Source organism: Anticarsia gemmatalis, chromosome Z (assembly GCF_050436995.1).
Source record: "Anticarsia gemmatalis isolate Benzon Research Colony breed Stoneville strain chromosome Z, ilAntGemm2 primary, whole genome shotgun sequence".
Taxonomy (NCBI): Eukaryota; Metazoa; Arthropoda; class Insecta; order Lepidoptera; family Erebidae; genus Anticarsia; species Anticarsia gemmatalis.
In genome coordinates, this window is record NC_134776.1 from 12,785,041 (window position 1) to 13,026,520 (window position 241,480).

Consider the following 241,480-nt stretch of genomic DNA (forward strand, 5'->3'; position numbering starts at 1 on the left):
CAATGTAAGTACATAAAGGAATGAATATGTTTAAATTTTATACTATGTGGTAGGGATTCATTTATAAAGCCTATGTTACTGAGAGAGGTACGTATTAGCGGAACTATCAATATCTTTCATTTGGTCCGAGTGACGGAGGGCCAAATTTATTACATTTTGCGACAATATCACACTCAGTGGTAAGAAAATTTCATCTTTTTCTATCTTATCTTTTTACATATTCTAAGCAAATTCATTCAAATGTCAGACGAGCTTAGGTTGTTAGTAAGCTACTTAGTTAAATTCAGTCATTCAGAGATGCGGTCAATCGTACTACTGAATTTAATCCCAGCTAAGACAAAATAAGTTTGTTTTCTTTATTGTTTCGTATTTTTTTCTGTACAATAGTACTAGTCCTTTATTTGCGCAGCCACCTATAATATTTGATGTGATTACCTACGTAAAGCACTCGAAGTGGAAAATGTATTAGGTATGTCTTATTTTCTATATTACAAACATATTTTTTAGCTAACTAAGGTGATGACATGTCAAAAGAACTCTAATATACTCTCCACAGTTCTAGTTTTTTATTTACGGCACGTTTATTAGTAAAAGCTTTGCTCTTGTAAGATCGTATGGGACAATATAAAATTGAAAACTATGTTTGCAATAAATGTTTTAGACAGTTGCACTTGTGAAAAAGATATATGGAGTTGAAAGAAGGCAAGAGGCGCAATGCAACGTTCATTTGTATGCTAATAAGCCGCTTAAAGTTGGGCACTGAGCCACGTTTCACTTTCAGCCAGAACACTTACTGGCGTTTAATACTTAATGAGATCAAATTGGTTTGCTCTTGTCAAAATTGACACGTCTGTGGGTTCAGTGCTAAATGAACGCACTGACTGGCTAATGGGGTTTGATACACCTAGATTTTAGTAGGCGGGTAGATGGAATTTATATCTATATTACATGCGAATAATTGATAAAGGTTAGTGTAAAGGTATCTGGAGGATTTACCTATGTCTTAATGTACGAAGACCAATAGAGACTACATCTTGTATTGGGGATCAAAACAAATTGCCTAATTACCCGCGCCTCATAAACCTTTGTGTTGAAGTATACTTGATTGAAATGCGCTAATTATATGAAAATGGGTTTTACCTAAGCTTAAACTGAATAAGTCAGTTTCGTAGCTTTTATGTAGATGTGCATGATATAAAGCGTGAAAAATATTCTATTTTGTAGTTTAATGTTAATCATCGCACTCTATACACAGTAAACTAAAAAAAAATACTCTTTTTAATGTAGAATGCTTGTTTCACTTATGCCAGCGTTAGAGTAATATCTTTTTCATTTTATTTTCAGCATGTTTGGCACAGTACTGCTGTTTTAATTTTATTGTGAAGAGTTTCATGTTGTTTTTCAAAAAATAATTACATTAACATGTAAAAATATTACAGGCATACTAAATGTAATTACGAGAAAGAAAATAAAATTAATCTGCGCAAGTTTATAGAATAATATTATTTTAAAATTAAAAGTAATAGAATATACAGTCATGTTTTGAATGTTTATTAATGTCTAATTTTTGGATGTTATAAAAACTATGAATGACTTTCTTTTGCCCGTGGCTGCGCTCGCGTAGAATTCGGTCTGCCACATCAAGTTTAGTGACACGTCGTCTTAGATAACAATCTGTATTGATTTTGATAAATCGTAAAACAGTATTCAATTTATGGGTTACAATTATACGTTACATCACCCTATATATCTCCAATAGATTAGGCAGTCCTCAGAGGGCAGATTTTTTTCCGACTAAAGGTCTCAGCACACATATGGGATCGGAAAGGGATCGTAACCGTAACGCCTTTCGCCTCGCTGTCAACCAGGCGTCAACCTACCGTATGCACGTAACGAAAGCGTATCAGCAGCGCCTGTACGTCAACTCGGCTACGGCTAGGCGACACCGCGCTTACGCCTCGCCGCCCCCTGGCTGACCTGGTTGGCACCAGATCAGTTTGAATCCAAACGTTCCCTGAATGAAATACTCCTTGCGAATGGCGGCGTCTTTAGCAGGCAAGTCGCGGGAGGGGAAAGGGGAAAGGGTGGACGAAGAGATGTGAGCTCGGGTACGGAGAGACGTAAGCGCGGGGACGGAGAAACGTAAGCGCGGGGACGATGAGCCGTAAGCGCGGAAATTCAAGTTCGGAGCCTGTTCCGAGGCGAGGCGATTACGTTATTATTCCGTTTAGTGTGCGTTGCAGTAGGGAGTTTAATACAAACCATTCTGAACGGCTCGAGGCGATACGGTGACGATCCCTTTCCGATCCCATATGTGTGCTGAGACCCTTAATCGTTATACTTATTATGATCAAAATGACATAAGATCAAAATCCTTAAGCTACATTACTGTAAAGTTTCATTCATTTCATCCAGTAGTTTTTTTGTGAAATAGTAACAGTATAAAAGTTGGGGGTTGTTATTCTGTCGTATTATGTAGATACTCTGTACTTGTATATACTAAATTTGGCATGCATTAAACTAGTTATATGCAAAGGATCTGTGTAGCAGAGATCTTGAAACTTTATATTACTACGAAGACGATTGAATTACAACTATTTTGGCTCAGATTACTTATCTAAAAAAAGATAGCTATAGGAATGAATATATTTGAAGAATACAAAATAAACGCCAAGGATTATTGGTTTGCGTGGCGGATAAATTACTTCAATTATCTTTCTGCCATATTTACAATGTGACAGTCAAATAGCGCCCCACAATGACCAATCATACGTCCATCTAATGCGGGACGTTCCACGCTTCGCTTTCCGGTGTTCAACAATACGCAATGTATTCAAATAGCAGTAATACTTTTCACCCATAAAATAAATATGTTTACTGCGTGTTCCACACTGACGTCATTACACACGGGAGTTATTTCCTCACGAGCGATTAATCTTCAGAGTTTTAGCTGTGACAACTTCTTGCAATATCCGTCTTGGAACTCGTCACGATTTACGAGTACATGCTTCAGTAAGTAGATGATTCCTCAGCCGCAGCTAGCCCGTCTATTTCGACTTAATGAAGGATAAAAGCCTTAAATTTCGGAGATTCCAACATTAATCAACTTAAAGTTTTGGATGGGGTCCACCGGTCTGCGGCTAATGGGTCACTCAATTTGTTCCTCGAGGATTCTTAGAACTGTCTTAGACCACATGGTCTACTTTTGTTACACTTTGTAATTTAATCTTGTTGACTGAGCGAAATTCAAAACTTGATAATGATCACGGATCTCCTCTTGAATTATGTCAAATTATGTTAAGTAATATTATATAATTACTTAGTTATCACTTCTTTCCGAGAATTATTTGATGTTGAATTTATAATATTAAACTCATTTTATTCAAAGGCAACAAAGCAATCTTATTTTGCAACTGTGAAAGCAAAAGTAATGTCATTACTTTAAAAACCATTCTTTCATTAGCTGAATGCGAGCTGAAAGCACTGTAGTATTTTTAGTTTGTTCGCATCTACAAAGCGCGGTATTTCTTTGAATCATCAATTTTCAATTCCATATCCTGAGCTTTTCAGTTCAAAGAGTAGTGAAGTTTGCTGACCCGACATTTATGCATGTGTACTTCGGCGTCAGGTCTATCTAACTGACGGTAAACGCAATCCTCGCTAGCTGAGTGAGTTAGTTAGTTGAGTTACAAACGTCAGGCGCTCTGGGATTAGTAAACACACTAAACATCCGTATATGCTCAGTTAGATGCAGATTAAGTACACATTATTATTACCAGTAAACATTTGAAGATAAGCTCTTTTGGATGGCTGAACAAGCCCTCAGACATCATTACGTTCCGTTTTATATACTTCCTAACGTGGTTGACTATTCAGTACCTTCGAAAAATACAAAATCTAACGTTTACTTATATTGAGAATTAGTTTGTAAACTTCTCATAACAAAAACAAATATTATCTGAACATTTCAATTAATGGAACGAACATTTAGAGGAAATTGGCAGCGAGTCTGTGGCAGACCGACACAAGATTAGCGCTAGATTATTATCACCAATATTCTCAAGTGGTACTGAAATGCACATGAGTTTATGTCATGAAAAACTTTTATTAAAAGCGTTAATTTTCTTCTAGCATCTAGCAGAAAAATCGTACAGTGAACACGTAAGAGGACCCTTACTGAATTTTATGAGTCGGATTTATTTCCTTATAATTTAAAAGCCATAATAATATACAGAGATTTTTAGGTAATCAATGTAAAAAACTGTAAAACTATTTTAATCTCGCGCCTTGAATGTCTGGACTAGAACATTACTGAAGTAATGGAAAACGGGCCTTAGCACGAAATACAAACAAAGTTGAAGTTGGAAGAAGAAAAAGAAAACTCATTTAGAAAATTTTCCAAATAAAACAAATGATAGACCATGCGTCATAATCCCCAAGAGTTTAAATTCCGCATTCAAAGATTACATCAAAAAGTTGTCGGATAAAAAGTGGGGGCCGAGGGACGAGTCCGACCCACCGTTCTTCGTAATAAACTTTATAAACGATCGAACAAATCTAAAATTCTCGCAGAATTTGTCCCTTGAAGAATTATATTCGAAGCATGGGTTTGGGATTACATAGATATTTTTAGTCCTTTAGCTCTATTTTGAAGAGATTTATCCACTCAGCCAAGGAGTTCTTGGTATAATTACAATACTATGCATCCCTTGTTTAAATGTTGGTTTTGCTAACAATAAGCCGTGATGGCATCAATCTTCATAGCCTATTCATTTCAATAAAATTAAACTAATAAAATTCAAAGATATTGACATGAATCGTTACTTTTTGAAAGGTAATAAATCAAGTTCATTGACAAAAGACATTCTTTAATTGACTGCTGAAAAGCTTTCAAACTGAATTTGAGATTAGATCTAGGGAGAGTAAATAGGAATAGCCGCGTAAATTCCATTACTCTATTTGTGTAGTTTTTGTGATGTTGCTTTTACGGAGAAAGCATTAGCTAAACCCTCTGCACGACATTATACAAGCCAGACAGAACGAAACCACTTTTTAAAGTGTTGTAGAAGTACTTTATTTAGTTAGCAACGTGTTTGCAGAACTGCAGGTTTCTTCTATTTAGACGACAAATTTGTTTTGAGAAATCCAGCAAAATAAAGTCAAAGCATGTTATTTATACTACTGTTAAAATACCTTCTACTTTAATACGCGTATTAATTATATACTCATGTTCCCTGTAACCCCTATGCCATAACAACGTCTATCCTTCAGTCAAATTAGATTTTTTTTTCTGGACTTGTTTCCTTGAATTTTAAATCGACTAAATAGCAATTTAATATAATAATAAGTGCTTGTTAAAAATACGATCAGTACTTATTATTGTTATTGTGTTCTAATCTCTTTTAACAGAAAAACTACCAACGACTAATAATAATTGTGCTTGAAAGATTAATAAACGGGAGAAAGTAAAGCAAGTGTAGCATGTTTTACAAATAGCTTCAGAATATTTTATGAATTTGGCTCGTATTTATGACCACGTTCATTGCCTAGTCAAATCATAAACACGAATGGGACGCCATTAAAAGGAGGCCTTGAGAAGGTAGCAGGGACCGCATAACATTAAGTTGGCGCCAATCGTTCGCAGAAGCTTGACCATGACCGAAGGATTCGCACTTTGGCGTGAGGCCAAAACATCATCTCTTGTTTGAGGGTCACGAATCCTGCACCAGGAAAACACATTACGGCGCAGAGAGATAACTGAACAAACATTTACGATTTTTTTTTTGTTTTAGTATTTACTACTTACTAAGAAAATGAGGGATTGGTATTGTCGTTCATAACTTTTATGTAAACAATAGTTTTTGGTAGTATTTAGGCGGATCGGAAGGTATTAAAACTCAATAAAATTTTAGTAACCTAGAGATAGTTTCAAAAAATCTTATTTGAATTTAAAATTCTTTAAACCATTACCATTCCAAAGCTACAATTAGTGAAGATTTATTCAAACTGTTTCTGAATTGTTTACAACTTTACATAAATAATGTAACTCCGTAAATCGGCCACATACTTCTCTGAACCTACACAGATTAAACACCTAAGGATACTGTGAATTTTTAATACATTTTCAGAGCAGCGGGAATTACATGTGGAATAGGTAATGCGTTAAAGTAATTAATGTAAACAACAAAGGTTGTACTCGTAGTTTTGTGTCGGTTTAAGGTAAACCTGCAATAATCCCAGGCCTACTTTACAAGTCTGTGTTGATATTTAAACTTATATTTTATTTTCAGCGTGCTAGCTTTGTCTACAGCGTCTGCCGCTTTGCGTAGGTTTTGCTTTACATAGGTGCCCGTGCCCACTGGGTAGCCTGCAAGCAACTGGCGACCATGTTCAAGGTTGTACTCAGAGGAAGCTGGTCTGGAACTTAAAATTGAACTTGGAAGGCTACAACCAGGAGTAAGAACCTGTGACTTTGTCAACGTTACTTGACGTATAGTTATTGTGAGTGCTAATAATATGGCAATGGATACAACTCATATAAGGGTGGCCCACATAGGAAGCGCTACGCTGAATGGCCTTTTTAAATTGGGCGATAGACGAATTGAGACAGATTTCACACGTTAATGGATATACACAATAAAGTGCTGCCGTTGTGTTATGATTAGATTCTAATTATGAGACTCTGTGACTAACATGCAGCGCGTGTAAATAAGTAACATATTAACAACGACGACAACGCTGCAAATAATTAATATCCTAATGCATTTCCACTTCCATATTCACGAATTCAGCTATTCATGCAAAGCCTAGCCAACGAACGAAAATACTTATTAAATCAGTATCTATGACATGGCCCAATTTTAAACAATATAAGCAGAGTGCTTTCTGCTGTTCATAAATTTTATTCACTACTTTGATACGTATACCAAAATAGTTAGTTTGATCTCATAAAACCATCCGTTAAAAAGCAATTGTTATCTTTTATCTTTTATAAATGCCTTCCCTCTGGCCATGCGTGATGGTATGATTGGACAGGTCGCTACACTCGAGGTATGTTTGGCCTCAAGTCTTTACCCTTGTAATTCGTATTTTCCCGAGGCCGCTAGGTTTACATCTTAGGTTTAAGAAAAACAACATGACGGGAATCTGTTTATTAATAAACTGCTGGGCAACGGTCTCTCCCAAAACGAGGTTTGTCCATGAGTCTAGGCTGGCTTAGTGCGGGATAAGGAGTGTTCAATTTTTTAAGTACACGTTTTAAAGAATTCTGATTTATTTCTCAGTTGTCGAAATTTTGTTTTAGTTTTGACAGAGATAAGATATCACGGTCACAAAATTAAAAATAAAATAAAATGGATAATAAACTCTTGCTATGTCAAATCTGTATAATTATGCCATTTGATGTAAACTCAGCAGATACTCTGCTTTACCTTTGTTAAGTTCTACCATTGAATGATGTTCAAATAGTTACAAATTGAATTGAACACCGTAATTGGTAATAGAAGCTTATTATGAATAGGCCACGAAGGAAACTATTGATTACAAAATGTAAACAATCACTGTTTCCTAACAATACACATCTTGAAGAAAATCAATAAATGAATTAATTACAAGATATCAGTATCCGCGACTCAAAGTTTTAATGATCTCCCGTCACTAATTATACGTTAGAAATATTGTAAAACGGGCAAAAAGATCCTATTCCGCCATTGTAGTATAGTGGTTTATCCAATACTTAATAGTAAAAAGTATCGGCTATCGAGAAAACTTGTACGGAATATTGAACAACGCCACTAGCGTGTTTTAGAAGAACTAATCTTATCGTATGTTGAGTTGTGTTCGAGATCGCACTTTTATTTCTTCCTCTTAATAAATAATGTTTTAATCTTCTAACGATAAAGGTCTAGTATAAACTTTTGTGCTGAGTGTGCTGTAAGGTACCAAAATTTGTATAAAAGGTGAAAGATTTAGTTTGTAAACTTACTAGTCATAGTTAGCACCCTTATCAAAAGTTGTAATAGATAATGCATGACTACTGCCTTTTTTTGCAGCAATATCTTAGGATTTCAATACCAATAGGTTCGATATATTCTTAGCCAAGCACAATACAGTCATATTAATATTTGATTACAACATTCACATCATATTCTGGTTCATAACAAACAAAGGCAAGTGCCATGTGCAGACGTTTATTTTATTTCACAATAAAAATAATCGTGATATGGAATTTCTGTTCTGAAAGCTGATATCAGCATCGTGTTGAGTTCTTTGAATATTTTTTCATTATACATTTTGAAAGCAATATTTATTGTATTCAGTTATTCATAGACTTGAAAATAGCGTTATTAGTTCATTTGTGTTATATTTCGAACTAAACATTTTTTAGTACTTTTGTCAATATCTTCGGTCAAATACTAATAAAATTATGAGTCTGTATCATTTGTTTGTCTGTGGTAATATTAATGACGGCTCAGCAGAATTTTATGCGAAGTTATTTGGTAGAGAGAAGACTTTGCGAAGCTACTGATAGGAAAAGTTAGCCTAGAAACATTTGGGTTTCAGAGATGATTCCTTATAAAAATCACGAATTATTGTTTTGATTCGAACACTTACCATATACAATATGCACGCTGATAATGCACCAAAGACTCGTCTTATAGTATTTATTTCTATTATGTTATAAAGAAGAATCGAGGAAGTTGCTGCATAAACTTGCGAAGAATATTTTCTAAACTACGGCTGCTGTTTTAATTTGCAAGAAAGCCAGGTATGTCCCAACAAAGGATGAAGTGAGGACTTCCGATTGTGTTCACGGCACCGCATTACGACTTTTGAATTTTCTACTCACTTTTGTTTTTATACCTTTTTATGTCTGAAAAGAAAGGACAAGATGTCGTTTCCATTTAACTTTGTAAGCCGTCATTTTCTCCGGCGGCTTGCGCATATTACAAAAACATCTTTCCTTAAGTGCTAAGGTTTTTTATATGTACATTGTACAATCTTGATGAGTAACAAAAGAAAGATTGACGTAGGTAAATGTTTTATCACGATTCTATTTATGTTTCACAAATAAGATTGAGGAAAGCTCCGTATCTCTTGTACAACAACTTGAGTAATGTGATCTTCAATTCCCAGGTACTTGGGCAGACACGCCCCTAAATATTCATGCTTCAAACTTTCCAAGTATAAGATGAACTTTTTCAAAGCGTATATTTTTTGTTCGTAAGCAAGAAGGGTCGAGGGAATAAGAGCGAAAGCGTGTACACTTCAGTCGATTTCACTTCAGCTGAAATTAAAGCTCGGTTGGGATCAGCGGTTTTTGAGATTGCGGTCGCTCTTTGTTGCTGGCATATAATATGAAATAGGTACGAAAAGGGGACCCAAGAAAAGTCCACTGTCATTCTTTGCGACGAATGGCATGCCGTCTTCACAATACAACGGCTGGAGGCTGAGTACGTGATTTGTTCCAGTCTTTTGGTTCAGCGTAACGCAATACGCAACTCGCGTGATTTCGTGTCAATTGCCAGCTTTTTTATATTAAACGATATTGATATGTGTTTTGACTGCTATTTTTAGTAATCATGGGTAACCTAGGTAATCATTGGTATGTAGATAAGAATATATTTTACTTAATTTACAATGATTATACATTTTTTTAATCAACGCCCGTAGCTTATAGATGTACGTATTCATGTTTTTACACAATTATAATCATGTATTGAACACAATTATTATGACTCAGATTACACTTTGGGCATGGCGCAATTAGCAAGAATTAGATGGCGATTTAATGTCAGAACAATATTGTTTGACGTTGCCGGCCACTGATTTGACTAAATAGATGTATAGACTGGTGTAATTTAACCATGTAGGGTGTTATCAAATGTGATTTTCAAAAAAAATACAATTGTTTTGGTTGTAAACGCGTACTTGCAAACCTTTATACAGAGCCGGGCAACAAAGACATGCTGTGATTTAGCGGGAAGGCACAACGCCATCTATCGGGCGTCAGTAAAACCAATATATGCTACAAAGATATTATCTATGCCATCAAAAACATCCTGTAAAAAACTTTAAGTCTTGCAACTTAGTCTCTCTGCCGTAAAAAGTTGTGAGATCTATTTAATGCCAAGTCGATTAATCTATTTAGTCTCTACTTAAAGAACCTTCTGTATTCCGTTATTATATAAATTATTATCATGCCAACATTAAATATATTTTTCGTTTAAAACAAATAGATCGAACTGGGCGATCGAAATCGCAGATGCTATTGAATCGAGTTTAAGACCATTAATAAATTAGAATTGTAGACCAATTGTTTTCTAAATTAGAATTAGTCCAGAATTTAAGTGAATTCTTTCGATTGTATGTTTAGTTTCTGTAAGAAATATCTTAAAAACATTATGAGAATGAGAGGAGGTACGTGTTTATGCCGTTTATCAGGCGTGTAATAATATTTACTGTTTGTTAAGAGCGCCTTTATTAATCTGGAAACACGATAATAAAGTACATAGATAATTTTGAAATAAAACAAGTGCATTCATTTGATTGATTCATTCATATTTATACAATTTGTCCACAACTCTACTTATGTTCATGTATCACAGAACCCGAGTTATTATTGTTTGATAAAGTATTAATTATTTCCAGTATCATAACAAAAGCAGCAATCGTGAGATCTCTTATTTCAATCTTGACAGTACATAGCACTTCAACGTCCAACGTTCCAGTGCAAACATAAACACACATAGACTTATCCACAACAAATAGAAAACTGCTTGCGGACCAAATTGCAATATAGCAAGTAATTCAATTCGGTTAGGACGTCTATACGAATAATAACAGGTTCGATACTAGAACTGCTACGAAGTTTTCCGAACACAATTTGATAGTATTTGTCGTTTCAGTACCCTCCCGATTTTTGTAATACGTCGATTACGCGCGCGCAAAACTTCTTCAGCAGAACAATGAACTATTCGAACTTATGAAAATATTATTTCTTTTTGACCTTTTGGCACTTTTTAAGTTAAAGAATACTATAGTTTTGCAGTTATATAAAATTATAAACCTACCAAATGTACGTTTTTATATCAATTACATTTGTACGTTTTTATATTAATTCGTATAAATACGTATATTTGGTTTGCGTTTTAATGAAGGCGTAGCTTTTACATAGTTCAATTCAATATAAGCAAATGAACTCGTCCTGCGTAAACAAGTGCAGTAATGATTGACAGTCTCATCAACAGTAGTGCGCCAGTCAATTTCACCAGGATCATTCCATCGAGCACCGTTGACGAAAAAAATAATTCTTGATGGCGATCGAATTAAGTTCAACGTTAACTCATCCACTTGCGAACTGCAGTTAATTGATGATTGAAAAAGTTGATGGATACTCGTCATCTGTAAGCACGTGCTTGACGAAACAAACGTGTTACGGACGCTTCTAAAATGTGTGCTATTGCAATTTATTGTCTTTGCAGATTCTAAGTATGTGTTTCAACAGATATATGCAAGGTGCGCGGGTGGTCGCAGGTGATCTGTCAGTGGTAAGTTAGCATGCGACCACGGCGAGAACCACCTGCGCCGAAAGGTCAGAAATTCTAAGATAAGGCGTGTTCGCGTGATTGCCGTATTCTAATACCTATATAATTATACAGGCTGTTAGGAATACTGTTGCCCTAACAATATAGGTAACTGGTGTCGATCGTTGCCGATATATTGGTACCATTCAACTCAAATTAGGGCTCGCCGTGTCGGAGATATGGCTCTTTAAGGATACATATAGCTCTGCAACTAGACATTTAATTTTATATAACATGTTTGATACATACAGAATAGATACTAGAAATGTAATTTCCTTGAATCTAGCAAATGTAAACTTGCTCAATGTACATATGTTAACAAAGTCCACTTGCTAGATTGCCAATAGCTTCCATTGCGTGTTGACAGTGCGACCAGGATTAAGTGTGGCTAACATTGCTAACGGAAATGAAAATAACTTACTTGCCTTACAGTTCATTTCAGTCGGGAACACTCCAGTTCATGTTTACTTTTTAACCACTATCCTATTTAAAAATTGATAGACATCTTTTATATAGAGCTCGCACAGCGCGTAACCTAAAACTCTTTTGTTCGCGTAACGTGTTCCTGTTTGGATTCCAATTATGGTTAGACAACTTAGTTATCTCGTTAAATTATTGATTCTGTTAAATATTCAAAATAATGAGATGACGTTTAATTCAATTTAATATACAACACACAATAGTTTATTGACAAACTGAGGTATATTTTTAAGCGACTTCAAAAGAGGGAGTTATCCCTTTTTTTAAATAATAATCGTACTTTCTTGTTAAACTTAGTTAACAATGGTACCTACATCGCACGCGTGTAAGACATGTGCCTTTTTAGAAATTGTACGCGTATTCATATATCTCGAAAAACATCGTCCCCATAAAAGTGAAGTAGCTTCATAAATGCACAGTACTTGCAACAGATGTACTTACTTGCCTGCTCTGGCATCACACCAAAACTGCTATTTCGAGGTTCGGTAAATCACTAGATTTATTGAAAAATGGATGTGGAAGCTTTACAGTAATAAAATCACTTATTTGTAATACTAATTGAGTTAATAAAAGCCAAAAACCGTTTCTCTTAACTGATTACGGATGATCGTTTTATTAAAAGTACAGTGCGTGTACATTAGTGCCTAACAGTACTAACGATTATTTCGACAGTTTCTATGTAGGTAATGTAATATGGCTAAAGATGTAAAATGGCTTTACCTAAATTCAACGTTAAATTAATATGTCAAAGGTACGAGAAGAAAATAAAATGATTATTACAGCATTAAAATTAGATATCCCGATTCGAGAAACTCAAAGGTAAGTCTGTCATTTAACGATACCGAACAAAATAATGATGCTATCATTTCCAAAATAGAATTAGCTTTATCCGAGACCGAAGTATTCATAAAGATTTATTTCACAGCAAATGATTCTGAAAATAATTTCACAAATAGCGATTTATTTCGCTTTTCCCGCTGCTTTCCGTTCCCCAAGGGAGATGTTATGAGTCGTATCGAATAAATACAATTATTATTTCTCTATACGTAAAGGTACAACAAATTTTATGAAGACTCGGAGCAATCACTGTTAGAACCGAACACTAGGATCATTATATTTTACGTACGTAGGTAGATATCTAGGTTTTTTGGCAAAAAGTTCAGTAAACAAAAGCTCCAGAAACACAACATTTAAATAAATATTACTTTTGACTAAAATGATTAACTGCAAAATCTGAATATTTATTTAAATGTTATAATATTTTTTTAATAATTATAAAGTAATATGATAAATATTACTTTTGACTAAAATTATTAACTACAAAATCTGAAAATTGAAAAGCCGATTAATTTCAGATCTAGTTTTTCGATTGTAGGTCACCGGTAGTGGGAGACTGATTATTGTCTAAGCGGTATCGTTCTAGCTTCAAAACGGAATGTCAATGCAACACAGTATTCCCGCTGTGAATAAAAAACGCCACAAATGTGACTCTTTTAATCATGAAATGTTTTTTTACAGACTCTGGTTTCGGAAACTGGCTTGCGTAATTTATGCAGGCTCTGGATTTTTTAACCACATCTGAACGGTGAACCAAAGCTTTAACTGTTTTTATTCGGTTGTCCGAAGCAAATCGAATTCAAGCCCCGGTAGGCTAACTTTTGTGAAATAATTTATTTAGCTATTAAATAACTTACAGAAGGTGGGTTTTAAGGTGACAGGTCTTAAACCTAATGCGATATTGCTCTTCATTAATATTAATAACAATAAAAAATTATGTAGAAATGCATATTTTAGAAATTTTTTCTCTAAAATATGCTATTCTACATAATTTTTACTACTTTTTAATACTTATTCCGTACCTACAATAACAAACGGTATGTTAAATCATATATGTCAAATTACAAAATTTCTTATCTGTTACTTGATATTTACTTAAATAATATTATGTATAAATCGTAAATTTTCTTATTTATGAGACGCGTTTTTGCAAGTAAGTTGGGTAGTTCTGGATGTCAAACATATTACAAAAGTCAACTAACCGCAGAATATGAATAATCATTAATTAAGGGTAAAAAGTTTCTGGACTTGGCCGTAAAATACGTTGCACTTAAGCTTCAAGCACGATCAAATATTTTTATGGGTACATATAATAAACATATTTTCATTTTAAAATTAATTTAATTATCTTATAATGTTTTTATTTGAATATTTTACTTTAAATTAATCAAATCAAAATTAAATTATTATTTTAATTGAATGTAAAATATATTTTATAAATTAAACATAAGTAAGTATAAAATTATCATACCTGTGGGGTATTAAGGGCTTAATTTTAACATTTTCAATTTAATAAGCGATGTCAAAAAGCACAATTAAGGACCAAAATAATGAGCAACCATTCTAATAATACTAACTAACGGTATATGGCTTATTTCCATGTTTGTTTGTATAATGTGAGAAGAGGACAGATGTATTATGTTATTTGATTTGTCATTTGTCACCTGTTGATTTGGTCTATTGGTTGAGCAACTGTGAGTAACGCATGCATACCAGCGCGTGAGTCACCGGAACTTTAGTGAATGCATTCGTGAATATTGTAGCGCTTTTGACCCCAGTAATGGTCAAACCACTTAGCTATACATTTTTTCGACGTTCGTAACCATTGAAATGCAATAAAAGCTTTAATAGCATTTTCAAATGGTAACATTATTATGAATTTCCGCTAGATTTAAATACCAGCAGATATAGGTACTTAATAAAATAATATTACAAGCAAATCCAACAAGATTTATAACGGCTGAAACTTTGAAAGTTTTCAAAGAGCTTTAAAACGAGTACCGTAAGTTTAGCACCTGTTCCCGTTACGAAGCTGGAATACCTATACCTACCTATACAGAAAATTCTTATGCCTTCGGGAGCCGTGAGATAACAAATGATGAAACAATGACGCCATCATGTTAGGTGGGCCATGGAGGCATTAAACCCCCCGCGCGCGGGGTAGGTGCGCAACGTTGCCGCTCCGCTCCCGCCTTCAACCCGCGCGACTTGCAGCGCTCGCTCGCTCGACGGCCGTGTCATACCGCGTGGTACCCTCCACCGAGCGTCCGTGTGCGAGCAACACTCGCGCTCCGCGTCGCCTTCTCAAACAAACTTATAAACTCACTTTCCGCCGCCGGAAACCTGTTTCGTCTACAAAAACCTCCCATTGCAACACGACCACTACATAATATTCACTTCCGATAACGTTGATGAGTCCCTCATACTTTTAGTGAACTTTAAAGCGTACGTTCGGAACTTTGAAAAACTTTTAAAGTTTGTTTTTAAGCTGGCGATTGGCTGCGGTGTGCATGTGTAAGCTGTTAAAGTCATGGCTGGACATAGTTCTCACTAAACCGGTAAGTAAAACGAACTTTACTGGAAACATGTATTTGAATTTGAGCGTGTGGTACGATATCTACGATGCGTTAGCATAAAGCATGTTTGGTTTAGTGAATTGAATGTTTGGAGTGTCGAGTAAATGCTAATCAGTGTCCGGTGTACGTAGAGGGTCTACTTTAATGTGGGCGTCATGTTGAGCTGCATTCCTGATGTTTCGGCCTCTTCAAAGACACACTCACGAACTGTTCGACAAAGGTGTTGTTTATTAACGCATAAGTTCCACGAAGTGTTTGATAAATCAGCGAGGAGTTATTGTCCGCACTGTCATTTTCCCAGTATCTCGTTGCGTTTGAAACGTTCTGTAACAGGAGCCACACACTGTAATTAGAGGTAATCTCCGACTGTGACATTGGTCGCTTTGTTGTTCATTATTGGTTCAAATTTCTAAATGTTGTTCGTCCGGCTCCATTCGATTAGTCACCAATTACTAGTTGATTGAAGCTCCGATGTTCCACAATTCAATACAAAGGAATAAATTATGGTACCTGTATTGAAATTCTTAAAGATTTTCAAAATAGGTCTAATTATGTAGTAAACTAAAATGTTTGATTACATATGACTGTAAAAGAGTTATTGTTTTGATCATGGCGATTGTGTGCCAAACTTGTTTAGGAGGCTTATAGTTTACAATAATGGCTAAATAAAGATTCTTGTTAAATTAGGATTAGGTACAAATAACAAGAACCTCTGTTTATTAAAACCAGGACTCGATGCTATTGGATTTTTTCATGCCGTAGAAAGAACAAAAGTTCGGTAGCCCCTTTAATTAAATATTAAACAAATCAATAATTCAAAATATTCTTGCCGTTTTATGAAACGTTCATTAATTATTTAAAGAAAGGCAGTGACTGAATAAATTTTCCAATTAGCAGCACCTGGGCGTTTCGTTCTTATAATTTCATTTGGCCAGGAACTGGTGTACAAAGCAGTATAGCATAATATACTTAATTAACTTCGATTCTAAAATGGAATAAATTTCTTATTGGAATAATCAGTACATTAATGCAAGTAGGTACTCTCAAAAACAGAATTCACAAAGGAACAAAGAATAAGAAAGAAAGAACGACATCGACGAAAGACTTGTGGGAAACGAGAAAATGAGACAAAATAAGCCCACTCCAAGAAGTAGCTTAGTGATAACTACGAAAATAGTCACGCTCGTTATCGGTCAAACGGGATCTAAGAAAAAACAAAGTTCACTGGCATACAGTCACAGTTGATCGATGACAGTATTAGATTCCATTATGACTAATGCAGACACTCAAATCTTGTATTTCTCCGAATGTATCAATTCCAATTCATTTTCTTTTTGATACATTTGACTTGAGAAAACCTGGGCCTAATGTAAAAAACCGCACATGCGACCAGCCCTGAGCAATCTCTACATGTTGAAACATGACTTTATTTGAATCACACATGATTCTTCGAAATGGATACGGACTTCATTGGTCTCCTTAATAATAACCGAAATATATTTACATTTAATAGGCTCCTAACCAATTTTAAGATAGCGCATGAGACAATAACATTTTTTTTAAATAGGTAAATATCTAAATATTGATTAAGACCGAGAAGCAGTTGTCCCGATCTTCCAAAAAATCGTCATTATTACACACAATCGGTACAATAGATGAATAAATACTTCTTTAGACCTGTTGAATTGAGTAAAATAGGGGAGCGTTGGAAGTACTCACAATGAAATGGCTTATTCAATGAAGCGTTAACATTTTAGGATTCTTAAAAGTCGGAGAAATTTATCGAAGATATATTTGGCGCTGCCGACTCTTGCGATAAAAGAAAGTTTTCTAAATGCCTCGGAACCTAAAAAGTAACTGAGGATGTTTGACCAGCGCTTTAAATGTCTATTTTTACAACGAAAGTTATTCAATAACGGACTGGCTCAAACGCTATTATATGATGCAAATATTTTTCGCTGTTAGCAAAATCAGCGCAGTTCACCCACCACTATTCAGATTAACCGATGACCTGTGTAACGTTATTAGCACATAGTAGGGTGACACCTTTTGTTATAACTCCTTAAACCGAGGCTGTTCTATTCATAGTGGGGATTGGAACTTGAGTTCAACAATCCTATATGAAACAGGAACTTAATTAGGGACATGACATGCCGCTCAGGGATTTATTAACATCGGGTCAGAATTCGAATAGGGCAGACATATTAATACTCTCTCTACAATAACCGTTCAACTTAGTTTGTTTACGACCGTGGAATGTTGTGATGTTTTTGATATTTGGTCGAATTTGGAAACTAGGATAATTTTATTAATAACATTGACATAGACAAAATGCATGAGCTACATAAATTTTAAGGAGATATCCTTAAATATCCTTAGATATATTTAGAAGATAAAGCTTCGTGAAACAAAGCATAGAGTTAACGATTGTTGGAAATTATCTGGTAGTTACTTAAGAATGCCGCAGTCTATCTCGATTTGCTTCCAGCAGAAAGAACATCAGCGACTTGTAACTCTGACAGGAAACAAGTCTATTATCATTTATCTACTTCTGTTCAGACTAGTGTGACTAAAATTTATGCCGAAGCTTTTTTCTTACAAGTAAATCTTTAAAAATTCTCGACAGCTTTTTCTGACCCAATTTTTTTCGACGATAGAGAACTGTATAATGAGAGAATTTGGCATTGATTGATAAATATTCGCAAATGATTATTACAAATAGTACGTAGTTATAATCAAGAGGCCCTCCGTGCATTCGCTCACTTGTTGCATTATATTCAATAATAACTGGAAAATCCTTGAATCTTAGTGCCTATTACAGTCATACATACTTAAAGGTTGACGTCATAATTTAGCATGAGAAATAGACGCATAGACAACTTACGACGATCAAGACGGTCTGCACTTATAACTTGCTACATCATGATCGAAATTATATACAAAAATCAATATACATAAATAACTAACTAATAACTCGATGTACATTTCATTTCAATTTATAGTTTTGGGCTAAAGCTAAGCCGCTCTTAGGCAGAGAGGAGCTTAGCTTAGTAGAGAGTTCGGGTTTAATATTAATTAGTAATCACTTCTAAAATTCAAATATAAAAAATTATAATTGTATTTTATGATCTAAAAACCACCCGCAGAATCACTCGGTCGTATTAAATCGGCGGTCCGGAATCTTTGCTTTGTTGCTCATCCCCTATGCAGCGTGGAGATAATGTATAACCTTCTGTTTTAATGGACGTTTCCACTAACTGTCAGTCGAAATATTAAAATAGTACCTCTGAATTTTGCGAACAATGGAAATGAAGCTAAAAATAACTGCACTTGTTATTCTGAAAGATTATCCAATCAAAGTCTATTTCACGTCGTAGCAGGAAGCGAAACATATTTAGAGGTGGTTTAAAGCTTTCATGAGTCTATTTTCATAAAAAATGACTTAACCGAGATTTTATCTGATAGGTCACGATTCTTTTGCAAATATTTAAAAATCGAAGAAGAGAGACTGTATTTTTTTCAATTAGTGTACAATAATATACTAAATAAGACTGTAATAAAGATGAACACTAAAAATCGATGCTTTTTAAACACTCATTAACAAAAAAGTAATTATAACTGTAAAGAACATCACGCGTCAAACTATAACCTTACTAGTAGAGAAAGTATACATGGAATATTATCGTATATAAAGTTACTTTGATGATCCGTAATTTTGTGATGGCTGTCATCCCTCGTCATGCGGTGCCAAGTTCATTTTGATACAGTGTAGTTACTTACGCCTTACGATAACCAATTAACTTAACTTTATATGACGTAGTAAAACTAACTATGATGTTATAAAAGCCATAGGCAAATTATAAAACTTATACTCCGAGATTAATGTGCACGAACCTGTAGAAGATGTATTAGTAGTATTTTTATATATAAATGATTTAATACGTTATATTTTCATATCCCAGACATTTTCCACAATGGAAAGTTTCCCGTGACCTACCTTTGTTTGGGTAACATTCAAATTTTCCTAAAAAAGCTCTCTTCTAGATGAACAATCTTTTAATTAACTTTTTATCATTAGTACAAATTGAATCGTACTGTATTTGCTACATAAATATGAAATGCATTTAATTGGCTTCGGGAAATGAAAAGGCTTAAAATTGGAACTAGTTCATATAATGCGACAGTACCAATAATTAAAAGCAGAAAGAAGTAACTATGAGAGAACCTCTTTGCCAGAGTTGTTCATTAGTGTTCTTGAAAGTGTGCCAATCTGTGCTTGGCCAGCGTAGTGGACGACTCTTATACACTTAAAGACCCATGCCCGGTAATGAGGCAATAATGGAAAGATGTAATAAAGACAGTAACAAAGTTTAAACAAAGTAGTTCTTTGAACATATTTCAAGATTCTTTGAGCGAGTCTCGTTGGCAGTTTTAAAGAAATTGCACACGTAATAGACTACCAATTAGGTTTCTAAACGTAATATTCATAACGCGGAATACGATGTTTGCGTTTTGCTAGTAGGTACTTCAATTAGTGGTGTTGATGTTGGTTCAACTTAAATTAGCTTTGTAGCGGTATATATTCAAGAATGAAATCATTTGAATTGTTTATTTGTTACTGGAATTCTAGAATCTGTCTTAGACAATGTATTTTCACGAGTAACTATTGTTACCGAGATTTCAAAACAAATAAGGAACCAATTTGAAAGCTCCTCATAAATGTTCGTCTTTAAATCATAAAATAATTTACAACAACAATTTATCGGTCAAAATTGTTTTAAAGTATTCGAATCTTTGTTACAAGTTTAACAAATTAAGTATCATTGAATTTCTTGACTTATTATATCGTCTATTAACAATTAGCACACAGAGTCACAAAGTTACACAACTTAACATTTATGTTCTATCAAAATAAATGGTAACCGCAATGGTACGAATAATATCACTATTGTCTTAAGTAGATAATAAAACAGACGCTAGAAACCGTTTTCTAACAACGCCTTATATACTTGTACATAGTGTAAGATAACGGCCTACAGATAGGTACGCAATTGTATCGGCTCGACAAGATACCCAGTATAAATTGCAACGGGTTGATTAGACTAAGATTGTTCGGAACAAAGCCATGGGCGATAGCAGATCTAAAAGATAAAACTTTTAAAGTTAAATATATTGATACTTTGGCACACTTTTGCAAACAAAATTGCATTCTAAAGCGGACTTTCTCGGCTCAGTTGATAAATGACCCAATGTCATGTGCATGTAAAATTTACACTTTTACCTGTCGATCTAACATCTGAAGACGGAAGACTACAGCGTTAGGGATGTTACATTTAACGTTCGCGTCGCGGTCTCGGCTTATTCGTGAAGTACGCAAATAAATTTCACAAAAAATCTGTTCAGAAATATTGGCATTTCAAAATAATATCACGTAGAGTTCCCGAAAATGGACCACAAACGCGTGCCCTCTTAAATGTGAAATCTGATACCATTCAGTTTGGTTCGAATGGCCTGTAAGAAATTTACATGGATAAAATCTTCCGATTCTTGAGGTCCCGGAATCAATTCACGGAACCGATTCCACGGTTAACATTGATCTTAAATTCCAATTTCATAGCGTTTTTTATACTTCACTATAGTTATATTGCTACCGCCTTCCTATAGCCACTGTTATATGATTTATAGATTAAGAAAGTCTACAGCAAACTTGCAGAAGTTTAATTGATTTCTAAGAAAACGAACCCTCTCAAGAATTAATTTTACTCCATCTTTATCGAACTTTTTTGTAACGGTATTTTTAAATTACAGTTTTGACATCCCTGAGCTTGCGTCTACCTGCAGTTCCGTCGTATGCATTTTTACGTGTGGGTAGTGAATACACAATAAGCGGATGAATACCGTTACCGTGACCAAAAGGCAAATGAACTTTGGTCACGTCACATAAAAAAAATGCTGACCTTAACCAAATTAGCCTTATCGAAATTCATAAAATATACTGCATTAAGTAACTCGGAGCGTACACGATAGGCACGGGGGTTCTGAATAATATCCTTCTGTCAAGTTTGTCTGATGCAATGTAATAATCGTTCAGGGGTTTGCAATTCTTGCGTCCTTGCGCGATCATTATGCAAATTTTCTTGCAATCTGTCTTGGCTCCCGGGCATCGGGATCGTGTTTGCCGTTATCGGTAAATTCGTTTACGAAGATATTATTACATCATGTACTGTCTACTCATTATTGTACATCTTTAATTAAAATCACTTGATTAATTATTTTCATAAAAACAAGACATGTATAACACAATTAAATAAACGTACGACGTAAGATATATTTACTTACCTAGTACTATTATCTGTTATCAAAATAGATCTAACAACATCTCCATGTTCGTCTCAACGCTCTATTTCGTAAGATCAAATAAAATTTACTTATTACAAATTGCTTTTAAAAGTTCTTTGATTCTTCGCAGAAACAAATCAGTCGTTTCATTAAAAAAAACCTTATTGTTTTCTTTTGAAGCGTTCTAACAATATTGTGAGCAAATGAGCGATTCTTCAATATTTGTTTTTGCCTGAAAAAATATCTGAGCAATGGAATAAATGTGAAATTACGCCTGTAGAATGTGCCGTTCACTTACTTTTTTATTTGTATAAGGAATTAAACAAGCAATCGAGATTTTATCGGATGCTTTTTGTGCGCGACATTTTAGATGAAATTGGCAGTGCCGACACAGAGTTTGTGTGCACTTGGATTGAAGCTAAATACTTTATCAAGCGTCCGGCTGTTTTCCAACAACGTTGTCTGTGAAGTTTGTCGATTGTTCGTTAACTAAACAATTACGGTGAACGAGTGGTGTGCGGTGCGTGTCTCTCGTATACGCTGTGCTCAAAGTTTCTTGTTTGTAACACTTCATAAATGGCTAACCTAATCGAAAACATCTTTATTGATGTCAACAATAGTCATCAATATTTTACGTTTACACTCTATGATTTAAGATTATAATTTTGGCATCGGTTATGTAAAATACAGAAGGACTATTTAAATGATCGAGATACGTAACCGTAAATCGGTTACAGTTGATTACGTTACTAATATAATGAGATACTTAAAAACATAATGGCTGCATAAAACAATTTTAAACTGTACCATATACATAATACGAAACAATCATAAAAATAGCTATATATTTTATAGCACGCATGTTTACATTTCTATTACCTACCTACCTATAAGTAAATTATTATCAACTTCAAGTCGGCTAAATATAAGTTCAAATCAGTTTTTATGCGAACCGTTCGTGTATAATAATATCGGTTATTGTGCTAGCTTTATTTTGTTTTTTGAACTCAAAAGTAGGTACCAATACGAGGCTGTGTGCACGAGTGTTAGTATTTTTTTTTCGAAACCGGTTAGGTTGTGACAAAAAAACGAATATATCTGATTCTATCGAAGCTCGACGCTTTACCTGAGCTTTTTTTTACAAACGGCTAGACGGCGACCTGCGTTATTGCACTTTTTGATGTTATACTATTTGTTTAAAAGTTTAATAAGTATTTTGTTAAAGTAAATATTTTATTATTGTTTGTTTTCAAGAGATAATTCAATTTGATGACAAAATAATCTTTATTACATATAAATTTTACGATTCGTAAAAAAAATACATTGCCGTGATTGTCCGTGATCAAAGCAGTTAATAACATAAAAATCGTGTAAGACTATAGTTCACTGATGAATTTCATTTCAAAGTAAGAACATAAATAACGAAAAAAAGAATAAATGAGTAAGTTAAAATTGATATATTAATTTTATGTGCGACGCATGAATTCGAGCTTACAGCAAAACTACAATTTCGAAATTATGAATGGAGACATTTATAATTCCATACAGAAAATTTTCGTAGACATCCAGCAATATGCCAGCGGATCAATTTAGACCTTGTATATCATCTTGTTGAATTTGCATGGTTAATGAATGGCCGGGCTTAAACGACATTGAACTTGTTACCTTTGATAAATGACACAAACGCGACGGGCACAACGTTAATAGCAGCTGCAACACAGCTACCAATTTGACCAATAACAACCGCACGGCCTTCTAATTCCGAATGATAAAACAAGCTTTTCGAACGGAAAATTCACCTGGAATATGGGCATCGAACAAAAGAGCCTTTGTCTGCCCAATAGTTAGGTATTGGTCATCAAAAACTTCAATCGGACTCTATCGCTGTCGAGGTTGGTCTTAAACTGAGATGTAATCCTTCTTTATCTCGTCAACATTCATACTTGCGTGTCCTTTAATATTACTTTGGCCTAAAAGCCCACAATTGCTAAAGTTTCTCTTCTAATTTTAATTTTAAGAAATTGAATGTCGTATAAAATAAATTAGGCTCAATAAACAGGGAGGAAAGGAAAAGAGATCAGTTTGCCAATCCTGTGATTGTAAACCGAATTGTTTGCGTTTGTAATCGGGGAAGGTAAATCTGGGGGAGATTGGGTATCTCCGCCTTTAAAGAACCATTTTGAAACTGATTCGATATTGAACGTGAAGAATTTTAATTTTGTTTACTGTTTTTACAAGTACAAAAGGCAGGCTCAACAAAAATATTTTGTGAAATCTGGGTCATGAAATTGGATTCAGAAGAAGAGGTATTGTTTCATTCTATTTCAGTAAATTCTATTGATTGGTTTTTTATTATTAGAATTATAATGCTTTTTTGGAAACTCTCCGTAACTTCGAACAATTTTTTAAATAATTGGTCCTTCCAGATGAATTTTAGGGTGTTTCCATATTTTTTACTTAATTTTTAGAGCAATTGAATAAGCTACTAAATAATGAATGCGGTAATGTGTTTGGCTTGCGATAAAATACATTATTCCCAAAGGGAATAAAACAGTTTATTACAAAATAGGTTTAATATGAGCGCGGTACTATAACGGGCGTTATAATAAATTGTCCGTATAAACGCGGTCAGCGGCTTAGGGTTATTACACAATAATATCCCAATAAGACATCGTAAGGGATCGGAATGCATTCAATTAAGTTTCCGTTCGGGACCTCGGGGCTGACTACCCAAAAATAAAATATTTGATTACATAGATAAAATCCGAATTGTTTCGATGATCATGTATAGAAGTCGGTATATATAATTTACTTAAAATTCGTAACTAAATGAACAGAACATTTGTATTGTTATGATGTTAGAGAGTGCGGTGGGTCCAATTATTTAGAGAAAAAAAATGGATTCTGTAAAAGTTCAAGACAATAGGTTCCTATTCTGTTCTTTCTTTCTTGTGGAAAAATGTCTATTATTAATATTCATATTAGACCCACTCATGGTTTTAAATGATATTGATATATTAATGTTTATGATTTAATGTTCGAAAAACTACGTTTATGAATATTTCGAATTTGTCAGAATTCCTGTTTTTAAAATAGGTATATACAATCCACTGCTTTTCCCAGATTTCGAAATCGATAAAACTTTTTAGGTGATTGAAAAACAAACATTCAGCCGTGCATAGGCATACGGAACGTTTGGAGAGATTCAAGGGCGACCTATCACCGTGCTTGCACATAGAGCTTCGTATGCATATTCTATTCCGATAGATAAGTATTTTTGGACATTCGATTGGTCGTTCGAAGGTTAAAGGTGGAGGTTGAAGAGCGACGAAAGAGATTCTTAATAACTTTTGAATGCTTGTAATACGAAATGAACCATATAAACTCATCAATCGTATTTCATGGGATGAATGCATCCGTGTTCAGTACTACGAGAATTTTTTACCTTTTTGGTAAAAACTCGATAGCACTCTACCAACTATCGTGCTAAAAACTCGTGGCAGTTTGCAATAGCAATAAATAACTTTTTCAACAGAATGCATATTGTTTCATTTGCGTGCGATAGTTAAAAAATAGCTACAGAAGTTTAAAGTTTAGTTCGCTATGATCGTGGGATGTTTGATGCAGGCTTTAGTAAGCAAATGGCCTCTGCAACTTTGACGAGTGCGACTCCCAATAGCTTTGACCTGAATTGGGTTCGGAGGTTGATCTTCATCTTAAATGTATGCCGAATGAACATATTCGCTTGGTGCCGATGTGGCGTATTACTCACTTATGGATATTTTTTGAAGAAGATTAGGACGTTATCTAGATTTTCTCTTGTTATCTTCGTTTAAAATTTGATTATAACAATAAATACTTATCTATAAGTTCCTTAAAAAACATTTGAATGAATACGAAATAAACTCTTATGCGAAATTATATTAAACACCATCAAACATTAAGTAACATATGAAAAGTGAAATGTATATTTGTAGACCTACATTGTTCATAAAAAATGTATGTCAATTATGTAATTCACGCTGTGATTAACATTACAACGGCGCGTTACCTCGTTCGTGTGCTCGTAGGTCAAAGAGCTTTTAGTGTATCAAGTTCACGGCAAACAAAGTGTACAACGTACTTGGTTATTTTGACGCTGGTTATTTTCCCGGACAAAAGTGTTACAAGTTAATTTAATAGGAAAAATTAACGAGAGCTTACAAAGTATAGAGTTTGGTGTTCATTACGTACGTGCTACATAAAAATCTCACTAGCTCTTTTTAGCGTAAGCAAAGGCATAAATCGCTACATTTGACATGTACCTGAATCACATTAAAATGGAAGTCCTTCTTCATCAATGTATTCTTATACCGCTCCTAAGGCGGTCATTCATAAAAAAACACCAAATCAAATTCTGCGAACATGAAAAAGCAAGCTTAATGATATAAAACATGTGGCGTACATTCTTGTGGGTATAAGATTGTGGCAGCTGCTTATAATTGTCCTGCGCAGGTAGGACCCGCAGGAGGCGGCCGGCGGAAACTGATTACTTAACAGTGTCTGACGGTTTAGTGCCGTCCTTATAAACTTAATAATATCCTTTTATCTGAAAATAGCCTCTTGGCTAGCGATATAACGCTCTATACGTTATGTGCGGTTTGTGGTTCGGCTTCGTATGGGACGAATGTTTCGGCGCAAAGATCCTATTATTCCTCAAATGAAATGTGTTCGAAAGTAACTTTTAATAGTACTACCAGAGGCATTAACGTTACTAAATATAAATTTGGGATGATGCTTTAAAATAAGTTCGGAATTGTTTGTATTGAGGACACTGCAACGTTTTTTTCATTAAAATTTATTTAAATTTTAGTAAAATAAAGTTATTCTTATTTCATTCCTTTGTATTCACAAGGATTTTAATTTACAAGAACACCTAATTGAATAACTTAGCTCACGAGAGTTCAACGTATCATTATTTATTTTAGTAAAGGAATGCTCCTGTACATAGCACGTGCTCACGGAGTGAAATAAATACCGTTGTATCTAAGTACATAAGTGGATAATCCACAGCCCACAGCCCTCTTTTCTCGTATAAGATTACAGGACACCATTGCCAAGCTATTTGGTCTTAGCTACAAACAGAAAAGGGCCGCATTAATTTAATTTATTTCGGGGTAGCCGCAATGTCAGGCTTTTTTCTCGCCCCCAGATTACCACTAACCCGATTACTTAGTACTCCTGACTCATGAAAACGTATATAATTACGGTCAAGTCATCTTTCATTAACATACTAATATCTTTATTCAGCTTACTTGTAAAGGAATCGCCAATTAGGAAAATACGACTGTTACTTTCATGACTTGACTTTGAATCAAACTTAAAATGAAATGTATTCAGTGTCCTATTTACCCTTAAGAAAAATAATACATCGCTATGTGTTAGCTTGACTGTTTTATTTATTAAGGAAATTGGATTGTTAAACCTGTCATGAAAGTTAGCAAGGCTTTGATTGAAATATATAGAAACCAAAATACGTTTCAAAGATAACTAGATTTCAATTGATACCGCAGAATGACTGCTCTATTCTCGTCAAAATGGTCCTTCAAAATCACATTAACCCCAATTTTCTTACCTCCATTTCCTACATCTGTAGCAAATATCAACCCTCTATGTCAAACCCGTCTCGAACTAATATACCTGTCACTGGGGAGGAGACAACCGGGAATATTGTAGAGCCATCTTTAAGTGTTCTGTTTTGTTACGGAACGCTTTAACGCTGAGGTGGGTTCTTATAACAGCCTTTATTTCATTAAGTGAGGGTCATGAAATTCAGTAGTAGGTATAATAATAATGATTCCACTTTATATTCTGTTTTAAATGGTATTATTCTCGATAGAAACGAAAATTTATATCTCGTTGCAAACTGCTACATTGTTCTGATTCACAGTTTAAAAGCTGAATTATTTAAATTCAATTGGACACCGCGTTGTCGCCAACATTCTCTGCTGCGTGTAATATTATAATCACAACGAATTAAATTTCTCGAATTGTGATTGCGAAACTTTTGGTACGAATTATAAAGGCTGTATTATTTTATTTCAATTTGGATTATTTGTATTAAATGACTTTAGAAACTTTTGTTTCCTACTTACTTACTGGCGCGCGTAGTTTTAAAACGTAAGAGCACCTATGAACTGCTTTTTACATTCACTTCATTGAAAGCTCCCGAGATTGGAATACACGGCTGCATTATATCGGGTGTAAGAGCGTGCTTAGTCATCAGAAGCGAGTCCACGTACTTATTAGGTCTGTGCGAGGCCTCTTCTCAGGATTCCGGACCGCCCTCAGCCGTCTGACCGGTTCCCTGAGAGTGCACGTGTACGCATGCAACACTGGTATTAAGTCATGAGCGTCGAGAGGCGCTGCGATGTTGGCTGCCAACTAGTCACTCGATCGTGAGCGTTGCTAATTGAGGGCGATGGCCCAATGTAATTACTGTAGGAACTGGCATCGCAGCCACGGCTAAACGGTCATGGCTTGTATCACGACAACGACCTTGGTCAAAAAGCTCCTGCCACTGTTCAGGACACCCTTCAATCGTGAACGTAACGGGACTATTTAACGACAGCTTGGAAAGTCAGATGAGAGCGATAAGGATTTAATGTAACTTGTAAGTGTGGCTGTGTGCGTTTGTAATTTTATTACTAAGATATATTGTTTCTTATGATTGTGTCTTATTTAAGGAAGCTTTATTTATTTATTAATTTCTCACAGCTTACAACTACCATTACAGGTAGTACAAGATGGTTCATAGAGTAACTTTATGCCGTGTTTTTAGAAATATAGACGACGACTGTTTTGAAATCTTTAGACACTCAATAAACACAGTTGATTATTCGTCAATGTTGTTGTCGGAGAGATTCGTGTTAGACCCAGAAGCAAGTCGAATAATAATTGTTGTTAGATACGTTGTATCAGTTACAGAGTAGGAGCAGGTTCAATAATACTTTCATTGAATCGTGACTCGTCGAGAGCCGGAGAGGCTCGCCTGGCTCAATCATTGTTGACCGCAATTGATAATTCACTGGATTTTCATAGTATTGCTTTCCTTTTCCTTTGATTTTTCTCTCTGGGCTAGAAATTAAAGGGCGTTTTTTATCCTTTATTAGTACATGTATTTGAAATGTTATTAAAACTATTAGAATTAATAAACATGATGGATAAGACTAATATAAAACTACACATAATTTAAGAGTAGTAAATTAGCGAGTATGCTTATCGATCCAAGATGCATTTCCATAGCTAAGAATAGCATAATTTTGGTAAACATTTATAGCAGAATAGTAAGTCATAAAATATTTTACAAGTAGCCATCGATTTAAAAAAATTACACCAATTTTCAAAGAACCTATTACCTATACAAAACTTAGTCAACTACAAAATACGTATATTTTTTATCAAGCACTCCAATCATTTTGCACTTGAGTTCCTGCGCAACTAAATAAAAACAAGAACGAGACTTAAGCGACAGAGCTTTTCATATTTTACACAAAGTGCAATAGCGCTAATTAATAAACTTGCAGTATTTTTTTTTGATATTTCCTGTTACCTTTATACTTAGATGAAATCATATTTTAAAAGCCATCAAAAAAAGTTCCTATGTACGTATACTTTAATTTACTTCAATTTAACCTATATTATAAGTGAAGCCCTGAAAAACAAGGCGTTGCTGCGGCAGTACAGATAATGAAGAATTAAGCTCGATTCATGTTTGCATCATTTATAAATCTTATTTAGAACATGACATGTGGCATACAATTAATACCACCGCCTTGATACAGGGGCTTTAAAAGCAGTATTTAAATATAGGAATTACGTAAAAACTGAATTATAGCAACACTTACAACAGCTTAAAATCACCTTGAACCAGTTTCATTAGTGTAAAAAAATTATCTCAGAGATGACTTCTCAGTAACTGAGAATTATACACGCGTTCTCGTATTTCTCTTAAGAGTTGACGCGTAATCTTGCTTTCAAGCCTACGTATCACAGATCGTTTATCGAGCAGTATAAATTCGTACCACGCCGCAATATCGACTAATATCGAGCTTATACACTACGTGATACTATTTCAGACTAATGAAAATCATAAATCCGATTTTCGATTTTCACTGAACATAATTTAAACCCTCGATTTAAAACTGTCATCAATCGTTGTGCCTTCTCTTAGGAGTATAGTCAACCATTTATTTTATTTTAATGTTAAAGCGGTGTTGAACATTGCATTCCTGATTCATACGATTAAACAATACGGTTTTAATGGAACATTCAAAAGCTTTAAATGCTCTGTTTGTATTATTGCCACGTAGTTACCAGGAAACTGAAGGAATGCGAAACCTTACACCTTGCGCAGGTGTAAAGCAGTAATTTATAAAGGAAATAATGGGTTTAAGCGGGATTGCATTGCAATAAAAACTATTGTTATGTGAAAATTAACTACCTACCCAGCTATAGGGAAACGATTGGAAGTCGTTTCCATCAAAAGAGTAAATAAAAATCAAACTCGATTAATTTTATATAATACTTTGAGAAAGAAGGCTCGTTGCAGGCATCACTATGACAAAACCTTAAATATTTTCTTTTGTAGCAGTTCTGTGACATCTCCCATTTAGAGTTGATTTACAAAGGATTATTTGTTCAGTGTCTACCAAGTATTTGCGCGAAGAAGGTTTTGAGAGTAGCAAACATAGCCTTAATGTATCGGCATACTAGGCGGATAGCTTTTGCGACGTGTAAAATTGACATAATAAAATTTCACATGGTACACTGAGATACAACTCACAGTAGCATAAATGTATAATAGAATACGGGAACTAACTATAACTCAAGTAGTAGCATTACCCAAAACTTAACCGAGTCACAATCATTGTCAAATATTGAAAGCTTTTCTTTAAATTCCTTTTTTATACTTGTGTACGCAGTTTTTAGGTTCAGTATGTTTGTTAAATATTCCAAAGGGAGATCCCATAATTTTGATGTATAATATTCATCAGTGCATCAAAACGAAGTTATTTTTTCCTTTCGTTATTTAACAAATAATTGCTAATATTTAAAAACTGTTAAATCACAGTGTTCGGTTTATTAACCGCTTCTTTATTTACGCGCACAAAAGCTCCTAAAAGTGTTTTTTCGTAATCCTAAGGGATTACCTACTTGGATTAGAACCTTTTTCCAGTAATTATCTGTGTTCGTTTCGCTCTTATTCGCTTTTTCAGAAAGAAAGATGTACTTTTAAGAAACTAATCGTAGGCTTTTACTACACGAGTGACAAAACAGATATACTCTATTTTCATAGCAGTTTTCGTCTCTAGACTGTACTAAAATTAAATAGGTTTTTCAACTTAACGTTTTAACCAAATATTTTTTATAAAAATCTCTTACAAAAATCTGTGTAAAATTACAAAATGTGCACAATAAAGTCCACATTAAAGCTAAATTGTCAGCAGCGGCTACATAATAAACATTTTCGTGAGCAAAAAGTGTCTGTAAACTTTTTCTGCGGTCAGTAAATGCTCTTACTTAAAATAGGCCGGGGTTGGTCTTTAATACATTTTTGTAAAAAAAAGTAATAATATGAAGTTTTACGTCAGAATTTTAACACCACAAAACCTTGCTACAGTTAAACCAAATAGAAAAAAAATTGCTAAAGATGTTATGTATTTAGATTCTATAGGGATTTTGAGAAATCGCTAAATTATTTTACGACATACAAAATAACATTACGGCAGGCGAGAGTTCAAAACCATATAACGACAAAAGAAAATATCTGGATGAAACCTTGCACTATGGTCTCATTTTACATTTGAACATGCGTGGTCGACTGAGACGTGACCCCTCTAAAACTGACAAGAGCTCGTGGGACAGCAGGTACAGGTTAAAAACTATTTTCTGTTCGCAACACCAAGAACTCCATGGCTACGTTTTACTACGTATTATTGGGCATATTTTAATATTGCATAGCACGTACTCTGGAAATATCAAACGACTTGCCATCATAACTTACAAATAATAAATTTGACCCAGTCAGTTTAAAATACTAACATTTCAAATAAAGCCTACGCGGCAATGTCGTAAACTTTAAATTCTAAATCTTTACGGGACCGTTAAAACTTTACATTCATTCGTAAAGTAGACTTAAAAAAACATGTTTCGCATTAAAACTTCTAAACTGTTTCGAGCTTTTTATCCTAGGGTCAATTAGTAATTTGTTGTCCCTAATGCCTCATTTATTTGAAACAAGAAAATACTATTTACTTTAAGGGACAACAGTGCTTGAAATCTCGTGAAGTACATATACCTATCAGCAGCTTGTTCGCAGTAGACGGCGCGGTTAAATTACCCCGAATTATACTGGGCTCACAAAACTAACTTCATTAAAATTATGTATCAAACACGCATACAAATGAGACAAGAACAATACTTAATGAATAGGCTGTATTCTCGTATTATAAATAATTTAAGGCGTACAAAATAATAGAAACGGTAGCCATTAAAGTTCGCCGGTTCAATGGCAGACTATTGTATTATCGGGGTATAAAGGCGGGGGTCCACGTGCCGTATCGCGGTCGTCGCCGCCGGCGCTAAGCACGCCCCCTCTTACATAATGCTAACAAACGGTGCGTTAACACTTAACATTGAGGAAGTCTACATACGCGCTTTATCACGACTCCGATACTAAGGTCAACGTCAAGCCAATGTGCTCGGGTGAAAGTTGCATACAAACCAAACCAATCGTGTGTACCCAAACAGAGAGCAACTTTACCTATAGCTAGATTTTACTTTGTTTTTTATTTGTTTCAACATTGTATATGCAGTTAGAATTTATTAAAAACGGTCGTTAGAATGGTTTTCACTGTTAGCAAACAATACACTTTTTAAATAGATCGACCGAAATACTTTACAAGAAACCTCGCGTATTCTTGCTCCAAAAATAATTCACATAATACGTGCTCTGAGACAGCGATGACTTATTTATTGCCTTTTCTCTTTCGCTATGACAAGCCTAATTGACAAGGGAAGCAGGCCCCTCTCCCAAGATGTGTTAACATTTAATATCGCACCTTTGTGAATTCTGTCTTCAAAGTCGCTGTAAAGCCGCTAGTTTACAGAGAATTCATTGCCGCATCATATTTAATCTACGAACTTGCTAGATTATTTAAAAAAAGTTGATTTATTCAAAACATTTTGGCGGTAATATTTCGCCGGGTGAGTTGAAATGTCGTCCGTCAAGGCAGCTGATGACAGATTGTCTTGCCAAATGGAGTACTTAGACAAAACATCGACTAAAATCTAAAGACTCGGCGAATGAATCACCCCCTTAAGAATTCTCAGTGGATGACAACACAGCCGAATATTTACAACCAGTTTCATACTTGTGTCAAATAAGGAAAAGTTCTGGAATGCCTTATAAATTTATGGATACTGACATCAGGCTGTTCTACATCGTATCTTATTTGCTTCCGTTGCTTATTTGCTTTACTTTCAGAATGCTTCTAGGCATGTTATGAAGTAAAAAAATAGAAACGAACTAAATCACTTATTTTAAGGCTTTATTATCTTTGTTATTAAAATTATTTCGAAAAGGTATCAATTTAAATAGTAATATAGGGGGCGACTAGACGTTAAAATGATCTGCACGAAAATGTTGATAGCCAGCACGTCCGTTGGTCTGTCGATTCATTTCCTCTACAAAAGCGGCTCTTCCGTAGACCGAGAACCGACTGCCGCTTGCCGCTAATCAGCCCGACTTCCCTTCATCAGTTATGAAGTCCCTTACCATCTTAGCATGATTTATTATTTCGTTTTCAAGTAAATTCTTGGTCAATGGAGGATTTTGGTTCATAAATCTCACAAAATTTAAATTAACTTATGCACGAGGTACCAGCTGCCCCTAGCTTAAGTAGATTTGTCTTTCTGTCTTTAAAGCGATTACATTCCCTTAATATAACTTATGAAAAGTTAATGTAATGAAAATAAGCGTACAAGACGTAATTAATGTGAAAGCTTGGCATAACTTCGGATAACATTTTGTTCGTTTCTGGTGATTTATTTAAGATAAAAAGATAGGGATAATAAAACAGATATGAAAATATTTTTGGGTAGGATGTGTAGGGACTCGCCCTTTTCTGTAATTCCCGGCCTTAATTTATCGGAAAAAGGTAGAATGTTATTTGTAGAATATGTATGTAATATTTTGTGAGATAAGCCTAATAGATAACATTACTTTGTCTAATATCATAAAATCTATTGCCATTTCACTACCCAACACGTTGACGGTATGACAGTCATTTAAGTTTTTTTGTACAAAGGCTTTAACACATTTTACTTTACTTGAAATTTTTGATCGATATAGCGCTCCAGACTCACGGTAAATACTGGAAGTATAAGAGGTTACGGCTACGTACTGCTTTTGCGCTGGAATTGAACGAACATTGATGTTGGTAGGCTTGAGTACATTTGCTCTCTCGAATTGGAGTTATATATTTTGAGCCTAGCTTGCCTGTAACTTTAAAGTCTTCGAAGTATCGTAGCTTTTTAAATAAGGCTTAAGTATATGATTTCCGTGATTCTTGTTCTCTGGTTCTGATGCCTAAACCTTGTGTAATATGCTCCAAGTGGCTAAAGACCTAGCACATCGCCTGGTCGAGACTTCCCGAGACCTGGCAATACTGGCAGTAAAGCAAGCAAGGTGATACTGGCAATTAATTAGCACAAAGAATAAGCATTGCCGTAGCACGAGGCAATACTGAGCATTCTGGGAACTTTAGCAATAGCGTACTCTCATTTTCTTTTTGTTTTGCATATATTTGTAATAATATTATGTAAAGAATAAAAAAATATCTCTAAATTAATTTACGAAAAGGACTAAGGGTCGAATTTTTCAAAGGATATACCTACATCCTTTATTATATTTGATACTTATATTTGAATAAACGTAGGTACATGGCACAGGAAAGAGAAATTTGGATTCGGGTGGAAGGAAACCAGACTCTTGCTTAGCAGTAAAAACTTAAAAAGGGATAATTTGTGTACAGCAAAAAAGTTCAAATAAGCTTATAGTTTGTAAGTCCATGAAAAGGGTATGCAAAAAATGTTATTCATGCAACACATCCTTTCAACGATTTGAATGAAAAAACGGTCAACAATCATCGTTATTTATACCAGACCTGTCTGGTCTAAACTTATCTGTCGGCCCTTGGACTCTATAAATACAAATATAATGTTATTCTCTACCAGCTCTTGAGACAATAGCCGTCATTATTATTGTATTAGGTCAATGCACATTAATTTACTTGCGATGTGTGTGCATTTTTTCTAGACGTTAATTACTGGCAATGAGGAAAATTTCTGAAGGATTTCATCACTCGGTGCTACAAACAGATTACGAAATCTTTGATCTATTATAGAGTTGCCACAATATATGTGTACAAGATTAAAGTAAACATGGATGAAGGCATTAATCAATAAAGTGATTGTCATTCTCATAACAGTGCGATGTCATTTTGTTGAATGGTGCAGCCGCACCGCACTTTCATGTTTGACCTTCACAACTAAGGTGAATGAACTTAACGCAGACACCTGCCTTGCCTCCTTTTTTAATAAGAAAAAGAAGAAATTTTTTACCATAGCTCATTGGCTGTTATTACAGATAGCTAATTTTACGGAAGGATGGTATGGCAATTTATTTAACAAATGTATTTTTTTAACTATCTGAAAAAGTCCCATTTATTTCTGTATCAAATTTTTAAAAGCCGTTTAATATTTTTTCACAAAAAATATTAGGCTCTTCTGAGTTATTACTTTATTTTTGGTATTATAAATGAATCTGCGAGTTTTTCATCTAAGACAGTACCAGCGTTTATTCTTGTGAGATACGATACGCCGTTTTTGTGTGAAGAGTGAATTATTTTGCAGTTGCCTGCTTAATTTCAATAATTTAAGGTAGACGGAAGATAGTGCATACGGAACTAAGAGCTGAAATAATGGCTCATAACGCGGTGAAAGCTATTTACTACTTTGTATGATTTTGTAGGCGATTCTTCGATGAATGCGCGCGCGCCGCCCAACGGTCGGTGCACGTGCACTAACCGCCTTGAGGTTGCGCAACGTGCGCGCTCCGAAACTGACGTATGACGTAGCTCACTGCATACAACAAAGCCTACATTGTTACTAATTAGAAGTCAAACAAAAGCTTACACGTTATTGTATGGAGCACACTTAATGAGACTTTCTCGAGCATGGTTTACACATTGCTCGAAATAATTTAAGGATAACTAATCAAATTTCTTGTGTTCTCGAGTTAAAAATTTAGTATAACTGAATAATATATATTCCATGAATTAAAATATGAAAAAAAAAATTGTCTTTAATTACAATTAGTATACTCTAAAAGGTTCTTGTGTATCGTCTCACAATCATCAGTTAAGCGAATAGCAAGTCTCTTACTGCAAAGATTCGTCAGTACCCTTAACAAATGTTTTGCTTGGAAAGTTGCTAAAAGTCACCTGGTTAACAAAAGTTGTTAAAGCAGGCAAATCCTATTTCGCGGAGCAGTTGTCGTGTTTTATTTATATTGTTACTTAGGGGATTACAGCGCTTGACGGGTAATAGAGTTATAAGAAATTTCGTACACTTCTGCTTACTTTTTCATGAGTAAGTGATATTTCGTACAAAGTGTATTTAAATGGTAAAGTATTGTTTTTCGATTCTATAAATCGCAACGGATTATGATATTTCAAGTCGTTAAAGTTGCTGTGTTGCTAGTTGAATCTAAAACAGTAGAGTTGAAGGTCAACCGCTGTAGCCAGGCTCGGAAGTCGATTTATATGTGCATACAAAACACCTATCGTCCTATAAGCTGACACATTGCTATCTTATTACATAACATTATATTCATAAGGCTTTTAAGGCCCATTGAGTTGCGTGCCCGATTAACATACAATGTAAATTATTAACTAGCCTAAATTGAATTTTCAAAAATAAATATTCCTTCCTCGTATATTTGTAAATTCAATCTTCTCAAGTAAGGAGATATTTTAATTAAAAGTTCAGATTTCTGACCCCAATCTCTTAGAAACACAAAAGGAAAAAAATATCAAAGAATTTGTTTATAAAGAAGGTTTATTAATTAGGCTCATGAAAAATCATTGGAAAAGATTGAATTAGATCTAGTAGTACAAATTAAACAAATATACATTTGGCTGCGAAGTACAAAGCTCTCATTTAATTTTATTAGGGTGTTACAGTCGCGTTATATGACAGCGCGGATTTATTTTAAGGCCCCATCTAACATTTTAGCACTTGTATAAAGGTTAACTTCGGCATTAAACCAAGTAAAATATAAAAATAGACGTTAACTTACTAATTAATGGTTTAAGAAAGTTTACAAGAGGTTTGAATATTATAAAAATGAGACAAGAATCTGCGATAGTTCCAAAAAAACTTTTGTTTAGAGTTTGTCTTTGGAGACAGTGACAGAGACACAGAAAAATAGAACATATCTCTTTATTGTTTTTTTTTATTTTAATAACCTTCCATTAACATGTTAAACCAATTATAAACGTAATTTCTGCCACATTTTCGACAGATTTTATGTAGATTTGGCACATTTCTTTAAATTAACAATACTGTGTTAAGGATTTGAGGTAAAGTAGGCAAGCGCAATGAGATTAAAATATTTTTATTATTGAAGATGTTTTATTATAAAGTAATATTTATTTTTCACTGAAAAAAACATCTTCTTACGTCCGAGTCGCTAAATGACCAAATAGAATAATTACAGTAATAAGAGTCATTTAATATAGTTTGACAAAAAGCGTAACTAAATTGTAAAAATAATAGCAGAAGGTTTAGGCCTTTTTTCAAAGTTAGCACTCTTTATAGGCAACAGCAGGGCACACTACCGAGGTAAAGGTAATTATACTTTCTGACGTGCGTACGCCTTTTGAATGGTAAAAACAGGCGTAGGTTAAAAATGCTCCTATTTATAAGTGCGGCATGAATGGTACAATCGCTTTTATTAGCCAACCATTGACGATAATTCGAACGCGGCATTTTCGCCAATGCCGACGAGAAGTACTTACGTGATCGGCGTTTTTGTCGTAATGTGCACGATCGACATTTCGAGTCCTGTTCGAAGACTCAAATATGTCATAAATTCTTGAGCGTAATCTCAAAGTGGCCACTTATCGCGGGTCACTTATCTTAACTAGCTGTAGTGTTTTATCATATCTTACCTATTGTGAATCAGTTCCATTAATTAGGTATGTTAACAGTTAGTTTGTTTCAATTGTGCGTATGGAACCAAACGTACTCAAGTTTGTAAGTTGATTATGAGGATATTTAATTAGGTCGGCCTTTATAACATATCAGGTATGTAACAGTTGTAAGAATTTCAGAATTGGGCGAAGTTGACAGAACTAGAAGCGATTAATTTGAGTCCCAAAATATAGTGTCCAATTTGTAACGTGTGGCGACGATCGCGTATTATTCAACTCAGTGAGTTGGGCCTCACTTGTTATCTAGAGTTAGTGCACTAGATTGTCTTATGTGGTTTCAGTCTCGTTAAAAGTTTGTCCAATTCCACCATAATGAGACGTCTCAGCTCTCTAGCCGCAGTTTTGACTGAAGTTCTCAATGAGTTACGAGACATGATGAGACACTCACAATTGTTGTTATACATTGTTGATGACAGCGCTTGGCTTAACTTTTCAACTTTTGTAATACAAACAAGGTACAAGTGTTGCCTTTTATATACCTCTATAACAGTGTTTTTGTTATAAAAAGCAAATTCGATTGAAGAATATAATTACGAATTATAACCTCATATATTAAGCACATTAGCTTTCTTAGAATTAAGTTATATTTGTGGGTGACAAACCATTTTATCAAAGGTACCAGCGTGTAGTAACCACCGAAATTAGGGTTCGGCACACATGTGTGGGCAGGGCATGTGATTGGCCCTTCTTTCAAAGGCGGAAAGGTTGTAAAAATTATTAGGAAAGGGCCCGATCGGTCGTGTATGCAGACTTTTATCGCACGTAAATCACACATTCTGTTATATAAAAGCACTGAGTTTTTAAGGTTTTCGGTAGGTACTTCCGTAAGTTCCACATTTTGGCAAAGAGCTGTTTTACTACCTTGTAAATGTTGAGTGGGGTTCAACCCATTTGCTGTCTTGCATTTTTTCGTAAGCTCCGTAGTTTTGTAGTCTACTCTAGCATTTTATTAAGAGATTTTCGGCCCTCATAATGCCGTAATACATTGATCTATTTCCATTATAAATCAAAATTTGTGACACGATGTCTGTACAACAATAAATTTCGTGTGTTACTAATTACTTCGGCCTGAATACTGAACGCAAATCAAAAGCGTATCTCAATCAAAAGGTTTATTTGTGTTTTATGGCTGTAGAATCCGTTATAAATAATAATTTGATTATTCTAAATTATGTGTATAAAACCTTCTTTAATCAATTAAAGAAAATATTTTATCACAGGAAGTGTTAATCGAGGAACGTCGAGAATATTAATATTTGATGGGAGAGTGAACCTACAAGCGTGTTGGTAGTAGACACTAATACTGCCGTCCTAATGAAAAACAACGTAATCGACATTTTTGCAAAAATCGAGTTATTGGTAAATTCGGATTTAGCAAAACAAGATCTACCGGGATCACTCACCCTTTTTTTGATATCTTATTTAGTTTTAAAGTTACGGTTAACCATAAACAACTTAACTACTATAATCCGATTATAATCCTAGTCAAAAGCATCGTAATTAACTTTACTGTAAGAAGACTGTCAAAACACTAGTAATAAGCATCTTATAGAAACTTGCTTCATTTACGATAAGTTCACCCAGCGTTAAGGAAATTAAAATACTAATCATAAATAACGCATCTGGTACTTACGACGTTTATGATAAGTAAAGTGAAAATATTATTTTTTAATGTAAGGAAGTTATAAGTATCACAAAATCACATACGATGTTTTTGTGTAGGCACATTTTTGATTATATTTACAGTTTAGTTATCACAAGTGTTTTAACTGTCATTTGTGATGTTTATGATTAGCAGTTAATATGAGTATAATAAGATTCTACTTAAAAAAGGACCTTAAATGGTGCATCTGCGTTTATTATGATAAGGAAACAGCGTGTGTTGAGGTAAGTACGGGGCTAGGGGTTATTAATAACTGAAAGAATCACTAAGAAAAATGTATCAAATAAATTCATACTTTACTGCTGGTACCTATATAGAGTTTACTTTTGTTTAGTTCTAATGTCTGTTCGAAAAGCGGTCTCGAGTGAGAGTTACTTTTAAGGCCCTTTGTCCCTCTCTAACAGTTGCCACTGTAACTTATGGTGGTAATTTTAAGATTATTACTGAATTAAAATTCGGTAATTGTTGTTTCATTAAACAGAATTTTGGTATAAAAACTCCGCCCCTAATGGCGGCTATATTTGACATCTGAGTTATAAATAGTTCCTAGTTTTTTGTATTAATCACTATTATTTTGTGATAAATATGGTTGAAAAATGAATTGTGACTGGTTGCTGTATTGAATCGTATTCAGGTTGTGGAATATTTCTTTCACAATTAAGAGAATTTTGATTTGCATTGTAGTGTCACTCTCATTTAATTTTTTTGTGAACATCATACATATTTTGTTCTTATTTCGAAGAATTAAACAACTTTACCAAATAAATGCTTTTGTTTAATAGATACAGTAAAAAATGATCCTAGGGACCGTTAAAGTTTACATGTACCTACCTATGCCCTTACATCTTTTGATTCAGTTATTTTTTTTGTTCATTTCATTGCTCAGGTAGATAATAAATAAGGGTATTGAGTTTTATGATGGGTGGAGTAGGTGATACGTAGCAAAGATATAGCACATGACTGTGACCAGGTTTGCCTGCTTGATGAGTAAAAATTACAAAATATATTATTTACACTACTGATCGGAAGGAACGATTGACTAGGAATCTGAAGATGTAAAATTTATTTTTCAGTTATTAAAAACGTTATTGCTATAATTACACAGAAATATTTATCAAATAGATATTTGATTCTAACAATGACAACATACGGAAAGCAAATGGCTTTAAACGTTATGGGAAATCGAGCCACGTTACGACAAAGATTGCATAGGGTCATTTTGTTTAGCAATGTATAATTTTCTTTTAAATAAAAACAATATTTATAGTTGTATGAGTTTCATTTAGATTTACTACTGGAACTTTTTTTACCACCCAATGCACGGGTCTTTTCTTAAGGTCCTACAGTTGTCTACTACGCTGGCCAAATTCGGTGGAACACTCACTATCGAGAATCCCACCGAATTTGCACCGAATTATTAATAATAATAGTTATAATATAATTATAACACGATTACATACATTTTTTGTTACTCATTTTCAATTGTATAGATTCCATACTATCCTTAAAAGTGATCCAAAAAGTAAATACGGTCGATGGTTTGTAAGGTAATGATAAAATTTTGTCACTGTGTATATTTAGTAGTAAGGTCACCTTCTAGGAAGGGACAGAGGCCCTTAAAAGTGAGTCGCGCTCGGCTAGCGAATTCGGTCTTAGTGATCATTCCAGTTAGTATTATTACTTACATGGTCGGCTGTCAGAGACAGAAGTGGACGATAGGCTAAGGGTAACTAATTTTTGATAATTTCCCACGCCTATTATGCTCAATTTGTACCTATTTTTGACATTATAAGACTTTTTAGTTTATATTGAAAGTATTATTATTTACATCAGATTGACCGCATTAGCTACCTTTCACTACTGTTTGCTTGGCATAATCAACGCATGTGCTACAAATAGGTTGAAAATTTGAAATAACATCTATGTTTTTGCATACCTTTACTAGCCATAAACATCACAAGTGCATTTCCTAGACATAAACCTCGCAAATGCTACACATACGTTGTTTGTGCTTGGTAACTTAATATAAATCCAATCCAGGTTTACTAGTCTTAAGTATTTTTTTGATTATTTAAATATATAAATATTAAAATATATAGACGTAACACAGCACATTCACTAGTTCATATTCAGAGCTACCAGATAAAACAAAAATATTAGAAATATTCCTGTTAGTTACGAAGAGGTAACAAAAATAAAATAAAAAACTTTACGCGCGTTTTTCTCGAAAGTTACTTTTATGCAAGTACGTTGTTTTTCACTAGAACGGCAGAATAATAGGATGTAGATAAGTAATCGTGTAGTTTATAAAGTCTAGCAAAGAACACAATGAGAGAAAATGAGTAGATAGTTTTTATTGTTGCAATCTTCGTACCGTACTAATTAAACTGACGGTTCTTTGCTAGAATGTTGAGTTCTTATGATCGATGATTTATCAGCTAGTATTCTAGCTTAGTATTATAAGTCTGAGCTTGCAAAATACTAGGTAAATATAAACAATTATACATAGATGATTACTACTATATAGTTAAATTACCTCTTATTACTAAAATGGTTCTGCCAGTGTCGTACAGGAACATTATGTAGGTCAACCGAATTATGGAATAATTTAAACACTATATTACCGTTATATAATAATCAAAAAAGAGGTTTTTTTCTGGATTAAAGAAGGAAACAAAATACTAATGATAGTTGATACGCAAAAATAACAATAAGGTACACGTATCTTCACAGGTGTGGTTCAATTACGTTAAAACGTGTGAAACACCGCCCGTTCTCCATGGTTCCTCACTTTCAAGTAAATTAATACTGAAAGCTGAAAATCACTTTCTTACATTTGTATGTATAACGTTACCTCTGAAAGTCCATTATATATTTTGACATCACCACAAAGAGTGTCAGACAAGTGCCGAGAGTTTCATACTCTGATAATTATTATTATTGTACATATTTTTTATGTCGATCAATAATAATGAATATTTTTTTTTATTTTTGGCGTTATGCTATTTTTTCAAAATCATGTTTCGGACCTATTAAATTTACTTTTTCCTGTTACACTTTGCGTACATCTAATATGTACAGTATTTGAGTTTCCCCAATCAAATTAACTTTGACTGCCGCCTGTACCATTAGCGAAACCGTTTATTTTACTTTTTAGCTGCATTCCTGTTTAACTGTACAACTCCTCCAACAGAAATGAGAAAAGTTTCAGAACGTACACGTTAGATTTAATATGATTCACGAAAGTTGTTACTTAGGCTCATAAAAAGAATTTAGATGACCTGCATAGTATGGCAGCGACAGTTTTCTTTCAGATTTTTTAGCTACTTCTATTTTGCTTTAATGGATTTAGCTTATAAACAGTGATATTATAAGCAACTAGCGGCCCGTACTGGCTTCGCGCGGCTAGACATTTTATTTAATAACATAATGTAGTTCTAGTAGGGATCTTGCAATTAAAATAGACTATATAAATCGAAGATGCATACAACATTTTTTAAAATCGGTCCACTTATTTTTGAGCCAACTCGTTACAGACATACTTACATTCAATAATTTCCTCTTTATGACATTAGTATATACCTTTCTATAAATATCGAATGTCAAGCGCGTTGACTACCAATAAATATTGGACCAAGATCCCAGAGCTGCCAGACCTACGTCATTTTAGCAAAGCTGAAATTTTGAGGATTGTTAGTATAAAGGGTCTGTTAAGAGGTATGCACATCCACTACCTTGAAAGTGGGGCCGTTTCTGAGGTAGCGCGGAGTGAAGGTGCGTAAAAAACGACCCAACCTACGTTATAGTAGCAAAGTTGGTTTTCAGGTATGTTATTAATGATATTATGTAGAATTAAAATTGACTATTGCCAGACCGTTTCCCGGGGCCATTACTTCTGCCAGACGCCTTAAATGTTGTTAAAAAATGAGGTCAACTACGTCATAGTAGCAAGCCTAAATTTTATATATGTTATTAAAGGTACAATTTTAAGACCCCCTGTATGCGGACAGACCATTCCGCAGGGCCCTTTGTCCCCTAGACGCCATTAAACTTTCCCTATGAGTGCGAGAGTAAGAGCATTATTCATACGCATAAATGAAAAACAATTGAATTAAAAAAATAAAAATTGAAAAATTATTGAATACTAGCTGACCCGCGCATCTTTGCTTGCGTCACTTAAGAGAGATAGGTCAAAATGTTACATAAACGGGTTATGTAACATTTTTCACTGGTACTCTGCTCCTATTGGTCGTAGCGTGATGATATATAGCTTATAGCTTTTCTCAATAAATAGGCTATCCAACAGTAAAATATTTTTTGATTCGCACCAGTAGTTCCTGAGATTAGCGCGTTCACACAAACAAACAAACTTCTCAGCTTTATAAAATTAGTATAGATTAAAAGTACTTGGAGTGTTTAGGAAGATAAGTAACATTATTTTGGGAATTATTTTAAAAATAGATATGGTTTACACTATTCACAAAAATTATGAAAAAAAAATTGTAGTCATTCATCATCATCATCATTATCTGTGCTCTTACTTCCCTCATCAAATTGAATATTTAAATCATCTCCACCATCGTCTTCATTGTTACTTGAATTCTCTGTAAAAAAAATGTAGGTAATGATGTTGAAAACAGTTACAAGTAGGTATATTGAAATAATTTATAGTTAAAATAAAATACCTAATTCGTTTTCAAGTGATTCGCTTACGAAACTTGGCAATTGGTCACCATCAAACCACTTAAAATGATAATGGTTATCCTTTAGAACCCACCCTTTATTTGCTGGGCTTAAAATGCTAGGACGCTTTATATGAGCATTACTCCAGACACCCGCAATATAATTTGCTCGTCGAAATTGTTGAAGCAATTCAGATTTACAAGGAGGTAAATTACTTGCGTCGAATTTTTCAACATTTTGCCGGTGGAATTTCTCATTCACATCGCCGACTGTATACGTGTTAATGAAAAGTTGTAGCCGTGCAGCATCTACATCAATTAATCCGAGAACAATATATAACTCGCAGATAAATTTTTGAATTACATCAAATATATTTTGTTCCTTCGCTTTATCAATAGATAATTCAACTTCTCCGAATTGAACAAAAACTTCTTGATATTCTGGCGATTTCTTTAAAATTTTAAATGGTCTGAGCTGAAGGTGGAGATGATTTAAATATTCAATTTGATGAGGGAAGTAAGAGCACAGATAATGATGATGATGATGAATGACTACAATTTTTTTTTCATAATTTTTGTGAATAGTGTAAACCATATCTATTTTTAAAATAATTCCCAAAATAATGTTACTTATCTTCCTAAACACTCCAAGTACTTTTAATCTATACTAATTTTATAAAGCTGAGAAGTTTGTTTGTTTGTGTGAACGCGCTAATCTCAGGAACTACTGGTGCGAATCAAAAAATATTTTACTGTTGGATAGCCTATTTATTGAGAAAAGCTATAAGCTATATATCATCACGCTACGACCAATAGGAGCAGAGTACCAGTGAAAAATGTTACATAACCCGTTTATGTAACATTTTGACCTATCTCTCTTAAGTGACGCAAGCAAAGATGCGCGGGTCAGCTAGTATTCAATAATTTTTCAATTTTTATTTTTTTAATTCAATTGTTTTTCATTTATGCGTATGAATAATGCTCTTACTCTCGCACTCATAGGGAAAGTTTAATGGCGTCTAGGGGACAAAGGGCCCTGCGGAATGGTCTGTCCGCATACAGGGGGTCTTAAAATTGTACCTTTAATAACATATATAAAATTTAGGCTTGCTACTATGACGTAGTTGACCTCATTTTTTAACAACATTTAAGGCGTCTGGCAGAAGTAATGGCCCCGGGAAACGGTCTGGCAATAGTCAATTTTAATTCTACATAATATCATTAATAACATACCTGAAAACCAACTTTGCTACTATAACGTAGGTTGGGTCGTTTTTTACGCACCTTCACTCCGCGCTACCTCAGAAACGGCCCCACTTTCAAGGTAGTGGATGTGCATACCTCTTAACAGACCCTTTATACTAACAATCCTCAAAATTTCAGCTTTGCTAAAATGACGTAGGTCTGGCAGCTCTGGGATCTTACTCTATATAGGTTATATCTGTGTGTGAAAGCGATACCACCTCATAATTACCTAATTACACATTCTGTGTTCTGCGGTCTAGTTCCAAATGACCTCAACTGGGCAGATTGTTACTTGAATTTAACGCAATTTCAAAATGTACATTTTGTGTAATATTGAGCGAAAATGAATTAAAATTCAGTGCGGTCTGTCTCTAACGGTTGTGTTTAAAGCTGAAACATATTTTGTGCAGAGTATCTGTGCCAACTTTTCAGGAGTCTGTGTTCAAACGTTGAATGTGAATTTAATCCAGCTTGCTATTGGTCTACGTGACTTTAGGACACTGCAGCAAGCTACATCCGAAGCAATCAGGCAACTTTTTTTACTCTTGATGTTTTGTAGCTCAGTTACCAACATTCGCTTCTATTTTGTCACCTTCGTGCCAAACGTATTGAATAGTGGATGGTTAGAAAAAAAATACTTTAGCATTAGTAACTAAGCTAATACTATACCGAGACTCTGCTTGTGTATCTTTCTGTGGGATTAAGTTTTGATAAAATATATTAGCGGCACTTCGGATGGAAATCTCCCACAAAATCAACAATGCAGCTGTAATAGAAAAACAACAACTGTTATGTAAAAGTGAGACTGCATAGCTAAAGTTTTCGCAATAAGCCGACGTTAAAGAAGTGCAATTAAAGTTTCATTTGTGCGGGAAGGCTCAGCATACTAAGAGACAAATTGCTTGCACCCCACTCAAACTTTACCTCATTGCGGTAAATTGGTTCTCTGTGGAAAAATATTTCCATAATGAAATCTAATTGAAATAAAATCTAAGAACAGTTCTTATTGTTATTGTAAACTCCAAAACAACACTTTCTGCAATATTATTATAATTTTAACCGTTTGATTGAGTTATATTGTCTTTCAGTTTTCAGTTTTTATTATGTTTTTGACCATGGCTCTTATGAATTACTTATAACTGGTCTTGCCTTACATTTGCAATTTTTATAAATCTGTCCTAACAATTTTCACTTACTTTCTGACAATGATGTTGACTGTAAGTTATATACCTACATTTTCTCAATGTTGTAGAGTCTTAAAACAGTGTGGAAAAGAAAATAGCGGTTAGAGCGAAAGTTATTGAAACTTCGTGCTTGTAATAATTTATTATCGTGAAGAATTTGTGCTTTTAGTCGACTAGGGAAACTAGTAAATGAGTTATTCCTGTAGGCAACGTTATCGGCATCATAGGCATATACTAATTTTAGACGTCCCTACAAGGAATAATACTAGCGTCGTGCAGTAAGAAATACTGGTACAGAGAGAAGTTCCTGTCTGATGATATGCTGCTTTCGATATCAAATCATCGTGTCATTACGTTAGGCAAAGACCGGGCAAATATGGCTTTAAAAATACAATTCCTGAAACATCGGAAAATCTCAGAACCGAACATGGAACTAGCTGTTATAGGACTACGTGGAATTTGTAGCGAAATATTTTAAGGTCAACGATGTGCTTGATGGATATAGGTAGTCCATTGAAAGCAGTATATAAGTTTGTATAGAATGTTAATAGAGCTAATTCAGCGCTATTCAAGGTCTGTTTTGATTGAATATCGCTGGAAGTCTAGCGCTCATAATGCCTGACTCATCGTTCCATTGATCTCTTATCGAGAAAAATGCCTATCCTTTATCCCAAAAGATAAAGAAAGAAAAATATATTTTTCTAGTATAATAAAGTTAAGATACTAGAGCTGCTAAGACGTCTAAGGATTTGCTTTCGTCTCGCTTATACGAAACCAAATAATTCCAGTGGGATTAATGGTTAAGAAATTGTCGAAAATAACGTCTTTGTCTGACATCGATAAAATATTAAATATTTTGTTAACTTACTCTTTGAACGATTAGACGAATAACATTTAAAACGTTAATTTTTGAGTTTAGGAAATTTATCATTGTGACATGAATGCATATAGATACGCATGGAAAGTTGATAAATATTATATAATACATATTTAACGTTGAACATTATCTAGTATAAATATCTCCAGTAAAGAGCCTCTCTTTTATTTCCTCTAAATGATTTATGTTCGTTTTCCTTTAAATATCTCATCGTTCTACTGTCTCTATGGCGACAACAATCTTCCTGATATACCGAGATTCAAGTTTATCAATCGAATATTGGATTATCCGCCGAAACAGAAGAATATTTCGTTTAAAAACTAATAAAGTTCCTTGCAATATCACAATTGAGTCACGATTACAATAAATGTTACTTGAATTTATTTCTATACCGTTCGACTTTTACATTTCATATTTTTTATGATACTGTTCAATTTGTAGCTTTCAATAAATAAAACATGTCTTTTTTCTTATTTCAAAGTAAAAATGACTTCAGTAAATGCTACATTGGGTCGAGAATCATTACTGTTAAGTTCTATAAGAGTATTCTGATGATCAAACCCTCTGCTCTGGTTAGTTTATTCGTATTTTATTTACTTTATACGTAATTCTAATTTACACGTAACCATGTTGTATCATAACTATAAAAACATCCTATTATTATATCAATATCCATTCTCAGTTCTGTAGAGCTACTCAAATTTCAAACATTTAAGTGATTCAATAAACACAAGTGAACTGTCGGCGTAACAACTTGAATAACACGTAGTACCTCAATTTACGTGAAGCAAACCAAAGCAAAACTAATTAATATTCCCCGACCATGATTAAGAAGCAAGCAGTAACTTCTCAATCGCTCCAGTTAGTTAAATGTTCGACAGCCGAGTCGTGAGGGCGCGACAACTTTGCGACACCAACCGGCAACGGCTTGATAATGAACCCGATCTTGAAAGTATACTGAACTCTGTCAATGATAGTTTTTCGGTATGTGTAAGTTTACGTCACATTAATTACACCTAACTATGATATTTTATGATACCGTTATGATTGCGTTAATGCATCAACCCTTGCTTGAAGTTTATACGTTTCACGGCAATTAGTATACAGGTTATCAATGATCTAGTGTTTTAATCCATAGGTACTTCTGTTCGAAATTGTTTGCATAAACCACATTTGTATAAATATTTTGTGATACAACTTTGGACCTTGTTTGGATGTGTGTACTTCGCAAATATTGTCAGATAAACAAATGATATAAATATTAGTATTACATAATGATTGATACGAACAATTATAATTGACCCATGAATACATATGAAATTTCAATAACATAGTGATGATTTATTATGACGTTTATTCATAGCCGCTAAACACAATTAATGCGGTTTTCTCATTTTCCGCATTGACATTCATTGTGATTTATAAACCTGGTTTTGTTAGGACCATTGACCTGAGGTCAATTAATATATCGTCAATCAACTATTAGGTATATTATTCTTATTTCGTATAAATATGTATTCATAAACCTAAACCAGTTCTAGAGAAAATCATTAATTATACTAAAAACTCTCAATTTAGGGGTTGGAATATAAAATTTTCTCAAACAGATATTATATTGCCTAGTTCTTCACTAATGTACAAATTAATGAGGCATATTATAAATAAAACTATATTATAATGTGTTACTTTGCGACATATTTATAATTAATCAATAAGGTGTATGTCTAATTAGTTCATTGAATTAGTTACTCTAAAAAAATTAACAGTCATGTCAGTCAACAAAGAGTTTTTGATCGACTTGGACACATTGTTATATTTAAGTGGCTTTGCTAACACTTCAAGCTAAAAGACTCTTGTTATCACTCCTGTACGATGTTATTGGCATATATCGATGAGATGTACACACAGATACCACGCGTGGTCATCCGACTCATTCGGCAGTTGACAGCGGGCGTGAGTGACGTCAGCGTCGAGAGCCAGAACCCAAGAAGTGTCCCGTCGTCAGTTAATATTGATTGGCTGGCTGCAGTCCCGTCCACATCGTTGACCCTAATAGAGCCCATTAGACGAACTTATTGTGAAAAATACAAAGGGGATAGATTAGTATGTGTGTTATGTCAACACGTTTGCGGACTTGAATTTGTTAGCGTTCTCATAATAGCACAATACCCCTTGTTTTGGTGGATTTCACGTACGGTTTCTACTGAAATGACAATGAAAGTGGAGAAAACACCTATTAGCTGAAAAACTACTCTTCCTTGAAGCTATTTTCACTAAAATAATATGTTATTTCATCTAGAAACATGTTTATAATGAAGTCCCCTTTTGTTTCAGGTGACGAAACTTTATTAAGGATATCTCGGAACCCGGTTTTGAGTATGATGGCGGTTCTGTAGAGCGCCTCAATGTTTAGGAGAGGGTACAAGACTCGTTACTTACGTGTGGTGCTAAAGGCGAGGACCTGGAAACGGGTGCCGATGAAGTTGCTAAAGTGGGGTAGGAAGATGCCATCAACCAAACAATACAACCTGGTACCGAACGATGAATACGACACCAGGATCCCCTTGCATCCTGATGAGGCGTTCGAGTACGGAATCACCTTCCAGGCTAAGGTAAGAAACATTGTGGATTTTAAATAGCAATTTAGAACGGTGAACGTGAGCAAAATAGAACCCGAGATTGACGTCGGTGTAACAAATTGGTTTGCGGTCAAGGATATCGATGAGTATAAAGGTGAAATGGTAATGGAATGTTATTCCATTAGTCGCGAAATTACACTTAGTCCTGAAGGAAACAGTCGGTACAAACCAGCCAAATTTCTATTATACGATTTCCGTTAATCGTGTTTAAAATATTCGAATCGCATTTATTTCGCTCGGAATTAATCAATTACATTTGATGTCTGTATTTAGAACTTAATTTATTTTTATAAATTGTCCGTGACTTTGATTACATTGAACAGATTTTTATAAAACGCCACTGTAAAAATGGAATAACATTTTCCTAATAAGACAACGGTCTGCCGTAACTCGCAATCTGGTGCGAGTGCATTGCAGAAAACAAACCTCTAGCCCAGATAACAAGCTAGTTGAATTAGATGTTATGGCTCCCGATAAGGATGCCACTTTTATTTTATATAAATAAAAGGGAACAATTCAATACGAATGGAAGATCTTTCACTCGTAAAGATAAGTAACTTACGACCTTTTTGCAATAAAACCGGTACCAATTTTTATTTATTGAGAGGAGGTATACTACGTATATAAATTGGCGCGGTGTGTATGTAAATCTGAATCTTAAATTAAGGTTATGCAAAATTCGGAATATAATATATACAGTAGCAGTACGAAGGTGCACAGTAAATCAAATTAGAGACGTCTGTTGAAGTAAACTATTTGAACATAATAATTTTTTACCTGAGCAAAAAGTACTTACATTCATGTTTAAAAAATAATTTTCATAATTACCTTCATTATATTTGATCTGGAAAATAAGTGAATATAAACAGAACGTAAACCAAAGCTACAGTAGCTAATGAAGAAATCGCATTACCTTTCTATTTTGCACATGACATTAACATTAACATTAAAGCTTTAATTGCTACTAATGGATGCTATCCACATTTAAAAGCGTCGTTTCATTATAAATTATCCGTTATTTAAAGCAGTATGGTAGGTATCATCGGTCGCGTTCCATTGAATATATATTTCACCATCAAAGCCTGAAAACTTTCGATAAAAAGCGTTGTGTGAATGAAAAAGCTTTTTGATACTGTAAAAGGCTATCTCTTAAAAAGTCGCGTTTTATGATACATTTAATAAAAAAACCTTACTAGCCGAACGATATCACAGAAACCACTTTTAAACATTTTGGTTTGAATTGGCCTTCATACTATTCACATAAAATATACAGCGCCTAATGCTGCGTGAAACTGATATTTTCAGCGATATAAGTTTTGGAATGAAATACGAATAAAGATTACGAACTATTCAATCAGTATTCACATTGAAAATGTAAGTGGAGCCCAATTTTGAGTGGCGAGAACCTCGTGGCAAGTAACCTGAAAGTCACCCTATTCGGAGCAAAGCAATTTCAAATTCAATTAATGTTTCCACTCCGACGAATCGAGATTTTTGTTTCACTTTTAACAATTGTGTAAAGAAGACAATAAATTTTGATTTGGTTGAATGACGCCTTTGTATCACCATTACTTAATTTTGATTAATTACAAAGAACCCGCGTAAGTTATAAATCTTTAAGCTGTTTCTCTTGAATTCTGCATTAAATAATTTCTAACGCTACTTTTTAAACAATTAATTTGTTGGGAGATTTTGCGTAAACTAACATGCCCAAAACTGTCAAACTTAGTGATTAAAATAAAAAACAGAAAATAAGAGAAATGGCTGCGCATAAAATGGCTCGAGGCCAGAGATAATAATATGACTGGATATTGCTATATTATCTCAACGAAAATTATTTTAAAATAAACTTAAGCATATTTTTCTAGAAAGTATTGTTTCTGAATATTGTTTTATTCATTATTCGTTTTCTTTTTATTATATAAAGAAATGATCAGAAAATAAAAAGCGTATCGAATAAGGTTTGAAGAAAGTAGTAAATAAAGTTAAATAAGTGTAACATGGCACATTTATGCTCAGCCACGTTCTTTGGGTGGCTATATTAAGTGTACGTAGGGAGGTAACGTATCCGCACCCGGCCTGTCCGCCGGAGCGGCTTCCTAAGCCAGGATTACCCTGGCTTTGTCGAGTTGTTCCCTTGCCTCTCTATGTCTTCTTTACACTACAAAAAGGTTATCTCAATAGAATCTCGCTGTGGTCACAGCAATACCCGTACTAACAATTTAATAGAACGGTCCGTTACCAACGCTCCTGCACATTCTCCAGTCTACCTGTAACCGTGAAGCGTTGATAATATAATTATATAGCATATAAAAATTGGGTCTGTGTAAAGAGGTTCGCACTCGGCAGAGGCTCTCCATTCAAGTGAGGGTACACAATAAGGTGGACACAAAGAGCCTATTCATTGAATTGCGCTTACAACAACGCGTCGCTCGAGGATCTGTTAAAGTTAGGGTTCCCGGACTGTTCAGGGTCAAGGTATAACAATTTCATACAAGACTACCGCATAAGAGCTTCCACAGAGAACAATGAGGTAGGTAGTTTTTCAAGCATCTACCTTTTTGCTTATAAAAATATTCAGTCACTGTGATCATTTATCTTTTTTAAGTACGTTCAAATATTTCAGGAGCCTAGTGTAACGATGACGTAGTTGCCCTTTCTCCCAACAAGTATTACGTTATTTAAAAATGTACACGAAGTTTTTATTACGCCGTAATATCAATACAAAACCAATTTATGACTAGGATGCCTCTCCCCTTGGCTCAAAACTTTTTTTGTATTGTTTATGTAATGTTATTTGTAATTTACGTGTATTTTTTCATTTCACTTGTGTATCATGTGCCATAAGTGCCCTTTTATGTCAAACAAGCCTAGTTTAAATTATGAAATTGAAGTTTCGAGACAGGTAGTATAGCTTTGGATTAAATTTGTTTATGTTCAAACTCGACGGTCACTAAGTAATTCACGCACTGACACTATTGGAAGATTGGAACATGTATAGAGCCATTTCGGATCTAAACTTTGTAATTGAAATTCAGATCGCCATTGACGATTTAGTATTCTATTTATTGTTTGTTGTATTAATAACTTTGCGAATTTGAATCTTCTTTGTGAATAAAACAGTCACAAATCGCATTTTTCAAAGTAAATTAGTTCGAGTTTACAAATTCAAGTAACCTACGTAGGGCTTAAACCTCTCATAAATTTTTATCTTCGCGGCATTCTGGAATCCTCTAGATTATTCCCACGAGAAAAATAAACATTTTTACCTTTTTATCTTCAGATTATCCGAAAGAAGAGTTTTGTGAATATATTATAATGTATATACTGATTACGTTTGGCGAAGCAGTGAATAATTCGAAGGATCGATAGGTTTACGAAACTCGAGTGCTTGGTGACAGATTGGGCAATTTGTCCATTGTGATTGACAGCACCGATCACCGTCTGTGTGTCGCTGCGACGATGTAAATATAAAACATTATCGGAAAACGATTTCGTACCAATATCCTCCACTAGTTAGACATATGTAAAACTGTTTCATTTACATTTGGTTCAGCAAAGCTTTGTAGCTACTGACATGAATTAAATTCCTTTGCACCGCCGTGACGTTGAACTAGCTCTAGGTATTTTTGTGTCCACTTTTATTTAGGTACTTAAAATACTTGGTGGTGTTTATTCAAGTGGATGATATTCTGGGAATGTTTTTAAAGTCAAAGAAACTCCGATTTTGCGTGATTACTAACTATGACTGCAGTCAAAAGCGAGTCGAAATCTCGGATTGGATATTAATTAATATGTTTTTTATCGGTATGAATCCGAATCTCTTGACTGTTATCCTGTCACGGCCGGCAAAAAATACAGTTATCTATCTACAGTTGCACTATAGCATACTTTTAAAAGCTATGTATAATAATAAATGAAAGAGAACTAGTATTTTAGGCAATATAGCTCTCGGTCAACTGGGCATTAATAATTCATTTTGGTAAAAGCTTTAAATCAACGTTCAGCATAACTGGCAGCGTAGCGTTTCATTCCCGTCAAGTACCTACACACTTTAGCTTAGACTATTGAAATGTAATACGGAATTGAATGTAGTACGTAAAATGTAATACGGACAGATTCCTTTGATTTCACCCACGAAAACATTTTTAAAACATAACACAATAAGACAGAAACAAATAAACTAATAATCGATTCAGTTATGACGGTGTTAAGGTAGACCCTGCGATCAAATTTAACTTTCATAGACAGTGAAACCACTATTTGTTCGCAATAATAGCAGTAACCTTACCGAAACGGTTATGACGTTTCAATGGACCTCGAAACAAGTACCTGACCTTGGGAAGAATATGATGAAGACAAATGGTCCCGACATATCGGCTCAGGCATCAGGGTCGCTATTGTTGGCTTTTATAATAGAACTTTGAACGCTATTAAAATTATTATCAGTTAGTTTTCAGTGCCTCGATTCTCTACTACTATCGACTACCGACAACCGAACTGTCATCGCGAAATTTTGTATGAAAATCTGATCAGCCCCTCTGACGGGTGTCGTAGGAAACATTTTGGCAGTACATTCTAAATGTCAAAATTTCGATAGCTAGCCGGTTGTCGGTAGTCGATACTGGTAGAGAATCGAGGCACAGGACCCGTAGTAATAGTCAGTACACTCGTATTCAAAATTGATCGATGAAGATGCCTAACACCTTATAGCCACGACAAAAGTAATGTAGACGTCGAAAAAAAGAACCCTAGCAATAAAATTGTCTGAATCAATTTGACACTGGACAGGCAGATAGAACGTAATCTTTCGCACAATTGGAAACCCACCTTCTTTGAAAGCCTTCTTTAACAAGTAATCTAGATTATGGTATCATGTTTTAGCTGTTCATAGCAGCCATCAACCTAATGTCAAATTTACACCTTATAAGAAGATTTTCATAAGTAACTACTTAGCAAATTATAATTCAGTGTATGTATGTAAATTGAAGATCAATAGCAAGTTTGATATTTTGTATTACTGCAGCAGCCACAAAACGCGGCCTCATCACACACGGTTCAATTTGGTTTCGCTGCACTAACAAAGCAACAAGAGAGTCATTAGTGCATTTCACAAACGTGTTAAAATCATAATTGAGGTTGATGCGTGTAAACTAGGAATAGGAGTGTTTTCCGTGGTGCTACCTTTAAATACATCTTAACATAATTTTTCAATAAATTTCTTAAATGACCGTAATGAGAAAGTGATGAAATTTAGAGGCTTTGGTATTATTATTTACATAATACCATGAAAGTATCTAAAAGATGAATACGATTGTACTCTTTCTTTTGCTTAAATGAACTTGTAGTTGCTGATTACTCAGACAAAAAGCGAATTGTCTTTGTCACTGAAAGACAGCTTTGCCGTACCACTGCCTGTCTGTTTCACCATGCAAAAATGTCCTGATATTCTTTATCTTCATCTTCGACTTAAATATATTTTTAAAGTTGAGGATTAGTTCTCGTGACAAACTTCTCGCCGATAAAGTGTTCTCAAGTCCTCTTGAGCTCGAAGATTTCAAAGCAACAGCAACTTTAATGTACTGTAGATAAATATTTTCTAAAACATATACGATATTTTCAATATTTATTTTAAATTGACTAGTTTTCGGATTTATTTGTTTTAGGTTTAGTATATTTATATTTAACTTGAATTTGGTCAGCCCATGTCATTGGTATTAGCTGAAAACACGCAAATAACCTCGCTCAAAGGGTTCTGTTAAAATGATCATAGTTGTTGGAATTGTAGATTCACCTAGTAGTGTTAAATAGAAATCAAACAAATATACAGTAATATTATGTATCTACGTAAAAACTAGGGCGTTAATATGAAAAAGTGATGAAAAACTGCATCCATTAAGAGTAGAAATTTTAAACCCTTTTCACCCTATCTTCGTTATTTTTGACGCATAATTATAAACTTTAAAAGAAATTTTATTCAACTTACTGGAACCCGCTTTTGAGCCAGGCGAATGTAAAAATTGTGCCCAAGGGTTCGTTTCTCGTATCGGGTAAAAGTTTAATACATTTAATAGGGTTACTTGGATACGGCTGGGAGTTCCGATAAATTTTGTTATAAAGGCTCATGTTCCACATCATTAACACCATAAATTATTATTATTTTCGGCCCGTAGATAAAAATTAATACCATATTGGTATTATAAATCTATCAAGTGACGGTTATTGTTACAATTTACGTTATATACTTAACCAAACTGTTCAATGGTACTTGAATTCAATGAATTGTGGTGATGGGATTGTGTGCATAACTTTAATTGCAATAATGTATAAGTGGAATTTTTATAATACATGTAATAGAAATATATTGCAAATAGTAAACAATTATAATTTGACTAGTTGAAACGGTCCACTTATGTACCATATCCCTGCTTTTTCATAAATCGCATGCAGTAGGTATTAATTAGGGGTAGTAGTACCTCAGAGCTCGAAAGTGATAACTAGACTGCCTCCTACTACTAAATGAAAAGCTTTTAGGCGAGGCCTCTCCGTTGATTACTAGGCCACCTGCATCCCGAAGACGCATAGAGCAAATTATATCCCATCACATGACATATATCATGCCAACACAATTTTGTAGTCAGAGCTTAAGTTAGACGTATAATTGAGTTGGTATTACGATGACGTGTACCAGTTCAAGCAAAAGTTAGTTTAAGATATAAATGAGATCGCAATTTATGTTGTAGGTTTAAAACGCAATTGAGATAAATATATAACATGTAAATAAGATAAATCACTGAACATGTTTACAATAATCGTCACGTAAAATAACCTCACTTATTTTTTGAGTGAACTATAGCCCAAGTTTTTCACTTCCCCAAAGCGGAGTATTCTCAGAAATCCCCTTCGCGGTAGTTTTTCACTTAGCTCGTGCCTTCTTTTGCCAAACTTTTATATTAGATGACGAGAAAAGTTTCAACCACCGTTGTTACCCAGCACTATTTCTTGATTCGATTTTGATTATCGATGTTTTTCTTCTAAACGTAAACCGATAAAATAAATTGGAGGTTCAGTTCGGTTTCGAGTTTACATCTATTGTTTTATACAACTGAGGAACCGTTTTGAATAAATCCTATATGATGCGTGAAAGCGTAGTTTGTTTCACATCCAATAACTTAAACTGGTCGGCCGGGACGGAAGTGCGATACTGCAGTAAGCCGGGGAGTTGGTTGAACATATGTTCATATCAGCAACAGATCGTTAGAGTGTAGCGTCTCTACCATGTAGAGAATATTGGAATGCGAAGACGGCCGACTAGCTCGCAACAATACCGGACTGTGTTATCGAGTTAGTGTCGAGTGCGAGTCAAGGCAGAGGAGTGACGTCGCGTAGTGGACGTATAGTCGATACAATCCGGTGGTCGTCCAGCCGTTAACCATTCACCCTCGCCACGGAAACGGTCTGTGTATACATACCCTTATCTACGTATAACACACCCTATATTCGCTGCTGGGAGTTTTATGAGCGTAAACTTGCGTTGAGTATCGGGGTTATCTCTTGGGTGTATATGACTAGTAGTAGTACATGGCCACTCGACGCATTCATTCCTGAAGCACTAAAGCACTCTCCATGCTGCTATAAAACCTTTCAATGGTATGTCCATTTTCCTTTGTCTATTTTTTGTTCAAAGGTAAAATATTGGATCAAAATACTAAAACGAAAAATGTTTTTCTTTTCTATATACATCTACATGTTCATTTTTGCCAAAACGATATTCACATTAATGGTATTATCTGAAAAATAAAGCTGGGCCCGAAGTAAATAATTTTCAGCAAAAAAGCATAATATACTGAGACAGTTTACGTAATATGGCTTCTAGCGATATCCAAAAAATAACCGCATAATCCCAGATGTTTCTTATATTCTCACAAAATTCAGTGTCAACTATTTCCATTTTTCCACGTAACATTGTTATCTGGCAACTTTCTCCCGAGGGAGGAGGGTTCGCAAACAATTCACCAATCGTTAGCGTCACATGTATTTACATACATTTTATACATATTTGAACTGACAGTTCAATCTATTTCGTGATGTTGAACGAGTCTAAAACGGGGATAACCGCCTCGTATGTCTGCTGAAACCTACCCTTGTTCTCTTGTTCGACCTATTTCTATAAATTATGCTTATTACAGAATGTACAAGTCAAGATAGACATTCGTGTTCTAATCACAATACAAAGATGTTTGTTTGAGGTCGTACACCGTCTTATTAAAAATAATATTTAGACTATAAATAGACGAGTAAATAGGCTGCGAGACTGTTATACTTATTCCAGTCCATTACTTTTGTTTGAAAATAAAATAAGGTACATTTGCTTTTCTGTATTTATATTTTCTAGCAATATACAGTAGTCACTGAGAGAGTTATAAGTTTCAACAGTTACAATATTCTTAAATTACACACGTACTAGTTAAGATATTCTTATAGCAGTCAACATTCACTCGAAATGTTAGCCAGATGCTTTCAATTTCTTTTTCTGCAGATCAAAGCAAAACATTTACTTGGAGACATTGAGAAAACTAGTTTTTATCTTGGCAAAGGAACTAGTAAAAAGTTTTCAGTGAGTGTAGACTGTAGATGTTACATATAAAGTAGGTGTGTTCTGTAGAGCACTTCATTACGCATACATTGTATATTAATGTTAAGAGTTTCGGGGTATATGTTTCTTGGCACCCGACTACTGGCCAGCTTTTTGAAAAACCACCCGCAACGATCCTGTACATAATTTCCATTCGAAACTTATTCAGTTGTAGCCATTTTGTTCAACATAATTATAGTAACCCTATAGTATTCTTTAAAGAGAACGAGTTGAATACGGAAATCGAATAAAATAAATAATGTTCAAAGCCTAGATAGCGACTGTACCATCAGACCGGAACAACGCTCGAGAGAGTTATTGTTTTGTGGAACCTTACACTAGTTTAGAACAGATTATATTGCTCATGGAACGTCTCTAAAAACTTTTATCTCAATATAGTTACAATAATAATATATACATCGTGGATAGGTATCTTCAACTCCATGTTTTTACCAACGACACAGATCTATAAAAAAAAATTCTCAGCAGGTATCTCTTTAATAATTTGAAGCCAGTTTTTATTCGTAATAATCTAGACTGTAATCTATTTATGAAACATCCCGGCTTAACAGCCTAAATGCCTTTCAAGTTGCACTTAACCTTCGTAGCGCCCACCCGACCTATTTAAAAATATTACGTTACTCATTTAATTTTTCATATTGCTGACATCTCTGCTGTCGCTACGTTAATTGCATAAATTTATATTTAGCATTAATTTATGAAATCGTTTAGGGAAAATAAATTGACGGGTAAATCTCGGAGCTTTTAATTTATTTACCTACTCTCCTACTTTTAGAAGCGCGTACCTTTTTCAGTGATTTGAAATGAACGGAGAGGTCAGGTAACACGTCAAGTAGTCAGTGCTGTGATTGGTGGCCGTTCACCATCATGCCAAATTGTGCGTGTGACGTGATTTGGAACGCCGCAATCCTTGTTGGTCCAGATAACTAATGGCTCTTAATCCGGATGGCTGTCCGCTGCGATGGTAGAATCGAATCACCAGACCAACATCTAGTGCCTTATGCATTTTCAACCATAAAAATTATATTGACTACAAAATATAGCAGGATTTTTCGAAACAAAACGTTACATACTACGCACTGTATGAAAATATTTCTCATTCTATACTCGTCGCTAGCATTGTTGTTGCTGGATTTCTTCGTGAGCGTTCATGTTTCCGTTACATGACGTGATATGTCCAATGGAACTCACTTCTATATAGAACACGTCCTCAATGCTCAAAGTACCTACTGTTTATTGGCTCAAGGTAGCTCCAAGATATGTATGACATGACATCAAACAGATGTAGCCTCTAATACAATTGTACCTAGAGAGAGGTCTATGAATGTTCGTAAGCTCAAATTCGATTAAGGGCCATACTCTGCATTTTGGCCCAAATTCTATTTCAGCGCTGATCTACCAATGAAACGCAAACATTGGACAAGTCGGGGCGTGCAATTTCGTGGATAGGCCCAGTACGATATTCCAAGCAATACATAGGAGAATGTTTGCATCTGCGGAGAATGCGGTACCATAATATAAGTCGGATCAGTATCGGCATGTTGTCTAGGAATATGCAGAACATGGTGCATGTAATACCTTGCCCCGAACACGACCTAAATGCTCCTGAAGTGTGTAATCTAATATTGGCTGAACATCCTCCTTGCATTTCTTTTTGATGCTGAGCAGTAACGGCTGAAGGGTAAAATGAATTATACGGTAGTGTTTAATAGGGTTACCAAGGGTCCGCGTGTCTCCTAGTTTGCGCGTCCTTTGTACGTGATTCATTTTTGATAAACCCTTGCAATGTTCGCATAATTATACCTACTTACTTATCCTTATTTCAAAATGCTAAACACATATGATTACACCCGACATTTGTTTTCGGAAGAGTCAGGGATCTACATAGTTTATGTTATCATACTTAATTGAAAATGGTTTTCAAAAATACTGAGATTTTCCCTAAGCTACAATAATTTGTAAAAGTTTATTTTTCATTTGTAGTCTCAATCACAATAAAGAAGGATGAAAAATATTTCGGTTCGGAACGCTGCAGGCGAAACAAGTAAATTGGAAAAGAATGAACTGTTATAAATATGACGACATTATTGTTTTCATTTAATTTTCCAATATTGTGAAGGTTTCTAAAACATACATTGACCTTCACATCAGTTAGGTTGTGTTGAGCCGACAGGTTTCAGAGGATTAGGGAACCCTGTTGCTCGCGTATAAATCTGTTTGCATGGTCTGTGTGACCTCGCACTTATGTAAAAGTGAAAAGTTTCAATATAAAAAGTTATGCCTAATATTTGATGTTCAGCGATACCTTGACGTGGCCGTGTCTTTGATTTTCTTAATGACGGAATTTTTGACGGTCATAGTGGTACATATCTCAATCAACAAAAATACTTTTGTAGTAATTCAATTGTCTTTGTGTTGGATATGTAGTAGGGTAAACAGAGTGGTGCTTGAATCAATACATTCCGGAGGTTGGCCACTAGACTCCAGCTGAGGACCGTTGTGGCTGTACTGCCTCGACCGCAACGCCCACCCAAACCTTTGCCGTCACCAACAAAAGAACCGTATTTAGGGCTCAAGTTACTTTACTAATTGCGCATAAATTATTTTAAGGAAGAAGAGCTTTTGTGAGAATTGAAAGCAAGTTAAATGCATTAAACACACATACTCCTTTGACAATATTTTTATGTTTTTAATGTACTGTAAGTAAAGTAAATCGAAATTGAATCGAAACACAAATGTTATGTGATTCATTAAATTAAAAAATAGTTAATAGAGGTAACACACCAATACAGAAAATCCGGTTGTTCCAGTACGAGGTTTTTAAACCCAAAGTTTCCTACACTTACTTCGCACAAGTTTCTAACTTTGATCCTATCTAATCAAAGTATTAAGCTTTCATTATAAAACAGAAGTAAATATTAAATATGAAAAGTCTTACAAACGAATTAAAACGGTTTAAACTGATGGCGTAATATTGTAATTTCCCTCCGCGTTTTAACAATACTTAGTTTATATTCTTAATGCCGCGAAGGGTATTAAAAATTCTTTGTAAAATTTAATGTTGATTTTGGTTGGCTTGCCCCATTATGTTTTTATAAGACAAAGAGTACGCTGTCAAAAGTGTTCACGGTTTAATTTTAAATCAAGTTTTCGATTCCCCGTAATGTTCTATAAAACAGGAAGTAAAGAATCTAATTTTATAACGAAGAATAAGTACGTGATTTGCTTACAGGATTGTCGGTTTTATAGCGATGACGATTATGCGAACATATATTATGGCTATGAATAAATCGTCAAGTATTATCATGATACCAATTATTTTGCAACTCGAAGCAAACATAGATTATAAAACTTAGATCGCTCAAACTGAGAATGTTGCAGTCCCAATTGTCGTGCTAATTATTATCGCTTAAAATGGGAATCTGAGATCACCTCACATTTACGTGATTCATACACAACGAAGTTTGTTATCATTCAGATACCATGCCATGTTCGTTTCAAATAAAATTGACCCGGTTGGATTCTTAAGAACACCTGTTTCCGCTACCTTATTTGCAACAAATGAAATCGCCTTATTAGCTATATATAATTACGTAAATCGAACACCTGCAATGTGTGTCACTTTCCTGTAATTCTAACCTACATCATTGTATATCGGATTTGTTCGCGATGACTAAATATCTACCTTTGTATGGACATTGAATCGTGGGAATTGTTTATTGTGATGTTCAACTGCCATGTCAAGTTTATTGGTATTGCTTTTGCGTTCAAGATATTTCACAGAAACCTTGTTGTCAGCGAAGTGTTAATGGAATCATCTGCAGTGTCGAGTGTCTTGTTAATTTTAGCGGTGTCAATGCGAAACATCCTTTCGATACAAGATTACGTGTGGGCGGCACGAGGCTTGAATACAGAGCGTTGAAGCGGGCAAATAGTGAGAGTTCAGAACTCGGTGGCTCGGTGCCTCAGTACTTCGGTAGGAAGGACATTGGAATGCTTCGCTATCGTCGTATTTAAATGCCGAGCTGTTCGTCCTTACGTGCCGCATTACAAATACTCCTTGGTACAATCAATAGATGTCTATTTCCGATTTGTAGGAACGCGCTTTGTTGTCGTAGTTGATTTTACGTTACGAATTCAATGACATTCTGTTATCTTGAATATTTGGCGTTTATTTATACCTTAACTTCGTTTTGTTTATTTTGCGAAGTGGCGTGACTGACATAGATCTGGAATTTACAGCATATAAACAGGATCGTAATCTAGTAACTTTTATATATTGGTTTATATTACCGTATATTCTTCTCTTACAGCGTCTAGTGCCATACAACTAAATTCACAGTATCAAACCGTGCCTAAATTCGATGACATATTCAGATGCGACTATTCTGAATTTGAAGGCCTCCGGAAACTTAAATAGCAGAAGGTTCGTCGTCTAGACAGTATATTAATACTGCCCCTCATATTCATTTGCCTTGTCCCATTTTTGACCAAATCTGTAAGTCGTCTCTTGCAACAACAAATGATACGAACTTTGCAGGATATATGAGGAAAACTACAGAGTTTTGCAGTGTGTTCAAGAGAGGGAGCTTGTCAATATTTATCCTGCTGTATTGAAGTGTATGAAACGTGTTCGCAGGTGAACCTTTGGTATTAGTATTAGATAACTTGATGCACTCGGCGGTGTAACTACCCAACTAGCTCAACGAAGTTTGATTTACTTAGATAGGTACATTCAGTGTAAAGTTTCACGTTAGGTGTTCAAAGCCTTTGATCTTATTTGTCTAAATAGATAATAATAAACGATACTGCATAGCTATGTTTTAGAAAATATGGATTTAGACGAGCGAACGAAGCTGTCATTATCATTAGCAGTGATCGCCGCGCGCTAATGTTATTTATAGTGTAAAGTGTATCAAAAATTATATCTATAGCCCAAGTAGGTGTTACTATAATAAGTATGTACAAAACTAAATTTAAACAGAAAGTCCCCATCCCACAAGAAATAACCTATCTCTGCGACCGAAAGCTGTATGATCCTTTTCACTGAGATTTATTTTAGGGCCTTACTTTAAATTCGTGTAAATTTTAGTGACGTTTTACCTCGGCACAAAGGGTAGTCGTTGACCAGTAACAATTTGCTCGGATTACCATAAATTAATATATTATCTGCGCTATTAGATTACCTTTAAACGTTTAAGTAAAATTTATTACATCCCAGATTTATATTATTATTGTATAGGATCAGTTTGTTTGTTCATATATTATCAACTTTATTGAACTGTAATTATATATTTGTACGTTTATAACGATCGTAAATTCGTTTGATTTATAATTAATTCTACTAATACACCTACTTTCCATGAAAATAAGTTTTAACGTACAGATTGAATTTCGTTAGATGCGATTGATAAAGTGTCGCTAAAATGGCACCTCGTTTAAAAATACACCGTGATTTAATTTTTCACCTTGAGGCGCGACGCGGCATGTTCCTAAATTTCCCCGATTCAAATTAAAAAGCTCTGAAGATGTTATCCTGGTGCCTGATACGGCACGTCTTCCTTGAATTATCGAATACCTTTCTCTTTTTTAAGAGCCACTTTGCTCTCTTCGCGTTCGCCGAAGCTTCAAAACTCTCTAGTTTATCATTACCGTCGTTTTACCTTTTCTAAATATATCTAAAAGGTATAAAACATTCGCCGAGCTTTTTTTAAATAAAATATTCATGCTCTAAAAGAATGAAATAAGATAAATTAGAATGTAGGGTGGTTTGAAACTATTAACGCCGTCGCTGATTAAGCACGCGGGGCTTTATAAGATTCGTCGTAGCGTAAAAATGGCTATGCACTGAAAACCGCTGAAAAGACAATAACGCGATCGCGGCGCATTAACGCTCGTTAGCACGTTTCATTTTGCTTCTATGCATTTTTCACTATAATTAAAAGTTTATCAATGTTGCGACAGTAAGGCTTTGTAACTTAAATCCACCCTTGTTGATAAATTATTTTTGGTTAATGAGCCCTGTTCATTTCAGTCGGTCAGTGGTGAAACACAAACATGTAGAGAATATTGGTTAAATAACGAACACGGGAATATATTAAAACTTTTATTCATTTTAATTAATGTTCGTAATCAACTGAAAATGTCGTCAACTTTCATGAGAGATAACAATGAATTCGGTTTTCAACTCAACGGCTTTTATTTATGAATCTTGCTTTAAATAATATTTGTTGGATTTGAACTTTTGTTTTTCTTTATAATGGTTGATTGTTGTAATTGAAATAAATGAGATGGTTTCATAAATTATTTTATAATTGATATTAAATATTTAAGGTTAATAACGCCGATAAGGATTGTTAGACAATACTAAACTCCAGTGGTATGGCCTCATCTAATTCTGATATTTGGATTTAATTAAACTGCAATGAGAACTAAGGTTAGGAATAATAGAGTTATACGAGTGAGGAGTAGCATGTTAAGTTCAGAGTATAGTTTCGTATGCCGCGTATAAGTTCTCAAGTCATAACCCTAAATAATGATTACGTTTTATGGCAAGTGTTGCATTTGTAGAACGTACACTATTGCAAACTGCATAAGTATAGAGACACGGCTTTCAAGGATGCAGCAGCAGAGGATGTTGGTAAAGGTTGCGATGGGAGGTTAGAAGAAAATAACAAAGCATATTTGAGGACGATGGTTGATTCAAAATGAGAGACGTTACATTTTATCGTTTGAGTACTACGATTAGTCTCAGCTATAGTACACACCCACCCTTAGACGGTGCCTAAATTGTCGGCGCGCACTTTGTTCTATTGTGCTTATCTCTCGGCTTGTCATCGCGTAATTTGAAATATTATGAACATCCAGATCACAGCCTTTGTTCTCATTCAAATATTCCTTTGTCTTAAGAAACTATTCACGTTAAGTGCATAATTTCAAATAGAAGAGTGCGCATGAAAAGTTAATTTCTCTTAAGACTTATTTAAGTAAATAATCTTAATGTCTATCATAATTATGTTTCATTGCAAACTATTAAATATGAATTGTTTTGAAAATTGCTTTGATGATGTTCTTAAGAAGCCAAGTGTATTTAGAATTCATTTGGTTACATAGAATAATAATATATGTAAGTTTCATTGGGGTACATGGTGGAAGACACAAGATGGAATAATTATTTTACTGGGTACCTAAGACTTAACAAAGTATGCGTGTTCGATATGACTCATAAGACAGCCAGTAGTAACTACATAGAAATAATAATTGTAAGATATTTTTTTAAATAAACCAAACCGCTAACTCACAGGTTGTGATGTTCCAAATTAAACAATATTGGTGACTGAGATTCGACCAAAGAACCGGCGCGACCTTACCAAGACAATGAAACATTAATTGCAATTAGTTGATCGTGTTATTTACTTGTTATTTATGTAGAAGCTTTCAAACTAAACAGAATATTGAAATTCTAGGGCAAACCAATTTACTATTACTCTCGTAACTATAAATTGTCATTTCGTTCGCTTTTAACTGTACATTCCTTAGAAATGCTTCAGTTTCAATTACTCTCCATGTAAAATAAGGTTCGTGCTTTAATTTAAATGACATAAATAAAATATTCACTTGGAACGAAACGTCGCTAGGAGGGGAATGAATTCAGACTACACGCATGAAGTTAATTAATTACAATCATCATCATTGGCCTAAATACATCTATTGCAGATGATTAAGGTGGTTAATTAATTACAATACATTATTTATAATTTAAAATCTCGGCTAGGGATCTTTTAAACTTGAGAAGGGTTAGTCTAATAGGCTACTAAACACCTAGAACAACATGTTTTTCAGGTGAATAGTGTTGCGTCAATTAATTTCTTCTGATACTAAACTTATCAGTAAGCGGCAATAAGTATCAATAAACAAAGCTCTGCTGAACACACACCACCACAATATACACTTTTCAATCAAATTGTCACAACACGAGTGCAGCCGATGGGTTCATCGATGCCCCCACATTACTTAGATATTCAAGGAGCGACCGGCAGATTGTGTGGTGATTATACAAGTACAAACCTATTGCCTAACAATACACAATAACAAATAAGATTCATCCTTAGTAACGAGTATCTTGTATATTGTTATGTGAAGTTGGGAAACATCTCGGGGCGGTTTCTTTGTAAAAGAAAAGTATTGGAAACTCTTTATTAACATGATTATGACGTACGTTTACATAATATTATGTTTGTATTGAAAATTCGTAATTAAGTTCCTTATTTCGAGAATATTATTGAATAATAATAAAAAGGAAGATAACTAAAGGTAGGAAAAGGACATAGGGATACATTGTAAAAGTTGAAAACAATAAGAGTAACGAATGAGATGTTTGGAAAGGTCACATATTGAATCGGCGTTAGGTAATTAGGAAAATAATGCGAGAGTAGCTTCTAGACTCTTCTTTTGTTAAAAAAGTGTTGTGCTTTGTTACAACCGTAAAATTTATTAAGTAAATATTTCATTACTTCAAACGACCGTCTTGTTACATAAGTTACCATATGAGTTATAGTAACATAATTAATCCGCAGATGGATAGTTCTCTCCCAAGTATACCGAGGTATGTGTTGTTATATTAGTGCGGACAAACATTCTTGTCTCAATCGTACATAATGTAGGAGACTGTAGGCCGCGCAGTAAGGCACGTTTTGCTTGAGTTATGTAGTAATTACTATGCTCGGCAGGCCGACTGATGATCGCGGTATGTTAGCGTTGCTCAGACTACACTCGTACGCTCTTTAGCTTTTTGTTCCAACACTTTCCTAGGATTTTATGTTACAAAAGTCTCATGAATATTTGGGGTATCATACAATTCATATTTTGTTAACCAAATAATTTTAAGCATAACTTGAAACAAATAAATCATATGAAATTAAATTAAATTCGCAAAAAGACTTATCACATTAAAGAATAGTATTCGGTAATATATCAAAGGCATTCCACTCTGTCACGTATTAAATATAAACCAATGCAAAATCCGACTGAACAGTTCAATTAATAATTTTCAGAAATCTGCCTCTGTCAAAGGAATGTCAATAAAACGCCCGTTTTTACATGTTATTTGTCTCCGGCTGCTTTCATGACGATTGTTTTACACTGACCTTGGCATATTTGCTTGAACTCATTTCACACGAGTCCTTATACAAAAGCTTGGACCAAGGATATAAAGGAATGTCGAATAAAACAGAGCGTTTTGGAATAAAATGCAGTACCGTAATATAAGTGTTTGTGTTATATTAGCTTAATAGCCTCTGGAGATCCCCACAGCGCTCATTGAGAGATGAAGTAGCGAAGCAACAGTACGTTCCCTTGTTACGGACTAATTATAATGCGTGTAAATGTACGAGAACATATTTAATAGAGCTCACCGAGTAGCGCCTACTCCAACGTAATATCTCATTTCACTGATATTTCCTGCTCTCCGAAACAACTGCATACGCGTCGTTATGAACCGAGCATGAAACTGTATAATTCTATTAAAATCATACCTCGGACCCTCTCGGCTACAGTTAAATTAAATTAATTTGCTCCACTTAATTTTATTTTGCGGAATATGTTACAAGTATATTTTTCTACAGAAACAACGCACATATCGCTTCTCTGTTGACTGTTGAACATTTCAGTAACATACTTATTTAGAGACAAAAAATACTGGTATATTGACTAGCTTTTACTAGGAACTATTTCTTTCTGCCCACAATTTTTTCAAGTTCCCGAGACTTGAATACAATCTACACTAAAGTAATTTCAGATGAGCCTGTCAGTCTTATCCTATTATTCTCAGATGGCTAGGATATTCATAAAAAGTTATGACGTAAACCCAAAGCTAGGGAACCGAGGAACTTTAAAAACAGATTAAGGATTATTGTCTCTTTCACTTAGGAAGTGTTTAGATATTATATCTTTAGATTTAAATAATTAAAATTATTCGAAATTCAGAGAGACTACTTACAAAAGTTTAAGGTGAAGACAAATGCTGAGACGCGGTATTGTAATGATGTACTAGATCTTTGTCGTATTCTGGTTAGTTAGCTCATCCATCTCCAACCACACCAGTAATAGGACTAATGTATCATCAAAGTAATGTATATTACTTACTTGCACCCACTAGGGTGATGTTACTTACCGTGCGTTAATATTCATAAGGGAACTTAGTTCCCAAACGGACAAAAGCTTGAATACTTGATTGAGGATCGCAAATATACATCATAATGTATAATTAATAACTTTCACTGTTATGTTTCGTACTAAACTTGTGTGATTCTGGGAAATATTCCTGATGCGGAAAATGAATGTTGTTTTTCACAACAATAATACGTAGCTCGTGGATGTTTCCGTTAAAATATTGTAAAATGGTTTTGTTGGTGGTTTTGTTTTCCTTTCGGTGTATTATAATTATTCTAGGCCAAACAATATGTGAAAAGTATTATGAGTTTCAAAGAAATAGAGAAAAATATATTTAATATTATTGTTTGAATTTATCATGGTAGGCAGACTAGGCAGATATTACAATATTGTAACCTAGATAACTAATGTCTTCTTTTAGTCGCTGTTGACTGTCCGTCTAGCGGCTAGCGGTTTACGTTTGTTTGTAATTTCGCTAATGGCCATGAAAGTCACTCGATGGTTGGAAGATCTAATTGGATCATCAACTCTACGAATCACGCAAAAAAACTGTTCAAAACAAAGAACCCTACAAGGCATTTGTTGATGCATTAGGAATCTAAGTTAAAATAAAATTGCGGAAAAATTGGACGAAATAAAGCGTTTATTCTAAAGGTTAATAAATTTGTAACAAATACGGTACGTTCATTATTATGAACCCTTTAATACCCAAAAGTTCGGATTAGATGATTGTAAATATTAGCGTTAGAACTCAAATGAATACTTAGTGTATTACTAATGAATGTAAATATTAAATTTACTTCGGCCGACACTAGAAAGGGTTTGTTGCGTGTTCTGTTATAGCTATGATGATAACTTTATAGTTGGGTTCCACTACGCGGAATTTTAGCTATTTCATTAGGTCCCTCAAAGTAGGGTTTGGAAATCTTGGAATAATTATTATTTCAGCAAATAAATAATGTATTTATAATACAGTACACTGTACAGCCTTTTTACTTTTAGAGCAGTTATACATGTGCCGTAGCTAATCAAACTAATTTAGAAATTCGAGTCTGTCATTCGGGTGAGACTAGCGTCAGAATTATTTGTCAGCATAAAAACATAACGAGGTAAAACTTATCCTTTATTGGCACAAAAGAAAACTGAATACACTCCTTTGCCTTTAGGGAAAACGAGTACGTTATAGAAATGATATTCTGCTCTAATATTATCAACTTTATAAGAAATAGTTAGGACAAAAATAGCCTGACATGATATCATGTGTGTGGGCGTGGAGGAATCATGTGCATATTAATACAAGGCTTATAATACACGAACATGTATTGTAGATCTGTTGTAAGAGATAACGTCCGAGCCAGTAATGTTCTGTCGGCGTAAACACTCTTGGGAAATTATTCTCACTGATAGCTAAAATTATCCTTATAAGGATACGCACTTAAATTGGCACTTCTTCTTTCTATTTAGCACAAACCTCTAAATCAGACGCGGTACTATGGTCAAACAATTTTGTAGAGCGCCTTATGTGCAAGGTTCACGGTTCTAAATTCAGAGTTTTGTATACGTTATACAAACTTCTGGACTTAGTACTTCGACCCGCAACCCTGTGCAGCTGACGGTTTCCTGTGTGATACAACTACTTTATTTTGTAAATTTACACATTGATTAATTTATAATTTAGATAAATTGTGTTTACCAAGGCTCTCTATTAAGTCGTAGGAATCATTTATTGCCGTATTGTTGCCTCTAGTACATATTTTATTTTAAATTTTACGAGCACACTGCAGGATTATAATGTTCTTGGAGGTTCAGACACCAATAAAGTATGTTCTCCATATTGCAAAGGCTTATGGTATAAGTCTTCCGTAGACTACTAAGTCTCGCGTTAAAGTTAGAGCTACGACACAGTCTCACAATAGACTACCACCTTAATATTTATATTGAGTATGCAAGTATGTAGATTTGTAGATATTGGTTTTTCTTAAGTTCTTACGTTTTTTGCACTGAAAATTTCATTTTTTTCGGTAGACCATTTAAAAAAATATAATTTTCAAAGGCAAACATTAGTGTTTGTCTTTGAGATAGTTTTTCTAAACTAAAGGGCTACAAGATCAACATTACAAATCTGTTTTAGTTGCGTACAGAAATGTTTAGATAGTAAATAACTTCTGAAAACTTTGTATGTAAATGTAACAGAACTTGTAGATATGTTTACGGTTTGCGTTATCTTAGAAATTTGATAGTATAAAAGGGTCGTAACGTCGGGCGTTCGCTGATGTAGCTAAGCCGAACCCTTCCTTCATCATTCTGTCACTCCAATTCAAAATCCAATCCGCCTGCGGACCTATCTGATGCCAAGACTCATTTATTACTTTCGAATAAACCGAGCGAACGGCATTTTTAAGCCGTGAATCCGTGACGCTCTTAAGATGTCATCTTGTATCACTCTCCTTAACCAAAACGTAGTAGAAAAGATCGACAAACTTACATGTTCCATTGCTCTTTCAGAAGTTGACAAGTTGCTTACCAAATTAAAGTGTCAACTAAGTAGTTTTAATGAATGTCACAAGTTAGATCGTGTGAAAGGTGTCACGTCACGAAATGATATTACGCACAATTACGGAGACAATTCATGCGGTGAAAGAGCTTTGAAGAGGCAGCAGTCAGTTAAAACATACTCAGCATACTTCGATGAAGTACTTTATAAGCCTCCGTCTGACAAATTAATTCGATTCAGTTGTTTTTAAAGTTGAAACGCCCGCGGCCTCTCGAACTGACGACAATTTCATTAGAAACTTCTTGACAGTATACAAAGGTGGTTTTAGAACGAGAATTATCGCGACCGACACTCCGGATTCAGAAACTAATAAAATGAAAAAGAACTGTGGGCGAGATATTTCCGTGAAGTCAATAAGTTCGTGGAAAAATATTCATTTTAAACTTTCATTGAACCACTATCCAGGTTTAAATCCGTAAAAGAAAGGGAGTGAAAATGAGAGCTCTCTTTGTTGAAACTGAGACTTAATTTAAGCCTCTATTATATGTTTGAGTTGGCTTCTACATTTAATAGCAGTTTTTATATTTATGCTACTACAGCTAATAAATGTTTATAAAAACTTTGTGAAAATAAAACTTAAAACTAAGAAATCCTAATTTTTTAGTTTTTATTTTTATTCTTAATTATTAATATCGTAGTCTTTTTCAATTATATTACAATAGTGTCAACTTTGGAAAAGAACATTGCTGACAGGTCTTTTTTAACTATTACTTTGTGATCGTGATGATTAGTTGGATTGTCTGTAGTAAGTGATAAACTGAAACTATTTAATTTGATATCTTTATAAAGGTCCAATTATTATAACATACATATTTGGTATGACTGTTAATATTTTGTTTGTTTTCAAACTCTGCTAACAGAAATGTCACTGTTGTTCCGATATCGACTAATACCGAAGCAACAAATTTAACCAATGTCAACATTCAGGAAATGTATTCTAGCGTTAATATTATTTATTAGGCAGCGTGTTTTGTGTTCGCTTTGTAGTTATGTCAGTTGACATTTAGTGAGGTTGGGCCGAGTTGAGCGGTACGATGACAGAGCGCCGGCTCCCGGCCTGCTCTGACAGCCATTAGGTTCGCAGTCAACACTTTGATTTTAACAAGGGGTGCGCGAACCCTTGTAATCCGTTTACGCGTCGCAAGAGGCCCTTGTGGCTCAAGTGGCGACGTTTTGTCAAACGTCTTACCTACTTAGCTTTCTACTCACCTAAACATTTGTGTTCTAAAACATTACCGCAGGGCCGAAAAAGAAATGCTATTCCAAACCCTTAGAAGGGTCAACTGAATGTTGACCCGCGCCGATTGGAATGATTCACGAGGTTACCACATTTCTATTTTCTCTAACCAAAACGGCACCCGGATACGTGGCTAGGTTTATTGCAAACACGGTCAAAAAGAGCCGCTCACGCTCGAATAAATTCCAGGCTGGTGAGTCAGAGAGCGCTTTGAGTATGCCCGCGGGCAAATGAGCCTGCCTTGTGGAAGCTCCCCCGGTGGCTGACTAGCGCACCGATTAGCGCCCGTTGTTTCTCTTCCACGTCTACCAACAAATAATTACACCCATCTTTGTATCGCACCCATTCATTTCCTCAATGTTAAACAAATATTCGCCTGACTTAATACCTATTCTCTTTTCCTCAGGTAATCCGAGTTTACAAGTTGCTTCAAGCTACGGTAATGTAAATCACGGTGGCGCGAACCTTGTGTTCATTTATTTTAATCTTGTAAGCATTTTCCTTGGGATACCATCAGTTTTGCGATCCAATCAGCATTTAAATTTTGCTGAGCTTAAAATTCATGTCGACGGCTCAATATAGCCATAATAATTTTAATACGACACGAGAGACGGAAAAGTTGCTTTGTTGCGTATAAAATGTCTTATTTTGGCAAAGGCGTTACAGAAAAGATGACGTATTTTCTTTATAATGGAAAAAATATTCCTTAAAAGGTCACTTTTGGGTTTTCGTTCGTCAAATTCATTGATGCGAAAGACGATGTGATTTTTGAAACAGATGTTGTGTTTATCATTTCAAATCCCGGGAGAGTTTTAGAGGATGAATGGTTAATGTCCTAACCAGTATTTATTCAACTTGGAGTTCGGCAAGAACGGTTGCGTGCTAGTTCCCTCAGGAAATTGGTACGTAAGTCCAAATGTAAACTATTCATACAGATATTTTCGATCTCTCGTAATGATTTATATTTGTGAAAAGTGTTTCTTACGCCCATAAATATAAATTATAATTAGCTCCAAATAACCCACCTTAATTAGGTAATATCTTATGAACACCAATCTCCCTAATAATTATGTCTGAAATTATAATTTTACATAAATGTGAGCCTACGATAATTGTAATTTATGTAATGTATACCCTCCGTCTTAAGGAGGGGAATTCACAAAGACAGCGGAACTCGGTGGAAATCCTTTCCGTAGCGAGTATGACTTGAGCGATGTTGGCAAAATATTTTGTGAATACGACATACATGTACATTGTACCTACATCGTGATTTTATATGCCAGATAATGATTTATATTTCTTTTTTTGTCTACAGTACGATATTTTTTTTAATTTTAGCCGTTAATATTCACATCTAATTCCTTTAAAGTCAAATCCTTGTCATTTGATTGAAATATCTTAAAATACTACTACTTACAAGATTTTACACGTATAACTAAGTTAAATAAGCAGTATAGCCGCTCGGACGCGTGAAGCCCTACATTGGTGGGCAAAGACCTCTCATCGGTCACAACAAGTGCGTGTATACCAAAGTTTAAACGGATGTCATTACACAAGTTGGTAAAAGTATGACAAGTCCAGAAAATTGAGGCATAAAGCCACATTCGTTGATCTGTACGGTACTTGACAAAAACATGCAATTTTCACCATAATTTGGTAAAGATTCGTCAAATTCCGGTTGTACCTTTGTCAAATATACATGTAAAAATACCGTCGTAAATTCCCTGGCAATAATGATAGATAAGACACATGAACTTGACACAAAAAACTACGTTTACTGTCTTAATCCAGTTATTCTAGCAGCTGCCTATTACGTTGCGAAACAAGTAGGACGGGGTTTTCTAGCCTTGAAGATCTATGCACAGGCATGTTCGGAGCATTTTTTGCGGCATTTATACAACCCTGTATTTTAACATCCTAGTTATTCAGTACTTAGAACTAAAGTAAGTCGCTTGCGGGTAGGCAAACCCATATGATTTGAAGCCGTCGTGTGCATGACCATGGTGACTAGTCTGATAAATACCCCTTAACATTGAGAGGGTACCCGGCGAGGGCGGCTATTGTACAAATCCAACAACCCGTTTCAGCTAACATCATTAACCATACGACCAAACAATATTTTAAAGGATTAATCTGTTGAACCGTACGTAAAGCTATTAAATACGGATAAACGGTCGCTTCAACCCGTGTGTGGTTTGTCAGCACGTTCAGTCTGACGGAAAAGGTAATAATTGTAGATTATGGCCCATATTCAATTAGTAAGAGTGCACGTAAGCCTAGTACGTTGTTACGTAAGCCTATGGAAGTGTTTTGCTTTATGGAACTTACGTCGTCGTATCCATAACTTTGAGAGCTTTTTTGTGTCCAACAAAATACGTAGTGAAATATACAGAAGATTTATAAAAGTAACTTTTGAGTGATTCCTGGTATGGTAAATTGATTGATCGATTTGGTTAATCTCGAGTAGAATTTAATACAACGAATGATATGATTTTTGACTGATTTACGTCAGACAATAAGGCTTGTTAACTTTATATACAAATTAAACTAAGCCAGTAATGTTTCCTAGCTGAATGAAACTGTCGGTTATGTTTTTTCAAATTATAGTTTAGTTTGCAGTATAAGTAACTATTTTTTATAGGCAGACTAATTATGTAATAAAAAATAAAACCCGAGAAAATGCTCGTAACGTGTTGCGAATCACAAAATAATAAATGCATACGTGGGTTTTCGTCCGAATAGGATAGTTCTGGCCTCAATATATATTGATATGTCTCTCTCTCTCATCGTATGGTTAGTGGTCAACCTAGAGTCAAAGTTGTTCAAACCGCCCGAAAGGCCTTTGACGTGTCTTAACGACTGTTATCTTAATTGACAACAACCGGGACCGACTTTTTACGTGCCCTCCGAAGCACGGAGACGCCCAGTTCAAATACCACTATGCGGTCACCCATCTATAGAATGACCGTGCCAACGCTTAATCCACAGATCATTTACCGAACGGTGAGCGCAACTGGCTATGGAAAATAAAAAAAAACCACTAGAGTTTGACATGGATAATAAATATTATTTTAAAAATCAGTAACTTCATTTTAAAGTGCTAAATATAGACTTAATATATTGCACCAAGCGACCCCGTGTGGGTGGGCTGGGCTATTCATGTTATGAAATCCAGAAACTTAACAAACATTGCGGTATTTTAAGCTGGCAATAATATAAGTTAAAAAGCTCACTGACATACGAAATAAAATTCAGTTTGACAAGTCGATAAATGAAATCGATGTATGCATGGGTCGTGAAAAATCGGTTTCGGTTTGTACCGTTAATTATTTATTAGCGTGAATTGTTTACTCTGTGCATTGTCGATTTTATAAGGGGCTTTATAAACATTTGATATCAATCACGCTGATTGGTCCCAGTTTCAATATTTATTGACCAAAAGTTGTTGCATTAACGAGCATACACTACAACTACTGTCAAAATAAAGCGTAGGAAAAATGGAGTATGTACATAGCTTTGTCAAATAAGTTGTGCTTCAATAATCTACTCTAACACTATTACGAAAGTTCTCTCTTAAAACGAGTGACTTTTCAGAACTGTCTAGTTTTTTTCTTCCAAATTGAAACTTTGTCGTGAACTTACTTTAATCGCAGTTGTTTAAAACTACAAGTCGTATTTCACAATTAAGAATTGGCTTTTATTCGTTGGCGCAGTTAACAAGTTGTCGAGATAAAGACATACCTACCTCAAGAAATTGCACATAATGACATAATCTTACTATCATTACAAGTGTACGTCATTCTTAGAAGGAAATTGCGTTGTTAACTTAAAAAGTCTTGGAAATGGCAGAAATGACTTTATTAATATTTTATTAACCAATCCATTTGATGTGTGTGGCCTTAACAAGTTCTAACGTCTACGAATACATGCTGCAATGAAATACAATGAATTTACCGCGGTTTATATCGATTTTTTGCCACACGTTTTGATAGGATTTAACCTTTTTATGGATAAAAATACTTTCAAATCAACGAGGCTTCGCATCGAATATTGGTAGTGTTTTTATTGTTAATCTCTTGTATTAAGAGAGTATTAATATTGTTCATACATGCATGTTTTGTTTTCCAATTGCATTCCAGTTAAGCTCTTACTTCGCTGCTTATGATGGCGGAGAGAGACTCCAGACCATTGGGTTATACATGAAACTAAATTCTTCTTGTAAGAAACCTAGAATTATTTCTAACAAAAACTCTTTAAAATCGGTACCACTGCCGTTTGACTTTTTAATAAGATACAAATTTAAAAAATTATAAACGTTTTATCTTTACTTATTTTCAGCTAAAAAGGCTCATTAAAATTCATTACCTAGATATCAACGTTTTCGTAAGCAAACACTGACGGAAACCGATCAGTGTAATCTCTGAATAATTTAAAGATTTATTTAAGAAGTCTATCGTGAGACGTCTGTTCGAAGTCGTCACGGTGAATGTAAATCAAGCTTCCAATACTACAGGACATTATGTTTTTCAAGTAGCAAGTATATGTATATTACTTGTTTTGCATGACAATTGGGTTTATTGTGCTAGTGATAACATTGTGAGAGAGATGAGTCATTCCTTGAATTGTATCGCTTTATCTTGTTTTGAACAGGGTGCCTTCTGGATAGTCTAAGAGCTATTGTGGCATTAAAGACGATGGAATTAAGGACCTCCTTTGTTAGGCTATCTGTATTATCCGGTTGGTTCCTGTTTTAAAAATATTTTAGAATGATTATGTCTAGACATCACAAAAAGCCATTCAAAAAGAATTTTCCTATACTTCCAGTAGCATTAATGAAAAGAAGAAGAAAAAATTTACAGTTTACATATTTTATATAAATTAATGCTCTACCTACTGATTATATTATTATGTAATTAAGTTTGCGTCGGCTTTATGCAAGTATAAATTTACACGTAATGGTTGCTGGCGTATAGAATATATAGCATCCACAATAATGTTTATACCCATCTATAATAACCAATAGCAGGATGTGCCTAATAGGAGTGTAACACGGATATGTAAAGGCTACCATTTTCATGCTAACTATCCTACAATACGCCATGCAACCACGCTCGTTATACAAAACCAACTCTGTATACAATTGCAACGGTGCTCTAACAATGATGGATAGTTCTGTCCACGTTTGCATATCCTTTTGTTCCGCATCATACATTCTTTTTGTTTTAGCGGCTGTCATCTATCAGTGTTAAAAAAAACAATCTGAAATGTTATCTGCGTCTCCATTTCTATAAACTAGTTCAAATATAATATTTGAAATGCAATATACTGAAATTCAAATTTTTCTAACACGTCGCTACCACATTTCCAAGCGAATACTACATTCTGTAGTTTAATTTCCGTCGACTCATGGCATACGTGCTTTGAATTAATATACGAATACTTGAAGCTACATTCGCATCGCGCATAAATCATGAAAGTAACACTAACGAATAAATATTTTGAAATTAAAACGAGCATGGAACTTTTTCCATTCATAAAATACCATCGACGGAAAGAAAAACAGAGAGTGTTTGCACAACTGATGGAAACAAATCACGATGGAGTTTGTAGCCAGCGGGCTTGTAACCAATCTCTACAGTATTATCTTCAAAGAGATTTGAAAAACAACAATTTTCAATGTAAAGCCGACGCAATCAAAAGCTTGAAACAAATGTTTCTGCTCCCACAAGCTAACCTATTTAAAATTAATTACGATGGTCGGAGACGACAACGACCAACAGTAAGTTAAGAAAGTTTTTGCCATAGCTTCTTTTTAATGCTAAAAAATAATTCAATTGAAGTGAAATAATGTTCTATTCTATAAGACACCGCACTAAGAATTGATTAAAATTTCAAGGCTTCGTCCACTCAATAGAGAGCTTTAAAAGCAGTAATATGAAGTATACACATCAGCTATTATGTTCCCGAGTAGAAAAGGCGCAGCCACATAAGTTTCAAAGTACTCTTAAATCTTCTTTCATAGCACAATGTCTATTTCGCGATTTTCTGGTGAAATTTAAAAGTGAGAAATTCTGAAAGCTATTAGGGCTTTACTAGATAAAGTGGATTATGCTCGATCATCAAAAATTATCTTCAGGGTAACGTGCAACGTGAAAATAGGACGACATAAAAACAGCGTGCGAAGCGAGGTTTTTAAAGACTGCAGTGACCGGAAATAAGCTGCCAATGAATGAATAATGAATAGCAACCAGAGCTTTGCTCGGCGTATATGAATTAGCAAGTGGCCGTCGGTCAAGGTGCCACTTTCCTCATATACTGCACGTGAAAAACACGAGTAATTTTGAATCTAGATTAGCTTGCTACTATGAATAACTTTTTTACCAAAACCTTGTTTTTCATGCTTGAGCAAAGAAGATTTCAAATAAATCAACTAACATAAATATAGGTTTGACTATTCAATTATTATCAACTAGCTGACTTGCGTGGCCCTTCTCGCGCGTACGTATAATCTTGGATTATATTCTTCGTTATATTTAATTTCTCTGCACAAAATTATTAATAGTGTACAAAATTAAAAATATACATCTAATATTAAAAAAAGAAACATTTTATATAGCGTCAACTAACACATTTGGCCATTCATTTAAATTCTTATACCTAGATTGTGTGGACAACAAAGTAAAATTTAGAATTTAAACAACCTTAAACTGGTTTTGCCCATAAAACCGTTTTAAAGCAATCGTGAGCGTCTATTTGAAATTTTGTCACCAAACTCGTTTACAACCAGATAAACCACCACATGAGTTTTAACCGTGTCAAGGACAGTCTTCCTATGAGAAATAACCCTACAGGGAAATAAAACCGAGGTGGGAAAATGCGAAAGTAGTTACTTTGGACTAAATAAATATTTATTAAGAATATTTCAACGGACTGTTCCTTGTGAATTTTCTAAACACACACTTTCCACACCGTCCCGTGTGTTAAGCACCGCTTCACCGCCTGTTTGATCCACAAGCCCTATTTAATTAAGGAAGTGAACAGTTTTGTTGAAATTGTTAATTGTTTAGAACTTTGCTTCTAGTTTAGTTACAAAGTCACACATTGTGCAACATACATAGATGTATAAGCAAGCCTTTGCTCCTCACAATATACATTATTATACTCTAGCAACAATTGACGTACGCAATCTGAGTGTTCCAAATTTAATTTATTACGTCATTAGAACGACGCATAATTAATACTGTGTCATCATAAACTTGGAATCTAGTGAATTGGTCCCACCTGTGTAGACTAAATAATTTCGCATAGTCAGCTCCTGCAAAATCCTTGTAATTAACGACTTGCCTAGAACTGCTTACTACAGGCGTGTTCCAATAATTATGTGTGGCGCTCTTACAAATTTCGATTCCCTCATCTGTAACATTTTCTTTGGTCGGCTGGTGATAAATATACTAGAGCTGACGTCTACGTTCTGACGAATAGCAAAAACGTTTAATTATCTGAAAACTCGAAGTTGGCAATTGAATCAAAAAGACATGAGCGACATCTGTCTTTTGTTTTGTGACGTGTCACCTGAGACTTTGTAATTTATAAGCAATTATGTAACGTTCAAGTTGTGGATTAATTACTGTCGCAGCTTTGTGTAAATTGTTGTAATTAATCTTACTCGTAAGAATGTCATTGGACTTGTAAAATTCTGGAAGATTCAGTACCTATTAATATTCAGTCGTGGTCTTGTTTTCTACAGGGAATTTTCCGTTAAAACACGTTTGATTGTGGCTTTTGTAGACTATAAAGTCAACCTATGTTCCTTTATGACGTATCTTCCACGTTTTGTCGATGATGATGATGTGTCTGAAACAATTACTTAAATATTGTTGTGTTGTAAAGTTGCTGTTTATTACTAACATGTATCAAGCACGAAATCAGTTACAGCCTTCTAAACTCTGGAACAACTTAGAAACAAACAGTGCAACTAGGAAAGTTCAAGTCCTAATTTGGGCAAGATAGTATTATAATTAATCGTCTTACGCTGAAGCGCTTAGCTGAGGGTAACGTGTTGTACGACGCTGAAATCATAATAATAGTACCTACGGCCTGGACTAAGCCTATCGGGTATGAGAGAGATCCATTATACCTGCGATATGCTCACTTGTAGGTATGTATATTCAAGAGCTCTAACACATTCTATAAAGCTTTTATTGATGCGATCTAAGCCGTTTGGCGCAGGTTCTATACAGCAGAAACCTTGACCAAGACTCAATAGTATGGGTAGATTTTGATTAAAATATATAAGAAACTAAAAACATTCGATAGAATATTTATACAACGTTTTCAAGTGGATTTAATTACTTAAATCTGCACCTGTAAATAAAAGTATTTGTTCTGTAGTGTTAATTATATCACGATTGTACACAGTTAGTAACTCGGTGATATAAGTAAGTTAGTAGTCGGGAGTGTAAGTTGCATTGCACAAGACCATTAGCTTTGCCTGCGTGCTAATGAAATAAGCTAATAACACAGGTAGCGTGGACACGATTCGATGTGCTCTGCCTAGTAATTACGATAGTGTTTATTCTCTTTGTGACAACTGGCAATGCCTGGAGTTTTAAGTCAGTTCAGTAAAGTCAAGTAAATTTAATATGTGCATTTACAATTCTTTTGTCTCTTCAATTTTTGTCTCTCCAATTTGTCAGTTATTGTTTATCCCTCCAACGGGATTCATCACACGCTATTGTGCTTGAATTTATATTTGATTGAAAAGCTGGCTGAAGACTGCAATTTATGACCATTGCTATTCATCAGTTTCACTATTCATCATCAAGTCTTACTATTCAGAAACATCCGAACAATTAGTGTAGATTTTATAAATAGTAAATTCCCAATTCGATTGTCCGTAATTTTTCTATCTCGGTAATGTTGTATAATTCTCACACCTTTGCGTCTCTGAGAGCCAGCCTATATCGTATATCTCCTAATAACGTTTTGCCTTAAGCGGTCCTTTACAAAATGTTTGTCGATATTGAATTCACTTGTCCATTGTGTTCCTTTCTAGATGATTGATGATACGCTTTCCTTGGAGTTGTTACAATAGATACGAACTGCCCAACAACGTTTTATCAAAAAATCGTTTTATCGAAATCTTCTTTTAATGTTCTTTCAGGATGTCTTTATTTTTTATAACGCTTTGATTGCGCAATCAAAGTTTACCTAAGTCTGTATTTTCGCGAGAAAATAACTAAAAGTCATTTGAAGGTTATATACTGCGCCTACGCTGTGTACTGAAAATAGACTATTCATTTAAATTTGGCTTGTAACAAAACTTTGTACAAGAAGTAAAAAGAATGAAGTTTTGGCCAATAACATTCTTGACGCCGCGCGCGCGCGCTGTAAACAAATATTGTAATACTGTTTCAACGGTTGTATTTTTAGTTAGGAGTACAAAACCTTTTCTATTTTGAGTGAACTTTTGTCCACTATTGAATACGTACAGATGCCCTCGTCAGAACGTTTCCTCCGATCCCGTACTCATCTATAAAGAATGGAAAGTGCTCGCAGCTTACAGGTGTCACTTTGGGGAATGGCATATGCCTCCCGAGAGGAAATCAAGCTCGCGACATTTCGCTGCTCTGACACAAAAACATGGCACTTTTGCGATACTAGTTTTATTTACTTACAAGTTCTTTGTTGTGGTGAAGGCTAAAGTATTTTACTATTTAATTAGCACTTAACGACTTCTACAAATGAAACGTAATGTAAAAGCTTGCGCTGGAGGCAGATTTAAATTAAATTTCGTTCATATTTTTATAACAAATTCGTATTTTTTCTTTTCTTTTCATAAATAAGATCTGTTCAAAGCTTAAAGTACGTGTCTATGATTTGCAGTAGTGTCACGCACTCCTGTGTGCCAGTATTTCTGTCATCAGCTCCCCGACCTATGTGTTTTATAAATTGCATCGTGAACCGCATACTCAAACCGCACATTACGTAGCTTTTACTACAATATGTAGTGCAATACATGGGATTAACTACGTACGCTGGAGTAATTAAAGCGACCTTAACAGTGTGTTAATACGATGCCAATAGTAGATTGGCAGATGGCAGCGTAAACGTGGATCAAACTCAATCAGCCACTTGATTGTTTTGCGTCGGAGTAAACAAGGGCACGCCGCTGCAAGATACAGCCCAAATCCTACAATAATTAAGTGGGAACCGGATAGTTCCAGGGATTTTGTCAGACGTGATTGATTTTTGTTGGTGTAACACTCTCTCCGGATGTGATTAAAACGAAATAGGCTTAGTGGTACTATCATCCTGAGTGGGCAACGATGTCGATGTTTGCATAGCATACATTCATGTACTTACATGATGCTGCCAAAGTTGTTTGACATAAAATATGGCCTAATTGTAATTATAAACTTAATTTTACAACCGTTGAAGAGAAAAATGCGTCCACAATCTAACGTTACGCCAAGTCATCGTAGTCTTGTAATGATTAGTTATGAAATTTTTGTCAAAAGTCTAAAGCACTGCACTTAAATATGAGTCATATTTTTTTACAATTTCAACTAATATTGCCCAGGTCCCTGCGTCTGATAAATTGCAACAAAGATGTCCAATCACGCAGAAAATGAAAATTGTAGTGAAATATTGCAGTGGAAAGAGTTCTAGTGCAGTCGTACCTATGTATAAAGATAAAGAACTTTTATGATACGTTAGATACAAGTTAATAACAAAATTATGTGTATCATATGCAATTTATAATAATATGTCAAACGGAAGGTTACATTTTTCTTAAATCCTATCATAGCGTTAACTTACCCTATTCATAACATTTCTAAAGAAAATGTCAAACTTCTAAGTCCAGTGGTTTCGCCATTATGTTCATATATTGTCCAACAATCCATCAATTTCATAGGTAAGTATTTTTATTGTTGTTTTATAGGTATTTTTTTCTTTACTATTATTACATCTTTAGAGTGCAAAGATAGTTGAAATTTTAGCGCTTAATTATAAAACCGAGCCTATCCAGTTTAGGTGCGTTAATGAAAAGCTCTAAACATTTGTTACCACCGTTTGGCCGTCCGCTTTGTATAGTAAATTTAGTACTGCATTCAATTAGAGGCATATTGTGTACAAACTGTGTTATAGAGTTCACGCGTTACCTTATATAAAAGCTAGCGTTAGTGTCACGTAAAACAGTTTATGCACGTGACTCTGTACGTACATAAAAATATACGAATTAAGTAGTTAGACTATACGCAGACTATAGACTATAGTTAGACTATACGCAGACGCATACCTACGAATAAAAGGTATTATACAAAGTAAACAGTGTAATGCAAAGCGAAATGTGCAACTTCGACTAAAAGTTGTTCTCGTTAGTCAACTACTATGCAGACCAATTGTTGAAGTAATAGTTAGTGGTCCAGTCAGCTCGCTGAATTGAGAACTACGCCAATGATGAGTCAGCAAGTTGCGGCCAATTCTGCAGTCGTGCAAACCTAACGGCTCCGTATTAACATAAACGACTATCTACGATTGCAATTTTCTATAACCTAGAACCCGTCTGTATTGCTAGTGATTATCTAGAGAAATAAAAATATTCTTAACTAATCATAGATGATCGCATAGTTATACCAGACATTAATATTTGCTTTTAAATTTTAATATTTAGTATGATACTAAAATAATATGGTATCCTCTTAGTATTACGTAATAACTGGCGTGTATTAAGGACTTAGCTATAGGGCACTATCACATAGAAAACGTACGATGCTTTATAGAATATTGAAATAAAACATCATCAGTATTAAATATCAAAATTTATGATACATAAAGAAAAACAAAATGAAGTTTTAATTTTGTTATTATGTCAATCTGCCTAATAACCTACATAATAATGTATTTTTTGTTGAACGCCACTTCGTTTAAATATAGGCCGAGACATGGTTTATGAGTCAATTCACTTTTAATTAAAAGTTTAATTAAAAATACTTGAAACACATTAATATTTCACTCGAAGTGGAATTTTAATAAATATCTGTCTTTGAACTTAAGGTGCAAAGTACTTAATATTAACTAGCTCGCGTACACCTCTCGCTTCTTAAATATTATCTTCGTTATGGAATATTCCACCAAAGAATACACAAATGTTGGCCATCCTTCTGAAAAAGTGGTTTTACCAAAAAACCATTGTATTTTTATATAAAATATTTATGAAGATATAAATCACCAGTAACCTGTAATGGCCGTGTTTCAAGTTGGGACGTCGCGCGTCGCGCTCTGTAACTCTGTACTCTGTCGCGTGTCCTTCTCCCCCAGCTTCCGCGTAAATTCGCTGACACGCAGTAGCAAGCAGGTACTTAAACTGCCGACACAGCGACAGAGAATCTAAATTGCTCGGAAAAATGTTTAATCACCCGTAAGAACAGCCGACATAAATTATAAAGATAGACGAAGTACATAATTGGATTTCTAAAGTATTTTCCCTTTGAATGACAACGTTGGGCGTAGGTGTGTTTCATTTGCCATTCTGAGGGTTGAACAAACATAGTTTTGCCTTTTGTGTGGCCTTGACTTGTGCTATTGTAGTGTCAACATAAGCTCGTATACATATACTCTGTATGTTCAAGCCCGGTGACTTGACTTTCGTTTTTCACGCAGGTATTCATTGCAATCTGAGAGATGAAACCTTAATGTACTCTGAATTATGCATGGGTCCTTTGAGCATCTTCCAAGACATTCCCTGTATAAAAGGAAAACATATTTACGATAGAGAATAATAGACTCTCGGTTGTCGCCTGAATAGAATACATCTCCATTCTTGAGCACGGGCTCGAATAAGAAACTTGGTACATTTTCCATTCTGATACTCTTACTACAACTCATAAAATTCGCGATTCCCGGTCTTCAAAGTCGTTTACGCGATTTAACTCAGTGAAACTTTACAGTCTGATTATTTTCTGTAGACAATTACTCGGCTTACAGCCGTTAAACTTTCGTGAAATGAACATCGGCAGTGCGGCTCGGCTCACTGAGGGTTACAATTTTACGGATTCCCTACAGATCTTGTAAACCTTTTGTTAAAGTACAAAATATCTGGGAGCAATTACGTCTTTGTCCTTTTTTCACGTTGTGGCCAGTATCGCTTACGAGAAACCAGAATGAAACATGATAAACACGTTTGGAATGTCTGATTGCATTTTACTGGCGACAAAAATAACAACCGTACAATCAAAATATATTTGCGGTATCGTGGGGACACCTGTATTTATTAGAGGTCAGGCATGTCGGGAAGAGAAATAACTGACAACGTGAGCGTTCATTGGGGCCTGTGGGATGTACAATTTCACTGTCGATTACCCTGACATGACGCCCGTCCGTCGTCGCCGGCTGATTAGACGACAAGCAGATAAAACAACAGGGAGTTCGTTGGAACAAGCCCTCGCCTCTGTCCATTTTATTAAAATTATAACAATATAAAAAAATGTTTTCATAAAATCTCAATAAATCAAATCAGTTTGCAAATGCAAATCAGAATATTATTCGTCACATTAACTAAGCGACAAGCTGCTAGACCTTAAAGTTAGGAAAACCTTAGGTTAAACATCTGAGCTACAAGTGCTATTCTATTAAAAAATATATTTCATGAATTCAGTCGTTTGCCCTTGATATTTTGTTTAAAGCTCGGTTTCAAACTATTAAAAAGTTCAAAATAACAGTGGAATATTTAAAACCAGTTTAAAATACTTCCTGACAAACGATAGCGAGCTTATTTTTTGCTTATAAATAAAGGAGAATTTTGAAACAATGCATTCACATAAATAAAAGCAACAGTTTAGTCTAGTTCTGTGTCGGTAGGCTACGGTCGTGACTTGATTCGTCCTTGAAGGAGACCGGTCCCCATCGCACAATCGTAAAATATGGAATAATAACTACAGAGCCTAGAATGCCTCTTTTAAAATCCGAACTTGAGAGCTATTTTTGATCATTGAAATTATGCGACGAATATTATTATAATATACACATTCAGATTCATGTGAACAATAAACTTCCGCAAAAACCGTTGTCTTTGTTTCTCGTCTTAACGGAAAAAATGCATAAAGTTTACATGTTGGAAGTTTGTGTCGGGGATTTCGGAACCAGCTTTTTGACAATGTTGCACTTTATGACTACACGATACACATATTGTGTTACAAAGTAAGAATGTTACAAGCGATGTGTAACGTCCGTGGTTGATGGTTAAGTTTGATGGCCATTGATCCAGTAATTGGTTACGTCGTTTTGTGTGCTAGAATATACTGGGTGAGTTCAATTACGTGCACGATCTACGTCTATACCTACGCGTCCAGGAGCTGGAGTGTGACGTGTGGTAGACCTCCACTCGATTGGATTCCGTATCGCTACTTGAATCTTGATCAATACAGGCCCAAGTTATCGCGTGTTTTGACGGCAAAAAACCGTAGCAGTCTACGTCGGTCCTAATCAAACAGTCTGCATCTACCTCCCACGCGGTTGCTATTTCGGCCACTTTTTGATAGCCATTTGACATTTCCAAAAGTGGGTAAAGAAATATAAAGCTTTTTTGACGTATTTATTCAATTTGCTCGTGGGTACCTATAATTTAAACGGAACGGAAAAGTTTTAAATTTATTAAAGGTCTTCGCCAATATCGTTTGTGTATAGCTGGACATAGATAAAATTATACAAAAAATTGGACAATAGACATGGTTCCAATAAAACCAATATATCACAATCGAATAAACAATTTATGTAAAATGTTGCTATAAATTGTTTAAATTATGCACTTCATTTAAATCTATCGATCAAAGCAACCGTTTTTCTAAAGAAACTGTTACAGGAGAGTATCCCTCATTTACATGCAAGTAAAAGAAATACCTTAGTAGGTCACATGAAGATAAAGTTTTGAAAGCACAAGAACGACAAAGTTTTAACCTTACAGTAGACGTATGTTCTCTTTTTTAAACCTTTTAAACTGTATATTTTGTTGTTGGTCATTTATCACCGTCCTATTTAATATAAGAATTTTTACGCTCTAGTAATTAGATGTCAACCGGGCCTGGATTTCGTTTAAGTATTTTTAATTTTTCTATTCATTACCGACAATATTGTCGTAATATATAAAATGGAGCATGAATACTGAAGAAGAATATTATCTTATGTGTTTTTTTATAAGATTGCGGGCCAGCTAATAGTACCTATATAGTTTGTGTTACGTACAATCTATTCGATACCTAGCAAGTGCACATTACTTGATAAGCTAAGCTATCCGAGTCTTATTCATAGTGGCGAAAAGGATCATTAATTGATGTAAAACAGTAATATGATGCAGCAATTACAAAACAATTAAGCATTTCTTTTGGAAATTAGTAAAATTTCACAAACTCCTCTTGTAAAACTATTCAATACATAACTTAGATAAATATCGTTATATGCTTGGGTTAAGACGCTACCGAATTAACGCAGGTTAATGAAGTGTCGGCCGATTACTTCAAAACACCTCTTCAGATTTAACAGGGTTAACCTGTTAGGCTTAAACGGTATTATAGATTGCCCGCAAAATGGTACCATATGCTAGCTGCTCAACAAATAGGTAAACCACTAAACGCTACTTCTACACTACACTTCTACACTAACGCTAATTCTTTTGTAGGCTCTTGTAATGATGATGAGTGAGTAGAGTTTCGAAAGTCGTCTAATTTATTACACCTGTCAATGGAAAATAGAGAAAATTTCTGATAAAAGATGTAAAACATATAAATTCCGCGCTTTGACAATATAAGAAATAGATTGGTAAAGATTTGCGGTTACAAGGAAATCAATCTTAAGACAAATGATACAAGGGGTGGATAGAAAATTAAGTGATTGCGTTTACCCCTTATAAACAGATGTGAGGGCAGAAGGACGATGGTGGCTGTGTGAATAATGTTCTTTGTCTAGACGACAGAGATAAAGCACACAGCCGAGACACAGATCATATAATATGCATGAAACTTCATTTTTAAGAAAATTTCGATGCTTTCATTCATAAACATAAGGTTCAAAATGTGACTGTACCTTTATAATCTACATAATATATTTGTGCCAGCGGAGGAGCATTCTTGAAAAATTCTGCTACGAGTGATGTTCAAAGTTTCAAGTTTTTTTAATCTGCCTCTGAACCAAATACCTACCTAGAACGCATACACCTATACTTATAATTATAATGAAATAGTAAGACTACCAATCAGATATAGCTTGCTTGGTTTCGGATTCTCGAAGATACTATAGACCCTTCATTTTCATATTATTATTAAAAATAAAATATAGGAGAAGGAATTAGCTATTCTAGTCATCATACATTGCACATTTTCATTTCTGAACTTGAGCAAGTTTCCTTCGTGTTTCATTTATGCATGCATGACAGGGTAAGCACACAGCGATCTAAAGAAGCGGGCCAAAACTAGACTTTACTGTCTGCTCTACTTCAGAACTTTGTGAACAACAATCATTCTGGGAATAACAAATTCTCGTTGCGTAAACTATGTTAGCTAATTTCAACAATGTGTGGTTGTCTTTGTGTTGCGTCTAAGATTAATTTATGGGTCTGTGGTCGTTTCTAGGTATAGTATCTTAGTACATATTCTGTTCTCTTTAAAGAGGAGATGAATAACGTAGATAAATACTACATATACCATTAATACTATACACTTGTTACTAAATATACAGTTAATTCTATTTGGTTTTTTGAAACCAAATAGAATTTAACATTTCAACAATGGACGAGTCTTATAAAACGCTTCTTATCCTTTAATCCAAAAACGGATTTTGCTGTTTAAACACAAAATATTTCCTTATTTTAAATTTGCCCAGCACTTAATTTAGCTTAATTGAATCAAACCTAATCCGAAAAGTTGGACGAAGCTTTTGAAGTTAAAACAAAATTTAAGAAGTCAAACCACGAATGTTAATAACTTGATCGTCTTCAATCACTTTCGTGTCTTTGATTAAAACTACAATAATTAGAATAGCAATTACTATTCCAAATGTAGTCTCAAAACGTGATTGCGGGTAAAACTTGTATGGCTCGAGTGTAAATGTTAAGTCATACAGAGTTATTATATTTTAATCTAAAACCTAATCCAGTGTATCGAATAATATAAGCCAACAGGATTTTAAAAGATGCGGACAAGCACCGATGCACCTGCAACAGTGCGTGGTGGCGCGGTTATGTATTTCACAATATAAACTTGTAACGTAAATATCGAGGATCCATTACCGACTCAATTTACTTAATATTAATTTAATAGGTAAAATTCTTCACTGATATACTTCGTCTAAAGATTCAACAGTTTTGCAAACTTCAGAGGGAACGAGGAAAGTTGTTAAACAAACATAGGTACATAAATATTGAATTTACATAAAACGAAAAAACTTTTCCGAAGTGAAAAAGTGGATGTACAAAGAATTCCAAATCGGGAAGTTCGATTCGATATTCTTCATGAGACCGTGCGTTGTATTTATTAGTATAATGTTTTATCTTTTTAAGACGGTGTGTTCTGGAATCAAGAATCTTGTACTGCAACTTGCTAATTGCTAGTGCATTATTTCTAAGTTTAACTCCTAAACACTATACTATAAGACGTTAAGTCAAATAAATAATCTTAACTTGCAATCTTAATTGTGTTAATAGAACAACTAACAATTTTAATGAAACAATATTGAAAAAAGCGGCAATAACTTTGTAGAATGTTTCCCAAAATAGTCTACAACATTCGTGGAGTATGACAGCCGACTGTTAGAAAATCTACAATATTTTTCATTTCAACTGAACAATAGCTATGTCCCGTTGAAACGAATATTATTCAGGCGGACGTTTGATCGATATCGTTGAATAGATTTGTTATGGAATAGATACCTAACAACTGTGTTGAATTCAGATCTACGTATTGATTGTTAACAGGTATAATTGAAATATGATCCTTTAGACCTAAGGGTTAGTTTGCAATGGTAAGAAATATATAGTTCGCAGACACATATATGTTACGTAGGTGCAACTGCACTATATCTTCATCTTCGAGGTAACTTGTACAGGATCGTTCTGAATATTTCAAGAAACACATTTTTGCGAGCATTCCGTTTTGTGAATAACCTCTCCTCTAACAGCGACATTACTCACAACTAGACTCGACGCTTACTCTTTATACACATTTGGATCCTGCAAATTGAGACGAATGGGGGTGCAGCACAGCACAAGCCTAACACAGCTTTGCGACTAAACATTTCTCTGAATAGAGTAATTTGTTCACACGCACGTAGAAGGTTCTAAAAGAGGTTACTTACTGGATCTGGCTTCCAAAAAGACTCAAGTATGGTACATAAATAAATTGAATTTGGTCCGTGGTCGGACAGTTGTTTGCCCAGTGAGACGTGAATCTGTATGCTCATAACTCAAGGGTGTTTCTGACGAAGCACCAACTCAATTACTCGCGGTAACTTAGTTAATCGGCCGACAAACCGCTTTACGATTTGCTCTACACACACAAGCTTTTAATCGAAGATTAAAGTGTTTAATGTGCTTTGGGATGTGTTGTCGACAGTTACACAATTAGATTTTCTGAACATTTAATCTTCGATTAGCCGCTAACTTGTAATTCAAAGGGTGACGTACAAACTGCGGGACATACTTGTAAACTTTGCTTTATCAATTTGTAAGACAGATAGGTCGCATAAAGGATGTTGTCAATAAGGATGTTGCTTTCATGATAAAGTTAGTTCTCGTGGAAATTGCGTCAGTTATGAAGATTATAGAAGATTGCTCGTGCGGTTGACTGGCATTAGTCGCTTTTGTGTAATTACTGGGGAGAGTCACCCTCCTTTTAGTTGTGCGCCACGTTTAATATAAAATTTACTTTGTAGTCACACGTGTAAGAGTTTAACAGACAATGTGGCGCGAAAAGTATTTGCTCAAAGAGGATCCTTTGCCAGACTTTCTCAAAGGTCACATGCAGATTTTTCTTTAACGTTCGCTAGCTTTAGTCGCGTGTTTATTGAGTTTAACATTTTTCTTTCGTCGCGTTACACGCTCACGTTACACACTCACTCTGTTAAAGTGAACGCGATATCAGATACAAACTCCCGGGAGTCTCTATGTGCTGTCGAGCACTTTGTGGAAGCATCACGATAATAAGCCAGACTTAGGGTAGCTGCCGTAATTTTGTTGTTACGTCATATTGTGCATGAGAACATCTTGGGAATGTAAAAGCCTGTCACAATGGAGTTTAGAGCCAGTGTCTTAGAATCACGTTAATAAAATTCAACAATGCTTAAGGCTTTTCAGGTTAAAGAAATGACGACATTAAAATTTGTTAACATAATATTTTTTTTTATTTCAATGTTGCTATTTAATTTAAGTTTGCTTCTAGACTTATGAATAATGAAAGAAAAATAAAATTCACTGATAACATCGATCGGAGATCTATTTACAACAGGACATTTTCGGAAGTATAACAAAAGTATGTGCTATAAGTAAATTGTGCAATCTCTCGTAAGTCAAATCGACATTAAGTACATTACAGCGGCGCTTCCTTTGGGCGGAAATCGAGTGGAATTGCTCACAGTAGGTATGCGGTGTTAACAGTAAAAGCGAAAATCTATTTTCTGTTTGCTATGTCTTAATGTTACTTCAAGGTTGCTGTTGCTAACATACAATATTTCCCCTTCGTTTCGAATCCATTGAAATAAGGAGACGAAGGAAATGGGACGGTTATAAAACATATCTCCAGATTATAATACGCAATGAGCGGCTACCTGTCTGCACTGTGCATATTATATTCTAAACTATTTTGCCTTTTACAATACCTAGTAATACTAAATACATAAAGCTATAATTTTAAAGTTAAATGATTCTAAGTACCTAGCATGTTAATTAACGTTTAATTTTGCATTTGACATAATAATTTAATGATACACAACAATATAATGCTAAAGAACAATCGCTTTGTTCTTTTTGTTATCATTTAGACGACACAAAGTACAAAGTCACGTTTGAAAACCATTTAAAAGACTACAAGAAAAACCGAAAAGTTTGCGATTAACGTTGTGCAAACGCCTGTTGTTATTTGTTAGCAATTACATAAAACGTTTGCTTGCTCTTACAAATTATGCAGGCGCTATTTAAAAAGCCGTAAAAGTGACCAAAATAATTGTTTTCGTATACTCATTTATCTTGTTCCCGTGGGAGAAAATTAGCAAGCTAAAAAGACAAATTGTCACCTCCAGAATTATGTAGATGAAAAGTAGACAAGAAAAGTTTGACGTTAGATGTTAACGTAATAAATTATGCAGCTATTTAGGAGATTTGACTGTAACGTTGAAGGAATTAAGTCAGCAAATTACTTTTTTATACGTTATATGAGATAATAACGTATGCTCGAGTGATTTTATTGGTAAAATGAGAAATAAATTCTTGTCTGTTCAGCTCGTATTATGTCGAACTGGTGTTTGTCAATAAGAAGAAAATCTTGTAAGCGTTTGTGTTTGTCTTCATTTTATTACAATTACCACGACATTTCTCTTCCTTAACATCGCTGTCGACTTATTGGATTCGGCGGCAGTAGGGACATCACTCTTCAACGTGTCAATGTTACTTACTTAACAAAACAAAGTATAGTCAATATTTGTTCCTTTTAATATGGGCTTGATTTAAGGGTGTCCTTTTGATGTAAGTAACCTGCGTTTATTTTGTTAGTAGTAGATAGTCGCTTGGTTTTGTTCTTGGTAGAGACACTCTATAGCAACATAATTTGGCAATAACTAATGATTCATATTTTCATAAACTATACTACATTTCGATTACCTTCGACCAAAGGTAACAGAGTAACTCTAAAATTACTCAATTAATACATGCTCACGTAGGAAGAAGTTTCCTAACTTAGAAAATTAATGGCTTGTTATTTATACCGCTCATGTGTGCACTCACTAGTATAGAATAAGATTATACCTATATGATTTTACCTACTTGTACATACTTAAATAGCCAGACATCCAAGTTTCCAAGTTAGTAACCCCAAAGGACTTACCTAGGAACTACACAGCGAGACGAACGTGCAAAGCCCTCACACATAGTGTGACGGTGGGTTATAAAGGTGGCATTTCAGCAGTAGTCAAAGTAATTCCGAGTATTCTAAGCAACGAGGCACCTGAAAGGCTGTCTACAAACATCTCAAAGAGGTCAAGCTCCAAGATTTGCACCCTGCGGCGGATAGCGAGCGCTCCAGTTAGCGTAGGTTCTATTATAATAAAGAGCAAAGGTTTGTTTGTTTGTTGATGTTGACATAAAACCGTTTATCTGAAGAGGCCTTCACGGACAAAAGAGCATGAAAGAATAGGCCTTGTCTTCTAATTTAGAATAAGTACACATAAATACGATTCATAGCCAGCGAATTCTGCGAACGTTTGGTGCATCGGGCCGCTGGTGTCTTTGCCTGTTAAAAATGCATCTCTCGTAGCAACTCGCATATGCCATAAAAAAATCTGTGAAAATGTGTTCACATCTGTGTCGTATTTGGCAGCACTGTGTCCGCTGTCATGATGATGGATTGCCTCCACAAAACAGACTATGATGTTTCGGAAATAGAGCTTTAGTAGGTTCTTTAAAATACGAGATACCAATAAGTGTATTTAAAAGAAGTAAAATCATGATGAGCCAATAAAAACTGAAACCCGTGGTAAAATTGAACGGAAATTTGTTCAATGATTAAACTACATACCTGCAATCTGCATAATGAATACTTACGTTGATTCTGTAAAAGCAGTTATTTACACAATTAAGAGACAATATTGTGGAGCTGGGTTTTAATTTATTGCCTAAAAATATTAACGCAGTTAAAAATCGTCTGTTCGGCAGATTCTACTAGAGTTCTATAATAAATGTTAACATGACTTTGATCCTTACCTTATTAATAATGAAGATGTTATTGTACACCTACAAATTTACGTATAATTTGCATACTTTACAGATATTATACAGTATAGTACGCAACATTTCAACAAAATGTATCCTTCATTTCTTAGACATCCACTTTAATCTCGTCAATTACTCTTTTTGCATCTGATAAATTGATTTCGAATACCTTTCATGAATACTTCAAAGAATCGCTCGTAATAAGGTACCACCCTAATAAATTTCTTTCGCCCTTAACTGGGATTAAATTTGGGACAATCCACAGCCTACATCGTGCAGAAAATAGAATATAAACGTTCCACCCTTTCTACTTTTATTGCAAATTACATATTCAATTTCAGATATGAAAGAATAAAATGTGAGTTTTCAGTATTAAATACAGGTCGGCGTTACGATTTAGAGCTCGATTTAAATAAATAACCGAGGATCTTTGACACAGATATAATCTTATTATAATGCTCGCAGCACATGTACGGGCGCACGTGATACGAACGCACTATGAGATAAAAGATTTAAGTGAACTAACCGCATACCTCACTCACCAGGTGTGCTGTATACCTACTCCGTTTGCGGGATTTTGTATCTTGATTTTAATGGTTTCATTCTTTCAACGCAACTAAGGGGCAAGGGGCGTATCGTATAATTGTTTAGTGGTTCATTCGTAATTTAATATTTCACAGCTATTTAGTTGTATTTCAGTCAAGCCTTTTGTTTTGTTACTCAGACATATTATATTGGAAATTCTTGTTAAACATCGTATTCTATATTTTCGTTGGGAAATTATACCAAGTATTGTTTAGTTGACTTGCAATATTATGTTTTTAACAGTAATAGGAAAACAACAATTTTGTAATAATGTGTTTGAAACAAAGATTAATGTATGCTTATTTATTGTTGCAGTACATCGGGACCATGGACGTGCCGAGGCCGACTAGCCGCGTGGAGATCGTCGCCGCCATGCGCCGAGTTCGCGTAAGTTTACAAAACCGTACACAGCACACCCTACGTCCCGAACATATTTCACGTATAACCCTCATATAAACAGCTTCGCGATGAAAACAGAGCACCAACGGGTATTATCCCCGCAGTTTCGTTCAATATTAAAATGGAAATTTTCCTTTAGAGAACAAATTTCCTTTCGGCAAACTAAATTTCCTCTAGAACGGCGAATAATGTCATAATCGACTATTAAGTCTAGTGCTGATCGCTTCCTGCTTTTTAATGGGAATGAAAATAATCGTATTTTTAACAAGAAATTAATATAGTAGTGCTGCAGCCTGCAGCTGATTGCAGCAGGAATTGCAAATCTTTATAGAAGTATTCCTGGTGGTGGCTCTTTACTTGCTAATGTGTGATAATGTGAGTGCACATTTGCACAGCTCTTGCAAAATTTCAATTACTTACAGCCTCAGCTACTCAATTTTACCGCAACCAAAAAGGTTCTAGGTTAAAAGTAACTTAAAGGAATTTTATTACCAATGCATTTCGGTGCTCTTACGGTAATTGTACGAAGTAAAGTAATTTTATTCAAATGTTAGACACAATCAAATTTAAATGCGGTGCATAAAGTCTAAATTGATCTGTCAAATTATGAAATCTACGGATATTTTTAGGAACTAAATCTTGTCATCCCAGATTGCATGTCAAATCATATTACGAATTCATTCCGTTTCGTGCGTAAGTAGGTTCTCCTCAAAACATCTACAGGAAATGAATAAATTAAAGAAAATTTCGCACAAAAGAATAGAAAGAGATGTAAAATTAGCCTTTGCCTTTGAAATTCTTTTGAATCGTATTTTCCTCCCAAACAATAAACATGAAGTATGTAATGCCTTAATTTTACTGAGTAAACCCTAAACCCAGCACACATTTACTGACTTAAACCTCAAATATTTGGCCAATACTAAATAATAGTTTCCTAATACAACAGATAACTAGGCTAGACTAATTTCGAACTAATTGCCCTCGCTGGAATACTTAACAAAGCAAAACAAGATCCTACTACCCGCCATTTGGTCGTAAAATTGATTTAGCTAAGCTTCGTCGGTAATTTTACATTGTGTAGTACAAGAAAATAGAGCTTTTATGAGACTATTAAATTTCAGACACAGTTTAACGTAATTTGAGGTTGTGGAGAAAAGTATCGCAATATTCATATATTAAACGAAGTTTTATAAATTGAAGACATATCTTTGCTAGCAATTTTCAGAATTTTATTGTTACAGACAAACGGTTTACAAGGAATTATACACACATCCGCACTCCACCGATGTTAGGTTTAGGCTGGTTAAGATTAGCAAGAGGAGCCTGTACAACATGAATTCATACTCATACAAAAAAGGGGGAAGTTAGATTCCTAACGTGAGAGGATAATATGTATTTGTGTGAACATAAGAATAAGAGATAAATTCATACATAGCAATAGTCTCATTCTACAAATTGTCACAGGAAATCCAAGAAATAAATTGTCAAAAACCGTATTCATGCTACATTAATACCGACGCAAAAGTCTCTTCATAGAATCGTGTAATGGCGACAATATACATACCGACCATTTTGCTTCCCCTCCTTCAATTTGTCCTGGCGTTTCCACAATTGGTTTCGCGTTTCTATCCGAGAGCATTTTTTATTTTTTAGTTGCGAGTCTAATAAGAAAAGAGATTGTTTGTGCAGTAATATCATGCGAGCAAATACGTTGACTTTAATAAAACGAAACTTGAAACAATAAATGTTTATTATTTTTGAGATCTTTTGTCTTTTAAGTTATTTGGTATTGTAAGTAAAACTTTTTTATTTTTAATATAATAAGATTTATTTACAATGTTATTTTTAAAATATGCCTGATGTTTTAACGGCACCGTGCTACCGAACACCGAAACTATTCGTTTGAAAAGTTTATATGCTGTAAATATTTTGAGGTTCACAGAAACGCAAGAGGTTTCAACCCGGGCTGAAAGTTATTAATACTAGTTTGTATACAGTATTTCATTTTTTAAGAGGCTACTGTCCTATCCAGTTGAAGATGGAAAGCTTTTTCACTGATTTATACACAATGCAAATCAATTCATAAACATCCTTTCTCCATCGGCTTAATATAAAAAGAAAAGTAAGATGTTATACAAGTGGAATGTAATAAGTTTATTATTTTTATATCTTTTATTTCGCTGACCTAATTAATCTCGAATACAATATTAGCTCTACACGCATTAAGGGGCAAAGAAAATGTTTTTCAGATCTATTAATAGTTTTCCGGTCTCATTATACCCTCCACACGTGATTTCCATGTTTGTAAAGCTCTCCGGTATGCGGCGTTATTACCTAGTACGGCTTATTGTTGTTCGCTTTTATTCATAGCAAAAGTGATCTTCTAAATTATGTGCCTGTTTAGTTTCTCTATTATGTTTCTTTCTTTCTTCATTTCATTGCATACAGTTATTTGTTCAGGTTAAGATTACACATATTAAAAGGAAAAAGGTATTTGATAAATTCGTAAATAAATTTAACATATTTTTAGAAGAGAACGAGAAATACTCAATGGTCTTTGTTTTATCGCCCGTGAAAAAACCGATTTGCCGCGAAATAAACCCGAAAGTGGCTGTGAAACCAAACGGATTTGTTTCTTGAAAATATTCGAATTTTCCAGTTTTGGCAGCGTAGGGGCTGTTAGCTTCAATTAACGTAGGAGGCCAATGTTTCCTTAATATCCGCCAGTTACAAATATTTTGTGCAAACATTTTGAACTCAGATAGGAGATAATATTGGCAGGGGATGGAGTAGGGTACATTATACAGCGTGTGCGTCGAAATAGGGACGATCGTGTTACTTTGAAATATGAATATCATCCGCGGTGTGACACTTTACGTGAATATAAATTAACTTATTTACACACTGCGAGAAAAAACGCATCGACCTTCAAGTAACTACGTACTGGCGTTATACCAAATACTTTTACCGTGGGTTTAATTCGTATTTATTAGTTGAAATCAACCATTCTTATAAAACAAAAGCAATAAATAAAACAAGGCATTATGAACCCATGCGGACTTGTTGTTTAAAAGGCAATAATAAATAGTAAGTCCTAGTAAATATATTATTTATTTACTCTTTATTCATTGTATCCGAGTGGCTTTGTTTCCAACTACAATTCCAATCTATTGACCAATACGGGTTTGCAACTGCACAGTACTAACAGTGAACTTCATTATTTCCACGCGAGTCAAACAACGTTCACCAAACAGAGACCGCCAACTGACCAACAAAACAATTATCGACTTGCGTCGTCACAACTGATCCTCGGCTTTAGCTATACGTATAAATTAAGCATAAATATTGAAATACACTAAAGATGAAAATAAATAGAACGCAGTCCTCTGATCAAGCCATCAACGCTTAAACTAATTATAAGACAGGAATACCCAACGCATTTTCTTTCCATGACGTCAGACGGTACTATAAAAACCGTGGTCATGTCCTCGTAAAACTGTGGCTGAAATCAATTATACTCGTTTTAAACATTGGTTACATTTTAATTATACGGTAGGGCACTTTACTCCTTTCTATTTATAACGTAGTTACTTAAGTATTTTGGGAAAAACAAATAACAAGTCGACGACCGTGCTTCTTTAAAAAAGGGCGCAAGCTAATTTAAAATTTAGATATCTTAATTAAGACTTAATTAGACATAGCCTCCTGAAACAAAATTCAATTTGGATTCAAAAATAGCTTTTGAGATCGCAATAAAAACGGTTTTCACAGTTCCAAGAATTTATAATATTAAAATTAGATAACAGTGTTGTAAAATATTCTATCTAACCCTCTTAGAGGTCTTTGTAAAATCCTCTCAGCTTATTAGGCTGGCTAATTGTTCGCAACTTACATATTCACGAAATTATTCTGCTTCTAAGTAATGAGTTGCTGCCATTCTGCGTAATGTTTCACGTGGGTGAGTATGTAATGGCCTACATGCACAACTTCATATACTTCAATCCTATACATATCACGCAGGATTACGACATGGATTTCAAAAACTATTACCTAAAAAATTATTACCTGAGTACACCATGGATGCTTCTGCAGATTTCGCGATAGTAATTAGATAACAGAATGTTAACGTCGATGATGCATCACTTGCTTGAACTCTATGAACCGTCCTCTACACTCATCTCAAAGATAAACAAGCCAGCAATTTGCCAAAGTACTACACCGTTATGACAAATGCCTTTTTCCGATATAATCTCAGAAATACTCTTTATTTTTGTGAGAGTTATCCGACATTCAGGAACCCTCGTCACAAACTTATTATGACATAACGCCAAACACACTTGATAGATGCGGATAAGGTGCTGGCGGTTTTAAAAAAATCACATTTTATTGTTATTCTATTTGCTTTAAGAGCCTGGATAGTGGATGGATATATCTAGATTCCAGACAGACAACAAAACCATTATTGCAATATTCCTCATGTGTAAAAACAAGAGTCGAACGTAAATGAAAATAAATATTTACTACAATATTATGACTATAGGCCTTCGACGGTAAAAAAAATAACTTAATGATATTATAAAATCTGAAAAGATGGCACTTGAGTAAATAATAAAACAATTTACCCAGTTATATTTTGGAAATATAAGTCTTATGAAAAACCATTCGATGATAAACGTAAAATGTTATCTGTCAACCGTATTTGCAACGTTCTCAGTGACAATTCAAAGACGTTAACGCAACTTTATAGGCGCGGATAAGGATGTAGCCCCATAAAAATACTACTGGGAAAGTACTCGTATATCATAATAAAATACATCATACAGATACTTTAATAGCAGTTACAACCGAGATATAATTTTAGCAGCTCGTTTTTCTTTGAGTTAAATTATCTGTTGAGGCTGAGGAAGGCAACCACGTTAGTAATTATACTTTTGTAGGAAACTTCAACATGTTCTTTAATTACACACGCAAGCTTTTACTACGGCAATTAATGATGCTCTTTGAGCTTCAATAATGAACTATTTATCAATGAGGTTGTTTTTTCGCAGTATGAGTTCAAGGCGAGGGGTGTGAAGAAACGCAAGGTGACCGTCGATGTGTCGACTGACGGTGTCCGGATCTCAACCCGCAGCAAGAAGAGGAAGACCAAGGTTTGTAAACATTTTTTAGGTCATTCCAATTTCCTTATTTATTTAGAGCACATCTATTTTTCTCATCTTACGCCCCTACAAAAGTAGGATAAAGGAAACCTTAAAGAAATCAAACATGATAATACTCTGGCACAGTTTAGAACTATCTTACTAGTAGATTCGAGAATTATAGGTAAGCTTTATCTACTTACAATAAAACAAAAGTTTAATGTGTGCTCTAGTTGAGCAGTTTAGTTTTGAAACGTTAGTAAAATTTAATTAAAATAACCATTCCGGTTAATTCGTATCTCCATTATTTCCAAGAAGTCAAAACAAACGTCAAAATTGAAAGGGTGCTTAAAATAATATTCGAAACTTTAATGCACTGGCCTTTTTATTCATGAAATTCCGATAATTTACATCGACTCGCTTCAACGCGGTCTGAAGTTAAATTGAAAACTTCGACGAATTTGTTTGAAAGTTACATTTAGATTCGCGGCAAATCATGTGTCTTGATGCAGCCTTAGAATTACTTTTAACGTATTTTTTTCAATATAACATTGAATAACGGGTTTTAATAATATAAGACAGCCCTATACCGTTAAGATATAATAGAGATACCTAAATCGAATAGTTTTTTCTCCCTAGCTCATAAATTCCTTTATACATCTACTGCTCCCTATCCCGGTCTTTGTAATTTTATGTCATCGATCCCTCCATTCATATATCATTGGCTCATAAATTCTACAATTCACTACTCGGTTTGAGGAAATTTTTCAGAAAGATGCCTTTTATCCTTACAAACGTTTCGAAGAAAAATGTTGGTTTTACATCAGAAATAGAATCTTTTTACTCGATATAAATGCATCTTTCGTGTTTGTATTTAGCTTCTAGCGTATTTCAGTTTTCTCTCTAGATACTTTATTTTTTGTCTCGTTAGATATTGTCCCTTTTTATGACATCTACAGTGCCATAAAAGGGCATTAAGATGACGTCGATACATTCACGCTTTCTAGAAAATGTAATATTTGTAAGCTTAAATATACGGTAGGTAGTACATTATCGCCCACACTTTTTCTATATCATCCTCAATGGGGGCGTGAGTGGAGGTTGCGATTTTTACTCCATGATCATTAATCATGGCAGGCTATTATAGACGGTTGTCAACCTGGTGCCTTAAAGGAGCAGCGATGTGACGAACAGCTATTGTTATACCAGTCTATTGTTAGACACTGCCGGAAAAATCATCTCAGTCCACTCATCCAAAACTCCCAATTTCATTTCTTTGCAGATTTCTGTTCCGCTCTTCCTTGTAAAAATTTCTCTTAGTTTTGCGAATAGTAATAATGGAATTATGTAGATACATTTTAGTGTAAAAATGTTAGTGATTCTCAGGTTTCTTTATACATCTTTAGTTATTTCTTGTACGATTTAAATTTTAGATACATTTTTTGACAGGCTTAAGTTTATTTTCTTACTAACGTTTAGCAATAAGTAAACTTATAAATTAACAACAACACAAACTAAAGAACCACGTGACCCGTTAAATAGAACAGTGTTTTTGTCAGTCTTTTCACATATTCGAATCCCCGAATATACACGAATGAAAGGCAATATCCCCTTGTACTGTTATCGGTATTCCCAAATGATGGCTTCTAATTACGTTTCTGTCAAGAAGCTAATTGAGAGCTATTTCTTAACGTCGATAGAGTCCCATTATCCTTTTATACGAATTGTCGTCACATATGTAGGTTACAGAAATCTTTGCTATCCAACATTATAATCTCAAAGCCTTTTACTAAATTAATTTTGGTCTAAAATAACACGAAGCTTTTAACGGGTCGCGTTAGTAAAATGTAGAGTTCAAACATATGGTTGTCGGGATGCACGAGTATTACGAATAGAAAAAAACCAAACAAAAATCGCAATTGTACTTGTAAAGAGGAGTTTGCAATTGTTTTCACAACATTATATTTGTTGCTCCCAACCCGCACTTGGCCAGCGGGGTGGACTCATGGCCTAACCCTCCCTCATTACGGGAGGAGACCCTTGCCCTGCAATGGGAAATAAATGGGTTAAATTTATTTATTTATTATATTTGTTGCATAAGAGCACGGGGTCTAAACTGTTTGGTCGCGGGAGCAAGACGAGCACGACGAGCGAGACTGAGATAATGCACCACCCGATATACCGCATATTCTACGTGTCTCACGACAGCTCTGATTTGAAGATCTTCTCGTACATCGCTCGGGACGGCGCCACCAACGTCTTCAAGTGCAATGTCTTCAAGAGCAATCGCAAGGTTAGTCCATTGTTCAATATTATTTAAGCCACATAATTTTGTTGTTAGTTCTAATATCAAGTAAATATTCAAACTAACATCCAAATTTTGCTAAAGTTAGCACCTTAATGTAAAGACTTTAAACACCTATTCATTTATCCCGTTAGGTTTTACAAACTAACTAACAAGAAAGGATAACGTTTCTATCCGTCGGTAAATACTTATGATCTATGAGTATTTTAAAAAATAAAATTCGTTTATATTATAACTTCCACTAAAAAACAAATTAAATGTAAACTTTTGTCATTACTATAATACATATTTCAATAGAATTGTAAATAATATTTACCGTTTCGGACAAAAACCACCAATGTAAATCAGCCTAATTCATAAAAAAAAACGTAATTAGACTACAGATACAACCTGAAATAATACAAAATTATTTTATACATAGGTTTATTGTAATTAAAACATCAAGAATACAAAACAACTACAATCTATTTTGCCTCTAAAAAGGAGCGTTCTTTTGGGATAGCCTAACGACGGTAAACTCTGCGCAGAATTTTCGTTTATTCATATACTGTGTACGCATTACTAAATCTTCACAAAATATGTTTATATTTCGGATATACCACACAGGATAGTGGTAATTCACATTTCTCTAGAGAAATATAAATTTGTCTCGGAACGTTTACGTTTCTTATCCTTTTCCTTTGAATTTCCGGTTCGTCTTCGTGCTATCGTGTTGCCCTTTTGCGCTTAGCTATTTTGATACCACTCGGCTTTTGTAGACGACCAACTGATTAAAATATCAAAGGCACTTGTCTTACGAGAAAAATGTTACGTTCAATTTTAAATGGTACGTTTTCTATTCGCTCTAAAGATTAAATAGAATTCAGTAGTATCTTGAGACCATTCAGTTTTATTTTCATGACATTCAACGTGTCAAAGCTATTTTAGTCATCTAAGGGTCTACTTTAATTAACTTTACTTGACTACGGGGATGGATACTCGACACAATTGTTGTTCAATGTGTCAGCTTAAAAATACTCTAGAAACTTTAGATTAAATTAAAAAGTATTTAAAATTAGCTTGATATGTCTCAGGTGAAGAAAACTCAAATCTCAAATAAAGACATGATTCAACGTTAATTTATTTATACCCACACCTCGCACAGTCTCTAATGAGAATGTAGTACGAGTAGAACTTGTGTACACAAATTCAGTACGTAACTTACAGCAGGGACAAATAAATCCTTTTTAGTCGTGTAGTGACAACAATAGCTAGTTATTCTGAAGTCTCCCAGCAGGTTTGCGGATTGAGGCAATTTGTTTGTCATATTCTTCGGTTATTCAGTTACTTTAAAGCGTACGATTGTGGACTGAAGAGTGTAGTACTCGGGTAGCGCAGTGAGTGGTCTCTGGAGCGCGTGCTGTTTATTAAGATCGCAGAGGATCGTAAATACGGGCCCAGCAATAAACCACAGCTGCGTATCACTCGCCCGTACTGTATGTGAAAATTACCACTCAACTAAGTAAGCTTCTTTACACAGTTATACTGTTGTACTTTCATCAGTAGCTGTAGCAGCCAAGAGGTTAGAAGAAATAGCATTGTATTAATCTAACTAGACAAGTGTGGTTGTTTGGCGGGATGTTTGTTACTCAATGCTATAGTACATACAGGTATTTTTTAATCTAGATTAACGCAAAGAATGGTTTTTACCCGGGAAAATAATTTTCCACCGACTAAATCGTAGGTAAACTATGCTGTAAATTACCTTTATTAATCTGGTAAGAAACATAAGGCAGTTAAATCTATAGTTAAAGAGCTTCAAGTATTAAAATGTTTCCAAATCCCTACTACATATTTCGTGTTTGACATGTTGTAAAAATTAATCCAAACTCGCGAATCGTAATATCATAACGTTTAATATAAAGAAGTAGGTATACTTGTTACAAGATCAATTGACTTTCATGAAAAGTATACGCCGTCCATCGAACAAACGATATGAGATGCACAAATATTTACTCCTTAAGAGACTTCTATTTGTGTTACCATCCCTATATTATACTCTTCTTCTTTATTAAATTTCTTCTCAGTTTGAGAAATAAAATGAAATGAATGTCATTATTTTTTTGGTACTCTAAAATATGCTAGATACCTTTAAAGGTGTGGTATTTCAATAACATCGATTAGATTATTAATTTTCTGCAAAATAATTTTCTTTAGATAACTCTTAAAGATAAGTACCCGCAGTATTAAAAGAATGTAACGTGGTTTCCGTTTTAAATTTAATAAAGAGCATTTGTAAGCCTGCGCCCAAAACTTAATAAAAACAAACGAGAGGACATTTTAGCTTAGTAAAGTAAGGATATCGGATGTGCAAAAACAATTCTATTGCTTAACGCATTACTAAGGTACACAAATAAGGAAAATTCGAAAAGTAGCCGTGACGGCTCAGATAAAACTGAGTGTTTTTTCGGGTTTTGGTGAGATTTCCATTTTCTTTATTTCATGTTTTACAATGAGCGCCTCTTGAAATATTACGTCAAAATGAAAAAGTTCTTACAAAATATTTGGTAGGTACAATTAGAGTGAGAGGCCATAATTACACACCGGCTGTAGGAGCAAAATTGCAAAACATTTCTGTTCATAAAGTGTTTTACATGTTACGAGAGAAGCAAGCTTCAGCAGCTGTTAGCAATACAAATACAGGAGAATCTTTTAAAAGGGAACAAAGCCTAGGATATTTGTCGCGCTCTGTTATTCGAGGGATGTTCTGTTCATGCGATCGCAACATTTAAAAGCACTCATGGTATCGCCGTATCACGTACATTATGTCATTCGTATTGCAATACTCGGTACGTGTTGGAGACATGTCGTCCGTGTCACGGAGATATTCATTCGCCTTTGTGGCGTCATGACACGCTCGTACTACACCCCGAAGATTGAGTTCGATTTGCGCTTTACTGTATAAAACCCTGCTTTTTACTGTTATCAACGATATATTGAAACATGGTAACTGTGATATTATTAAAAAAATAACATATGTAAGATGGTATGTCGTTTCGCTAATTTTCGATAGCTATTGAGGTATTACCGACAAAATTAAATGAAATCTGTCTGTGGACTTGAAACCTCTTAAACAAACTTATAATACGTATATAACTTGACTTTATAACTAGCGAGCTCACAAATTCTTCTTCTTATCGTATGGTTAGTGGTCAACCTAGTGTCAAAGTTGTTCAAACCGCCCGAAGGCCTTTGACGTGGCTTAACGACTGTTATCTTATTGACAACAACCGGGACCGACTTTTTACGTGCCCTCCGAAGCACGGAGACGCCCTGTTCAAATACCACTATGCGGTCACCCATCTATGGAATGACCGCGCCAAGGTTTGCTTAACCCACAGATCGTTTACCGACCGGTGAGCGCAACTGGCTACGGGCGCCTCAGCTCACAAATGAAAGAAAGTGATAAAAGTCAACACGAATATAATAAAAGTCTGGTAGATAAGATACTAATCCAGCTTAAAAAATTTAAATATTTTTTACGATACAAAAAACTTAACAGTTTCAAGTAAGTAATTACAATTTTCGTAGACTTTTCTTCACCTCCAGGCGTAAATTGCCTTTAAGTTGGTGTTAACCTTTTTTATTTAATTCAACTATATTTGAAAATCGGATGTCGTCGTAAAACAACTTGGAGTTTACGTGTCCTGAGTATTACTGAGGGGAGTTACTGGATTTCACCGAAAAGAAATGTACAAAACAACAACTTTATAGCTTCAGTCTTAAAATGGATGAACTCAGAATAATAAAGAAAACAAAAATGTAGGTAAGAATAAGCTTTATATGTATCATGTTAAAGTAAGTATAAACAGTATTTATGTATATTAAAATGGATAACTGTTGCTGTGTCATCGTAACTCATTCTATATTTTTTATCCGGATGAGAAAATAATATATTTGCCTCATCTTCATAATATCGCTACCATTCTCATAACTGACAGACATGATTCTTTGCTGCGGTAACATCTTAAAACTCTTCATTAGTACTGGTTCTAAGAATTTCGGTTTCTGGTTATCTATTGTGGAAAATTCTTAGTATACAACTAAGAATTTCCTACCCAAAAAAACGATGGAAAATCTTCAAACCGATGAAAACATAGCACAAACCTTTGCCATCTTACATTAATAGTGGTTACCTACGTAAAATACATAGAATTTCATTGAATAATTTGAATTTGACGCAAAGCTAAACTACCGTTGCCAAAATTATTATTTTTAAATCACAGCCCATGACATTTATCGTAAAAATTTAAGAAGACAAGTTCTCTGAAATTTGTTCTATCATTGATTTAAAAAAATGTGATGAATCATTCTTACAGGCTTTGTTTAGAAACAGTTACGACTGTCTTTTATTGTTTTTTTTTGTATCTAAAGCCAACACGTAGGTATAAAGTATTTACATTTGATAGTTGCAATAAAAAAACGCGACAGAATTTTACAGTCTCGGTGCTATCGATTGTAAGATTGATCGCTATCTCAAATAGCTTTATGATGCGCTTTGATCTTACTCTTTATTATCATTCGTTTGAGTGGAAAATAAATATAAACGATACGATGCTCTCATGCATCACATATTTATACAGGAAGAGTCAATTCAATTGAACTTCAAGCATGAAATGCTCAGCTTTATTTTTGAACTCAATTCTTCAATGAGTGGCTCTCGTAAGCAAGTTGCAAATTTTGCCGCAGAAAGATAAATAATGGTTCTGTCATAATATAGTATCGAGCATGACGTAAAAATCTTTACATCAAAAAGTCTGGCGCCCGCATAATAAGCAATACAGATCTTAACGATCTATCGTGGCATCAGTTTATTTTCATTCTTTAAATCAATCAATTAACAGAACGCCTCTGCACACCTGATTCCTTAGTAAGAATATAGAAATAGAACGTGGCGCTTACTAATACGAGAACACCATTTTTAATACTATTGTGGATAGTATACATTAAATTCATTGAACTAGTGTGTAAACGCAGTCATAGTAAGTAGGCAGTGGCAGCGCAAACTTTGCATATCTATTTCATCTAATTTCAGACGTTATACGCAAACCTTCTTTTTATAGACAGTATAAATCTTCCAGTCCACAAGCTACTCGACTTTTATAATCAATTACCGTCTCCGATCACTCGTTCGAAAATGCCATAAATATTCAAGAAGTAACTGAGTTGTTTGCGCTGAATCGTTTGCGGCCCCTTTTTAATTACAGCAATTGATTGCAGAGTATTTTATTATAGCCAGTATTACGATTATGGCTCAGTTACGTTCAGTAACCGAATTGTACACATAAACTCGCACGTGCATACTCCACTACTCTGAGTGTTATGTAAACTTAAACAAACAAGTTAAATAAGGCTACTATCGCTCTGTACCTGTATCGAATCCGGTCGAACTATTTCTATGAAATTTGGCTATATATCTTTATAAATGTATCTCAGCAGCTTTTATTCACCAAGCAACTAAAAGTGCATCGTATGCAGCTTATATCAAATATAAAGAAATCCTTTTCCTTAATTTGTTAAAGTAATAAATAAATTCTTTATACTCAAAGTTGTCTTAAACTCAAAGTTTAACAAACGAAACATAATATATGTATGTATACCGAAAATAGTTTTCCAGTTTCATTTATTTTCAATATGCCATTTGTCATACATTACATTAACACTCTGTCGAATAACATTTGCCAACTATAAAGTAGCTGAAGAGTAATAAAATAATATGGTAGAGCTATTAATAACAAGTTGTGCTGAACTAAAGTCTTTATAAATCCTTACGTCGTAACTCGCCACTCATCACTTTAAAGACTTTTAGAGATTAAATCAATTTTATTGAATATGTTCAACTTTGTTCGGATAATTGAAATACTAATTGACTACTTCGAGTGGTTTAAAGCATTGAACGTTATCAACATCATAGATTTTTATGATCACTCCGTACAAAGAAGTGTACCGCTTAGAAACACGCGAATATGTTTATTTGTGGTACTTGGAGCGACGCGCGACGCACGCGCAGACCATGCCTTCGCCACTTCAGTTGTTTCGTACGAAGCCGTACGGACGCGCGCACTATGATACAAAAACGTGTGTGTGTATCGTGATTAGAAAAAAGTACATGCAATCGAATTAGTGATTCTGTGACTATGTCGAGCCAGAGGGACCACAGTAAACAACGGAAAAATGATCACCTATTGAAAAATTTACCGACTGAAGTGTTATTGAAAGCTCGAAGCACTCTCTTCTCATTAGGAGGTGCTTTAAAACCAAAACATGAACAGCAGCAGCGGACAAAGCCTCCCAAGCAAGACCCAAAAGACAAAAAGAATCCCGAAAGATTGAAAAGCAGCCGTTCGGAGCCAGAATTTAGTGAAGTTCGTAAAAACAAGCACAGAAGTAGAATTGATGACACTCGTTCTCGTGAATATGTTAGTGGTGGTAGACCAAGACCGCTATCAGTGGGAGCCATAAAACGATATGAAAAAGACGTGGATGATTTTCACAATGGAAATTTTCCTAAAGAATCGTCACCATTACGAAGGCAATTCGATTCCTCAGAAGACATGTTGTGTGTGCAGTCGCGACTAGTGATACCTGTAATTGACAGACTAAATCAAGATGTACAAATGCACGATATTAGTGAGAGACCGAGAAAAAAACTATCGTTTCGTGAACCAGAGATTGTAAATAGCGGTAGTGCAACGTTAGGGCGATCTAATAAGTTGATGGGTGTCAACAGCCTCACGAGAAGACCAAACAGAGTTTCTTTACGTTCAGAAGCACCTCATGCATCGAGCTTAGAAGGAATAGACTCAGACCTAGAGGTAGGTGCTCGTGTTTATTGATAAGTTAATCCAGCGAAATGTTGTTTGACAACGAAGAATTATTAACCTCACGTTCTCTGTTTGTAATGCGGCTTCGTTTTTAAGATAACCCATAATTTATTTGAAATTCCTGGAAATCAATTCTTTGAACAGAATTTTGTTTCTTTTTCATTTGACGGCAAGAAAACAAAACATTTTCCGTATAATTCCGATGCACTTGTGCAGTTGAAGGCCAGCTATCAGACATGAAAATTGGAATCCGCTACATAAAATTGTTGTTGTTAACTCATGTTAAGAGACTTCAATGATTTCATGGCGCTACGTCTGTAATAGCGCATGTGTTTACAGTCATCAAATAAATAAAAATCGTACAAACATTTTCAATTGATTAGTTCATATATACTTTCATTACAAAAAATAGACATGGGGAATAATAAATGCCATCAAAAACATTCTGTAAAAACCTCAAGTCTCGCCGTAAAAAGTTGTGAGATCGATATAATACCAAGTCGATTAATCTATTTAGTCTCTACTTAAAGGACCTTCTGTCTTAAGTTATTACGTATGTTATTATCATGCCAATTTAAAAAAAATACCTTTAAAACAAATAGACCGACCTGGCCATCGCATGATTTAATTATAAGTATGTATCATACTACACAGCACGACGAGAAGTTAATGCTCCTGAAATGTTAATGGCGAATTTGTGTTTTCTTGCGATGACCAAGTCGATCTATTTGTTTTAAAGGTATTTTTTTTTAATTGGCATGATAATAACATACGTACGTAATAACTTAAGACAGAAGGTCCTTTAAGTAGAGACTAAATAGATTAATCGACTTGGTATTATATCGATCTCACAACTTTTTACGGCGAGACTTGAGGTTTTTACAGAATGTTTTTGATGGCATCTCACTTCTTTTTGTAGAGCGAACATAAGTCCAATTTGTATGGAAAGACGTTTTTTTTTCATAATTCAACATATTTTCCTATGGGAATGTTGTTCAGTTTCATGGGCTAAACACCCTTATCCACCCTATACCCCCTCCCCCGTTATGTCTCATATAGTAGGTACCTATTTACACCTATTTATTTTATTTTCTACTGTAATAATAATTCATTAACTGCAAATGTAACCTTGTAATCTTATACATTTATATGGGATTACAAAGTTATTATTGCAGTTGGTGCATTTAGAAAACTGGACCGAAATTAGAAAATATTACATTTTTCCCATGATTAAGATACTAAACCCTATTTGTATTCTAAATTTGAAGCTTCTAAGTCTGCTAGAAGTACCTTAGACTTTTGATGATCGGTGAGTCAGTGAGTCAGTGAATCAGTGAGTGACAAAATTCAAAATTTTAACAAGTTGTCATTCCTAAACTACTGGTTCAAATTGACTGAAATTTTAAATATACCGTGTTTATACAATGACTAATTAGTTGCTGAAAATCCAGGCTTCTTGTTTTATCCACAACGAAATTATAGGGGTGTCAAAAATAGCCCGAATTGCTTCGAGAAAAGGATGTTACGGCCGTGCCGCTTTTTTTTTGCTCGACTTGCGGGGGCACTTCCGTGCCCCCAGATTGTAACAATAGAGATGATGGTCACCTACAGTTGATCGGTGAAACCGTTTCATGTTTATTTTGATTACGGCGGCCGCGTCCAAGGACCGGCCGGCCGTCGCTCGCGGAAGCGGTGATTTTTTATAAATCGAAGTCTCCAGTGACATTTATCTTCGCATTATTTTGCCGCGGCGTGGACTTACGTCAAGGGCGATACTTCCGTCGTCAACTCCATTTATTATTTAGAAAACTTTAGTAAACTGGTTGTGTTTGCACGAGAGATATTTTGGAACTGCCGCCGCGAACGTGTGAATTACGCACTGGAATAGTTACTAAAACATAGTCTCGCTATCATTAATTCTCTCGGTGCGTTTAGTTTACGTTCTAAATCAACATACAAGTGCTAATGGAGTGAAATGAAGCATAAGATGAACCGGCATTCACCGATTGTAATAAAATATGTATCTACGTAGTTTAATTGTGACTCACTGAACGTTTTTTTAGTTGAATCATGTATTCGCAGCGTTAAAATTTCTCGGAATATCAATGTCACTACGTTGACATTTCATTTAAAAAATATTATGTTCATTTTAATAAATATAATTATCGCGTTCGCAGCGCTGTTGGCATTTATTGGTGCCTCCGGACCGGGTTCAGGCTAGTCACGGTTTCGAAATTGTAAGTTTGTACGGAAATTTGAAAAAGGGGCTAATAAATATTAATGAATTTAACTACATCACCTATTTGGCTGCTAGACTGCACGTTTAGTATATTGTTGACCATCACGAAACGAATCGTGAGCTCAGCCCATCTGCGACAAATATTCTTGACATCTTAATAAAAACATAGCTTTAAACGAGCCGTCTTTCTTATTTTGTCGTCTTCTTTCTTTGTCTTTTCAAACTGCATGTTTGGCGTAGTGGTTAACGTGATCACCTCGCCGCAAAAATTACTGTAGCGCCGCGTGTGGTGGGTTCGAATCCCACCTGGGACAAATCTTTGTGTAATAAGCACGAGTATTTGTTCTGAGCCTGATTGCTAATGAATCTATGTATTTATGTAAGTATGTATTTAAATGTATATAAGTATGGTTATCAGTTATTTGGTCACCATAGTACAACCTCTGCTTAGTTTGGAATCAAATAACCGTGTGTAAATTATCATTATAATTATTTTGTAACTTTTCCAACTGATTCAAACAAGACTTACCACAAAATTGTGTAAATAATGAAGATCATTAAAGTATATCTCATAAAAGTAGGCAAGGACCGTAGCAAAATGGTGTTATTTTCCCCCCATGGAACTAGACGTCTAGATATGTACCTAAGTACATAACGTTTACAACCTTTTTTTTGATACTTCGCTACCGGACAAATGGCATTTTTTAAACTTACAGTTAAGTTAATCAGTGCCGATGATAAATGAACTGCTACGCGTTACACTTTTATTCCGTTTCACTGATTTAACTAATTGGAGATCGACATATAAATCTCCAAAAAGTACTGAAAGAGCTGTTTGGACAATTTTACTTCTATAAATCACTAGTAATTACTTTCAACTTTGAGAATTAACCCCATTTTTACCAAAGTTTATAGTTTATCGTGATTTTAAGTAATATTTATTACTACTCTTTATCAAATCTAATGCAAGATTTTGATGCGTAAACTTCACAATTTTCCATGTCCGCTAAATATTTTATTGAATTAAGTTATAATAATCATTAAGTCAACTTATTGATAGCAAAATAGCTGAAATCTAGATTAACATCAAACTATGAAGAACAAGTAAGGCACAGGCTTAGTGTGCTTAACTATCACTTACACTAACTGACACAGCCTTAACCTCGAACCATGCTCCATATTAACCTCGTGGCCTGAATTGTCTGTGCTGCCCTAATATATATGAATCAATCATTTCACAATATCCACCGCTCGATCTTATACATCACAGTAATACGTGTCTATTATAACCCAGAAATTATGAATGTAAGGAGACGTATCCAGCTTCTTTTAGTATATTTACTAAAGTTACAAAAACAACAACGTAGATTAATGTTCATTACATATCTTTCAGGAATCGCTAATTAAATTCACAAGGGCACTGTTATGTAATCACGGTAATAAATTGTAAACACAACATATTGTTTACCAAACAAACCTTCCGATCTGAAGTTATTGATAGAAACAAAAGGCGAATTTTAGTGTTTACTGCCAACTTGCTTCATTATCTCTCGTAAATATTTAGTCAATTTAATGAAACCGTGTTATTAATACCGACACATACGCAATAACGAGAATAGCCACGAAACTTAAAAAAATACAAATATGATTATAAAAAAAATGTAGATTGATTTTCAAGAGACTTACCAAAAAAAACTTTATTTGCGGATAATATGACGTAATTCTAAATAATGACAGACATTATAATAAAATTTATGGGTCTTCAGTGGTTGTATAAGAATTATATAATGCCAAATTATTAGATCTACTCAGGCCCTTTGACGTCAAACTCAAGGAAGTATTAATTGTTGTTTGACACTGCCAGTTGACGTCTCTTCGCAGCACTTGCCAATGTCTCCTGCATGGATCTGTATAGCCTCTTAATCTTAATTTTAAATCGTCATAATTTGAAGTACGAACTAACGTTCGAAGTGGTAAACGTTGTTAGGAACCTTAGGTAGATACGTCACTGAATACTTTCCTAGGCCTTTTTAAACTTGTTTTAAGTCTATGTTTTAGGTGCTAATGCTAAATTTCCGGGGCTCTCGTACAGGAAATTAATTGATGCTTAGCATTGAGACTGTTTGTAGAATTGGGTGTTAAGAAGAATGCAGAAGTCGTAAATGTGGGACTGCGTTTTTATTGTGAATGAACGCCGAGTTCGACGCGGCACGTACAAAAGCTTTTATCCTAAACCAACCGCATTTCTTTGACCTCACTCCGACTAGTGTGACGACGCCAGCGAAAATAGACCACTGACGTGTACATGGCAATGAGGTAGCCAAAAATTATGATCGGCATAAAGGTCATTGTCTTGGCCTGACCAATTTTTGTCCCATTTTTTCTAATTATACCACACTGTCGAAATGCGACACAGTTGTCAAAGTGAAGGCGAAGATCGTTTGTAGTGACTAGTTCTCTATTTAATAGATTTTTCTTGTTTGATGAGTGAGTTACATTTTAATTATACCACTAGTTCCTTATTCTTCTCCGCAGTGGCTATTTTAGGTTTTGATGTTCGTACTTAAAAGAAAGTTGAAATGAGAGACGATTCGATTTCTATGATATTCGTACGTTCATTCTACTAGGCCTAATTATGAATGGTGGTAGTTGATTGATATTCTGCACACAAAAGATATTGCCTACAAAGGTCACTTCAGGGCGACCTGATTGCGGCAATAACTTTCATATAAATGGGCTTATAAATATTTGATAGACATAGTATAACGTAGTTACATGTTGATGACGGGTAACTGGTATTATATACTACCCAATAATATATAATAAGTATATTAAGTATGCAATATATTTTTTACCTGTGTTTCAATACCATGACTTGAAATATTTTATCATTTACGACATCCCTTAATAATGATTGACTAAGATTTATTTAAAATAAAATGTAATGCACTCTTAATGCAAATATTATACTTGGCGTTAGATATTATAATATTTATTGATATTAGCGAGATATCGTGAAGATCCTCATAATAATATATTATTTATTGATTCTACATAAATCGCGTCATAACGTGTGAAACATTTGAGTAGTTTATTATTTCAGAGCAGGTAGCTAATACCCGTTTTAGTTATCAATCAACGATCCACGAACAAATATTGGAAGTTTCAATCATCGATCAGTGTCAAACTTTGCCATTATTCATACAAACACCCTTCGATCGCTATTTATTTTATATGGATATTAGGCAACCTGAATTATAGATAGCCAACGTGAATAATACATCTACGACCTCTTCCGAGTTTCAGGTATGAAATGAATCATGAAATAGACGAAATATGTTTTTATTATTTTAATAAAGATAATAGTTTTAGTTTCATTTTCACAAAAGTACAGTATTTTGATAAAAAAAGGCATACAACAACAAGGCCCTCCGAATGACGATTCTCTATGTAAAGATGCGGACGCTTAATTACGTTTTGTGTAAAAATCAGGAGGAGTTTTTGTTCGCGTGTAGCTGCTGTCATATTAGTGTCAATTTATGTAGAATCACGAGCCGTGACAAATAGTGGTGTCGTATCTCTTTTCTTGAAATGCACGACTAGCGTAATATCGTGTCGATCTCTGGCTTCGATCCAAGGACTACCACTGAACTCTGTCTAGTGTCCACTCCATTACACTTATTACATGGATTCCAGTTCATTAGCTCATTTAGCTGAGATACCCCAAATTTCAGACATAATTTAATACGATCATATCTTGCGAATATAATGTATTCATTCTGAAAGTTTTGAAACCATCAAACTATGGAAATATACGATTCGAAAGTACAACTACTTACGTGAACTAAAATAGTGATGGAACATTATCAGATTTCAAAACGATATTTTTGGAATCCATTTGTCGATAATAGCGCTCTTTGAACACGACATGTTTATGCAATATAATTGTTTAATATTGCCCTGTCTACTGAAACTGGACTAAATATGGATGCAATTTTGTAATACCTGTAATGAAATTTTAGACGAACACGTATTATTAAATATTAGGTCGGGGAAAAAAACTATTCGCATTATAGTATGCATGAACTGGTAATAAAATCTCTTTGGCTTCAAAAATCACAAATGAGTACACCGGTTCATTAGATTTCTTTCAGTGAGCTCGTGAGGTACCCAAATATCGAGCTTTTTGTGTAGAGAAAAGATTTTATTACAAGTTCATACCTACATACTATAATGCAAAAAGATAATATTTTTTATTTAGTAAATAAATATTTACTAAATAAAAAATCTTTAGTTAGTAATTTGTAGTATGAAGATTAATTTAATAAGTCAATAATAAATATTAATAAAATGCGAGGAATACGTATTAAGCCGCTGCATAGCTGTTTATTAATCGCAGCTCATAATTTTTAGCACGTTAAGAAAATATTTCCCCACCATAATGAGTTTAACATGTCCCTTCCATTACATTTAATAACGTCGTAACCCAGAAAACAGTAAACAAATGAATAATATGAAATCCTCTTAGAACTATCCCCCACACGAACAACGGACGCATTGTTCAATCTCATACCGCACCACAACCTACCTTCATAATGCCATCATAAATTTATTTAAATTGTTGCAGCAATTATGTTTAATTAATTATATACAATATATTTCGTACTATTTATATGCTAGATTATGTTATAACAAAAATATAATTTAGTCTTAAACAGTCGCATAGACTTCGTGTCAACCGTCAAAATGTTTACTTGTCGACTGAAAGGTTGAAAGGCATCGGCTTTATCAGATCATCTGTGTTTTATTCACGTCAGATGATTGGGTTATGAATAATAATATCTACATTCAGGGAGGTTTGACATATCGGGCCAGATCGATTGTATGGTAACGATTTTATTTCAATTACACGGGGACTCTTTCGGTTTGAAACATAAGCGTTCAACCTGAATAATCTGTTCCATCCGTTACGCGGCTTGAACGAGAGGAACATTAATTAAACACATGTCATCTCCCACGCTCCTCGCGCCCTCCCTTTTATCTCCCTTTGTAAAATATCATTCGTCGTTGTACCCTTTTATTTCCATTGTGTACTGTTATTCCAACAATATCGGGTTTAGGGTTCATCGCTCTATCGTGCACTCGTCCAAGATCACAACTATTTCTTCAGCAGTGATTGTACCTCCCCATCCAAAAATACAATATTTGAACTTTTGTTCCGCTTTAATCAGAATAACACGAACTGGCGGTTGGTTGTGTCTACGCTCTGCTAAACTAATACTTCGGATTGTTTGTACACACAAAGTTCTAATAACCTAGACAAACTTACAACTTGAAGTTTGGCTAAACTTCTAGCGGAGACAGTACGGAACCCTGCATTATTAATAATGTTCTTACATGAGAAATCGTTGTCACTGATTAAAATGTTTGTCGTTGTGCCGTGACTGCTGATACTTAGTAATGTCACCTGTAAAAAACGTTGTAAGGTAATTGGAAAGCATTGCTCAAACCAAAAAATATTCACACTTTTTAACTTATAAATAAAAATAAATAAATTTAACCCATTACTGTCCCACTGCTTGGCAAGGGTCTCCTCCCGTAATGAGGGAGGGTTTAGGCCTTTAGTCCACCACGCTGGCCAAGTGCGGGTTGGGGACTTTTTAACTTACCAAATTATAAAACAACTCTGGTAATTTGTGCAAGATTATTAAAAGAAATAAAATCTGAACATCGCTGAAAATTAGAATTATGTATCACGTATGAAATAAGATAATAAATATTTTATCCTATATTCCTGGTCACTAGTGGTTAAAGTACATAAGAGAAAAATGAAGCCCTTTTCTCTGCGCATTAATGATAATTTTCCATCCGACATTTTCTGATAAGTAACACCGAGAGTTCTCCCTTTCCTATCTTTCATTATGTTGACTAACATCTGTTCTCCGTTACAATCTAATTATGTCATAAGACAATGTACACATATGACGGATTAATCTCAACGGGATCACATCGTACAAACGATACTTATTGCCTGTAATATAGTATGCATAGCCACGTAACTAACCGACATTTATTAGTGTGGCTTCATAAACTTTACACGAGTACCTACATAATTATTATAACTAGGTACTCGATCACTATTCATGTGGAAGATTAAACGAATGCCATTCAAATACATTGATTAATGTTAATTAAGTCGCGTACTGCGGATTACATAAATGATTTACTAGTTAAAACATTCCTATCATAGCGTCAGTATAATTTGATGATAAATTTAATTTAATAAATAAGATTTGTTCATTTATTGGTACAGAGTCAAGCGATGAGGATCGTGCGCACCGTGGGGCAGGCTTTCGAGGTGTGCCACAAGATGCAGACCAACACGCCGGATCAGCCGGCTCCATCTACGTCGTCAGCCCCGGACGAGCCTGTCGCCAGCGCCAGCGATGCACCCGCTTCTAAAGGTTTGCTTCACCACAACAAAAGGGTTTATCGAATACATTTTTAAAAAGTGTTTTCGAGAATATTGAATAGCAGCATTTACATGTTGAGCGTCTACATCCAGTAAATATATTTTTTTAAACCAAGTAGAAGTAGTTCAAGTTGCTATTTGATATAAATCATGGAAAAACTCTTTTTTTTTATTTCTACGGAAATATATGTCAAGATGACCCCTTTAAACTGAAGTGCAATTAATGGGGCTTACTTCACATCGCTATTTCACAAGTCAAATGGACAATTTAATTACAGCGTTGTTAAGTGAGCCTTGCTTGTCTCTTGATTACCGACGTTCGAAGCGCTTCGACAGCTGGCGATAAATTCCCTCCTCTTTCTATAAATTCATGTTGTCTTTGCCCTGCGACCCTACTATATTTATATGCGACTCTATTCAGGCTGATAGCGAAATATTGAAGCTCGCTTTTTGCGAATAAATAAAACGTGTCACTGTAATAAATGACTTGAAAAAATATCTTATAAAAATTATAAAGTCGTCAGACAGACTGTACTTATTTTTATATGCTGACTATTGCTGACATTTATATTCGCAAAGTAAATTACTGGATGATAAAGTAGTTCTTACCAACTAGTTATTATACATTTGGTTAATAAAACTTTAGCTATCTAAAATGTAGTTAAACAATGGTCATGATCTCCGATTCTGTTAAACACAAAACTTATCTACCTTATTCCTAACATACATATACCTAACTTTTCAGTGGTAACCATCAATTTAAGAGTTATAGATGAAAATTCTGCTTTTGATGCCTCTAGTCGCCTATGTTTGCGCAGGTGTAGAAAATATAAAACGAATCTACACCATTAAGCTACAATCTTCATCATCAAACTTTACCACGCGATGACCGTATGCCGGAAACTCGTAATCTGTGCAAAACTTGTGTTGTGCCAAGGCAATAGTATCTACGTAGATATTGTGACGTTATTGTTTTATTAAGCAGTGGGTAGTGTTATTAACTTTTATTAACATAGAATGACATCATTTCGACCGTGGTCGAGACTGCAAGTTTCTATAACAAAATAATTAAAGTAAAGCTCTAGGTTATTACTTAAGTAGCAACAAGGCAGTGCTATCATATATTTTTCATGAATGTAAGAGCGTGCAGTATAATGTCTGTCTGGTATTATAACAAGAGTAACGTGTGTGAACAGTGAACGTCTCTGTTTATATTGTATTACAACATGTTACGTAATATGTATTTTATTTTTTCACTGTTTCTGCGGGTGACTTAAAATTAGCTTTTATGTATCGTTTTATGACATCCGACGTAATGCGTAGGTAACAGCTGTTTTAACGAGCCACGTCATCATTTTATTGCCTTTACCTTAATCTACATAATTTTGCACTTTGACATTGATCATGCGTTGATTCAAAATAGCCCTATTTTATCTATTTGTGCATCTCAAAATCTCATGTGTAATGTTCTTACATCCACGGCCATTTTCACCTTGTGATTCTATCAAGGGGAACCCTGGAAAAACCGACTTAAATTGGAATGACACCATAAAACAAAAGTAGGTATTATCCAAACTTCATTTCTGGCTTTCACGTTTAAGGATCATACGTTAAAATGACTTTAGAGGAAAGATCGCTTAATTTTAGTTTTACACTATGACACAGCGCGTAACGTGTCGTAGCAAACTGCCAAGAAAAGAATGTCAGTTTGTTATGCAGATTTATCATCCAGTGAATATACTGCTTAATAAATCATATTTCAACGTGTCTAATAAACGTTAGTGCAGACGTTATAATTATTTGGTATAATCTGTTTGTCGCTGTGACATGTTAATGCTTTGGTTTGAAAATTTAAAATGACGTGTGTTGAGGCGAGGAGTGTAGTAGGTAATGTTGCATCTACAGAAGCAGCCTCTGAATGCGGTGCGTCTGAGTCAGGTGCGGCCTCTACCACTAAGGTCATCGTGGAGGAAGGAGCTGCAGCCTCTAAAGAAGACCGGCCTAAACATTTAGACCTCCTGCCGCCGCCACCAAGGAAGGAGGGCAAGCGATCGCCGCAGGTAACTAATAATATTTATGGAACTACGTCACTTGCTAGGTTCTACTCTATCTAAGCAAAATATAAAATATCCACGTCTCTTTTCTTAATTATTTATACTATACTAAAATAAAATGTAGTAAATATTTGAATGTAGCTTGTTATTCAATGTACTGGTTAAAAGGTTGATATTATCCACGACAGTTCTCCCTGCGGGCCCTGCTGTTAAATAAAACACACACAATTAGCAAAATAATAGCACAAACTGAAATACAGCAAATAAACGAGTAAATCACCGCAATTATGTGATATGATACTTTATGGCAAATACCGTTCCTTGTTATTATCGTAGACTAACTAACAACCTAGGCGGACGTTTATGTCGATCGAAAGTCATATAATATTCTCAATCAAAGAAGGTCTTTGAATGTCAAACAAAGGTTTTATGCCTTTGAAATACATAAATGAATTAGTGCAAGTCTATGGAATATATTGTTGAAAATGTTCATGTACGTCGTATAACAATATCATTCACGCTAAGAGCTAACGAGTAGAAGTGTATGCATCGTCTAGACGCACAAGTATTTTCATGTACTTGCTGAAACATTTAGAAGTACTGTTTGTTAAGAAAATACAAGTGATAATACGTAAGGCGTTATTCAGAAAGGAATGCCTAACTGTACTGTGTAAAAGATTACAGTAAATATTTCCGTGATTTACGAGATCAAGATATGAATCAGTCGTTTTAATCAGAGATTTTACATGATATATATAGTACTTATAAAAAATTAAGTAGGAATGATAACCGGAACCGAATGTTTTAGAAAAAAAACTTCTTTTTATCTTTAACATTCTTAAGAGTACAGTAATCACGCAGAACCCGTCTACAAAATTATAAAAATTAAAAAAAAAAAAAAAAAAAATATATATATATGATTTCAATGAATAATACCTATATACTTACTACAATGAATTTTTTGCATAAAAAACACGAGCGCAACACCCTCCAGTCTTGCCACACGGCCGATATTTACGACTAAACCGCACCAGTTATGAATGAAATATTTGACCTTTGTATATGTTGATCAGCATTATTCTAACAAACCTGGTAAAAATAGATACATTATTATCGTACTGAAAATAGTAGCTCTCTACTCTCGATAATCGCTCTCCCACATTGATTCCGAGAAGCTTTACAATAAATCAAACCTATAATAATATCATCGGAACGTGAATGTCTTGGATCCAACTTCAACCAATGGGGCTTTTGGCTTACGTACAATACGAACACCTAGCGAAGTGTATTTGTTGAATAGTTTTACAAAATACAATAGATTGTATAAAATGTTCGTTGGCCGCCCGTTTAATAACGAAAATATTTATTTAGTTATATAGTCCTGGGAATGTATTTTTATTACGGTTATGATTTTCAAGATCGCGCCTTAATACTTAATCGAAAAAAAAAATCTTAAAATCCTAAATTTTCCCATAGGGGTAGGCGGACACAAAGAACACCACCTGCTATGATCATTACAAAGTTCTTTGCGTCAGAAACATACACATACTACATATTTTATCATAATACACTTTTTGAAAAAGACTCCTTACCTAAATTTCACTTGGCATCCTATAAAATTAGAACATATTTTGTTCCGCGACGATCGTTCTTAATACGAGCAGCTTAATGCGTAATTACTAAACGTCCCACGTATTAAATGAACGATATCGTTAACATTACACTTAAGTGGCAGTTTGCCGCAGAAATGTGACTACTTAGGTCTCCTCAACAAGAAAACACATACGATGTTTCTTATATCAAAATATTCTAAGAAACTGAAGTTATCGTTTTTACGGCGGTTATTCAGTAATATCATCATACCAAATTTTACATTCTAGACAACAGTATTAAAGTGTGCAGTCGTATGTTAGATAATTTCACGAGTTTGGCTTATTACGGTTCTATACTCTGCCTCCGTAGTATCGCCAGGCTTCAGACGCCCCTCATTGGCAAACGAGAGGTTTTTTCGGCTGTTTCTTTGTGGTCCTACTAATTTGCCCTACTAGCAGGACCACCAGGAAATAGTAGCTCGTAGATTAACAATAGTAGGACTACGAAGAATTACATTTTCTGGTGGTCCTACTAGTAACAAAAAGTAGTAGAACCGAAACAGCCGTTTTTTTAATGAGGTAGGCTCTGCACAGCTTTTAAACTTCCACTCAGCACTCGACTGCGAGGTGCTTGCTCTTCATAGCTCAATTGTAACTGTATCCATATTCAGCTTCACGAGATATTACACAATGTTTGTATAATAAATCGAAATTAATTTTACTTTGTTTAAAAGTCGTTTCTAACTTGACTAAGTTTCAAATATATCTCGATCATTCGCCTTTGACATAAACTTGGATGCTATAAATATTTTACTTGCTAACTGAATCTAATGTATTATGAAACTTGAAACAATGACAAATTGAAATTATTTTCATACATGACTCGCTTTCAGATAAAATTCATATCTCCCATATCTTCGTTATGATGACTTTTTACTACTATTGTGTAGGCATTGTGTAGTTATTTGTAGAATTGGAATCGAGCCAATTAGATATCTACAATTCGTATGCATACGGACCAAATATTTTATTTCAAAATCCTTGTATATCATGAAAGCTAATATTATTATTAACTTTTCTTTTAACCAAGTTTGCTTTTGTTCGTTTAGTCAGCCTAACTACTTCTAGAGTCAAAAAAATTAACATAGAATGAGAGATTATATACGATATGGAAGTTTCAAGACCAATATTATTAAAACCGATGTAAGGAAAGTGCATAGATTTTTTACATTTGAAGCCTTTTATTTTCTGCTAGAAGTAACTGACCATAATCAAAGGAAAACTATTACCCCCCTATAAAATGTCACACGAAACGAGACACTTCGGGGCTTACTAACGTGATTGCGTAGTGATGCACTACTATTTTACCATATTTTTCGTCAACCCGTTAGCCCTAAATGTACATCAAGGCTTCTGAAAAACCGCGACAACTCATGAATATTCACCCAAGATTAATCGCAATTCCTTTTATAGCTGTCGAATTTGTACCATGATTGTTTTAGCGCACCACTCCTGCGCCCACCATCAACCTGCCCGATCTTCCGGAGTGCATCACTAAGGTGGAGCTAGTGAACAGCGAGGCAGCAGGAGACGCGGCCACGCCGCTCAGCGCGCAGCACCAGCTGCAGCTGCTGCGAGAGCGTCTCGAGCAACAAGCGCAGCAGACTCGTGCAGCCGTCGCGCAGTTGCTACTCTTGCGTGATCAACTAGCAGCCGAGCAGGCCGCTCGATGCGAGGCGCAGGTTTGTACAATCCTTATAGCAACGACTATTAAAATGTTTTTTAGTTCTATTAATAATATTCGACTAATAAAATGTCTAGGGATACACAAGTTATCAATGATATTAATTGTGCTCAATTATTTTGGCAGACCAAATAATTGTTTTTGATAATAGCAGAGTCGAAAGTTAAAATTTAAATTAAGGTATCACATATTGATGATTTACTGGTTTGTATGTACCAATTTCAGGCCCGTACACATCAGCTGTTGGTTCACAACAAGGAGTTACTTGAACATATCGCTGCTCTGGTAGCTCACCTGCAGGAGCGAGAGAGGGGATCCTCTCGACCGATCAGCGCTCAGCAACTGACACTCTTGCCCCAGGTATATACATTATTTACTGTTTTTTAGTTTTTGTTTATATACTTGTACTTATGTCTCGTTAATTATTTTGCTGATAAGACGATGGAACTTCTAAATAGTCAATGTTGGTTAATGGAAGCTATCTAAACGGCTGTAAACACAGCTCAAGTACAAACTATACAATTATATTAATGTTATTAATAAGATATCCTTCGTCTTGATGGCCCTTATTAAAGGTGACATTACACAAAATCCAGGAAAGGTACCCTAGAAATTTTGAACAATTGAACAATGTAGCAATAGTTTCTGCTAGACCCATAAAGTAGCCGTAGCCCACATTAATCTCTAAACTCCTACCAAAAATCACACAAAAATTTAATTTTATCAAGAGACAATGCACTCTCGCACTGCATTTGTAAAACTAATCTAATTCCGTGTATTTGTGGTGGGTACGGGCACTCAAAATTTGCATATTTTTGCGACACTTATGCTGACTGTTTGATAATTCGCTCTTTCACAATTCAAATATTTCGATATTCCTCTAAATCTTGGCCAATGATTTAGCTATGAATTGTTCAGAGTTATTAGACTGTATGTGTCACCAAGTTAACCAGTGAATGTGTATTGTCGCCTTCAGTGTTATGTAATTTTTTGTAATTATTTGTGTACGTTTCAATATAATCATTTCACGCTATTTTTTATTTTGCATTGTTAATAGGCATGTCCGTTTTATTTCGTTTTAATTGGCGTAGCCACGAATGATTAGTATCGCTGAGAAGCGAGTCTATCGTGAAGCATTTTTTTTAATCCGTTGCTATGATGTCTGTGTTATTTTCTTATCGCTAAACACTAAAACGTTACGTTTGTAGTACTTATGTCCTTTGTACAATAAACAGCTTTACATCAACCCGGGAGCTCGGGTTTGAATTGCCAATTTGAACCGCTCTACGAATTTGACTAGTTGTCAAATGAACTGGCAGATGGTTTACTATTGCTTATGAAACGTGAATAGTTTTAAACATATAGAAATGCTATTAAATTACAAGTATCAGGATGGGGAGTTTGGGGACCTAATGATCAAATAATCAATATCAAATTATCCATAAAGTTATAATGTAACTTATGATTGTCAAAGTAGGGCTAAATATTAAAAGATGCCAGAAGTGTCTTACTGCGGGCTTAATATAATTCATTAAGCCAAGAATTTCTTGCCGGCTGTCTGTAATAATTATAATTATATATAAAATCTCAACAAATTATTTTACATAACCTAGGCAATGGCATTAATGTACAGATATATATGCAATTTAACCAAACTGGTCCTTTATCGTTTACTTAGTTAAAAAAACGAAATATGATAATGCTATTGCATCTGGAGCGAATTACTTATTGTAAAAGCAGCATCCTTCAGAATTTCCCGCTACGGAAGAGTTGATTTGTCCGACCTTTTTTCAATTAAATTTGCAAGAGATAACAAGCAGAACAGAAGCCTCGTATTTCCTAACCAATCAACATCTTACTGGCTTTCAGTTCTGTAATGATTGTTAATTAAAATCAACTATGACATTTACGTTCGATTCAAATCGTAAAATAAAAATAGTCATCACTTATAAGAAATTATAGATGCTGTTACAAAATAAATTTTTAAACTAATAGCACGTGTCGAATTATCTTATATATAATTAGATTTTTTGATTGACAGCTAGTTATTAACCCCTGCATATTGTAGGTTGTGTTTTTGTGCTTTTCGACGTTGCTCCCCAATTTTTAATTTAATTAATAATTTAACGCAAGCCTCCGAAATTTTACATTTTTAGCTTTACGGTTTTATCCTTGGAGCACTTTAGAACACCTGTCGCATGCTCTGTAGCTTGTTGGTGTTATTTGTAAGTACACAATATACATTTTACAACCACTTAACGAGTTCAGTCTAATTTTTATTTACAAGCTTATTGTGTTGAATGATTCAGTGTAATACAGCTTTAAGTTTTTATAATATCGTTGATTGTTTAATGATTTTAACATAATAAGCGCAAATACATTACATTATTGATTCTGTATTCAGATCAAAACGGACAACGTGATCAACGATGTCAAAAAACCAGACAACATGCAGCAGTGCAACGGGAACCACTCCCCTACCAGCACCGAAGCTCTGATCAATCTGATATCGCAGAGCACCAAAGTTACTCAGAACATGGAAAATAATAACTTGCGCATGTCACCCTTTTGTGTTTCACCAGCTCCGGAAACTATCAATGGGGCTAGCTCAGCTCCTTGCTTTGGAGGCATGACCAACGAACAAATACAGAACTATCTGATAACCAAGTTCCAGAACATTACACTGCCAAATGACGTTGCAGAAACCAAACCAACCATAAACTACAACCAGCAGTTCTTTCAAAACAGCAATGCTTTCCCGAACATCCCACCGCTTACCAATCACTACAGCAATTCGGATCTAGCGAGCTTAATGAACCACAAGATATACAAAGATATGTGCAGCTCTACTGACGATCTTGAGAATATGGCGCAGGCCATGAGCGTCGGCCAGTCCGAGAATTCGCTTTACAGCAACAGTCAACCCACAACCTCCAAGGATTCTTCCCCTGAGGGATTCAGTTCGGACGAGGGAATGCCGTTTATAATGCCGCTGTCTCATAACTGCACATTGACTGCCACTGGCGAGGACGGACGTGTGCGGCTGATCGTGCCCGTCAGTCCATCGGAGAGTAGCTCGGACGTCGTCGAGTGCCAGGCGGACGAGGCAGGAGCTTCAGGTCACACACTGAAGGTGCCGGGACAAGAACGGCCCGCTTCCCTCCTTGCGCCCGCTGCTCCTATCACTCGCTCCACAAGCGAGAAGGTGCCTAACCGCAGCGAGATGATGACAGCTCTACGTTCTCAGTGGACCAGACACACTACTAAGTAAACTCGCTCCGAGGAAACAGGCTGCACGTACCAATGAATTTGAGTCAAGTTACCTAAAGCATTATTTATTAGACGTGTCTTCTAAAAATTCTAAGTTTCGTGATTTTTGTATAAAGAACGTAAGTATATTTTAGTATTTACACTATTGTTTTTAAAGTACTTAGGTAGTATGCTCGTCGGAATGGGAGCCTAAAATGGTGCCAAAATTTGCCACATCTAGGTGATCGGCGTTAAACGGAATAGAGTTATGGAATGAAATTTATTATTTACATATCATGTTCACCTATTCCTAGTCCTGAATTTATTTTTGTATTGAACACGTATGTATCGAAACATATCCTTTAGCATATCGCCATTATGGTTTTAGGTTTATGAGCCATATTGTCATAGTGCACGCCGGAGCGTATTTATGATTTCGATGATTCATGAAGGCTTAATAGCCTATTATCGAGGCGGATTTATGCTTTTCTGCGATTACTAGTACTTGAATAATTGTTTTAAAAAAAATAATTCAATTTAGAATATGTTATATTCTTCGAAATACCGCTTTTTAGTGCATAATATGCAATATTAGAAGCAGAATTCAAGGTTTCTACATGTTATATTCGAATAAATTATAATCAGATCACACTTTTGATGTCAATAGTGGGTAATAATTAAGATTTGACGTTTAATAGAAATTTTGTAGATTGTGTAATCATTGTTAAATACAATACCTTCATATATTTATTCAATATAAACAGAATTCAATATTACTATTAAATGTGTAATAGAGTAGAGTCATGTTTACTTCAACACAATAAAGCATAATAATATTTATATAGAGTACGTTATTATACAATTATATTCAATAGTCGTTCTGTATCACAAGCTTTCTCCGTCGGTATTATATTAACATTCATTTGCGTAAAATTTTCGTACTTCTTTCCTGAAAGAAATGATATCTAAGCAAGCTATAATGCCCCAATAAATCCTCCTATTAAAATTGTAAGATTCAAGGTTGGAATATAAAAAGGTTGATTAGATTTCAGTCGATAGATTTTAGACCTCTACTTACGCAACAAAGTTGTCATAGGTTTTATTAAGTCTCTGAAAAATCTCCCGGCGTATAGGTCTACTAATTAAATATTTATTAAGTAACCATAATAGTGCCGAATGTAGGTATAAACTGCATATGTGTGTACCAAATGGATTCACTAAGAATCAGGTGTACGAAAGTTGGTTAAAATGTGTTTAGTTCAACAATATCCTTAAATAATTACCTCGGAACAAATTAGATAAATTAGTTTTGTCTAATTCTCGTAGCATGTAGCTAGAACATCACAGTGACAATTTCATTTTGACCAACAAGTAACACTTAATCCGGAGTTTCTAATGGACCTTTTTAAAGAATCTATCAAAGGACCAAAAAATCCTTACTTTTTTATTGTGTACTTTAAACTGTTTATTCGGTATAAAAAATGGAACCTACTATTTCCATCAATGAGAACTAGAATAAGAAAAGTCTGATAGGATCTCTAGTCGAATGGCCAAACTTTTTTATGTTTTATTATCTCCAGAATCTAGTCAATATAATTGTAGATAAAATTATGTCTAAAAGGGTTCAATTTTACACTTTGGAGCTGCGGGTCCCTCGACAAGAGTCAATCAATTATAACAATTGGAAGGAACATTGACATTGGCAAAGTTACTATCGAGTTTATGATGTTAAGAACGCGATTTTGACAATGAGCCGTGTATTAACACTGCGTTGACATAGTGACAGAAAACCCAGGTACATTTTGAAGTCAGGCTTGTTTTTGGGACTATCGGAAAATGGTATGGTAAATATCTGAACCTCGGGGTGGTAGCCCTAACAATTTAGCCGCAATCCCCTTTTAATCCTATCCGAAGCAACTGCTAAGCCCTTGAATTTACAGTTTAAGAACTTGTTGTTAGAATAATCAATGTATGGCTACTCATTATAATATTACTCGTTGAATTATCTGAATGTAATCTGGTATAATATATAATCCACTACAGTAATAACATTTTACTAGTCGTTTAAACATTTATTCAATAGGTGGTAAGCACGTAGAAATATTCGTATTCTCAAATGTCTGTTCTATGTTTGTAACAACCGATAAATAAAATTAGTTAAAAGCGATGTCAATGTTTCAAGCAGTACCCATTAAATGTTCAATGTTAAAATAATGATATAACCACTCAGTAGAAAATAGCCAAATGTTTACGCATGTATCTGTTGGTAGAGAAATATTATAACTACTTATTGTAACAGTTCTAGTTCAGTTTTGTCGGCAAAAATAATAGAAAAAGCACTGGTACCTAAATAAAAATAGTCATTTGATTCAGCATTGTTGTTTTATTTCAACCTGTTTTGTTTATTTTTGACTCCCTTTCACATAGTTTAAGAAAGAGTGCGGAAGTATGTGAGAGAAACAACATCTCTCACGTCATCAATAGTTACAGTTTTTCTAACTAGCTAATGTAAAAATTAACAACACAGCTATATATCATATTGCAAAAAAATCAAAAGGTTTTCTAAACTTCGCTTAAAAATATTTTAACTCTTGGGTCTGTCGAAATGGGCGACACTCATTAATTGCTTACAAACACTAAGTTCACAACATTAACCTAGACTTTGTATTCTATCACCGTTATCTGCTCATTACTCACTTGAAATGAGATAACTAACTCACTGATACTTGTAGCAAGGTACTAGATTAACAAAAGGGTTTTGGTATTTCGAGCGACTTCACAAAAAAGACTTCTTAGTTTGATCTGTATGAATGTTGATTTGTTCGCGATTATCTCAGGTGAAATACATGGAAGGAAAACTTCCTCCCACACGACCTCCTCTGTAGTAGAGCCCATTAATATAACATACTAGCGGTCGCACAGTAGTCGAAATAAGGCTATATTTAATTTAAATTATAAGTTATTTTATATCAAAATTTATGACATTCCATAAGACCTCAGTAAACAAATAAAGCGATACTCTATGTCTATATCAGTGCTCTATGTATACATATAGACAAATATCAAACGCGTGGTAGAGTGTGTCATGTTTTATTTATTAATGTTCTTTATAAGCATTATTATTTAAAAATATCCTAGCTATAGCGGTATATTCCCGTTGTCCACCCCCTGCTTGTCCACCCCGGGTGGACAGTGACACAAATCTTTTAAAAAGTTCTCGGTGTCCACCCCTGGGGGACAGTGAGAATTAATTTTAAATTATTCCCGCTGGCCACCCCGGGTGGACAAAGACACGAGTTTCATATTACTACTCTCGATGTTCACCACCGGTGGACAAAGCCACTGCTTAAATAAACATTCTCAATGTCCACGCTTGATGGAATTGGGTGTAAAAAAATAATTAAGTAGGTATATAGTTTAATCATATTATCAACATCTTTTACTTTTGCAATCTACACAAATAATTATCACAATAGGTATTAATCAAAGTCACAGAAAAATCTTTACATCCTCATCCTTTCTAGAAATAAATCAATATTGAAGTCCCCATTGACAAGTCCCATTCGCATGTCGTGAATAAAATGATCACTTAAAATATATTTTTTTACGTTTATTGTTATAACTTATACCTTGGTTTAATAAGTGCCGCAACTTAGGGTCAATCAACATTATATGGGAAAACACACCATAGATAGTGTACCTACTTCTATTTACCCTAGAGATGTTGATAATATGATTAAACTATGTACCTACTTAATTAATTTTGTTATAATTATTTACACCCAATTCCAGAAAGCGTGGACATTGAGAATGTTCATTTAAGCAGTGGCTTTGTCCACCGGCGGTGAACATCGAGAGTAGTAATATGAAACTCGTGTCTTTGTCCACCCGGGGTGGCCAGCGGGAATAATTTAAAATTAATTCTCACTGTCCACCCGGGGTGGACAAGCAGGGGGTGGACAACGGGAATATACCGCTATAGCTATCCTATCCTCCTATACATAAACTGTAAGTGTGAAAAATTTCATACTTCTGCGTCCGCACGTTATTCGTAAAAAGGGGTCCAAAGTTTTTGCTTCACGTATTAATATATTAATGGGTAGGTACCATTCCTTTTATTAAACTTCTAAAAAGAAAAGTAGAAGTATAAAGTTCCTACTAACAATATTCGATGCGATATAATAATAAATATGTATTTATTCCTATCACACACATATGAAGGGTGTTTTTTTAAGAGGTATAGAACTTTAAATTACAATAAAACGCCGATGGATTATTCGATTAACATGATTTTTTCTTCATTTGTAACATGATTTAGTGGCATTACCTACATTTATATAAAATATGATTTCTGGCTGATTTGATTGCTTGCCACGGCTGACTCGAATGAAATCCAATCTAGACGTCTAATTTTTAAGGACATTTTTCAACATTTGTGGCTGTATATCGGCCTTGTTGTCTTCTAAATGGTCAAGCGTTTGAAGTTTATGCGCATAGACCAATAACTTTACATAATCCCAAAGAAAATAGGTTAACGGTGCGAAATCACAAGATCTTCCAGGCCAATTCACAGATCCAAAATGTGAAATTAGGTCCGTTTTTCTGGATGTAACGATGTTTCGCCATACACTTGGGGTGGTTATGTTTCTTGCCGTAGCCATTCAACCAGAAGCGCGCTTCGATAAAATGGGCGTAGTAAGCGATACGTATTTCGCACAGAACCATTATTTTCTAAATAGAATTGGACAATTTGCAAGTGTCGTTTAGGCGTGAGTCTATTTATGATGACTTGCAAAACCAAACAAAATCACTTGACCGCTATGAAATCGGTCGTCATCTTAAAAAGTAAGGTATACTTAAAGTTCTTTACCTCGAACAAAACCACCCGTTACATTTTGGACAAGTCATTGCTGGTGTCTTGCCGTGGATACGAACCCTCGGCTATTATTACTCTTAATAAATAGGTGCTTATATGTATATTAATCATAATATATCATATTCTAAAACTGAAAAAAATTGAGAGGACGTTTCTGTAGCATTTGTGATTTCACTGTCAAATACAGCAAATATCACTACGTGAATACTAAACGTCAAGCCAATATTTTCTTGTTACGAACAAAACGATGTTTAGTTCAAGATCATTAATGAATTATGTATTCCAACGTACTTACATTTTAGTTACACTCGAGTTTATTTTAAAATTAACGAGGGTATTAATTATTCACAGCTTGTTTATTCCATTATAAAATCCATTAGCCTAATTTAAAATACGCGGGCAATAAATAAGATACTGTATAGCAGACAACTGCGACCTGTCTGAGGGCCGGGTTTCTACTACAGAATCATGATAATACATCGTGAAAGGGTATCGAAAGACCAGAGGTTCGTAAAAACTAAATTCCTTCAAATATTGAAGCTAGTTCATTGCTTTTGCCTATTCTACTATGACAAAGAGTAGCCAGACGGCAGTGACATAGATCGAGCAACATTTTATACGGATAGAATGGTGATAAGAAACAAACGTAACGAATATTCGCTCCATGTAAAACACTGGTATCCAGGTACATCCGGTGCGACTGGGAGGACTTTTTGGTTTGTCAATTAAGCTCTTCCACCAAATATTGATATTCAAAAGTTATGTAATTACACTAGGTTTTAATACGGATATGCCTATTTAAAGAAACATCTGATTACAAAATAAACTGGCGCTGAAACACAGCGAGCGTGCTTTGCGAATTTTCGTAGGTGTGTAGCAATACGAAATAGCAGCGAGATGTATAAATTGAAACACTTGTGCAAATAATTTTATCAAAGTGTACACTGCGTGCGTTACTCCTAATCATTCCAATGTTATTTGTTGCTTACAATTATAGTTGTCTTCGAGTGCGAAAATAGACCGATGGTTCTCTCTTCTACCTGCTAATGCACCAGCCCTCTCTCGACCAGAGAGTGGGTTTATATCTGGTATGGAGGATGGGAACGACGCGGCCACTCTCGCCGAAGCTAAGAACCTACTTCTACAATTGGGTGCAAAGAAGAAACGACGCCTCCTGCCCCTGCGCTTCACTAGAAGAAAGGTTTTAGTCAATAAGCACACATTACTATAACGTTTAGATTACTGTACGCTGTTTCTAAAGGAATGTAAAAGTTAAGCCATTGCTTGGAAATTGATAAAAACCCATTGTTAAAATATGTGCATACCTACCTATTGACACTTTAAAAACATGCCATGAAAAGCCATGTAAAAATTTACTAATATGGTAATATACATATATGTTTATATTGTAGATTGACCAAAAACACAAAACAGATTCAAATATGAAGCTTTGCCGCTTAATGTACCTATGCATGCGTAACAACAAGTGCAATTTTCCGAAATTCTAAGAAATACGATGTCTTCTTACCTTGCTTCTAGGACTATTATATCTATATAATGGGTAAATGTCTCATACTACTTAAGGTAGTAGACAACCAAAGCAAAATATAATCTATTTATTCGCGAATCCTTTTAAACAGCGTATATGGCTTGATAATACATATTATTAGTGAAAATTACAGTATTTAGAACGATGAAGTACTATGTTGAAGAAATACTTATCATTAAAATCGATATGATATTTTTCGTTGCACTTTATATTAACATATAATTAGTAAAGCTATGGTGCTCTCCAGTTGAATGGTTAAGCACATTAAGTTAGTCTTAATTTAGTTTCAGTGATCTCAATTCTAATGCATTGTATTGCTCGTGTTTACTAAATATTATATCACTTTGTAAGTCGCATGATATAATAAATAGGTAATAGGTCAAATTAGAGTTACGTTAGGGTAATCAAAGAAGTTTTCAGGAGATCATCTTAAATGTAGTCGCAATGAACTACGACCAAACCTGTTTTACATGAGTTTGTGCTTGACTCTTATCCCATTGTAACTACCCGCAGTGATAGTTACTGTTATTTAAAATTTGTTTGAAAGTACATAGCTAGAAAAATATTTTCTAAACAGTATGATGTAATTCAAAGGATACAAATGTTTATGTACTGATAGAAAGATTGCGTATTCTGTATCATATCATATCACACATAGTTCATCTACTCTTCATGAAACAGCCTCCGTCCGTTCGGTTTGTTCTTGGTTGATAGTTAAAACACGGGCGTAGAGAGATTCCAAGAATATTTAACAATTTATTACAAGTCGAATTGACACTTCACTTTACTCAGAATATAAAAAATAGCAAAAAGATTAAGTAGTTTAAAGAAAAAGATGACGCGTCATTTTTGGGTAATTATATACTTTTGGTTCTATAGGGTGGAAAATGAATTTGAAATATGTAGGAAAACTACGACATAATAATATGTATATGTAGTTTATTAGAAATAATTTCTAGGTTTCATTCTTTAGTAAATGCTTCGGTTTATTTTTGAATAAAAATTACTAGACGCATGTTACCTTTAAAATTCGACATTATTGTATTCAAGGTGGTCCCTTTAATTATCCAAATTATTTTTCATCCTGTATCCAAAAGTATGTATGCTTGAAGGCTCTTTTTTGAATATTGAACTGTGAATGTATAATTAAGATGCACTAATCTAGCTAAAAACAGGAATTGAATGATGTCTACCCGCGCCAGTCAGTCTGTGAAAGCAGGTGTCTTTTTGTGGATATTATTATGTTCTGCGTTATAAATTGTTAGTTAGTTAATTCGTTTCCTTTGTCGGCCACTGCCTTAAAACTAAAGCTTTGTTACTTTAATTTTATTACTTACCTAAGTTTTAGTTTTAGAGTTGTTTCTAATATGTATAGCAGTATTAATCGCAATTAGACAACTATTATATAAATATTTCAATTTATATTGACCTCGAGTAATGAATGAACAAAACATTATGAATTAACTAATTTTATCTTACTAAGTTTAAATAATTATGAACGTCTTGCAATTACGTACTTATCTACATAGTGAAAAAATAGGTGGCCCCAGTGAGGGAAACTACTTGGAATATTGAAGTTTGTTCAATTCATAAAAAAGGAACATGCTTTATTTTTTTTTAGTAAAATATCTGCCTTCAAGGATTTTTGAGAAATGCTCAAAATTGGGAATTTAACTACTTTTACGTTATTTTTATTTGAAAAATAAAAGTATGTTTCCTTTATATTCAAAGTAGTAGTATCTAATATCTTCTATACTTTCAGTAGTTTTACTTCATGGCCTATAATTTTTCCACATTGTATATTAATAGAGACTTTGTGAAATTATGCATTTCTTAGTTTGGTATTATGTAAGTAAATATTTTAGTGTAATAATTATATAGTTAATGTAAGCTTCGTGTTGTAGAATTAGTGAACAAATAGTTTTTACTGCATACAGCGACCAAATAATTTGTGTTACGAAGTATTGAACACCAAACGTAACGCACATTATAACACTAGTGTATAGCGAGGCCAATAAAACGATATAAAGAATGTTAACAAACTTTTAATTTTTACAATTGACAGGGTCGGTTTTATACAGCAATGAATGCTTGCCGCCCGCCTAGATGTAACAAAAGTCATGCGATGCCTCTTGAAATCAAATATGAACTAAAAATCGATAAATACAAAAATAATTTAGGTATAACAGAGCTCAGAATGTTTACAATCTTTATCACCTTTTATGGGCCGCGTTTAGGTATCATACCGTGATCCGTGCCAATGTGTTTTGGATAACAGTCATCCTAAAGTTAAGACTTCTTAATGACCCAGGCCAGCAAGGCGCCACTGAGCTATCTACCGTTAATAAAATGAAATACAGTGCCATAACTTGATGACTATGTCTAAACTTTCACAAAGCGGGGACTGACTCACGGTTGCACCAGTTAATCAAAAAAATATATATTCTTCGTAGTTACACCGTTCAACGTAATCAGCAGTCATGTGACAAAATTATCATAATTTGTTACATCAAGCAGTTTTTATTAAACATTTTATTCATATTCTTTCTGGTCAGTACTTACATACGTAAAGGTCGATGCAGGGGTTAATTTGAATCATCTTCGAAGCCACGGCCTATAAATTCTTGATAGTTACACGAAACTAACCTGCAAGTGTAACCACAAGTCAGTCCCCCAATATTTATCTGCAGTTTTCTGTTATTTCTTAGTCTCAACGCGTTGTTAATTGTTAGACTAAATACTTACATTATAATTAGAGAAAAAATTAGGGTGGTTTAATTATTTCGGACTGATTTGGATCTGAATTTAAAAAAAAAATCACGGTCTAATATTTATAGGAAATGTTACTTGTAAACACCATTTTGTGCAAAGTTTATGGTAGATAAATACTTTCCAATATAAGGTATTTCCAATTACATACTGAACTATACGTTTTTTCTTGATAATTGGTATCCCTTTTGAAGATACTAGAGAGGCGATTCCCTGCTACTAACGGCAAGCTAGCGAAATATGTATGAAAATCCAATCAGTAGCGCAATTCTCTACGTTAGCGGTATCGAGTGCTAGACAACCGACTGTTGAGAAATTTGTATGAAAGTCTGATCGGCGCCTGTAGCGCGCCGTATAGAACTATTTTTGCAGTAGGTACATTTTAAATGTCAAGTAGAGAATCGCGCTACTCTTTCCTATTTGGATTTCGGATTAACCAAATTAGTAGCGAAGGACTCTTGCTCGTTACTTGAAGGCCATGTACCCACTTATTAAACACTTCTATATAGCTTCTTAATAATAATAATAATATCCGGAATGTTGCGAGGTATGTGAAAACGATCACAGTCTTACAATTCCGTGTTATTATTCCTGACAATAAATTAATATTCAAAAAGTTTTCAGTTTTTATATGCCGGTCAAAGATGCGAGCCAGAACGCCCTAATCATATAGCTCCTAGACAATATAAAATGACTTGGAGTCACCTGCTACTTACTTTTTCGAAATACTTAATAAGATCGACGATAAATTGTATAATGACTGACTATAGTTCTAACATAATGTGTTCTTTAGTTTCAAGTGATTTATAGTTTAATATGTTTAAATAAGAAATTATGGTTTACTGTAATATAAATAATGATGGAACCAAATGTTTTATTTTTATCTAAGTACATACTTCTAGGACTCCTTATTACATATAAGATGAATTTCTGAATTAATGTTTCGCAGGACAAAAACCGCCTACACTTGAATCTCAATCGTTAGGTAGGTACCTAAGTGCTCTGATCAATTTACATGCAGTTTTAAATATAGCTTTAAATAATCCAAGACTCGTTCTGCCATAAAAAATGGTGAGATCCATGTCAATAGTAAATAGGTTATTATTAGGTTAACTAATGATGTCAATTCATTATCCTGAGCAATACATTATAATAAACGACTCACCACTTTTTTCGGTAGAATAAAAAAAAACAATGTTCCTAAATGTCCTTTGAGGTCGACGATTTTAAACGTACATTTAAAATCGTCGACCTCAAAGGACAAATAATAGCTTATTAAAGATTTTAGTGTAAACATATATTTCACCTTTAAAAACACTACCTATTATTTATTGGTAATTGGACTACAATCGTATCAAGGCAACACATAACAAAATTAATATTTTACAAAAGGGTTTTGTTTTGTGCCCGTAGTGAGTTTTTCTACATTAATTAAGGTGTCCTTGTTATTTGTTGCACACAATTAATTCTATCTTCCCGCACCTGCAGGGTGTTCATATTATTTAGATAGCATACATGTAGTGCTCCAGAGCCAATTTTTATAATATAACATCAAACTCAATGCTGCTCAACGTCGCAGGCGCACTGCTGTGCATCCCCCCCCCCTCATATTGACTGTCTAAATGAAAAAGGTAGCTGTATTTTAAAATTATATTTATTTCCTACTTAAACTTGCAGGCTGAGTTCATTGCCTAATCAAAACGTGGGATTCTTACAAATTCCAAGCGTTCAGGTGCCAGAGTGCACAACTAGCGCAAACAGTAAATCTTTTTTCGCTAACCGTTAAAAATGTATCACAAAATTGGCAAATCCAAGTAAAACATTTATAAATCTTCACACAAATGTTTTTATAATTATTAAACTATAATCCACTTAATTTAGATTCTTTAAACATCAACCTGTGGAAAAGTATCTAGTGAGCTAAAATTAAAAAAAACCTTTATTATGGCGTCTTGATGAAAATAATTTTCGTGACGTTATGACCTTTTTAGCCGACACGATATCAATGTCGATTTTTCACCATAATTAAGTTGTATACCAAAATTGAGCTCAATAGGTATTTTTCCGCAGAAAAAACTTTAAATTACTGGCTTAATATGGGCTCATCATGGCGGTTTATTTACTACAGTAGCGCCCCCTTTCTTGGTTTTTACTTAGGACACTAGGTGACTAAAAGTCGTAGCTCACTTACACGACTCTGCTCACTCTGCTCCAAAACTGCTGCCACCCAACACCGCCCTAAAACCGGGCGACTGTTCGCAGCCCGCGCGGCGACAGCTAGCTGGTGGCCAGATGTCCACGCGCCTACTGGTCGCGTTTTTCGCCACAGACACAGTTCGCGATCAGCGCATTCGCCGCGGCGACTACTAGCAGTCAGCGCGCGGACACCGACTCGGTGTTCGTTTACAACGCGTAATCAGCAAGGCGTCACCTACCGAGTAGTCTGATGGCCGAAATCTTGCTGACACCGAGCTGTCTACTAATTTATGTTGTCAATATAAACTATACCGCAAGGCCACGACTTACAGCTACAGCCCATATTTGAATGACATATTATTAGTCGGGTGGTAGCAGAGTCGTGTAAGTGGGCTATGACCTTAACGATACATCCAGTAATCATCAATTTCAAAACCGTAATCCAAAGGCCATACAGTGTTGTATGGCTTAGTCGGTCTATTCTTCGCTTTTTTATACTTCTCTTCAATACTATTCTGACTTGCTTCTAATTTTTTTTGTTGTTTTAGTTTCTTTTTCCTTCTTTTTTCTTGCCTTAACCTTTGTCTTTCTTCTTCATACGCTTCAATAATTGAAGGGTCTACTTCATCAGGACCTGCCCCTCCACCTCCACCCATCGATGTATCCTCTTCCTCAGAGCTCGAGCCATCATCGTCGCCACCGCCACCATCACCACCACCACCACCATCACCACCACCACCACCACCACCACCACCGCCGCCGCCGCCGAAGCCGCCGCCACCGCCACCACCACCACCATAGCCGCCACCTCCACCACCACCACCACCTCCGCCACCACCCATACCAGGTCCTCCACCGCCCATACCAGGTCCTCCACCGCCCATACCAGGTCCTCCACCGCCCATACCGGGTCCACCACCGCCGCCTCCACCACCGCCACCACCACCACCAGGGCCGCGACCACCGCCACCACCACCACCACCACCAGGACCGCGACCACCACCGCCGCCGCCGCCGCCGCCGCCGCCGCCGCCGCCGCCGCCACCACCACCATAGCCGCCACCACCACCGCCGCCGCCACCACCGTAGCCGCCACCACCACCGCCGCCACCACCACCACCGCCGCCACCACCACCGTAGCCGCCACCACCACCACCACCACCACCACCGCCGCCACCACCACCGTAGCCGCCACCACCACCGCCACCATAGCCACCACCACCACCACCACTACCACCGCCGCCACCACCACCACCATAGCCGCCTCCACCACCACCGCCATCGCCACCACCACCACCGCCTCCTCCACCACCACCACCACCACCACCCGACCCGCGACCTCCTTTTTTCTTTTTCTTTTTGCCGCTTTTGCCACCCGCGTAATCCTCTCCAAAATCTCCTCCAAAACCACCACCACCCGTGCCATGTGATGCTGTATCTACAGTTTTTTGCGGTTTTGTATCAATAGCGAGCATTCGGTCCCGGCCTAACAGAATTCGTTTAAATTCGGGTTTGTACCAGTATTTCCGAGAAATCTCGTGCATCATTCTCACTAGGTGGTAGATCTCGAAATACAAATGTTGTACTAACTCCAATTTCTTCAAAAATGTTGTGATTCCAGCATCTTGAAATTTGGTAGGATATGCAACCCACCCTATGTGTTCAACCATCTTTTTGTATCTGTATGTTATTTTTAAAAGAATAATAATTTCAGAGAGTCATCTATACTATTTATTAAACTTACTAATATTATAAAGAGGTTAATTTTGTAAATTTGTGTGTTTGGGTTAATCTCACAAACTACTGAACCGATTTTGGAAATTATTTACTCACATGTAGCTGCATTATCCCTGAATACTGTAGGCTAAATTATCTTAATATGGTGCATATTAGTCGAGCAATTATAATCTTTGCCAAGCAAGTCGAAATATTTTACTTCTTAAAATAGAATGATTTGCATGCGCTGCCTAAACCGTTCCATAAAACGGAAAACGATGTATGGCAATCTGGTCCGTCTTAAGCTTGCTTACGTTTGGATGGTTATTTAAGAAAGAAAAAAATTATCTTTGTCAAAATCAGGGGGCACGGCAACGCTTCCGCACAAGTCGAGCAAAAAAAGTGGCACGGCCGTACCTACCATCCTTTTCTCGGAGCAATTCCGGCTATTTTCGACCCACCTATAATTTCGTTGTGGGAAAAACAAAAACCTGAATTCAAATTAAAGACTGAATCAGCCTGGAATAGTCGTTCATTCCTTTTCATATTTCAGTGTGCGTTAAAAGTCATCGGCCGAGTTTGGCGACAGCCATCTTCAATGGCATGCCTTTTCCCTTGTCACAGTTATTCCGTGATCTCGGCCTATATAGTTCTAGTACCTATGCAAAAAATTACGTAGTTTCGCATTTTTGACGCGATGTGTTATTCTATTAAAATTACCTTTCTAATATCTCTCCCATTACGTAACCCTCTTCGTACATGGGGGTTTCTTCGTACATCCATCGCTGATGATTCATCTCTTTCACCCTGTATACCGCTTCCTGATAGAATGTCCGTGCAGAAAATAATATCCTTTCAGACATATTTTGTTTTTGCCACGGGACTTCTCTCCATCGGTATCTCTGCAATCTGTATTTCTGTTCAAAGTAGTCCATATAAGCAGATGACGAATCGATCAAACCTGGTGAGAAATATCACTATAGAATCCAGTATTATTATTGAACTTGGGAATTAGCGGAACAGTTATGTACTTTTAGACAAAATTTTATATAATATAACAATAGTTTTGACCAGTGCCCCAATATTTGAAAAAGGAGAATTTTTGACGTGCATATTTACATTTGAAAATGATTCTACCAGGGCACTTAGTACGTAAATAAAAAAATATGACGAGTAGCTTTATCTAGATAAATAGGTTTAAATTAATATCTTTATTCGATTATTTATTATAAACAACTTCAAGAGGCAAAAGCAAACTTATTAAACACTAGCTTTTTGTAACACTTTTTACTGTTACTCTGATCCTATTGGTCGTAGCGTGATTATACAAAATATGCTTTTTTTTTCACGAAAAATATTCTAAAAATTATTTATATCCATACTAATATTATAAATGCGAAAGTAACTCTGTCTGTCTGTCTGTCTGTCTGTCTGTCTGTCTGCTACTCAATCACGCCTAAACTACTAAACCAATTTGCATGAAATTTGGTATGGAGATATTTTGATACCCGAGAAAGGACATAGGCTACTTTTTACCCCGGGAAAATAACGCATTTCTCGGGAAAATTCAGGTGGCGAACGCAATACTAATAATATACTTACTAATATAATATACTTTCGCAATTATAATATTACTAGCTGACCCGCGCAACTTCGCTTGCGTCACATAAGAGAGAATGGGTCAGAATTTTCCCCGTTTTTGTAACACTTTTTACTGTTACTCTGCTCCTATTGGTCGTAGCGTGATGATATACAATATGCTTTTTTTTTCACGAAAAATATTCTCAAAATTATTATTTACTAGCTGACCCGCGCAACTTCGCTTGCGTCACATAAAAGAGAATAGGTCATAATTTTAGCCATTTTTGTAACATTTTTTACTGGTACTCTGCTCCTATTGGTCGTAGCGTGATGATATATAGCCTATAACCTTCCTCGATAAATGGACTCTATCTAACACTGAAAGATTTTTTTAAATCGGACCAGTAGTTCCTGAGATTAGAGCGTTCAAACAAACAGACAAACAAACAAACAAACTCTTCAGCTTTATAATATTAGTATAGAAGTATAGATTTCATCCTAATCTGTTGAGTAGTATATGCGTGAAAGAGTAACAAACATCCATACATACATACTCACAAACTTTCGCATTTATAATATTAGTAGGATCTGTCTACCAAAGGTCATGGCCCATAATCCGACCCGGTTCAAAAATGTTTTTGTACATAAACGAAAATGGTGGTAAATAATGCAGGTATAACCCACTTTTCATTATATGTAAAAATAAAAAAAATATTCCATGGAGAGATCGTTCAGAAGACCCCTAAAAATTGGGAAATAATTAGCTGCACAACCTCAGATGCTACAATTATGCGCAGTATCATGCAAGAAAACTCAGTTTGGCATTGGTTTTTAAGGTCTAATGATGTATTCATATTGGACCGCGGATTTCGGGACTCTATTTCAACAATCGAAGGTTGTGGTTATAATCCAGACATGCCACCTAGCAGATCCAGAGGAGAACAATTATCAACGGCCGAAGCCAACAAATCGAGATTGATAACATTGGTCCGATGGCCAGTAGAGACCATAAATGGCCGTTTTAAAAAAGACTTCAAAATATTTCGGCACACGTATTTTAATCTTGCGTTGCCTAATATGATGACGGACTTCAGGGTTACTGCTGCACTAATTAATGCAACACGACGTCCTTACGAAGATAGCGTGTACGTAGAGCAGTTTATAAATATTATAAATGAGAATATAAATAGAGAGAATGAATTGGCACAATATGTGCAAGAAAATAATATGAATAGGCAAAGAGTAGCCTTCGTGCCTATTGATGGTAATGATCCATCGTTCGGTGATTTCCCTCAACTAACATATGAGGAATTGACTTTGTTTACATTGGGGAGTTATCACTTGAGATTAGCCAGATCTTGCTGCCACGAGCACATGCGACCAAATGGTCTGTACACATTAGAAGTGTACAGACACCGCATGTTAGTTGACAACAAAATATTAATTAGAGGGAGAATTCAGTCTCGACATGTCAGGAGTAAACAATATTAAACTTATGTTTTGGTGAATCCAACACGACATGGTCGAGAGAGTATCGAGGGATACTACTGTTCATGTATTCACGGCCGCCGCACTATAGGAAGTTGTGCCCATATTGCAAGCGTAGTATACTTTTTATCCTGGGCCAGACATCAAGAAAATATTGATACACCTGCTGCTTTCTTGGACAATGTAATAGATATTGATGAAGCTGAATAAACATTAAAAAAAAACATGTATTTTATTTTCTCTTCCCTAAAACCACAAGTTATAAGATAAGTTTTCAATTACAGTAGATTACAATTTTTATTATTATTATTTTATGATCCCCATCAGCCACAATAATGCGCCAGTTACCATTGAAAAGTACAATCATTTGTCTTTGATACCCGCCATATTTCATTTCTGTACGCCGTAGGTATAGTTTTCACACTAAATGGGCCATGACCTTTCATCAAAGTTTTTCAACAGCTCTTTATATAATGTTGCATTTAAATTTATAAAAACTTTGTATGATACGTTTGTGGGGCTTTCTTAAAAACTACTGAATTATTTCACGATTTTTTTTTACTAATACAAAGCTTAGTTATTCCTTAACAACAAAATATGCTTTTTTTTTCACGAAAAATATTTTCAAAATTATTTATCTCTCTTAATATGTACAACGAAGTCGCGCTAAGGCATATCCGCCATTAAAACAGTTGCCATGACAACGGAATTTTGTTAATTCAATGTCATTATATTGTTGATTATTCAAGACTTCGTTCGTAACCTGATTTTTTTCGGGAAATGCGTCATTTTCCCGGGGTAAAAAGTAGGCTATGTCCTTTCTCGGGTATCAAAATATCTCCATACCAAATTTCATGCAAATTGGTTCAGTAGTTTAGGCGTGATTGAGTAGCAGACAGACAGACAGACAGAGTTACTTTCGCATTTATAATATTAGTATGGATAAATAATTTATTTATATCTCATAATATAACGAAGTCGCGCTAAGGCATCCCCCATTAAAACAGTTGCCATGACAACGGAATTTTGTTAATTCAATGTCATTATAATTTTGATTATTCGCGACTTCGTTCGCTACCTGAATTTTCCCGGGAAATGCGTCATTTTCCCGGGATAAAAAGTAGCCTATGTTCTTTCTCGAGTATCAAAATATCTCCATACCAAATTTCATGCAAATCGGTTCAGTAGTTTAGGCGTGATTGAGTAGCAGACAGACAGACAGACAGAGTTACTTTCGCATTTATAATATTAGTATGGAAGTATGGATTGATATATTATTATGAAAAACCCAATGCACAGTCAACGTCTTAAAACTGTTCGAAGTCGAAAGACAACATTACGGCATTTTTGACAAGCGGATATTGCCGGATATATCTGATTTCGGTGTCTTTTTGTCCGAGTTGATACGTGTGCTTAAATTTACTTCAGAGTGATCGCTTTACTATAACAATTGCTTTTGATAGTTAATTCTAGCAATATCAATCTTATTTTATGATCCACAACACTTTCAGAAATGAAAAAAAATTATGTTTCAAAATGACGAATCTTCAAACTTGTATGACTCGGTTTAAAGTGATCTAACAGGTTTTGTGCCGTGTTAACTTTTGCTTAAAATGGCTAGCTCTATCGATAATAGTATATGCCTTTTTGGTTGACCGGCACTCTCAAAATAGGCCCGAAATTGATGATTCTTTGGTATGAAAATTCCTTAGGAAGTGTAGAGTTATAGTACTAAGAGAGGATGTTTGATAATTCGAAATAATTTCACGCGATAAAACCGCGGGTGGTAAGCTAGTACTACTAGGTAAAGTTTAAAAATAAGTCTTACAGGTCAGGATTAGCCAGGAAAAACATATTTTTTTACAAATACGGTTGCAAAAATGTAAGTGTATCGCCTCCTCTTCCTTTTCCATTTTCGTAAAAACGAAACTAAAAATTGTTTAAATACCTATCAATCTAATCTGCTCTTCGTAAACTATTGAAATAACTACTTTATGCGTCTTATTAATTGGAATTAGCTTAATATCTGTAATAAAAATTATTTTTTACTGGTCGTAAATAAATATTTTACGTTTATTATATTTTTACGACCACTGAAAAATAAAAGGGGCACCTAGTAGTACCTTCTGCATCCCAGAGCTGAAGCGACAGTAAGAAGCATGCGTTAAATATTAAAGTGTTAAAAGAAAAAATATTTTTTTTTTTTACTTATAATGTCCTCCTAGCCGATATACGGCTACGGCGGTCAGTTTCATTGAAACAGGCCATCTGTGCAGGACTTTGTTTATAGTGCCCAAGAGTGTGCACAATACACAGGTACACTCTCTATTCCATCACTCTCATAGTTTGGTGGGACGGATAACCGACACGACCAGTGAGAGGTCAGGCGCAGGACCGACGGCTTTACTTGCTCTCCGAGGCACGGAGGTCTTCGACCTCAACTTCCCAACTTCGGGCAATCTCTAAGAAATTCTTGACAGAAAATCTCAGAAAAGACTTTTTGGCCCGACCCAGGATTCGAACCAGGGACCTCTCGCAACGCAGCCGCATATACTACCGACCGCGCCACAGAGGCAGTTGACCTAAACTGTCCAATTGTCGGGCAAAGGTCTCCCCCAAACTCCTCCACCGGTCTCTATGCTCAGCCATCTCCTGCCACCTTTCCAGATAGGTTTCCAAATCGTCACGCCAACGTTTCTTCGGCCTGCCTCGACGTCGTCGTCGACCTTCAGGCATTCATTGTGCGACGATACTTGCCCACCTGCCTGGATGCATCCGAACATGACCCGCCTTATCTCACTTAAATTTGGCAGCTTTATTGCCAACATCCACGACTCCTGTTTGGTTTTTTTGTTTTAAAAAGTCTGTTAAATAAAAAAAATATTGAACAGCATTCAATGATTTTTGATAAATTCTGGAATAAACCTGGAATGGAACTGAAGAGCAAGTTTCTTATTTAGGTATTGAATTAGCTCTTTTTACTAACCTACTTCTGTGTTCTACATCAAGGCAAAGGGTCGTTAGATGTCAGTGCTCTGAGACAGTTGTTGAGACTGGCCCCCACAAAGGAACGCATTCAAGTCCCCTACCGCTAAATAATGTATGTCACCCCCGCCCATCATGCGATAATTTAATACTTATGGATAAAAAAAATAATCAAAAGAGTAATAAAAGGGAATTGAACTGACAAGAAAGTTTCCTATTTAGGTAAGTACAATAGTACATACGTACAAACATAACATTACGCTTGTTAAAAAGGTGTATAATATTCCATACACCTTTGTACCACCCAGGTTTATCGAGCGTGCTACCAAACTTCGAACTACGAAATATTTAAAATATTGTAATATAAATGAGAAAAGACCAATAGTACTTTTTCAACTCAGGCATCAAACTCGAGAACTCATGATGAGCAGTCTGAAACAGTCAGATTAACAAACTGCCTTTGTAGCACAGTCGGTATGACTGTGCCACAGAGGCTGTTTGTTAAACTAATTCAAAGATTATAGTCTATAGACTATCTACCCACCTACCATGCTTCTATTAGTTTAATCAGAGCCAATAGGTCAAGAGTCGAGTTAATGGATGACGTAAGGTTAGGTCAGCTGATACTTGCCTCGTTACGAATATGTTTATGTCTTTTAAAGTCTTTAACGGTCTTGGCTTGTACACATATTAATATTACCAATGAGTCGAATGCGCGGTAAATAAGTATTTTAAAGGTTGCGATAGGTACAGTTAACTCCAAAAGTCGCTGAACAGATCTAATTTACAAAATACCTACCTGTTTTTCACATTGAGAGTTGGTAAATCTTAGGTTATACCGGAAAATCTTAGGATTTACCACCGCTCGGGCTTTTACAGTAACAGATACATAGGAACACATTCAAGTCATTCAGCTACCGCTATATCATTTATTATGTCATCCCCGCCGATCATGTGATAATTAGATACTTAAGGATAACAATTGAATCAAAAGAGTACATTATAAAGCAGCTTTAGGTATAATGTATACGACAAAAAAATATTCATTTTAATTACTGTACCTACCTACCATGCGCAAATTTCACCTACACCAAACTTCACAAACGCAAAGTTAAGTGGCACGTATTATAATCCGGCACAATATTATAACTAGTTATCTACAAAACACGACAAGCTCCCGACTACAATATGGTACTAAAATAATGTATTGAGTATCATATAGGTAGTTATTATTATACTTAGGTAACAAGTGACCAAATCTTCCTACGAGTTTATTCCAAAAAACCTTCATTTTCTGTCAAGTCGTGACTACCTAATAAATAACAATTGCCACATAACAATACATTTGCTAGTAGGTCCGTGTTAAATGCCAGAAATGAATTCAACGAACTCATTTACAAATATGCGCAAGGTCTAATTATTTTAACTGCGTAGTTCCTCTAAAAAGCTATAGTTATACCTAACTAAAAAAATTCGGTCAATGGCGTTTCGGATTCGGGAGTCAAAGGTTTCGTAGAAAGCACTAGGTTATAGCATTAATCAAACTTGATATAATGAAAAACCTATTTGTAACTTCGGTAACAGTAAATTATTCGGCTTTCAGATTTTCCTACAATGGCGATCACACACACTACTGTCTACCTACACAGGTATTTTTGTGCAGGAAGACCGGAGAGTTCGTGCAGTTCCGAACTGCTAGAGGTGTCGAACTGGTTGACCTGAGTAGGCAAACCTGTACAGGTAGCTTCTCCGGTACAACAAAGTGAGTATGACTGACATAACAGATACTTCTTGGCATGTTTTGTTATCTATACTAATATTAGAAAGCTGAAGAGTTTGTTTGTTTGAACGCGCTAATCTCAGGAACTACTGGTCCGATTTGACAAATTCTTTCAGTGTTAGATAGCCCATTTATCGAGGAAGACTATAGGCTATATATCATCAAAAACGGGGAAAAAGTCTCCCATTCTCTGTTATGTGACGCAAGCGAAGTTGCGCGGATCAGCTAGTCTATACTAATATTATAAAGCTGAAGAGTTTGTTTGTTTGTTAGTTTGACCGCGCTAATCTTAGAAACTACTGCGAATTGAAGAATTATTTTACTGTTGGATAGCTATTTTTTGAGGAAGCTATAGGCTATATATCATCACGCTACGACCAATAGGAGCAGAGTAGCAGTGAAAAATGTTACAAAAACGGGGAAAATTATGACCTATTCTCTCTTATGTGACGCAAGGGAAATTGCACGGGTCAGCTTGCATATTATAAACAGCATCTTTAGTAGTTAATTTTCTTTTAACCAAATTGAATTGAAGGAAGTAAGATCAGTTATCTTTTCTCCATAGGCAGAAAAATTGACTCGTGAAAAATTTTGTGGGCTTAGCATTATTCTTCTCACTTATGCTACCAAACTATTGTATCTGATAGCGACAATGATTGTTGGTATCTATAGAGCAACGCAACATGACGACACAACACAAATACCAATTCATCTAACAAGCGTATAATGTCGTAGATCGTCACCTCAAGGACCGACGTACGTCCGCAGCCTTGATGACAAATAACATATAAATTAACCGCTAACTGCCGTTGAACATGGATTCGTATCCAAACTGCTCACATTACCAATCCTACTAATATTATAAATGCGAAAGTTTGTAAGAATGTATGAATGTATGGATGTACCAAACATCCATGCATACATAAATTCGTAAACTGCATACATGCATGCACACAAATTCTACTGAACCGATTAAGATGAAATTTGGTATATAGGTAGCTGAAGACCCAGAATAACACATAGGCTGTTTTTTATCCTGGAGTTTAGGAGGGATCGGGATTTACACTGTCGGTAGCGAAAACACTAGACAATCGAATCCTTTTTAAAAAATCTGTCTAATCTAATAAAGTTAAGCGACAATTAAAATAATGTCAGCGGTCTTAGTAAAAGTGGTATGATTTTCATAGCTCTTGGTTATTAGCAAAAGTCTGCTAGTTATCACCAATTATAAAAAAAAATTGAACACATAGATGTCATACTCTTCTTTTAAACAGGCTTCGTCTATCAAAATTTCGAGGTTTCAAAAATCTAGAAAAACTCGAAATATCTTTAAAAGTATTAAATATATTTAGTATAATTTTAACCAAAACCATTTTACCAAAAATATACATAGTTACATGTTGCTATTTTATCTGTATTCTTTAGAATATTCAAAAAAATTGACCAAAATATAATGTTTGGCTTAGTATGTTTCATTTTAGCTCTTCTTAAATGTGACGAATAATTCTGTGAATAACTAAGTATTTTTTTAAAATTTTTTGCACATCTTGTGAAATATGAAGATATTTATTTGTATCATTTAGAACACATTGAGAGACTATGTAATTCAATTTCACCCTGGCCGAGAGAAAAACACCTAGCAACTCCACCATACATAAATATGGTAAGTATCTAATAAGCCTTTATTAACTGGATAAAATACAATGTTATGTGGAGTGTACCCTTAGTTTTCTATCTAAGTTAAGAGAAAGTAGCACAATATCGAGTTTTACACCATGTTCTCTTATATTTATTTCACAGGTACACCATGGAAATGACAGCAGCGTGACGTAAGAGATCAGGTTTGAAGCCAAATAGCTCCAAGATTTAGGCTCATGTTTGACGTGCGAGCTTAAACTTGTCTTGGCTCGGTCACAGCCGAAAGCTCCGTTACAACATCGAGTTGTCCCACTCACCTCAATCGTAGTGGTGAATAAATGTATTTAGAATATCACATTCCTATGCTTATCGCTCCCTGCACTCAGATCTCATCATCTGTTATAAAATCTAATAACTGGAAATTATTGTTTAAATGTGTGTTAGCTTATGATTATAAAACAACTTTAACTAGTCATCAATGATACGCCTGTATAGATATGATTATAATTTATGCAGGTAGGTAGGTGCAGTAGGTATCTCAGTTTTAATAAAGATTGTGCAAGCGAGCAAAGTATCCTTTGTGCGAGTCACCTACACAATGACTGTATACTTCTATTAAGGGAAAGGAACCATGAGTCAAAAACCGAATTCAGATCCGCCGTATTCTTTACCTCGGTCGCTAAATCGACGATGATGTAAACAGCTGCATAATATAAACTAATATAACTTGTTGCAAAGGTTATCGTGGTACACAACACTATATGTGGTGCTATATCGCATATTTATCTCGATATAGTAATACCAGAGTAGGAATTTTACTTAAATCTCGTAGGTTGCAGGTGTTTGCTATGGAAATCCATTCAGACGAAGAATAACACGACTCTTTTATTCTACGCTAAGACCGAAATAACAATTCATTGTGTTTTAGGCTGTTTCTAAAAACTATTAAGTTACATATACATATGTTTGCTAAGAAAACCATTCTCTCGAGTGCCGCCAGTTTGAATACCAAGCAAGTAGGTACAACAAATTAATATAACAAAGCATTGTAATTAGGCACAGGCATGACTTGAATGTGCGGAGGATATATTTGCAACCTTTCTCATAATCCTTTTATTCCGTTTATTTGCCTTTAACAATTCAGACAGTTACATAGAAAGTTACAAGGTACATCGTGCTCAAACATTTAAACAACACTTGATAAGAACCGTGATATTATTATAATCATTTTGCTCTTACGATCAATTAAACAATCAACAACTTACGTATTCAGTACCATTAGACATTTTAATTCTTATAAATTAAATAGATTAGGAGTTGGACTGTGAATCGAAAGATAGGTAGGTACTCTACGACTCTACCTAACCTGAGATCATCGATAGAATCCTCTTAGTTAAGCTTTACCTTTACACACTTATGAATAACCCATGTTTCCTATAACGTAAAGAACAGGTCAACTAAAACCAGCTTCGTCGAAGCTAAAATTTCAACAACAAGTTGGTATTCGTTTGCGTTTGGCAACACCAGTCGTCGTGCAAGCAGCTACGCGGCCACATGTTACGCGCCACATACGTCCCGCTTTTACGATTTACCGTTAAAACATAGATTATTATGTGTTGTGATTGAGGATTTTCTAAAGAGATTATAGACAGTAAGTAATGATTCTCTTTTATACATAATAAGTATTATAATCGATTTATCCCGTATTTAATAATTGAAGATAAAGTTTTCTTGTCAACACATAAATAAATAATTAATTGAACAAGTGCAGATTTTAAATAAAATACTTTAACGTACGTATATATGAATTTGTGGTATATGTTAGTATTATTTCAACACACACGAGTGTGTAACATGTACTTGTAAAAAAAGCAATTGTGTATTGAGAATGTATCGAATTTACTGGTGAAACCATATGGAGAAATCGTGCTGCATAGCTTACTTAGGTAGATACATGATGCGAAATAATTTATTCTATGCTCATATTTATTACCTTTTATGTAGAAATGTTTACTAATAACTAATGATTTTGTAGATATTATTGTATATTTTATTATTTTCATTGTTTTATAGCTTTCTTCACCCTGCCCGTGCCTTACGCCTCGTAAAGGTTTTCCAGAGAAAAAAGTTTACGTGTTAACCCTGATAGAAACAATATATAAACTATTCCTGTAGCGAATTTCATAAAGATCCGCTCTGTAATTTTTTTTGGTGTGATTGAGTTACAAACATGCAAACTTGCGAATTTAAGTATAATAATAAACAGGTACCTAGCGCTTCAGCTTCCTATTTCACTTGTAAGGTTTTATTCACCTTTCATTTGTTAGGGTTAAACCTTCCCATATAAAAATCAATATAGTGAAAAAAATATAACAAGTTAAATATTTGTGATTATTCATTGGTAATACGTGTCTTCGTGAACCTTTTGTTGGAGCTAATCATTTCTTAATTGCATCAAGTTATTTCAACGACGTAAACATGTTTGTACGTACCTATCTATTAATCACGACTAATAATTATTACACGTTGGAAATACTACCTGACGTCAATTATTTCTTTGTGTGTGATATCTTTACATAAATATTTTTTAAAAGTAAAGTGTGTATCGATACTGTCGCATACAGACAAGTATTTTATTTTCTATTATAATAAAACCGCTTTGAACTGGGCGTCTACTAAGACTGGTCAAAGGTCTTTCGGGCGGTTTGAACAACTTTGACACAATGTTGTCCACTAACTATACGATAAAATGAATATAAAAAAATATTGTTATAGGTATTATTTATTGGTTTTAATTGTTAAGAACATGTTACATGGCATCTACAAGTAAACCTATAACTATGTAGCTGTACCCGATACAAGGCTTCAGGGGGTTATTAAAAAAGTTTTCCAATAACAGTTTTTGGACTCTACTAGAAAGGTACTATTGTGACAGATATACCGTGGGCTGATCGTATGAAATTTACAAATTAGTAATTGGTTTGACAGGGATGATATTTGATATATAACTAAAATAATGTTGCTTTATCGGCCAACATTCTTGTTAATATATAAATATATTTCCCCTTGATGAGTCACAAGCACTAAGATCTTTCAACCAATGAAATAGTATATTTATCATTTTACTTTGTAATATTTTAGTTTAAGTACCAGAGAATGATGCCTAACTCACGAAAAAGCACTCATAAAAGCAATTTAGCTACTTTACGGACATATTATCTATATTTCTGTCCATGCTATTATACTCTTTTCGTTAAAATTATATAGATTTGTGTTACCTAATAGGACTTAAAACCACATCGGTCGGAGGTTTAATGTCAACGCGGATGCAGCCTAAGTTCAACTGTTTTTCAAAAATATTATGTATGCAAAAGAGTGGTGGATCATCAAAATGAAGGGCACTATGGTAGTTTCATTACGTTAGCTCTGTAGCAGTCGTGCGGAAACTAAATTACCTAGTACATACAAGTAGAGGTAGACAATCCATTACTCAGTTATGCATTACCTACCAGTTATCAACTACATGTTATCAACACGTGACGGTTCTAGAATGACTTACTGTCAGTACTTAGCTTCAACATTATATTAAAAGGCAGATTACAAGCGCAATCATGTTTTCCTCTAATAAAAGGCACAGTTCTTAAAACAATGATGAGGTCATTGTCTCGATCGCAAATTGAGCGCTCAGACAAGACAATTAAATTTTTATTCTGTTTAGCACAGGACGTTTATGCATGTCAATGTAGGTACAAGGAACGTTTTCTCTGCATCTTCCTAGACTTACGTAAATTGATCTATGCTTAAAACCGTCCAAAATAGACCTAACATAATTTTATGTACCTACCCTTAAAGTACCTAAGCAATATGGCATGGCAATATTAAAGGTTGTAACATTAAAGGTTGGACCAAAAAGCTTAGCAATTAGGTAGTTGAAAAAATATTGAACTTGTACTCTTAAAAGGTTCATCCAAAATGCTCACGCTGTACGCAGTACAATTTTTTTTCGTAAACAATGTTGAAATTGTAATTATTGCGGACTGAAACATTTAATTAGGTACTTATTTAATAGCATAGAAAATAAGACACATATTTCTATACTAAAATGTGTGCTGATTGAACTGGTAGTCAACTACCGTATTCTCTTTCTGTAATACAATAAAAAAATAGTTACATACACTAATTTCAGATAAACATCTGTAAGACTGTATTCCGAACGTAAGTAATAAAATCATTACTTAATATAATAGGTATGTTGGTTATGTTTGTAAAACCTAGTCGCTACGATTCTTTGTTTACCACAAGGAAAGAGCTATTTTTCACTGCAAGATAATGATTTATCAGCCAGCCATTGTCTAAGTAGGTATAAAATATTCGAACTGTCGAATATCATATTATTTAAATGTGTAGACGCGTATACTACCATTAGATTATTCTTTAAACCATATTACCTGCCGGAAATCAGGTGCCTGTCAAGCAGTACACATCACTCATTATAGGTGAATGAACCCTATTTTTTATGAACTGCTGATGGCTAGCCAAACTTTAGTTAATAACTTGGTTACTTGTGAGTATTTGTTTGTTTAAAAACCTTTTTTCACGACCAAACAGCTGTCCCAAATTAGATTTTTGATAGATTGATAAACTATATATTGAGGGAGTACCTACCTACCAGGCCCCGGCCGAAGCTAGCTTCTAAAAATATCGTTTAGGTCATGAACGAAGGACTACTTATATTATTATTACGCACGTAATTTATTACTAAACTATATTGAATTGGTGGGTGCTTCTGTCAGTCATAATAATATCTCAATAACTTAGACGGTATAATGAGTTGACTTTAAAAAATTATACTTACGATACGTAGGTCCCTAGCTACTTTCTACCCAACTTCGATGACCAAAACTTTGTCTGCATAGACCCTCGTTCAAAAGCATAAATTCACAACTATACCAACTGACTACTTGATGCAAATTTCATTACTCTGAATCGCTGAAGCTAAAGTTTTGTTCGATATAGTTTTGCTTGTTGAATAGCAAAGTAAAGTAACCGTGAAACCACAATAGAACTCATACTAGCTGTGCAAAATTGTCTAACAGAACTGTCTGTTTTACTAAGCAGCTTGGTATAAATAATGTAAATATATTAAATAACGTAGCTAGTTAGTCTGAATTTTAGGGTTCCGTACCAAAAAACGACACGGACACTACGCTATACCTATCTCATGAACCAATATGATTTGCATAAACTGCTGAAAATCACTGATGGTGCATGTCTGTAGCCGGTATAACAAAACGATTACAGAAACAGTATGAAATTTATATTGAAGTGGGGTACACGTACGCAAAATGTCGAATTTCCACAAATTTTCGTTAAAAATTGTACCAAAACCCTACATATGCAAGCAAGTCCGTCTCCCACCTGACCGGTATTTTTCTGTCGTCAGGAATAATTTTTGTTTTTGTTTGAAAGAAGCTTTATATTATTATGCGGCCCACGCCACCTCAGAAGCACCAAATAGAGACCTGCGCTGAGACTGCCCATCTAAAAGTCGAACGTTCAGTTTGGTTTTAGACCCACACAGTAAATACAAAATTATACTGGCAATTTTACATAGGAAGCAGTATCGACGAAACTGATAATCACTGCACCTATTATTTAGGTAATTTATCTATCTATGTATATAAAACTCAACGGTTACAGACTGATTGACTGACTTAGTGATCTATCAACGCACAATCCAAACTGCTGGGCGGATAGGGCTAAATTTGGCATGCAGGCATGTTATTTTGGTAAGTTCAACCTTAAGGGAATAAAATAGGGATTGAAAGTTTGTATTGTTCTTAGATTTTCGACAGATTAACCGAGGTTCACACATAGTATACTTTTTTCTACGGGAAACCTTTTCACGCGGACGAAGTCGCGGGCGGAAGCTAGTAATCATATAAATTAACTTATGCTGCGTTAATAACGCGCAATAGACCTTCTTAATGGAGAATGTTACTAGGTATGCCAAATCGCTTTAAATTTTGACACAGTATAGCCTGTATGTATACATATAAACTAGTTTTTGTTTCAGTCAAAAATACCGAATAGTTTTGATTTTATAAGCATTCAAAGTTTCGAAAAATATCGAGTCCCGCTAGCAGCGCGTGAGCGGCTGTGACGTCATACTACATTGCCGCGCCGCGCGGGCCGCGTCCCGCTTAGTATTTTGGTAGTCTTAGTATAGCTTGCGTAGTATTTTGTTGTGTTTTCGTCCGCTTATGTATAAAATAACTTATAATAATAGTAAATACTATTCGATTAATAAAATGGATAAAGGATTTGAAAAAGGGCAATCGGATAATCTACCTAAAATAAATGGAATAATGGTTGCGAATTATTTTGTGAAACAAATTGAGGTTTTGTTGCCTCCAAAATCCTACTTAATATTATAAATGTGAAAGTTTGTGAGAATATACATATGTATGTATGTCATCGTATGTACGTAGGTATGTACGTATGTTTGTATGTATGTACATATGTATGTATGTACGTATGTTTGTATATGTATATACGTATATATGTATGTAAGTATGTACGGATGTTTGTTACTCTTTCACGCAAATTTTACTGAACCGATTACGATGAAATTTGATATATGTATAGGTAGCTGAAGACCCAGAATAACACATAGACTACTTTTTATCCCGGAGTTCCGAAGGATCGGGATTTACGCGGGAAGGGTTTCCATGCGGCCGAAGTCGCGGGCCGCTTCTAGTATATTATACATATAAGTACCTAATATGTTAGATATTTACGATCACTGCATATTATAATGAAACAATTTTTAACCGAAATAATCGCGTACTTATTGATTTTACATTTTTCCTGCCACAGTAAAATCAATAAACTCGCGATCAATCCGGTTAGAAATTGTTTCATTATAAGATGAAGTTATTTATTATTCCTTATGTACTTACCTACATAAAATTAAATTACATTTAGGCACAACATATGATTTCCTAGTATTTGAATTGGACATTTTTAAAAGTATTTAGGAATAATTTCAACGCATTGAGCGCGCGACCGTAAGCGGACTGTGTGAGCCAGACTGAGCAAGTGTAGAGTGACGTCACACCGTCACCGAGAGCTAGCGTCGTGCGGTTACAACTTGTTTTACTTATAAATCGAAAACTAATTGACGTATCGAAGTAATTCTTTCACCAGTATTTTTTATTTTTAAACGAGAATATGGAGTGCCAAAAATCAAAATTAGGTAACATTCTCCATTATGTTCTGTACAGGTCGTCAATCTGGCACCGATTACCAAAAAACCTGGAGCCGGTCCTACAGGCAAGAGTGGGGCCGGTATATTTGGAAAAAGTTCTGCAAGCAAGCCCTCTAGCGGTAAAAGTGGAGGCAGTTTTCTCGGTTCCAGCTCAGGCGCAAAACCGTCAAGTGGGAAGAGTTCAAGCTCTACCCCGAAATCCTCTTATGGCTTCGGGGGACTAGGCAGCAGTTCGAGTGGAAAGTCGTCAGTATTTGGCCCGAGCTCTTCTCGAAGCGATCCGTTGTCTAACTTTGCTTCACCGAAAAATAAAAAATCTGGAGGGTTTGGTATTATATGGATACCGACAAAGCGACATAACAAAAAAAAAGATTATGTTTACTCCAGCCATAATGACTCATATCCAAAAGGAAAATATGAGCGGTCACCTTCAATGTACGGTAACTTGTAAGTATCAAGTATCAATGCCTCAAAATATAACAAGTATTTTAAGTTTTTCTTATACCTATATTACAGCTGCTCTGTAATATTAAATTCGAAATCCTGTGTTATAAAGAACCTACATTATTATTTTATTACGAAGAACTTATTATGATCTGCCTAGAAATATTTTTATCACAAAATATAGCTGAGAAACTTTTTGAATGAATTTGCAAAAGATTTAAATTACAGACTTACTTGAAATTCCCGCCATTTTTTGTGTCAAATAAAATCATTGGGTTGCCACCTTAACTCGTATTCGAATATTCTAACAATCTTTTTTTTTTCAAGATAAATTTAAGTTTATTCTTAACAGTTTTAACACAAGTTGTGCGCATTGTTATAAAAATTCTTGAATTAATAGGTTATTAATATTTGCTGGATATTATCCGAATTAGTAGATTGTTTATTATGGAAAAATATAGACATTCGAACACCTCTACCTTTATGTATGTGTGCGTGACATGACATCATGAAGGTCAAGGCTTGTTCATTGCCTCTTTTTTAAAAGTTTTCAAATTACTGTAATGAAATTATTATTCAAAATCTTAAGTATTAACTGAACATATAAAGCATTTTATACCTAAACAGAAGTTAATGAACTAACTATCTTAGTATAATATCTTAATCATTATTTGTCATTGTTTGTGAACAAAAGTTAAAACTTTTTTGTTAGTTTATGTTTATGACACACAAAGATGCAAGAAAACAATAATTTTGAAACTATCATTAGCACATGGCGTCGTTTGTCTGGAGAACAAATAGAAACTGCTGGAGTAAGGTAAACTGTAATTGGATATCGTTTTCATATAACTATGGTCATCATTTATGCAGCGATTGTTTACATTAGAATTATGTTGATGTACACAAGTATGACAATGTGTGCGGACAGTCGTGAAATGAAATTCAATCTTCCGGCCCTCGAACACCTTACTCTTCAGTATAGCAGTGACACTGTAACTAAGTTTTTTTTGCTGCTTTATATAACCGCAACCATTCTTTTTTTAAGCATGTCTGGAGATTCACCTGATTTTAAACCACACAAGAAAAAAGAAGAGGAAACTGATTTATTGATGCCCGATAAGACAAGACCTCCAATTACCACAATAGCCGCTGCAGGGACAGCAGTTGCTTCATCTGAAGTGCCAACAGACAGCACAGAAAAACCTGAGGAGAAGCAAGAATTTATAAAACGAGACAAAGAGGAAACTAAAGTAAGTACTGTAGAATTGTATATATTATTATAAAATCAAGCACAGATTCTATCATATCATTCACAGAGCTCAAATCTTAGTTGCTGCTGAATCATTGCTTTTGCGTGTAGTCAGGAGAATTGAAATGTTTCATTTGTCCTGACATTATTGGCACAGTTAGAGGTTTGTGTTCTCTTGTGCCATGCAGATACACCATTAATTTATTTCTCAGATGTTTGGCACATGGCATTCTTAAAATGTTTAGGGGTATTGAGATTATCTCACATTGAAATTTCTGGCCTGGTATATGATCACATCTTATTTCAGTATTATTCCATAAACATACCCACAAAAACATTAATTTATAAAAAAACATGAGCTAATCAGTGCCAAAACTGCACATCTTATGTGAGTGGTCAATGGTTCAAACCTGGAGCAACATACCAGTGACTGGGAAGTAATGTGTGTATTAGAAATAATTACCGATAATCCCAGTGTTGAAGAAATACATAGTGATGAAACCTTGCATGCATAAAAATTGTTTACTGCATTTCTGGAAGGTATGCAAAGTCCTCACCTGCAATCAGCTTATATATGGTAAACTCAAAGCCTATTCATTTTATACCTCTCACTATTCAGGATGAACCCTTACTCAGGAGTATACCAGTTATGGATTAAAAAAATAAGTAATTTATTTTTTTCTCCAGGAAGCTGCAGGAGATGCAAATGATAGAGATAAAGATTTTAAAAATGATAAGCAAGGCGACTATCTAGAAAATGATAAGGTAACAAATAAATCTGACAAGCAGGATAGTGAGAAGTATGAAGATAAAGTGGATAGTGTGTATCTCAGACCTCCTCCACCGCATAAAACAAGATCAAATGTTTCCAACACAGAAGAAGAAGATTGTGGCATAAAGTGTTTGTATTACACTCTGCAATGTTGTGATTGTGTTCTGATGTAAGTTGTATTTTGTACTGAAACATGCTGGCTGCTATTTGATACTAGGGGTCACTTCTTATATTTTGGGCCTTGATGAATTTGATCATTTTAGATTTCATCGTAAAATTTGATATTCCTGACCATTATATTTCTCTGAAAATGTCTTGAGGTTTGCACTGAAATAATCTTAGTTACTAAAATTACATTAAAATTTACTTCATCTGATAAAAAAAACTGTCTGTAACTGTATAAATATATGAAAACAATAGGTAAAGTAATATTTTTTACTCACATATTCACAGTTTTCATAGTTAAGCTCAAATTATAAGAAGTGACCCACATACCCAATTCAAAGTTGCAAATTATTTAGTTTTCAGCTGATCTGCCTTGAGCCATAAACTTACCTCTCACATGCTCAGTTAGATAGTAGAGTTAAGGTTCTACAATACTGATTTTATTCTCATAGGTTTAATGAATTGTAGTCTCAATAGTTATTTTAGTTGTGCATTTTAGCAGTGGGTTATGAAATTTTTATTTTATATTTTCTGGCGAAGTATATAATATTCCTATCCTAAAAATTCTCAGTGGAGTAGACAAACTTTTTAAAAATTACTGCAGTATTTTATAGTTTTTAAATTGTTTTAGTGGTATAAGTTTTTGCCCTAATCAATGAAATGTACACTGGGTACATGAGGGCTTTTAAATCTTAGTATTAAAAGTTCTAAATACTTAGACATTTCTATTTGCCATGTATAGGTATACCTTGTGTATAAGTTATGTACCTAAGTATATAGAAAAATGGCATTCCAACATGTTCTGAATGTGATATAGTAGCATAAATATATTTTTGTATTATCAATATATTCCATATACACGTTTGAAATAAAAATTAGGTGATGACACTTGGATATTGTAATAGAGTTTCCAAACAATACCTATTTTTGTGAACATTTACTGATTTCAGGCAGAGGGTGTCTTAGTGGCTAAATAAATTAAGGTTTTTACGACACTAACCCCCAGTTTTTGTAAGGCTGATCAATCTAAATTTAGGTATTAAGCTGTCAAACTTCTAACCATTTGTAATAGTGAAAGTGTGATTAATCAGTAATAACATCATTTAGCTGGACCAACAGGCAAACTTTATTATAAAAGAAATTATACCTTATGACAGATAAAAATGAACTATACTGTGTTTTTTGTAAATTATCTAATCTATGTGATCACATTAAATTAAAATAAGAATCTCAATTTGATATTAAAGATTTTTATGAAACATTTATAAACTTAAAACGAATTTAACTGTTATAATGATACCATGTGTTAATGCAAACTCACTTTAGCAAATACCTATTGTTGATTCAATGTAGTTTTTAGAGTGCAATCCCAATTAGTGCCCATCAAATTTAATAATGAAGATGTTTTTATCTATAATCAATTGTAAAGTTTATACATCTAAATACTGATGTTAATGGTGTAGCTAATTAATTATTTACTTATACAGTTGATTAATGTTTCCCATTATTAAGACTATGTTAAGGTAACATTCGGTTCCTAGCGACCGCGACGCGCGACCGCGACCCGCGACCGCGACCGGGTCGCGCGACCCACTGCTTAGTATGGATTTATATGGAGTACTAAACAAATCTAGCGACCGCGACGCGCGACCGGTGGGCGCGGCTAGAGAGCAGAGTGGGTCGCGCGACCCGGTCGCGGTCGCGGGTCGCGGTCGCGCGTCGCGGTCGCTAAGAACCGAATGCTACCTTTATTGTTAGTATGCCGAATTGTTTTAAGTTCCTGTAACCTTTACAAAACTCATATAGATACTGTTAAATTTCAAACGTCAAAACAAAAACCTTATAAATACTTAAGAATGTTTGGTAAATAATGTGTTACATTCTCCATTTTATATCTGTGTCGGTGTGTCCTATGATAAAAATGCCCTTATTTTTAATCCTTTCGTATTATGGTTTACCAAGTGTAATAAACCTTTATAGCTTTATTTTTGACTTTACATTTTGTCCACTGTTACAAGTAACCAGTCTCCGTCCGAAATTAATAGGAGTCTGTTCTTGGTGTGGTTAATAACTGTAGATTTTTAAAAGTATTTATAAAAAATGTACACCTTTGAAAATACATAAAAATAAATTCAAAACATTGTTTCATTATTCATATATATTTCATATATTAAAAATATATTAAAAAAAAAAAGAGCGGTGATAGCCGAGTGGTATAAGCTGACACCTCCCACGCAAGTGGTCGCAGGTTCGAACCCGAGGCGACACACCAACGACTTTTCAAAGTTATGTGTGTATTAGAAATAATTATCACATGCTCCAACGGTGAAGGAAAACATCGTGAGGAAACGTTGCATGCCTAAAATTTGTTTCATACATTTATTGAGGGCATGCAAAGTCCCCAACCCGCACTTGGCCAGCGTGGTGGACTCAAAGCCTTACCCCTCCCTCATTACGGGAGGAGACCCTTGCCCAGCAGTGGGACATTAATGGGTTAAATTTATTTATTTTTATTTCATATATATTCATTATAGGTCCTATTTTCACAGACTAAAATGTGCGTCACGGATAGTCTGTCGTCTGCGCTGCACCTTAGGGTTGTTGGTGATATTGTATGTGGTAGAAAATGTGAATTGCTATTAGGGGAATTTCAAAAAAATGGCACACTACTTGAATTTCTTATTCAAAATTTTAATGATGCTCTAGGATATTATTTTGGATGAAATTAAAATAATCATAGTATCTAGTTTGTAAAAAAAATAGTTTTTTTTCATGTTCATTAAGATTAAAGGAGAAAAATGCTTAAAATTGGGGGTAGGCAAGTAGGAAGTGTCCGTTTTGATACTAAACTTAAAATTGAATATAAATGAAACAACACCGAATTCCAGCAATTTAATATTTTTTTCTGGATAGCAAATATATCTTTTAATTACTCACGAATTATCAAGGCGAAAATAATGATATTAAAATTAAATGCAATCAATTTTATCTCGGTTTTGTTACCATGGGTTCCAAATCGACAATTATTTTTTATGCTATTACCATGAAATGCTCCAGATCCCATCAGAAACTTGTTAAAAAAACGTTAAATATCAATAACTTTGGATCCAGAGCCCATATTTTTTCATTGATTGAAGAGTTTTTCGTAAAATCGATAAAAACCTTAGAAATATTTGAGGGACAGTAGCAAAACCGAAAGTAACAAAATCGTAAGGTTTAGTTTACATGGACCTATGGCATAATATTAAAGCGCAACTAATTGAATGTTTCTACGAATTAAACATACTGGCATTATTTACTTATTAATACTTACAAATTATTCAACATAATATATTTTTATTGTTTTTATATCACAATTATTTATTTTATATATATTTTTTTATCACAGATTGCTCCAGAAGTTGCAGAATAGTTTAGCTGTAAATAAAAAAAAGAATTTATTAATTATAAATATACACATATCTCAAATAAATAATGATTAAACAATTATAAACATACAAATAATTCTAATCTCTAATGTAATTTTAACATATTTTGTAATTAACAAGTAAAATATCAATATCGAAACACCAGCATGTAAGACTAGCTTTTTGACGTCGGTTTTGTTACTTTTTCGGTCCGACTATATGTTACCTTACGTATAGTAACAAAACCGAAGTAACATAATCAGCCCGTCGAACTTTCAAAAAAATAAATTAGTAATTCTATTTATCTTATGGTTAAATTATCAGCACCAAATTGTTTATTAAAACTAGTTCTTTTACATGAATGCAACCATATAAAACATGTATGGTACAGTTACAAATTAATTAGTTACAAACCTGACAGTAAATTTTGGTTCACTGCGGCTGCGCACACAACTCACTTCCACTGACGACAAATAACACCGAAATTCTAGTTTTAAAAATTGCCGATCCTTTGCACGTGAGTCGAAATATTAGAAAAATAAAACAAAGTACGTTTTAGTCAGGAATTTCCGCAAGAAATCGTGGTAACAAACCCGACATGTCCGGAAAGATCGAATTTCGGGGACAACAATAAATATTTTTTTATTCAATAAATATAACATTTTATTACAATTGTACTTCATTGGAATGAAAAAAAAGTTAATTTTAACCGAATTCACCAAAATATTTTGAGGTATTCGAGGAAATTTTACTTCAAAATAAAATTTTTAAGTTGCAGATTGCACTGGGGACAGGTCGAAATTGAGGGGTCTGGTGTGATAAAATCTGGTGTAAAAAAATCAGTTTTTACTTTATTCAAATAATTGAAACATAGAAAAGAAGTATAAGAAATGCATTTTCCGTTAAAAATAAAATAAAAATTAATCATATTACACAACTTCGAGAAAAAATTTTGCAAGTCGAGGGACATGCCTAAATTATCGATGTGCCATTTTTTTGAAATTCCCCATTAAGTTGTGTCATTATTTTATATGTTAACACTCTCTTATTCCAGAGTTAAGGCTGTTAAGAAAATTTTCTTTCATGATATCAGTTCAATTGACCTGACCAACATTAGAAGGAACCTGTTACCTGTAAACTAAGAACTAAGGAAATAGGAGGATAGGTATAATAAAATCAAATAACTAATATAAACCATACTTTTATTACAACCGGTATGTAATAGCACAGTTTTTAAAATTCCAGTACACTGACATTGATAAAGGTAAATGCAAAGTTTATTATTAACATACAACCAGCTTCGGCACAACTATTTGTTTCATAAATACACAATGGTGGCGGATTTTGGCCAAAATATTTAAGATATCGTGTTTCCTTTGACCTAGTATACAAATTTTGAATAGTTATCAAACGCTTATCTTAACACTAAGGTAAAAATATTATGCCAAACCTGCAGAACAGTACAAAAATTCTGCCATTGCCATTGCTTGCTTACATGATCGCTCGTAAGCAGTTCAATTCAGTTCATCCCGAACATACAATGAACACTATACTGTTTTGCAATGCATCGATGTTGCTATCGTATACAGGTACATATTTTTGCCGTCACTGCTTATCTAAATCCGCCACTACAACAGATATAAGTGTACTTTCCAACATTCATGACAGCAACAAATAATAGACAGTGTTACTACTATTTTAATAGGACTTTACACCCAAATGACTTTTAAATATTGTTGAATACAGACACTTAGATTTTCGTACAATATTGTAGAATATCAAATACCTTACAGTTGCTATTTTATTGTTTATTTTCTCTATATAAAGACTGTATAATAGTAATTTAAATCAATTTCATAAGACGCTGAAATAATTTTTAACCTGGAACATACTGGTAATGCATTTTATTTTATTAAAAAAACTTAATATTTTACAGGTTTCACATTATTTGATTGCCAAACTAGTATTTTGGTAACTATACACATCATACAAATCATATTAATATAATATATTGACTAACCTCGTCAGACTTGTTCTTACATATTTGACAAAATAGCAGTGCACTTTGTTATTAAAATACAGTCCTATACTTTTTGGTATAGTTATATTTATTTTGACTATCTACATTTTTAGCCAGATTGGCTGAATTTATAATTAAAAAACATAAATATTATGATTTTTTTAACTGCAATTATTTAATAACTTCAAACAAATATCAAATAAATACAGGTTGTCTAATGTACTTAGTAAAACATAGTTCAGCAGTAACAATCACTGCATTAAATTATGTTTGGAAAAATATACCTATAATGCCAAAACAAATATTGAAGATAATTAAACAAATCTTTACAACAACAGTTAGTGTAATTAATTTTACTACTTAACAATTATAATACCATTACAGCTTGTTAGTAAGGACGTAAAACTGATATCTTTTAGATCATAACAAGAAAGAATAAAATATTACACTTTTCCATAATTATAATAAAATATACAACTTTTTTATTAAGTAACTACTTAAAACTAAAGTGGCTGTTTATAAGTAGATAGAGTTATTGTGCGCAAGTGCGTTTATTTATAGAAATGTTATACATATAGTACTTAGGCCTTCACCCTTTTTGACTATTGGGCTCAAACAGTGCAATACTAAACTGCTATTTTGAAAAGTTGTTTCGATGCTTTCTCAGAGTAACCTTAAACAATTGCCTTGACTCTTGCCATTCGATACCGAACCTTGACTAAGCGTAAAATAATCGTGAGAATAATTGGATTACGTTGCATATAAATTCAAACTTAGTAGTCCTACTCATTTTACATAATTATTTGTGTGTTGTCGCATAAAATGATGTTCACTAATTACCTACTTAATATAAATATAAATTTATAAACGGTATCAAATTTGCCAACACACTCTTATTGCACAAGAAAATAGTCTATGAACCAGCAGCAAAATACGCGTGTGATTTATAGACAGTAAATTACTAATATACACAAACACTCAGAATAAATATTAAATATGTATAAATTACAAGTATGGCATTCTAAAAATAACCATACTACATTGATGAAACAATTATACTGATTATATAATAAGATTAAAATGGTATGCAAAATGCTATCTGGGTGCGCTTATAAGTTACTCTTAAAATTAGTAAAATACTAACTTTAATCACAGATGCCCCACTCACAGAATTTGGCAACATCTTACTGTGTAATAACGTCTAGTCTTGTAAATAAATCTATTAGGTTTTCGTAAAGAGATCTTTTAAAATCTTTTATCACGAAAACCTTCATAGATCTTGTAAAAAGAGATTATTATGTCAGATTATTTGAGTATTGACTTTTTCCAATTATTTAATATTTATTCCTTAGTTAATATAACAAAATTAATCTGAAAATTTTTGTTAATAAACGTAGATAAATAGGCTTAGTAGATTCAAGAAAAAAATAATGTATTTATGTAAATATAGTATGAATCAAAACGATTCGTGACATCACAGCCAAGCAGGTCTGCAGTATAATTAGTAGGTAATATTAGGTAAGTAGAAGTAGAAGATAGTAGTAGTCTATCTAATTTACGGTATTCCGAAGCATTGAGTGGTCGGAATAAACTAATAATTGTTGTGTGTCATACTTCGCTACTTTTCACACAATGTTTCCACTCACTACTCAGGAATCACGTAAAGCAGGCTATTAAATTAACAATTTAAAATTAATTAATAAAGGTGAGACAATAAGATAGATCAAACATGACAGATTAGGTCAAAGCCTTCTTCAGTCAGATCTTAACGCCTCACCCTGAAGACCATTATTAAAATTTTCTAACTAAAATATAAATTTGTCTTTAGTTTTGAGTGATATTGAAAAAAAAACCGTTTAATAATATCATTATCAAACGGACACATTATCAAGACAGTATAAAAAATGTGAATAAATAATAAAAACCAAGTAATAATAGGACCGATGAAACACAATTATAACATTATGCATAGTAATTAATAAACTTTGATAATGAAACATATAATATAACCGACCTATGCCCGAAATAATAAAGAGAAAATATAATTAAAAGAGGTTTGAAACACAGTAATTGAGGCTCTAAATAAATTATTATGATACTAAAAAGTGGTCCTCTAAAACTATAGTACTCCAGATGGTTTTAAGTAATCAAGAATAAATAAGTAAGTATAGGTTTCAATAAATATATGATTTCTGTTTGTAATAGTGTATAAAAGCTCTATCTGATTAGCTACTTTTTGAAACACCTTAATGATTGCAAGTAGCTGATCGACTGGCGGTTTAAGAATTACTATAAGTCGTTATCATACTAATATTATTATCGACTACGATAATATTTATAAATTCGTTCTAGATTAAGTACTTATCGCGTAAGATAGGAAATTATTTCTATAGTATGCGACTTTAACTTGCTCCTCGTGATGTTAGAGACATGGTCTGTCGCACTATCGCAGTCGCGCACCACTAAACGTTCATTTTTCTAATTATACTGACAATACTACTGTAAAACACTCATTGTAATGTATTGAATGAAAGTTGCAAAACGATTATATTGAAATATTTGATTATATAATGACTGTAACACCTATTGTGTTTATCATCGGTCACAAAATGTACACTGAAATTATTTTCAGACTGTGCTAGGCAGTGCAATATAAACTACAGTATATATTGGCATAACCTATGAAGACATAGAGAACCCAAAAGTCACGTTCATAGTCATATTGGGTGGTTCAATTACTACAACTGCAATGTTCGATTCTTGTAAGCATCGCACAAAAAAGCGCACAGCATTCACGGATAAATCCACATCTTATCGCTCATTTTGTCACACGAACCATCACTCTCACGCAGTTTGGATTGTAACCATCCAAATAGGTTGAACTACTAGTTCTTGTGTATAGGTAAAGGATGAGCCTCGGAGTTGATGACGTACTTGTTCAGGTCAATGACGTAGCGGTCATCACTGAACAATAGATACAGATACTTCAGTGTCTCCGATAAGAAGAACGACTCCATCATGTCACGTTGTACTGGTTTCTCAGATTTCACGTTAGCCAGAGATGTGTAGCCGAATGGTACTTTAGCATATTTTTCAAAGCCCTGAAGTAAAATAATATAATGATATGAGAAGTTCGAAACAAATACATACCTAACTGTTTTATCACTTTAATGGATGGAAAATAGCAGCACAGATATGACCGTACCTGGAATATTTGCCAGCCCCATTCTTGGTAAGTAGTGTTACCAGTAAGCTGATACATGTACCAAAGACTTTCAACGAATTCGGGGCGTAGTAGTGTATGTGCATCAGCCGTCTTTGTGTACATATCCTCGGTAGTGCTTGCCTGAAAAAATATATATATTGAATTAGATAAGATCTATAAATTAAATTAACAAGTATCATTTACAAGCACTTCTATGATAATGTGCAGTTTAAAGGATCACACGACTAGGTATTTGCTATTAGAAGGGAACCGTGTCTCTCTTAGACACAAGCAATAAGTCGGTTCAGGGCAGCTTTAATCTAGTAAAAGTATACTAACCAAATTGAAATGAGTAATTTCAGGTGCCAAAAACGTAGGGTGTGCGGCGTAGGTCAAGTAGCATGTGTACATAAGTTCCTCTGCCATGGTCATGTGCCAGTCTGGAAGGCCGTTGGCGTGGCCTAGCGCCAGCGTACCCGGCAAGAAACAGGTCAAGTGGTCCATCTTGGGGTTGAAGGCCTGAAAAATATACCATTCATTCTATACTCAGTGCAAAGTATTTGTTGAAAAATAATAGTTTCTAGTATTGCATTGTTGTGTAAATGAAGTAGCAAATACATAGCTACAATAAACGAGACAATTACACGTTTTGTTACATTTCTAGCCAACGTTATTATGTAAATATTAATATTGTCATTCGTAGTCAATATTCTTTGGTAAACTTCCTAAATTGCTTAGTATAAATTTCAAGCATTTGCTTGGAATTTTAGAATACCTTAATAGTAACAAGACTACTTTTACATACCGCTTTTAACTTCAGGACATTCTTAAAATATTATAATGATTTGCAGCTCACATAAAATTAATTGGCGCTTGTTAAAATAGTTTCTTAACTACGACTAAGAATGAGTACTATTTTATCTTCAAGGCCTATCATAATAATTAGTAAATCTACTAAAGAATCGTTTGCTGCATATTAATTTAACATAATCACAGAATGCATATTATATACGACTGTGAAATTAGTACCTACAGCATGTTTTATATATGTACATGTTCTTAGGTTTTTTAACCTCAGAAAATAGTCATTGCTAATTTAATTGACCTTTTAAATAATCTCACCTCTGATCCAGCTGATAGTTCTCCAATAAACAGAAGTTTGCTAGGAGACGATCGCTTCGCAAGGAATTGCCGAACACCTTCTATAGCAGTCAGATAGTCGTCTAACAAACTGAAAACGCAAAACAAATCGCCTAAAATAAGACACAAATTAACAAGAACACGAGTAATTCGTTTGACCTTAATTGTAATCGCAGACTAATGCGGCGTTAGGAGTTATAATTGAAAATGACGTTCGCTTATATTAATATCTCTATGTCCGCACTTGTATACATCATTCAAATTTCATATAACCATCATTCGCAATTTTATTGCTAAGATCAAAATATACTATAAATAAACAATAATTTACGATCACGAAACATAAATTTATACTACCACTGTAGCTGTTTACGATATTTATATTGAATTCATAATAGAAACTAAACAAATCGTAATTTTGGTTGTTGGTCTAATTTATTTAAAGTATCTAGTACAATCGTAACAACATTTTAACTAAATAATCACAACTATTCACTCAGCATGGGCGCGGAGCGATACGCGCAAAGCTTTATAATAAATACTCAGAGTTATTTACTATGTAGTTTTGTATAGTATTTTATGTCACAAAATACTTACTAGTTAATAGTTTTCCCAGTTTGAAGCCACTGTTTCAACAGGTACTCATAATAGCTATCTCCTCTCGCGCCGAGGGTAATAGTCGCGTGGGGTAAGAAGTGGCCAGAATTCGGGTTGATGAATATTGGCACAAGGCCATGCTTCTTCGGTAAATGGTGGATCTTTTCAGACACAGCAGCTGCAGCGTCCTATAAATTAAAACAAAAAGGAATAAAAATACTTGCGATTGTAAATAGATTATAGAGTGGAAAGCAACAGGGAGATTGATAAAACATCTACAATAATGTAATGAAAATATTTTATAAACGGCCATTATAGCGTGCTCGGTAATTAATCTAAGCATTCCATTTTATTATGTGTGACTGATCAAAACGATTTAATTAGTCATTATACCACTATAACGCAATACATTTGTAGTAAAACATTGTTAACATAAGAGATTAAATTGCAGTTTTAGAAACAACAGGCTGTAGACTATGGGTAAGCATTATTATCAACTCAGCTAAATCATTTTGAATATTTTTATTTTCTTTACCTCAAATGCAGGGTTGTTACTTGCTCTTGACAATTCCCTAAACTCAAGCTGTACTGTAGTGACTTCAGCAGTGGTACTGTAGTGAGACCACTCTGGCGCATGAGCCGTCCTTGCACCAAGGTTCACATCAGAATATGGAATACCGGAAGGAGACGAGAATGCAGCCATGAGACGGTCACCCAAGTCAGTCTAAAATATTTATTTGTGATTTGAATAATATTTCACTTTTAAAAAACAATATTCTCTCGACTAGGTTATGATGCTGATACTCACTGCTTTATTTAAGAACATTTCATCTTGTGTGAAATGATGACAAGAAAGTAGCCCACCCAAAACTCTTATGGTAACTTCAAAGAAGTTTACATCCTTGTTCTTAGTAAAAACAAGTTCATTTTTAACCCACTGCCTTCCTTCTTCGAATTCTAAGAGGAAATTAAGATCGAATTGTTTAATATTTATAAAATAATTACTTCTCCATAGTAACTCATATTAAGCATTAATGTCATAGTTTTAAAAGATTGAATAAATGGTAATCTGTACAATAGACATTGTAAGTAGAAAACTAATTATAAAGCATAGTAAGTAGTAAACATGATTCAATATCAATGCAATTATGAACAGCAGCTATAATTCTTTTTTGTAATGGAAAATCACAGATTAATAGTTACATGCATATAAACGGTATTTGAAAATTCTAGAAAATGTTATGAATTTTTATATAAATACAGTTATTGAATATACTGCAATATCAATTCAATTTAGAATGATAGCATTTATTATCTAGCCTTGAATTAATGATGTCCTGGTGTCAGAATAACATACCTTCAGTCAATCCCATAACATAGGCAGTATCCAGGGAGTCTACAATAGTGAGGCCGAGTGAAAACCACTCTGCTGCCATGCCAGTGACTGGCTTCAAGTTGTCGTGGCCCCAAGCATGCTCTTTGTACCCACGCCATGCATGCTTAAAACTCTGTACTACGGCATACTGACGAGCATTTTTTGGTCCTGTATAGATAGAACATATGAAAATTAATTAGTTCTTATTATTGTAGCAGTAATCTTGGAATGAATAGACCTAATTAGCAAGACTATACAATTTTTTGTATGATCTTATTTTGAATCAATAAATTGACATTAATGACATGTTAAGAATCATACCTGTAAATATTGGCCTTTCGTTTGATTCAATGTCAACAACAGTTTTCTTGGGGACTGATGCATCAGCTACTGGCTCAATGACTAGAGACACATTCTTTAGTGGTTCCTACAAAAACATAAATTATAATAATATGTATTTATTCAATAGTAATTACCCAAATTATAACTAATTAATGTATTGTATATGATTGTTATCTAAAATTGCGAAACAATGGCTGTACACCTATTGTTATTATCATACTAATGCAAAATGTAGTAGGTACAATGGCACATGTATTAATTACACATAATCTGTTATTTGAAATTCAGTTAGAATATTTTTAGATAACTGTTATCTCGAAACATTATACACAGCTACTGTGCGTTAGCATTGTAAAATACACGTTATCGACATAATGGATGATTACGACGACGGTAGTGGATTCACAATTATATGGTTTTACCATTTGTGATTGACCTTGTATTGTAGTTGTTGAAACCTACTGTTAACTCCTACATGACTTAACAATAAACATTGATTTGAATACTTGATGACAGAAATTGCAATGAAGAGTAACTGTGTACAATAACTCACCTGCACTAAAGCACTACGACTTTTCTTATTTACATCATCTTTCGACACTTTCGACAAATACAGCAATATTAATAAAGTTGCCCCTATAACTACCAGGGCGTACACTATAGATCTCTGCAGCCTAGATAGACGATTCCATCTCTGAAAAAATACAAGTCAATATAGGAAATATAACAAACATCTTTAAAATAAAAATTATATACCTCATCAGAAATAATCACAATTGGAAGAATCATTGTACAGTCGGAGATTAGCCAATGTTTGACTTCCCAGAGCAGCAACACAGATTGTACATTTATTTTTAGAAACTATATATCACACATTAAAACATATTGCAACAGTGGTTTATTTACGAATATTGCAATATTTTTCCTTACTATTACGAAATTTGATGCCCTAACTAGTTCAGGTATCATATTTTATGAAAAAGATTTCAACATCTATAATGCATTTCAAATTAGAAAAACGCATAGTAATTGATAATTTATTGCTTTACATAAATCATTTGTAAATATAGGTTGCTGCATTGCAATATGAATCTGAGTAATTCAACATGAAATTTTAAGTTTTTAATTTATATTAGAATGTTCTTAATAGTGGCCCAGAGTTACATATTTGAGTATGAGTATTTGGCAATTGAATCCTCTTCTCTGACATGGGACTTAAATTTTTTATTGTGACATGTGAGAGTATTACATTTACCCCATCCCTGTATGCCAACACTTTCAGATGTTCTGTTCATATACAGCTGGGAGTTTTAAGAAAGAAAAATGTTGGCTACTTACTCATAACATTTTTTTACACTGTCAATTGTTTTACACATACTGTAGATAGTTTGTAACTAAGCCTACTTATATCCTTATTTTTTATTCAAAACTACTAACCCTTATAATTTTTCTGTGAGAGACATTCTGTTCGTTCATCAGAATAGTGGAATTACTTTTATCAAGCCTCCATTTGGTGCTTTCAGGAACTGCGGGTCCACCTTCATTTAAATCTATCTTAGTATCCATCTTAGACATTTTTATTATTTATTTCTAGTTTAGGCTGAATGTTTAAACAATCATTTTTCTGAAAAATAAAACGAAACTAAACTATTGTACACAGTAAATAAGTTGATAGTGAATTACAACCTTCGGACAACCTCTACCTTCATAGAGTATGGTGAACAACAGAATATCAGTCTGCCAATGATAGAGTGATAACATAATGGAGCAATACTATACAAGCTTGAATATGAACAAATACATTCCATTTTATACCACACTATTCAATACTCATACCAATAAAAATTTTATGGCTAACTTGCAATGGAGGTGTACAAAACTAAAACAGCAGAGGCATTCATACTTGATAAGTACTAAGATGAAAAATAAATCATTGAGGATTATTTATTTGTGAGCTATAAATACTTAGATATATCGATCGTTACTTTAGTTATCATATCTAGAAATCACAGGAAGGAAACTCTTTAGATAATAGGTTTACTACAGGAAATTACTTGTCTGTACTTTATAGAAGTCTTTTAAATTAAAACTTCTTATATTAGAACAAGCATTGTTTTGATGAAACTTTGACACCCTGATGTAAGCAAATTAAGTTCTAGTTAGAAAATAAAATTCAAAGAATGTTGACCCCAAAAACGTCTCCATGTGAAGTTTAACATACTCCTGTGGCTAATTTATGAATTGCAGTTTACAATATTTTACAGACATAAATGTTGTAATAAAGGATGCAACAAAACTGTTATTATCTTTAATCAAGCAACCTCCACGTCCGCAAAATAAAAAGTGCAATGCCATTTTTCTATTGCTTCAAAGAAAAATAATTTGAAAATCTTACATAAATCTTTCCCAATATTTTGAAGGTAAAGTAAATCCATAAAAACGTGTTCACATCACATAATACACAACATTTTATTCACATTCGTTTTAATGTACCTAAATATTTTTTTAGGAAAACTGTTTTTCAATAAATTTGCGAAACGCCTAAAATTTACGAAGCTCGGCGAAGACCACAGATAATTACATTATGAGTAGCCATACTATAAAATAAATTGTCAAAGGGTGCGGTCTTTAAAAAAAAAAGACTCGAATGCAAGGGTGTGCAATAGCTGCAGTTTTGCTTGCAATCCTTCTATAAATATCGTTCTGTTGGTAGCTTTGGGATAAATAAAGTTGCCATACATTGAACTCTCCTTAAAATTCAGAAAAAAATAGTGTCTAAGGGAATCTTCTTTCGAAAACTCATTGCTCATCTTAATAATATAAAAAGTTACGTGAAATGTAATAATTTGTGTATGAATCCTCAATATTCCTCATGTGTTTTAACAAAATTAGATAGCACATAAAAAGTGACAAATAATGAGTTTTTGTTATAGTTACGTACACGTGACACTTGTCACAAAGCAGAGGTACCGCGAGCTCCTTTTCTAAATTTCTATTATTGTTTTATACCACACAAAATTGCACCTTGTGTACAACATAATCAATATTGCTGTGGTTTTACTTAGGTACCTACAAATAAAATTACGCACTTCTCCCCAAAGTTACGTAGTGACCAAATGACAAACCGGCCACGATACCAATAAATATTTTTTTGAAGAAGTCTAGTCTGCTAATTTAAACCTGGTCTGTCGGTCGCTAACACGTGGGCATAAATCTTCTTAAATTAAGACTGACTGTGACTGTATCGACTCAATATTAAAATATTGCTTTAATAATAAGCGATTTTTGGAATTTTTTAAAATTTTGATTGTGCTGATGAAGTTGTAAAACAAGTTAAGTTGATTTATCATAGTGTCTTAATTTGTCAACAAGTACCACAGAAAAGGATAAAAAGAAACAAGAGTGATAAAATAGCGTGAGCTTCTTGCTTACGTCCATTGTTTTATATATTTTTTAGCTTTTAGAGCATTCAGAGTTCAGATACATGCAGTTAAATGACGCATACTGTCAGTTGTTGAAATGATCGACAGCACTCAATACCGATGCGAAGTCAGAGACTCGGTTTTCAACTATGGACAATGGAGAATGTTACTAGGTATGCCAAATCGCTTGAAATTTTGACACAGTATAGCCTGTATGTATACATATAAACTAGTTTTTGTTTTAGTCAAAAATACCAAATAGTTTTGATTTTATAAGCATTCAAAGTTTCGAAAAATATCGAGTCCCGCTAACAGCCGCGTGAGCGGCTGTGACGTCATACTACTTTACCGCGCCGCGCGGGCCGCGTCCCGCTTAGTATTAAGTCGCCAATCGTTGTTGTAGGTGTAATAGTTTGCGTAGTATTTTGTTGTGTTTTCGTCCGCTTATGTATAAAATAACTTATAATACCTAATAGTAAATACTATTCGATTAATAAAATGGATAAAGGATTTTAAAAAGGGCAATCGGATAATGTACCTAAAATAAATGGAATAATGGTTCCGAATTATTTGTGAAACAAATAGAGGTTTTGTTGCTTCCGAAATCCTACGTAATATTATAAATTTGAAAGTTTGTGAGAATGTATATATGTACATACATAAGTACATAAGTAATACATACAATGACATACATATGTCATTGTATGTATGTATGTATGTATGTATGTCCGTATGTATGTGTGTACGTACGTACGTATGTATGTATGTATGTACGTATATGTTTGTATATGTATGTATGTATGTATGTATGTATGTAAGTATGTAGGTATGTAAGTATGTATGGATGTTTGTTACTCTTTCACGCAAATTTGACAGAACCGATTACGATGAAATTTGATATATACCTGAAGACCCAGAATAACACATAGACTACTTTTTATCCTCGAGTTCTCGAAGGATCGGGATTTACGCGGTAAGGGTTTCCATGCGGACGAAGTCGTGGGCGGCTTCTAGTATATTATACATAGGTATAATAAGTAATAATGTTAGATAAATATTTACGATCACTGCATATTATAATGAAACAGTTTTTAACCGAAATAATCGTACTTATACTTATCGATTTTACAGTTTTCCTGCCACAGTAAAATCAATAAACTGGCGATCAATCCGGTTAGAAATTGTTTCATTATAAGATGAAGTTATTTATTATTACTTATGTACTTACTTACATAATATTAAATTACATTTAGGCACAACATATGATTTCCTAGTATTTGAATTGAACATTTTTAAAAGTACTTAGGAATAATTTCAACGCACCGAGCGCGCGACCTCAAGCGGACTGTGTGAGCCAGACTGAGCAAGTGTAGAGTGACGTCACACCGTCACCGAGAGCTAGCGTCGTGCGGTTACAACTTGTTTTACTTATAAATCGAAAACTAATTGACGTATCGAAGTAATTCTTTCACCAGTATTTTTTATTTTTAAACGAGAATATGGAGTGCTAAAAATCAAAATTAGGTAACATTCTCCATTATTAATCATATTATCTTCACCATTTTTTCAAGTAGATGGGAAGAGCCACAGTGGGAAATTTGAAATCTATAGATTGGCAACTTTTTCCCCAATGGTGCCAACTTTAACCATAGATAATGAAACCTACGAAATACAATTTTGAATTTTCTTGGTACATGGCAACATTGGGGTACGAAGGTTGGCGCTAATATTTTATCGAAAAACAAGTTTAAATTATAAAACGAAAATAATCTTACTTTGCCTTGGTTCTTTAAACTTCAAGAAATATAATTGAATTCAATGTCCTGTTCTTAAAGATATAGTTACTATACTTACGTATTACGATATAGGTAGGTATAACGCCTGCAGGGACAGTCAGTTTGATTGATAGAGACGTGTTGGCATCAGGTACTTACTTCGTTTGGCCAACCGTCTGCCTAACACTCATTGTAATAAAATAAAATGGTTGTATTTGAATATAATTCAGTTCATATTTGGGCTGAACTTAAATATTAATGATGCGCACTACAGCAACTCTTTACGATACCGGAGGTCTATAATAATATTGTAGGTACTTATTGCACTTTCAGGTGCTAAAATTGGGACGAATGGAAACAGAAAATATCTGGAAACCCCAAATATTTAACAATAAGTACTCCGAAAAGAGATTTCAGGCAGTTTTTGTACTCCTTGCCATGTTCAAGTCTGTATAATGATTCAGGATCTCCAGTGCACAGAAGAGGGATTACTAGTGATTAGACTGACTAAAGCATGTGTTGTTTTCTCACTCATCCACATCGCTCTTAAAGAAACCTATTTCACCCTAACCTACACCATTAGAGTTTAGTATACCTCTTTAAACTGAAATTTAAAAAAATATACTTGATACAGCCTGTTATCCCTAAATCAATCGCTTATTGTCAGTGGCGTAGCGTGCATTGGCGGGACCCCGTATAAAAAATTGTTTGGGGGCCCTTATATTGTTTGGGGGTAAAGATTTTTCACAAAAGAAAATCATATTGAATAATAATATAAAAAATATAATAATTATTATTATTTATTTTTCCTTACACACTTTGGGGCCCCGTATAATTGATACGGCAGATACGGCGATATCTACGCCCCTGCTTATTGTGATGCTTAACTTATCACACACTCTGCAGCCCACTGAGCGATTTTCATTTTATGTTTTCTTATTAAGTACCTATATTCCGGATATAGTTTCCTTATGAAACTATGCAGAAAGCCTCTAGGAGTTGTATTCTGGCATTGTTCGGTCTCTGAACATATGAAAGTTTAAAAGTTATTGCAAAGGTACCTACTCTTCGACGGCCTCTTGATTTCCACTGTCACAACCGTAATAGATGATCTGGGTGGATAACCTAATAGGACAGTATAGTAAATCGTTATCTCCTTCATGTAAAGTTCCAGCTGAGTCCAATTTTAGAACAATTTTACTAATCTAGGCACATACCGTAAAACGGGGTGAATAGAATTCGCGGGGTGAATAGAAAAAAAATCAGGAAAGTTTTCAAGCCCAATGTTTGAGTACTCCTCGTTTAAGAATTTTGTTCAAATTTGAAATGATAACACGTCGATATTACTTCTCTGCGGTGTCATAATTGTTTACATGTTTAAATTGATATTTATACCCAAAAAATTGCTTCAAAGTCAACCGTCCTCGAATGCCTTAATGGTCCATACATTTTATTCAAAACTTTGGATTTTAAGTGGAATTTCTTTTCTAATGAGTTGTTTGGAGTGTTTATCTCTTTAGGTGTATATTTATCTATAAAGATACAATATTGTTAACTGAAAAAACGTTTTAAAACACAATTTTTCCATTCACCCCTTTGGTCGTTTCGATTCACTCCTATCGCTGGGTGAATAGAAATTGACCATTTTTTTAATGAAATATCGTAAAACTATGCATATTTTTGGACAAATATGGTTTTAACTCTTTCTTCATGGCGCCGGACATGATATAAAACAACCTGACAATAAAAATAACAAGTTATTCGCTACAAATTTTTAGGACAAAGTTGAAAATTGTTTCTATTCACCCCGTTTTACGGTATAGAGGCAGGTACCTACCTACAAACCGATTACACGTGGGATAAGGAGTTAGTAAAAAGACTGCATTTTTATTGCGGGCATTGCACTGTGTCTCTTAATTTACTTCCAAGTACCTACTTGAGAGGTAAGTCACAAGCAACTGAGTATTGGTAAATAGGTACGCTTAAGAAATAGGTTTATTTAATTTCATCGGAGCCAAAATTAATTCAGGCTATCAACAAAATGACGACTGCTGTGACATTTACATTATTTGGCATTTGAGACATTTCCGCATAGATTGATTATTTTGTTTACAATTTTAGCTTTCTAATATTAATTTCATCTTTGCTTGATATTTATATACTACATAATTATATTTACATTTAAAAATAAAACGAGTTAATGCCTCAATCCGACTTCTGGCCATTTACTAAGCTAAAGCCTGCAGACAATTATGACGGCAGTGATGAAGCGACCCTATTAGTAAGTATTCAATCACATCCTAAAGACCTAAATACATATTTAAGTAATTAATCTAAGGGTGTGTTGGATCTAGTCGTCATTTGCCTGAACATGACTTTTAAGGGCAGAATAAGACTAGACCTAGGACAACAGCTACAATTTTCCTAATATATTGACAGCGCCTGATTTTTTGGTCACTACTGCTTTTTTGTGTTCAATTATTATTAGCGTATCGATATAAAAAATTTATTAGGCGTAGTAGTTTTAGTTTAAGGTTAAGCAATGAGATAGAGTTATACTAGGTTACGAATTACGTCTCAGTATCAATGCAGTCCTTAATTTAGAATGGTATGGTGAATAAAATCGTTTATTTAAAAGAAAATGCTTATTACCAATCTATTTGAACTGCCGTGCTATCTAGCTAGTTTACATCTGTTTTGTTTTCGATAGCAAAAACAGTTGGGGGATATGGAAGGTGAAGTTAAAGAAATTCAGATGGAATTAGCTGCTATAAAACGAGACCGTTTAGATTTGGTTGCTTGCAAACAGTTGAAAGAATCTGAGATGTCTGTAAGTATTTGACATCTTTTAATTATATTAAGTTAAGAATAATGGATTACGTATTTAGGTACCTACTTCACCAAAGTTTCGTGATGGTTACCTATAATTCATTGATACTTAAATATTTCTCTGACGTCCATGGATTTCTGATTATACATTCTTCGTAGTCAAGAACAGGGAAATACAAAATAGCGAGGTTTGTGTATTTATTAAAACAGCCTCTTACTTCAAACGGTGAACATAATATATTATGTCAAACTGTCACATATGAGTCCAAATAGAAAAAAAAGAGTCTATGATTTCATTAATAATAATTGATACACGCATCGCATGGAATGTTTTGTTCTGCCCAAAATGTATTTCCATAAAACAGAACTGCTTATCTACACTAAACAGAATATTGAATATCCAAGTAAACTTAAGATTGTTTAAGCCGCTGGAAGCTGTCGTCGTCAGAGATTTAGTTCAGAATGAAGCTCAAATACCTAACGAGGACACAAGTATTAAGTTTCCTGAGGTACGTATAGAACCTGGATTTCAAGTTATAGTCGAGAATATTGTCTATTATTTTCTTGAAATAAATGAATCTTTTGATATAGTGGCGAATCATAATAGTTTTATAGCCCTATTATTATTCATATTCTCTTATAATAGGTAGGTACCTACTTACATGATTATGTCACGCAGATATCTAAACTACGGGAAGAACTGATGAAAGCTAAAAATGCAGCGGACGAAGAAAGGTTCCAGAGGCAAAAATATGAGTCGAAACTTAAAGATTTAGAACTAAAGTTAAACAATATTTGTACTACTGGAAGAGTCGGTGAGGTTAAGGTAAGCGAGTGTTTTAAATTCATGTTAATATTGTTGTATAACAAGTACCTAATAAGCTATAAAAGATAAATATACAATGAATATAAATGCAGTTTAATTTACTAATTAGAATGAATTACGGTCATTTAATTAGGTAAGTGCATAATATTCTTGTCATTAAGGTTGATCTCTACACCAATCGAAAGTTCTAGCAACGAGATGGGCGCTATTTTTTTCTTACGATGAGATAGATAGATAATGGTCTTAATTACGTATTGTTTACAAGGAGTCTCGGAAATTTCCCGACGCGGAAATATCACAGTTGAAATTACAACTCAGAGACATGAAGGAAGATATGGAAGAACTAAGAATTACTCTTACAGAGAAAACTGAACAATTACAAGAATACCGCGTGAAGGTAAGATATTTAATAAATGTAACTTTTTCGCACACTCATTAGCATTTTTTTACGACAACCCTATTAATCAACGAACTCTCAAGGCTTTCAGCCCATTATGAATGTAGATAATAGTTATATATTGATTGCAAAAAAACACCGCATACAACACATGTAACACGTAATAGGGTAAACACTTAAACAGTGTAAACACATTTTACTAAAATCATTCTTAGCTCAAAGAAATCTTTGGAAATCCGATAATACTTACTGCTTAAGACACGTTGTTGCTATTGAAATCGATTATTTTTCAGTACCTACAAGCTCAGCAGCAAGTCGAAGAACTAAAGCGACAAGTGGACGTTATTGAGTTTGATAATAAACAAGTTTCTGATCAAATCCAGATAGAAATACAAAAGATGAAGGTATTGTTTACATTCTAACTTGTGTTGAATCTCCTAACTTTTCCATCGAACGAAGAGCCGGTTTTGCCCTTTCTAAATATCTAAGAGATAGCTTATCAGATTACATTTTAATAGTCGTTTTCCTATTTTTGCTATTACATAAAAAATATAAATATGAACTGGACAACTAGTCCTACAACTTGACTGCAAATTTATGAAAACAATTGTCAAACCTTCCACCTGACATGCTAACCGAAACTTATTGAAAGGAAGTGAATCCCAGCCAAGTTATTTTTCTTTCAATGCCCGATTTGATTTATTTGGAAGCATTCAGTATTAGGTGATCTAAGTCGTCCATAATATGTGAATAATTACAACGAGGTCTTCGATTCGATTTCCGGATTCGTCAAAGTGTTGCTGGGTTTTTCTGTGAGGAAATTCTCAGAAGTATCATAATAAAATGACGAAAAATTGATGTAGGTTTAGGTAGATCCACACCTGCTTTGGGGTAGAACAGGTGGCATATTATGCAAATTAACTGCATAATAACGGCACAATTTAAAAATGGATATCTTTTAGAACTTGAAAATTTTTGCCGTAGCTGTGTCACTTTAGAGATAGATGGCGTTACTCATCTATTATTGTCAAAAGCTACAGATTTAGGCATAGCAGTTTTCCCGGAAAAAAACACTGATGAGATAAACTGTAATCCTACTAAAAATATTGTTAAGAAAAAGGCACAAACAATTAGGAAGTTCTGTACATATTATTTCGTTAAAACAATTAGCAAGCCACGACTTAAAGGAATAATTTATGAGTAGTGGTTTTCTCATAGGCCTTATTTAAATTACTGTGAACAACCTAATGCCGGCAATGATCGCCAAAATCAAAACCCTAGAATGGTTATTATGTTAACTAGTTGAAAGAATATACGAGACTAGGTTAAACCGATCTTTGAAACCTTGACACAAAAGCATAGGGCATAAAACATTGAGTCTTGATTGATACTCACGTTATCTGTTGTTGAAATGATTTTGGTACTTATGTTGATAATGAAACACTATACGTTTAATCGCTATTCAGCCTTTTGAGCACGACACAGCGCTGGTATACTCTTATACACATTATGACGAAATTCATGCGTGAAAATGATTGCGCGTAAGTTAATTACAACTGTAAAACATTTATAGATTGTTGGATTTGAGGAAATCTACAATTTCCTATCAAATATCAAACGTGATTGTCGTACTCGGTTAGAATCGGTAAATCGGTGTCTACGTACATCATTTAGTAAAAGAAAGATTGTCGCGAAGTGTAACTGTTTTTACTTCTGGTGTTTACCGGTTGTTTTTCACTTATTTAATTGATATGTAAGCCTAGGTGTTAATTAAATTATTAGATGCGACTGTATAAAACATAAACTATTACGCGTTGACTATGTTTTAACGGACAGTTAAGTAGGTAATAAAGAGACAGATTATAATATTAAGTTCCATTGCGACACTTTTTATGCAACCTGTATCTATTATTATCCATTTTACATAAGTTTTCTTTAACATAAATCTATTCCGCCCTAGGGCTTGGATCACTCCCTCACAGCTTACGAAATAAATATCTATTTATTCAGATGCAGTTTCAAGAGAAACTGCAAGAGCTGGCGCCTCTTCCAGACTTGTTGAAAGGAGCTCAAATGCAGCTGCAAGAGGCGAAACAACTACAACGGCTAGCAGAAGATAGCTCGCATCAACTCTCAAATGAATTACACAGAGTCAAGGAAAAGGTACGTGCTTCAAGAATATTTGATTGTACCTACTCATGATTTTATACAACTACTGGAGTAATTATTATTGGAGATGTGCCGGCTATAGTGAAACTAACTATAATAAAAAATATCATTGTTAGTTCCACATTCGATGTTTTCCTCTATCGCCAAGGTGGATTCTTAAATCTTAAATCATAATTGTCCGCATATGCAAAGAAAAAGAGACAGACGACGTTAGCATCCATAATTGAAATTTTAACTACGGTAGACATTTTTGTCTGAACCTAAATTAAAAATAAGGTATCACGCCTAAATATATTATCTTTACGAACACATTGCAGCTAGTTATTGCCGTGAACAATTTAAACCAAGAGAGAGCTGACAAAGCCAAGACTCTGGAAGAGAATAAAACGTTGAATATGTGTCTTCATGAGAAAAGTAAAGACATTGAGGATCTCCTGAAAAATGTGGATGATTACAAGTGAGTACAGTTCGTTTAAAATTTTCGTTACAGATTATATTCGTAGAAGTTCCGTTTGCTTTAGATGGTTTATCTAATATTCTAGCTTGCACGTTCATTTAAATTGCCAAAGGTAATAGTTGTTAAACAAGTCACAGGATTTTATTAATTTTGTGTTACAAATTACCAGAAATTGTGAACATTAAAGGTGTTCAACATTAGATTATGGTAATATAAAATCACATAATTATATAGTTTACCACTCGTGTCACTAATCAATGACCAGTTACTAAACGATGTTTCTGGGAACCCACTGTACCGGTTTTGTACCTGACAGGGTTATTCCTATATTTGTTCATTCACAAGAGAACTTTGGATCGTTTAACAGAAAACGCGACAACTACTCATAACTACGCAAGTTGTAGGTAGCGGAAGCATTATGAATACGTTATACAGTAACAGTAAACGATTCCTGTTGCCTTTAATTAATAAAATTTATCGGACGATGCGTCATGTTTCAGTTTCAATAGTAGGTAAAATGTGTACTAAATGGTACAATTGACTAAATTAGTATAAGAATATAATACGTGCCTGTACGGGTTTATATGGGAGTACGCGACTAGCGATGCAGAAATCTCTAGATATTAGATTAATTTTAGCAAGTGACATGTTGTTGGTTATTGTTAATTAATTGACTTTTACTATACGACAAAAAAAAGGGATTGTCAGAAAATGTCGAGGTTTGATTACAGACATATTTATAACCGTATCTCGGCGAACTAGATAACACTACGTTCAAAATCCCGACAAAATTTTAGGAGAAATTGCCGCCGCGAAAAAGCATTACTACATCTAACATACTATACATTTTTACATGCAGGTGTAATATGATGAGATTAGAAGAGAAGCTATCTCACCAAGATGAACTCTTTAAGGAGAAAGCATCAGAATGCGCCGAGCTATTAAAAGATTTGGAAGAGCTGAGGGATGAAAGCGCCAGATCTTTGGCTAGATGTAAAGATAGAGCAGACTCTATGCGGCGGTACCTTCAAACACAAATATCGGAGCTCGAGAGACAGCTGATACAGAGTAGAGCCCAGTGTAGAGCTTGTCAGAAGGAAAGGGATGAGGTATCGTATGATAATGATGTTTTTTAGGGTTTCGTGCCCAAACAGTAAAAATGGAACCTTATTACTAAGCCTTCGCTCTGTCCATCTGTCACCAGGCTGTATCCTATATAATTATTTCCGTTGCGGGTTGCCGCAATAACAACAAATACTAAAAAATAAATTTAAAATGTATGAACCCCACACAATAAACTGAAACATTTTTTTTATTATTATGGTATGGAAACTTACGTGCGCGAGTCGACTTACACTTGTTTATGAAACGTTAGGTATAAAGGTATCCACTCGGCCCTTTATCAATTATCTCAATATGATACGCCATCTGTTGGAAACGAATGTTTTCTTTTTCGCGGAAAAAATACGTAAGTATTACGTACTTACCTATATGATATGATTTTTATTAATGCATCGTATTACTAATAGTGATAGGTATTCGTTGATGTTCTTTCACTAAAAGTGAGACGTGTTTTGAGTTTCTTTTTGTTTAGTCTTGCCATGACAACGGAAATTTTAGTGCCCCACGTAACTAGTTTCTGTTGAATCATATTCTTCTTTTTCTAGTCTTCATAATTTTTAATCTTTTTCGTTTGCAAATCTATCTGTTATTGCATAGCTCCTTAAACTTATACGTGTTCTTGAGTCTAATTTATACAATATTATAATAATAAATAAGTTAATTTTCATGACCGAAATATATTAAGTACCCATTATGCCAACTGATGCAAATCTATTAAACACTATTAAGCACTCAACTCGGGATCAGTTTTAATGTTAAACTTTCAACCCAGAGATAAAATAATGTCGAAATACAAATCAATTAACTACTTTATTACATAAATACTAGCGGACTGGCCCGACTTCGTCCAATTTTATCCCGTTTATTCCATTCCCGTGGGAATTTTGATTCCATCGATCCCATCTAAACCTTATTCCGACAGTTACAAACATGTTTTAAAAAGAATTATCCAATTCGGATTAGTTGTTCAAAAGTATATGCATTATGAATATTTTAAGTTATTAGTATTGAATCTGAAAAACAATTATAATAATAAATGGAAAATATTTTTGTATTTATCGCCATAATAAATGGATAATTATCAATTTAGCGACTACCATCCGTAGATTATATTATAAAATGATGGCCGCTGGGTTCCATTTGCATTGACAATCAATATTTAATCCATGTTATTATCATACCTATCACCTAGATTCTTACAAGACCTTCGTGTAAACTAAAAGATTCATGCTGAAAATGCAATAAAAATATTTTATTTCGTAAAATAAAACTTCTTCTATATAAAAAGGTAAACCCATTTTATGGTGCTTAACTGCAGATAAGAATATTCCTACCATGCAATCATTCATGCAATAATTTCAATCACGTGGTCGTCAGTTCGCCGGAAATCTTCAGACATCTAATATATAAAATTCTCGCGTCACAGTTTTCGTTACCATACTCCTCCGAAACGGCTTGACAGATTCTCATGAAATTTTGTGAGCTTATTGAGTAGGTCTGAGATTCTGCCAACATCTATTTTTAATACCCATAAGTGACACAATTTTTTTTTATTTATATGGCAAAGCAACGTTTGCCGGGTCAGCTAGTATTACTATGAACAAATGCTATGTACTTAAATAAACAGTCGTTGGTCTACTTCTATTATGAGATAATTAGGTTGCACGAAATTAGGAGTATCTAACTCCTAATTTCGTGTGGAAATAAATATCCACATGGAATTGAAATCAATATTTGCGTTAAAATTTATATATTAAGTCGTAGTATTTACGTTATTATTAAACATACATACAAATCTAAAAATTATACCTTTACAATATTCAATTGGCGTAATTAAATACCAGTTGCGAACGATTTAGTTAATTTATTTAAATGCTTATTTTACTTCCTAATAGTTCTACTATTACTTGTAAGTTCTTATATCCCTAAAATAGATGAATAGCTATAATAAGTAGCGCAGGAAGTGTGGAATTTTAGGCAATATTTTATTAAAATTGAGGTTTTGATTGTCAATTTGTGTCAACGACCTCAGACGTTGGAAAATAAATATTCATATAAATGTGCTAAGATAAGCGATTCTAAATAGATAAGCATCTCTTTTATCTATTTATCTTGTAAAGCTTATCTAAAACAGTATCCTAAGTGTTAATTTATGAAACTCAGGCTTCGTTATATATTTCGTTTCGCTTTTTAGGCCTATTTCACCTCATAAAAATTAAAATTATCGGACATAATAAAAGTTGAAACTTTTCCTATGTATATTCAAAGATCATAACGTTTACATATATAATTTGTAACGTTAATTTATCAACATAATAATTAGTCGATATTATAATCATGTTGTATTCATTCACTCTAATTCCATATCTCGCACTCGCAATACAAGAAAATCTTAAGTTGCGTTACGGCTTTTTGCCTCTGTATGTTGATGTAAGGTTAAATTGTATTTACATTGATATTCTGCCCATAGATTCGTCAACGGATGCAGATACAGATAAACAATCTTCAAGAGAACTTCGAGCTAGTGGAGATAAGGCTTCGTACCCTCCAGGGTCAAGTAGCGTCACTTAAAAACAGCTACACGGTTATTTTGGCCGACGAGGAGGAAAGTACCGAGTTTAACAAGATCGTTACCACGTGAATACTAAATCTTTGTGACCAAATTGTTTTAATTTTACTGATTTGTAATAAAATGTTGAAATGTATCGTGATTTACTTTATTTTATCATTCTTTCTCTGCAAGTTTTACAAGTTATTGTGTGTTTACTTAATACACATGTTTTTAAATGTCGCAACAACCGTTATGGTAATTTTTTGAATGCCAATTTTATCCTGCAAATCATAATTCGTCGTATTGATTAAGATTGTATCCGTGGGCTGAAGAAATTCACATGACCTCTATCTAATAGATTTCTATAGCTTGTCTGATCACCCTTGTCTATCTAACTAAAGCTAGACAATTGCCTACCATGGAGAAAGAAGATCTTTGCACTATATATTATATCCAATGAGATGTATACAATCAAACAAGTACCCACTGTTTCAGTATTACTGTTGTAAAGTTTTTCTTTCTGAGAATCAAATTGTTATTGTAGATTGGTTAACGTGGTCATAATGTTTTTCAGTTTTCTTTGTTTGCTATCATCTAATAAGGGTTACTGACTTGACAGTGAAGTAAAGGGTTAAAATTAACAAAGTTTTGTTTGATACCATTTCCCATGTAAACTGGTTACTTTGCATGCGTTTAATAAGTGTGCAAATATTACGTGCATATTGCGTACGCAATGACCGGCATCGGTTGCCCGCATTTTGCCGGCTTGGCTTTGTTCGAAGGCTTAAGCGGCGCGCTACGGCTGGCAGCGGCGTGCGCGCCCTTGCTCGACTTGAGGCCGTGCCTCTCCACTTGCCTCGCTTAATGTCAACGCACCGTTAACTACGCTACACTTCATTTTTGTTATTTTTTACATTTTAACCATTTTTTTCCTATGTCTTATTGAGTCCTGCGTATTGTAACGAGTGTAACCTGTTCATTCCGAATCTGTTTTGTTTACGATTTCTTTGTCTTAAAATGATTGCGCGATCAACTAAAATGAAATCAAATTGATCAAAAACAGAGATTCCGTTCTACAATTGGCGTTATGTGATATTATTTTAGTAAATTCTGTCACTACTAACAGCGATTTGATACTTAAACCAACAAAGTATATTTTTTTGTCTGCATTTAAAAACATGCCAAAATTCCAAATTAAAGTCAGTGGATTGAACTGTCGGCATTAAAACCACATTTTAAACAACATTTCTGTACTTATTTAAAATCATACAAGTTTACTCATTGTAAAAGATAAAAGTACTGGTTGATCATAAACTCGTTTCTCAAAAACGACCTTCAAGCTAAGTTAATAGCACAAGTAAATCATAATCTAGACCTTAAATAGGTAATTCCTGCAGTCACGTCTCAATATTTATTATAAATTCCTTTCCTCGATAAAAACCGGCTCTGAGTAAATCATTTTATTATCATGCCAACGATGCATTTTATCATTTGAACGACAACCAGTTTGAAAACGAAATGAATTGACTTTTACTTTAATTTAGAATTACATGGAAAAAGACTACGATTATATACAAGAATACAGAGCATTGTTTCTTGAAAAAAATAATTTATAGTTAGATATTGATTATCATCAATATAATCAGTAGAAAGTGAAACTGTGTCTTTGCTATTTTATTCTACAACGTAATAACTGAGTACAATTAATGTATTATGTTCATCGATATTAAATTGGAATACAACAGCATTTGTCGATTCTAGATTTTCAAGTACTTTTTGTTGAAGGAAAAGATTTGAAAATATAATAAGGCAATTAATATACTTTTTGTGTCAATCCGATTAAATTTGAAGACTGAAGCTATCATATTCCTCTGAGGCCGGAGCAAATCTTATTACAGGTGTGCTCCCGGCCAGGCTGCCTCCTTTTACTGATTGTTCCATGCCTTTATTTCGTTTTATTTAATTTTACTTTTCAGTCTTTCCAATTTGATTGAAATTTATATCCCTTGAGATTTGAAATAGAGCTATATGTATTATGATCATCCAAAAAAGGTGTAAAATTGTAAGTAATGAGTTTACCAGATTCAAATATCGGAGTATATATTAGTTTGTTATAAAATAAGTTGTGTGCCTTTGCCATTTAAGTGGTACACAGGTTCAATAAACTATGGACAAACAATTATTCAAGTTAAATGTTAAAAAAGCAACAATGTCTGCTTATTATTTAGTTTTGTTAAATGCTAAACAATGTACATTATTAAGTGTGTGTTCGAACACAAGCTTATAATTAGTGTTAATTTAGTGTTTCAAGGATGTATGTAATACAAAGCGTATCAAGAACTTCCTTGCGAAGCACTAAGGTGATAAATAAAACATCGTAATCCACGCAAACGCATATATTTTATGATTCATTTTTATGTCTTTTTGGTGCTCCATTTTTATTTATTTGTGTTTCATTAAATTATAAATTAATACTAATAATAGTAGAGGACTCGGGAACCCACACGACCTCCGTAAATGGGCAATCGGGAGCTCCGTGCAGTTTCCGAGACCCGGGCAATGAGCTGGCATAATAAATAATACAATAAGGTACAAAAAGGAATTCAACGAAGTACCATCGGATGGTTTTCACACTCGCTCACACACACGCTCCACACACATGCCAACAACAGTCTTACATCTATTATATCACTAGCTATACAGAATGCGGCAAGGCCGCGTGCATTGAACCATTGATGTGTACTACGGGCAGGGTGATCACTCGAAATGTGAGCCCTTGAGCTTCTTAACGGCGTTGGTCAGGTGCAGCATCTCCGTGTTTAGTTGCCAGATGAGAGTCTCCAGCTTGTCGACGGAGTCGAGCACCTCCACGCGCTCGGTGTGCGGGTTGAAGCGCACCTCGAAGGGTCGCGACATCGTGGACACCCAGCGTCTGTTATCACAAGTATACATTAACGCCTTCATACTTATACCGCGCCGATAAATAATATATTGTCGGAGTAGCAGGCTAAGTTGGTCTTACCTGAACTTGTCTTTGGCATCTTCGAAGCTCTCAGCTACGTAATAAATTGGTTGATATTCTTGGTCTTGGTAAGGCTGCACTGAGGTAGAAGCGGGCTCGAAGGGTCTGAGCTCGGGCTTGTCACTGAGCGCATGGAGCAACTCTCCGATCGAGGACAAGAGAGCAGCGCCGTATGCTTTCAGTTGTTGGTTTTCCTTACACAGTCCGAATTCAACCGTGAACCAGTACACCTGTGATCAAAGACAACATCATTTATAAAGCACCACCATCAGGCGTATAAATTCAGTAACACTGTTAAGATATATTTCGCAACAGCTGGGCCCATTCACAAAATTAACATATTCGCAATGGCGTTACTATCGAAACTGATCCAGCACATAACACAGAGTGAAACTTACAGTAGAGAGCTTTTCGATTTCAGGGTCTGAAGCGCCAAGAGATGCAAGTCCGATCTCTTGAGAGAATTGGGCGAAGCTGGGGTCAGCCAGGAGAGGGATGTGTCCAAGAAGCTCATGGATACAATCGCTGCAAAGAATTAATTTATTTTAATTTATTCGATCCGTTCCTTTCCAATTGTATTAGGTGGCGTTTAATCATTAGGTACTTGAATGTTATTTATTTGCATCATATTGTAAGAATTTAAATTTAAAATATACAATTATTAGTTAGATACCATTACTCTATCGCCTTTGACACCTAAAACTTTGCTTTCATTCATACTAAATTTAACTAAATTACCAGCGAGCCATTTAACTAAGTTACAGTTCCATCACGGCACCACGCCGTCGTCTTTTCCGACCGGCAAATTATTATACGAACAAGGATACAATACAGGCGAATTACTTTTAGACATCATGAAATACAAGTAAAAAATGACATTGAAACGAATACTCGTACTTATAATTAATTACGTAGTTTGATCTACATTTGTTTATGATTTGGTTCAATTTACATAACATCAACAAGGACTGATTGCGTAATATTTCCGTAAAGAGACTCGTCAAGGCAATTATTCTGAACCTAATTAAATTATCAGTAATGAATATTTCGGATATATCCATTGTAGCAGTTTCCGCGTTGCCAGGTATAATTTAACATCTTGCATTAAAAGATTAATTAAGTAATCCAATGCAAATACTCACGGTTCAGGTGTGTGGAATGGTGAGTTTGCGTGGCGAACATATTGGGTAGATTGGAAGACACGGAAGGCGAGAGATGCAAGGAAGTCGCGAGCGGTGAGGAGACCAGCTGCGGGGCGCAGAGTAAATCCGGTGTGCTTGCGCAGGAAGTTGCTAACGTCGTCGAGTTGAGGAATGCGGTGAGGCACGAAGATGTCGGCAGCTTGGAGCTTACCGAACGCTGCCTTGTACTCCTTGCACGCGTGTTTAGGCATCAGGTCCAACACGGTGTTGAACACTCGCTGCCAAGTAGCGTTCTCGCTCTCGGTGTACGAGATGGACGGGATCGCATCTCCGTACTTGTAGCCGAAAGCGATCTCGGCAATAACCTTCCTGCGCTCTCTGTACTCCTTATCAGCAAAACCGGGGTGGTTCATATCCAATTCGGGTTCATATTTGGTCATAAGATGGTTGCAGTTATCGAGGTCCGAAGCGTGGCGAGGGAACCACGGGGTTTTGCTAGAGATGTTGTTCTCAGATACGAGGTTTACTCCAGCGAAAGAAGTAGTTTGTCGAAGAGATCTAATGAGTTGCAGCAAGTTGATGCGGGACATGCTGACTTTAACAAGGGCGTCGAATTGCACACCAGCGGATTGGGAAGGACGAGTTTCGAGATGCTGGACGCAACCCTTGTAGTTGTCGATGGTCTTGAGGATTCTAGCGAGAGAGCCCATTCCATCTCGCATACGCAACAACAACGCGGCCTGCTGGACGGCCTGCTCTGCTTCGGGAGATTCACTTGCAGCATTTTGCAGGATCACCTCCTCTTCAGTCAGAGTATAATCTAAAATAATAACAATTACATTATACCAACATATTCCCCTACATTATAAACGAAACACTTTAATTTGCTTTATAGCAAAAACTTACCTTCGTCTGTCTTCCCGTCATCACCGATATCAGTATCAGCTAAAAAAAATAAAATAAAAGAAATGAAACAAAAAATCAAAATAATATAAAATAAACCAGTTATAAAATAAAGTGGAAACAAATCAACAAAACAAACGATGATTACCTAGGTGACCATTCTTAGTTTCATCTTGTTGGGTCCCATCTTCGACAGTCGGGGAGTTATCGCCGTTGCCAATATGAAGTCCATCTTGGAGGAATTCGGAATCCAAGCCAGAGTCTAAATAATTTATAGAAAAAAGAAAAATAAAAAAAAGAAAATAAATAAAAAAAACATAATAATAATATGACCTATGGCTACTGTGTGAGTATGACGGTGTCCATCGTTGTGTTTCTTTGATCGAAGCTAGTAGAGTTCAACCGCGGTCGTTCGCTTGCACTCGTACAACGTGCGAGGCTTTACTTTTGACGTACGAGAGTTAATAGTGGACTTACCATTGGCACGGGCGCGAGCCTCTTCAAGAACGCTTTGTTTGGTCTGCTTGACAACAAGGGTCTCAAAGCGGGCGTCATCTACAAGAGAGCGGCGACGAGACGGATAACCGTTCTGCAACAATATACCAATATTTGTATAAATTATGAATTCATTTGTTTACTAATCAGAATGATTGCAATATACTAGTTCACGGTAGAATGGACAGGTGCATGTGGTCGAGAGTCAGTCGTTCGACAACAATATTATTACTAATTTTATAGTCCATTTAATTTATCACTGTATTATTTTTTGTTTCCTATTTTATGGTAACATTTATATATTTTCAATGATACTAAACTTGTTTTTAAGTTTAAGCAATGTTTTAAATGATTTTTAAATTAAAGCATCTCATTTTATTTTTAACTAGTTTAAGAGATTGTTGCATTCATAATAATTTGAAAAATTGTCAGGTATACTTATATTTTTTTTGCATATTATTGTTGTTTACGTAAGTTTGGATAAGGTGTATATTACACGTCAGACTCGGCTGCCGTGTTACGCAATTACTTAATACACTATTGCATTAAGGTTATAAGAGCAAAAATATAAAAATATAAAGTAGGTAATGTTGCAGCGTAGGTGGGAACAGTTTTCACTTCACTGAGCGAACACAAAGGAGCCTTCTCTAAAACAGTTTGATCTTCTAAATCCTTATAAATATAAAGCGGTCACATCGCGTTATATTTCATGTGAGAGCAGGAATTGCTTTTACGAAGTTCTTAAGCTTATTTCCTGAGTGTGGCCGGGCGTAAAGTGCTCCCATTATTCCCGCCCCGAACCCCTCGCCGAATGCGACTTCATGCGATTGAAATCTTTCAAAGGAACTCGAGTTTCTGTACGGCTACGCTCAAATAGAGCCAATTACTGCACTCTACACTTTGACTACAAGATGAGTTAATTTCTTGTAACGACGCCACTCTCGCACGTTCAAGTCTTTTCTTTGGCGCTTTGACTTAACTCAACACAAAGGCGCAACTTGGTCCTACTTAAGTAACTTTGTTGCGTATAGTTTTAGGCGTTTAATATTTATGTATCGTCATTGCTTTTATTATGTTTACTAATGATGACACAAACAGGTTTTTTATTCATTCACAAATCTTTGTAGACGTCAATCGGAGAATAATTGTTTGAAATCATATGATCTGGGAAGTCCACAGAGTGCTATCATTAAAATGACATAGATGCGGGTGTTTTGATAATACGTGGTTTTCCTCGAGTAACGCTTGGTTGGGTGTGAATAGTTTGGTGTTGGTGACAGCGTAATTTCCGTCGCGTAGCGCTAAGGAGCGGCGGGTGACGCGGTGGCTGTCCGAGTGCGCGGGCGGCGAGACCTAGCATTTTCCACTAGAGTGGCCGTGCGGGCCTAACTATGTATGTCAAGGGTTGTGCTAATCACTCGCTATTGTTACTGAGCCCCTGAAATGCAATGAAGTTAATAATGACGACCTAAAAGCTTCATAAGAAGATGATCCTAGTTTAATTGTTACATGACTTTGTCGATACAAGTGTGCGTTGTTATAAGTTTGCGGAAACATTGTTGTGCGCCGTATCATAAATTTAAAGGTCCGCCTAACTGGAGCGGACAGGACTCGGAATCCGGTTGATTTAGCCTTGGTGTGCCCGAGTGGCCACTTCACCATTCCAATCGGTCGACGGGTAATTAAGCCAAGCCAGAGTGCGCCGCCCGTCGACCTGTATCCACCCTCAAAACTGTTCTACCTATACGTACGTCCACCTCGACAATCAATTATTCAAGGTTGCAGATCATCTATTGCATGTTTTGGTTTAAGTACCACTATTGTACTTCCTCTCTACGTCACGAGATCTTGTAGAACACAAAAGAAATACTAACAGATTAATTTGAGTAAAATTACGTATTGTGAATATTCGTTCCGCGTACAAATAGGAACTTTATGCTTTAACCTTCACCAAAAATGTGTAATAGATGCTGGGTATCCTCAAGCGATGCATCTGAATGCATCAAAAACTTCTGTTGGTCAAGGGCAGACTTAAGTGACCTCGAGATTGTTACAGACCATGATCCCAGGTTAGCACTTTGCGTGACGATATCTAATTAATAATGAAATAAGTTTGTACAGTAGCAACGTAAACCTGGTGGTTTAGTCAGGTTTTAATGTATTGTTGCCATTTTACAAATCTGTCAGGCTAATTGTGCCCATCGTGTCACTTGATAGAATTTTAACGATCTTTGCTGATTGCAGTGGACTCGGTGAGCGTCGCACTGCCTTGCATTCCGACCTTCGACGGTCAAGGAAATACAATCATTTAGTTTAATCATAAAATACAAGATAATCACAACAATATAGTCACTGTGCTAGTTGTCGCTTAGCATGGAACCAATATTTAAACTAAACGAAAATAACATTATCGCAATGCACTTCAAAGCATGTAGGCACTTTGTAAATTACTCATAAAAATTACAATTAGCAAAGTTCTAAAAGAATTTATAAAAGGTGCATACAGACTCTGGCATAATTCGCAAAATATATTCGCAAAGCTTTGTTTACTTTAAAAGCACCGATGTAACGTAGAGTAGATATACGTAGAGTACATAATCAACAAGTGACTGCGACAGTGTAGCCTACGTGAGGTAATGATTACGACTTGACGACGCGTTGAATATTCACAATAGTAATTAATCTGTTAATAGACAATAAGAGATTCACTAGGAGCCGTTTTTTGTAGTTTTAATAGCCGACTGAAGATCCGTCGCACTAACGAATTACGTCGGAGACTTGCATAGTCTTATTATGTGGAACAATGAGTTATTTAGAACATATTGTTGGTGGAATATTGTGCAACTTGTCACACGACGTTGTGGTTTCGCTGTGAAAGTGTCTCTGCTTGAATTAATTACTTGGCATAATAATAACGTTGCGATGACCCTGTCTGGCTGCTACACGTAGTGAGATCTGTCCAACTCCCAAGCTTTTGGATAATTACCAGAGGAATTTTGTAAGTGAAAATGTACGAATACGCTTGAGTTCATCTCCTTATTTGCGTCACTTTCACACGATTTCTCGATGCCCCCCGCACAATAATTACTCGAAAATTCTTATAAACAAAGTGTTGGTTATACTTTAGAAACTTTTATACTAGTCACGTGATATTGTATGTCCTAAATGTTAGTGTAAATATTATAAAAACTGCCTAGTGCTGTTATGTAGCTGATGTCTATTGTTATACACAGTAGTACAAGGGCGAGTTTGACATTGTAGTAAGTAGGCAATGGTTATTATCTATGATGACGGACGAGTCCCTGAACATCGAACCCGCACTTTGACATAGTCAACACTCAGTTTGTTTATATTTTGCACGTGATGACATAAAAATGCATAATTTAATGTTAATTAATATTTATCGACACATTCTACATTATTTAATCTTAATATTTTGAATTAGATGATCACTGAGATAATATATTAAACATTGTGCTAGTTATTATGATGATTTACGACTAGAGTTAAGGGCTAAGAATTACTGTTGTTGGTTTCTTTGTTTAAGTAGATTATATCGCGAATTATGAATGCGTTTTTAATTGCAATTACATCTAAGTCTGTCAGTGAGTTAGGTTAATTATTGAGTTTTTAGATCGTCTCGATTACTTAGTAAACATTATATTTAGTAGTATTTAAATTAATTAATAACATCTACAGATACAATAATAACAGTCACTGTTACACTAGTTTCACGACCAAGGCTGTTAAATTTAAAATATCTATAATTACATTAATGTATCCGTAACGTTAGTAGTATCACTTTTTGATTGTTTATTATTTTTAAGTTAAAAATACTCAAAACAAATTTAACTAATTGATAAGGGTTTAAAAGTTTGAGGGACGGATGTAATGATAAATCGAGCAAGCGGCAGTGACAGGCGGCGCTGGTGGCACCAGGCCTGTGCTGCTGCAGGCGAGCTCCTCACCTCAATGCTGTAGGATTTCTTGATGGCGAACATTTCGCGGTTCTTCTGGGCAGCTGCGACGGCCATGGTTTCTCTTAACACACCACTGGGATCGGTAGAGCCTGAACAAGAGTTCACTGCGCGAATAGCTAGCGTATTGTCTGCGATAGCTTTGTGTCTCGACCACGGGCTTTGTGCCTGTCTGTCTGCGACTCGAGCTGTCGTATTACTATAGCTAACTAAACTTTGGATTGCAAACAGACCAATGCATGATGACCGTTCGTAAGAACAGTTTAAATAGTGTTAGGCGCGCGCCTCCCACCCCGCAGCGCCTTTCGTCGCGCATGCGTCATTATCGCCCCCCGCGCGTCGCCCGCGCTCCTCCCGCGCCCGCCAGCCTCCCGGCGCTCGGCCACCGACATCCCCCGGTCCTAATCATCATCATCATCATCACACAATTACCCTATTGTTGTACCATTTATTTTTCTATCTCACATGATTTAATTCTTCAGTATCAAATAGAATTGCCTTTACATCATGTCCTTATTCAGATCCTTGTTCGGATATGGCCTTATTACACTCGGAAGTGGACCGTTGCGACTTTATTCAATATGTTGTTAACTTAAGTAAACAGTTAAGTTGATACTTAATGGTTAAATGTTATAAAAATCCACTTGTTTTAGCCCGGATTTTGTGTGTAAATATATCTGTAACAAGAAATATGTATATAAAAAATACTTTCTAAGTATAAAATGTTATCCACGCAAATGAAGGTACGAAACGTTATGTACTATACTGTAAATCAGAGGGTTATAAAATAAATTTAAAGCACGTTTAAGAGAGTCCTGAAAAATATGTTCCTGAAATTCAATTAGCTCTATAAGTATGTTAGAAACTAATCACATAGAAGAACATAAAAGTTGCGTTCTATTGCCAAGTTTATCAATGAAGGAATGTACGAATATGCTTGTAAACAAAACAAAAATCTACTAGTACCATTTAGTACCTGTTATTTTAGTAGCGAGATAATCAAAGACAGGTACGTCACTGATAAACTGTGAAACATTATACCATGTGGTTTTCTTATCACTAGAGATGAATACCAAGTTAATTTTAGTAATTACCGTTTAATAGACATACTAATATGTACAGGAATTAACGAGATCATGCATTATTTGGAACCTTTGCTCGATATCTATTATTGAGCTTCACCGCCCACAATCAAGAGATAGTTTTAATACAAAAATTGCAGGTGAGACAATGATATATAATCATAAACTAAATAATGTTTTGTTGAGATAGATTTCTTCAAATAATTTGTATTAAGGAATTCAATTAAAGAACAAAACCTCAGTATAATTTCAATAGTTTACTCCTCGAAATAAAATTAGTGTTTTGTGACAATACCTGGTTATATTAAAAAATAATATATGACGGATTATACAATTTATTCACATGATGTTTTACCTTTTATCATCGTTGAGATTGCGATGATACCAGAGAAATATGTGAAAAAATCAGATAAATAATCCATTACGCGAAAATTCTCGACTCTACATTTCCTCTATTCTATCTATTATGCAATGCTGAAGTTTAAAAGTTATAAAAAATACAAAAATATTATTAGAAGAATATTAACTGTGTGATTTTAAAACGTATCAAAAGATTGGAACACCAATTTAATATCTATGAATGGTGAGACAGCTTATTAAACCAATTTAAATTTTCATTTACGAAAAGAGTTGGATAAATTCGTGAAGTTTATTGAAAATACCATTAACTAGATACAATTAAAAAATTCTGAGTATCACGCATAGTAAGATAATTCCTGTATGCTTTTTTCTTCGATCCTTATAAAATTGTTTTACTTCATAATATGTCTATTATAGTTTTCTTTTTCAAATTCGATGTAATTTTAACATTGTAAATTGTTAAAGCGAGAATTAATTTAATTCCAGTTATCCTTTGAAAGGTAGTCACAAAAAACTTATATATTTAGCGGATAAATTGCTTCTTTCGAGTATTGAATATGAGCGGCGATTATGCTTTAGATAATAATTTGCAAGTATGAAGATATATTTCAGAAGCAGCTAAAATCTTATTTTCCCGTAGTATAGTTGTTAGTTATGTTATAAAAGCATGGGTACATTTGGCCCTTGGTAAGGAATATTAGTCCAGTATTGTTCATTTTTAAAAGCGTGTGTTGCTTCGCAAGAACATTTGTGTGGGTACTCAACAAGCCTTCTCAGTTATTAACAATTTATCATTCTGTAGCCAATATTTTTGATCAATGAAAAATTATTGCACCATTATTGTAAAGTTACACAATATGGATAATATTATGTATATCACTTCTTTGCATCTTATTAGTAACAGCTGTTTATAGGTAAATTAAATCTGTATGTAAATCATGCGCAAATCATACAAGTCTTTAAATTTCGCACTGCTAACTTATTCAAAATTGTATCATTTCGGACGTCAGCTGTTCATGACCTTAAGCATACAATATTTATTAATTATAATTAATGCAAAAAATTCGAAGTCAGATATGGGCTAAAGTATTGCGCTAAGTTGTATAGTTATGCGGATTTTCGTAATGGTTTTTGCCGTTAGAAAACGTTTAATAACATTTCATTGAATGCATTTGCAAATCGTATAAACCCAAAGAATAAATAAAAGAGTCATCTGTAGTAACCGCAAAACTAGTCAACAATAAATTATTCTAAGGTAAATAACAAAAACCTTATTCGACAAATAGCGCTATTAGATGACACACGTCGACATCGACGCGACGCCAAAACATATGACTTGCTTACGTCACAAGCCGATCAGTACTAATAAATAATTAAAGGCAGTACCGGATACCGGTAATTCTAATTATGTTTTACGACTCATTTTTGGAAATCGATGTTTGGTTATTCCACTGACGTTACTGATATGACAAACAATCACCTGAGGTAACTACGAATTTGATTATAATTACAATTGAATCCTTTGTAACAAGTTTAATCTTTATTACTTACTCCCTTCGTGAATAGATTATACATGTCTTTCAAGCATTATAATGATGTCCAAATAACTAAAGACTTACCGTAAATATTTTGCTTTTAAAAGTAAATTTCTTTGCGTTTTAATTTTACATACTTATGCTAGCTGGCAAAGTTGCGATTGTTTATTGCTATGGTGTATGTGTTTTATAAACTTTATTTATGTTTTTTTTTTATTTTTTGTATCATGAACGAATGTTTCAAAAGAAGTTACTCTGTATTCGTGTAGATTTTTTAATGCTTCGTACATTACCTAGGGCAATTATTACATCCAGTTGCTTGTAATGGTTTTGTGTGTAGTGGTATTTTAGTCTGCCATATAATATTATATCGCTATTTTTTTACAGGAAGGTTTTAGTACCGTATCTGTTTTAAACATTCATACAATTCAAATAAAAGTTTTGCTTTAAATATTTCCTCCATTTATGTTTATACGGAAATGTAGAGTTTGACCCTTACCTGGTGGGCAAATTATACAATCGACGGCTCATTGACGTTTCATACGATCTGGGGTCAATACACTTATTTCCTTGCAGATCGGCCGCGCGCCGTTTCGGAAATATTTGATCATTAATATTACGTTTAGGTCTTCTGCACAAAAGGTTGCATTATGCTAAGCTAACTGCACACCTCGTAAATATGCGAAAGGATTATTTTTATGATACTTTTTTAATATTCGCCTTGTTGTAGTGGCCATTCCCTTGGTCTTTTTTTATGTTCTATTGTCCGCTATGAAAATCGAAACATGAAATGCTAATAAAATTGTCTAATGATTTTGTGGTTTTCCCCCAATATATGTCCGAAGTGGTGTGCGCACGTACGGAAAAAAAAATAATCAGAAAGTTAAGTGATCGCTTGGGGAATCCCTCTGTTCTGGGGAGGTGAAGTGGAGTAAACCCGCAGATCGCTGTAAAAAGGCGTTAAAGACGTCATTGGTGTGTCATCGCGCGCCCGTGCGGTACGATGCGAAAGTGCGACTTGTGACATGCGATTATGCGAACCGACTTTTACGTCAACGCACTCGAGATTATACAAATAATATTTACATTAAAAACGTCAGGTTATGAAAATATCGAGGTCAGGCCATCCCATGTTTTGTTATCTTAACTTAGACGTGCATTTCGCATTAGTTTTCCTTGATGCAGTGACCATAACTTATAAGTAAACCTTAGTTTTTAGATTGTTTTAAACTAACACGATTTGACAAATTGTTTCTGCACTTAAATGTTGTTTTCTGTATCTCATAATGCACTATAGTAAAAAAGATAATAAAAAGTACACTACTCAAGGATTTTAATTACACCAAGACCAATGAACGAGTGCTTTATCGTTAACCTAAAGGACAGCGGTAGAACCTCACGTACAATGTTGTGCTAAAATAAATCATCGTGAGTAATTTATGTAAATTTAACTGATTTTGGCGATACGAACTAAACGAACGGTTGCTTGCAACGTCATAAAGTTCCTTATGGTTATGGCGTAAGTACTTAAGCAGGCGAGCATTTAACGACATAATCATAGAAAGATTAGTCATGTAACGCCGGTTTAAGGTTGGTTTATGCAATTGTTCTTAGTACGTAAATACAGAAATAAACTGCAAATTAGTCTCTCTATATGTCTACGTTATACTTTTAAAATCTAAAGGTAAATAACTAGTTTCATTAGTAAGTACATGATACAGGGCCAAAAAAATTGTGAGATATTATAACTATTCGAAAGCATGTCCCCTCGTTTCTTTAAAACCCGTTGTGCGATTATCGTACTTGCTAAGGAAGAGGAAACTTTAATATGAACCAACCTTTAATACGTAAGCAACTTAAGAAATATTGAATTTATAATTAATAATAATATAACTATAACCACGTCATAACTAAATACCAAAATATTCACGGAAATCCACAAAATTTTCGTATTCTGTTGAAATGTTTAGGAAGTTAACAGTCCGTATGTGTCCTTGTTTTAGGTATAATTCTTCCTCGTAACTGAGGAAAAAGGTAGATTTATTTTTCCTTCGGGTCGCAAAGGTGTGACAAAAGAAAGTGATTGATAGTTTGAGAAGAATGAGTAGTAGAAATAGGACACACATTCTTAGCTGAGGCTAAGGAAACCATAACTTTGAATTTTATTAAATTGTTTATTTTTTATGTTAAAGAATTAGGTACCTTTGTCGCTCTTAAATTAAGGCCTTATTTCATTCTGGTGTTTTTAACAAGTGCTCTAGATCGACCACTGACCATACTAAAAAAAGTTGTAACTGCCTTTCCATGTAAAATTACTATCTTTCGAAATATTAAGTTCTGAAAAAAAAATGTTATGAAAAAAATATATAGAGAAGAATAAGATACTACACTGTTCACTTTTAGTTCGCAATTGGAGGTAAGCAGCTTATAAAATATGAACATAATTATTGCAAACTTAACCAAATAAGGACGGTTAATAAATAAATCATTATTTTCTGTTAAGGTATGTCATGATTCTCATTAGTATTACTATGTACTTATTTTTTCCTGTTAAGAGAAAATATCCTGGAATTATTGTATTTAGACTGATTAATGTTTATTTTATTTGTTCGGTACAATGACCCTGAAAATTACTAATCGTTTCAAAATTCAGGGTAAAGCAAGCAACTGAATTACTTAGGTTTAATTTTAATATGCCATGCCTTTTTCCGGAACGCAGATTTCATAAAAATGTTTTGCTTCACATTAATAACAATCATCATTTCGGTGCAAAATCCGAGTCATTTATCGAGCTCAAAACTAAATAGTGCACTGGTACTGAAAGTGAACGAACAGAAAACTAAAAAAAACATTGTCCGGATGTCAGCATCTCTGATTACCATTAACTTACCTTTTAAGAATATCTAGGCCGTTTTATCTCACTTATACACCTATTTTACGGCTACGAATAAAATTTTTGAATTGACGCAAATTCATATAAATATAACATGAGAATTTGCTACCGTAGTATTATAAAATCAAGGCGACAACTCCGACTCGGAATGACATGGTGATGTTTCCTTTTGCTACTTATTGCGGACCTTCTACATAAACACTACGATTAATGAGTACGGATTCACAGCAGGTTCTATGACCATGACAAATATAACGTAACTACACGTAACAAGCTTATATCATCTGCATATAATTTTATATACTTAAGTCATTACAGTCATGTGTTTGTTTTAATTTGGCCAAGATTTGTCTAGACGTTATTAGAATAATTTATGTCTAAGTAATTGTTAACTTCGCAAATGAATATTCCTTTTTTAATTGTATGTTTTTAGATTTTGTTATAACAACAAAACTTATCAAAAATTTATGTATTATTGTTACTGTATCAGAAATCTGTAAATATTATATTAAATGATTGTGCTAATATAGTGTCAAAATACCTAATAAATTGTTCTACTTTCGTTTTTCCCTGTTTTATCAACACGAGAAAAAATAAGTTTCTGTTACAATAAAATGAATTATCCTTGTCCTATCACTTACTAAGGATGTTCTTACTTTGTAATCTTCTATTTCCACTTATAATGAGAATTGCAAGATTTCTGAAACTAGAGCAATTTTATAATTTGAACTGTTTGAAATAGAACAGTTAGACAATAGCAAATAATGAATTATTGATGATTCTTTTTATTCATCACTGTTTCTAGGCGTTGGACTACAATTAATATTGTCCTTTATCGGTAATTGGTTTTAAATTAGATAGTAGGTACAAGTTGATTCTTTACAAATTACGGAGTCTGTCACAATCTCACGCTTGATTTATTATTGAAACTATTGAATTATGATTGGAAGTAAAAACTACTGAATTTATAAATATAAATGGGTAGGGTGGGTCGATTGTAGATTAGCTTTAAAATTCTTAGAAGCAGTACTTAACAGTAATTATTTGAGCACTAATAAAATTGATGACATAATGAGAGAAAAACATCTTCATGTAACTTCAATGTAACCTTCAAGAAAGGTTCTACTAATTTTCGCCCGTTTGTAACTAGTGTACTCTTTGTAGTCAATTTTTATTTTATTCAAATTCACGTTCAATAAAAGGACATGTTATAAAAATACAAAGCCAAATTCTTTAGCCATAATATAGGTATCGGAAAATGCCATTAAACATTATGATAAACACATAATTATAGTCGCAATTATTCAAGCACTTAGTAACTACGTTGTATTAGTATGCACAATTTATACACGTAAGTACATTGCAGTAGTAACATATCATTATATCTGTCTGCGGATCTGTTCATTAATCTAATCATATTTATTTTTATTTGAGCTAGCCCAATTGAAGACAACTTGTTTTGAAATTCAATTCATTATTTTAATTTTTTTAATACGTCTGGGATGCGATTGTTTGTGGCATGCAGGAGTTAACGGGCTCGGGGGTCATGTATGGGTTTCTTTCAGCTTTCTTTCGCGTATGCATCTTAGCAACTCAGAGCTTGGCAAAATGCCCGGTATATGGCCATATCTTAGGCTTTTATACTGTATCAAAACTAATATGGGATAAAATGTATATGCCGTTAGATACATCTGGTAATAATTTTATACAAAATAGTTTTATATTAGAAAAAAAAATAACTGCACATTAGAAATAGTAGCTAGAACCCAAACGTATGGCTTAGTGAGCGATCAGACTTTAAAAAAACTATGTATTTGAAGTCATAAAGCAATTTCAGTATGTTGTGGTTTCAAAAAACCTGTGTTTTTCAAATGTAATGACGTACTTATTTATTGTAATTGCGATTAGTCGTTACTTGTACTGTGATGGAGTAGTTTTCAGAAGCCGTTGCGTGTCTCGTGCACAGACCGCAAACCTCCGATTTGGCACTTTAATGATCGCTCAGCTCGCCATCACAGATTGATCAAGTAATTGATTGATTATTTCAGCCTTAATCTACTATGGTAATCTGTTTAATAGCAGAGCTAGTACTTGCTTTATCAATCAGTCTTTATAATATATTCCCATTGAAGCAAACTCAACGAAAAATGGGGTCAGAGCCCATTCGTCCCCTAAAATTCGCCCCCTAGTATAAAAGTTGTAGATTCGGCCCCTACATAGGTGCCCATTGGTCTCCTGGTAGGGGACCAATTAATATTTTAATAAAAAATATTATTTTTAAGGTACCCATTCGTCCCCTCTAATATATATACAATATAAGTTAAAGATTCGGCACCTATTCAGGTGCCTATTGATCCCCTGAGATAAAATTAGCTATATTTTACATAAGAAACGGTTAACATAATACACTTGTGAACAGTTTATTAACGGAATTAATTTAATAAATCATAACAGATCATTGAAAAAAGAGCTATGATGAATGATAATCCGTCATGTTAATAATATAACCTGTCGATAGGCTTACGATGTAAGATTGTCTCACTACGAATGGCTTGTTAAAAAATCTTCAAAGGATCAGGTGCAAAGGGGTGTCCAAACAAATAATCGGACTCGTGAATCGATTGAAAATGAAGCGAGAATAAATCGCATAATTAGCCAATTTTTTGAAAATCAAATTTCACTAGGCCACTGCATGGAAAAGCTATGCTATATATTTATTAATTTAAAATGAAAAAACAAATATAAGATTAGTTTTGTACTAAAATAATGTTGATTTGTTTAATCTTCAATAATTATTGTGATTTTAGTCATTTTTTGTTATTGTAGTTATAGTTTGTTAGATTTAAGTTATTATGATTTTGCATGTATGTATGTAGTTGGTAAATATAAAAAAAATAAGAAGTAATTATTTACTGTTGATATGTGTTCTATTTTTTCTGCATATTTTATATTTAATGTTGATTTATATGATGGTCAATCAAGACTGATTTTTGTAAAAGTGTTGTATTTTGTTAGTTTCTACTTAGGACATTGTGATTTTGTATGTGTTAATCTTATTTGAAATAAACATGATATCTACCGAAATACTATATTTTTTATTATAGCCTTTTCTGCGCGACTGTACCAGGACTACCAAGCTGCAGTATACACATATACATGTACTTACTTATATTAGAAGAATGAATAAATATTCTTCAGGGGACGAATGGGCCCCTCAAAAGTTCCAGGGGACGAGTGGGCACAGGGTGCGAATCTTAGGGGACGAATGGGCTCTGACCCGAAAAATGTAGCAGGACCAACTTTAAAATAAATTTCAAAATGGTTTTGTAAGTGACTCAGCAAGTATAAGCGTGTTTTGTGGTTTGATGCTTGGTATATCACTATTATGACGCCAAATATATTGTATAAAACATCTGTGCTGTGTATTACGGAAGTCGAGCCTTAAAATTCCGTTTTGCGTCTAATCCGGCTACAATTATGTGCGTAAACTAGGCTTATTTAAATAGTCAATATATTGCCATATCTTTCACGCAACTGGTTGACCTTCGAATGCAAATTTTAACTTTTATGTACACCGGTTTTTGACAATGTGCATAATGAAATCGTTTATTAAAAACCAACCACGACCTTTCATAAGAACCTGATTCCGCTAGTTGGTTAAACTGCATTTTAACTCTCCGAATAAGGAACTAACTATTAGAAAAGTGACGTCTGTAAAAAACCGATACAACATTTTTGAATATTCAAACAATTATTACATGGTGATGAATATATCTACATTTTTATTTAAGTAGGTATTGATACGACTTTTAGTAATGGCATTCGTTTGGTTACCTGATTTCAGTTTTGCTATATTATTATGAGGAATTAAACTCGCAACTGATAACATTAAGAAGTTTTAATGTAAAAATGTTGTAGGATATTTGTTATACGTATTATAAGGTTGGATTTATACTAAACTGATAAAAGTGTTAGACGGAGAGATATGGTTAAAGTATACTATTACGTGGTAACAGTCGTTAAGCCAAGTCAAAGGCCCAGGGGCTCGAACAACATTGACACAAGGTTGACCACGCGAAATAGGTTCAAGTATACTTTTAATCCGGATGTGTTTGATTTAATCTAATCATTTTATTACACATATGGACTCTTACGTCAAACACCTACTTGTAATAATTATTATTATTCTTTAAATTCTTAAAGATATTTTTTAATATGATTGTAGCAATTTGGACCGAAGGCCTACATATCCTATGCTCTTATTTTATTTGCATATTGCAGCGATAATAATGTTCTTCTAAGATAGTGCAGAATCTAACTCCGTTTAATTCTAAAAAATAAATCAATGAAACCTTTTACTTTTATTTTCGACAAAGCATTTGCAGACTGAGGAAGTCCTTCCCAACTACCTCGTACTTATCGTATTAGAGATAACATCACTTACTAATGTCAGCTTTAATTAGTATTTCGAAGATACTGATTTTGAAAATTAAAATGGACGTGTAAACTTTTTTTCATATTGTACAAATTAATAAAGGGATTAAGATACGAACCCAAGTAAAGAAATAAAACCTTTGGTACATATATGATTGGTAATTGTATAACCAGTTGGTTATGCAGTATGTGTTAGCAGGTAATGGGACCACTCGATCATATCTGACTTTAATCCCAATATTCTTTCCGGATTTTAATATTCCCATTGAAACAAACAAGTGAATATGGTGTGACTAGCCAAGGTCGGATAACAGATTCATCAATAATTCATGTCAATATAACTATGCAACACAAATGATATTATAGTACTTCATGATTGTTTGCAATTATATTTTATTTATGATTTGTATTGCCGGGTGTACATACTCTTTGCTCTAGTTATGTATACTACAGAATTAACGCCCATGGAAAAATATGAATAATATTTTAAGCGTTCAAAGCGTTCCAAGCTAGTTGCTAAGATACAGCAATCATTGTTCTTAAGGTAACACGTTAGTGCGAATTCTAACGTTATAATATAAATTTAAAATTATAGTTGAGAGCAAAGTATTTAACGCCAATCATATTTAAATGAATCTTAGTTTATTGAACAGTTAAACGATGCCAATTAAAATACCTGTACATAGAACTTAACTGTCCGAATTCGAGCAAAAAATACTCACGATTTATATGTATATGTAAAAATCTTCCACATAATATTGAGTAAAAAAGAGTGATAGTCTTTGTAATTTTAAAGTGAATGTGAATTATTATGAATAACCACATAAAAAAACCTAGTTTCTAAAATATGAATAAGAGTGATCTCCATTAATATATTAGTGGCGGTGCCTATAATAAAAAAATATTAATGGAATATTTAACTTCATGGATATAATAATATGCTTGTAAAACAATGATATTTGATACCACAATTAAAAGTTTAGTAATAATCTTTTAAACCAATTTTCAAACTCTACATCAAACAACGTAATGTAAAAAAATAGTACACTTGACGTCTACATATTGGGATTAGCATATCATTACAAAATCCGTTTGAAACGAGTATTTATGATGGGAAAAACCGAAATATAATAACAAATGCGTGGTGATAATGGCATCAAGTGTATATGTTGACTTGCAATGTGTGTCAATAACCCAGGAAGTGTACTTTAAAGCCGAAAGCGTGAGTAAGTCCAAAAACAGACAATAATTTACACGACTACTTTCAAACGACGATAACAAAACCGACCTAATTTGTAATGCAATTTTGTGAATTTGCTGTTTTAATTTAAGATTTTGTTTTGAAGTTATTTAATCGATATTTAAATTAATTAAGTTGTTTTGGTAGTGGATAGTAATGTCAATTAGTGTCAAACTATGGAATTTATTTTACCATTAATCAGTTCTTTATCGGTTGGGAGATTTTTTTGAAGATTTTTGTTCAACCCTATTAAGTATGCAGGTCTTGTAGATAAAAAATTTCATTGGAATAGAATATTTTAGCAAATTTCTGATGTTATTAATTTTCCACGGTAGCAATGTTTATGACTAGGTGTTAAGTGTTATTTGTTGTAGCGTTAAAATAAAAGGTGACATTTAAATATTAATGAGACACATCGATTAGTTATCGCAAAATCTATTTAATTCGCGATTCAATAGTTTGTTTGGACACGGCTTTCCGTCTATTTATGAGACAGATATGCACAAATAACTTTATTAAGCGGGTATTTTGTTATCTTAAACACTTAAAAAGGAATAAGCGTTATTTTATTTACACTATACCTAGTGATAAATTTTGATGATATCGTGTCATATTCGCGACAAGGCATGCATAATTCATATATTTACATAAAAAATTTAACAGTGGAAGAGACGATAATGATGTTTTTTTTGTATTTTATACCCCCAACCTGCACTTGGCCAGCGTGGTTAACTCAAGGCCTAACCCCTCCCTCATTACGGGAGGAGACCCTTGCCCAGCAGTGGGACATTAATAGGTTAAATTTATTATTATTATTATTTATTATCAAATGACTCGGTTTTCATTCTTTATTATTAACCTATTAACCTCTAAAAAATGTCATACGGACTTAAAATCAAAGCCCCTAGCGGTTTGCGATTGCGCTTCGCCTAAGCTATAAATAGTTTCAAGAAGGAAAGCGGCTATTTTCCGTCGATCGTAAATCTTAAAAGCTTGTGTGATTCCAAACAGTTCTCCGTTTAGTACATCTAGAAGTGTTCATGAATAGAAATTGTAATGAGGGACTCGTATAAGGATAATAGTCGGTCGTTGCGTCGTTTGGAAGACAAAATATTATTTATATTATATTTTATTACGATACAATAAGATACATCACACATCTTAAATGTATGTTCTTTAACAATAGACCAAATGTAAGTTTTAATTAGATCCCTAATAGCCACGGAAGTCGGTCGATGTAACGTGTGTAGGTATTGTGTACAGACGATGTAAAGCGTAATAAATCTAATTACTCGTTGATAGAGTCCCTCGTTGTTCCCAAGCCTCGAAAAGGAAGTCAAAGGTCCCCTTTGCGCATCCAATTTCATTGCACGATGGAAAATGTTGATTATACCCGCGCCCCTCCCGGTGAAAACTAAAAGCCCTTTGAGGAGTCTAGACTTAATTACAATAGTTTTCTGTTACCGTTGTTCCGTTATACGTCAAAGTTAGTCCCATTCCGTCATACTGCAGAAATACACAATCTCTTCCAGATAATAGCTATAGTTTCTTCTTTACTTTATTTTTCTCTCGCAATCTGCTGTTTTAATTGCTGGCACCCTCTCTAAAAGTGGTACTTTTAAGTTATGGACTTCAAACTTAAAAAAATAAACACCTGTAAGTATCCTCTCGCTCATGATTAATCAGCGATAAAAAAAAACAAGATTATTATAACTAACTTAAGTCTGTCACTTTAGTGTTGAGATAATATCAGTCATTTTCAAAGGTTTGAAATGTCATCAAACGTATTTATTTGTATTTTTTCGAATATTCTTCCTCATATAAAAAGGTGCGAAGTGTCAAGAAACTACGCAAGCCTGATTTGTCTGCGTTGTACTAAGTCTCTTAAGTTACTTTCCAAGACATTGTTAAGAAATAATATGTATCCTTTATGATCAAGCAAGAAAAAGCTTTTATTAGGTACAAAGAATATAATATCAGTTAAACCTAAGTACCTACTACACGGAAGACATATTATTATGTTGCGATCGATACTCCCTAGTAAGATATTTTGATTTTAAATAGAGATTTTGGGTTGCAAAAACAAATACCAACCATTTCATTATACTAATGTTTTTGGCGCACAGGCCTTGAAAATTTCAGTATTGATTTCTGTCATCTATTTTCTAAGAGCTAATTAAGTACTTTTAAAATTAAAAAACTTAAGTACATTGTACTTTTACGATCAATTTTATGCCCGAGCGAACGATCATCAACTACTATTATTTGCGTAAATAATTTTCTAATTAATTTTAGTGTTTATATTATTTAGATTTTAGAAATAAATAGCACACTATCATGATTAGGTACTTCAAAGAAATAAAATTAATATAGAAGTCCAAATGCCAAACTGTTGAATTTCTGACATTTAGACTAGAGTAATTACAGAATACTGATAGTTTACAGTTTTTTAAGGCTCTATTTAGCTATAAACTGTGTCGGTAAAATAACCAATTGAGAATAAAATAAAAACACAAAACTAAATTGCAGTATTAAATGCGAAAACCGGGAACTATTCTTTAATAAGTACGGCGAAGAATACCTGTTAAATAAATCACGATCGTACGTTCACACGATAAAAATCTTGTGATCCGTATTGTGATCCGTCAATACTAAAGACACGTTCAATGTACATATATCACGATATGGACTTAAAGTCCCGGATCTCGTCATTTATTGAACGTATACGTCGCCTAACGTTGACATTCCCCAAATTTAGTTTACTTTTGGCAAACGAACGTTATGCTTTTTGTAAATTACCACGACTGAGTGCTTCAAGGATAACAATGTGCTATAAGTTCCATTTAAGTCTCCTTATCGTCTAGTAGAGCGTGAAATTAATTAATGCGTTTTAAAATTATCTTATGTTTTAACTAGAACCAGTAATTTTGCAATAGTTTATCTGGCAGATATAAATCAAGTATAAACCTTTCATTATACTTATTACGAGTTACGGATTTTAGCGAACAGTTAAGCTCTTAAATAGACTCTAAGATATTACAGCTTATTCAAAGGTTTATGACATCAGCATGTCTATAATAAACTTATATCATGGATGGGTGTTAAAACTGTTGAAATAGTTGTTAAACTCTGAGTTAATTTTATAGATAGATATACAATGGTACAGTCGACTTTTAATAATTTAGTTTTAAGTGTCTTCATACACTTTATTTTAATCATTTTTTCTTCTATTGCAACAAAAGACTACGACATCCATGAATATTAAGAAACTAATTTGGTGCCAAAAACTTGAGTTAAAAATAATTGAGTAACCAAAGATGGATCAATTTAGCATCTTAGCATCACTAGTATTTATTCCACCTATATTTCTTAAATAAAATCGCACAAGACAAGAGCAGCCTCTTCTCCTAGACTACAAACAAGAAGTATACTTGTTACATACATCCTCTTTTCATCGTACGTTCAATTTAGTAAGAGCTACTAGAAATCGATGTTCCAAACTCTTGACCTTTCCCAATTAGTTCGCGTTCGAGCTTCGGATAACTACGATATTGGTTTAGTCTGTATTAAGTTCGTAGTTCGTACTGGACGCTTCATAACTTTGTCAACCGTAATGGACTTAACCAGAGGACGAGAGTGTCAATTCAATAGGACGAGGGATATTCAAGGAGGATAGAGACGATAACATAATGAAGCCTGCCTCTTTATAAAACAGATTCAGATTAATCGATTACTTTTAGCCTATTTATTAGAAAGACAAAATAGACAGTAGAACTCATTTTTCCGCAATAAAATGTAATAAAACCCTATCACAATCTGACATTTGGAAAACTCAAGGGTTTAAAAAAATTTTTAAGAAGCGACGACCAAATCTGTTTACAATCAAGTGCATGATGTAGTGTATGATTTATACCAAATACACCATTCCAAGCTCTTTAAAATTAAATCATGCCGCAGCACGTAGCCGAGCTTTTAGGGCGAGGTCCCACTTTGCAGTTTTTTTTTCAATTAAAATCAGAAAACAATGGGTCTGCAAGTATCGTCACATTGTAAAGTGAAGTGTCTGTCACGAACACGACCACCCAACAATGGCCTACAGCATAACTGATTACTGCGAAACACTGTTTTTCACACAATACCTGAAATTAAATTCATTGCTAAATTAGCGCTCGCTCCTTGAACAATCTGAAGTCTCGTTGGTTTTTCACTGAATACAACAAAAACAAGCCATCGTTGGCTTGTTAACTATTTTACGGCGAACTTGCAATCATGTAAATGTCATTGTTCATAATATTTTCTAGGTTTTTTGTATCGGTTGATGTAAATTTAATGTCAAGCCTTTGTGGTCCAAAGCTCGTAACGCGTCGAGGTGATATCACACAATTGAATAAAAAGATAAATAATTACAGCAATTTAGTGTTTCAGCTATTCGAGCATTCACTGCGAACGTGTTATTGACGTAGTCACGTAAAGCAGTAATAGTTGTCAAATTATTCGCAAACAAAATTAAATATTAGTCACCTGACAGAATGACCAAAAGGTAGCGAAGTAAAAAGACCTGGCTCTATTTTTTCACTTGTGGGTCAAATTAACCTTTTATTAAAACAAAGTTGTTGATTTACTTCATCACTGAAATAGCAATAAATATGTTTTTTAAAAAGAACTTAACACAACATAATATTAGTGCACAGATTAGGTTTACATTGTTTAAGTGTTAAATGTACTAAAGGTTATTTTAAATAACGTGGGCGAAAAATTATATTTCACGCCTTTTATCATTTTTTTTTGTTATTTCTGTACCGTTCAGTGGAAATCAAGATAATCTCATGCAGTATTAATCAATATTCATTTAGATGAAAAATATTCAAATTTTACGGGGCTTTGACTTTCGGCACAACTTATGAATAATATCTGATATAAAAGAATTTATCAATACATAATGGGTAAATAATTAAGATGTTTAGAAAATATGGGCTTTTAAATAGCTCTTTAAAAAAGTAAAGGTGAAAGAATGTTTGACATTATAGGTTTATGTGATTAATGTAATTACCTAATAAAAATTAATGTGACAGGATTAAATACCATTAAGAAAATTATTAGTTCAAATGTGTTAAGTTTTTAATTTTTATGTTGTTCTTCTCAGATAACAGTACAGTTTTCGCTTTTGAAATATATTTTCCAAAGTTATATTAGTATTTAGGTGTTTTTATGTCTTGGTAATTAATTTAGCAGGTAGTAAAAAGTAATGTGACAGGATAACAGAACATTTCGAAAATTTTCTTATTCTAATGTGGCACGGTTGAATTTTGTTTGTTTTTGTCCGCTATAGTTTTTAAAACACCACTAAGATAAAAAGTTCTGCTTTTTATAAAGGGAGTTTTTATGCTTGGAGGAGTTTAAGGGAGACCTTTGCCCGACAATGGGACAGTATATAGGATAAAAAGAAAGGCATTTCTATAAGCAAACTTATAAGCCTGTACTGAATAACTACGATCTTGTACTATTGTTTATCTTGTTATATTTTGTAATAAACGAGTTATAGTTTTATGTGCATAACAGCTGAAGTTATTGGAGAGAATAACATCTATTAGAATAAGATCTTCTTCTCTCCAATAATTATGCTTAAAGATTTTTGGCGCTGACTGTCCCTGTATCTTAAATTAAGTTTTGTATTGTGATAACAAAACGAGGATAGTTTTACGGTCTTTAGAGGAAAAAAATGATACTGGGCTGCACCCGTCTTGATAAATAGTAACCTATTTCAAACGATAACTGATAATTATGTACAATTTTGTTATAATTAGTGGTGCTTAAAGTCAATTAGATCCAGTTGAGTTGATAGTTTTGAATTGCCATCTACTCACATTAATCCTATATTATAAACTGCACTTAAAATGTCCGCGTTTGCAGACGAGGTAGCTAATCGTAATTTTAGATTTCGTATAAGGTGTTAAAGCAACATTTTCGTTGAACAGTTTAAACGTAAAACATGTGGAATAACATTCATAACATAAAACCATTCACGTATTTCAATGGGATAAGCGGTAGTGTTACACGTCTTGCATTTTTTTTATTTCTTTTATACTTAAACCTCTGTTATAAAAACATACAATAAAAAATAAATACAATAGGGAACATGCAATATTTTTAGTTTTGATTTCATTTTAAAGAATTCCATGTAAAATAGGTTATAACCATATTAAAAAATTAAAACAATCTAATTTATCGTAAAAAAATGCGGTTTTAAACGGATCGTTTAAATTTTCGCGCCAAAACAGACCTACACTCACGATGACGTCACTCCTGTCTGTCACTGGTCGTGCTTGCCTTCGTCGGTTATCATAAATTGCAAATTTTCTCGACTTTCTACTTATTTTTTTGTAATAATTTAAAATGGAGTATCCATCAACATCAGGTGATCACAATAATACCCATAAAATTCCGATAAAAAGTCGTGTTGACTCATGTTTTGTGCCAATGTGTCCATCTACTTCAACAAAGTTTCCAAATAAATTGTTTTTGACTGGACCTTCTGACCCAAAACTGAGAAGAAAGTGGTTTCAAGCTGCAAAGAGGAATGACTATTATTCTCCAAAGACTATTATTCGTTGCTGTGAAGACCACTTTGACGTTACTTGTTATTGTTATCGATTGCGTTATCGCCGTAAGATTCTCTCGTTGAGCTAAAATATAACTGCTATGTTTAGAAATCGCTGAATAAAATGCAAACAAAGTTTAAAAACTATGATTCATGCATACCGTAGTAATTTAGTCCCCTTCATTTCTACACTTGAAAACTCTGGACTCACGACAAAAAAAGTTACTACCATGTCGACTTTTGGTAAATTCCTGGAGTCCACTTTGATAAACCCAACTTCCATTTTTATTAAAAACGTATTACGTAAATAATATTCACTGCTAATAATCAATTTCACACGCAAAGTTAACCTCTCAAAAGTTGACATAGCAGGAGTGACGTCACTGAACGCTGATTGGTGTTTTGAAATGCGTTTCGTTTTACGTAATTTTAATTCGTAATTATTGTTAAAAATCAACATAATTTAAAATAAAAATGTTGAAGTAGTCCTTCTTTTATATTTTTTTAACATTTTAATCATAAAATTTTCATAAATATCGTATTTGCATGTTCCCTATTCCTTGATTTTATTCGTAATTCTTCTTAGACTCAGTATGACTCAGTTAAATCGGCATGTTTATGGCTGGAAGTTAGCCGTACTCGATACAGTGAGCTGTGTTAAAGTTTCGGTATAAAGTTCTAATTAGCTATAGATACAGAAGGTCGCCAGGAAGTGGACGCCAGAGCTGGGAATTTCTTCCACTGCTGATTCATTCTATTTACTTATCGCCTTTGTTCGCCGTATTCGTTACTACCGTTTGTTTATGTATATTTTCCTGCATTTACTAAGCGGTAATTCACCTTACGTTCCAAACGTTTTTTTTACACCTGCGGTCAAAAAGTTACTTATTAGTGCGTTAATAAAATAATTTAACTACCGCATTAATTTATTATAAAAGATAAGCAAATATGGTCATTCCGCTACAGTTTGCCTTTTTGTTAGAATATACTAACAGTTAGTAAATTATAATGGCTCACTTTGAATAAACTTATTAATCTTGTTTGCATAGTGTTGATATACGGGTATTAATTACTAGTATGATACAAGCTGTTGACGTTTGATCGATGGCTGTTATTTAAATGTTATTAATAAACAAACACTTTACTTCCATATTTCGCAAACAATAAATTCCGTATTACTAGTTTTGAGAATATTATCTTCTAATGTTAAGGGATGTACTGTGTGTATCTCAGTTGACCACCGTTTGATAGAAATTATTTTGTACATCGTGCCTTTTCTATAATAATGGTGAGTTATATGTCATGTCAAATGCTGCAATGGAAAGCTTATCAAATTGATGTAAATTAGTTACAATATATTAATTTTAAACCATCGAAATATTATAACAGTTGGAGGTTATTAGTAATTATTCGTATTCAAAAATAAAACAATAGATCACATTCTTTTTTTTTATTTATTGTTCAATTTTCGGTAATGTGTACAATCACTAGCTCTTACTGCTTGAAGTCATTCAATAATAATAAAACTGACGGTGTAATATAATAGTAGTCTCGTACTCGAGTACTTTTTTTTTATATACATACTATTTCGCACAAACTTTATATGCATTGTTACCTTTTCTTTTAGATTCAACAAGTCTAATAATTTATCAGGAATACTTGTTCTCATATTTTATTGTGATCTACGTCTGTTACTCGTTGCATTGTCATTCATTCAAAGAAATTTCAAATTGATAATGAAATTTCCCCATTCACAGTTTCCTTTAGTGTTAACTTCTGCTTTAAAAACATTGTCTAACACTATATTCGGGCTCAATTAGTACGTACACCACAAACGTTTGTGCGAAACAAACCATTCAACTCGACAAATGGTGATCAAATAATGTTCTTATATTGTGACGAAATCATTAAGAGCCTCACGTTTTTACTATGTATGTATTTACCTGTGGTTTTACCGCAGTCATATGAAGGCGGTCATTTATTGATCATCTTCTCATTGTCTGTATCTCACGTGATCTATCATATTACTTGGGCTATCCCAACGATCAGTTTTCTATGAAAGACGTCACTCATTAGTTTCCTGATGTACTGTTTCTATCGGAAACAGTAATTCGTTTCGTACATACCTATATGTTAACTGTAATCAGTGTCAAAGAAAATTTCATAATATTTAAAAGTTTTGTGTAAAAATACTTACTATTCGGTGTTAACTTCTTAATTTGATATTCCATTAGGCTTCTTAGCTGGATTTAAATCATTGCAGCTCCAGATAAAATATTAAAGATAAAAGGAAATCATTGAAACCATGCCTGCTCATAATAAACATATTTTTGAAGCTAGCGTTCAACGAATTTTTGGTTTATTTACGAAATATTGCGATTAAGTTATTCGACAAAAAGTTGAACATTGGTTAAACTCGTATATTTGTGTATTGAAAAAACTAAAGACCACGAGTTTATCTGATGTTTAACTTTTTGTTACACGACCAAAATATTTTAAAATACTGTAATAAATGCCAAGCAATAAACCTGGCAACTGCCGCTTATAAACTAGACTTTTATGATGTAACAATTATTAAAAATATTACATAATCACCAGTTGTTCAAGAAAAATGAACGATTAACTGTTTTTTCAAATATTCGCAGTTATATTCGACATGCCATGTTTTAAAACATATAGAAAACAAGTTTTATTTGACTTTTAATAAGCAATTTTGTGTCGTCATAGAAAAAATGTTATTATATAAATAAAAATAAATAACATTTTTACAGTTCATTCAAATTCATAATATCCTTTATTCTGTAAACTTCGTAACATGTATTTCAAATTGTCGTGATACCAAACAGCCAATGAGTTTCTTGCCGCTTGTATTAAGAAACGGCAAGAAATTCACGGCTTGTTCTTTTCTAACACCGATATCTAATACTTACCTATATAAAATTCTCGCGTCACAGTTTTCGTTGCCATAGTCTTCCGAAACGGCTTGACCGATTCATGAAATTTTGTGAGCATATTGACCAGGTCTGAGAATCGGCCAACATCTATTTTTCATACACCTAAGTGACACATTTTTTTTTATATGGCAAAGCAACGTTTGCCGGGTCAGCTAGTATTGTTATAATTTTTATAATCTCTGATATCGCTTAATAGATTCGTGAGTTGGTATACAATATAATATATATTGTCTTAACAATGAATTTAAGCCGTTGCTTTAATTTAATTGTTATCATGTGTTGCCTACTGCCCGCGGTCCCTACCTGAATCAGTTCAGACAGTCAAGGACTTCCACTTGGCTACTGGTTATAGGTTAATATAGAACACGTTTTTTGTACATAGACAATGCTTGTACTTAATGAAATTAAATTGACTGTAGTTGCAAATAGGCTGGCGTAGACATGATTTATACATGTGTAGTCTTGTGACCGGAAAGTCGGGTGGAATGATATCTATACCTAATGCATTTTGTAATACTGAAAATGAACAGATACACTAGTTCAGTATAAAAATAGCAATTATAATATTAACCTTGTTCACCTGTAAACAATCTCAACCAATTTTTTGTAAGTATGCATTTAATAGAAGCAAATAATAATGAAAGTGTAGATCCCAAACTAACGCTTGTAATGTACTTGCATTTTACATTTTTTTAAATATTTCGGGATGGAAACTGGCTGTAAATTATTGCTTGTTTCTGTAACGGCAGAAAACTAAAAATTGATTCTAGTACAGATTGATAAATAGCAGCAGTCTTTAAAAAAAATTGTTACTTCCTTTAAGATAAATCAAACGAACATGATTTTCGTTTAAACTACAACACTCTATGTAATATGTATAGTACGAAATCTGAAGATTTTTTATACGTTACCCCACTTTATTTCACTTACACAGTCGTGTGTCCGTCTAGCATGAAATGTATCTCAAAGATAATCTAGCTGTAACAAGGTTAACATCATCACATATTATGTTAATTAATACGTTATTAGCCGGCCAATTTATTACTGTCTAGTTAGTGGATCAATGGACGAAACGCAGCAAATTGCATGTTCTATTCAAAACCGGTTTAATAAACGCTCTACAGATGCTTTATTTGTTTGTATACTGTCGAAAATATGACAGACTCGACGGACATACTTTATACAACCGAGTATGTCCTATATCATGCCGCTTGTACTTTTTGCCATAGCAACAGATACTGATTGGAATTTGTTAATTAACCTACACAATCGTAAACTGTTCGAGCATAAAAACGTTGTATCGTTTTAGTCAATCAAGGATCTGATATGGGATCGTTCAAGCATTTACATCGGCGGACAACTTAGCGAGTTGGTAACTTACGTACTACACACTCACACACACACTTAAAAAAAAGACATAATATAAAAGTTAAAAAGTGTAACTGTTGTTATGTCCACCACCACGCTCAACTATTACTATATTTCAATTACGAAAGATATGACCTGGAAAAACTAGATTTTGATACCAAAAATCAAAAACTAATTAACTTATTACGTGACAAGATCATTAATGATCATCACAAAAACTAAATTAATCTGAATAGATTAAACTCAGTCCTAATGAAGGTATATTCTACAAAAAAACCTATGGAAGGCCGTAGGAAGGACAAGGATCTTTGTCCTTTGGATATGCTAATTTGCCAAGTTCATGAATTGTGTTAGAATATATTTATGGGTATGTGTGTCACTCAGATCAAGCGTCGTATGGTCGTAATAGCTGATTTGATTTACTACTTCGACGACCTGATCAATGTTAAGCTATAAAATATTATGTTTGATTAAACTTGAACTTCACAAATGTTTCACAAAGTCAGTGTTGTAAGTGCAGCTTTTAAGGTAATGTAACAAAACTCTCAGCTTAATTTTCTAGAGGAATTTTCTTAATTTTTGAGGACAAAAAAAATTAAGTTACAGGATAAAACCTATTGGAAAAGGTAGATATTACAAACCTCGGAAAAATCATTTACGGGCGATTTGAGCTCGGAAAGGAGGGATAAGCTTTTTCAAAAGATTTCATCTTGTTACTATTTTCTTGTACTTTTGACCATTTCTAAAGGCTTTGGCACTGGACGATCATCTTTTAGGTAACCTTAAGATGATACTCCTCTTGTCATTTCAGTGGTACAAAGAGAAACTTAAGTAACAAAACCTGGTAGTTTCGTTTTGTCTTGAACTCATTCTAGTTATGGAAAAAAGGCACTGAGAGAAAAGAGCAATACTTTTGAATTGTACTAAACATAACTTGTTTAACACGGATGTACAATTTAGACTAAGGTACATTAATCTGGTGTAATGTATCATTTTGCATGGCAATGCTGAGAACAAAATAAAATAGATACCGTTATTTCATTGTAAGTTTATTTCTGTCTAACATGACATCAATGCTTACTATTCAACTCTTTAAGACGAAGCAGAGTCTGCACTTACACTTGCTAGTCCTCGCCAAATATCAGCTACTTATCCAAAGTCGTAATTTTTTTCTAGAAAAGGCTTGAGGATAGACTTACAAATTAAAAAAGGAGATGTAAGTTATAATTTATTACGAAAATTAAGGTTAGAAAAAATATATCAGCGATTCAATTGGCAGAAAAAAAAATAGAATAATTTCTGACACACTTTTCTTTCAGTTTATTGGAAATTCAGTAATTCTCGTGATAAGCATCGGAAAATGTAGAGCTAATGCGGGTATATTGTATTATATTAAGAATTATTATTTATTACACTTTTATGTGACGCAGGATTATTAGTCAACGAATTAAGTTGACATTAATAAAACATATTAAAATCGGAATAACTTCCTGCCCAAAAAAACTTTATAAACTTAACTTTTTCTTTAGTGTTTACGTTGATTAAGGTATTTCTTGTTTTTTATTCATCATGTCATGTCCTGTAACGGTCAGTTAGTATGTAATTTGATTTGAACCCATGATTCATAATTACCTATTGCATTGAAAAGACAAAGCCAGCTGATAAAATACAGAGGTATTTATTGAAAACGTTTTTATGTCAGAGTATCTAGTCTAAGTGTAAAAAAGAATAGCTGCAGTGCTAATTAATATAAAAAAGTATAATAATATTAAGGAAGTTATAATGATGAGCGAAAGTTTTCCGTCTATGAAACTAGCTCTATTATTCTCCTGGTTGATCTTTTGATTTATCTATTTCTTTAGTTACTGTTAGTAGGTACTAAAGGAGCTCTTTTATTCTACGTTTGAAGCTTTTCCAAAGGAATAATAAGAATTGAGGTTAATTCGCATTCCCCCTGTCGTCCTAATAAATTGGGCAATGAAAGGAAAACAAATTTTAATTGAAGCTCTTTATAGTATTGCAGCATATCTAGAATCCTTTCAAATATATGCTTAGTAGGCGTTTCGGCCGCGGAGTTTCGTCCGGTCGAAACGGGAATTTCATTATTATTTTTGAGTTGTATTTCGGACCAATACTTTTTTAGAGGCAAAGTATCTTCAGAAAAATAATTAAATCATACCTATTTGGAAAATCACAAAATTTCGCTAGAACTTTGTGTTGAGCTCTTAGTATTATAAGTGAACTTTCTTGTTAAAAACTAATTTTGTGATCATAAAAAACACGTGAATGTTACACATTCCTAGGATTTCACTTTGTTTTTTTTTATGAAAATGAATGATTATTGTTTTGATCGAACAGACTGATTGTTTTTAATATTATATACACATAAGAAGAGGTTATTTTTACATAGTAGTTAATAAATGATTTTTGACGCTATTGTTAATTTTTTTCGATGTTTTAGTAAAATTGTTAATAGCAGTCGATAAAGAAGATTGATTATAGTCATTTACATTTAAAAATATTATTGTATATTTTTGAATTGATATTGTATACGAATGATTATTGTAATTTATCATGTTACTGTTGATTGTTTTAATTGTGATTAAGCTTATTTTTTTTTTGAAAAGTTTAACTTTTTCCTAAATAATATAACCCTATCTAAGGCTTTTTATTCTGACTGTACAAAATATTCTTAAAAAAAGTAAAGTCCGAAACACTACTCAAAAATATGAATAACTAGCTTTTACCCGCGACTTTGTCCGCCACCAGAATTTACCCATGGGAATGCGTCATTTTCCCGGGGTAAAAAGTAGCCTATGTCCTTTCTCGGGTATCGAAATATCTCCATACCAACGAAACTCAGCGGCCGAAACCCCTACTAAACCCAAATATGACACAAATTCACTGATTTGTTACATTATAAAAAATATGATGAATGAATGCATGAAAAAATATGTTTTATCTTCAAGAATGTAACTGTGTAAAAAGTGGAACAAGTTTACGTTGTATTCAAATCCATTCACAAATGTAATATGATAAAAAATCTATATAAATAGATTCCATTGAGGCCTCTCGTATTTATAAAATCAAATATAGAGCACGTAACAACAAAGTGTAACCCATTTAGAAAAGGGATATGAAGTGATTTTAAATGCCCTTTGATTTTTTTTATGTTACCTAGAAACATAATGAATATTGATAATACTAGAATGCATTAACTTGCTTCCTGTAGTTTCGCTTTCGCACCCGTTCTATTTGCCAATGCTAATTTCTTTTATACTGCCAACGCCCGGACAGCTGGTTGATAGATTTTCTAAACTCCAAAATCCAAAAGACTTTAAAAACTTATTAGAGCAGAGTGATAACAAATATAAAACAGGTTTCATCAAAGAGACAAAAATCAAACAACATTCTAACATTATCATTTATGAAACATATAAAAGAATCGTTTGCAGTGGGAAAGTCACAGCCGGTTCGGCAAAACGTTTTTTAAATATAAACAAGAACTTTGGTCAAAAACAATTAAATTCCAATTGAAGCTAATCAATGGCACCATTAATAACGATGATAATGGTTTTTTACTATTATTGCTAATTAGCATAAATAATTATTTAATTCCACTACATAATTTCCACCATACCAGTTATTTCAAGTTATAATCTTAGAATAACCGTTATTTTGGTTAAATATTACTCGATTATACATTTAAATGTGAGTTTTTCGATCACGTGTGTCGCATAATATCGCATCCTTCAAAATTCGTACTTAGATTAAGTATAAGTAGTTATATGTAATAAGGAAACGGATATAGAATACATAAATAAGTAGTAATAATATTATAATTCTTCGGTAATAAATTGTTTCGAGTTGATGATGGCTTTTCAAACATTCTGTTTGTTTATTCTTGTTCTATTATCTCAATTTTATGTCGAAAGTAAACTAGAATGTGTTAATATACACTTATGTCTATGTTATATATCTATGTATGGGAAAGCTCCCAAGCAGAAATACTCTTGATTCTGTTCAACTTACAGATTCATATTTTTTAAGATATTTTTCGTTTTTAATAAATATTATGTAATATGTGAAAATGAAATCATGAAATGTGTTACTGCTCTTCGCGTCAATATACTATTCATAAAAGAGTAAGTATAAACGGTTGTGAATTTGTCTTATGGGCTTTGCCTTTTCTAAACAAAGACAACGCAAATTCCGAATTTGTTAATCGCTATTTTTATTTAATGTTAGTCATAGCGATGACCTAAAAATGTTTTATTTCAATTTACTGTAATGTTAGTTGTTTTTTTTCGTCAAAGATTTTTGTGGTTGCATTTTAGATTAATTCTGGCCAAAATATGTTTTCGTACGTAAATCTATCCTTTATTTGTATTTGTCGATACTAACATTTATTAACAGGCTTTTAAGCTGACTTTGGAGACAAAAAAAAACGTTTAAATCTTTCCAAAAATTACAAATGTCCTTACTAGAAATAAACACATGACAGCATATCCTGTACGAAAACAATCAGAACTCACAAGAACAGTAAAATTAAGGTTCTTAAGGACCAAACAAAAAAAAACACAGTCTAAAAAACTTTATACTTACTCATTATTTGCTTAAGCTGAAATTACGACAATAAGATCGACGAAGTTTCCAGAACGTTTGGCTGTGGGAAGGCCATTATAATAGACTATTACAAACATTATATAACATGGTAACAAAAAACGCATATATATTTTTATAACTAAATGTATCAGAGCCGAGTCTTAGCGGTAATAGTGTGCATTACAACCGAATCGTGTTGTTCGCCCGTCACGGCTATTACACAGTTCTATTAATTTGTGTATTATTAAGATTTACCTGTCGATATTCATCGTTTATTGTGTTTCCTGTCTGCTTTGAGGAATTTTTAATGTGATTCTACAGTTGAAAACCAAAAATATCCGTAGTTACGTTTTTAACATTATTTTATCTATGAAAATAGAAAAATGACTACAGTTTATAGATTGCGAAGTAATTTTCGGGTCATGGTGTGTTTATTATTGACTAGAAGTAATAATACAATTTTATATTCTCGTGCCAAAAAGACAATTAGAATGTGAAAATCTATGTCATACTTTAAAGAAAGAAGATTTTATATTTTTCATATTTTATATTCTCGTGGTCGTTACTATAACTTCCTAATCCCCTACAGCAAATCAAAGATGTACAGTCGTGATCAAAACTGTTATAAATCTAGCTTGACATTTGAAATAGTTAGCAAATATAAATAATAGATCGATATTGACGCTGTCAATATTATAAGGCAAGGTTACAGTTATTGTATGATGAGTCAGGATTATTTATGTATTGCACTTTATAAATAGGCATAATGTGATGCATACGTGCTGTGATCTCGCGTCGTCGTGTCTTGTTAATAGGCACTTTTTATACTATACGATACGACCACGTTACGACATTTATCATCACCCATAGCCAGTTGCACTCACCGGTCGGTAAACGATCTGTGGGTTAAGCAACCGATGGCGCGGTCGTTCCATAGATGGGTGACCGCATAGTGGTATTTGAGCTGGGCGTCTCCGTGCTTTGGAGGGCACGTAAAAAGTCGGTAAAAGCCATGTCAAAGGCCTCTCGTGCGGCTTGACCAACTTTGACGCTAGGTTGACCACTAACCATACGACAAACAAACAAACAAATATTGAAAATTGAATGAACCGTATTCTTAGGTAGTTCTTATCTGTTTTCCTTACAAAATCTCGAAATATAGACGACTTGACGCGAAGTAAACTATTGTCCACTGCATAATGAAACACAGTGCATAACAAAAATGCATTGTGTTTCGATCTTATCTCAATTATTCTTAATCCAGTAAAAAAAATCTTCTTATTGACAGCCAAGGCAGGTGTAAATCCTAACTTGTAAATACAATTGGTACTGATACATATATAACATCGATCATGATGTATGCTTAAATTAATATGTAAATAGTACAAAGATATGTTATCTACAGTCACGGACAAAAAACGTTAGCACCTAGTAATAACTTTATGCATATGTATGACCCATTATTACCATGGTGTCCATATTAACTGTAATATAAATTCATCATTTGTACTAGTAACACGTTACGAGCAATCACGAAGTTATGTATGATGTTAATTTATAACTGTTTTAATTGTATATACAAATTATAATTTTAAATTATAATACTTTATGTAGCGTTTTTGGCAGTGACTGTACTTTTGTTCATCAATGACTGAGGCAAGACTTGTATTTTGTTATCTTTAGGACTACAGAAGTAATTGAAAGTCAATTTGTTCGCGTTGATAAAAGTCAATTAAGTCTATGATAGGAATTCCCACCTTGCAGCCTTGGTGCGATGATGTTGATGCGATGATTTTGTTGTCTTGAAAGTTGTGCTGCCTTGCACTAGCTTAGAGGGGCTATCATGTATTTCAGTTGACAACTATTTGAAAGCCACTAGGCTGTACATTGCTTTCTCCTTTTGATTAAATTTATTAACGCGCTACGTCAAAGCAGCAATGCACTTAAAAGTGATACATGATAAGCCCACAGGTTGGTAACCTATTAAATTTAATTAAATTAGGCATCAAAAATACGCTATATTTGTTTATTATACTGTATGGTACTAATATTTTCTTCTGTAGCTTTAGGCTTTCATAATATTAGGATTAACAATCTATCAAATATTTAGTACGATATAAAAGAGATACGATTAATTTACCACCCGCAGTCAACAGCATTTTTTTTAGTTTATGATCCTGAATATGCAGGCGTATACTACATATATTTCAATTGCATATTGCCATCTTCTTTCTATTTCAACAAATTTAGGAGGAATTTGTCACTGTGATAGCTTTTATCCTAGCGAAGGACGTAAGCTAACTTAATCCAACCTTAATGCGAGCGGGACTGCGGACAAAAGCTATCATAAAATTAGTTACACTTCACAGTTTTAGTTGAATCAAATCATGAGACTAATTGGAGCTAGCTATAGATATTCGAACTCTAATACATAAGTAATTCGCTCTGTATATTAACTTGTTTTACCTCGCATTATCCGTGTGACCAAAACAGTGGGGGTTTATAACTCATTATCGAAACAATTTCCTCAAACTTTTTGTATACATCGATGCTATAAATAGATAAAAGCAGATCCGTCTAAATTTAGAACCGTAATGGACACGCTACTGTCTGAAACAGGTTGTTCATTTCATTTTCTCATTGATTTAGTGTCGATGACAAAAAATGGGGAAGGAGCTACGCTATGTCCGGTTGTACAGATTTAGATATTGAATTATGGTTACTAACAGATATTGATAAACACAGGTTCTTCAAATATTGTTTTATATGCATTCATTTGTTTTATTCAGAGGTACTTATAACAGTTGATTATTCAAGAAAAATATTTAAATTTAAGATGAAAGGGATTAAGTGGTCAAGAATCTTAAGGTTTATATAAAAAAACCTTTAAATATACTTCAAACGTACAGCTCCTTCTAAATTAAATGTATATTTTCGTTTTTGTTAGTTGATGATGCCGGAATACTGTGATATATTTACACCTGGTAACTAGGTATGTAAAACTAAATATCATTATCTATTATTACATTACATATCGTGAGAGACACTTGTTAACACATGCAAAACTCATAAAATTGCTGTAAATTACAATAATTAAATAAGTTTTATATTTATTATAATTATAACATAACTTGATACAGGGCACGTGGAGAATAATCTGGACTAGACAAATTACAATCTGAAATATTATGGACCACAGAATCGGTTTATATTAAAAAGCCTTAATTAGAAAGACATAGGCAATAGGCAGTATTGGGTGCTTATTACATAAGAATGGGAAGATACATATTGGGATACTAAGCCTTTACTTAGTAGGTAACTACAAAACATAAGACACATAGCTTTGCAAATATCAGTTTGCGGTCGTAGAAAAAAACGTTACTTCTTTTTATTACACCCTACTGACTATGACAAAGTTAGAAATTGTAGTAAATATTAAAATGGGTGTTTAAAGCATTTCGATAAATATTAATACTGTCTTATGTAAGTGATTTATAGAGTTTCACAATAAAACCTACTAACAGCCTACCATGTTGACTGACACCAAGAAGGTCGAACTTGTATGTAACCTGTTGAACTCTGTCAAGCCTACAATACTTAAATGGAATAAGCTTTGACAAGACGTGTAACATTAAACCACAATTTGAATTACCTAGTTTCTACCCTAGCTTAGCATTTATGTCAATGTTCTCAAAAGAAACAAAAATATTTCTTTGCAACTTCTTAGAGGATGTTTGAAGAACGCATTAATCAAGGTAAAGGAGGTTTTTGTCAACATTTGGCTTTATTTGCCACAAAATTTTATTTTTTCTTGTATTAATTGTTGCTGCAACAGTCTGCTTTATATTTAGTGTACCAAATATGTAGTTTCTCAGCAGAAATATGTTTCAAGTCCATAGAAGAAAAGTAATTCAGGTGTCAGATCTATTTAAGATTATCCAACGATACATCAAGCTCTCTCGACAGGTTTATAATTATGATAAGGCGACTGGTATCAATGCATGTAACAACCCTGAAAACATTGATTGCGAAGAGATATAGTCAATCGTCTCATTGTAACCAGCCGTAGGCAAGCGCTTTACCTTGATGTATGGTGATAATGTTCTGCAGTACTTTTTTAATGTTCTCTGATTTGCATTCGGATACAGAGAACCAGTTTATGTAAATATAGCCTTGGGAGCACATGTGACTGATCGTTCTGATAACATGTCTGTGAACTACGTGAAAAGAAAGTAGATTTGTAATTTGATTTAACTGTACGATTGATTGTAGTTGTGATATTGTAATTACATGCTTTTTTAAACGTGTAGCAACCAAGATGTTTGAATAGCTAAAAATAATGTTAGAAAATACTTCTTTTAAGTACTTTGAAGGCTCCCAAGTCCCAATCAATATTATGATATCAACGTCTAGAGTAGGAGATGTAGTGAGTGGAATCTACTCAATATGTACTCTTTACAGATGAAATTAAACTTTTGCTTAATCATGACTTGAAGTTGATAATTAAAAAATAAAATCTAATGAAACTAAGCGCTGTATGAGTTAATAACTTCCCGCAATTTGAACAGGTTAAATTCAGCGAGGTATAATTAAGGCGGCGGACAAAGCCTGTTGCCGTGGCAGCCTTAGTCATGATCACATATGCCATTATACAATGATTTAGTATTAATGTAACATTCATCACAATGGCCATATCTTGACCATGTGTGCTTAACTGGCGTAAGGTGGACAAGTAATCGTTACGTAATTGAACAAAAGGGGACATGAAATCCAAATTGCAAGTAAGAACAAGGCCGGACAGCGTTGACCTCAGTTCGTGCTAAAAGTGGACTGACATGAACTAACTACTTCGATTTATTTATCGCCATAGCCGGCGGCACCGCGTGAGTATGATAATCTTCTCATACGGTTAATAGGGTCGTCTCTTATTTATTGACGAGTTGTGGCAAAAAATGTCTCGAAGCAACAACACGAGTGGAACAAATCATTGGATTCTAAATGAAAAATAAAATTGGATGCGAAAATGACCAAGTATCAAAACCATCGCAGGACACTTTGTAACGTTATTTGATACTTTATTGAAAATAGGTCTCGCTAATGCCTTACTGTAATTCTATAAAAAGCCTATCATGGCCCGGCGATAGAAATTAGGTCGGCCAACTATCGGGAGATTCAATATCCTTATCGGCTTCTTCACATCAAATAGGCGTTTGATAAAAGGTACATTATACAGTTACCTCTTACATCTTACCGGGTAAATACCGTAAATTAATCACATACCTGATGGGTATTTTAAAGTATTTAAATAAGATCTTTAATGTTTACTGACATCTTAAGGAAAGTGTTTGGAATTACATTTATGAGACCGCAATAAAACCTGAAGACTGGGAAACACCAATTGAAAATGTGTTTTTTTATAATTAAGTAGCAATTTATGCAAAGCATCGTGATTAATGAAGTTATGTTCGGAATATTTTGTCGTCACTCAAAGTAACTGTAACCACTGCAAAACACTCTAGGTCTTTCTGACTAACTTAACGATGTCATAGACCCATCGAACTGCAAAAGACAGAATAGTGCTAATCACAAATTGCTGCTTCAAAGTTTTTTAGAGTTCTAATAACACTTGTCATAGTTCAATAGGCACTAGAATGTTATGTAGGAATGATGCGTTTCTTATCGGTTTCAACCCACTAGAAATAGAATCACTTATAAAGTAAATGTAACAATATTGAATTTAGTCTCAGGCGCGAGTAACTGGGTCGAAGTAGAATATGCTCCCGACTCGCGACTCAGCGATGAATTGCTTCTCTCCCATGAGAAATTATATGCACTGCATCGGTTAGTAGGACTTAATACGACACACTTTGCGCATGGCATACTCTTTCAGAACAGGACCACAATGTCGATTAGATCAGTATTATAGAAGTTACAGAAATTTATCGGTAGCCAAAGATTTTGATCGTCTTTTATTGCGTCTCGATTGATTCGTTTCTACTATTTGTGAAATACAGGAAACGATTTCAATAAAATACTCTAAATCCATTACACAGAAGCTCAAATTATAATCTCCACAATCCGTATTTGTTAAAAAACAGGTTAACTAAAATATTCTTCCGTGTCGAGAATTCCCGGTAAGGACATTATTTCTTTTCCCTTTCATTCACAGTTATAAAAGGTATGTTATATTTAAATATTTAGCACATTGGTTTTTTATTTCGATTGTGCATAATTTTTTTACCGATTATGTTAAACATTATCCTCTTAAAAACCGGCGTGACAATTAATAACAACAAATGTGAAAGACCTGAATAATAAAAATATAAACAAAGTACTGGCATGACCTTCGACATTCAACTTTTGTGTTGCACAACCCGAAATCGGTCAATAAGTAAGTTTATTTATTACTCGATTTAAATTATCCGTTGCATTATAGTGGCGACTGATAAGATGGCAAAGTAACGTGTGCCAAGGCGACAGAGGAATGGCGAGTAGTTTGACATTGTTAGGGCAACAGGGAAGCGGCCACAAGGTTAACATAAGACGGAATAAGCGCACCACCCGTATCTAGCACCAACCCATACACACACTAACAATTTGATATATTATACTAATAAAATTCCGGAAAATTTACCAACAATATTACTCATGAAAATGACTTGAGGACAACTAAACTGAATTAAATCATTCGAAGAATCAGCTTTGCCTCCGTGCCTCGGGATCTTACCGTACCTTATACCTAATAAACTCGATTCTCGATGCAATCATTAGCACAGTTTATAAGATAATTAGTGACGACTTAAATGGTTTGATCCTTTCAGCGAATTGGACGTAGAAAACGCAAAATAAACGAATGTCACGTAAACCCCCTAAACTACTACCTGTGTTTTGATGACGTAGGTACATACGTCAAACATTCATGGTTACTTCAAAGGCACCTACTAATTGTAATAGCATTACTAATAAATTTAATACATATATGAAAGTGTTGCATAACGATTACGTAATTGTTTTTTGTAAACCCATAATCCCGTGTCGGACACTGTCATAAGGAACTAGGAAACGACTACTGATATCAATACTATAATGTTGATAGCGGATCTAAACAATTACTTATCTACATCCGATTTAAACTAAAGGCTATATTTTTTGTTTGTGTTTTTTACGTTTATCATTATAGCGCCGCGTGGTTCTAACTAAATATTATTGTCTGGGAAGACAACTCTATCTTGTAGAAGCACTTTTGCCTGTTCATCTTATCCTTAAATAATCTCAGCTCATATTTGTCATTGCGGTATCTTTAACACGTGTTTGTCTGCTTTTTTCGCTCTTCTAGTAGGTAGGTAGACCCACGTGCTCGGTAGTCACTCATTGATGATGAGATGCAGAATGACGCAGTTCAATAACAAAACTACTAACAGAGAGTTGAAAGTATAAAGCATTTGCTTGTTTAGCATTCTTGTACCGTTAGTATGTTGAAATATGAGGAAAACTAAGACGTCACCACCGTCGCCGCAGGTTTTCCGACCAATACTCGAAAATCAACAAACGGATCACGGATAAACGCAGATCAATGTTATTAATCTTCGGTATTTACCATATAATTCTCGAATGACAATTTTTTTATAACATTCCTTAATTGATACGAGGAAGTTAATTAAAACACCTTAAATGAAAAAATCTGTTATTATTGTCATTAAGACGGATACGGAACTATTATATTGAGTTAATTTAAACGTACAGGATGCATTCGTTAACAGTTATTAATTCAGCAAGTTGTTTGTTATGTGCGATTCAGTCACGCCCTGCGCCTGCCTACTAGCGCTACTTGTAGTACTAGGTACTGTGTACTTGAGGGCCAGCTAGTTGGAATACTCAATCAGATCGATATACTATAAGATAAGGTAAAACTTTTTTGTGTTGCATTTGCGTTTTATGTTGCGGGGATTTCACAAAATCCAAACACAAATTAAACGTTTAACCGTGAACGAGTCTTATAAGTGTGTCAACAGGTTTCGTTGTGAGATATTGGCAGACGATTTCAAATTATAATGGGAATGATACTGACCGCGGCAAGTAAGCAGACGCTGTACTTTTGTATCAAATCGTATTCGATTGCTTTCAATAGCTTACATTTTTAATCTGAGCAGCATAAAACATTTTTATTTCTGCTATGATTATGTCGCACAAATGTAACGTCTCTACGGAACTGATGCATAATAAAATGTCAAGAGCGTGCAACATTTTCGACGTAGAATTATTCAAAAGATTCGCAATCTCTTGGGTATGCAAGTCGAGGTATGAGAGAGTTTTACAGACTTTGTACTCCCTCACTTCACCTCTGCGGCGTAGAATAGATTCTAGTACTACGGTACTTCAGCGTGCGCCTTAAGTGCATTGGTGGTAGACACTCATATTATTTTAATAGCACATTCGCTTGAGTCCTTACAATGTCCACAATAAAATGGAAATACATTTCTAACTTCTCCCACTATTACATTATAGTGAGAGTAAAGCAACAATGTTAAAGGTTTCAGTTTCAGGTTCCACCGAAAGTAGAATTCTTTTTTAGTGGAAATATTTTTTTTTTGTGGCTAATAACATGAACACGCAGGAAATGTTTACCATCAGATTGTACTTCGGTTATATTTTATGTCCTTCTGGTAACGTGATGATGGGATCAAGATCACAGATCGATGTCAATAACACAACATTCCATACGAAACAGTAAAGTATTGGGAGCACACGGATACAGCAACGAGGTGAACGAGATATATCGTTCATACGTGCATTAACTTAGACACTCGGTACAATCATCTATTAAATAATAATATACTCATAAGAACAACACGTTCCGATATATTTGCCTTGATATTGTAAATTATCGTGAGGATAATAGTTTATTATATCATCGATGCAATAACACATTGAAGTAAATGGCTGTCGCATGTTTTTTGTTTCAGATGGGGTCACAGAACAGAGATGCTGAACTGTGGGCGTGGCGGAAGCGGTATCTAGTGTATTGTTTGAAATTTGAAAGAGACATCACATGACCGGAAAAAATGCATAATGAAACGATTGCGAACGAAGCTTCTTTCCCACAGATTCACTACTGAAACAGCTAGCCTGATATCGCCTCTATCTAAACACTGTATATAAGTAAACCTCATGATTCTATTAAAATTTCTTTGCCTTTCGATGACTGATGTAGGGATATCCCCAAAGCGTTAAACTTTTAAGCTGGAGGTGTTTCAAAATTTTGCGTCTTCGTGGCTTTTTCGTCAACCTGCCATAAAAGGGTAAACAAAAAGAAAAAAAAATGCAAAACGTATCATTGTTTATCATCTAATTGTTCATTCCCTTTCCACGGATTTCACCTCAATTTTCCGCATTAATATCTTTAAATGACGGTTCAGAATTAGATCACTCGAGGAAAATGTTTAAGATAGTAGGTTCAATAAACTTATATGCTTTATAATGAATCATATTTAAGTTAAGAAATATTTTGTAAAAAAACTGTTCCAACTTATTCTTCTATACTTACCTTAGATTATGATAATGTTAGTTTTGAGGAATGTCGTTGACTATAAATAATCGTAAGCAAAGCCATGTCAGCACTGCAACATTGAATCAGATCGTACAGACACCTGGACAACGCGAAACATAACGTACATTCTTTATAAGTGCGAACCATTAAAGGCAAATTGCAAAATATATACCAGTCTGTCTGTCTCGTGCCTTTGTCGTACATATAATTACAATTGAAAAACCGCGGAAGTTGATATTTATAACTGCCTGCGAGTAACTAATATGAAGTTTATATTATATTATATTCGTGTTTATGTTATATTCTTGGATAATATTAAAATAGATAAGTATGCTAATTTAACATTGCGCTTAATTATAATAATAAAAAAACCAAATACCGAGTAAAAACTAGTAATTAGCAGAGGATACGTGCAAAACGTAACGTAGAAATAAACAAATGAAATAGTGATTGTCCTTGTTTAAAACTGAATGACAAACCGGCGACAAGTGGTCCCACTTGCAGTTTTGAGTATGATGGATTGATTCGCGGATTGATCGTCAGTCAAGTATATCGCCTACGATGATTGATATTCAATTAACTACGGTCCTACGGTCGCACCTCGACCTACGCAAACCGAATTTAGCGAATTCGGATACACGAAATTCGTGGACATTCCGCTCGGGTCATATTCTGGACGTAGCTAACATTTCTTGATTTAAAATAAGTAGTCGCCTCAAGTAACTTCAGCTAATATATAGCCAAACCTGTGGAGAGTTTATGAAGTAGTGTTCACATGGATGGGAAAAAATATCTTATAAACCATAAGCAGTGGATAATAAGTACTTAATCATGATAGTTAAATGATCTGTACAAAACTCGACAACACTGCTTGATTTGTGTCCATTTGTTTTAACTTTTAGGTAAATCACAATAGAGCCGGCGGTAAAGTTAAAATTGCGTGCGTGTTGCTATTGTTTTAAGAAACCTCTCAGTTTGTATACAAATTCGCTATGTGCATGTCCATAATGAGGCGTGAATAAAGGAAATAGTGGTGGAGAGACAGAGGCGGCAGTCTCGTGGTCACAACAAGGACCCCTGTACCTTCCGGTCACGATATTATATTGCGAATTATTTCCGACGCTGGCCATAGACGATTTATTACAAATCGCCTTACAATTTATAGATCAATTGCAGTTACCGTTTCGTTCGAACGATAATATTAATACGCTTATTTTGTTTCGTAATGCTCGCTCACCAAAAGTTTAATAGCGTTCGATAACTGTTTGTAATGTACTTACGATATTTACTCGTGTTGTGTACCTTAATTGAACCGGTGCAAACTTTTTCAATTTGATTATTGAATTAAGTTTATGGTCAAATAGATATCTTTATAAGACAATGAATGCATGCGACATAATTGTAAGTTTTCACAGCTCGTTAATTGATCAATGTTATGTCACGGCAGGAATGCAACGTCCAAGGTGAACACACAGGTTGATGGCATACTCCACATAAGCCACATTGTAAACACAGACTGTACAGAGACTCTTCAATGTCTATGAAACAATTACGTTCAACCTTATCTATCGTAATCGCGATTCTAAAAAAGCAAATAATATAAATTGCAGCAATTTAACAATAAAGTTGAACGTGGCAATTGCCTTGACCCAAGCAATGGGCTGGCAGGCGTGAGCGGCTGGCCAGGAAACATACTCGCTCGCCGTACCGGTTTGTTCCTTTCATAACTAAAAACAGGACATTATTTAGGCAACTATAGAGTTACTAGACAGAAAAATGGATCGGAATGTAGGCGCCCTTTGTTGTCTTTAGTTAGTTTATGCTTTGTCACGATTGTTTGGAAAATGGCGGAGCTAAACTAGACTTCAAAGAAAAATGGTGTCTGTAATCTGGAGTTACAGTTAGCATAAAATAGTAAATAAATAATATTCATGTGTTCTTTTCAACTCTAAATAAACGTCTTTAGAAAAATATTATTATTTTATGCGATGCCTATTTAATTTTTCATTCATGGCTTCTTTAAGATAGTAATCAAATACTATGTTTAAACGCAATATGTTTTATACAAAATATGCAGAATTATTCACATTTTTATCAATATACAATCTTTATCATTTTTTAAATGGACATCTTTGGACATATTTGGATTGATTTATTTAAATCATTGATTGATGTTAGTTTAAAGAATATTTATTGCACTTCCGAACAACTGACATAATAAAACTGGTTTTGAATCAGGAAATGGCAAGTGTGCACAATAATAGTATTTTAGATCAGCTAGTATTTAATATCTACTGTACTTATTCTTTTTCATTTACATAAGGTTTCGCTTTTTTCATAACAAGCAGTGTTGCATCAATCTACAAGGACCAAAACAAGTTGTGCAAAATTATTGAGATTTCAACATGTTATGAATTTATTATCATTTTTTAGGGTTGTATAGTAAAATTATTATTTACACTTTTGCGTTTGCTAGATTGTCGGTTCTTGAAGGTAAAACACAAGTTTTGTAGAGACGTTCTCTACTTCTAAATAACTCCGATATTTCTGAGCGTCCGCCAGTAAAAGGTATCGAAACCTCTTATTTTAAGCGCGTTTGTGGCCCATTGCCGTTGTTTAAACAAATCACTCCTATTACTTATTCTGTGCTTCGACTGCTCCTAACAGCACTCACGTTATTTTTAAATAAATTGTATACTCTTAGGAGACTCCTAATATATTACTACGGAACCCTGCATTTTGTGCAACCCGACAAGCACGTAACCAATTATAATTTAATTACCGCTGATTTATACTTCCTTGTCTTGCGTCTAAACTTTAGCCTGCGCTGAATACTAGTATAAAATCTGAGCGCCGTAATATATAATGTTCGCGTGTGAATATCGAACACACATAGAGGCTAGCGCATAATTATGTTGTCCACAGATGCAGGCATTCATCTCCGACATCTAATCGCTCCTTGAGTTACGCTAAACAACCGTGCTTAAGCTAAATTACTGGGTAATATTATGCAACAGCATGACAAGGAATATTCCTCATTGAAAACTAGACGTAATATTTTGTGCACGCACCTCAATGGCGCGCACGCGACGCGGAGACGCATACAATACAATACGCAGTCAATGGAAACGTACTTTTAATAGTAATCTAGATGTTTCTGCCGAGACCGGATGTTTGTAACAACACAATTCGATTGTTGTCTGTAACTTTTCGTACGGCCCTTATTGTTGAATGCATTAAACTTGAAAAACTAACATTTATTCAACAATTAATCACTCTCGTCAGATCGAGTAATTATCAAGTTAGTGCGAAGTGAGAAGAAAAAAGTTATTTGATCTTTACATCTCGTGCTATAATTAATTGTGATTTTATCGGTTAATTAATGTCGTTTTTCTTCAGTAATGGCTTTAATTGATTATTTTCAAGGACAGGGGATTCTGCAATGGTAATCAACTAAATCTCGACACATTAAATAGCTATACAGTTAATTAATATTGTTTCTTATTTTATAAAATATGTACATTTTCTTGACTGTTTGTGCATTTCAAGTACAGTATATGTTGCCCAAGGTGAAAGGGTAAAAAGACGCTATAAGCATTAGCAAACATAGACTTTTTTAAATCAGGTTACCCAAATTTAATTATCTTGAAATACTGCAAAAAGCGCTAATGAACAACAAGATTTTTTTGTAGTTATTATCATACGACGAATTTGAATGAAAAGTTAATCTATAATAATTTATATGTGGAAGAAACGACAATAGATCTGTAAGCGAATTTAAAAATTAGCGCAAATTCTACACTCCGTGTGAAATCTTGTCCGCGGTTTGTTTGTCTTAGGTAAATTTTATAGTCAGTCATTATTATAACAATCATTATATTCAGCTAGCTTACAGAAAACCTTCGTCATTAATGGCTCTCTCTATTGATGAAGAATGTTTAAAATCCATTCAGTAGTTTTTAAGATAATCGTGAAAAGAGATCTTTGTTGCAATTATGTTGTATTTCGATAAAAGGCGTAAATGTACTATCATAAAAGATGTTTGAACCTGGATAAAGCAAAACTAAAACGTATGTAATACAGTTCTTAAGTCTTTGTTTACCTTTATTTGAATGGCATCGGAAGCCATGAAAGTTTCATATGTAAATTAAATATGTATGTTTAGCATTATATAAAATCCACGCTTTTCAACTATAGGCATTACAGTTACTTGCATATCAAGTACATTATTATAATTATAGTTATCAGGGCTTAACCGTGTTAGTGTTTTAAGGTTATAACACAATGTTACAAACCTAATTCAAGTTTAGGATATCACCTGATTATTAAGTTTATAGTACAACGTTTCTTACATAAAGTTTTTAATGTCCAACATAATTATAGGACTGATTAAATAAACTTGAAGGTAACGAATAAAAAACACCTCAATCAGTGGTTTTTGTACCATTAATTCTGTCAATGGTTTGCGTGCTTGGCTCAGTAAAAAGTGTCGTAGAAAAAGTTTGTAAAGAGTCTTCTTTCGCCATTGTTCACGATATAGTTCTCAATATAGGTTGGTTCAATTCATAATAAATCTTGAATGAAATGAGTAATGTTTGACTCAGCTTATGGTGTTGCGACATAATTTAATGAAGAAAATAATTCAACCTTAAGGTTCTCTTGATGTTTTGTTTTTATCCTGGAGAGCAATATAAAAGAGGTTCATTATCGGATTGTGTGAAGTCCCCTGCACTTCTAGTATCAATTTTACTTTCCATAATGATACATAGTAGGATAAAAGGGCTCGACAAAGAAAATAACTAATTAACAAATACCATTGTACGGATATGATAATAATATCGTCCCTAATATAGTACATCAAGTCAACATATTTGTTATTAACATATTATTATATCAACGATACAAAACAAAGACTGGCTACGTGACGCGAGGCTTTGTGTTTTGTACTTTAAAGGTAATCTTATTGTACCAGTCTCTCAATTATTTACAATGCAACTACAGCTCAATTTAGAACGGAATTGGGGCAAAAAATATTGTATTTAACATGTATTTTCATTGACCCACATAGTTCGTAAATGTGCTTTGATAAATCGCTTTTTGGTCTCATAATTTGTACATATCCCAGAAATTGAGTAAAGACCGGTATAACAAATTAGAATTAGATAAACAGATCTGATACATCAAAATTACATGCATTGGTATCGCCAGTAACCGCCCACGTACTTAAAATATTAAATAGGAATTCAAATACGCGAACGTATAGTTTTAAACATTATTGATGCCGAATTTATTCTGGTCATAGATTATACGCTTATTAGGCTTCCCTGCTGTTTTCATTTAGAACTAGGTACATGCAACAACGTAAATTGTTACATTACTAACTCTCGAGTAGGTACTTGAAGCGATTAATCGCAGCGTTCGATCTATAATTAACACAAAATTGTCGCCTTTTCTTTCCAAGTGGTAAACAAAGGTTAGCATTGATCAAGCCGCGGCCGGGCCGTTAACTTTAGTTAGGCACAATTCACTTTTGTTCCGGATCGCAACGTACTTGACTTCGACTCGAGTTCATATTATTCGCGATGTTGTTTTTGTTTCGTTGTTATAAAGAACTTTGAGTTGCGAGGATCGATTGATTATTATCGGAGCTATTAAATAATTTGCTAAATTAACATGAAAAACACGATAATTGGTATGTTCGTTGAGATAACAAAATAGTCTTAGTGCTAAGAAGAATATAAACGGTTGTAATTAGTGATAATGCTACTAAAGGACCCGTTCATGTAATTAATAAACGAGTAATTGATTTGTTCCCAGGTTAACATAATCACATTATTTTAAGTGATTTTCCAATGAATAATAATTGTGTTCTATTTGCACTATGAATAAAAACCTTCATTTATACTCATGTCAAACTACTATCGGCAATTAAAAAATATCAGACAAGCAAATAAAATCTTCGAAACCATTGTATTGTAAAATACTAAAGATCATTCAATCGAATACAAATTTAGGTTAACATAAACAATTGGTACAGACATGATTAATAAAAATATACAATTAAAATATACCATTCAAAAATGGTGATTTTTAAACTATCACCGAATCTAATTATAACCTGAGGACAGACAAACAAAACAAACACGCTGTTGAAATTATATTTATGGCGTCTATAAACAAAATAAAACAAACTAAAAAATATGAACCAAACTATTCCACAAAAGGAGAATCATTTAATTTATTTAACAAATCTATTATATACAGTCATTACAGTACATAGTACCTATAATTTCAATCCCTTTTAAAGTAATTTAACAAAACCTTCATCCCGATGATTGCAGTACTTGAACCAGTACTTAAACACAACTAATAAGCATTCTCATTTAAAAGGTACAGGATATGAAGATAGTTATCTCTATCATCCGCCGTTCAACTGTACTCACACGTTTTCAGGTTATCAGCTAATCTTTTTTCAAGGAAATACACCATCAGTTTTGCTCACTTTGCTGTTTCAATACCTTGAAATTCAGCCTTTTATTAACCGGCTTTAAAATTAAAAATTGGTGTTTTTAAAATGTTTGTTACCTCATTGCTTATAATAGAGTAAACCGATTTTTATTTTATTTTAAAAACGAAACTTCCTATGGTAAAATTTGCTTCAAAGTTGACGAGTAATTTCTGATATTTCTTTAAAAATTCTTAATATTTTACTGGAAAGATGAAGGTCCCCACGTTGTCCCACATTTGATCCAAATTTGATTAGCAATTTTTGAGGTATCTCAATAGATTATACCAGGTAGATACCTCAAAATATTATTATTTATATAGTAATAATTATCTTTTTATTGTGTATTGCGTTGAGTGACCAATTTGTTTATGCAGCCTGCATTTATTTAGCTTCATTCTGCTGGACTGTTTTAGCTGCACTAGACTAGCCTCATTACATTATAATATGAAAACTGAATAAATGCAACCTAGCTCTATGCAGATTTTCGTGTAAGACAAAAAGTACTATCACTGACCACAATGCTATGAGAACAGACTTTGCTACTAGATCATAATGGATTTCGTAAACAAGAAAAATGTCCGATCACATTGGCAAGGGAAGCCCGGTTTTTCATTGAAACAAGTTCATTAAAATCATGAATAGAACAAAACGCGTTATTTTGATTGATCGATCAATCCTGCACACAACATTACAAACATGATTTATTGTGTTATTACCTTTAATAATGTAAATATCCACGTTTTGTTTCTCAGTATTGTTCGAAGACGTCGGGCAACGGTTTTGCCGTAGTGATAGATTGATTCTAAGCCTGCAATTTGTATGATGGAAATACTATTCTTAATAGTAAGTGTTTTTGTCCTAGAAGCTGTTTATATAAGTGTTAAACGGTTCACTTTTTATTTGTTAACATAGAAATTATCTACTCATATACTTACATAGATGGCGGAGGCAAGAGTGTATAAAATATGTGTACACCCTGTGTTACCAGAACGACGTTCAAACTTTAGAATAGTATACCGGACCAGACCGAACTCCGGGCTACTATTGTGAATATT

At 34.3% G+C, this 241,480-nt stretch overlaps 6 protein-coding genes and 1 pseudogene across 13 annotated transcripts; 4 read left to right on the top strand and 3 right to left on the bottom strand.

The window, feature by feature from the left end:
* Nucleotides 1–15,127: 15,127 nt before the first annotated feature.
* LOC142986133 (carboxyl-terminal PDZ ligand of neuronal nitric oxide synthase protein) lies at nt 15,128–137,988 on the top strand. 4 transcript variants are annotated; one of them, XM_076134414.1, is made up of 10 exons: nt 15,128–15,460; nt 50,122–50,399; nt 95,911–95,982; nt 101,043–101,144; nt 103,234–103,425; nt 118,853–119,003; nt 120,917–121,071; nt 124,160–124,399; nt 124,627–124,761; nt 133,524–137,988. In XM_076134414.1, exons 2-10 carry the CDS (start codon nt 50,193–50,195, stop codon nt 133,755–133,757), a joined length of 1,488 nt encoding a protein of 495 aa, XP_075990529.1. In that variant the 5' UTR covers nt 15,128–15,460; nt 50,122–50,192; the 3' UTR covers nt 133,758–137,988. The 4 variants fall into 4 exon arrangements, with proteins under 4 accessions (XP_075990529.1, XP_075990527.1, XP_075990528.1 ...); XM_076134412.1 differs by lacking the exon at nt 133,524–137,988 and adding an exon at nt 126,806–130,011 and having other exon boundaries at nt 103,231–103,425; XM_076134413.1 differs by lacking the exon at nt 133,524–137,988 and adding an exon at nt 126,806–130,011.
* Nucleotides 137,989–138,120: 132 nt separating this feature from the next.
* LOC142986134 (uncharacterized) lies at nt 138,121–145,817 on the bottom strand. The gene is made up of 3 exons (XM_076134415.1): nt 145,654–145,817; nt 141,477–141,717; nt 138,121–140,720 (listed from the first exon to the last, which is right to left on the bottom strand). The coding sequence occupies exons 1-3, from the start codon at nt 145,736–145,738 to the stop codon at nt 139,442–139,444; spliced, it is 1,605 nt and encodes a 534-aa protein (XP_075990530.1). The 5' UTR covers nt 145,739–145,817; the 3' UTR covers nt 138,121–139,441.
* LOC142986754 (uncharacterized) lies at nt 142,945–144,035 on the top strand (annotated as a pseudogene).
* Nucleotides 145,818–151,740: 5,923 nt separating the features above from the next.
* LOC142986283 (uncharacterized) lies at nt 151,741–162,266 on the top strand. 3 transcript variants are annotated; one of them, XM_076134704.1, is made up of 4 exons: nt 151,741–151,879; nt 157,515–157,945; nt 158,988–159,192; nt 159,879–162,266. In XM_076134704.1, the coding sequence occupies exons 2-4, from the start codon at nt 157,932–157,934 to the stop codon at nt 160,134–160,136; spliced, it is 477 nt and encodes a 158-aa protein (XP_075990819.1). In that variant the 5' UTR covers nt 151,741–151,879; nt 157,515–157,931; the 3' UTR covers nt 160,137–162,266. The 3 variants fall into 3 exon arrangements, 2 of the variants coding, with proteins under 2 accessions (XP_075990819.1, XP_075990818.1); XR_012960342.1 differs by lacking the exons at nt 151,741–151,879; nt 157,515–157,945 and adding an exon at nt 158,442–158,759 and having other exon boundaries at nt 159,879–161,651; nt 161,862–162,266; XM_076134703.1 differs by lacking the exons at nt 151,741–151,879; nt 157,515–157,945 and adding an exon at nt 158,442–158,759.
* A 2,454-nt stretch (nt 162,267–164,720) lies between these two features.
* alpha-Man-Ib (alpha-Mannosidase class I b) lies at nt 164,721–174,838 on the bottom strand. Of its 3 annotated transcripts, none has more exons than XM_076134708.1 (12): nt 174,610–174,838; nt 173,652–173,838; nt 172,768–172,908; nt 172,194–172,299; nt 171,855–172,040; nt 171,306–171,454; nt 171,033–171,221; nt 170,498–170,685; nt 169,883–169,991; nt 169,100–169,279; nt 168,761–168,901; nt 164,721–168,656 (listed from the first exon to the last, which is right to left on the bottom strand). In XM_076134708.1, exons 2-12 carry the CDS (start codon nt 173,787–173,789, stop codon nt 168,441–168,443), a joined length of 1,743 nt encoding a protein of 580 aa, XP_075990823.1. In that variant the 5' UTR covers nt 173,790–173,838; nt 174,610–174,838; the 3' UTR covers nt 164,721–168,440. The 3 variants fall into 3 exon arrangements, with proteins under 3 accessions (XP_075990823.1, XP_075990824.1, XP_075990825.1); XM_076134709.1 differs by lacking the exon at nt 174,610–174,838 and adding an exon at nt 173,918–173,974; XM_076134710.1 differs by lacking the exons at nt 173,652–173,838; nt 174,610–174,838 and adding an exon at nt 172,971–173,087.
* Nucleotides 174,839–179,493: 4,655 nt separating this feature from the next.
* LOC142986479 (uncharacterized) lies at nt 179,494–187,916 on the top strand. The gene is made up of 10 exons (XM_076134994.1): nt 179,494–179,692; nt 180,122–180,241; nt 180,666–180,749; nt 180,920–181,066; nt 181,332–181,463; nt 181,757–181,867; nt 183,474–183,626; nt 183,950–184,089; nt 184,949–185,198; nt 187,682–187,916. The coding sequence occupies exons 1-10, from the start codon at nt 179,612–179,614 to the stop codon at nt 187,850–187,852; spliced, it is 1,389 nt and encodes a 462-aa protein (XP_075991109.1). The 5' UTR covers nt 179,494–179,611; the 3' UTR covers nt 187,853–187,916.
* Nucleotides 187,917–190,143: 2,227 nt separating this feature from the next.
* Nucleotides 190,144–197,547, bottom strand: ple (tyrosine hydroxylase ple). Its single transcript, XM_076134501.1, has 8 exons — nt 197,293–197,547; nt 193,307–193,418; nt 192,978–193,091; nt 192,833–192,871; nt 191,927–192,746; nt 191,183–191,309; nt 190,785–191,014; nt 190,144–190,694 (listed from the first exon to the last, which is right to left on the bottom strand). Exons 1-8 carry the CDS (start codon nt 197,356–197,358, stop codon nt 190,520–190,522), a joined length of 1,683 nt encoding a protein of 560 aa, XP_075990616.1. The 5' UTR covers nt 197,359–197,547; the 3' UTR covers nt 190,144–190,519.
* Nucleotides 197,548–241,480: the final 43,933 nt, after the last annotated feature.

Bases quoted from the DNA above. Each gene is read 5' to 3' on its own strand.
- LOC142986133 (XM_076134411.1), top strand. From the start codon at position 109,614: ATGTCGAGCCAGAGGGACCACAGTAAACAACGGAAAAATGATCACCTA. The intron at 110,292-118,852 runs GTAGGTGCTCGT...TTATTGGTACAG, and splicing joins GAATAGACTCAGACCTAGAG to AGTCAAGCGATGAGGATCGT. The intron at 119,004-120,916 runs GTTTGCTTCACC...TTGCATCTACAG, and splicing joins CGATGCACCCGCTTCTAAAG to AAGCAGCCTCTGAATGCGGT.
- LOC142986134 (XM_076134415.1), bottom strand. From the start codon at position 145,738: ATGGAAAAGGAAGAGGAGGCGATACACTTACATTTTTGCAACCGTATT. The intron at 141,718-145,653 runs GTAAGACTTATT...ATTTCTCACCAG, and splicing joins TTCCTGGCTAATCCTGACCT to GTTTGATCGATTCGTCATCT. The intron at 140,721-141,476 runs GTAATTTTAATA...AATAACATACAG, and splicing joins ATGGGAGAGATATTAGAAAG to ATACAAAAAGATGGTTGAAC.
- LOC142986283 (XM_076134703.1), top strand. From the start codon at position 158,677: ATGCAAGAAAACAATAATTTTGAAACTATCATTAGCACATGGCGTCGT. The intron at 158,760-158,987 runs GTAAACTGTAAT...TCTTTTTTTAAG, and splicing joins ATAGAAACTGCTGGAGTAAG to CATGTCTGGAGATTCACCTG. The intron at 159,193-159,878 runs GTAAGTACTGTA...TTTTTTCTCCAG, and splicing joins GAGACAAAGAGGAAACTAAA to GAAGCTGCAGGAGATGCAAA.
- alpha-Man-Ib (XM_076134708.1), bottom strand. From the start codon at position 173,789: ATGTCTAAGATGGATACTAAGATAGATTTAAATGAAGGTGGACCCGCA. The intron at 171,455-171,854 runs GTATGTTATTCT...ATTTCCTCTTAG, and splicing joins TGTTATGGGATTGACTGAAG to AATTCGAAGAAGGAAGGCAG. The intron at 169,280-169,882 runs GTGAGATTATTT...TATATTTTTCAG, and splicing joins AACTATCAGCTGGATCAGAG to GCCTTCAACCCCAAGATGGA.
- LOC142986479 (XM_076134994.1), top strand. From the start codon at position 179,612: ATGCCTCAATCCGACTTCTGGCCATTTACTAAGCTAAAGCCTGCAGAC. The intron at 179,693-180,121 runs GTAAGTATTCAA...TGTTTTCGATAG, and splicing joins GTGATGAAGCGACCCTATTA to CAAAAACAGTTGGGGGATAT. The intron at 184,090-184,948 runs GTGAGTACAGTT...TTTTACATGCAG, and splicing joins AAAAATGTGGATGATTACAA to GTGTAATATGATGAGATTAG.
- ple (XM_076134501.1), bottom strand. From the start codon at position 197,358: ATGGCCGTCGCAGCTGCCCAGAAGAACCGCGAAATGTTCGCCATCAAG. The intron at 192,872-192,977 runs GTAATCATCGTT...TATTTTTTTTAG, and splicing joins AACTAAGAATGGTCACCTAG to CTGATACTGATATCGGTGAT. The intron at 191,015-191,182 runs GTAAGTTTCACT...CTTTGATCACAG, and splicing joins AAATCGAAAAGCTCTCTACT to GTGTACTGGTTCACGGTTGA.